Source organism: Ascaphus truei, chromosome 5 (genome assembly GCF_040206685.1).
Source record: "Ascaphus truei isolate aAscTru1 chromosome 5, aAscTru1.hap1, whole genome shotgun sequence".
NCBI classification, from domain to species: domain Eukaryota; kingdom Metazoa; phylum Chordata; class Amphibia; order Anura; family Ascaphidae; genus Ascaphus; species Ascaphus truei.
Window position 1 is genome coordinate 231,565,022 of NC_134487.1, and position 288,358 is coordinate 231,853,379.

Below are 288,358 nucleotides of genomic sequence, written 5' to 3' on the forward strand. Positions count from 1 at the left end.
TAAGTCTGTGGTTCCGAGAGGGGGTAACCAGGCTCACTAATAAAGGTCAAGCCACTTGGCTGCCAGAATGCCCTGCTTCAGCACAGACCAGAAAGGCATTGTGATAAGCGTATCCCCGGTATAGTCAGGGGTTTATGGGAGTCGTCCCCGTCCCCCCAGTATACGGCCAGAACCATGGACCCGGTACTTGTGGTTCGGACTGTCTCCAACCAGCCATAATGTTGTGAGAGTGAAATTATGTCTAAGTCCAGCTTTGGTACATTAGAAGCAACTCTGAAACTTAACCTAAGCGTTTTTCGAAGCTACTTTTTGGCTAACTTCTTATAGGAAGGTCTAGGAGCTCTGAAAATGAACGTGCGCGTCTTTCACTCTTCCCGAGGGACTTAGAAGAATTTTGTGATATTTTTTATTAAAATGGTGTATAAGGGTATATATATAAATATATTTTATGCACTGTATATGAGCTGGCGATTTCTAAGTCTGTGGTTCCGAGAGGGGGTAACCAGGCTCACTAATAAAGGTCAAGCCACTTGGCTGCCAGAATGCCCTGCTTCAGCACAGACCAGAAAGGCATTGTGATAAGCGTATCCCCGGTATAGTCAGGGGTTAATTGGAGTCGTCCCCGTCCCCCCAGTATACGGCCAGAACCATGGACCCGGTACTTGTGGTTCGGACTGTCTCCAACCAGCCATAATGTTGTGAGAGTGATTTTATGTCTAAGTCCAGCTTTGGTACATTAGAAGCAACTCTGAAACTTAACCTAAGCGTTTTTCGAAGCTACTTTTTGGCTAACTTCTTATAGGAAGGTCTAGGAGCTCTGAAAATGAACGTGCGCGTCTTTCACTCTTCCCGAGGGACTTAGAAGAATTTTGTGATATTTTTTATTAAAATGGTGTATAAGGGTATATATATAAATATATTTTATGCACTGTATATGAGCTGGCGATTTCTAAGTCTGTGGTTCCGAGAGGGGGTAACCAGGCTCACTAATAAAGGTCAAGCCACTTGGCTGCCAGAATGCCCTGCTTCAGCACAGACCAGAAAGGCATTGTGATAAGCGTATCCCCGGTATAGTCAGGGGTTAATTGGAGTCGTCCCCGTCCCCCCAGTATACGGCCAGAACCATGGACCCGGTACTTGTGGTTCGGACTCTCTCCAACCAGCCATAATGTTGTGAGAGTGAAATTATGTCTAAGTGCAGCTTTGGTACATTAGAAGCAACTCTGAAACTTAACCTAAGCGTTTTTCGAAGCTACTTTTAAGCTAACTTCTTATAGGAAGGTCTAGGAGCTCTGAAAATGAACGTGCACGTCTTTCACTCTTCCCGAGGGACTTAGAAGAATTTTGTGATATTTTTTATTAAAATGGTGTATAAGGGTATATATATAAATATATTTTATGCACTGTATATGAGCTGGCGATTTCTAAGTCTGTGGTTCCGAGAGGGGGTAACCAGGCTCACTAATAAAGGTCAAGCCACTTGGCTGCCAGAATGCCCTGCTTCAGCACAGACCAGAAAGGCATTGTGATAAGCGTATCCCCGGTATAGTCAGGGGTTAATTGGAGTCGTCCCCGTCCCCCCAGTATACGGCCAGAACCATGGACCCGGTACTTGTGGTTCGGACTCTCTCCAACCAGCCATAATGTTGTGAGAGTGATTTTATGTCTAAGTCCAGCTTTGGTACATTAGAAGCAACTCTGAAACTTAACCTAAGCGTTTTTCGAAGCTACTTTTTGGCTAACTTCTTATAGGAAGGTCTAGGAGCTCTGAAAATGAACGTGCGCGTCTTTCACTCTTCCCGAGGGACTTAGAAGAATTTTGTGATATTTTTTATTAAAATGGTGTATAAGGGTATATATATAAATATATTTTATGCACTGTATATGAGCTGGCGATTTCTAAGTCTGTGGTTCCGAGAGGGGGTAACCAGGCTCACTAATAAAGGTCAAGCCACTTGGCTGCCAGAATGCCCTCCTTCAGCACAGACCAGAAAGGCATTGTGATAAGCGTATCCCCGGTATAGTCAGGGGTTAATGGGAGTCGTCCCCGTCCCCCCAGTATACGGCCAGAACCATGGACCCGGTACTTGTGGTTCGGACTCTCTCCAACCAGCCATAATGTTGTGAGAGTGAAATTATGTCTAAGTGCAGCTTTGGTACATTAGAAGCAACTCTGAAACTTAACCTAAGCGTTTTTCGAAGCTACTTTTAAGCTAACTTCTTATAGGAAGGTCTAGGAGCTCTGAAAATGAACGTGCGCGTCTTTCACTCTTCCCGAGGGACTTAGAAGAATTTTGTGATATTTTTTATTAAAATGGTGTATAAGGGTATATATATAAATATATTTTATGCACTGTATATGAGCTGGCGATTTCTAAGTCTGTGGTTCCGAGAGGGGGTAACCAGGCTCACTAATAAAGGTCAAGCCACTTGGCTGCCAGAATGCCCTGCTTCAGCACAGACCAGAAAGGCATTGTGATAAGCGTATCCCCGGTATAGTCAGGGGTTAATTGGAGTCGTCCCCGTCCCCCCAGTATACGGCCAGAACCATGGACCCGGTACTTGTGGTTCGGACTGTCTCCAACCAGCCATAATGTTGTGAGAGTGAAATTATGTCTAAGTCCAGGTTTGGTACATTAGAAGCAACTCTGAAACTTAACCTAAGCGTTTTTCGAAGCTACTTTTTGGCTAACTTCTTATAGGAAGGTCTAGTAGCTCTGAAAATGAACGTGCGCGTCTTTCACTCTTCCCGAGGGACTTAGAAGAATTTTGTGATATTTTTTATTAAAATGGTGTATAAGGGTATATATATAAATATATTTTATGCACTGTATATGAGCTGGCGATTTCTAAGTCTGTGGTTCCGAGAGGGGGTAACCAGGCTCACTAATAAAGGTCAAGCCACTTGGCTGCCAGAATGCCCTCCTTCAGCACAGACCAGAAAGGCATTATGATAAGCGTATCCCCGGTATAGTCAGGGGTTAATGGGAGTCGTCCCCGTCCCCCCAGTATACGGCCAGAACCATGGACCCGGTACTTGTGGTTCGGACTGTCTCCAACCAGTAATAATGTTGTGAGAGTGAAATTATGTGTAAGTCCAGCTTTAGTACATTAGAAGCAACTCTGAAACTTAACCTAAGCGTTTTTCGAAGCTACTTTTTGGCTAACTTCTTATAGGAAGGTCTAGGAGCTCTGAAAATGAACGTGCGCGTCTTTTACTCTTCCCGAGGGACTTAGAAGAATTTTGTGATATTTTTTATTAAAATGGTGTATAAGGGTATATATATAAATATATTTTATGCACTGTATATGAGCTGGCGATTTCTAAGTCTGTGGTTCCGAGAGGGGGTAACCAGGCTCACTAATAAAGGTCAAGCCACTTGGCTGCCAGAATGCCCTGCTTCAGTACAGACCAGAAAGGCATTGTGATAAGCGTATCCCCGGTATAGTCAGGGGTTAATGGGAGTCGTCCCCGTCCCCCCAGTATACGGCCAGAACCATGGACCCGGTACTTGTGGTTCGGACTGTCTCCAACCAGCCATAATGTTGTGAGAGTGAAATTATGTGTAAGTCCAGCTTTGGTACATTAGAAGCAACTCTGAAACTTAACCTAAGCGTTTTTCGAAGCTACTTTTTGGCTAACTTCTTATAGGAAGGTCTAGGAGCTCTGAAAATGAACGTGCGCGTCTTTCACTCTTCCCGAGGGACTTAGAAGAATTTTGTGATATTTTTTATTAAAATGGTGTATAAGGGTATATATATAAATATATTTTATGCACTGTATATGAGCTGGCGATTTCTAAGTCTGTGGTTCCGAGAGGGGGTAACCAGGCTCACTAATAAAGGTCAAGCCACTTGGCTGCCAGAATGCCCTGCTTCAGCACAGACCAGAAAGGCATTGTGATAAGCGTATCCCCGGTATAGTCAGGGGTTAATGGTAGTCGTCCCCGTCCCCCCAGTATACGGCCAGAACCATGGACCCGGTACTTGTGGTTCGGACTGTCTCCAACCAGCCATAATGTTGTGAGAGTGAAATTATGTCTAAGTCCAGCTTTGGTACATTAGAAGCAACTCTGAAACTTAACCTAAGCGTTTTTCAAAGCTACTTTTTGGCTAACTTCTTATAGGAAGGTCTAGGAGCTCTGAAAATGAACGTGCGCGTCTTTCACTCTTCCCGAGGGACTTAGAAGAATTTTGTGATATTTTTTATTAAAATGGTGTATAAGGGTATATATATAAATATATTTTATGCACTGTATATGAGCTGGCGATTTCTAAGTCTGTGGTTCCGAGAGGGGGTAACCAGGCTCACTAATAAAGGTCAAGCCACTTGGCTGCCAGAATGCCCTGCTTCAGTACAGACCAGAAAGGCATTGTGATAAGCGTATCCCCGGTATAGTCAGGGGTTAATGGGAGTCGTCCCCGTCCCCCCAGTATACGGCCAGAACCATGGACCCGGTACTTGTGGTTCGGACTGTCTCCAACCAGCCATAATGTTGTGAGAGTGAAATTATGTGTAAGTCCAGCTTTGGTACATTAGAAGCAACTCTGAAACTTAACCTAAGCGTTTTTCGAAGCTACTTTTTGGCTAACTTCTTATAGGAAGGTCTAGGAGCTCTGAAAATGAACGTGCGCGTCTTTCACTCTTCCCGAGGGACTTAGAAGAATTTTGTGATATTTTTTATTAAAATGGTGTATAAGGGTATATATATAAATATATTTTATGCACTGTATATGAGCTGGCGATTTCTAAGTCTGTGGTTCCGAGAGGGGGTAACCAGGCTCACTAATAAAGGTCAAGCCACTTGGCTGCCAGAATGCCCTGCTTCAGCACAGACCAGAAAGGCATTGTGATAAGCGTATCCCCGGTATAGTCAGGGGTTAATGGGAGTCGTCCCCGTCCCCCCAGTATACGGCCAGAACCATGGACCCGGTACTTGTGGTTCGGACTGTCTCCAACCAGCCATAATGTTGTGAGAGTGAAATTATGTCTAAGTCCAGCTTTGGTACATTAGAAGCAACTCTGAAACTTAACCTAAGCGTTTTTCGAAGCTACTTTTTGGCTAACTTCTTATAGGAAGGTCTAGGAGCTCTGAAAATGAACGTGCGCGTCTTTCACTCTTCCCGAGGGACTTAGAAGAATTTTGTGATATTTTTTATTAAAATGGTGTATAAGGGTATATATATAAATATATTTTATGCACTGTATATGAGCTGGCGATTTCTAAGTCTGTGGTTCCGAGAGGGGGTAACCAGGCTCACTAATAAAGGTCAAGCCACTTGGCTGCCAGAATGCCCTGCTTCAGCACAGACCAGAAAGGCATTGTGATAAGCGTATCCCCGGTATAGTCAGGGGTTAATTGGAGTCGTCCCCGTCCCCCCAGTATACGGCCAGAACCATGGACCCGGTACTTGTGGTTCGGACTGTCTCCAACCAGCCATAATGTTGTGAGAGTGATTTTATGTCTAAGTCCAGCTTTGGTACATTAGAAGCAACTCTGAAACTTAACCTAAGCGTTTTTCGAAGCTACTTTTTGGCTAACTTCTTATAGGAAGGTCTAGGAGCTCTGAAAATGAACGTGCGCGTCTTTCACTCTTCCCGAGGGACTTAGAAGAATTTTGTGATATTTTTTATTAAAATGGTGTATAAGGGTATATATATAAATATATTTTATGCACTGTATATGAGCTGGCGATTTCTAAGTCTGTGGTTCCGAGAGGGGGTAACCAGGCTCACTAATAAAGGTCAAGCCACTTGGCTGCCAGAATGCCCTGCTTCAGCACAGACCAGAAAGGCATTGTGATAAGCGTATCCCCGGTATAGTCAGGGGTTAATTGGAGTCGTCCCCGTCCCCCCAGTATACGGCCAGAACCATGGACCCGGTACTTGTGGTTCGGACTCTCTCCAACCAGCCATAATGTTGTGAGAGTGAAATTATGTCTAAGTGCAGCTTTGGTACATTAGAAGCAACTCTGAAACTTAACCTAAGCGTTTTTCGAAGCTACTTTTAAGCTAACTTCTTATAGGAAGGTCTAGGAGCTCTGAAAATGAACGTGCGCGTCTTTCACTCTTCCCGAGGGACTTAGAAGAATTTTGTGATATTTTTTATTAAAATGGTGTATAAGGGTATATATATAAATATATTTTATGCACTGTATATGAGCTGGCGATTTCTAAGTCTGTGGTTCCGAGAGGGGGTAACCAGGCTCACTAATAAAGGTCAAGCCACTTGGCTGCCAGAATGCCCTGCTTCAGCACAGACCAGAAAGGCATTGTGATAAGCGTATCCCCGGTATAGTCAGGGGTTAATGGGAGTCGTCCCCGTCCCCCCAGTATACGGCCAGAACCATGGACCCGGTACTGGTGGTTCGGACTGTCTCCAACCATCCATAATGTTGTGAGAGTGAAATTATGTCTAAGTCCAGCTTTGGTACATTAGAAGCAACTCTGAAACTTAACCTAAGCGTTTTTCGAAGCTACTTTTTGGCTAACTTCTTATAGGAAGGTCTAGGAGCTCTGAAAATGAACGTGCGTGTCTTTCACTCTTCCCGAGGTACTTAGAAGAATGTTGTGATATTTTTTATTAAAATGGTGTATAAGGGTATATATATAAATATATTTTATGCACTGTATATGAGCTGGCGATTTCTAAGTCTGTGGTTCCGAGAGGGGGTAACCAGGCTCACTAATAAAGGTCAAGCCACTTGGCTGCCAGAATGCCCTCCTTCAGCACAGACCAGAAAGGCATTGTGATAAGCGTATCCCCGGTATAGTCAGGGGTTAATGGGAGTCGTCCCCGTCCCCCCAGTATACGGCCAGAACCATGGACCCGGTACTTGTGGTTCGGACTCTCTCCAACCAGCCATAATGTTGTGAGAGTGAAATTATGTCTAAGTGCAGCTTTGGTACATTAGAAGCAACTCTGAAACTTAACCTAAGCGTTTTTCGAAGCTACTTTTAAGCTAACTTCTTATAGGAAGGTCTAGGAGCTCTGAAAATGAACGTGCACGTCTTTCACTCTTCCCGAGGGACTTAGAAGAATTTTGTGATATTTTTTATTAAAATGGTGTATAAGGGTATATATATAAATATATTTTATGCACTGTATATGAGCTGGCGATTTCTAAGTCTGTGGTTCCGAGAGGGGGTAACCAGGCTCACTAATAAAGGTCAAGCCACTTGGCTGCCAGAATGCCCTGCTTCAGCACAGACCAGAAAGGCATTGTGATAAGCGTATCCCCGGTATAGTCAGGGGTTAATGGGAGTCGTCCCCGTCCCCCCAGTATACGGCCAGAACCATGGACCCGGTACTTGTGGTTCGGACTCTCTCCAACCAGCCATAATGTTGTGAGAGTGAAATTATGTCTAAGTGCAGCTTTGGTACATTAGAAGCAACTCTGAAACTTAACCTAAGCGTTTTTCGAAGCTACTTTTAAACTAACTTCTTATAGGAAGGACTAGGAGCTCTGAAAATGAACGTGCGCGTCTTTCACTCTTCCCGAGGGACTTAGAAGAATTTTGTGATATTTTTTATTAAAATGGTGTATAAGGGTATATACTGTATATAAATATATTTTATGCACTGTATATGAGCTGGCGATTTCTAAGTCTGTGGTTCCGAGAGGGGGTAACCAGGCTCACTAATAAAAGTCAAGCCACTTGGATGCCAGAATGCCCTCCTTCAGCACAGACCAGAAAGGCATTGTGATAAGCGTATCCCCGGTATAGTCAGGGGTTAATGGGAGTCGTCCCCGTCCCCCCAGTATACGGCCAGAACCATGGACCCGGTACTGGTGGTTCGGACTGTCTCCAACCAGCCATAATGTTGTGAGAGTGAAATTATGTCTAAGTCCAGCTTTGGTACATTAGAAGCAACTCTGAAACTTAACCTAAGCGTTTTTCGAAGCTACTTTTTGGCTAACTTCTTATAGGAAGGTCTAGGAGCTCTGAAAATGAACGTGCGCGTCTTTCACTCTTCCCGAGGGACTTAGAAGAATTTTGTGATATTTTTTATTAAAATGGTGTATAAGGGTATATATATAAATATATTTTATGCACTGTATATGAGCTGGCGATTTCTAAGTCTGTGGTTCCGAGAGGGGGTAACCAGGCTCACTAATAAAGGTCAAGCCACTTGGCTCCCAGAATGCCCTCCTTCAGCACAGACCAGAAAGGCATTGTGATAAGCGTATCCCCGGTATAGTCAGGGGTTAATGGGAGTCGTCCCCGTCCCCCCAGTATACGGCCAGAACCATGGACCCGGTACTTGTGGTTCGGACTCTCTCCAACCAGCCATAATGTTGTGAGAGTGAAATTATGTCTAAGTGCAGCTTTGGTACATTAGAAGCAACTCTGAAACTTAACCTAAGCGTTTTTCGAAGCTACTTTTAAGCTAACTTCTTATAGGAAGGTCTAGGAGCTCTGAAAATGAACGTGCACGTCTTTCACTCTTCCCGAGGGACTTAGAAGAATTTTGTGATATTTTTTATTAAAATGGTGTATAAGGGTATATATATAAATATATTTTATGCACTGTATATGAGCTGGCGATTTCTAAGTCTGTGGTTCCGAGAGGGGGTAACCAGGCTCACTAATAAAGGTCAAGCCACTTGGCTGCCAGAATGCCCTGCTTCAGCACAGACCAGAAAGGCATTGTGAGTAGCGTATCCCCGGTATAGTCAGGGGTTAATGGGAGTCGTCCCCGTCCCCCCAGTATACGGCCAGAACCATGGACCCGGTACTTGTGGTTCGGACTCTCTCCAACCAGCCATAATGTTGTGAGAGTGAAATTATGTCTAAGTGCAGCTTTGGTACATTAGAAGCAACTCTGAAACATAACCTAAGCGTTTTTCGAAGCTACTTTTAAGCTAACTTCTTATAGGAAGGACTAGGAGCTCTGAAAATGAACGTGCGCGTCTTTCACTCTTCCCGAGGGACTTAGAAGAATTTTGTGATATTTTTTATTAAAATGGTGTATAAGGGTATATATATAAATATATTTTATGCACTGTATATGAGCTGGCGATTTCTAAGTCTGTGGTTCCGAGAGGGGGTAACCAGGCTCACTAATAAAAGTCAAGCCACTTGGCTGCCAGAATGCCCTCCTTCAGCACAGACCAGAAAGGCATTGTGATAAGCGTATCCCCGGTATAGTCAGGGGTTAATGGGAGTCGTCCCCGTCCCCCCAGTATACGGCCAGAACCATGGACCCGGTACTGGTGGTTCGGACTGTCTCCAACCAGCCATAATGTTGTGAGAGTGAAATTATGTCTAAGTCCAGCTTTGGTACATTAGAAGCAACTCTGAAACTTAACCTAAGCGTTTTTCGAAGCTACTTTTTGGCTAACTTCTTATAGGAAGGTCTAGGAGCTCTGAAAATGAACGTGCGCGTCTTTCACTCTTCCCGAGGGACTTAGAAGAATTTTGTGATATTTTTTATTAAAATGGTGTATAAGGGTATATATATAAATATATTTTATGCACTGTATATGAGCTGGCGATTTCTAAGTCTGTGGTTCCGAGAGGGGGTAACCAGGCTCACTAATAAAGGTCAAGCCACTTGGCTGCCAGAATGCCCTGCTTCAGCACAGACCAGAAAGGCATTGTGATAAGCGTATCCCCGGTATAGTCAGGGGTTAATGGGAGTCGTCCCCGTCCCCCCAGTATACGGCCAGAACCATGGACCCGGTACTTGTGGTTCGGACTGTCTCCAACCAGCCATAATGTTGTGAGAGTGAAATTATGTCTAAGTCCAGCTTTGGTACATTAGAAGCAACTCTGAAACTTAACCTAAGCGTTTTTCGAAGCTACTTTTTGGCTAACTTCTTATAGGAAGGTCTAGGAGCTCTGAAAATGAACGTGCGCGTCTTTCACTCTTCCCGAGGGACTTAGAAGAATTTTGTGATATTTTTTATTAAAATGGTGTATAAGGGTATATATATAAATATATTTTATGCACTGTATATGAGCTGGCGATTTCTAAGTCTGTGGTTCCGAGAGGGGGTAACCAGGCTCACTAATAAAGGTCAAGCCACTTGGCTGCCAGAATGCCCTGCTTCAGCACAGACCAGAAAGGCATTGTGATAAGCGTATCCCCGGTATAGTCAGGGGTTAATGGGAGTCGTCCCCGTCCCCCCAGTATACGGCCAGAACCATGGACCCGGTACTTGTGGTTCGGACTCTCTCCAACCAGCCATAATGTTGTGAGAGTGAAATTATGTCTAAGTGCAGCTTTGGTACATTAGAAGCAACTCTGAAACTTAACCTAAGCGTTTTTCGAAGCTACTTTTTGGCTAACTTCTTATAGGAAGGTCTAGGAGCTCTGAAAATGAACGTGCGCGTCTTTCACTCTTCCCGAGGGACTTAGAAGAATTTTGTGATATTTTTTATTAAAATGGTGTATAAGGGTATATATATAAATATATTTTATGCACTGTATATGAGCTGGCGATTTCTAAGTCTGTGGTTCCGAGAGGGGGTAACCAGGCTCACTAATAAAGGTCAAGCCACTTGGCTGCCAGAATGCCCTGCTTCAGCACAGACCAGAAAGGCATTGTGATAAGCGTATCCCCGGTATAGTCAGGGGTTAATGGGAGTCGTCCCCGTCCCCCCAGTATACGGCCAGAACCATGGACCCGGTACTTGTGGTTCGGACTGTCTCCAACCAGCCATAATGTTGTGAGAGTGAAATTATGTCTAAGTCCAGCTTTGGTACATTAGAAGCAACTCTGAAACTTAACCTAAGCGTTTTTCGAAGCTACTTTTTGGCTAACTTCTTATAGGAAGGTCTAGGAGCTCTGAAAATGAACGTGCGCGTCTTTCACTCTTCCCGAGGGACTTAGAAGAATTTTGTGATATTTTTTATTAAAATAGTGTATAAGGGTATATATATAAATATATTTTATGCACTGTATATGAGCTGGCGATTTCTAAGTCTGTGGTTCCGAGAGGGGGTAACCAGGCTCACTAATAAAGGTCAAGCCACTTGGCTGCCAGAATGCCCTCCTTCAGCACACACCAGAAAGGCATTGTGATAAGCGTATCCCTGGTATAGTCAGGGGTTAATGGGAGTCGTCCCCGTCCCCCCAGTATACGGCCAGAACCATGGACCCGGTACTTGTGGTTCGGACTCTCTCCAACCAGCCATAATGTTGTGAGAGTGAAATTATGTCTAAGTGCAGCTTTGGTACATTAGAAGCAACTCTGAAACTTAACCTAAGCGTTTTTCGAAGCTACTTTTAAGCTAACTTCTTATAGGAAGGTCTAGGAGCTCTGAAAATGAACGTGCGCGTCTTTCACTCTTCCCGAGGGACTTAGAAGAATTTTGTGATATTTTTTATTAAAATGGTGTATAAGGGTATATATATAAATATATTTTATGCACTGTATATGAGCTGGCGATTTCTAAGTCTGTGGTTCCGAGAGGGGGTAACCAGGCTCACTAATAAAGGTCAAGCCACTTGGCTGCCAGAATGCCCTGCTTCAGCACAGACCAGAAAGGCATTGTGATAAGCGTATCCCCGGTATAGTCAGGGTTTAATTGGAGTCGTCCCCGTCCCCCCAGTATACGGCCAGAACCATGGACCCGGTACTTGTGGTTCGGACTCTCTCCAACCAGCCATAATGTTGTGAGAGTGAAATTATGTCTAAGTGCAGCTTTGGTACATTAGAAGCAACTCTGAAACTTAACCTAAGCGTTTTTCGAAGCTACTTTTAAGCTAACTTCTTATAGGAAGGTCTAGGAGCTCTGAAAATGAACGTGCGCGTCTTTCACTCTTCCCGAGGGACTTAGAAGAATTTTGTGATATTTTTTATTAAAATGGTGTATAAGGGTATATATATAAATATATTTTATGCACTGTATATGAGCTGGCGATTTCTAAGTCTGTGGTTCCGAGAGGGGGTAACCAGGCTCACTAATAAAAGTCAAGCCACTTGGCTGCCAGAATGCCCTCCTTCAGCACAGACCAGAAAGGCATTGTGATAAGCGTATCCCCGGTATAGTCAGGGGTTAATGGGAGTCGTCCCCGTCCCCCCAGTATACGGCCAGAACCATGGACCCGGTACTGGTGGTTCGGACTGTCTCCAACCAGCCATAATGTTGTGAGAGTGAAATTATGTCTAAGTCCAGCTTTGGTACATTAGAAGCAACTCTGAAACTTAACCTAAGCGTTTTTCGAAGCTACTTTTTGGCTAACTTCTTATAGGAAGGTCTAGGAGCTCTGAAAATGAACGTGCGTGTCTTTCACTCTTCCCGAGGTACTTAGAAGAATTTTGTGATATTTTTTATTAAAATGGTGAATAAGGGTATATATATAAATATATTTTATGCACTGTATATGAGCTGGCGATTTCTAAGTCTGTGGTTCCGAGAGGGGGTAACCAGGCTCACTAATAAAGGTCAAGCCACTTGGCTGCCAGAATGACCTCCTTCAGCACAGACCAGAAAGGCACTGTGATAAGCGTATCCCCGGTATAGTCAGGGGTTAATGGGAGTCGTCCCCGTCCCCCCAGTATACGGCCAGAACCATGGACCCGGTACTTGTGGTTCGGACTGTCTCCAACCAGCCATAATGTTGTGAGAGTGAAATTATGTCTAAGTCCAGCTATGGTACATTAGAAGCAACTCTGAAACTTAACCTAAGCGTTTTTCGAAGCTACTTTTTGGCTAACTTCTTATAGGAAGGTCTAGGAGCTCTGAAAATGAACGTGCGCGTCTTTCACTCTTCCCGAGGGACTTAGAAGAATTTTGTGATATTTTTTATTAAAATGGTGTATAAGGGTATATATATAAATATATTTTATGCACTGTATATGAGCTGGCGATTTCTAAGTCTGTGGTTCCGAGAGGGGGTAACCAGGCTCACTAATAAAGGTCAAGCCACTTGGCTGCCAGAATGCCCTCCTTCAGCACAGACCAGAAAGGCATTGTGATAAGCGTATCCCCGGTATAGTCAGGGGTTAATGGGAGTCGTCCCCGTCCCCCCAGTATACGGCCAGAACCATGGACCCGGTACTTGTGGTTCGGACTCTCTCCAACCAGCCATAATGTTGTGAGAGTGAAATTATGTCTAAGTGCAGCTTTGGTACATTAGAAGCAACTCTGAAACTTAACCTAAGCGTTTTTCGAAGCTACTTTTAAGCTAACTTCTTATAGGAAGGTCTAGGAGCTCTGAAAATGAACGTGCACGTCTTTCACTCTTCCCGAGGGACTTAGAAGAATTTTGTGATATTTTTTATTAAAATGGTGTATAAGGGTATATATATAAATATATTTTATGCACTGTATATGAGCTGGCGATTTCTAAGTCTGTGGTTCCGAGAGGGGGTAACCAGGCTCACTAATAAAGGTCAAGCCACTTGGCTGCCAGAATGCCCTGCTTCAGCACAGACCAGAAAGGCATTGTGAGTAGCGTATCCCCGGTATAGTCAGGGGTTAATGGGAGTCGTCCCCGTCCCCCCAGTATACGGCCAGAACCATGGACCCGGTACTTGTGGTTCGGACTCTCTCCAACCAGCCATAATGTTGTGAGAGTGAAATTATGTCTAAGTGCAGCTTTGGTACATTAGAAGCAACTCTGAAACTTAACCTAAGCGTTTTTCGAAGCTACTTTTAAGCTAACTTCTTATAGGAAGGACTAGGAGCTCTGAAAATGAACGTGCGCGTCTTTCACTCTTCCCGAGGGACTTAGAAGAATTTTGTGATATTTTTTATTAAAATGGTGTATAAGGGTATATATATAAATATATTTTATGCACTGTATATGAGCTGGCGATTTCTAAGTCTGTGGTTCCGAGAGGGGGTAACCAGGCTCACTAATAAAAGTCAAGCCACTTGGCTGCCAGAATGCCCTCCTTCAGCACAGACCAGAAAGGCATTGTGATAAGCGTATCCCCGGTATAGTCAGGGGTTAATGGGAGTCGTCCCCGTCCCCCCAGTATACGGCCAGAACCATGGACCCGGTACTGGTGGTTCGGACTGTCTCCAACCAGCCATAATGTTGTGAGAGTGAAATTATGTCTAAGTCCAGCTTTGGTACATTAGAAGCAACTCTGAAACTTAACCTAAGCGTTTTTCGAAGCTACTTTTTGGCTAACGTCTTATAGGAAGGTCTAGGAGCTCTGAAAATGAACGTGCGCGTCTTTCACTCTTCCCGAGGGACTTAGAAGAATTTTGTGATATTTTTTATTAAAATGGTGTATAAGGGTATATATATAAATATATTTTATGCACTGTATATGAGCTGGCGATTTCTAAGTCTGTGGTTCCGAGAGGGGGTAACCAGGCTCACTAATAAAGGTCAAGCCACTTGGCTGCCAGAATGCCCTGCTTCAGCACAGACCAGAAAGGCATTGTGATAAGCGTATCCCCGGTATAGTCAGGGGTTAATGGGAGTCGTCCCCGTCCCCCCAGTATACGGCCAGAACCATGGACCCGGTACTTGTGGTTCGGACTGTCTCCAACCAGCCATAATGTTGTGAGAGTGAAATTATGTCTAAGTCCAGGTTTGGTACATTAGAAGCAACTCTGAAACTTAACCTAAGCGTTTTTCGAAGCTACTTTTAAGCTAACTTCTTATAGGAAGGTCTAGGAGCTCTGAAAATGAACGTGCGCGTCTTTCACTCTTCCCGAGGGACTTAGAAGAATTTTGTGATATTTTTTATTAAAATGGTGTATAAGGGTATATATATAAATATATTTTATGCACTGTATATGAGCTGGCGATTTCTAAGTCTGTGGTTCCGAGAGGGGGTAACCAGGCTCACTAATAAAGGTCAAGCCACTTGGCTGCCAGAATGCCCTGCTTCAGCACAGACCAGAAAGGCATTGTGATAAGCGTATCCCCGGTATAGTCAGGGGTTAATGGGAGTCGTCCCCGTCCCCCCAGTATACGGCCAGAACCATGGACCCGGTACTTGTGGTTCGGACTGTCTCCAACCAGCCATAATGTGGTGAGAGTGAAATTATGTCTAAGTCCAGCTTTGGAACATTAGAAGCAACTCTGAAACTTAACCTAAGCGTTTTTCGAAGCTACTTTTTGGCTAACTTCTTATAGGAAGGTCTAGGAGCTCTGAAAATGAACGTGCGCGTCTTTCACTCTTCCCGAGGGACTTAGAAGAATTTTGTGATATTTTTTATTAAAATGGTGTATAAGGGTATATATATCAATATATTTTATGCACTGTACATGAGCTGGCGATTTCTAAGTCTGTGGTTCCGAGAGGGGGTAACCAGGCTCACTAATAAAGGTCAAGCAACTTGGCTGCCAGAATGCCCTGCTTCAGCACAGACCAGAAAGGCATTGTGATAAGCGTATCCCCGGTATAGTCAGGGGTTAATGGGAGTCGTCCCCGTCCCCCCAGTATACGGCCAGAACCATGGACCCGGTACTTGTGGTTCGGACTGTCTCCAACCAGCCATAATGTTGTGAGTGAAATTATGTCTAAGTCCAGCTTTGGTACATTAGAAGCAACTCTGAAACTTAACCTAAGCGTTTTTCGAAGCTACTTTTTGGCTAACTTCTTATAGGAAGGTCTAGGAGCTCTGAAAATGAACGTGCGCGTCTTTCACTCTTCCCGAGGGACTTAGAAGAATTTTGTGATATTTTTTATTAAAATGGTGTATAAGGGTATATATATAAATATATTTTATGCACTGTATATGAGCTGGCGATTTCTAAGTCTGTGGTTCCGAGAGGGGGTAACCAGGCTCACTAATAAAGGTCAAGCCACTTGGCTGCCAGAATGCCCTGCTTCAGCACAGACCAGAAAGGCATTGTGATAAGCGTATCCCCGGTATAGTCAGGGGTTAATGGGAGTCGTCCCCGTCCCCCCAGTATACGGCCAGAACCATGGACCCGGGACTTGTGGTTCGGACTGTCTCCAACCAGCCATAATGTGGTGAGAGTGAAATTATGTCTAAGTCCAGCTTTGGTACATTAGAAGCAACTCTGAAACTTAACCTAAGCGTTTTTCGAAGCTACTTTTTGGCTAACTTCTTATAGGAAGGTCTAGGAGCTCTGAAAATGAACGTGCGCGTCTTTCACTCTTCCCGAGGGACTTAGAAGAATTTTGTGATATTTTTTATTAAATGGTGTATAAGGGTATATATATAAATATATTTTATGCACTGTATATGAGCTGGCGATTTCTAAGTCTGTGGTTCCGAGAGGGGGTAACCAGGCTCACTAATAAAGGTCAAGCCACTTGGCTGCCAGAATGCCCTGCTTCAGCACAGACCAGAAAGGCATTGTGATAAGCGTATCCCCGGTATAGTCAGGGGTTAATTGGAGTCGTCCCCGTCCCCCCAGTATACGGCCAGAACCATGGACCCGGTACTTGTGGTTCGGACTCTCTCCAACCAGCCATAATGTTGTGAGAGTGAAATTATGTCTAAGTCCAGCTTTGGTACATTAGAAGCAACTCTGAAACTTAACCTAAGCGTTTTTCGAAGCTACTTTTTGGCTAACTTCTTATAGGAAGGTCTAGGAGCTCTGAAAATGAACGTGCGCGTCTTTCACTCTTCCCGAGGGACTTAGAAGAATTTTGTGATATTTTTTATTAAAATGGTGTATAAGGGTATATATATATAAATATATTTTATGCACTGTATATGAGCTGGCGATTTCTAAGTCTGTGGTTCCGAGAGGGGGTAACCAGGCTCACTAATAAAGGTCAAGCCACTTGGCTGCCAGAATGCCCTGCTTCAGCACAGACCAGAAAGGCATTGTGATAAGCGTATCCCCGGTATAGTCAGGGGTTAATGGGAGTCGTCCCCGTCCCCCCAGTATACGGCCAGAACCATGGACCCGGGACTTGTGGTTCGGACTGTCTCCAACCAGCCATAATGTTGTGAGAGTGAAATTATGTCTAAGTCCAGCTTTGGTACATTAGAAGCAACTCTGAAACTTAACCTAAGCGTTTTTCGAAGCTACTTTTTGGCTAACTTCTTATAGGAAGGTCTAGGAGCTCTGAAAATGAACGTGCGCGTCTTTCACTCTTCCCGAGGGACTTAGAAGAATTTTGTGATATTTTTTATTAAAATGGTGTATAAGGGTATATATATAAATATATTTTATGCACTGTATATGAGCTGGCGATTTCTAAGTCTGTGGTTCCGAGAGGGGGTAACCAGGCTCACTAATAAAGGTGAAGCCACTTGGCTGCCAGAATGCCCTGCTTCAGCACAGACCAGAAAGGCATTGTGATAAGCGTATCCCCGGTATAGTCAGGGGTTAATGGGAGTCGTCCCCGTCCCCCCAGTATACGGCCAGAACCATGGACCCGGTACTTGTGGTTCGGACTGTCTCCAACCAGCCATAATGTTGTGAGAGTGAAATTATGTCTAAGTCCAGCTTTGGTACATTAGAAGCAACTCTGAAACTTAACCTAAGCGTTTTTCGAAGCTACTTTTTGGCTAACTTCTTATAGGAAGGTCTAGGAGCTCTGAAAATGAACGTGCGCGTCTTTCACTCTTCCCGAGGGACTTAGAAGAATTTTGTGATATTTTTTATTAAAATGGTGTATAAGGGTATATATATAAATATATTTTATGCACTGTATATGAGCTGGCGATTTCTAAGTCTGTGGTTCCGAGAGGGGGTAACCAGGCTCACTAATAAAGGTCAAGCCACTTGGCTGCCAGAATGCCCTGCTTCAGCACAGACCAGAAAGGCATTGTGATAAGCGTATCCCCGGTATAGTCAGGGGTTAATGGGAGTCGTCCCCGTCCCCCCAGTATACGGCCAGAACCATGGACCCGGTACTTGTGGTTCGGACTGTCTCCAACCAGCCATAATGTTGTGAGAGTGAAATTATGTCTAAGTCCAGCTTTGGTACATTAGAAGCAACTCTGAAACTTAACCTAAGCGTTTTTCGAAGCTACTTTTTGGCTAACTTCTTATAGGAAGGTCTAGGAGCTCTGAAAATGAACGTGCGCGTCTTTCACTCTTCCCGAGGGACTTAGAAGAATTTTGTGATATTTTTTATTAAAATGGTGTATAAGGGTATATATATAAATATATTTTATGCACTGTATATGAGCTGGCGATTTCTAAGTCTGTGGTTCCGAGAGGGGGTAACCAGGCTCACTAATAAAGGTCAAGCCACTTGGCTGCCAGAATGCCCTGCTTCAGCACAGACCAGAAAGGCATTGTGATAAGCGTATCCCCGGTATAGTCAGGGGTTAATGGGAGTCGTCCCCGTCCCCCCAGTATACGGCCAGAACCATGGACCCGGTACTTGTGGTTCGGACTGTCTCCAACCAGCCATAATGTTGTGAGAGTGTAATTATGTCTAAGTCCAGCTTTGGTACATTAGAAGCAACTCTGAAACTTAACCTAAGCGTTTTTCGAAGTTACTTTTTGGCTAACTTCTTATAGGAAGGTCTAGGAGCTCTGAAAATGAACGTGCGCGTCTTTCACTCTTCCCGAGGGACTTAGAAGAATTTTGTGATATTTTTTATTAAAATGGTGTATAAGGGTATATATAAATATATTTTATGCACTGTATATGAGCTGGCGATTTCTAAGTCTGTGGTTCCGAGAGGGGGTAACCAGGCTCACTAATAAAGGTCAAGCCACTTGGCTGCCAGAATGCCCTGCTTCAGCACAGACCAGAAAGTCACAGACTTAGAAATCGCCAGCTCATATACAGTGCATAAAATATATTTATATATACAGTATACCCTTATACACCATTTTAATAAAAAATATCACAAAATTCTTCTAAGTCCCTCGGGAAGAGTGAAAGACGCGCATGTTCATTTTCAGAGCTCCTAGACCTTCCTATAAGAAGTTAGCCAAAAAGCAGCTTCGAAAAACGCTTAGGTTAAGTTTCAGAGTTGCTTCTAATGTACCAAAGCTGGACTTAGACATAATTTCACTCTCACAACATTATGGCTGGTTGGAGACAGTCCGAACCACAAGTACCGGGTCCATGGTTCTGGCCGTATACTGGGGGGACAGGGACGACTCCCATTAACCCCTGACTATACCGGGGATACGCTTATCACAATGCCTTTCTGGTCTGTGCTGAAGCAGGGCATTCTGGCAGCCAAGTGGCTTGACCTTTATTAGTTAGCCTGGTTACCCCCTCTCGGAACCACAGACTTAGAAATCGCCAGCTCATATACAGTGCATAAAATATATTTATATATATACCCTTATACACCATTTTAATAAAAAATATCACAAAATTCTTCTAAGTCCCTCGGGAAGAGTGAAAGACGCGCACGTTCATTTTCAGAGCTCCTAAACCTTCCTATAAGAAGTTAGCCAAAAAGTAGCTTCGAAAAACGCTTAGGTTAAGTTTCAGAGTTGCTTCTAATGTACCAAAGCTGGACTTAGACATAATTTCACTCTCACAACATTATGGCTGGTTGGAGACAGTCCGAACCACAAGTACCGGGTCCATGGTTCTGGCCGTATACTGGGAGGATGGGGACGACTCCCATTAACCCCTGACTATACCGGGGATACGCTTATCACAATGCCTTTCTGGTCTGTGCTGAAGCAGGGCATTCTGGCAGCCAAGTGGCTTGACCTTTATTAGTGAGCCTGGTTACCCCCTCTCGGAACCACAGACTTAGAAATCGCCAGCTCATATACAGTGCATAAAATATATTTATATATATACCCTTATACACCATTTTAATAAAAAATATCACAAAATTCTTCTAAGTCCCTCGGGAAGAGTGAAAGACGCGCATGTTCATTTTCAGAGCTCCTAGACCTTCCTATAAGAAGTTAGCCAAAAAGCAGCTTCGAAAAACGCTTAGGTTAAGTTTCAGAGTTGCTTCTAATGTACCAAAGCTGGACTTAGACATAATTTCACTCTCACAACATTATGGCTGGTTGGAGACAGTCCGAACCACAAGTACCGGGTCCATGGTTCTGGCCGTATACTGGGGGGACAGGGACGACTCCCATTAACCCCTGACTATACCGGGGATACGCTTATCACAATGCCTTTCTGGTCTGTGCTGAAGCAGGGCATTCTGGCAGCCAAGTGGCTTGACCTTTATTAGTGAGCCTGGTTACCCCCTCTCGGAACCACAGACTTAGAAATCGCCAGCTCATATACAGTGCATAAAATATATTTATATATATACCCTTATACACCATTTTAATAAAAAATATCACAAAATTCTTCTAAGTCCCTCGGGAAGAGTGAAAGACGCGCACGTTCATTTTCAGAGCTCCTAGACCTTCCTATAAGAAGTTAGCCAAAAAGTAGCTTCGAAAAACGCTTAGGTTAAGTTTCAGAGTTGCTTCTAATGTACCAAAGCTGGACTTAGACATAATTTCACTCTCACAACATTATGGCTGGTTGGAGACAGTCCGAACCACAAGTACCGGGTCCATGGTTCTGGCCGTATACTGGGGGGACGGGGACGACTCCCATTAACCCCTGACTATACCGGGGATACGCTTATCACAATGCCTTTCTGGTCTGTGCTGAAGCAGGGCATTCTGGCAGCCAAGTGGCTTGAACTTTATTAGTGAGCCTGGTTACCCCCTCTCGGAACCACAGACTTAGAAATCGCCAGCTCATATACAGTGCATAAAATATATTTTAAAATATACCCTTATACACCATTTTAATAAAAAATATCACAAAATTCTTCTAAGTCCCTCTGGAAGAGTGAAAGACGCGCACGTTCATTTTGAAAGCTCCTAGACCTTCCTATAAGAAGTTAGCCAAAAAGTAGCTTCGAAAAACGCTTAGGTTAAGTTTCAGAGTTGCTTCTAATGTACCAAAGCTGGACTTAGACATAATTTCACTCTCACAACATTATGGCTGGTTGGAGACAGTCTGAACCACAAGTACCGGGTCCATGGTTCTGGCCGTATACTGGGGGGACGGGGACGACTCCCATTAACCCCTGACTATACCGGGGATACGCTTATCACAATGCCTTTCTGGTCTGTGCTGAAGCAGGGCATTCTGGCAGCCAAGTGGCTTGACCTTTATTAGTGAGCCTGGTTACCCCCTCTCGGAACCACAGACTTAGAAATCGCCAGCTCATATACAGTGCATAAAATATATTTATATATATACCCTTATACACCATTTTAATAAAAAATATCACAAAATTCTTCTAAGTCCCTCGGGAAGAGTGAAAGACGCGCACGTTCATTTTCAGAGCTCCTAGACCTTCCTATAAGAAGTTAGCCAAAAAGTAGCTTCGAAAAACGCTTAGGTTAAGTTTCAGAGTTGCTTCTAATGTACCAAAGCTGGACTTAGACATAATTTCACTCTCACAACATTATGGCTGGTTGGAGACAGTCCGAACCACAAGTACCGGGTCCATGGTTCTGGCCGTATACTGGGGGGACGGGGACGACTCCCATTAACCCCTGACTATACCGGGGATACGCTTATCACAATGCCTTTCTGGTCTGTGCTGAAGCAGGGCATTCTGGCAGCCAAGTGGCTTGACCTTTATTAGTGAGCCTGGTTACCCCCTCTCGGAACCACAGACTTAGAAATCGCCAGCTCATATACAGTGCATAAAATATATTTATATATATACCCTTATACACCATTTTAATCAAAAATATCACAACATTCTTCTAAGTCCCTCGGGAAGAGTGAAAGACGCGCACGTTCATTTTCAGAGCTCCTAGACCTTCCTATAAGAAGTTAGCCAAAAAGTAGCTTCGAAAAACGCTTAGGTTAAGTTTCAGAGTTGCTTCTAATGTACCAAAGCTGGACTTAGACATAATTTCACTCTCACAACATTATGGCTGGTTGGAGAGAGTCCGAACCACAAGTACCGGGTCCATGGTTCTGGCCGTATACTGGGGGGAAGGGGACGACTCCCATTAACCCCTGACTATACCGGGGATACGCTTATCACAATGCCTTTCTGGTCTGTGTTGAAGCAGGGCATTCTGGCAGCCAAGTGTCTTGACCTTTATTAGTGAGCCTGGTTACCCCCTCTCGGAACCACAGACTTAGAAATCGCCAGCTCATATACAGTGCATAAAATATATTTATATATATACCCTTATACACCATTTTAATAAAAAATATCACAAAATTCTTCTAAGTCCCTCGGGAAGAGTGAAAGACGCGCACGTTCATTTTCAGAGCTCCTAGACCTTCCTATAAGAAGTTAGCCAAAAAGTAGCTTCGAAAAACGCTTAGGTTAAGTTTCAGAGTTGCTTCTAATGTACCAAAGCTGGACTTAGACATAATTACACTCTCACAACATTATGGCTGGTTGGAGACAGTCCGAACCACAAGTACCGGGTCCATGGTTCTGGCCGTATACTAGGGGGAAGGGGACGACTCCAATTAACCCCTGACTATAACGGGAATACGCTTATCACAATGCCTTTCTGGTCTGTGCTGAAGGAGGGCATTCTGGCAGCCAAGTGGCTTGACCTTTATTAGTGAGCCTGGTTACCCCCTCTCGGAACCACAGACTTAGAAATCGTCAGCTCATATACAGTGCATAAAATATATTTATATATATACCCTTATACACCATTTTAATAAAAAATATCACAAAATTCTTCTAAGTCCCTCGGGAAGAGTGAAAGACGCGCACGTTCATTTTCAGAGCTCCTGGACCTTCCTATAAGAAGTTAGCCAAAAAGTAGCTTCGAAAAACGCTTAGGTTAAGTTTCAGAGTTGCTTCTAATGTACCAAAGCTGGACTTAGACATAATTTCACTCTCACAACATTATGGCTGGTTGGAGACAGTCCGAACCACAAGTACCGGGTCCATGGTTCTGGCCGTATACTGGGGGGACGGGGACGACTCCCATTAACCCCTGACTATACCGGGGATACGCTTATCACAATGCCTTTCTGGTCTGTGCTGAAGCAGGGCATTCTGGCAGCCAAGTGGCTTGACCTTTATTAGTGAGCCTGGTTACCCCCTCTCGGAACCACAGACTTAGAAATCGCCAGCTCATATACAGTGCATAAAATATATTTATATATATACCCTTATACACCATTTTAATAAAAAATTTCACAAAATTCTTCTAAGTCCCTCGGGAAGAGTGAAAGACGCGCACGTTCATTTTCAGAGCTCCTAGACCTTCCTTTAAGAAGTTAGCCAAAAAGTAGCTTCGAAAAACGCTTAGGTTAAGTTTCAGAGTTGCTTCTAATGTACCAAAGCTGGACTTAGACATAATTTCACTCTCACAACATTATGGCTGGTTGGAGACAGTCCGACCCACAAGTACAGGGTCCATGGTTCTGGCCGTATACTGGGGGGACGGGGACGACTCCCATTAACCCCTGACTATACCGGGGATACGCTTATCACAATGCCTTTCTGGTCTGTGCTGAAGGAGGGCATTCTGGCAGCCAAGTGGCTTGACCTTTATTAGTGAGCCTGGTTACCCCCTCTCGGAACCACAGACTTAGAAATCGCCAGCTCATATACAGTGCATAAAATATATTTATATATATACCCTTATACACCATTTTAATAAAAAATATCACAAAATTCTTCTAAGTCCCTCGGGAAGAGTGAAAGACGCGCACGTTCATTTTCAGAGCTCCTAGACCTTCCTATAAGAAGTTAGCCAAAAAGTAGCTTCGAAAAACGCTTAGGTTAAGTTTCAGAGTTGCTTCTAATGTACCAAAGCTGGACTTAGACATAATTTCACTCTCACAACATTATGGCTGGTTGGAGACAGTCCGAACCACAAGTACCGGGTCCATGGTTCTGGCCGTATACTGGGGGGACGGGGACGACTCCCATTAACCCCTGACTATACCGGGGATACGCTTATCACAATGCCTTTCTGGTCTGTGCTGAAGGAGGGCATTCTGGCAGCCAAGTGGCTTGACCTTTATTAGTGAGCCTGGTTACCCCCTCTCGGAACCACAGACTTAGAAATCGCCAGCTCATGTACAGTGCATAAAATATATTTATATATATACCCTTATACACCATTTTAATAAAAAATATCACAAAATTCTTCTAAGTCCCTCGGGAAGAGTGAAAGACGCGCACGTTCATTTTCAGAGCTCCTAGACCTTCCTATAAGAAGTTAGCCAAAAAGTAGCTTCGAAAAAATCTTAGGTTAAGTTTCAGAGTTGCTTCTAATGTACCAAAGCTGGACTTAGACATAATTTCACTCTCACAACATTATGGCTGGTTGGAGACAGTCCGAACCACAAGTACCGGGTCCATGGTTCTGGCCGTATACTGGGGGGACGGGGACGACTCCCATTAACCCCTGACTATACCGGGGATACGCTTATCACAATGCCTTTCTGGTCTGTGCTGAAGGAGGGCATTCTGGCAGCCAAGTGGCTTGACCTTTATTAGTGAGCCTGGTTACCCCCTCTCGGAACCACAGACTTAGAAATCGCCAGCTCATATACAGTGCATAAAATATATTTATATATATACCCTTATACACCATTTTAATAAAAAATATCACAAAATTCTTCTAAGTCCCTCGGGAAGAGTGAAAGACGCGCACGTTCATTTTCAGAGCTCCTAGACCTTCCTATAAGAAGTTAGCCAAAAAGTAGCTTCGAAAAACGCTTAGGTTAAGTTTCAGAGTTGCTTCTAATGTACCAAAGCTGGACTTAGACATAATTACACTCTCACAACATTATGGCTGGTTGGAGACAGTCCGAACCACAAGTACCGGGTCCATGGTTCTGGCCGTATACTGGGGGGAAGGGGACGACTCCAATTAACCCCTGACTATAACGGGAATACGCTTATCACAATGCCTTTCTGGTCTGTGCTGAAGGAGGGCATTCTGGCAGCCAAGTGGCTTGACCTTTATTAGTGAGCCTGGTTACCCCCTCTCGGAACCACAGACTTAGAAATCGCCAGCTCATATACAGTGCATAAAATATATTTATATATATACCCTTATACACCATTTTAATAAAAAATATCACAAAATTCTTCTAAGTCCCTCGGGAAGAGTGAAAGACGCGCACGTTCATTTTCAGAGCTCCTAGACCTTCCTATAAGAAGTTAGCCAAAAAGTAGCTTCGAAAAACGCTTAGGTTAAGTTTCAGAGTTGCTTCTAATGTACCAAAGCTGGACTTAGACATAATTTCACACTCACAACATTATGGCTGGTTGGAGACAGTCCGAACCACAAGTACCGGGTCCATGGTTCTGGCCGTATACTGGGGGGACGGGGACGACTCCCATTAACCCCTGACTATACCGGGGATACGCTTATCACAATGCCTTTCTGGTCTGTGCTGAAGGAGGGCATTCTGGCAGCCAAGTGGCTTGACCTTTATTAGTGAGCCTGGTTACCCCCTCTCGGAACCACAGACTTAGAAATCGCAAGCTCATATACAGTGCATAAAATATATTTATATATATACCCTTATACACCATTTTAATAAAAAATATCACAAAATTCTTCTAAGTCCCTCGGGAAGAGAGAAAGACGCGCACGTTCATTTTCAGAGCTCCTAGACCTTCCTATAAGAAGTTAGCCAAAAAGTAGCTTCGAAAAACGCTTAGGTTAAGTTTCAGAGTTGCTTCTAATGTACCAAAGCTGGACTTAGACATAATTTCACTCTCACAACATTATGGCTGGTTGGAGACAGTCCGAACCACAAGTACCGGGTCCATGGTTCTGGCCGTATACTGGGGGGACGGGGACGACTCCCATTAACCCCTGACTATACCGGGGATACGCTTATCACAATGCCTTTCTGGTCTGTGCTGAAGGAGGGCATTCTGGCAGCCAAGTGGCTTGACCTTTATTAGTGAGCCTGGTTACCCCCTCTCGGAACCACAGACTTAGAAATCGCCAGCTCATATACAGTGCATAAAATATATTTATATATATACCCTTATACACCATTTTAATAAAAAATATCACAAAATTCTTCTAAGTCCCTCGGGAAGAGTGAAAGACGCGCACGTTCATTTTCAGAGCTCCTAGACCTTCCTATAAGAAGTTAGCCAAAAAGTAGCTTCGAAAAACGCTTAGGTTAAGTTTCAGAGTTGCTTCTAATGTACCAAAGCTGGACTTAGACATAATTTCACACTCACAACATTATGGCTGGTTGGAGACAGTCCGAACCACAAGTACCGGGTCCATGGTTCTGGCCGTATACTGGGGGGACGGGGACGACTCCCATTAACCCCTGACTATACCGGGGATACGCTTATCACAATGCCTTTCTGGTCTGTGCTGAAGGAGGGCATTCTGGCAGCCAAGTGGCTTGACCTTTATTAGTGAGCCTGGTTACCCCCTCTCGGAACCACAGACTTAGAAATCGCAAGCTCATATACAGTGCATAAAATATATTTATATATATACCCTTATACACCATTTTAATAAAAAATATCACAAAATTCTTCTAAGTCCCTCGGGAAGAGAGAAAGACGCGCACGTTCATTTTCAGAGCTCCTAGACCTTCCTATAAGAAGTTAGCCAAAAAGTAGCTTCGAAAAACGCTTAGGTTAAGTTTCAGAGTTGCTTCTAATGTACCAAAGCTGGACTTAGACATAATTTCACTCTCACAACATTATGGCTGGTTGGAGACAGTCCGAACCACAAGTACCGGGTCCATGGTTCTGGCCGTATACTGGGGGGACGGGGACGACTCCCATTAACCCCTGACTATACCGGGGATACGCTTATCACAATGCCTTTCTGGTCTGTGCTGAAGGAGGGCATTCTGGCAGCCAAGTGGCTTGACCTTTATTAGTGAGCCTGGTTACCCCCTCTCGGAACCACAGACTTAGAAATCGCCAGCTCATATACAGTGCATAAAATATATTTATATATATACCCTTATACACCATTTTAATAAAAAATATCACAAAATTCTTCTAAGTCCCTCGGGAAGAGTGAAAGACGCGCACGTTCATTTTCAGAGCTCCTAGACCTTCCTATAAGAAGTTAGCCAAAAAGTAGCTTCGAAAAACGCTTAGGTTAAGTTTCAGAGTTGCTTCTAATGTACCAAAGCTGGACTTAGACATAATTTCACTCTCACAACATTATGGCTGGTTGGAGACAGTCCGAACCACAAGTACCGGGTCCATGGTTCTGGCCGTATACTGGGGGGACGGGGACGACTCCCATTAACCCCTGACTATACCGGGGATACGCTTATCACAATGCCTTTCTGGTCTGTGCTGAAGGAGGGCATTCTGGCAGCCAAGTGGCTTGACCTTTATTAGTGAGCCTGGTTACCCCCTCTCGGAACCACAGACTTAGAAATCGCCAGCTCATATACAGTGCATAAAATATATTTATATATATACCCTTATACACCATTTTAATAAAAAATATCACAAAATTCTTCTAAGTCCCTCGGGAAGAGAGAAAGACGCGCACGTTCATTTTCAGAGCTCCTAGACCTTCCTATAAGAAGTTAGCCAAAAAGTAGCTTCGAAAAACGCTTAGGTTAAGTTTCAGAGTTGCTTCTAATGTACCAAAGCTGGACTTAGACATAATTTCACTCTCACAACATTATGGCTGGTTGGAGAGAGTCCGAACCACAAGTACCGGGTCCATGGTTCTGGCCGTATACTGGGGGGACGGGGACGACTCCCATTAACCCCTGACTATACCGGGGATACGCTTATCACAATGCCTTTCTGGTCTGTGCTGAAGGAGGGCATTCTGGCAGCCAAGTGGCTTGACCTTTATTAGTGAGCCTGGTTACCCCCTCTCGGAACCACAGACTTAGAAATCGCCAGCTCATATACAGTGCATAAAATATATTTATATATATACCCTTATACACCATTTTAATAAAAAATATCACAAAATTCTTCTAAGTCCCTCGGGAAGAGTGAAAGACGCGCACGTTCATTTTCAGAGCTCCTAGACCTTCCTATAAGAAGTTAGCCAAAAAGTAGCTTCGAAAAACGCTTAGGTTAAGTTTCAGAGTTGCTTCTAATGTACCAAAGCTGGACTTAGACATAATTTCACACTCACAACATTATGGCTGGTTGGAGACAGTCCGAACCACAAGTACCGGGTCCATGGTTCTGGCCGTATACTGGGGGGACGGGGACGACTCCCATTAACCCCTGACTATACCGGGGATACGCTTATCACAATGCCTTTCTGGTCTGTGCTGAAGGAGGGCATTCTGGCAGCCAAGTGGCTTGACCTTTATTAGTGAGCCTGGTTACCCCCTCTCGGAACCACAGACTTAGAAATCGCAAGCTCATATACAGTGCATAAAATATATTTATATATATACCCTTATACACCATTTTAATAAAAAATATCACAAAATTCTTCTAAGTCCCTCGGGAAGAGAGAAAGACGCGCACGTTCATTTTCAGAGCTCCTAGACCTTCCTATAAGAAGTTAGCCAAAAAGTAGCTTCGAAAAACGCTTAGGTTAAGTTTCAGAGTTGCTTCTAATGTACCAAAGCTGGACTTAGACATAATTTCACTCTCACAACATTATGGCTGGTTGGAGACAGTCCGAACCACAAGTACCGGGTCCATGGTTCTGGCCGTATACTGGGGGGACGGGGACGACTCCCATTAACCCCTGACTATACCGGGGATACGCTTATCACAATGCCTTTCTGGTCTGTGCTGAAGGAGGGCATTCTGGCAGCCAAGTGGCTTGACCTTTATTAGTGAGCCTGGTTACCCCCTCTCGGAACCACAGACTTAGAAATCGCCAGCTCATATACAGTGCATAAAATATATTTATATATATACCCTTATACACCATTTTAATAAAAAATATCACAAAATTCTTCTAAGTCCCTCGGGAAGAGTGAAAGACGCGCACGTTCATTTTCAGAGCTCCTAGACCTTCCTATAAGAAGTTAGCCAAAAAGTAGCTTCGAAAAACGCTTAGGTTAAGTTTCAGAGTTGCTTCTAATGTACCAAAGCTGGACTTAGACATAATTTCACTCTCACAACATTATGGCTGGTTGGAGACAGTCCGAACCACAAGTACCGGGTCCATGGTTCTGGCCGTATACTGGGGGGACGGGGACGACTCCCATTAACCCCTGACTATACCGGGGATACGCTTATCACAATGCCTTTCTGGTCTGTGCTGAAGGAGGGCATTCTGGCAGCCAAGTGGCTTGACCTTTATTAGTGAGCCTGGTTACCCCCTCTCGGAACCACAGACTTAGAAATCGCCAGCTCATATACAGTGCATAAAATATATTTATATATATACCCTTATACACCATTTTAATAAAAAATATCACAAAATTCTTCTAAGTCCCTCGGGAAGAGAGAAAGACGCGCACGTTCATTTTCAGAGCTCCTAGACCTTCCTATAAGAAGTTAGCCAAAAAGTAGCTTCGAAAAACGCTTAGGTTAAGTTTCAGAGTTGCTTCTAATGTACCAAAGCTGGACTTAGACATAATTTCACTCTCACAACATTATGGCTGGTTGGAGAGAGTCCGAACCACAAGTACCGGGTCCATGGTTCTGGCCGTATACTGGGGGGACGGGGACGACTCCAATTAACTCCTGACTATACCGGGGATACGCTTATCACAATGCCTTTCTGGTCTGTGCTGAAGCAGGGCATTCTGGCAGCCAAGTGGCTTGACCTTTATTAGTGAGCCTGGTTACCCCCTCTCGGAACCACAGACTTAGAAATCGCCAGCTCATATACAGTGCATAAAATATATTTATATATATACCCTTATACACCATTTTAATAAAAAATATCACAAAATTCTTCTACAGTAAGTCCCTCGGGAAGAGTGAAAGACGCGCACGTTCATTTTCAGAGCTCCTAGACCTTCCTATAAGAAGTTAGCCAAAAAGTAGCTTCGAAAAACGCTTAGGTTAAGTTTCAGAGTTGCTTCTAATGTACCAAAGCTGGACTTAGACATAATTTCACTCTCACAACATTATGGCTGGTTGGAGACAGTCCGAACCACAAGTACCGGGTCCATGGTTCTGGCCGTATACTGGGGGGACGGGGACGACTCCCATTAACCCCTGACTATACCGGGGATACGCTTATCACAATGCCTTTCTGGTCTGTGCTGAAGGAGGGCATTCTGGCAGCCAAGTGGCTTGACCTTTATTAGTGAGCCTGGTTACCCCCTCTCGGAACTACAGACTTAGAAATCGCCAGCTCATATACTGTACAGTGCATAAAATATATTTATATATATACCCTTATACACCATTTTAATAAAAAATATCACAAAATTCTTCTAAGTCCCTCGGGAAGAGTGAAAGACGCGCACGTTCATTTTCAGAGCTCCTAGATCTTCCTATAAGAAGTTAGCCAAAAAGTAGCTTCGAAAAAATCTTAGGTTAAGTTTCAGAGTTGCTTCTAATGTACCAAAGCTGGACTTAGACATAATTTCACTCTCACAACATTATGGCTGGTTGGAGACAGTCCGAACCACAAGTACCGGGTCCATGGTTCTGGCCGTATACTGGGGGGACGGGGACGACTCCCATTAACCCCTGACTATACCGGGGATACGCTTATCACAATGCCTTTCTGGTCTGTGCTGAAGGAGGGCATTCTGGCAGCCAAGTGGCTTGACCTTTATTAGTGAGCCTGGTTACCCCCTCTCGGAACCACAGACTTAGAAATCGCCAGCTCATATACAGTGCATAAAATATATTTATATATATACCCTTATACACCATTTTAATAAAAAATATCACAAAATTCTTCTAAGTCCCTCGGGAAGAGTGAAAGACGCGCACGTTCATTTTCAGAGCTCCTAGACCTTCCTATAAGAAGTTAGCCAAAAAGTAGCTTCGAAAAACGCTTAGGTTAAGTTTCAGAGTTGCTTCTAATGTACCAAAGCTGGACTTAGACATAATTTCACTCTCACAACATTATGGCTGGTTGGAGACAGTCCGAACTACAAGTACCGGGTCCATGGTTCTGGCCGTATACTGGGGGGACAGGGACGACTCCCATTAACCCCTGACTATACCGGGGATACGCTTATCACAATGCCTTTCTGTTCTGTGCTGAAGCAGGGCATTCTGGCAGCCAAGTGGCTTGACCTTTATTAGTGAGCCTGGTTACCCCCTCTCGGAACCACAGACTTAGAAATCGCCAGCTCATATACAGTGCATAAAATATATTTATATATATACCCTTATACACCATTTTAATAAAAAATATCACAAAATTCTTCTAAGTCCCTCGGGAAGAGTGAAAGACGCGCACGTTCATTTTCAGAGCTCCTAGACCTTCCTATAAGAAGTTAGCCAAAAAGTAGCTTCGAAAAACGCTTAGGTTAAGTTTCAGAGTTGCTTCTAATGTACCAAAGCTGGACTTAGACATAATTTCACTCTCACAACATTATGGCTGGTTGGAGACAGTCCGAACCACAAGTACCGTTTCCATGGTTCTGGCCGTATACTGGGGGGACGGGGACGACTCCCATTAACCCCTGACTATACCGGGGATACGCTTATCACAATGCCTTTCTGGTCTGTGCTGAAGGAGGGCATTCTGGCAGCCAAGTGGCTTGACCTTTATTAGTGAGCCTGGTTACCCCCTCTCGGAACCACAGACTTAGAAATCGCCAGCTCATATACAGTGCATAAAATATATTTATATATATACCCTTATACACCATTTTAATAAAAAATATCACAAAATTCTTCTAAGTCCCTCGGGAAGAGAGAAAGACGCGCACGTTCATTTTCAGAGCTCCTAGACCTTCCTATAAGAAGTTAGCCAAAAAGTAGCTTCGAAAAACGCTTAGGTTAAGTTTCAGAGTTGCTTCTAATGTACCAAAGCTGGACTTAGACATAATTTCACTCTCACAACATTATGGCTGGTTGGAGACAGTCCGAACCACAAGTACCGGGTCCATGGTTCTGGCCGTATACTGGGGGGACGGGGACGACTCCCATTAACCCCTGACTATACCGGGGATACGCTTATCACAATGCCTTTCTGGTCTGTGCTGAAGGAGGGCATTCTGGCAGCCAAGTGGCTTGACCTTTATTAGTGAGCCTGGTTACCCCCTCTCGGAACCACAGACTTAGAAATCGCCAGCTCATATACTGTACAGTGCATAAAATATATTTATATATATATACCCTTATACACCATTTTAATAAAAAATATCACAAAATTCTTCTAAGTCCCTCGGGAAGAGTGAAAGACGCGCACGTTCATTTTCAGAGCTCCTAGACCTTCCTATAAGAAGTTAGCCAAAAAGTAGCTTCGAAAAACGCTTAGGTTAAGTTTCAGAGTTGCTTCTAATGTACCAAAGCTGGACTTAGACATAATTACACTCTCACAACATTATGGCTGGTTGGAGACAGTCCGAACCACAAGTACCGGGTCCATGGTTCTGGCCGTATACTGGGGGGAAGGGGACGACTCCAATTAACCCCTGACTATAACGGGAATACGCTTATCACAATGCCTTTCTGGTCTGTGCTGAAGGAGGGCATTCTGGCAGCCAAGTGGCTTGACCTTTATTAGTGAGCCTGGTTACCCCCTCTCGGAACCACAGACTTAGAAATCGCCAGCTCATATACAGTGCATAAAATATATTTATATATATACCCTTATACACCATTTTAATAAAAAATATCACAAAATTCATCTAAATCCCTCGGGAAGAGTGAGAGACGCGCACGTTCATTTTCAGAGCTCCTAGACCTTCCTATAAGAAGTTAGCCAAAAAGTAGCTTCGAAAAACGCTTAGGTTAAGTTTCAGAGTTGCTTCTAATGTACCAAAGCTGGACTTAGACATAATTTCACTCTCACAACATTATGGCTGGTTGGAGACAGTCCGAACCACAAGTACCGGGTCCATGGTTCTGGCCGTATACTGGGGGGACGGGGACGACTCCCATTAACCCCTGACTATACCGGGGATACGCTTATCACAATGCCTTTCTGGTCTGTGCTGAAGGAGGGCATTCTGGCAGCCAAGTGGCTTGACCTTTATTAGTGAGCCTGGTTACCCCCTCTCGGAACCACAGACTTAGAAATCGCCAGCTCATATACAGTGCATAAAATATATTTATATATATACCCTTATACACCATTTTAATAAAAAATATCACAAAATTCTTCTAAGTCCCTCGGGAAGAGAGAAAGACGCGCACGTTCATTTTCAGAGCTCCTAGACCTTCCTATAAGAAGTTAGCCAAAAAGTAGCTTCGAAAAACGCTTAGGTTAAGTTTCAGAGTTGCTTCTAATGTACCAAAGCTGGACTTAGACATAATTTCACTCTCACAACATTATGGCTGGTTGGAGAGAGTCCGAACCACAAGTACCGGGTCCATAGTTCTGGCCGTATACTGGGGGGACGGGGACGACTCCCATTAACCCCTGACTATACCGGGGATACGCTTATCACAATGCCTTTCTGGTCTGTGCTGAAGCAGGGCATTCTGGCAGCCAAGTGGCTTGACCTTTATTAGTGAGCCTGGTTACCCCCTCTCGGAACCACAGACTTAGAAATCGCCAGCTCATATACAGTGCATAAAATATATTTATATATATACCCTTATACACCATTTTAATAAAAAATATCACAAAATTCTTCTAAGTCCCTCGGGAAGAGTGAAAGACGCGCACGTTCATTTTCAGAGCTCCTAGACCTTCCTATAAGAAGTTAGCCAAAAAGTAGCTTCGAAAAACGCTTAGGTTAAGTTTCAGAGTTGCTTCTAATGTACCAAAGCTGGACTTAGACATAATTTCACTCACAACATTATGGCTGGTTGGAGACAGTCCGAACCACAAGTACCGGGTCCATGGTTCTGGCCGTATACTGGGGGGACGGGGACGACTCCCATTAACCCCTGACTATACCGGGGATACGCTTATCACAATGCCTTTCTGGTCTGTGCTGAAGGAGGGCATTCTGGCAGCCAAGTGGCTTGACCTTTATTAGTGAGCCTGGTTACCCCCTCTCGGAACTACAGACTTAGAAATCGCCAGCTCATATACTGTACAGTGCATAAAATATATTTATATATATACCCTTATACACCATTTTAATAAAAAATATCACAAAATTCTTCTAAGTCCCTCGGGAAGAGTGAAAGACGCGCACGTTCATTTTCAGAGCTTCTAGACCTTCCTATAAGAAGTTAGCCAAAAAGTAGCTTCGAAAAAATCTTAGGTTAAGTTTCAGAGTTGCTTCTAATGTACCAAAGCTGGACTTAGACATAATTTCACTCTCACAACATTATGGCTGGTTGGAGACAGTCCGAACCACAAGTACCGGGTCCATGGTTCTGGCCGTATACTGGGGGGACGGGGACGACTCCCATTAACCCCTGACTATACCGGGGATACGCTTATCACAATGCCTTTCTGGTCTGTGCTGAAGGAGGGCATTCTGGCAGCCAAGTGGCTTGACCTTTATTAGTGAGCCTGGTTACCCCCTCTCGGAACCACAGACTTAGAAATCGCCAGCTCATATACAGTGCATAAAATATATTTATATATATACCCTTATACACCATTTTAATAAAAAATATCACAAAATTCTTCTAAGTCCCTCGGGAAGAGTGAAAGACGCGCACGTTCATTTTCAGAGCTCCTAGACCTTCCTATAAGAAGTTAGCCAAAAAGTAGCTTCGAAAAACGCTTAGGTTAAGTTTCAGAGTTGCTTCTAATGTACCAAAGCTGGACTTAGACATAATTTCACTCTCACAACATTATGGCTGGTTGGAGACAGTCCGAACTACAAGTACCGGGTCCATGGTTCTGGCCGTATACTGGGGGGACAGGGACGACTCCCATTAACCCCTGACTATACCGGGGATACGCTTATCACAATGCCTTTCTGGTCTGTGCTGAAGGAGGGCATTCTGGCAGCCAAGTGGCTTGACCTTTATTAGTGAGCCTGGTTACCCCCTCTCGGAACCACAGACTTAGAAATCGCCAGCTCATATACAGTGCATACAATATATTTATATATATACCCTTATACACCATTTTAATAAAAAATATCACAAAATTCTTCTAAGTCCCTCGGGAAGAGTGAAAGACGCGCACGTTCATTTTCAGAGCTCCTAGACCTTCCTATAAGAAGTTAGCCAAAAAGTAGCTTCGAAAAACGCTTAGGTTAAGTTTCAGAGTTGCTTCTAATGTACCAAAGCTGGACTTAGACATAATTACACTCTCACAACATTATGGCTGGTTGGAGACAGTCCGAACCACAAGTACCGGGTCCATGGTTCTGGCCGTATACTGGGGGGAAGGGGACGACTCCAATTAACCCCTGACTATAACGGGAATACGCTTATCACAATGCCTTTCTGGTCTGTGCTGAAGGAGGGCATTCTGGCAGCCAAGTGGCTTGACCTTTATTAGTGAGCCTGGTTACCCCCTCTCGGAACCACAGACTTAGAAATCGCCAGCTCATATACAGTGCATAAAATATATTTATATATATACCCTTATACACCATTTTAATAAAAAATATCACAAAATTCTTCTAAGTCCCTCGGGAAGAGTGAAAGACGCGCACGTTCATTTTCAGAGCTCCTAGACCTTCCTATAAGAAGTTAGCCAAAAAGTAGCTTCGAAAAACGCTTAGGTTAAGTTTCAGAGTTGCTTCTAATGTACCAAAGCTGGACTTAGACATAATTTCACTCTCACAACATTATGGCTGGTTGGAGACAGTCCGAACCACAAGTACCGGGTCCATGGTTCTGGCCGTATACTGGGGGGACGGGGACGACTCCCATTAACCCCTGACTATACCGGGGATACGCTTATCACAATGCCTTTCTGGTCTGTGCTGAAGGAGGGCATTCTGGCAGCCAAGTGGCTTGACCTTTATTAGTGAGCCTGGTTACCCCCTCTCGGAACCACAGACTTAGAAATCGCCAGCTCATATACAGTGCATAAAATATATTTATATATATACCCTTATACACCATTTTAATAAAAAATATCACAAAATTCTTCTAAGTCCCTCGGGAAGAGTGAAAGACGCGCACGTTCATTTTCAGAGCTCCTAAACCTTCCTATAAGAAGTTAGCCAAAAAGTAGCTTCGAAAAACGCTTAGGTTAAGTTTCAGAGTTGCTTCTAATGTACCAAAGCTGGACTTAGACATAATTACACTCTCACAACATTATGGCTGGTTGGAGACAGTCCGAACCACAAGTACCGGGTCCATGGTTCTGGCCGTATACTGGGGGGAAGGGGACGACTCCAATTAACCCCTGACTATAACGGGAATACGCTTATCACAATGCCTTTCTGGTCTGTGCTGAAGGAGGGCATTCTGGCAGCCAAGTGGCTTGACCTTTATTAGTGAGCCTGGTTACCCCCTCTCGGAACCACAGACTTAGAAATCGCCAGCTCATATACAGTGCATAAAATATATTTATATATATACCCTTATACACCATTTTAATAAAAAATATCACAAAATTCTTCTAAGTCCCTCGGGAAGAGTGAAAGACGCGCACGTTCATTTTCAGAGCTCCTAGACCTTCCTATAAGAAGTTAGCCAAAAAGTAGCTTCGAAAAACGCTTAGGTTAAGTTTCAGAGTTGCTTCTAATGTACCAAAGCTGGACTTAGACATAATTTCACTCTCACAACATTATGGCTGGTTGGAGACAGTCCGAACCACAAGTACCGGGTCCATGGTTCTGGCCGTATACTGGGGGGAAGGGGACGACTCCAATTAATCCCTGACTATAACGGGAATACGCTTATCACAATGCCTTTCTGGTCTGTGCTGAAGGAGGGCATTCTGGCAGCCAAGTGGCTTGACCTTTATTAGTGAGCCTGGTTACCCCCTCTCGGAACCACAGACTTAGAAATCGCCAGCTCATATACAGTGCATAAAATATATTTATATATATACCCTTATACACCATTTTAATAAAAAATATCACAAAATTCTTCTAAGTCCCTCGGGAAGAGTGAAAGACGCGCACGTTCATTTTCAGAGCTCCTAGACCTTCCTATAAGAAGTTAGCCAAAAAGTAGCTTCGAAAAACGCTTAGGTTAAGTTTCAGAGTTGCTTCTAATGTACCAAAGCTGGACTTAGACATAATTTCACTCTCACAACATTATGGCTGGTTGGAGACAGTCCGAACCACAAGTACCGGGTCCATGGTTCTGGCCGTATACTGGGGGGACGGGGACGAATCCCATTAACCCCTGACTATACCGGGGATACGCTTATCACATCGCCTTTCTGGTCTGTGCTGAAGGAGGGCATTCTGGCAGCCAAGTGGCTTGACCTTTATTAGTGAGCCTGGTTACCCCCTCTCGGAACCACAGACTTAGAAATCGCCAGCTCATATACTGTACAGTGCATAAAATATATTTATATATATACCCTTATACACCATTTTAATAAAAAATATCACAAAATTCTTCTAAGTCCCTCGGGAAAAGTGAAAGACGCGCACGTTCATTTTCAGAGCTCCTAGACCTTCCTATAAGAAGTTAGCCAAAAAGTAGCTTCGAAAAACGCTTAGGTTAAGTTTCAGAGTTGCTTCTAATGTACCAAAGCTGGACTTAGACATAATTTCACTCTCACAACATTATGGCTGGTTGGAGACAGTCCGAACCACAAGTACCGGGTCCATGGTTCTGGCCGTATACTGGGGGGACGGGGACGACTCCCATTAACCCCTGACTATACCGGGGATACGCTTATCACAATGCCTTTCTGGTCTGTGCTGAAGGAGGGCATTCTGGCAGCCAAGTGGCTTGACCTTTATTAGTGAGCCTGGTTACCCCCTCTCGGAACCACAGACTTAGAAATCGCCAGCTCATATACAGTGCATAAAATATATTTATATATATACCCTTATACACCATTTTAATAAAAAATATCACAAAATTCTTCTAAGTCCCTCGGGAAGAGTGAAAGACGCGCACGTTCATTTTCAGAGCTCCTAGACCTTCCTATAAGAAGTTAGCCAAAAAGTAGCTTCGAAAAACGCTTAGGTTAAGTTTCAGAGTTGCTTCTAATGTACCAAAGCTGGACTTAGACATAATCTCACTCTCACAACATTATGGCTGGTTGGAGACAGTCCGAACCACAAGTACCGGGTCCATGGTTCTGGCCGTATACTGGGGGGACGTCGGGGACTCCCATTAACCCCTGACTATACCGGGGATACGCTTATCACAATGACTTTCTGGTCTGTGCTGAAGGAGGGCATTCTGGCAGCCAAGTGGCTTGACCTTTATTAGTGAGCCTGGTTACCCCCTCTCGGAACCACAGACTTAGAAATCGCCAGCTCATATACTGTACAGTGCATAAAATATATTTATATATATACCCTTATACACCATTTTAATAAAAAATATCACAAAATTCTTCTAAGTCCCTCGGGAAGAGTGAAAGACGCGCACATTCATTTTCAGAGCTCCTAGACCTTCCTATAAGAAGTTAGCCAAAAAGTAGCTTCGAAAAACGCTTAGGTTAAGTTTCAGAGTTGCTTCTAATGTACCAAAGCTGGACTTAGACATAATTTCACTCTCACAACATTATGGCTGGTTGGAGACAGTCCGAACCACAAGTACCGGGTCCATGGTTCTGGCCGTATACTGGGGGGACGGGGACGACTCCCATTAACCCCTGACTATACCGGGGATACGCTTATCACAATGCCTTTCTGGTCTGTGCTGAAGGAGGGCATTCTGGCAGCCAAGTGGCTTGACCTTTATTAGTGAGCCTGGTTACCCCCTCTCGGAACCACAGACTTAGAAATCGCCAGCTCATATACAGTGCATAAAATATATTTATATATATACCCTTATACACCATTTTAATAAAAAATATCACAAAATTCTTCGAAGTCCCTCGGGAAGAGTGAAAGACGCGCACGTTCATTTTCAGAGCTCCTAGACCTTCCTATAAGAAGTTAGCCAAAAAGTAGCTTCGAAAAACGCTTAGGTTAAGTTTCAGAGTTGCTTCTAATGTACCAAAGCTGGACTTAGACATAATTACACTCTCACAACATTATGGCTGGTTGGAGACAGTCCGAACCACAAGTACCGGGTCCATGGTTCTGGCCGTATACTGGGGGGAAGGGGACGACTCCAATTAACCCCTGACTATAACGGGAATACGCTTATCACAATGCCTTTCTGGTCTGTGCTGAAGGAGGGCATTCTGGCAGCCAAGTGGCTTGACCTTTATTAGTGAGCCTGGTTACCCCCTCTCGGAACCACAGACTTAGAAATCGCCAGCTCATATACAGTGCATAAAATATATTTATATATATACCCTTATACACCATTTTAATAAAAAATATCACAAAATTCTTCTAAGTCCCTCGGGAAGAGTGAAAGACGCGCACGTTCATTTTCAGAGCTCCTAGACCTTCCTATAAGAAGTTAGCCAAAAAGTAGCTTCGAAAAACGCTTAGGTTAAGTTTCAGAGTTGCTTCTAATGTACCAAAGCTGGACTTAGACATAATTTCACTCTCACAACATTATGGCTGGTTGGAGACAGTCCGAACCACAAGTACCGGGTCCATGGTTCTGGCCGTATACTGGGGGGACGGGGGGGACTCCCATTAACCCCTGACTATACCGGGGATACGCTTATCACAATGCCTTTCTGGTCTGTGCTGAAGGAGGGCATTCTGGCAGCCAAGTGGCTTGACCTTTATTAGTGAGCCTGGTTACCCCCTCTCGGAACCACAGACTTAGAAATCGCCAGCTCATATACAGTGCATAAAATATATTTATATATATACCCTTATACACCATTTTAATAAAAAATATCACAAAATTCTTCTAAGTCCCTCGGGAAGAGTGAAAGACGCGCTCGTTCATTTTCAGAGCTCCTAGACCTTCCTATAAGAAGTTAGCCAAAAAGTAGCTTCGAAAAACGCTTAGGTTAAGTTTCAGAGTTGCTTCTAATGTACCAAAGCTGGACTTAGACATAATTTCACTCTCACAACATTATGGCTGGTTGGAGACAGTCCGAACCACAAGTACCGGGTCCATGGTTCTGGCCGTATACTGGGGGGAAGGGGACGACTCCAATTAACCCCTGACTATAACGGGAATACGCTTATCACAATGCCTTTCTGGTCTGTGCTGAAGGAGGGCATTCTGGCAGCCAAGTGGCTTGACCTTTATTAGTGAGCCTGGTTACCCCCTCTCGGAACCACAGACTTAGAAATCGCCAGCTCATATACAGTGCATAAAATATATTTATATATATACCCTTATACACCATTTTAATAAAAAATATCACAAAATTCTTCTAAGTCCCTCGGGAAGAGTGAAAGACGCGCACGTTCATTTTCAGAGCTCCTAGACCTTCCTATAAGAAGTTAGCCAAAAAGTAGCTTCGAAAAACGCTTAGGTTAAGTTTCAGAGTTGCTTCTAATGTACCAAAGCTGGACTTAGACATAATTTCACTCTCACAACATTATGGCTGGTTGGAGACAGTCCGAACCACAAGTACCGGGTCCATGGTTCTGGCCGTATACTGGGGGGACGGGGGGGACTCCCATTAACCCCTGACTATACCGGGGATACGCTTATCACAATGCCTTTCTGGTCTGTGCTGAAGGAGGGCATTCTGGCAGCCAAGTGGCTTGACCTTTATTAGTGAGCCTGGTTACCCCCTCTCGGAACCACAGACTTAGAAATCGCCAGCTCATATACAGTGCATAAAATATATTTATATATATACCCTTATACACCATTTTAATAAAAAATATCACAAAATTCTTCTAAGTCCCTCGGGAAGAGTGAAAGACGCGCTCGTTCATTTTCAGAGCTCCTAGACCTTCCTATAAGAAGTTAGCCAAAAAGTAGCTTCGAAAAACGCTTAGGTTAAGTTTCAGAGTTGCTTCTAATGTACCAAAGCTGGACTTAGACATAATTTCACTCTCACAACATTATGGCTGGTTGGAGACAGTCCGAACCACAAGTACCGGGTCCATGGTTCTGGCCGTATACTGGGGGGACGGGGACGACTCCCATTAACCCCTGACTATACCGGGGATACGCTTATCACAATGCCTTTCTGGTCTGTGCTGAAGGAGGGCATTCTGGCAGCCAAGTGGCTTGACCTTTATTAGTGAGCCTGGTTACCCCCTCTCGGAACTACAGACTTAGAAATCGCCAGCTCATATACTGTACAGTGCATAAAATATATTTATATATATACCCTTATACACCATTTTAATAAAAAATATCACAAAATTCTTCTAAGTCCCTCGGGAAGAGTGAAAGACGCGCACGTTCATTTTCAGAGCTCCTAGACCTTCCTATAAGAAGTTAGCCAAAAAGTAGCTTCGAAAAAATCTTAGGTTAAGTTTCAGAGTTGCTTCTAATGTACCAAAGCTGGACTTAGACATAATTTCACTCTCACAACATTATGGCTGGTTGGAGACAGTCCGAACCACAAGTACCGGGTCCATGGTTCTGGCCGTATACTGGGGGGACGGGGACGACTCCCATTAACCCCTGACTATACCGGGGATACGCTTATCACAATGCCTTTCTGGTCTGTGCTGAAGGAGGGCATTCTGGCAGCCAAGTGGCTTGACCTTTATTAGTGAGCCTGGTTACCCCCTCTCGGAACCACAGACTTAGAAATCGCCAGCTCATATACAGTGCATAAAATATATTTATATATATACCCTTATACACCATTTTAATAAAAAATATCACAAAATTCTTCTAAGTCCCTCGGGAAGAGTGAAAGACGCGCACGTTCATTTTCAGAGCTCCTAGACCTTCCTATAAGAAGTTAGCCAAAAAGTAGCTTCGAAAAACGCTTAGGTTAAGTTTCAGAGTTGCTTCTAATGTACCAAAGCTGGACTTAGACATAATTTCACTCTCACAACATTATGGCTGGTTGGAGACAGTCCGAACTACAAGTACCGGGTCCATGGTTCTGGCCGTATACTGGGGGGACAGGGACGACTCCCATTAACCCCTGACTATACCGGGGATACGCTTATCACAATGCCTTTCTGGTCTGTGCTGAAGGAGGGCATTCTGGCAGCCAAGTGGCTTGACCTTTATTAGTGAGCCTGGTTACCCCCTCTCGGAACCACAGACTTAGAAATCGCCAGCTCATATACAGTGCATACAATATATTTATATATATACCCTTATACACCATTTTAATAAAAAATATCACAAAATTCTTCTAAGTCCCTCGGGAAGAGTGAAAGACGCGCACGTTCATTTTCAGAGCTCCTAGACCTTCCTATAAGAAGTTAGCCAAAAAGTAGCTTCGAAAAACGCTTAGGTTAAGTTTCAGAGTTGCTTCTAATGTACCAAAGCTGGACTTAGACATAATTACACTCTCACAACATTATGGCTGGTTGGAGACAGTCCGAACCACAAGTACCGGGTCCATGGTTCTGGCCGTATACTGGGGGGAAGGGGACGACTCCAATTAACCCCTGACTATAACGGGAATACGCTTTTCACAATGCCTTTCTGGTCTGTGCTGAAGGAGGGCATTCTGGCAGCCAAGTGGCTTGACCTTTATTAGTGAGCCTGGTTACCCCCTCTCGGAACCACAGACTTAGAAATCGCCAGCTCATATACAGTGCATAAAATATATTTATATATATACCCTTATACACCATTTTAATAAAAAATATCACAAAATTCTTCTAAGTCCCTCGGGAAGAGTGAAAGACGCGCACGTTCATTTTCAGAGCTCCTAGACCTTCCTATAAGAAGTTAGCCAAAAAGTAGCTTCGAAAAACGCTTAGGTTAAGTTTCAGAGTTGCTTCTAATGTACCAAAGCTGGACTTAGACATAATTTCACTCTCACAACATTATGGCTGGTTGGAGACAGTCCGAACCACAAGTACCGGGTCCATGGTTCTGGCCGTATACTGGGGGGACGGGGACGACTCCCATTAACCCCTGACTATACCGGGGATACGCTTATCACAATGCCTTTCTGGTCTGTGCTGAAGGAGGGCATTCTGGCAGCCAAGTGGCTTGACCTTTATTAGTGAGCCTGGTTACCCCCTCTCGGAACCACAGACTTAGAAATCGCCAGCTCATATACAGTGCATAAAATATATTTATATATATACCCTTATACACCATTTTAATAAAAAATATCACAAAATTCTTCTAAGTCCCTCGGGAAGAGTGAAAGACGCGCACGTTCATTTTCAGAGCTCCTAAACCTTCCTATAAGAAGTTAGCCAAAAAGTAGCTTCGAAAAACGCTTAGGTTAAGTTTCAGAGTTGCTTCTAATGTACCAAAGCTGGACTTAGACATAATTACACTCTCACAACATTATGGCTGGTTGGAGACAGTCCGAACCACAAGTACCGGGTCCATGGTTCTGGCCGTATACTGGGGGGAAGGGGACGACTCCAATTAACCCCTGACTATAACGGGAATACGCTTATCACAATGCCTTTCTGGTCTGTGCTGAAGGAGGGCATTCTGGCAGCCAAGTGGCTTGACCTTTATTAGTGAGCCTGGTTACCCCCTCTCGGAACCACAGACTTAGAAATCGCCAGCTCATATACAGTGCATAAAATATATTTATATATATACCCTTATACACCATTTTAATAAAAAATATCACAAAATTCTTCTAAGTCCCTCGGGAAGAGTGAAAGACGCGCACGTTCATTTTCAGAGCTCCTAGACCTTCCTATAAGAAGTTAGCCAAAAAGTAGCTTCGAAAAACGCTTAGGTTAAGTTTCAGAGTTGCTTCTAATGTACCAAAGCTGGACTTAGACATAATTTCACTCTCACAACATTATGGCTGGTTGGAGACAGTCCGAACCACAAGTACCGGGTCCATGGTTCTGGCCGTATACTGGGGGGAAGGGGACGACTCCAATTAATCCCTGACTATAACGGGAATACGCTTATCACAATGCCTTTCTGGTCTGTGCTGAAGGAGGGCATTCTGGCAGCCAAGTGGCTTGACCTTTATTAGTGAGCCTGGTTACCCCCTCTCGGAACCACAGACTTAGAAATCGCCAGCTCATATACAGTGCATAAAATATATTTATATATATACCCTTATACACCATTTTAATAAAAAATATCACAAAATTCTTCTAAGTCCCTCGGGAAGAGTGAAAGACGCGCACGTTCATTTTCAGAGCTCCTAGACCTTCCTATAAGAAGTTAGCCAAAAAGTAGCTTCGAAAAACGCTTAGGTTAAGTTTCAGAGTTGCTTCTAATGTACCAAAGCTGGACTTAGACATAATTTCACTCTCACAACATTATGGCTGGTTGGAGACAGTCCGAACCACAAGTACCGGGTCCATGGTTCTGGCCGTATACTGGGGGGACGGGGACGAATCCCATTAACCCCTGACTATACCGGGGATACGCTTATCACATCGCCTTTCTGGTCTGTGCTGAAGGAGGGCATTCTGGCAGCCAAGTGGCTTGACCTTTATTAGTGAGCCTGGTTACCCCCTCTCGGAACCACAGACTTAGAAATCGCCAGCTCATATACTGTACAGTGCATAAAATATATTTATATATATACCCTTATACACCATTTTAATAAAAAATATCACAAAATTCTTCTAAGTCCCTCGGGAAAAGTGAAAGACGCGCACGTTCATTTTCAGAGCTCCTAGACCTTCCTATAAGAAGTTAGCCAAAAAGTAGCTTCGAAAAACGCTTAGGTTAAGTTTCAGAGTTGCTTCTAATGTACCAAAGCTGGACTTAGACATAATTTCACTCTCACAACATTATGGCTGGTTGGAGACAGTCCGAACCACAAGTACCGGGTCCATGGTTCTGGCCGTATACTGGGGGGACGGGGACGACTCCCATTAACCCCTGACTATACCGGGGATACGCTTATCACAATGCCTTTCTGGTCTGTGCTGAAGGAGGGCATTCTGGCAGCCAAGTGGCTTGACCTTTATTAGTGAGCCTGGTTACCCCCTCTCGGAACCACAGACTTAGAAATCGCCAGCTCATATACAGTGCATAAAATATATTTATATATATACCCTTATACACCATTTTAATAAAAAATATCACAAAATTCTTCTAAGTCCCTCGGGAAGAGTGAAAGACGCGCACGTTCATTTTCAGAGCTCCTAGACCTTCCTATAAGAAGTTAGCCAAAAAGTAGCTTCGAAAAACGCTTAGGTTAAGTTTCAGAGTTGCTTCTAATGTACCAAAGCTGGACTTAGACATAATCTCACTCTCACAACATTATGGCTGGTTGGAGACAGTCCGAACCACAAGTACCGGGTCCATGGTTCTGGCCGTATACTGGGGGGACGTCGGGGACTCCCATTAACCCCTGACTATACCGGGGATACGCTTATCACAATGACTTTCTGGTCTGTGCTGAAGGAGGGCATTCTGGCAGCCAAGTGGCTTGACCTTTATTAGTGAGCCTGGTTACCCCCTCTCGGAACCACAGACTTAGAAATCGCCAGCTCATATACTGTACAGTGCATAAAATATATTTATATATATACCCTTATACACCATTTTAATAAAAAATATCACAAAATTCTTCTAAGTCCCTCGGGAAGAGTGAAAGACGCGCACGTTCATTTTCAGAGCTCCTAGACCTTCCTATAAGAAGTTAGCCAAAAAGTAGCTTCGAAAAACGCTTAGGTTAAGTTTCAGAGTTGCTTCTAATGTACCAAAGCTGGACTTAGACATAATTTCACTCTCACAACATTATGGCTGGTTGGAGACAGTCCGAACCACAAGTACCGGGTCCATGGTTCTGGCCGTATACTGGGGGGACGGGGGGGACTCCCATTAACCCCTGACTATACCGGGGATACGCTTATCACAATGCCTTTCTGGTCTGTGCTGAAGGAGGGCATTCTGGCAGCCAAGTGGCTTGACCTTTATTAGTGAGCCTGGTTACCCCCTCTCGGAACCACAGACTTAGAAATCGCCAGCTCATATACAGTGCATAAAATATATTTATATATATACCCTTATACACCATTTTAATAAAAAATATCACAAAATTCTTCTAAGTCCCTCGGGAAGAGTGAAAGACGCGCTCGTTCATTTTCAGAGCTCCTAGACCTTCCTATAAGAAGTTAGCCAAAAAGTAGCTTCGAAAAACGCTTAGGTTAAGTTTCAGAGTTGCTTCTAATGTACCAAAGCTGGACTTAGACATAATTTCACTCTCACAACATTATGGCTGGTTGGAGACAGTCCGAACCACAAGTACCGGGTCCATGGTTCTGGCCGTATACTGGGGGGAAGGGGACGACTCCAATTAACCCCTGACTATAACGGGAATACGCTTATCACAATGCCTTTCTGGTCTGTGCTGAAGGAGGGCATTCTGGCAGCCAAGTGGCTTGACCTTTATTAGTGAGCCTGGTTACCCCCTCTCGGAACCACAGACTTAGAAATCGCCAGCTCATATACAGTGCATAAAATATATTTATATATATACCCTTATACACCATTTTAATAAAAAATATCACAAAATTCTTCTAAGTCCCTCGGGAAGAGTGAAAGACGCGCACGTTCATTTTCAGAGCTCCTAGACCTTCCTATAAGAAGTTAGCCAAAAAGTAGCTTCGAAAAACGCTTAGGTTAAGTTTCAGAGTTGCTTCTAATGTACCAAAGCTGGACTTAGACATAATCTCACTCTCACAACATTATGGCTGGTTGGAGACAGTCCGAACCACAAGTACCGGGTCCATGGTTCTGGCCGTATACTGGGGGGACGTCGGGGACTCCCATTAACCCCTGACTATACCGGGGATACGCTTATCACAATGACTTTCTGGTCTGTGCTGAAGGAGGGCATTCTGGCAGCCAAGTGGCTTGACCTTTATTAGTGAGCCTGGTTACCCCCTCTCGGAACCACAGACTTAGAAATCGCCAGCTCATATACTGTACAGTGCATAAAATATATTTATATATATACCCTTATACACCATTTTAATAAAAAATATCACAAAATTCTTCTAAGTCCCTCGGGAAGAGTGAAAGACGCGCACATTCATTTTCAGAGCTCCTAGACCTTCCTATAAGAAGTTAGCCAAAAAGTAGCTTCGAAAAACGCTTAGGTTAAGTTTCAGAGTTGCTTCTAATGTACCAAAGCTGGACTTAGACATAATTTCACTCTCACAACATTATGGCTGGTTGGAGACAGTCCGAACCACAAGTACCGGGTCCATGGTTCTGGCCGTATACTGGGGGGACGGGGACGACTCCCATTAACCCCTGACTATACCGGGGATACGCTTATCACAATGCCTTTCTGGTCTGTGCTGAAGGAGGGCATTCTGGCAGCCAAGTGGCTTGACCTTTATTAGTGAGCCTGGTTACCCCCTCTCGGAACCACAGACTTAGAAATCGCCAGCTCATATACAGTGCATAAAATATATTTATATATATACCCTTATACACCATTTTAATAAAAAATATCACAAAATTCTTCGAAGTCCCTCGGGAAGAGTGAAAGACGCGCACGTTCATTTTCAGAGCTCCTAGACCTTCCTATAAGAAGTTAGCCAAAAAGTAGCTTCGAAAAACGCTTAGGTTAAGTTTCAGAGTTGCTTCTAATGTACCAAAGCTGGACTTAGACATAATTACACTCTCACAACATTATGGCTGGTTGGAGACAGTCCGAACCACAAGTACCGGGTCCATGGTTCTGGCCGTATACTGGGGGGAAGGGGACGACTCCAATTAACCCCTGACTATAACGGGAATACGCTTATCACAATGCCTTTCTGGTCTGTGCTGAAGGAGGGCATTCTGGCAGCCAAGTGGCTTGACCTTTATTAGTGAGCCTGGTTACCCCCTCTCGGAACCACAGACTTAGAAATCGCCAGCTCATATACAGTGCATAAAATATATTTATATATATACCCTTATACACCATTTTAATAAAAAATATCACAAAATTCTTCTAAGTCCCTCGGGAAGAGTGAAAGACGCGCACGTTCATTTTCAGAGCTCCTAGACCTTCCTATAAGAAGTTAGCCAAAAAGTAGCTTCGAAAAACGCTTAGGTTAAGTTTCAGAGTTGCTTCTAATGTACCAAAGCTGGACTTAGACATAATTTCACTCTCACAACATTATGGCTGGTTGGAGACAGTCCGAACCACAAGTACCGGGTCCATGGTTCTGGCCGTATACTGGGGGGACGGGGGGGACTCCCATTAACCCCTGACTATACCGGGGATACGCTTATCACAATGCCTTTCTGGTCTGTGCTGAAGGAGGGCATTCTGGCAGCCAAGTGGCTTGACCTTTATTAGTGAGCCTGGTTACCCCCTCTCGGAACCACAGACTTAGAAATCGCCAGCTCATATACAGTGCATAAAATATATTTATATATATACCCTTATACACCATTTTAATAAAAAATATCACAAAATTCTTCTAAGTCCCTCGGGAAGAGTGAAAGACGCGCTCGTTCATTTTCAGAGCTCCTAGACCTTCCTATAAGAAGTTAGCCAAAAAGTAGCTTCGAAAAACGCTTAGGTTAAGTTTCAGAGTTGCTTCTAATGTACCAAAGCTGGACTTAGACATAATTTCACTCTCACAACATTATGGCTGGTTGGAGACAGTCCGAACCACAAGTACCGGGTCCATGGTTCTGGCCGTATACTGGGGGGAAGGGGACGACTCCAATTAACCCCTGACTATAACGGGAATACGCTTATCACAATGCCTTTCTGGTCTGTGCTGAAGGAGGGCATTCTGGCAGCCAAGTGGCTTGACCTTTATTAGTGAGCCTGGTTACCCCCTCTCGGAACCACAGACTTAGAAATCGCCAGCTCATATACAGTGCATAAAATATATTTATATATATACCCTTATACACCATTTTAATAAAAAATATCACAAAATTCTTCTAAGTCCCTCGGGAAGAGTGAAAGACGCGCACGTTCATTTTCAGAGCTCCTAGACCTTCCTATAAGAAGTTAGCCAAAAAGTAGCTTCGAAAAACGCTTAGGTTAAGTTTCAGAGTTGCTTCTAATGTACCAAAGCTGGACTTAGACATAATTTCACTCTCACAACATTATGGCTGGTTGGAGACAGTCCGAACCACAAGTACCGGGTCCATGGTTCTGGCCGTATACTGGGGGGACGGGGGGGACTCCCATTAACCCCTGACTATACCGGGGATACGCTTATCACAATGCCTTTCTGGTCTGTGCTGAAGGAGGGCATTCTGGCAGCCAAGTGGCTTGACCTTTATTAGTGAGCCTGGTTACCCCCTCTCGGAACCACAGACTTAGAAATCGCCAGCTCATATACAGTGCATAAAATATATTTATATATATACCCTTATACACCATTTTAATAAAAAATATCACAAAATTCTTCTAAGTCCCTCGGGAAGAGTGAAAGACGCGCTCGTTCATTTTCAGAGCTCCTAGACCTTCCTATAAGAAGTTAGCCAAAAAGTAGCTTCGAAAAACGCTTAGGTTAAGTTTCAGAGTTGCTTCTAATGTACCAAAGCTGGACTTAGACATAATTTCACTCTCACAACATTATGGCTGGTTGGAGACAGTCCGAACCACAAGTACCGGGTCCATGGTTCTGGCCGTATACTGGGGGGACGGGGACGACTCCCATTAACCCCTGACTATACCGGGGATACGCTTATCACAATGCCTTTCTGGTCTGTGCTGAAGGAGGGCATTCTGGCAGCCAAGTGGCTTGACCTTTATTAGTGAGCCTGGTTACCCCCTCTCGGAACTACAGACTTAGAAATCGCCAGCTCATATACTGTACAGTGCATAAAATATATTTATATATATACCCTTATACACCATTTTAATAAAAAATATCACAAAATTCTTCTAAGTCCCTCGGGAAGAGTGAAAGACGCGCACGTTCATTTTCAGAGCTCCTAGACCTTCCTATAAGAAGTTAGCCAAAAAGTAGCTTCGAAAAAATCTTAGGTTAAGTTTCAGAGTTGCTTCTAATGTACCAAAGCTGGACTTAGACATAATTTCACTCTCACAACATTATGGCTGGTTGGAGACAGTCCGAACCACAAGTACCGGGTCCATGGTTCTGGCCGTATACTGGGGGGACGGGGACGACTCCCATTAACCCCTGACTATACCGGGGATACGCTTATCACAATGCCTTTCTGGTCTGTGCTGAAGGAGGGCATTCTGGCAGCCAAGTGGCTTGACCTTTATTAGTGAGCCTGGTTACCCCCTCTCGGAACCACAGACTTAGAAATCGCCAGCTCATATACAGTGCATAAAATATATTTATATATATACCCTTATACACCATTTTAATAAAAAATATCACAAAATTCTTCTAAGTCCCTCGGGAAGAGTGAAAGACGCGCACGTTCATTTTCAGAGCTCCTAGACCTTCCTATAAGAAGTTAGCCAAAAAGTAGCTTCGAAAAACGCTTAGGTTAAGTTTCAGAGTTGCTTCTAATGTACCAAAGCTGGACTTAGACATAATTTCACTCTCACAACATTATGGCTGGTTGGAGACAGTCCGAACTACAAGTACCGGGTCCATGGTTCTGGCCGTATACTGGGGGGACAGGGACGACTCCCATTAACCCCTGACTATACCGGGGATACGCTTATCACAATGCCTTTCTGGTCTGTGCTGAAGGAGGGCATTCTGGCAGCCAAGTGGCTTGACCTTTATTAGTGAGCCTGGTTACCCCCTCTCGGAACCACAGACTTAGAAATCGCCAGCTCATATACAGTGCATACAATATATTTATATATATACCCTTATACACCATTTTAATAAAAAATATCACAAAATTCTTCTAAGTCCCTCGGGAAGAGTGAAAGACGCGCACGTTCATTTTCAGAGCTCCTAGACCTTCCTATAAGAAGTTAGCCAAAAAGTAGCTTCGAAAAACGCTTAGGTTAAGTTTCAGAGTTGCTTCTAATGTACCAAAGCTGGACTTAGACATAATTACACTCTCACAACATTATGGCTGGTTGGAGACAGTCCGAACCACAAGTACCGGGTCCATGGTTCTGGCCGTATACTGGGGGGAAGGGGACGACTCCAATTAACCCCTGACTATAACGGGAATACGCTTTTCACAATGCCTTTCTGGTCTGTGCTGAAGGAGGGCATTCTGGCAGCCAAGTGGCTTGACCTTTATTAGTGAGCCTGGTTACCCCCTCTCGGAACCACAGACTTAGAAATCGCCAGCTCATATACAGTGCATAAAATATATTTATATATATACCCTTATACACCATTTTAATAAAAAATATCACAAAATTCTTCTAAGTCCCTCGGGAAGAGTGAAAGACGCGCACGTTCATTTTCAGAGCTCCTAGACCTTCCTATAAGAAGTTAGCCAAAAAGTAGCTTCGAAAAACGCTTAGGTTAAGTTTCAGAGTTGCTTCTAATGTACCAAAGCTGGACTTAGACATAATTTCACTCTCACAACATTATGGCTGGTTGGAGACAGTCCGAACCACAAGTACCGGGTCCATGGTTCTGGCCGTATACTGGGGGGACGGGGACGACTCCCATTAACCCCTGACTATACCGGGGATACGCTTATCACAATGCCTTTCTGGTCTGTGCTGAAGGAGGGCATTCTGGCAGCCAAGTGGCTTGACCTTTATTAGTGAGCCTGGTTACCCCCTCTCGGAACCACAGACTTAGAAATCGCCAGCTCATATACAGTGCATAAAATATATTTATATATATACCCTTATACACCATTTTAATAAAAAATATCACAAAATTCTTCTAAGTCCCTCGGGAAGAGTGAAAGACGCGCACGTTCATTTTCAGAGCTCCTAAACCTTCCTATAAGAAGTTAGCCAAAAAGTAGCTTCGAAAAACGCTTAGGTTAAGTTTCAGAGTTGCTTCTAATGTACCAAAGCTGGACTTAGACATAATTACACTCTCACAACATTATGGCTGGTTGGAGACAGTCCGAACCACAAGTACCGGGTCCATGGTTCTGGCCGTATACTGGGGGGAAGGGGACGACTCCAATTAACCCCTGACTATAACGGGAATACGCTTATCACAATGCCTTTCTGGTCTGTGCTGAAGGAGGGCATTCTGGCAGCCAAGTGGCTTGACCTTTATTAGTGAGCCTGGTTACCCCCTCTCGGAACCACAGACTTAGAAATCGCCAGCTCATATACAGTGCATAAAATATATTTATATATATACCCTTATACACCATTTTAATAAAAAATATCACAAAATTCTTCTAAGTCCCTCGGGAAGAGTGAAAGACGCGCACGTTCATTTTCAGAGCTCCTAGACCTTCCTATAAGAAGTTAGCCAAAAAGTAGCTTCGAAAAACGCTTAGGTTAAGTTTCAGAGTTGCTTCTAATGTACCAAAGCTGGACTTAGACATAATTTCACTCTCACAACATTATGGCTGGTTGGAGACAGTCCGAACCACAAGTACCGGGTCCATGGTTCTGGCCGTATACTGGGGGGAAGGGGACGACTCCAATTAATCCCTGACTATAACGGGAATACGCTTATCACAATGCCTTTCTGGTCTGTGCTGAAGGAGGGCATTCTGGCAGCCAAGTGGCTTGACCTTTATTAGTGAGCCTGGTTACCCCCTCTCGGAACCACAGACTTAGAAATCGCCAGCTCATATACAGTGCATAAAATATATTTATATATATACCCTTATACACCATTTTAATAAAAAATATCACAAAATTCTTCTAAGTCCCTCGGGAAGAGTGAAAGACGCGCACGTTCATTTTCAGAGCTCCTAGACCTTCCTATAAGAAGTTAGCCAAAAAGTAGCTTCGAAAAACGCTTAGGTTAAGTTTCAGAGTTGCTTCTAATGTACCAAAGCTGGACTTAGACATAATTTCACTCTCACAACATTATGGCTGGTTGGAGACAGTCCGAACCACAAGTACCGGGTCCATGGTTCTGGCCGTATACTGGGGGGACGGGGACGAATCCCATTAACCCCTGACTATACCGGGGATACGCTTATCACATCGCCTTTCTGGTCTGTGCTGAAGGAGGGCATTCTGGCAGCCAAGTGGCTTGACCTTTATTAGTGAGCCTGGTTACCCCCTCTCGGAACCACAGACTTAGAAATCGCCAGCTCATATACTGTACAGTGCATAAAATATATTTATATATATACCCTTATACACCATTTTAATAAAAAATATCACAAAATTCTTCTAAGTCCCTCGGGAAAAGTGAAAGACGCGCACGTTCATTTTCAGAGCTCCTAGACCTTCCTATAAGAAGTTAGCCAAAAAGTAGCTTCGAAAAACGCTTAGGTTAAGTTTCAGAGTTGCTTCTAATGTACCAAAGCTGGACTTAGACATAATTTCACTCTCACAACATTATGGCTGGTTGGAGACAGTCCGAACCACAAGTACCGGGTCCATGGTTCTGGCCGTATACTGGGGGGACGGGGACGACTCCCATTAACCCCTGACTATACCGGGGATACGCTTATCACAATGCCTTTCTGGTCTGTGCTGAAGGAGGGCATTCTGGCAGCCAAGTGGCTTGACCTTTATTAGTGAGCCTGGTTACCCCCTCTCGGAACCACAGACTTAGAAATCGCCAGCTCATATACAGTGCATAAAATATATTTATATATATACCCTTATACACCATTTTAATAAAAAATATCACAAAATTCTTCTAAGTCCCTCGGGAAGAGTGAAAGACGCGCACGTTCATTTTCAGAGCTCCTAGACCTTCCTATAAGAAGTTAGCCAAAAAGTAGCTTCGAAAAACGCTTAGGTTAAGTTTCAGAGTTGCTTCTAATGTACCAAAGCTGGACTTAGACATAATCTCACTCTCACAACATTATGGCTGGTTGGAGACAGTCCGAACCACAAGTACCGGGTCCATGGTTCTGGCCGTATACTGGGGGGACGTCGGGGACTCCCATTAACCCCTGACTATACCGGGGATACGCTTATCACAATGACTTTCTGGTCTGTGCTGAAGGAGGGCATTCTGGCAGCCAAGTGGCTTGACCTTTATTAGTGAGCCTGGTTACCCCCTCTCGGAACCACAGACTTAGAAATCGCCAGCTCATATACAGTGCATAAAATATATTTATATATATACCCTTATACACCATTTTAATAAAAAATATCACAAAATTCTTCTAAGTCCCTCGGGAAGAGTGAAAGACGCGCACGTTCATTTTCAGAGCTCCTAGACCTTCCTATAAGAAGTTAGCCAAAAAGTAGCTTCGAAAAACGCTTAGGTTAAGTTTCAGAGTTGCTTCTAATGTACCAAAGCTGGACTTAGACATAATTTCACTCTCACAACATTATGGCTGGTTGGAGACAGTCCGAACTACAAGTACCGGGTCCATGGTTCTGGCCGTATACTGGGGGGACAGGGACGACTCCCATTAACCCCTGACTATACCGGGGATACGCTTATCACAATGCCTTTCTGGTCTGTGCTGAAGGAGGGCATTCTGGCAGCCAAGTGGCTTGACCTTTATTAGTGAGCCTGGTTACCCCCTCTCGGAACCACAGACTTAGAAATCGCCAGCTCATATACAGTGCATACAATATATTTATATATATACCCTTATACACCATTTTAATAAAAAATATCACAAAATTCTTCTAAGTCCCTCGGGAAGAGTGAAAGACGCGCACGTTCATTTTCAGAGCTCCTAGACCTTCCTATAAGAAGTTAGCCAAAAAGTAGCTTCGAAAAACGCTTAGGTTAAGTTTCAGAGTTGCTTCTAATGTACCAAAGCTGGACTTAGACATAATTACACTCTCACAACATTATGGCTGGTTGGAGACAGTCCGAACCACAAGTACCGGGTCCATGGTTCTGGCCGTATACTGGGGGGAAGGGGACGACTCCAATTAACCCCTGACTATAACGGGAATACGCTTTTCACAATGCCTTTCTGGTCTGTGCTGAAGGAGGGCATTCTGGCAGCCAAGTGGCTTGACCTTTATTAGTGAGCCTGGTTACCCCCTCTCGGAACCACAGACTTAGAAATCGCCAGCTCATATACAGTGCATAAAATATATTTATATATATACCCTTATACACCATTTTAATAAAAAATATCACAAAATTCTTCTAAGTCCCTCGGGAAGAGTGAAAGACGCGCACGTTCATTTTCAGAGCTCCTAGACCTTCCTATAAGAAGTTAGCCAAAAAGTAGCTTCGAAAAACGCTTAGGTTAAGTTTCAGAGTTGCTTCTAATGTACCAAAGCTGGACTTAGACATAATTTCACTCTCACAACATTATGGCTGGTTGGAGACAGTCCGAACCACAAGTACCGGGTCCATGGTTCTGGCCGTATACTGGGGGGACGGGGACGACTCCCATTAACCCCTGACTATACCGGGGATACGCTTATCACAATGCCTTTCTGGTCTGTGCTGAAGGAGGGCATTCTGGCAGCCAAGTGGCTTGACCTTTATTAGTGAGCCTGGTTACCCCCTCTCGGAACCACAGACTTAGAAATCGCCAGCTCATATACAGTGCATAAAATATATTTATATATATACCCTTATACACCATTTTAATAAAAAATATCACAAAATTCTTCTAAGTCCCTCGGGAAGAGTGAAAGACGCGCACGTTCATTTTCAGAGCTCCTAAACCTTCCTATAAGAAGTTAGCCAAAAAGTAGCTTCGAAAAACGCTTAGGTTAAGTTTCAGAGTTGCTTCTAATGTACCAAAGCTGGACTTAGACATAATTACACTCTCACAACATTATGGCTGGTTGGAGACAGTCCGAACCACAAGTACCGGGTCCATGGTTCTGGCCGTATACTGGGGGGAAGGGGACGACTCCAATTAACCCCTGACTATAACGGGAATACGCTTATCACAATGCCTTTCTGGTCTGTGCTGAAGGAGGGCATTCTGGCAGCCAAGTGGCTTGACCTTTATTAGTGAGCCTGGTTACCCCCTCTCGGAACCACAGACTTAGAAATCGCCAGCTCATATACAGTGCATAAAATATATTTATATATATACCCTTATACACCATTTTAATAAAAAATATCACAAAATTCTTCTAAGTCCCTCGGGAAGAGTGAAAGACGCGCACGTTCATTTTCAGAGCTCCTAGACCTTCCTATAAGAAGTTAGCCAAAAAGTAGCTTCGAAAAACGCTTAGGTTAAGTTTCAGAGTTGCTTCTAATGTACCAAAGCTGGACTTAGACATAATTTCACTCTCACAACATTATGGCTGGTTGGAGACAGTCCGAACCACAAGTACCGGGTCCATGGTTCTGGCCGTATACTGGGGGGAAGGGGACGACTCCAATTAATCCCTGACTATAACGGGAATACGCTTATCACAATGCCTTTCTGGTCTGTGCTGAAGGAGGGCATTCTGGCAGCCAAGTGGCTTGACCTTTATTAGTGAGCCTGGTTACCCCCTCTCGGAACCACAGACTTAGAAATCGCCAGCTCATATACAGTGCATAAAATATATTTATATATATACCCTTATACACCATTTTAATAAAAAATATCACAAAATTCTTCTAAGTCCCTCGGGAAGAGTGAAAGACGCGCACGTTCATTTTCAGAGCTCCTAGACCTTCCTATAAGAAGTTAGCCAAAAAGTAGCTTCGAAAAACGCTTAGGTTAAGTTTCAGAGTTGCTTCTAATGTACCAAAGCTGGACTTAGACATAATTTCACTCTCACAACATTATGGCTGGTTGGAGACAGTCCGAACCACAAGTACCGGGTCCATGGTTCTGGCCGTATACTGGGGGGACGGGGACGAATCCCATTAACCCCTGACTATACCGGGGATACGCTTATCACATCGCCTTTCTGGTCTGTGCTGAAGGAGGGCATTCTGGCAGCCAAGTGGCTTGACCTTTATTAGTGAGCCTGGTTACCCCCTCTCGGAACCACAGACTTAGAAATCGCCAGCTCATATACTGTACAGTGCATAAAATATATTTATATATATACCCTTATACACCATTTTAATAAAAAATATCACAAAATTCTTCTAAGTCCCTCGGGAAAAGTGAAAGACGCGCACGTTCATTTTCAGAGCTCCTAGACCTTCCTATAAGAAGTTAGCCAAAAAGTAGCTTCGAAAAACGCTTAGGTTAAGTTTCAGAGTTGCTTCTAATGTACCAAAGCTGGACTTAGACATAATTTCACTCTCACAACATTATGGCTGGTTGGAGACAGTCCGAACCACAAGTACCGGGTCCATGGTTCTGGCCGTATACTGGGGGGACGGGGACGACTCCCATTAACCCCTGACTATACCGGGGATACGCTTATCACAATGCCTTTCTGGTCTGTGCTGAAGGAGGGCATTCTGGCAGCCAAGTGGCTTGACCTTTATTAGTGAGCCTGGTTACCCCCTCTCGGAACCACAGACTTAGAAATCGCCAGCTCATATACAGTGCATAAAATATATTTATATATATACCCTTATACACCATTTTAATAAAAAATATCACAAAATTCTTCTAAGTCCCTCGGGAAGAGTGAAAGACGCGCACGTTCATTTTCAGAGCTCCTAGACCTTCCTATAAGAAGTTAGCCAAAAAGTAGCTTCGAAAAACGCTTAGGTTAAGTTTCAGAGTTGCTTCTAATGTACCAAAGCTGGACTTAGACATAATCTCACTCTCACAACATTATGGCTGGTTGGAGACAGTCCGAACCACAAGTACCGGGTCCATGGTTCTGGCCGTATACTGGGGGGACGTCGGGGACTCCCATTAACCCCTGACTATACCGGGGATACGCTTATCACAATGACTTTCTGGTCTGTGCTGAAGGAGGGCATTCTGGCAGCCAAGTGGCTTGACCTTTATTAGTGAGCCTGGTTACCCCCTCTCGGAACCACAGACTTAGAAATCGCCAGCTCATATACTGTACAGTGCATAAAATATATTTATATATATACCCTTATACACCATTTTAATAAAAAATATCACAAAATTCTTCTAAGTCCCTCGGGAAGAGTGAAAGACGCGCACATTCATTTTCAGAGCTCCTAGACCTTCCTATAAGAAGTTAGCCAAAAAGTAGCTTCGAAAAACGCTTAGGTTAAGTTTCAGAGTTGCTTCTAATGTACCAAAGCTGGACTTAGACATAATTTCACTCTCACAACATTATGGCTGGTTGGAGACAGTCCGAACCACAAGTACCGGGTCCATGGTTCTGGCCGTATACTGGGGGGACGGGGACGACTCCCATTAACCCCTGACTATACCGGGGATACGCTTATCACAATGCCTTTCTGGTCTGTGCTGAAGGAGGGCATTCTGGCAGCCAAGTGGCTTGACCTTTATTAGTGAGCCTGGTTACCCCCTCTCGGAACCACAGACTTAGAAATCGCCAGCTCATATACAGTGCATAAAATATATTTATATATATACCCTTATACACCATTTTAATAAAAAATATCACAAAATTCTTCTAAGTCCCTCGGGAAGAGTGAAAGACGCGCACGTTCATTTTCAGAGCTCCTAGACCTTCCTATAAGAAGTTAGCCAAAAAGTAGCTTCGAAAAACGCTTAGGTTAAGTTTCAGAGTTGCTTCTAATGTACCAAAGCTGGACTTAGACATAATTACACTCTCACAACATTATGGCTGGTTGGAGACAGTCCGAACCACAAGTACCGGGTCCATGGTTCTGGCCGTATACTGGGGGGAAGGGGACGACTCCAATTAACCCCTGACTATAACGGGAATACGCTTATCACAATGCCTTTCTGGTCTGTGCTGAAGGAGGGCATTCTGGCAGCCAAGTGGCTTGACCTTTATTAGTGAGCCTGGTTACCCCCTCTCGGAACCACAGACTTAGAAATCGCCAGCTCATATACAGTGCATAAAATATATTTATATATATACCCTTATACACCATTTTAATAAAAAATATCACAAAATTCTTCTAAGTCCCTCGGGAAGAGTGAAAGACGCGCACGTTCATTTTCAGAGCTCCTAGACCTTCCTATAAGAAGTTAGCCAAAAAGTAGCTTCGAAAAACGCTTAGGTTAAGTTTCAGAGTTGCTTCTAATGTACCAAAGCTGGACTTAGACATAATTTCACTCTCACAACATTATGGCTGGTTGGAGACAGTCCGAACCACAAGTACCGGGTCCATGGTTCTGGCCGTATACTGGGGGGACGGGGGGGACTCCCATTAACCCCTGACTATACCGGGGATACGCTTATCACAATGCCTTTCTGGTCTGTGCTGAAGGAGGGCATTCTGGCAGCCAAGTGGCTTGACCTTTATTAGTGAGCCTGGTTACCCCCTCTCGGAACCACAGACTTAGAAATCGCCAGCTCATATACAGTGCATAAAATATATTTATATATATACCCTTATACACCATTTTAATAAAAAATATCACAAAATTCTTCTAAGTCCCTCGGGAAGAGTGAAAGACGCGCTCGTTCATTTTCAGAGCTCCTAGACCTTCCTATAAGAAGTTAGCCAAAAAGTAGCTTCGAAAAACGCTTAGGTTAAGTTTCAGAGTTGCTTCTAATGTACCAAAGCTGGACTTAGACATAATTTCACTCTCACAACATTATGGCTGGTTGGAGACAGTCCGAACCACAAGTACCGGGTCCATGGTTCTGGCCGTATACTGGGGGGAAGGGGACGACTCCAATTAACCCCTGACTATAACGGGAATACGCTTATCACAATGCCTTTCTGGTCTGTGCTGAAGGAGGGCATTCTGGCAGCCAAGTGGCTTGACCTTTATTAGTGAGCCTGGTTACCCCCTCTCGGAACCACAGACTTAGAAATCGCCAGCTCATATACAGTGCATAAAATATATTTATATATATACCCTTATACACCATTTTAATAAAAAATATCACAAAATTCTTCTAAGTCCCTCGGGAAGAGTGAAAGACGCGCACGTTCATTTTCAGAGCTCCTAGACCTTCCTATAAGAAGTTAGCCAAAAAGTAGCTTCGAAAAACGCTTAGGTTAAGTTTCAGAGTTGCTTCTAATGTACCAAAGCTGGACTTAGACATAATTTCACTCTCACAACATTATGGCTGGTTGGAGACAGTCCGAACCACAAGTACCGGGTCCATGGTTCTGGCCGTATACTGGGGGGACGGGGGGGACTCCCATTAACCCCTGACTATACCGGGGATACGCTTATCACAATGCCTTTCTGGTCTGTGCTGAAGGAGGGCATTCTGGCAGCCAAGTGGCTTGACCTTTATTAGTGAGCCTGGTTACCCCCTCTCGGAACCACAGACTTAGAAATCGCCAGCTCATATACAGTGCATAAAATATATTTATATATATACCCTTATACACCATTTTAATAAAAAATATCACAAAATTCTTCTAAGTCCCTCGGGAAGAGTGAAAGACGCGCTCGTTCATTTTCAGAGCTCCTAGACCTTCCTATAAGAAGTTAGCCAAAAAGTAGCTTCGAAAAACGCTTAGGTTAAGTTTCAGAGTTGCTTCTAATGTACCAAAGCTGGACTTAGACATAATTTCACTCTCACAACATTATGGCTGGTTGGAGACAGTCCGAACCACAAGTACCGGGTCCATGGTTCTGGCCGTATACTGGGGGGACGGGGACGACTCCCATTAACCCCTGACTATACCGGGGATACGCTTATCACATCGCCTTTCTGGTCTGTGCTGAAGGAGGGCATTCTGGCAGCCAAGTGGCTTGACCTTTATTAGTGAGCCTGGTTACCCCCTCTCGGAACCACAGACTTAGAAATCGCCAGCTCATATACTGTACAGTGCATAAAATATATTTATATATATACCCTTATACACCATTTTAATAAAAAATATCACAAAATTCTTCTAAGTCCCTCGGGAAGAGTGAAAGACGCGCACGTTCATTTTCAGAGCTCCTAGACCTTCCTATAAGAAGTTAGCCAAAAAGTAGCTTCGAAAAACGCTTAGGTTAAGTTTCAGAGTTGCTTCTAATGTACCAAAGCTGGACTTAGACATAATTTCACTCTCACAACATTATGGCTGGTTGGAGACAGTCCGAACCACAAGTACCGGGTCCATGGTTCTGGCCGTATACTGGGGGGACGGGGACGACTCCCATTAACCCCTGACTATACCGGGGATACGCTTATCACAATGCCTTTCTGGTCTGTGCTGAAGGAGGGCATTCTGGCAGCCAAGTGGCTTGACCTTTATTAGTGAGCCTGGTTACCCCCTCTCGGAACCACAGACTTAGAAATCGCCAGCTCATATACAGTGCATAAAATATATTTATATATATACCCTTATACACCATTTTAATAAAAAATATCACAAAATTCTTCTAAGTCCCTCGGGAAGAGTGAAAGACGCGCACGTTCATTTTCAGAGCTCCTAGACCTTCCTATAAGAAGTTAGCCAAAAAGTAGCTTCGAAAAACGCTTAGGTTAAGTTTCAGAGTTGCTTCTAATGTACCAAAGCTGGACTTAGACATAATCTCACTCTCACAACATTATGGCTGGTTGGAGACAGTCCGAACCACAAGTACCGGGTCCATGGTTCTGGCCGTATACTGGGGGGACGTCGGGGACTCCCATTAACCCCTGACTATACCGGGGATACGCTTATCACAATGACTTTCTGGTCTGTGCTGAAGGAGGGCATTCTGGCAGCCAAGTGGCTTGACCTTTATTAGTGAGCCTGGTTACCCCCTCTCGGAACCACAGACTTAGAAATCGCCAGCTCATATACTGTACAGTGCATAAAATATATTTATATATATACCCTTATACACCATTTTAATAAAAAATATCACAAAATTCTTCTAAGTCCCTCGGGAAGAGTGAAAGACGCGCACATTCATTTTCAGAGCTCCTAGACCTTCCTATAAGAAGTTAGCCAAAAAGTAGCTTCGAAAAACGCTTAGGTTAAGTTTCAGAGTTGCTTCTAATGTACCAAAGCTGGACTTAGACATAATTTCACTCTCACAACATTATGGCTGGTTGGAGACAGTCCGAACCACAAGTACCGGGTCCATGGTTCTGGCCGTATACTGGGGGGACGGGGACGACTCCCATTAACCCCTGACTATACCGGGGATACGCTTATCACAATGCCTTTCTGGTCTGTGCTGAAGGAGGGCATTCTGGCAGCCAAGTGGCTTGACCTTTATTAGTGAGCCTGGTTACCCCCTCTCGGAACCACAGACTTAGAAATCGCCAGCTCATATACAGTGCATAAAATATATTTATATATATACCCTTATACACCATTTTAATAAAAAATATCACAAAATTCTTCTAAGTCCCTCGGGAAGAGTGAAAGACGCGCACGTTCATTTTCAGAGCTCCTAGACCTTCCTATAAGAAGTTAGCCAAAAAGTAGCTTCGAAAAACGCTTAGGTTAAGTTTCAGAGTTGCTTCTAATGTACCAAAGCTGGACTTAGACATAATTACACTCTCACAACATTATGGCTGGTTGGAGACAGTCCGAACCACAAGTACCGGGTCCATGGTTCTGGCCGTATACTGGGGGGAAGGGGACGACTCCAATTAACCCCTGACTATAACGGGAATACGCTTATCACAATGCCTTTCTGGTCTGTGCTGAAGGAGGGCATTCTGGCAGCCAAGTGGCTTGACCTTTATTAGTGAGCCTGGTTACCCCCTCTCGGAACCACAGACTTAGAAATCGCCAGCTCATATACAGTGCATAAAATATATTTATATATATACCCTTATACACCATTTTAATAAAAAATATCACAAAATTCTTCTAAGTCCCTCGGGAAGAGTGAAAGACGCGCACGTTCATTTTCAGAGCTCCTAGACCTTCCTATAAGAAGTTAGCCAAAAAGTAGCTTCGAAAAACGCTTAGGTTAAGTTTCAGAGTTGCTTCTAATGTACCAAAGCTGGACTTAGACATAATTTCACTCTCACAACATTATGGCTGGTTGGAGACAGTCCGAACCACAAGTACCGGGTCCATGGTTCTGGCCGTATACTGGGGGGACGGGGGGGACTCCCATTAACCCCTGACTATACCGGGGATACGCTTATCACAATGCCTTTCTGGTCTGTGCTGAAGGAGGGCATTCTGGCAGCCAAGTGGCTTGACCTTTATTAGTGAGCCTGGTTACCCCCTCTCGGAACCACAGACTTAGAAATCGCCAGCTCATATACAGTGCATAAAATATATTTATATATATACCCTTATACACCATTTTAATAAAAAATATCACAAAATTCTTCTAAGTCCCTCGGGAAGAGTGAAAGACGCGCTCGTTCATTTTCAGAGCTCCTAGACCTTCCTATAAGAAGTTAGCCAAAAAGTAGCTTCGAAAAACGCTTAGGTTAAGTTTCAGAGTTGCTTCTAATGTACCAAAGCTGGACTTAGACATAATCTCACTCTCACAACATTATGGCTGGTTGGAGACAGTCCGAACCACAAGTACCGGGTCCATGGTTCTGGCCGTATACTGGGGGGACGGGGGGGACTCCAATTAACCCCTGACTATACCGGGGATATGCTTATCACAATGACTTTCTGGTCTGTGCTGAAGGAGGGCATTCTGGCAGCCAAGTGGCTTGACCTTTATTAGTGAGCCTGGTTACCCCCTCTCGGAACCACAGACTTAGAAATCGCCAGCTCATATACTGTACAGTGCATAAAATATATTTATATATATACCCTTATACACCATTTTAATAAAAAATATCACAAAATTCTTCTAAGTCCCTCGGGAAGAGTGAAAGACGCGCACATTCATTTTCAGAGCTCCTAGACCTTCCTATAAGAAGTTAGCCAAAAAGTAGCTTCGAAAAACGCTTAGGTTAAGTTTCAGAGTTGCTTCTAATGTACCAAAGCTGGACTTAGACATAATTTCACTCTCACAACATTATGGCTGGTTGGAGACAGTCCGAACCACAAGTACCGGGTCCATGGTTCTGGCCGTATACTGGGGGGACGGGGACGACTCCCATTAACCCCTGACTATACCGGGGATACGCTTATCACAATGCCTTTCTGGTCTGTGCTGAAGGAGGGCATTCTGGCAGCCAAGTGGCTTGACCTTTATTAGTGAGCCTGGTTACCCCCTCTCGGAACCACAGACTTAGAAATCGCCAGCTCATATACAGTGCATAAAATATATTTATATATATACCCTTATACACCATTTTAATAAAAAATATCACAAAATTCTTCTAAGTCCCTCGGGAAGAGTGAAAGACGCGCACGTTCATTTTCAGAGCTCCTAGACCTTCCTATAAGAAGTTAGCCAAAAAGTAGCTTCGAAAAACGCTTAGGTTAAGTTTCAGAGTTGCTTCTAATGTACCAAAGCTGGACTTAGACATAATTACACTCTCACAACATTATGGCTGGTTGGAGACAGTCCGAACCACAAGTACCGGGTCCATGGTTCTGGCCGTATACTGGGGGGACGGGGGGGACTCCCATTAACCCCTGACTATACCGGGGATACGCTTATCACAATGACTTTCTGGTCTGTGCTGAAGGAGGGCATTCTGGCAGCCAAGTGGCTTGACCTTTATTAGTGAGCCTGGTTACCCCCTCTCGGAACCACAGACTTAGAAATCGCCAGCTCATATACTGTACAGTGCATAAAATATATTTATATATATACCCTTATACACCATTTTAATAAAAAATATCACAAAATTCTTCTAAGTCCCTCGGGAAGAGTGAAAGACGCGCACATTCATTTTCAGAGCTCCTAGACCTTCCTATAAGAAGTTAGCCAAAAAGTAGCTTCGAAAAACGCTTAGGTTAAGTTTCAGAGTTGCTTCTAATGTACCAAAGCTGGACTTAGACATAATTTCACTCTCGCAACATTATGGCTGGTTGGAGACAGTCCGAACCACAAGTACCGGGTCCATGGTTCTGGCCGTATACTGGGGGGACGGGGACGACTCCCATTAACCCCTGACTATACCGGGGATACGCTTATCACAATGCCTTTCTGGTCTGTGCTGAAGGAGGGCATTCTGGCAGCCAAGTGGCTTGACCTTTATTAGTGAGCCTGGTTACCCTCTCTCGGAACCACAGACTTAGAAATCGCCAGCTCATATACAGTGCATAAAATATATTTATATATATACCCTTATACACCATTTTAATAAAAAATATCACAAAATTCTTCTAAGTCCCTCGGGAAGAGTGAAAGACGCGCACGTTCATTTTCAGAGCTCCTAGACCTTCCTATAAGAAGTTAGCCAAAAAGTAGCTTCGAAAAACGCTTAGGTTAAGTTTCAGAGTTGCTTCTAATGTACCAAAGCTGGACTTAGACATAATTTCACTCTCACAACATTATGGCTGGTTGGAGACAGTCCGAACCACAAGTACCGGGTCAATGGTTCTGGCCGTATACTGGGGGGAAGGGGACGACTCCAATTAACCCCTGACTATAACGGGAATACGCTTATCACAATGCCTTTCTGGTCTGTGCTGAAGGAGGGCATTCTGGCAGCCAAGTGGCTTGACCTTTATTAGTGAGCCTGGTTACCCCCTCTCGGAACCACAGACTTAGAAATCGCCAGCTCATATACAGTGCATAAAATATATTTATATATATACCCTTATACACCATTTTAATAAAAAATATCACAAAATTCTTCTAAGTCCCTCGGGAAGAGTGAAAGACGCGCACGTTCATTTTCAGAGCTCCTAGACCTTCCTATAAGAAGTTAGCCAAAAAGTAGCTTCGAAAAACGCTTAGGTTAAGTTTCAGAGTTGCTTCTAATGTACCAAAGCTGGACTTAGACATAATTTCACTCTCGCAACATTATGGCTGGTTGGAGACAGTCCGAACCACAAGTACCGGGTCCATGGTTCTGGCCGTATACTGGGGGGACGGGGACGACTCCCATTAACCCCTGACTATACCGGGGATACGCTTATCACAATGCCTTTCTGGTCTGTGCTGAAGGAGGGCATTCTGGCAGCCAAGTGGCTTGACCTTTATTAGTGAGCCTGGTTACCCTCTCTCGGAACCACAGACTTAGAAATCGCCAGCTCATATACAGTGCATAAAATATATTTATATATATACCCTTATACACCATTTTAATAAAAAATATCACAAAATTCTTCTAAGTCCCTCGGGAAGAGTGAAAGACGCGCACGTTCATTTTCAGAGCTCCTAGACCTTCCTATAAGAAGTTAGCCAAAAAGTAGCTTCGAAAAACGCTTAGGTTAAGTTTCAGAGTTGCTTCTAATGTACCAAAGCTGGACTTAGACATAATTTCACTCTCACAACATTATGGCTGGTTGGAGACAGTCCGAACCACAAGTACCGGGTCAATGGTTCTGGCCGTATACTGGGGGGAAGGGGACGACTCCAATTAACCCCTGACTATAACGGGAATACGCTTATCACAATGCCTTTCTGGTCTGTGCTGAAGGAGGGCATTCTGGCAGCCAAGTGGCTTGACCTTTATTAGTGAGCCTGGTTACCCCCTCTCGGAACCACAGACTTAGAAATCGCCAGCTCATATACAGTGCATAAAATATATTTATATATATACCCTTATACACCATTTTAATAAAAAATATCACAAAATTCTTCTAAGTCCCTCGGGAAGAGTGAAAGACGCGCACGTTCATTTTCAGAGCTCCTAGACCTTCCTATAAGAAGTTAGCCAAAAAGTAGCTTCGAAAAACGCTTAGGTTAAGTTTCAGAGTTGCTTCTAATGTACCAAAGCTGGACTTAGACATAATTTCACTCTCACAACATTATGGCTGGTTGGAGACAGTCCGAACCACAAGTACCGGGTCCATGGTTCTGGCCGTATACTGGGGGGACGGGGACGACTCCCATTAACCCCTGACTATACCGGGGATACGCTTATCACAATGCCTTTCTGGTCTGTGCTGAAGGAGGGCATTCTGGCAGCCAAGTGGCTTGACCTTTATTAGTGAGCCTGGTTACCCCCTCTCGGAACCACAGACTTAGAAATCGCCAGCTCATATACTGTACAGTGCATAAAATATATTTATATATATACCCTTATACACCATTTTAATAAAAAATATCACAAAATTCTTCTAAGTCCCTCGGGAAGAGTGAAAGACGCGCACGTTCATTTTCAGAGCTCCTAGACCTTCCTATAAGAAGTTAGCCAAAAAGTAGCTTCGAAAAACGCTTAGGTTAAGTTTCAGAGTTGCTTCTAATGTACCAAAGCTGGACTTAGACATAATTTCACTCTCACAACATTATGGCTGGTTGGAGACAGTCCGAACCACAAGTACCGGGTCCATGGTTCTGGCCGTATACTGGGGGGACGGGGACGACTCCCATTAACCCCTGACTATACCGGGGATACGCTTATCACAATGCCTTTCTGGTCTGTGCTGAAGGAGGGCATTCTGGCAGCCAAGTGGCTTGACCTTTATTAGTGAGCCTGGTTACCCCCTCTCGGAACCACAGACTTAGAAATCGCCAGCTCATATACAGTGCATAAAATATATTTATACACTGGCGACACACTTTATTCGAGCTTGGCTAGTCCCACGAATTCGGGTATACCCGGGTGTATTGAGGTTTGTGACTGTTTTCTGCCCGAGTGCATTGAGGTATTTTCCAAGCAGGGATTGAAGCATTTTATTCCCGCTGGCTGCAATACTGCACAGTATATATATATATACTGCATTACAATTCATGAATTTATGCCATCTGGTAGACACGCGAAGCATTGCAGCCTATTAAATCCTAATCATTATCATTTAACAGATCAGCCGCCCGTCAGCCAGGCATGAACCCAGGCTGGGAAGGCAAACGCAATGGGGCTTGTCAGAGGTGAGGAGCGGCGCATTCCAGGTATCTGACAGGTACATACTGGGTATTTGCTCGAATAAAGTGTGTCGGTGCAGTATATATACCCTTATACACCATTTTAATAAAAAATATCACAAAATTCTTCTAAGTCCCTCGGGAAGAGTGAAAGACGCGCACGTTCATTTTCAGAGCTCCTAGACCTTCCTATAAGAAGTTAGCCAAAAAGTAGCTTCGAAAAACGCTTAGGTTAAGTTTCAAAGTTGCTTCTAATGTACCAAAGCTGGACATAGACATAATCTCACTCTCACAACATTATGGCTGGTTGGAGACAGTCCGAACCACAAGTACCGGGTCCATGGTTCTGGCCGTATACTGGGGGGACGGGGGGGACTCCCATTAACCCCTGACTATACCGGGGATACGCTTATCACAATGACTTTCTGGTCTGTGCTGAAGGAGGGCATTCTGGCAGCCAAGTGGCTTGACCTTTATTAGTGAGCCTGGTTACCCCCTCTCGGAACCACAGACTTAGAAATCGCCAGCTCATATACAGTGCATAAAATATATTTATATATATACCCTTATACACCATTTTAATAAAAAATATCACAAAATTCTTCTAAGTCCCTCGGGAAGAGTGAAAGACGCGCACGTTCATTTTCAGAGCTCCTAGACCTTCCTATAAGAAGTTAGCCAAAAAGTAGCTTCGAAAAACGCTTAGGTTAAGTTTCAGAGTTGCTTCTAATGTACCAAAGCTGGACTTAGACATAATTTCACTCTCACAACATTATGGCTGGTTGGAGACAGTCCGAACCACAAGTACCGGGTCCATGGTTCTGGCCGTATACTGGGGGGACGGGGACGACTCCCATTAACCCCTGACTATACCGGGGATACGCTTATCACAATGCCTTTCTGGTCTGTGCTGAAGGAGGGCATTCTGGCAGCCAAGTGGCTTGACCTTTATTAGTGAGCCTGGTTACCCCCTCTCGGAACCACAGACTTAGAAATCGCCAGCTCATATACAGTGCATAAAATATATTTATATATATACCCTTATACACCATTTTAATAAAAAATATCACAAAATTCTTCTAAGTCCCTCGGGAAGAGTGAAAGACGCGCACGTTCATTTTCAGAGCTCCTAGACCTTCCTATAAGAAGTTAGCCAAAAAGTAGCTTCGAAAAACGCTTAGGTTAAGTTTCAGAGTTGCTTCTAATGTACCAAAGCTGGACTTAGACATAATTTCACTCTCACAACATTATGGCTGGTTGGAGACAGTCCGAACCACAAGTACCGGGTCCATGGTTCTGGCCGTATACTGGGGGGACGACACGACTCCCATTAACCCCTGACTATACCGGGGATACGCTTATCACAATGCCTTTCTGGTCTGTGCTGAAGGAGGGCATTCTGGCAGCCAAGTGGCTTGACCTTTATTAGTGAGCCTGGTTACCCCCTCTCGGAACCACAGACTTAGAAATCGCCAGCTCATATACAGTGCATAAAATATATTTATATATATACCCTTATACACCATTTTAATAAAAAATTTCACAAAATTCTTCTAAGTCCCTCGGGAAGAGTGAAAGACGCGCACGTTCATTTTCAGAGCTCCTAGACCTTCCTATAAGAAGTTAGCCAAAAAGTAGCTTCGAAAAACGCTTAGGTTAAGTTTCAGAGTTGCTTCTAATGTACCAAAGCTGGACTTAGACATAATTTCACTCTCACAACATTATGGCTGGTTGGAGACAGTCCGAACCACAAGTACCGGGTCCATGGTTCTGGCCGTATACTGGGGGGACGGGGACGACTCCCATTAACCCCTGACTATACCGGGGATACGCTTATCACAATGCCTTTCTGGTCTGTGCTGAAGGAGGGCATTCTGGCAGCCAAGTGGCTTGACCTTTATTAGTGAGCCTGGTTACCCCCTCTCGGAACCACAGACTTAGAAATCGCCAGCTCATATACAGTGCATAAAATATATTTATATATATACCCTTATACACCATTTTAATAAAAAATATCACAAAATTCTTCTAAGTCCCTCGGGAAGAGTGAAAGACGCGCACGTTCATTTTCAGAGCTCCTAGACCTTCCTATAAGAAGTTAGCCAAAAAGTAGCTTCGAAAAACGCTTAGGTTAAGTTTCAGAGTTGCTTCTAATGTACCAAAGCTGGACTTAGACATAATTTCACTCTCACAACATTATGGCTGGTTGGAGACAGTCCGAACCACAAGTACCGGGTCCATGGTTCTGGCCGTATACTGGGGGGACGGGGACGACTCCCATTAACCCCTGACTATACCGGGGATACGCTTATCACAATGCCTTTCTGGTCTGTGCTGAAGGAGGGCATTCTGGCAGCCAAGTGGCTTGACCTTTATTAGTGAGCCTGGTTACCCCCTCTCGGAACCACAGACTTAGAAATCGCCAGCTCATATACTGTACAGTGCATAAAATATATTTATATATATACCCTTATACACCATTTTAATAAAAAATATCACAAAATTCTTCTAAGTCCCTCGGGAAGAGTGAAAGACGCGCATGTTCATTTTCAGAGCTCCTAGACCTTCCTATAAGAAGTTACTGTAGCCAAAAAGTAGCTTCGAAAAACGCTTAGGTTAAGTTTCAGAGTTGCTTCTAATGTACCAAAGCTGGACTTAGACATAATTTCACTCTCACAACATTATGGCTGGTTGGAGACAGTCCGAACCACAAGTACCGGGTCCATGGTTCTGGCCGTATACTGGGGGGAAGGGGACGACTCCAATTAACCCCTGACTATAACGGGGATACGCTTATCACAATGCCTTTCTGGTCTGTGCTGAAGGAGGGCATTCTGGCAGCCAAGTGGCTTGACCTTTATTAGTGAGCCTGGTTACCCCCTCTCGGAACCACAGACTTAGAAATCGCCAGCTCATATACAGTGCATAAAATATATTTATATATATACCCTTATACACCATTTTAATAAAAAATATCACAAAATTCTTCTAAGTCCCTCGGGAAGAGTGAAAGACGCGCACGTTCATTTTCAGAGCTCCTAGACCTTCCTATAAGAAGTTAGCCAAAAAGTAGCTTCGAAAAACGCTTAGGTTAAGTTTCAGAGTTGCTTCTAATGTACCAAAGCTGGACTTAGACATAATTTCACTCTCACAACATTATGGCTGGTTGGAGACAGTCCGAACTACAAGTACCGGGTCCATGGTTCTGGCCGTATACTGGGGGGACGGGGACGACTCCCATTAACCCCTGACTATACCGGGGATACGCTTATCACAATGCCTTTCTGGTCTGTGCTGAAGCAGGGCATTCTGGCAGCCAAGTGGCTTGACCTTTATTAGTGAGCCTGGTTACCCCCTCTCGGAACCACAGACTTAGAAATCGCCAGCTCATATACAGTGCATAAAATATATTTATATATATACCCTTATACACCATTTTAATAAAAAATATCACAAAATTCTTCTAAGTCCCTCGGGAAGAGTGAAAGACGCGCACGTTCATTTTCAGAGCTCCTAGACCTTCCTATAAGAAGTTAGCCAAAAAGTAGCTTCGAAAAACGCTTAGGTTAAGTTTCAGAGTTGCTTCTAATGTACCAAAGCTGGACTTAGACATAATTTCACTCTCACAACATTATGGCTGGTTGGAGACAGTCCGAACCACAAGTACCGGGTCCATGGTTCTGGCCGTATACTGGGGGGACGGGGACGACTCCTATTAACCCCTGACTATACCGGGGATACGCTTATCACAATGCCTTTCTGGTCTGTGCTGAAGGAGGGCATTCTGGCAGCCAAGTGGCTTGACCTTTATTAGTGAGCCTGGTTACCCCCTCTCGGAACCACAGACTTAGAAATCGCCAGCTCATATACAGTGCATAAAATATATTTATATATATACCCTTATACACCATTTTAATAAAAAATATCACAAAATTCTTCTAAGTCCCTCGGGAAGAGTGAAAGACGCGCACGTTCATTTTCAGAGCTCCTAGACCTTCCTATAAGAAGTTAGCCAAAAAGTAGCTTCGAAAAACGCTTAGGTTAAGTTTCAGAGTTGCTTCTAATGTACCAAAGCTGGACTTAGACATAATTTCACTCTCACAACATTATGGCTGGTTGGAGACAGTCCGAACCACAAGTACCGGGTCCATGGTTCTGGCCGTATACTGGGGGGACGGGGACGACTCCCATTAACCCCTGACTATACCGGGGATACGCTTATCACAATGCCTTTCTGGTCTGTGCTGAAGGAGGGCATTCTGGCAGCCAAGTGGCTTGACCTTTATTAGTGAGCCTGGTTACCCCCTCTCGGAACCACAGACTTAGAAATCGCCAGCTCATATACTGTACAGTGCATAAAATATATTTATATATATACCCTTATACACCATTTTAATAAAAAATATCACAAAATTCTTCTAAGTCCCTCGGGAAGAGTGAAAGACGCGCATGTTCATTTTCAGAGCTCCTAGACCTTCCTATAAGAAGTTACTGTAGCCAAAAAGTAGCTTCGAAAAACGCTTAGGTTAAGTTTCAGAGTTGCTTCTAATGTACCAAAGCTGGACTTAGACATAATTTCACTCTCACAACATTATGGCTGGTTGGAGACAGTCCGAACCACAAGTACCGGGTCCATGGTTCTGGCCGTATACTGGGGGGAAGGGGACGACTCCAATTAACCCCTGACTATAACGGGGATACGCTTATCACAATGCCTTTCTGGTCTGTGCTGAAGGAGGGCATTCTGGCAGCCAAGTGGCTTGACCTTTATTAGTGAGCCTGGTTACCCCCTCTCGGAACCACAGACTTAGAAATCGCCAGCTCATATACAGTGCATAAAATATATTTATATATATACCCTTATACACCATTTTAATAAAAAATATCACAAAATTCTTCTAAGTTCCTCGGGAAGAGTGAAAGACGCGCACGTTCATTTTCAGAGCTCCTAGACCTTCCTATAAGAAGTTAGCCAAAAAGTAGCTTCGAAAAACGCTTAGGTTAAGTTTCAGAGTTGCTTCTAATGTACCAAAGCTGGACTTAGACATAATTTCACTCTCACAACATTATGGCTGGTTGGAGACAGTCCGAACTACAAGTACCGGGTCCATGGTTCTGGCCGTATACTGGGGGGACGGGGACGACTCCCATTAACCCCTGACTATACCGGGGATACGCTTATCACAATGCCTTTCTGGTCTGTGCTGAAGCAGGGCATTCTGGCAGCCAAGTGGCTTGACCTTTATTAGTGAGCCTGGTTACCCCCTCTCGGAACCACAGACTTAGAAATCGCCAGCTCATATACAGTGCATAAAATATATTTATATATATACCCTTATACACCATTTTAATAAAAAATATCACAAAATTCTTCTAAGTCCCTCGGGAAGAGTGAAAGACGCGCACGTTCATTTTCAGAGCTCCTAGACCTTCCTATAAGAAGTTACTGTAGCCAAAAAGTAGCTTCGAAAAACGCTTAGGTTAAGTTTCAGAGTTGCTTCTAATGTACCAAAGCTGGACTTAGACATAATTTCACTCTCACAACATTATGGCTGGTTGGAGACAGTCCGAACCACAAGTACCGGGTCCATGGTTCTGGCCGTATACTGGGGGGAAGGGGACGACTCCAATTAACCCCTGACTATAACGGGGATACGCTTATCACAATGCCTTTCTGGTCTGTGCTGAAGGAGGGCATTCTGGCAGCCAAGTGGCTTGACCTTTATTAGTGAGCCTGGTTACCCCCTCTCGGAACCACAGACTTAGAAATCGCCAGCTCATATACAGTGCATAAAATATATTTATATATATACCCTTATACACCATTTTAATAAAAAATATCACAAAATTCTTCTAAGTCCCTCGGGAAGAGTGAAAGACGCGCACGTTCATTTTCAGAGCTCCTAGACCTTCCTATAAGAAGTTAGCCAAAAAGTAGCTTCGAAAAACGCTTAGGTTAAGTTTCAGAGTTGCTTCTAATGTACCAAAGCTGGACTTAGACATAATTTCACTCTCACAACATTATGGCTGGTTGGAGACAGTCCGAACTACAAGTACCGGGTCCATGGTTCTGGCCGTATACTGGGGGGACGGGGACGACTCCCATTAACCCCTGACTATACCGGGGATACGCTTATCACAATGCCTTTCTGGTCTGTGCTGAAGCAGGGCATTCTGGCAGCCAAGTGGCTTGACCTTTATTAGTGAGCCTGGTTACCCCCTCTCGGAACCACAGACTTAGAAATCGCCAGCTCATATACAGTGCATAAAATATATTTATATATATACCCTTATACACCATTTTAATAAAAAATATCACAAAATTCTTCTAAGTCCCTCGGGAAGAGTGAAAGACGCGCACGTTCATTTTCAGAGCTCCTAGACCTTCCTATAAGAAGTTAGCCAAAAAGTAGCTTCGAAAAACGCTTAGGTTAAGTTTCAGAGTTGCTTCTAATGTACCAAAGCTGGACTTAGACATAATTTCACTCTCACAACATTATGGCTGGTTGGAGACAGTCCGAACCACAAGTACCGGGTCCATGGTTCTGGCCGTATACTGGGGGGACGGGGACGACTCCTATTAACCCCTGACTATACCGGGGATACGCTTATCACAATGCCTTTCTGGTCTGTGCTGAAGGAGGGCATTCTGGCAGCCAAGTGGCTTGACCTTTATTAGTGAGCCTGGTTACCCCCTCTCGGAACCACAGACTTAGAAATCGCCAGCTCATATACAGTGCATAAAATATATTTATATATATACCCTTATACACCATTTTAATAAAAAATATCACAAAATTCTTCTAAGTCCCTCGGGAAGAGTGAAAGACGCGCACGTTCATTTTCAGAGCTCCTAGACCTTCCTATAAGAAGTTAGCCAAAAAGTAGCTTCGAAAAACGCTTAGGTTAAGTTTCAGAGTTGCTTCTAATGTACCAAAGCTGGACTTAGACATAATTACACTCTCACAACATTATGGCTGGTTGGAGACAGTCCGAACCACAAGTACCGGGTCCATGGTTCTGGCCGTATACTGGGGGGAAGGGGACGACTCCAATTAACCCCTGACTATAACGGGAATACGCTTATCACAATGCCTTTCTGGTCTGTGCTGAAGGAGGGCATTCTGGCAGCCAAGTGGCTTGACCTTTATTAGTGAGCCTGGTTACCCCCTCTCGGAACCACAGACTTAGAAATCGCCAGCTCATATACAGTGCATAAAATATATTTATATATATACCCTTATACACCATTTTAATAAAAAATATCACAAAATTCTTCTAAGTCCCTCGGGAAGAGTGAAAGACGCGCACGTTCATTTTCAGAGCTCCTAGACCTTCCTATAAGAAGTTAGCCAAAAAGTAGCTTCGAAAAACGCTTAGGTTAAGTTTCAGAGTTGCTTCTAATGTACCAAAGCTGGACTTAGACATAATTTCACTCTCACAACATTATGGCTGGTTGGAGACAGTCCGAACCACAAGTACCGGGTCCATGGTTCTGGCCGTATACTGGGGGGACGGGGACGACTCCCATTAACCCCTGACTATACCGGGGATACGCTTATCACAATGCCTTTCTGGTCTGTGCTGAAGGAGGGCATTCTGGCAGCCAAGTGGCTTGACCTTTATTAGTGAGCCTGGTTACCCCCTCTCGGAACCACAGACTTAGAAATCGCCAGCTCATATACTGTACAGTGCATAAAATATATTTATATATATACCCTTATACACCATTTTAATAAAAAATATCACAAAATTCTTCTAAGTCCCTCGGGAAGAGTGAAAGACGCGCACGTTCATTTTCAGAGCTCCTAGACCTTCCTATAAGAAGTTAGCCAAAAAGTAGCTTCGAAAAACGCTTAGGTTAAGTTTCAGAGTTGCTTCTAATGTACCAAAGCTGGACTTAGACATAATTTCACTCTCACAACATTATGGCTGGTTGGAGACAGTCCGAACCACAAGTACCGGGTCCATGGTTCTGGCCGTATACTGGGGGGACGGGGACGACTCCCATTAACCCCTGACTATACCGGGGATACGCTTATCACAATGCCTTTCTGGTCTGTGCTGAAGGAGGGCATTCTGGCAGCCAAGTGGCTTGACCTTTATTAGTGAGCCTGGTTACCCCCTCTCGGAACCACAGACTTAGAAATCGCCAGCTCATATACTGTACAGTGCATAAAATATATTTATATATATACCCTTATACACCATTTTAATAAAAAATTTCACAAAATTCTTCTAAGTCCCTCGGGAAGAGTGAAAGACGCGCACGTTCATTTTCAGAGCTCCTAGACCTTCCTATAAGAAGTTAGCCAAAAAGTAGCTTCGAAAAACGCTTAGGTTAAGTTTCAGAGTTGCTTCTAATGTACCAAAGCTGGACTTAGACATAATTTCACTCTCACAACATTATGGCTGGTTGGAGACAGTCCGAACCACAAGTACCGGGTCCATGGTTCTGGCCGTATACTGGGGGGACGGGGACGACTCCCATTAACCCCTGACTATACCGGGGATACGCTTATCACAATGCCTTTCTGGTCTGTGCTGAAGGAGGGCATTCTGGCAGCCAAGTGGCTTGACCTTTATTAGTGAGCCTGGTTACCCCCTCTCGGAACCACAGACTTAGAAATCGCCAGCTCATATACAGTGCATAAAATATATTTATATATATACCCTTATACACCATTTTAATAAAAAATATCACAAAATTCTTCTAAGTCCCTCGGGAAGAGTGAAAGACGCGCACGTTCATTTTCAGAGCTCCTAGACCTTCCTATAAGAAGTTAGCCAAAAAGTAGCTTCGAAAAACGCTTAGGTTAAGTTTCAGAGTTGCTTCTAATGTACCAAAGCTGGACTTAGACATAATCTCACTCTCACAACATTATGGCTGGTTGGAGACAGTCCGAACCACAAGTACCGGGTCCATGGTTCTGGCCGTATACTGGGGGGACGGGGGGGACTCCCATTAACCCCTGACTATACCGGGGATACGCTTATCACAATGACTTTCTGGTCTGTGCTGAAGGAGGGCATTCTGGCAGCCAAGTGGCTTGACCTTTATTAGTGAGCCTGGTTACCCCCTCTCGGAACTACAGACTTAGAAATCGCCAGCTCATATACAGTGCATAAAATATATTTATATATATACCCTTATACACCATTTTAATAAAAAATATCACAAAATTCTTCTAAGTCCCTCGGGAAGAGTGAAAGACGCGCACGTTCATTTTCAGAGCTCCTAGACCTTCCTATAAGAAGTTAGCCAAAAAGTAGCTTCGAAAAAATCTTAGGTTAAGTTTCAGAGTTGCTTCTAATGTACCAAAGCTGGACTTAGACATAATTTCACTCTCACAACATTATGGCTGGTTGGAGACAGTCCGAACCACAAGTACCGGGTCCATGGTTCTGGCCGTATACTGGGGGGACGGGGACGACTCCCTTTAACCCCTGACTATACCGGGGATACGCTTATCACAATGCCTTTCTGGTCTGTGCTGAAGGAGGGCATTCTGGCAGCCAAGTGGCTTGACCTTTATTAGTGAGCCTGGTTACCCCCTCTCGGAACCACAGACTTAGAAATCGCCAGCTCATATACAGTGCATAAAATATATTTATATATATACCCTTATACACCATTTTAATAAAAAATATCACAAAATTCTTCTAAGTCCCTCGGGAAGAGTGAAAGACGCGCACGTTCATTTTCAGAGCTCCTAGACCTTCCTATAAGAAGTTAGCCAAAAAGTAGCTTCGAAAAACGCTTAGGTTAAGTTTCAGAGTTGCTTCTAATGTACCAAAGCTGGACTTAGACATAATTACACTCTCACAACATTATGGCTGGTTGGAGACAGTCCGAACCACAAGTACCGGGTCCATGGTTCTGGCCGTATACTGGGGGGAAGGGGACGACTCCAATTAACCCCTGACTATAACGGGAATACGCTTATCACAATGCCTTTCTGGTCTGTGCTGAAGGAGGGCATTCTGGCAGCCAAGTGGCTTGACCTTTATTAGTGAGCCTGGTTACCCCCTCTCGGAACCACAGACTTAGAAATCGCCAGCTCATATACAGTGCATAAAATATATTTATATATATACCCTTATACACCATTTTAATAAAAAATATCACAAAATTCTTCTAAGTCCCTCGGGAAGAGTGAAAGACGCGCACGTTCATTTTCAGAGCTCCTAGACCTTCCTATAAGAAGTTAGCCAAAAAGTAGCTTCGAAAAACGCTTAGGTTAAGTTTCAGAGTTGCTTCTAATGTACCAAAGCTGGACTTAGACATAATTTCACTCTCACAACATTATGGCTGGTTGGAGACAGTCCGAACCACAAGTACCGGGTCCATGGTTCTGGACGTATACTGGGGGGACGGGGACGACTCCCATTAACCCCTGACTATACCGGGGATACGCTTATCACAATGCCTTTCTGGTCTGTGCTGAAGGAGGGCATTCTGGCAGCCAAGTGGCTTGACCTTTATTAGTGAGCCTGGTTACCCCCTCTCGGAACCACAGACTTAGAAATCGCCAGCTCATATACTGTACAGTGCATAAAATATATTTATATATATACCCTTATACACCATTTTAATAAAAAATATCACAAAATTCTTCTAAGTCCCTCGGGAAGAGTGAAAGACGCGCACGTTCATTTTTAGAGCTCCTAGACCTTCCTATAAGAAGTTAGCCAAAAAGTAGCTTCGAAAAACGCTTAGGTTAAGTTTCAGAGTTGCTTCTAATGTACCAAAGCTGGACTTAGACATAATTACACTCTCACAACATTATGGCTGGTTGGAGACAGTCCGAACCACAAGTACCGGGTCCATGGTTCTGGCCGTATACTGGGGGGAAGGGGACGACTCCAATTAACCCCTGACTATAACGGGAATACGCTTATCACAATGCCTTTCTGGTCTGTGCTGAAGGAGGGCATTCTGGCAGCCAAGTGGCTTGACCTTTATTAGTGAGCCTGGTTACCCCCTCTCGGAACCACAGACTTAGAAATCGCCAGCTCATATACAGTGCATAAAATATATTTATATATATACCCTTATACACCATTTTAATAAAAAATATCACAAAATTCTTCTAAGTCCCTCGGGAAGAGTGAAAGACGCGCACGTTCATTTTCAGAGCTCCTAGACCTTCCCATAAGAAGTTAGCCAAAAAGTAGCTTCGAAAAACGCTTAGGTTAAGTTTCAGAGTTGCTTCTAATGTACCAAAGCTGGACTTAGACATAATTACACTCTCACAACATTATGGCTGGTTGGAGACAGTCCGAACCACAAGTACCGGGTCCATGGTTCTGGCCGTATACTGGGGGGAAGGGGACGACTCCAATTAACCCCTGACTATAACGGGAATACGCTTATCACAATGCCTTTCTGGTCTGTGCTGAAGGAGGGCATTCTGGCAGCCAAGTGGCTTGACCTTTATTAGTGAGCCTGGTTACCCCCTCTCGGAACCACAGACTTAGAAATCGCCAGCTCATATACAGTGCATAAAATATATTTATATATATACCCTTATACACCATTTTAATAAAAAATATCACAAAATTCTTCTAAGTCCCTCGGGAAGAGTGAAAGACGCGCACGTTCATTTTCAGAGCTCCTAGACCTTCCTATAAGAAGTTAGCCAAAAAGTAGCTTCGAAAAACGCTTAGGTTAAGTTTCAGAGTTGCTTCTAATGTACCAAAGCTGGACTTAGACATAATTTCACTCTCACAACATTATGGCTGGTTGGAGACAGTCCGAACCACAAGTACCGGGTCCATGGTTCTGGACGTATACTGGGGGGACGGGGACGACTCCCATTAACCCCTGACTATACCGGGGATACGCTTATCACAATGCCTTTCTGGTCTGTGCTGAAGGAGGGCATTCTGGCAGCCAAGTGGCTTGACCTTTATTAGTGAGCCTGGTTACCCCCTCTCGGAACCACAGACTTAGAAATCGCCAGCTCATATACTGTACAGTGCATAAAATATATTTATATATATACCCTTATACACCATTTTAATAAAAAATATCACAAAATTCTTCTAAGTCCCTCGGGAAGAGTGAAAGACGCGCACGTTCATTTTCAGAGCTCCTAGACCTTCCTATAAGAAGTTAGCCAAAAAGTAGCTTCGAAAAACGCTTAGGTTAAGTTTCAGAGTTGCTTCTAATGTACCAAAGCTGGACTTAGACATAATTTCACTCTCACAACATTATGGCTGGTTGGAGACAGTCCGAACCACAAGTACCGGGTCCATGGTTCTGGCCGTATACTGGGGGGACGGGGACGACTCCCATTAACCCCTGACTATACCGGGGATACGCTTATCACAATGCCTTTCTGGTCTGTGCTGAAGGAGGGCATTCTGGCAGCCAAGTGGCTTGACCTTTATTAGTGAGCCTGGTTACCCCCTCTCGGAACCACAGACTTAGAAATCGCCAGCTCATATACTGTACAGTGCATAAAATATATTTATATATATACCCTTATACACCATTTTAATAAAAAATTTCACAAAATTCTTCTAAGTCCCTCGGGAAGAGTGAAAGACGCGCACGTTCATTTTCAGAGCTCCTAGACCTTCCTATAAGAAGTTAGCCAAAAAGTAGCTTCGAAAAACGCTTAGGTTAAGTTTCAGAGTTGCTTCTAATGTACCAAAGCTGGACTTAGACATAATTTCACTCTCACAACATTATGGCTGGTTGGAGACAGTCCGAACCACAAGTACCGGGTCCATGGTTCTGGCCGTATACTGGGGGGACGGGGACGACTCCCATTAACCCCTGACTATACCGGGGATACGCTTATCACAATGCCTTTCTGGTCTGTGCTGAAGGAGGGCATTCTGGCAGCCAAGTGGCTTGACCTTTATTAGTGAGCCTGGTTACCCCCTCTCGGAACCACAGACTTAGAAATCGCCAGGTCATATACAGTGCATAAAATATATTTATATATATACCCTTATACACCATTTTAATAAAAAATATCACAAAATTCTTCTAAGTCCCTCGGGAAGAGTGAAAGACGCGCACGTTCATTTTCAGAGCTCCTAGACCTTCCTATAAGAAGTTAGCCAAAAAGTAGCTTCGAAAAAATCTTAGGTTAAGTTTCAGAGTTGCTTCTAATGTACCAAAGCTGGACTTAGACATAATTTCACTCTCACAACATTATGGCTGGTTGGAGACAGTCCGAACCACAAGTACCGGGTCCATGGTTCTGGCCGTATACTGGGGGGACGGGGACGACTCCCATTAACCCCTGACTATACCGGGGATACGCTTATCACAATGCCTTTCTGGTCTGTGCTGAAGGAGGGCATTCTGGCAGCCAAGTGGCTTGACCTTTATTAGTGAGCCTGGTTACCCCCTCTCGGAACCACAGACTTAGAAATCGCCAGGTCATATACAGTGCATAAAATATATTTATATATATACCCTTATACACCATTTTAATAAAAAATATCACAAAATTCTTCTAAGTCCCTCGGGAAGAGTGAAAGACGCGCACGTTCATTTTCAGAGCTCCTAGACCTTCCTATAAGAAGTTAGCCAAAAAGTAGCTTCGAAAAACGCTTAGGTTAAGTTTCAGAGTTGCTTCTAATGTACCAAAGCTGGACTTAGACATAATATCACTCTCACAACATTATGGCTGGTTGGAGACAGTCCGAACTACAAGTACCGGGTCCATGGTTCTGGCCGTATACTGGGGGGACGGGGACGACTCCCATTAACCCCTGACTATACCGGGGATACGCTTATCACAATGCCTTTCTGGTCTGTGCTGAAGCAGGGCATTCTGGCAGCCAAGTGGCTTGACCTTTATTAGTGAGCCTGGTTACCCCCTCTCGGAACCACAAACTTAGAAATCGCCAGCTCATATACAGTGCATAAAATATATTTATATATATACCCTTATACACCATTTTAATAAAAAATATCACAAAATTCTTCTAAGTCCCTCGGGAAGAGTGAAAGACGCGCACGTTCATTTTTAGAGCTCCTAGACCTTCCTATAAGAAGTTAGCCAAAAAGTAGCTTCGAAAAACGCTTAGGTTAAGTTTCAGAGTTGCTTCTAATGTACCAAAGCTGGACTTAGACATAATTACACTCTCACAACATTATGGCTGGTTGGAGACAGTCCGAACCACAAGTACCGGGTCCATGGTTCTGGCCGTATACTGGGGGGAAGGGGACGACTCCAATTAACCCCTGACTATAACGGGAATACGCTTATCACAATGCCTTTCTGGTCTGTGCTGAAGGAGGGCATTCTGGCAGCCAAGTGGCTTGACCTTTATTAGTGAGCCTGGTTACCCCCTCTCGGAACCACAGACTTAGAAATCGCCAGCTCATATACAGTGCATAAAATATATTTATATATATACCCTTATACACCATTTTAATAAAAAATATCACAAAATTCTTCTAAGTCCCTCGGGAAGAGTGAAAGACGCGCACGTTCATTTTCAGAGCTCCTAGACCTTCCTATAAGAAGTTAGCCAAAAAGTAGCTTCGAAAAACGCTTAGGTTAAGTTTCAGAGTTGCTTCTAATGTACCAAAGCTGGACTTAGACATAATTACACTCTCACAACATTATGGCTGGTTGGAGACAGTCCGAACCACAAGTACCGGGTCCATGGTTCTGGCCGTATACTGGGGGGAAGGGGACGACTCCAATTAACCCCTGACTATAACGGGAATACGCTTATCACAATGCCTTTCTGGTCTGTGCTGAAGGAGGGCATTCTGGCAGCCAAGTGGCTTGACCTTTATTAGTGAGCCTGGTTACCCCCTCTCGGAACCACAGACTTAGAAATCGCCAGCTCATATACAGTGCATAAAATATATTTATATATATACCCTTATACACCATTTTAATAAAAAATATCACAAAATTCTTCTAAGTCCCTCGGGAAGAGTGAAAGACGCGCACGTTCATTTTCAGAGCTCCTAGACCTTCCTATAAGAAGTTAGCCAAAAAGTAGCTTCGAAAAACGCTTAGGTTAAGTTTCAGAGTTGCTTCTAATGTACCAAAGCTGAACTTAGACATAATTTCACTCTCACAACATTATGGCTGGTTGGAGACAGTCCGAACCACAAGTACCGGGTCCATGGTTCTGGCCGTATACTGGGGGGACGGGGACGACTCCCATTAACCCCTGACTATACCGGGGATACGCTTATCACAATGCCTTTCTGGTCTGTGCTGAAGGAGGGCATTCTGGCAGCCAAGTGGCTTGACCTTTATTAGTGAGCCTGGTTACCCCCTCTCGGAACCACAGACTTAGAAATCGCCAGCTCATATACTGTACAGTGCATAAAATATATTTATATATATACCCTTATACACCATTTTAATAAAAAATATCACAAAATTCTTCTAAGTCCCTCGGGAAGAGTGAAAGACGCGCACGTTCATTTTCAGAGCTCCTAGACCTTCCTATAAGAAGTTAGCCAAAAAGTAGCTTCGAAAAACGCTTAGGTTAAGTTTCAGAGTTGCTTCTAATGTACCAAAGCTGGACTTAGACATAATTTCACTCTCACAACATTATGGCTGGTTGGAGACAGTCCGAACCACAAGTACCGGGTCCATGGTTCTGGCCGTATACTGGGGGGACGGGGACGACTCCCATTAACCCCTGACTATACCGGGGATACGCTTATCACAATGCCTTTCTGGTCTGTGCTGAAGGAGGGCATTCTGGCAGCCAAGTGGCTTGACCTTTATTAGTGAGCCTGGTTACCCCCTCTCGGAACCACAGACTTAGAAATCGCCAGCTCATATACTGTACAGTGCATAAAATATATTTATATATATACCCTTATACACCATTTTAATAAAAAATTTCACAAAATTCTTCTAAGTCCCTCGGGAAGAGTGAAAGACGCGCACGTTCATTTTCAGAGCTCCTAGACCTTCCTATAAGAAGTTAGCCAAAAAGTAGCTTCGAAAAACGCTTAGGTTAAGTTTCAGAGTTGCTTCTAATGTACCAAAGCTGGACTTAGACATAATTTCACTCTCACAACATTATGGCTGGTTGGAGACAGTCCGAACCACAAGTACCGGGTCCATGGTTCTGGCCGTATACTGGGGGGACGGGGGGGACTCCCATTAACCCCTGACTATACCGGGGATACGCTTATCACAATGACTTTCTGGTCTGTGCTGAAGGAGGGCATTCTGGCAGCCAAGTGGCTTGACCTTTATTAGTGAGCCTGGTTACCCCCTCTCGGAACTACAGACTTAGAAATCGCCAGCTCATATACAGTGCATAAAATATATTTATATATATACCCTTATACACCATTTTAATAAAAAATATCACAAAATTCTTCTAAGTCCCTCGGGAAGAGTGAAAGACGCGCACGTTCATTTTCAGAGCTCCTAGACCTTCCTATAAGAAGTTAGCCAAAAAGTAGCTTCGAAAAAATCTTAGGTTAAGTTTCAGAGTTGCTTCTAATGTACCAAAGCTGGACTTAGACATAATTTCACTCTCACAACATTATGGCTGGTTGGAGACAGTCCGAACCACAAGTACCGGGTCCATGGTTCTGGCCGTATACTGGGGGGACGGGGACGACTCCCATTAACCCCTGACTATACCGGGGATACGCTTATCACAATGCCTTTCTGGTCTGTGCTGAAGGAGGGCATTCTGGCAGCCAAGTGGCTTGACCTTTATTAGTGAGCCTGGTTACCCCCTCTCGGAACCACAGACTTAGAAATCGCCAGGTCATATACAGTGCATAAAATATATTTATATATATACCCTTATACACCATTTTAATAAAAAATATCACAAAATTCTTCTAAGTCCCTCGGGAAGAGTGAAAGACGCGCACGTTCATTTTCAGAGCTCCTAGACCTTCCTATAAGAAGTTAGCCAAAAAGTAGCTTCGAAAAACGCTTAGGTTAAGTTTCAGAGTTGCTTCTAATGTACCAAAGCTGGACTTAGACATAATATCACTCTCACAACATTATGGCTGGTTGGAGACAGTCCGAACTACAAGTACCGGGTCCATGGTTCTGGCCGTATACTGGGGGGACGGGGACGACTCCCATTAACCCCTGACTATACCGGGGATACGCTTATCACAATGCCTTTCTGGTCTGTGCTGAAGCAGGGCATTCTGGCAGCCAAGTGGCTTGACCTTTATTAGTGAGCCTGGTTACCCCCTCTCGGAACCACAAACTTAGAAATCGCCAGCTCATATACAGTGCATAAAATATATTTATATATATACCCTTATACACCATTTTAATAAAAAATATCACAAAATTCTTCTAAGTCCCTCGGGAAGAGTGAAAGACGCGCACGTTCATTTTTAGAGCTCCTAGACCTTCCTATAAGAAGTTAGCCAAAAAGTAGCTTCGAAAAACGCTTAGGTTAAGTTTCAGAGTTGCTTCTAATGTACCAAAGCTGGACTTAGACATAATTACACTCTCACAACATTATGGCTGGTTGGAGACAGTCCGAACCACAAGTACCGGGTCCATGGTTCTGGCCGTATACTGGGGGGAAGGGGACGACTCCAATTAACCCCTGACTATAACGGGAATACGCTTATCACAATGCCTTTCTGGTCTGTGCTGAAGGAGGGCATTCTGGCAGCCAAGTGGCTTGACCTTTATTAGTGAGCCTGGTTACCCCCTCTCGGAACCACAGACTTAGAAATCGCCAGCTCATATACAGTGCATAAAATATATTTATATATATACCCTTATACACCATTTTAATAAAAAATATCACAAAATTCTTCTAAGTCCCTCGGGAAGAGTGAAAGACGCGCACGTTCATTTTCAGAGCTCCTAGACCTTCCTATAAGAAGTTAGCCAAAAAGTAGCTTCGAAAAACGCTTAGGTTAAGTTTCAGAGTTGCTTCTAATGTACCAAAGCTGGACTTAGACATAATTACACTCTCACAACATTATGGCTGGTTGGAGACAGTCCGAACCACAAGTACCGGGTCCATGGTTCTGGCCGTATACTGGGGGGAAGGGGACGACTCCAATTAACCCCTGACTATAACGGGAATACGCTTATCACAATGCCTTTCTGGTCTGTGCTGAAGGAGGGCATTCTGGCAGCCAAGTGGCTTGACCTTTATTAGTGAGCCTGGTTACCCCCTCTCGGAACCACAGACTTAGAAATCGCCAGCTCATATACAGTGCATAAAATATATTTATATATATACCCTTATACACCATTTTAATAAAAAATATCACAAAATTCTTCTAAGTCCCTCGGGAAGAGTGAAAGACGCGCACGTTCATTTTCAGAGCTCCTAGACCTTCCTATAAGAAGTTAGCCAAAAAGTAGCTTCGAAAAACGCTTAGGTTAAGTTTCAGAGTTGCTTCTAATGTACCAAAGCTGAACTTAGACATAATTTCACTCTCACAACATTATGGCTGGTTGGAGACAGTCCGAACCACAAGTACCGGGTCCATGGTTCTGGCCGTATACTGGGGGGACGGGGACGACTCCCATTAACCCCTGACTATACCGGGGATACGCTTATCACAATGCCTTTCTGGTCTGTGCTGAAGGAGGGCATTCTGGCAGCCAAGTGGCTTGACCTTTATTAGTGAGCCTGGTTACCCCCTCTCGGAACCACAGACTTAGAAATCGCCAGCTCATATACAGTGCATAAAATATATTTATATATATACCCTTATACACCATTTTAATAAAAAATATCACAAAATTCTTCTAAGTCCCTCGGGAAGAGTGAAAGACGCGCACGTTCATTTTCAGAGCTCCTAGACCTTCCTATAAGAAGTTAGCCAAAAAGTAGCTTCGAAAAACGCTTAGGTTAAGTTTCAGAGTTGCTTCTAATGTACCAAAGCTGGACTTAGACATAATTTCACTCTCACAACATTATGGCTGGTTGGAGACAGTCCGAACCACAAGTACCGGGTCCATGGTTCTGGCCGTATACTGGGGGGACGGGGACGACTCCCATTAACCCCTGACTATACCGGGGATACGCTTATCACAATGCCTTTCTGGTCTGTGCTGAAGGAGGGCATTCTGGCAGCCAAGTGGCTTGACCTTTATTAGTGAGCCTGGTTACCCCCTCTCGGAACCACAGACTTAGAAATCGCCAGCTCATATACTGTACAGTGCATAAAATATATTTATATATATACCCTTATACACCATTTTAATAAAAAATATCACAAAATTCTTCTAAGTCCCTCGGGAAGAGTGAAAGACGCGCACGTTCATTTTCAGAGCTCCTAGACCTTCCTATAAGAAGTTAGCCAAAAAGTAGCTTCGAAAAACGCTTAGGTTAAGTTTCAGAGTTGCTTCTAATGTACCAAAGCTGGACTTAGACATAATTTCACTCTCACAACATTATGGCTGGTTGGAGACAGTCCGAACCACAAGTACCGGGTCCATGGTTCTGGCCGTATACTGGGGGGACGGGGACGACTCCCATTAACCCCTGACTATACCGGGGATACGCTTATAACAATGCCTTTCTGGTCTGTGCTGAAGGAGGGCATTCTGGCAGCCAAGTGGCTTGACCTTTATTAGTGAGCCTGGTTACCCCCTCTCGGAACCACAGACTTAGAAATCGCCAGCTCATATACTGTACAGTGCATAAAATATATTTATATATATACCCTTATACACCATTTTAATAAAAAATATCACAAAATTCTTCTAAGTCCCTCGGGAAGAGTGAAAGACGCGCACGTTCATTTTCAGAGCTCCTAGACCTTCCTATAAGAAGTTAGCCAAAAAGTAGCTTCGAAAAACGCTTACAGTAGGTTAAGTTTCAGAGTTGCTTCTAATGTACCAAAGCTGGACTTAGACATAATTTCACTCTCACAACATTATGGCTGGTTGGAGACAGTCCGAACCACAAGTACCAGGTCCATGGTTCTGGCCGTATACTGGGGGGACGGGGACGACTCCCATTAACCCCTGACTATACCGGGGATACGCTTATCACAATGCCTTTCTGGTCTGTGCTGAAGGAGGGCATTCTGGCAGCCAAGTGGCTTGACCTTTATTAGTGAGCCTGGTTACCCCCTCTCGGAACCACAGACTTAGAAATCGCCAGCTCATATACAGTGCATAAAATATATTTATATATATACCCTTATACACCATTTTAATAAAAAATTTCACAAAATTCTTCTAAGTCCCTCGGGAAGAGTGAAAGACGCGCACGTTCATTTTCAGAGCTCCTAGACCTTCCTACAGTATAAGAAGTTAGCCAAAAAGTAGCTTCGAAAAACGCTTAGGTTAAGTTTCAGAGTTGCTTCTAATGTACCAAAGCTGGACTTAGACATAATTTCACTCTCACAACATTATGGCTGGTTGGAGACAGTCCGAACCACAAGTACTGGGTCCATGGTTCTGTCCGTATACTGGGGGGACGGGGACGACTCCCATTAACCCCTGACTATACCGGGGATACGCTTATCACAATGCCTTTCTGGTCTGTGCTGAAGGAGGGCATTCTGGCAGCCAAGTGGCTTGACCTTTATTAGTGAGCCTGGTTACCCCCTCTCGGAACCACAGACTTAGAAATCGCCAGCTCATATACTGTACAGTGCATAAAATATATTTATATATACCCTTATACACCATTTTAATAAAAAATATCACAAAATTCTTCTAAGTCCCTCGGGAAGACTGAAAGACGCGCACGTTCATTTTCAGAGCTCCTAGACCTTCCTATAAGAAGTTAGCCAAAAAGTAGCTTCGAAAAACGATTAGGTTAAGTTTCAGAGTTGCTTCTAATGTACCAAAGCTGGACTTAGACATAATTTCACTCTCACAACATTATGGCTGGTTGGAGACAGTCCGAACCACAAGTACCGGGTCCATGGTTCTGGCCGTATACTGGGGGGACGGGGACGACTCCCATTAACCCCTGACTATACCGGGGATACGCTTATCACAATGCCTTTATGGTCTGTGCTGAAGGAGGGCATTCTGGCAGCCAAGTGGCTTGACCTTTATTAGTGAGCCTGGTTACCCCCTCTCGGAACCACAGACTTAGAAATCGCCAGCTCATATACAGTGCATAAAATATATTTATATATATACCCTTATACACCATTTTAATAAAAAATATCACAAAATTCTTCTAAGTCCCTCGGGAAGAGTGAAAGACGCGCACGTTCATTTTCAGAGCTCCTAGACCTTCCTATAAGAAGTTAGCCAAAAAGTAGCTTCGAAAAACGCTTAGGTTAAGTTTCAGAGTTGCTTCTAATGTACCAAAGCTGGACTTAGACATAATTTCACTCTCACAACATTATGGCTGGTTGGAGACAGTCCGAACCACAAGTACCGGGTCCATGGTTCTGGCCGTATACTGGGGGGACGGGGACGACTCCCATTAACCCCTGACTATACCGGGGATACGCTTATCACAATGCCTTTCTGGTCTGTGCTGAAGGAGGGCATTCTGGCAGCCAAGTGGCTTGACCTTTATTAGTGAGCCTGGTTACCCCCTCTCGGAACCACAGACTTAGAAATCGCCAGCTCATATACTGTACAGTGCATAAAATATATTTATATATATACCCTTATACACCATTTTAATAAAAAATATCACAAAATTCTTCTAAGTCCCTCGGGAAGAGTGAAAGACGCGCACGTTCATTTTCAGAGCTCCTAGACCTTCCTATAAGAAGTTAGCCAAAAAGTAGCTTCGAAAAACGCTTAGGTTAAGTTTCAGAGTTGCTTCTAATGTACCAAAGCTGGACTTAGACATAATTTCACTCTCACAACATTATGGCTGGTTGGAGACAGTCCGAACCACAAGTACCGGGTCCATGGTTCTGGCCGTATACTGGGGGGACGGGGACGACTCCCATTAACCCCTGACTATACCGGGGATACGCTTATCACAATGCCTTTCTGGTCTGTGCTGAAGGAGGGCATTCTGGCAGCCAAGAGGCTTGACCTTTATTAGTGAGCCTGGTTACCCCCTCTCGGAACCACAGACTTAGAAATCGCCAGCTCATATACTGTACAGTGCATAAAATATATTTATATATACCCTTATACACCATTTTAATAAAAAATATCACAAAATTCTTCTAAGTCCCTCGGGAAGACTGAAAGACGCGCACGTTCATTTTCAGAGCTCCTAGACCTTCCTATAAGAAGTTAGCCAAAAAGTAGCTTCGAAAAACGATTAGGTTAAGTTTCAGAGTTGCTTCTAATGTACCAAAGCTGGACTTAGACATAATTTCACTCTCACAACATTATGGCTGGTTGGAGACAGTCCGAACCACAAGTACCGGGTCCATGGTTCTGGCCGTATACTGGGGGGACGGGGACGACTCCCATTAACCCCTGACTATACCGGGGATACGCTTATCACAATGCCTTTATGGTCTGTGCTGAAGGAGGGCATTCTGGCAGCCAAGTGGCTTGACCTTTATTAGTGAGCCTGGTTACCCCCTCTCGGAACCACAGACTTAGAAATCGCCAGCTCATATACAGTGCATAAAATATATTTATATATATACCCTTATACACCATTTTAATAAAAAATATCACAAAATTCTTCTAAGTCCCTCGGGAAGAGTGAAAGACGCGCACGTTCATTTTCAGAGCTCCTAGACCTTCCTATAAGAAGTTAGCCAAAAAGTAGCTTCGAAAAACGCTTAGGTTAAGTTTCAGAGTTGCTTCTAATGTACCAAAGCTGGACTTAGACATAATTTCACTCTCACAACATTATGGCTGGTTGGAGACAGTCCGAACCACAAGTACCGGGTCCATGGTTCTGGCCGTATACTGGGGGGACGGGGACGACTCCCATTAACCCCTGACTATACCGGGGATACGCTTATCACAATGCCTTTCTGGTCTGTGCTGAAGGAGGGCATTCTGGCAGCCAAGTGGCTTGACCTTTATTAGTGAGCCTGGTTACCCCCTCTCGGAACCACAGACTTAGAAATCGCCAGCTCATATACTGTACAGTGCATAAAATATATTTATATATATACCCTTATACACCATTTTAATAAAAAATATCACAAAATTCTTCTAAGTCCCTCGGGAAGAGTGAAAGACGCGCACGTTCATTTTCAGAGCTCCTAGACCTTCCTATAAGAAGTTAGCCAAAAAGTAGCTTCGAAAAACGCTTAGGTTAAGTTTCAGAGTTGCTTCTAATGTACCAAAGCTGGACTTAGACATAATTTCACTCTCACAACATTATGGCTGGTTGGAGACAGTCCGAACCACAAGTACCGGGTCCATGGTTCTGGCCGTATACTGGGGGGACGGGGACGACTCCCATTAACCCCTGACTATACCGGGGATACGCTTATCACAATGCCTTTCTGGTCTGTGCTGAAGGAGGGCATTCTGGCAGCCAAGAGGCTTGACCTTTATTAGTGAGCCTGGTTACCCCCTCTCGGAACCACAGACTTAGAAATCGCCAGCTCATATACTGTACAGTGCATAAAATATATTTATATATATACCCTTATACACCATTTTAATAAAAAATATCACAAAATTCTTCTAAGTCCCTCGGGAAGAGTGAAAGACGCGCACGTTCATTTTCAGAGCTCCTAGACCTTCCTATAAGAAGTTAGCCAAAAAGTAGCTTCGAAAAACGCTTAGGTTAAGTTTCAGAGTTGCTTCTAATGTACCAAAGCTGGACTTAGACATAATTTCACTCTCACAACATTATGGCTGGTTGGAGACAGTCCGAACCACAAGTACCAGGTCCATGGTTCTGGCCGTATACTGGGGGGACGGGGACGACTCCCATTAACCCCTGACTATACCGGGGATACGCTTATCACAATGCCTTTCTGGTCTGTGCTGAAGGAGGGCATTCTGGCAGCCAAGTGGCTTGACCTTTATTAGTGAGCCTGGTTACCCCCTCTCGGAACCACAGACTTAGAAATCGCCAGCTCATATACAGTGCATAAAATATATTTATATATATACCCTTATACACCATTTTAATAAAAAATTTCACAAAATTCTTCTAAGTCCCTCGGGAAGAGTGAAAGACGCGCACGTTCATTTTCAGAGCTCCTAGACCTTCCTATAAGAAGTTAGCCAAAAAGTAGCTTCGAAAAACGCTTAGGTTAAGTTTCAGAGTTGCTTCTAATGTACCAAAGCTGGACTTAGACATAATTTCACTCTCACAACATTATGGCTGGTTGGAGACAGTCCGAACCACAAGTACTGGGTCCATGGTTCTGGCCGTATACTGGGGGGACGGGGACGACTCCCATTAACCCCTGACTATACCGGGGATACGCTTATCACAATGCCTTTCTGGTCTGTGCTGAAGGAGGGCATTCTGGCAGCCAAGTGGCTTGACCTTTATTAGTGAGCCTGGTTACCCCCTCTCGGAACCACAGACTTTGAAATCGCCAGCTCATATACAGTGCATAAAATATATTTATATATATACCCTTATACACCATTTTAATAAAAAATATCACAAAATTCTTCTAAGTCCCTCGGGAAGAGTGAAAGACGCGCACGTTCATTTTCAGAGCTCCTAGACCTTCCTATAAGAAGTTAGCCAAAAAGTAGCTTCGAAAAAATCTTAGGTTAAGTTTCAGAGTTGCTTCTAATGTACCAAAGCTGGACTTAGACATAATTTCACTCTCACAACATTATGGCTGGTTGGAGACAGTCCGAACCACAAGTACCGGGTCCATGGTTCTGGCCGTATACTGGGGGGACGGGGACGACTCCCATTAACCCCTGACTATACCGGGGATACGCTTATCACAATGCCTTTCTGGTCTGTGCTGAAGGAGGGCATTCTGGCAGCCAAGTGGCTTGACCTTTATTAGTGAGCCTGGTTACCCCCTCTCATAACCACAGACTTAGAAATCGCCAGCTCATATACTGTACAGTGCATAAAATATATTTATATATATACCCTTATACACCATTTTAATAAAAAATATCACAAAATTCTTCTAAGTCCCTCGGGAAGAGTGAAAGACGCGCACGTTCATTTTCAGAGCTCCTAGACCTTCCTATAAGAAGTTAGCCAAAAAGTATATTCGAAAAACGCTTAGGTTAAGTTTCAGAGTTGCTTCTAATGTACCAAAGCTGGACTTAGACATAATTTCACTCTCACAACATTATGGCTGGTTGGAGACAGTCCGAACCACAAGTACCGGGTCCATGGTTCTGGCCGTATACTGGGGGGACGGGGACGACTCCCATTAACCCCTGACTATACCGGGGATACGCTTATCACAATGCCTTTCTGGTCTGTGCTGAAGGAGGGCATTCTGGCAGCCAAGTGGCTTGACCTTTATTAGTGAGCCTGGTTACCCCCTCTCGGAACCACAGACTTACTTGTAGAAATCGCCAGCTCATATACTGTACAGTGCATAAAATATATTTATATATATACCCTTATACACCATTTTAATAAAAAATATCACAAAATTCTTCTAAGTCCCTCGGGAAGAGTGAAAGACGCGCACGTTCATTTTCAGAGCTCCTAGACCTTCCTATAAGAAGTTAGCCAAAAAGTAGCTTCGAAAAACGCTTAGGTTAAGTTTCAGAGTTGCTTCTAATGTACCAAAGCTGGACTTAGACATAATTTCACTCTCACAACATTATGGCTGGTTGGAGACAGTCCGAACCACAAGTACCAGGTCCATGGTTCTGGCCGTATACTGGGGGGACGGGGACGACTCCCATTAACCCCTGACTATACCGGGGATACGCTTATCACAATGCCTTTCTGGTCTGTGCTGAAGGAGGGCATTCTGGCAGCCAAGTGGCTTGACCTTTATTAGTGAGCCTGGTTACCCCCTCTCGGAACCACAGACTTAGAAATCGCCAGCTCATATACAGTGCATAAAATATATTTATATATATACCCTTATACACCATTTTAATAAAAAATTTCACAAAATTCTTCTAAGTCCCTCGGGAAGAGTGAAAGACGCGCACGTTCATTTTCAGAGCTCCTAGACCTTCCTATAAGAAGTTAGCCAAAAAGTAGCTTCGAAAAACGCTTAGGTTAAGTTTCAGAGTTGCTTCTAATGTACCAAAGCTGGACTTAGACATAATTTCACTCTCACAACATTATGGCTGGTTGGAGACAGTCCGAACCACAAGTACCGGGTCCATGGTTCTGGCCGTATACTGGGGGGACAGGGACCACTCCCATTAACCCCTGACTATACCGGGGATACGCTTATCACAATGCCTTTCTGATCTGTGCTGAAGGAGGGCATTCTGGCAGCCAAGTGGCTTGACCTTTATTAGTGAGCCTGGTTACCCCCTCTCGGAACCACAGACTTAGAAATCGCCAGCTCATATACAGTGCATAAAATATATTTATATATATACCCTTATACACCATTTTAATAAAAAATATCACAAAATTCTTCTAAGTCCCTCGGGAAGAGTGAAAGACGCGCACGTTCATTTTCAGAGCTCCTAGACCTTCCTATAAGAAGTTAGCCAAAAAGTAGCTTCGAAAAAATCTTAGGTTAAGTTTCAGAGTTGCTTCTAATGTACCAAAGCTGGACTTAGACATAATTTCACTCTCACAACATTATGGCTGGTTGGAGAGAGTCCGAACCACAAGTACCGGGTCCATGGTTCTGGCCGTATACTGGGGGGACGGGGACGACTCCCATTAACCCCTGACTATACCGGGGATACGCTTATCACAATGCCTTTCTGGTCTGTGCTGAAGCAGGGCATTCTGGCAGCCAAGTGGCTTGACCTTTATTAGTGAGCCTGGTTACCCCCTCTCGGAACCACAGACTTAGAAATCGCCAGCTCATATACAGTGCATAAAATATATTTATATATATATACCCTTATACACCATTTTAATAAAAAATATCACAAAATTCTTCTAAGTCCCTCGGGAAGAGTGAAAGACGCGCACGTTCATTTTCAGAGCTCCTAGACCTTCCTATAAGAAGTTAGCCAAAAAGTAGCTTCGAAAAACGCTTAGGTTAAGTTTCAGAGTTGCTTCTAATGTACCAAAGCTGGACTTAGACATAATTTCACTCTCACAACATTATGGCTGGTTGGAGACAGTCCGAACCACAAGTACCGGGTCCATGGTTCTGGCCGTATACTGGGGGGAAGGGGACGACTCCAATTAACCCCTGACTATACCGGGAATACGCTTATCACAATGCCTTTCTGGTCTGTGCTGAAGGAGGGCATTCTGGCAGCCAAGTGGCTTGACCTTTACTAGTGAGCCTGGTTACCCCCTCTCGGAACCACAGACTTAGAAATCGCCAGCTCATATACAGTGCATAAAATATATTTATATATATACCCTTATACACCATTTTAATAAAAAATATCACAAAATTCTTCTAAGTCCCTCGGGTAGAGTGAAAGACGCGCACGTTCATTTTCAGAGCTCCTAGACCTTCCTATAAGAAGTTAGCCAAAAAGTAGCTTCGAAAAACGCTTAGGTTAAGTTTCAGAGTTGCTTCTAATGTACCAAAGCTGGACTTAGACATAATTTCACTCTCACAACATTATGGCTGGTTGGAGACAGTCCGAACTACAAGTACCGGGTCCATGGTTCTGGCCGTATACTGGGGGGACGGGGACGACTCCCATTAACCCCTGACTATACCGGGGATACGCTTATCACAATGCCTTTCTGGTCTGTGCTGAAGGAGGGCATTCTGGCAGCCAAGTGGCTTGACCTTTATTAGTGAGCCTGGTTACCCCCTCTCGGAACCACAGACTTTGAAATCGCCAGCTCATATACAGTGCATAAAATATATTTATATATATACCCTTATACACCATTTTAATAAAAAATATCACAAAATTCTTCTAAGTCCCTCGGGAAGAGTGAAAGACGCGCACGTTCATTTTCAGAGCTCCTAGACCTTCCTATAAGAAGTTAGCCAAAAAGTAGCTTCGAAAAAATCTTAGGTTAAGTTTCAGAGTTGCTTCTAATGTACCAAAGCTGGACTTAGACATAATTTCACTCTCACAACATTATGGCTGGTTGGAGACAGTCCGAACCACAAGTACCGGGTCCATGGTTCTGGCCGTATACTGGGGGGACGGGGACGACTCCCATTAACCCCTGACTATACCGGGGATACGCTTATCACAATGCCTTTCTGGTCTGTGCTGAAGGAGGGCATTCTGGCAGCCAAGTGGCTTGACCTTTATTAGTGAGCCTGGTTACCCCCTCTCATAACCACAGACTTAGAAATCGCCAGCTCATATACTGTACAGTGCATAAAATATATATATATATATACCCTTATACCCCATTTTAATAAAAAATATCACAAAATTCTTCTAAGTCCCTCGGGAAGAGTGAAAGACGCGCACGTTCATTTTCAGAGCTCCTAGACCTTCCTATAAGAAGTTAGCCAAAAAGTAGCTTCGAAAAACGCTTAGGTTAAGTTTCAGAGTTGCTTCTAATGTACCAAAGCTGGACTTAGACATAATTTCACTATCACAACATTATGGCTGGTTGGAGACAGTCCGAACCACAAGTACCGGGTCCATGGTTCTGGCCGTATACTGGGGGGACGGGGACGACTCCCATTAACCCCTGACTATACCGGGGATACGCTTATCACAATGCCTTTCTGGTCTGTGCTGAAGGAGGGCATTCTGGCAGCCAAGTGGCTTGACCTTTATTAGTGAGCCTGGTTACCCCCTCTCGGAACCACAGACTTACTTGTAGAAATCGCCAGCTCATATACTGTACAGTGCATAAAATATATTTATATATATACCCTTATACACCATTTTAATAAAAAATATCACAAAATTCTTCTAAGTCCCTCGGGAAGAGTGAAAGACGCGCACGTTCATTTTCAGAGCTCCTAGACCTTCCTATAAGAAGTTAGCCAAAAAGTAGCTTCGAAAAACGCTTAGGTTAAGTTTCAGAGTTGCTTCTAATGTACCAAAGCTGGACTTAGACATAATTTCACTCTCACAACATTATGGCTGGTTGGAGACAGTCCGAACCACAAGTACCAGGTCCATGGTTCTGGCCGTATACTGGGGGGACGGGGACGACTCCCATTAACCCCTGACTATACCGGGGATACGCTTATCACAATGCCTTTCTGGTCTGTGCTGAAGGAGGGCATTCTGGCAGCCAAGTGGCTTGACCTTTATTAGTGAGCCTGGTTACCCCCTCTCGGAACCACAGACTTAGAAATCGCCAGCTCATATACAGTGCATAAAATATATTTATATATATACCCTTATACACCATTTTAATAAAAAATTTCACAAAATTCTTCTAAGTCCCTCGGGAAGAGTGAAAGACGCGCACGTTCATTTTCAGAGCTCCTAGACCTTCCTATAAGAAGTTAGCCAAAAAGTAGCTTCGAAAAACGCTTAGGTTAAGTTTCAGAGTTGCTTCTAATGTACCAAAGCTGGACTTAGACATAATTTCACTCTCACAACATTATGGCTGGTTGGAGACAGTCCGAACCACAAGTACCGGGTCCATGGTTCTGGCCGTATACTGGGGGGGACAGGGACGACTCCCATTAACCCCTGACTATACCGGGGATACGCTTATCACAATGCCTTTCTGGTCTGTGCTGAAGGAGGGCATTCTGGCAGCCAAGTGGCTTGACCTTTATTAGTGAGCCTGGTTACCCCCTCTCGGAACCACAGACTTTGAAATCGCCAGCTCATATACAGTGCATAAAATATATTTATATATATACCCTTATACACCATTTTAATAAAAAATATCACAAAATTCTTCTAAGTCCCTCGGGAAGAGTGAAAGACGCGCACGTTCATTTTCAGAGCTCCTAGACCTTCCTATAAGAAGTTAGCCAAAAAGTAGCTTCGAAAAAATCTTAGGTTAAGTTTCAGAGTTGCTTCTAATGTACCAAAGCTGGACTTAGACATAATTTCACTCTCACAACATTATGGCTGGTTGGAGACAGTCCGAACCACAAGTACCGGGTCCATGGTTCTGGCCGTATACTGGGGGGACGGGGACGACTCCCATTAACCCCTGACTATACCGGGGATACGCTTATCACAATGCCTTTCTGGTCTGTGCTGAAGGAGGGCATTCTGGCAGCCAAGTGGCTTGACCTTTATTAGTGAGCCTGGTTACCCCCTCTCATAACCACAGACTTAGAAATCGCCAGCTCATATACTGTACAGTGCATAAAATATATTTATATATATACCCTTATACACCATTTTAATAAAAAATATCACAAAATTCTTCTAAGTCCCTCGGGAAGAGTGAAAGAGGCGCACGTTCATTTTCAGAGCTCCTAGACCTTCCTATAAGAAGTTAGCCAAAAAGTAGCTTCGAAAAACGCTTAGGTTAAGTTTCAGAGTTGCTTCTAATGTACCAAAGCTGGACTTAGACATAATTTCACTATCACAACATTATGGCTGGTTGGAGACAGTCCGAACCACAAGTACCGGGTCCATGGTTCTGGCCGTATACTGGGGGGACGGGGACGACTCCCATTAACCCCTGACTATACCGGGGATACGCTTATCACAATGCCTTTCTGGTCTGTGCTGAAGGAGGGCATTCTGGCAGCCAAGTGGCTTGACCTTTATTAGTGAGCCTGGTTACCCCCTCTCGGAACCACAGACTTACTTGTAGAAATCGCCAGCTCATATACTGTACAGTGCATAAAATATATTTATATATATACCCTTATACACCATTTTAATAAAAAATATCACAAAATTCTTCTAAGTCCCTCGGGAAGAGTGAAAGACGCGCACGTTCATTTTCAGAGCTCCTAGACCTTCCTATAAGAAGTTAGCCAAAAAGTAGCTTCGAAAAACGCTTAGGTTAAGTTTCAGAGTTGCTTCTAATGTACCAAAGCTGGACTTAGACATAATTTCACTCTCACAACATTATGGCTGGTTGGAGACAGTCCGAACCACAAGTACCAGGTCCATGGTTCTGGCCGTATACTGGGGGGACGGGGACGACTCCCATTAACCCCTGACTATACCGGGGATACGCTTATCACAATGCCTTTCTGGTCTGTGCTGAAGGAGGGCATTCTGGCAGCCAAGTGGCTTGACCTTTATTAGTGAGCCTGGTTACCCCCTCTCGGAACCACAGACTTAGAAATCGCCAGCTCATATACAGTGCATAAAATATATTTATATATATACCCTTATACACCATTTTAATAAAAAATTTCACAAAATTCTTCTAAGTCCCTCGGGAAGAGTGAAAGACGCGCACGTTCATTTTCAGAGCTCCTAGACCTTCCTATAAGAAGTTAGCCAAAAAGTAGCTTCGAAAAACGCTTAGGTTAAGTTTCAGAGTTGCTTCTAATGTACCAAAGCTGGACTTAGACATAATTTCACTCTCACAACATTATGGCTGGTTGGAGACAGTCCGAACCACAAGTACCGGGTCCATGGTTCTGGCCGTATACTGGGGGGACAGGGACGACTCCCATTAACCCCTGACTATACCGGGGATACGCTTATCACAATGCCTTTCTGGTCTGTGCTGAAGGAGGGCATTCTGGCAGCCAAGTGGCTTGACCTTTATTAGTGAGCCTGGTTACCCCCTCTCGGAACCACAGACTTAGAAATCGCCAGCTCATATACAGTGCATAAAATATATTTATATATATACCCTTATACACCATTTTAATAAAAAATATCACAAAATTCTTCTAAGTCCCTCAGGAAGAGTGAAAGACGCGCACGTTCATTTTCAGAGCTCCTAGACCTTCCTATAAGAAGTTAGCCAAAAAGTAGCTTCGAAAAAATCTTAGGTTAAGTTTCAGAGTTGCTTCTAATGTACCAAAGCTGGACTTAGACATAATTTCACTCTCACAACATTATGGCTGGTTGGAGACAGTCCGAACCACAAGTACCGGGTCCATGGTTCTGGCCGTATACTGGGGGGACGGGGACGACTCCCATTAACCCCTGACTATACCGGGGATACGCTTATCACAATGCCTTTCTGGTCTGTGCTGAAGGAGGGCATTCTGGCAGCCAAGTGGCTTGACCTTTATTAGTGAGCCTGGTTACCCCCTCTCGGAACCACAGACTTAGAAATCGCCAGCTCATATACAGTGCATAAAATATATTTATATATATACCCTTATACACCATTTTAATAAAAAATATCACAAAATTCTTCTAAGTCCCTCGGGAAGAGTGAAAGACGCGCACGTTCATTTTCAGAGCTCCTAGACCTTCCTATAAGAAGTTAGCCAAAAAGTAGCTTCGAAAAACGCTTAGGTTAAGTTTCAGAGTTGCTTCTAATGTACCAAAGCTGGACTTAGACATAATTTCACTCTCACAACATTATGGCTGGTTGGAGACAGTCCGAACCACAAGTACCGGGTCCATGGTTCTGGCCGTATACTGGGGGGAAGGGACGACTCCCATTAACCCCTGACTATACCGGGAATACGCTTATCACAATGCCTTTCTGGTCTGTGCTGAAGGAGGGCATTCTGGCAGCCAAGTGGCTTGACCTTTATTAGTGAGCCTGGTTACCCCCTCTCGGAACCACAGACTTAGAAATCGCCAGCTCATATACAGTGCATAAAATATATTTATATATATACCCTTATACACCATTTTAATAAAAAATATCACAAAATTCTTCTAAGTCCCTCGGGAAGAGTGAAAGACGCGCACGTTCATTTTCAGAGCTCCTAGACCTTCCTATAAGAAGTTAGCCAAAAAGAAGCTTCGAAAAAATCTTAGGTTAAGTTTCAGAGTTGCTTCTAATGTACCAAAGCTGGACTTAGACATAATTTCACTCTCACAACATTATGGCTGGTTGGAGACAGTCCGAACCACAAGTACCGGGTCCATGGTTCTGGCCGTATACTGGGGGGACGGGGACGACTCCCATTAACCCCTGACTATACCGGGGATACGCTTATCACAATGCCTTTCTGGTCTGTGCTGAAGGAGGGCATTCTGGCAGCCAAGTGGATTGACCTTTATTAGTGAGCCTGGTTACCCCCTCTCGGAACCACAGACTTAGAAATCGCCAGCTCATATACAGTGCATAAAATATATTTATATATATACCCTTATACACCATTTTAATAAAAAATATCACAAAATTCTTCTAAGTCCCTCGGGAAGAGTGAAAGACGCGCACGTTCATTTTCAGAGCTCCTAGACCTTCCTATAAGAAGTTAGCCAAAAAGTAGCTTCGAAAAACGCTTAGGTTAAGTTTCAGAGTTGCTTCTAATGTACCAAAGCTGGACTTAGACATAATTTCACTCTCACAACATTATGGCTGGTTGGAGACAGTCCGAACAACAAGTACCGGGTCCATGGTTCTGGCCGTATACTGGGGGGACGGGGACGACTCCCATTAACCCCTGACTATACCGGGGATAAGCTTATCACAATGCCTTTCTGGTCTGTGCTGAAGCAGGGCATTCTGGCAGCCAAGTGGCTTGACCTTTATTAGTGAGCCTGGTTACCCCCTCTCGGAACCACAGACTTAGAAATCGCCAGCTCATATACAGTGCATAAAATATATTTATATATATACCCTTATACACCATTTTAATAAAAAATATCACAAAATTCTTCTAAGTCCCTCGGGAAGAGTGAAAGACGCGCACGTTCATTTTCAGAGCTCCTAGACCTTCCTATAAGAAGTTAGCCAAAAAGTAGCTTCGAAAAACGCTTAGGTTAAGTTTCAGAGTTGCTTCTAATGTACCAAAGCTGGACTTAGACATAATTTCACTCTCACAACATTATGGCTGGTTGGAGACAGTCCGAACCACAAGTACCGGGTCCATGGTTCTGGCCGTATACTGGGGGGAAGGGGACGACTCCCATTAACCCCTGACTATACCGGGAATACGCTTATCACAATGCCTTTCTGGTCTGTGCTGAAGGAGGGCATTCTGGCAGCCAAGTGGCTTGACCTTTATTAGTGAGCCTGGTTACCCCCTCTCGGAACCACAGACTTAGAAATCGCCAGCTCATATACAGTGCATAAAATATATTTATATATATACCCTTATACACCATTTTAATAAAAAATATCACAAAATTCTTCTAAGTCCCTCGGGAAGAGTGAAAGACGCGCACGTTCATTTTCAGAGCTCCTAGACCTTCCTATAAGAAGTTAGCCAAAAAGTAGCTTCGAAAAACGCTTAGGTTAAGTTTCAGAGTTGCTTCTAATGTACCAAAGCTGGACTTAGACATAATTTCACTCTCACAACATTATGGCTGGTTGGAGACAGTCCGAACCACAAGTACCGGGTCCATGGTTCTGGCCGTATACTGGGGGGAAGGGGACGACTCCAATTAACCCCTGACTATACCGGGAATACGCTTATCACAATGCCTTTCTGGTCTGTGCTGAAGGAGGGCATTCTGGCAGCCAAGTGGCTTGACCTTTACTAGTGAGCCTGGTTACCCCCTCTCGGAACCACAGACTTAGAAATCGCCAGCTCATATACAGTGCATAAAATATATTTATATATATACCCTTATACACCATTTTAATAAAAAATATCACAAAATTCTTCTAAGTCCCTCGGGTAGAGTGAAAGACGCGCACGTTCATTTTCAGAGCTCCTAGACCTTCCTATAAGAAGTTAGCCAAAAAGTAGCTTCGAAAAACGCTTAGGTTAAGTTTCAGAGTTGCTTCTAATGTACCAAAGCTGGACTTAGACATAATTTCACTCTCACAACATTATGGCTGGTTGGAGACAGTCCGAACTACAAGTACCGGGTCCATGGTTCTGGCCGTATACTGGGGGGACGGGGACGACTCCCATTAACCCCTGACTATACCGGGGATACGCTTATCACAATGCCTTTCTGGTCTGTGCTGAAGCAGGGCATTCTGGCAGCCAAGTGGCTTGACCTTTATTAGTGAGCCTGGTTACCCCCTCTCGGAACCACAGACTTAGAAATCGCCAGCTCATATACAGTGCATAAAATATATTTATATATATACCCTTATACACCATTTTAATAAAAAATATCACAAAATTCTTCTAAGTCCCTCGGGAAGAGTGAAAGACGCGCACGTTCATTTTCAGAGCTCCTAGACCTTCCTATAAGAAGTTAGCCAAAAAGTAGCTTCGAAAAACGCTTAGGTTAAGTTTCAGAGTTGCTTCTAATGTACCAAAGCTGGACTTAGACATAATTTCACTCTCACAACATTATGGCTGGTTGGAGACAGTCCGAACTACAAGTACCGGGTCCATGGTTCTGGCCGTATACTGGGGGGACGGGGACGACTCCCATTAACCCCTGACTATACCGGGGATACGCTTATCACAATGCCTTTCTGGTCTGTGCTGAAGCAGGGCATTCTGGCAGCCAAGTGGCTTGACCTTTATTAGTGAGCCTGGTTACCCCCTCTCGGAACCACAGACTTAGAAATCGCCAGCTCATATACAGTGCATAAAATATATTTATATATATACCCTTATACACCATTTTAATAAAAAATATCACAAAATTCTTCTAAGTCCCTCGGGAAGAGTGAAAGACGCGCACGTTCATTTTCAGAGCTCCTAGACCTTCCTATAAGAAGTTAGCCAAAAAGTAGCTTCGAAAAACGCTTAGGTTAAGTTTCAGAGTTGCTTCTAATGTACCAAAGCTGGACTTAGACATAATTTCACTCTCACAACATTATGGCTGGTTGGAGACAGTCCGAACCACAAGTACCGGGTCCATGGTTCTGGCCGTATACTGGGGGGACGGGGACGACTCCCATTAACCCCTGACTATACCGGGAATACGCTTATCACAATGCCTTTCTGGTCTGTGCTGAAGGAGGGCATTCTGGCAGCCAAGTGGCTTGACCTTTACTAGTGAGCCTGGTTACCCCCTCTCGGAACCACAGACTTAGAAATCGCCAGCTCATATACAGTGCATAAAATATATTTATATATATACCCTTATACACCATTTTAATAAAAAATATCACAAAATTCTTCTAAGTCCCTCGGGAAGAGTGAAAGACGCGCACGTTCATTTTCAGAGCTCCTAGACCTTCCTACAGTATAAGAAGTTAGCCAAAAAGTAGCTTCGAAAAACGCTTAGGTTAAGTTTCAGAGTTGCTTCTAATGTACCAAAGCTGGACTTAGACATAATTTCACTCTCACAACATTATGGCTGGTTGGAGACAGTCCGAACCACAAGTACCGGGTCCATGGTTCTGGCCATATACTGGGGGGACGGGGACGACTCCCATTAACCCCTGACTATACCGGGGATACGCTTATCACAATGCCTTTCTGGTCTGTGCTGAAGGAGGGCATTCTGGCAGCCAAGTGGCTTGACCTTTATTAGTGAGCCTGGTTACCCCCTCTCGGAACCACAGACTTAGAAATCGCCAGCTCATATACAGTGCATAAAATATATTTATATATATACCCTTATACACCATTTTAATAAAAAATATCACAAAATTCTTCTAAGTCCCTCGGGAAGAGTGAAAGACGCGCACGTTCATTTTCAGAGCTCCTAAACCTTCCTATAAGAAGTTAGCCAAAAAGTAGCTTCGAAAAACGCTTAGGTTAAGTTTCAGAGTTGCTTCTAATGTACCAAAGCTGGACTTAGACATAATTTCACTCTCACAACATTATGGCTGGTTGGAGACAGTCCGAACCACAAGTACCGGGTCCATGGTTCTGGCCGTATACTGGGGGGACGGGGACGACTCCCATTAACCCCTGACTATACCGGGGATACGCTTATCACAATGCCTTTCTGGTCTGTGCTGAAGGAGGGCATTCTGGCAGCCAAGTGGCTTGACCTTTATTAGTGAGCCTGGTTACCCCCTCTCGGAACCACAGACTTAGAAATCGCCAGCTCATATACAGTGCATAAAATATATTTATATATATACCCTTATACACCATTTTAATAAAAAATATCACAAAATTCTTCTAAGTCCCTCGGGAAGAGTGAAAGACGCGCACGTTCATTTTCAGAGCTCCTAGACCTTCCTATAAGAAGTTAGCCAAAAAGTAGCTTCGAAAAACGCTTAGGTTAAGTTTCAGAGTTGCTTCTAATGTACCAAAGCTGGACTTAGACATAATTTCACTCTCACAACATTATGGCTGGTTGGAGACAGTCCGAACCACAAGTACCGGGTCCATGGTTCTGGCCGTATACTGGGGGGACGGGGACGACTCCCATTAACCCCTGACTATACCGGGGATACGCTTATCACAATGCCTTTCTGGTCTGTGCTGAAGGAGGGCATTCTGGCAGCCAAGTGGCTTGACCTTTATTAGTGAGCCTGGTTACCCCCTCTCGGAACCACAGACTTAGAAATCGCCAGCTCATATACAGTGCATAAAATATATTTATATATATACCCTTATACACCATTTTAATAAAAAATATCACAAAATTCTTTTAAGTCCCTCGGGAAGAGTGAAAGACGCGCACGTTCATTTTCAGAGCTCCTAGACCTTCCTATAAGAAGTTAGCCATAAAGTATTTTCGAAAAACGCTTAGGTTAAGTTTCAGATGCTTCTAATGTACCAAAGCTGGACTTAGACATAATTTCACTCTCACAACATTATGGCTGGTTGGAGACATTCCGAACCACAAGTACCGGGTCCATGGTTTTGGCCGTATACTGGGGGGACGGGGACGACTCCCATTAACCCCTGACTATACCGGGGATACGCTTATCACAATGCCTTTCTGGTCTGTGCTGAAGCAGGCCATTCTGGCAGCCAGTGGCTTGACCTTTATTAGTGAGCCTGGTTACCCCCTCTCGGAACCACAGACTTAGAAATCGCCAGCTCATATACAGTGCATAAAATATATTTATATATATACCCTTATACACCATTTTAATAAAAAATATCACAAAATTCTTCTAAGTCCCTCGGGAAGAGTGAAAGACGCGCACGTTCATTTTCAGAGCTCCTAGACCTTCCTATAAGAAGTTAGCCAAAAAGTAGCTTCGAAAAACGCTTAGGTTAAGTTTCAGAGTTGCTTCTAATGTACCAAAGCTGGACTTAGACATAATTTCACTCTCACAACATTATGGCTGGTTGGAGACATTCCGAACCACAAGTACCGGGTCCATGGTTTTGGCCGTATACTGGGGGGACGGGGACGACTCCCATTAACCCCTGACTATACCGGGGATACGCTTATCACAATGCCTTTCTGGTCTGTGCTGAAGCAGGCCATTCTGGCAGCCAGTGGCTTGACCTTTATTAGTGAGCCTGGTTACCCCCTCTCGGAACCACAGACTTAGAAATCGCCAGCTCATATACAGTGCATAAAATATATTTATATATATACCCTTATACACCATTTTAATAAAAAATATCACAAAATTCTTCTAAGTCCCTCGGGAAGAGTGAAAGACGCGCACGTTCATTTTCAGAGCTCCTAGACCTTCCTATAAGAAGTTAGCCAAAAAGTAGCTTCGAAAAACGCTTAGGTTAAGTTTCAGATGCTTCTAATGTACCAAAGCTGGACTTAGACATAATTTCACTCTCACAACATTATGGCTGGTTGGAGACAGTCCGAACTACAAGTACCGGGTCCATGGTTCTGGCCGTATACTGGGGGGACGGGGACGACTCCCATTAACCCCTGACTATACCGGGGATACGCTTATCACAATGCCTTTCTGGTCTGTGCTGAAGCAGGGCATTCTGGCAGCCAAGTGGCTTGACCTTTATTAGTGAGCCTGGTTACCCCCTCTCGGAACCACAGACTTAGAAATCGCCAGCTCATATACAGTGCATAAAATATATTTATATATATACCCTTATACACCATTTTAATAAAAAATATCACAAAATTCTTCTAAGTCCCTCGGGAAGAGTGAAAGACGCGCACGTTCATTTTCAGAGCTCCTAGACCTTCCTATAAGAAGTTAGCCAAAAAGTAGCTTCGAAAAACGCTTAGGTTAAGTTTCAGAGTTGCTTCTAATGTACCAAAGCTGGACTTAGACATAATTTCACTCTCACAACATTATGGCTGGTTGGAGACAGTCCGAACCACAAGTACCGGGTCCATGGTTCTGGCCGTATACTGGGGGGAAGGGGACGACTCCAATTAACCCCTGACTATAACGGGAATACGCTTATCACAATGCCTTTCTGGTCTGTACTGAAGGAGGGCATTCTGGCAGCCAAGTGGCTTGACCTTTATTAGTGAGCCTGGTTACCCCCTCTCGGAACCACAGACTTAGAAATCGCCAGCTCATATACAGTGCATAAAATATATTTATATATATACCCTTATACACCATTTTAATAAAAAATATCACAAAATTCTTCTAAGTCCCTCGGGAAGAGTGAAAGACGCGCACGTTCATTTTCAGAGCTCCTAGACCTTCCTATAAGAAGTTAGCCAAAAAGTAGCTTCGAAAAACGCTTAGGTTAAGTTTCAGAGTTGCTTCTAATGTACCAAAGCTGGACTTAGACATAATCTCACTCTCACAACATTATGGCTGGTTGGAGACAGTCCGAACCACAAGTACCGGGTCCATGGTTCTGGCCGTATACTGGGGGGACGGGGGGGACTCCCATTAACCCCTGACTATACCGGGGATACGCTTATCACAATGACTTTCTGGTCTGTGCTGAAGGAGGGCATTCTGGCAGCCAAGTGGCTTGACCTTTATTAGTGAGCCTGGTTACCCCCTCTCGGAACCACAGACTTAGAAATCGCCAGCTCATATACTGTACAGTGCATAAAATATATTTATATATATACCCTTATACACCATTTTAATAAAAAATATCACAAAATTCTTCTAAGTCCCTCGGGAAGAGTGAAAGACGCGCACGTTCATTTTCAGAGCTCCTAGACCTTCCTACAGTATAAGAAGTTAGCCAAAAAGTAGCTTCGAAAAACGCTTAGGTTAAGTTTCAGAGTTGCTTCTAATGTACCAAAGCTGGACTTAGACATAATTTCACTCTCACAACATTATGGCTGGTTGGAGACAGTCCGAACCACAAGTACCGGGTCCATGGTTCTGGCCGTATACTGGGGGGACGGGGACGACTCCCATTAACCCCTGACTATACCGGGGATACGCTTATCACAATGCCTTTCTGGTCTGTGCTGAAGGAGGGCATTCTGGCAGCCAAGTGGCTTGACCTTTATTAGTGAGCCTGGTTACCCCCTCTCGGAACCACAGACTTAGAAATCGCCAGCTCATATACAGTGCATAAAATATATTTATATATATACCCTTATACACCATTTTAATAAAAAATATCACAAAATTCTTCTAAGTCCCTCGGGAAGAGTGAAAGACGCGCACGTTCATTTTCAGAGCTCCTAGACCTTCCTATAAGAAGTTAGCCAAAAAGTATTTTCGAAAAACGCTTAGGTTAAGTTTCAGATGCTTCTAATGTACCAAAGCTGGACTTAGACATAATTTCACTCTCACAACATTATGGCTTTTTGGAGACATTACGAACCACAAGTACCGGGTCCATGGTTCTGGGCGTATACTGGGGGGACGGGGACGACTCCCATTAACCACTGACTATACCGGGGATACGCTTATCACAATGCCTTTCTGGTCTGTGCTGAAGCAGGGCATTCTGGCAGCCAAGTGGCTTGACCTTTATTAGTGAGCCTGGTTACCCCCTCTCGGAACCACAGACTTAGAAATCGCCAGCTCATATACAGTGCATAAAATATATTTATATATATACCCTTATACACAATTTTAATAAAAAATATCACAAAATTCTTCTAAGTCCCTCGGGAAGAGTGAAAGACGCGCACGTTCATTTTCAGAGCTCCTAGACCTTCCTATAAGAAGTTAGCCAAAAAGTAGCTTCGAAAAACGCTTAGGTTAAGTTTCAGAGTTGCTTCTAATGTACCAAAGCTGGACTTAGACATAATTTCACTCTCACAACATTATGGCTGGTTGGAGACAGTCCGAACCACAAGTACCGGGTCCATGGTTCTGGCCGTATACTGGGGGGACGGGGACGACTCCCATTAACCCCTGACTATACCGGGGATACGCTTATCACAATGCCTTTCTGGTCTGTGCTGAAGGAGGGCATTCTGGCAGCCAAGTGGCTTGACCTTTATTAGTGAGCCTGGTTACCCCCTCTCGGAACCACAGACTTAGAAATCGCCAGCTCATATACAGTGCATAAAATATATTTATATATATACCCTTATACACCATTTTAATAAAAAATATCACAAAATTCTTTTAAGTCCCTCGGGAAGAGTGAAAGACGCGCACGTTCATTTTCAGAGCTCCTAGACCTTCCTATAAGAAGTTAGCCAAAAAGTAGCTTCGAAAAACGCTTAGGTTAAGTTTCAGATGCTTCTAATGTACCAAAGCTGGACTTAGACATAATTTCACTCTCACAACATTATGGCTGGTTGGAGACATTCCGAACCACAAGTACCGGGTCCATGGTTTTGGCCGTATACTGGGGGGACGGGGACGACTCCCATTAACCCCTGACTATACCGGGGATACGCTTATCACAATGCCTTTCTGGTCTGTGCTGAAGCAGGCCATTCTGGCAGCCAGTGGCTTGACCTTTATTAGTGAGCCTGGTTACCCCCTCTCGGAACCACAGACTTAGAAATCGCCAGCTCATATACAGTGCATAAAATATATTTATATATATACCCTTATACACCATTTTAATAAAAAATATCACAAAATTCTTCTAAGTCCCTCGGGAAGAGTGAAAGACGCGCACGTTCATTTTCAGAGCTCCTAGACCTTCCTATAAGAAGTTAGCCAAAAAGTATTTTCGAAAAACGCTTAGGTTAAGTTTCAGATGCTTATAATGTACCAAAGCTGGACTTAGACATAATTTCACTCTCACAACATTATGGCTTTTTGGAGACATTCCGAACCACAAGTACCGGGTCCATGGTTCTGGGCGTATACTGGGGGGACGGGGGGGACTCCCATTAACCACTGACTATACCGGGGATACGCTTATCACAATGCCTTTCTGGTCTGTGCTGAAGCAGGGCATTCTGGCAGCCAAGTGGCTTGACCTTTATTAGTGAGCCTGGTTACCCCCTCTCGGAACCACAGACTTAGAAATCGCCAGCTCATATACAGTGCATAAAATATATTTATATATATACCCTTATACACCATTTTAATAAAAAATATCACAAAATTCTTCTAAGTCCCTCGGGAAGAGTGAAAGACGCGCACGTTTATTTTCAGAGCTCCTAGACCTTCCTATAAGAAGTTAGCCAAAAAGTATTTTCGAAAAACGCTTAGGTTAAGTTTCAGAGTTGCTTCTAATGTACCAAAGCTGGACTTAGACATAATTTCACTCTCACAACATTATGGCTGGTTGGAGACAGTCCGACCCACAAGTACAGGGTCCATGGTTCTGGCCATATACTGGGGGGACGGGGACGACTCCCATTAACCCCTGAATATACCGGGGATACGCTTATCACAATGCCTTTCTGGTCTGTGCTGAAGCAGGGCATTCTGGCAGCCAAGTGGCTTGACCTTTATTAGTGAGCCTGGTTACCCCCTCTCGGAACCACAGACTTAGAAATCGCCAGCTCATATACAGTGCATAAAATATATTTATATATATACCCTTATACACCATTTTAATAAAAAATATCACAAAATTCTTCTAAGTCCCTCGGGAAGAGTGAAAGACGCGCACGTTCATTTTCAGAGCTCCTAGACCTTCCTATAAGAAGTTAGCCAAAAAGTATTTTCGAAAAACGCTTAGGTTAAGTTTCAGATGCTTCTAATGTACCAAAGCTGGACTTAGACATAATTTCACTCTCACAACATTATGGCTTTTTGGAGACATTACGAACCACAAGTACCGGGTCCATGGTTCTGGGCGTATACTGGGGGGACGGGGACGACTCCCATTAACCACTGACTATACCGGGGATACGCTTATCACAATGCCTTTCTGGTCTGTGCTGAAGCAGGGCATTCTGGCAGCCAAGTGGCTTGACCTTTATTAGTGAGCCTGGTTACCCCCTCTCGGAACCACAGACTTAGAAATCGCCAGCTCATATACAGTGCATAAAATATTTATATATATATATACCCTTATACACCATTTTAATAAAAAATATCACAAAATTCTTCTAAGTCCCTCGGGAAGAGTGAAAGACGCGCACGTTCATTTTCAGAGCTCCTAGACCTTCCTATAAGAAGTTAGCCAAAAAGTATATTCGAAAAACGCTTAGGTTAAGTTTCAGAGTTGCTTCTAATGTACCAAAGCTGGACTTAGACATAATTTCACTCTCACAACATTATGGCTGGTTGGAGACAGTCCGAACCACAAGTACCGGGTCCATGGTTCTGGCCGTATACTGGGGGGAAGGGGACGACTCCCATTAACCCCTGACTATACCGGGGATACGCTTATCACAATGCCTTTCTGGTCTGTGCTGAAGGAGGGCATTCTGGCAGCCAAGTGGCTTGACCTTTATTAGTGAGCCTGGTTACCCCCTCTCGGAACCACAGACTTAGAAATCGCCAGCTCATATACAGTGCATAAAATATTTTTATATATATACCCTTATACACCATTTTAATAAAAAATATCACAAAATTCTTCTAAGTCCCTCGGGAAGAGTGAAAGACGCGCACGTTCATTTTCAGAGCTCCTAGACCTTCCTATAAGAAGTTAGCCAAAAAGTATTTTCGAAAAACGCTTAGGTTAAGTTTCAGAGTTGCTTCTAATGTACCAAAGCTGGACTTAGACATAATTTCACTCTCACAACATTATGGCTGGTTGGAGACAGTCCGAACCACAAGTACCGGGTCCATGGTTCTGGCCGTATACTGGGGGGAAGGGGACGACTACCATTAACCCCTGACTATACCGGGGATACGCTTATCACAATGCCTTTCTGGTCTGTGCTGAAGGAGGGCATTCTGGCAGCCAAGTGGCTTGACCTTTATTAGTGAGCCTGGTTACCCCCTCTCGGAACCACAGACTTAGAAATCGCCAGCTCATATACAGTGCATAAAATATATTTATATATATACCCTTATACACCATTTTAATAAAAAATATCACAAAATTCTGCTAAGTCCCTCGGGAAGAGTGAAAGACGCGCACGTTCATTTTCAGAGCTCCTAGACATTCCTATAAGAAGTTAGCCAAAAAGTAGCTTCGAAAAACGCTTAGGTTAAGTTTCAGAGTTGCTTCTAATGTACCAAAGCTGGACTTAGACATAATTTCACTCTCACAACATTATGGCTGGTTGGAGACAGTCCGACCCACAAGTACAGGGTCCATGGTTCTGGCCGTATACTGGGGGGACGGGGACGACTCCCATTAACCCCTGACTATACCGGGGATACGCTTATCACAATGCCTTTCTGGTCTGTGCTGAAGGAGGGCATTCTGGCAGCCAAGTGGCTTGACCTTTATTAGTGAGCCTGGTTACCCCCTCTCGGAACCACAGACTTAGAAATCGCCAGCTCATATACAGTGCATAAAATATATTTATATATATACCCTTATACACCATTTTAATAAAAAATATCACAAAATTCTTTTAAGTCCCTCGGGAAGAGTGAAAGACGCGCACGTTCATTTTCAGAGCTCCTAGACCTTCCTATAAGAAGTTAGCCAAAAAGTATTTTCGAAAAACGCTTAGGTTAAGTTTCAGATGCTTCTAATGTACCAAAGCTGGACTTAGACATAATTTCACTCTCACAACATTATGGCTGGTTGGAGACATTCCGAACCACAAGTACCGGGTCCATGGTTTTGGCCGTATACTGGGGGGACGGGGACGACTCCCATTAACCCCTGACTATACCGGGGATACGCTTATCACAATGCCTTTCTGGTCTGTGCTGAAGCAGGCCATTCTGGCAGCCAGTGGCTTGACCTTTATTAGTGAGCCTGGTTACCCCCTCTCGGAACCACAGACTTAGAAATCGCCAGCTCATATACAGTGCATAAAATATATTTATATATATACCCTTATACACCATTTTAATAAAAAATATCACAAAATTCTTCTAAGTCCCTCGGGAATAGTGAAAGACGCGCACGTTCATTTTCAGAGCTCCTAGACCTTCCTATAAGAAGTTAGCCAAAAAGTATTTTCGAAAAACGCTTAGGTTAAGTTTCAGATGCTTATAATGTACCAAAGCTGGACTTAGACATAATTTCACTCTCACAACATTATGGCTTTTTGGAGACATTCCGAACCACAAGTACCGGGTCCATGGTTCTGGGCGTATACTGGGGGGACGGGGGGGACTCCCATTAACCACTGACTATACCGGGGATACGCTTATCACAATGCCTTTCTGGTCTGTGCTGAAGCAGGGCATTCTGGCAGCCAAGTGGCTTGACCTTTATTAGTGAGCCTGGTTACCCCCTCTCGGAACCACAGACTTAGAAATCGCCAGCTCATATACAGTGCATAAAATATTTTTATATATATACCCTTATACACCATTTTAATAAAAAATATCACAAAATTCTTCTAAGTCCCTCGGGAAGAGTGAAAGACGCGCACGTTCATTTTCAGAGCTCCTAGACCTTCCTATAAGAAGTTAGCCAAAAAGTATTTTCGAAAAACGCTTAGGTTAAGTTTCAGAGTTGCTTCTAATGTACCAAAGCTGGACTTAGACATAATTTCACTCTCACAACATTATGGCTGGTTGGAGACAGTCCGACCCACAAGTACAGGGTCCATGGTTCTGGCCATATACTGGGGGGACGGGGACGACTCCCATTAACCCCTGAATATACCGGGGATACGCTTATCACAATGCCTTTCTGGTCTGTGCTGAAGCAGGGCATTCTGGCAGCCAAGTGGCTTGACCTTTATTAGTGAGCCTGGTTACCCCCTCTCGGAACCACAGACTTAGAAATCGCCAGCTCATATACAGTGCATAAAATATATTTATATATATACCCTTATACACCATTTTAATAAAAAATATCACAAAATTCTTCTAAGTCCCTCGGGAAGAGTGAAAGACGCGCACGTTCATTTTCAGAGCTCCTAGACCTTCCTATAAGAAGTTAGCCAAAAAGTATTTTCGAAAAACGCTTAGGTTAAGTTTCAGATGCTTCTAATGTACCAAAGCTGGACTTAGACATAATTTCACTCTCACAACATTATGGCTTTTTGGAGACATTACGAACCACAAGTACCGGGTCCATGGTTCTGGGCGTATACTGGGGGGACGGGGACGACTCCCATTAACCACTGACTATAACGGGGATACGCTTATCACAATGCCTTTCTGGTCTGTGCTGAAGCAGGGCATTCTGGCAGCCAAGTGGCTTGACCTTTATTAGTGAGCCTGGTTACCCCCTCTCGGAACCACAGACTTAGAAATCGCCAGCTCATATACAGTGCATAAAATATTTATATATATATATACCCTTTTACACCATTTTAATAAAAAATATCACAAAATTCTTCTAAGTCCCTCGGGAAGAGTGAAAGACGCGCACGTTCATTTTCAGAGCTCCTAGACCTTCCTATAAGAAGTTAGCCAAAAAGTATATTCGAAAAACGCTTAGGTTAAGTTTCAGAGTTGCTTCTAATGTACCAAAGCTGGACTTAGACATAATTTCACTCTCACAACATTATGGCTGGTTGGAGACAGTCCGAACCACAAGTACCGGGTCCATGGTTCTGGCCGTATACTGGGGGGAAGGGGACGACTCCCATTAACCCCTGACTATACCGGGGATACGCTTATCACAATGCCTTTCTGGTCTGTGCTGAAGGAGGGCATTCTGGCAGCCAAGTGGCTTGACCTTTATTAGTGAGCCTGGTTACCCCCTCTCGGAACCACAGACTTAGAAATCGCCAGCTCATATACAGTGCATAAAATATTTTTATATATATACCCTTATACACCATTTTAATAAAAAATATCACAAAATTCTTCTAAGTCCCTCGGGAAGAGTGAAAGACGCGCACGTTCATTTTCAGAGCTCCTAGACCTTCCTATAAGAAGTTAGCCAAAAAGTATTTTCGAAAAACGCTTAGGTTAAGTTTCAGAGTTGCTTCTAATGTACCAAAGCTGGACTTAGACATAATTTCACTCTCACAACATTATGGCTGGTTGGAGACAGTCCGAACCACAAGTACCGGGTCCATGGTTCTGGCCGTATACTGGGGGGAAGGGGACGACTACCATTAACCCCTGACTATACCGGGGATACGCTTATCACAATGCCTTTCTGGTCTGTGCTGAAGGAGGGCATTCTGGCAGCCAAGTGGCTTGACCTTTATTAGTGAGCCTGGTTACCCCCTCTCGGAACCACAGACTTAGAAATCGCCAGCTCATATACAGTGCATAAAATATATTTATATATATACCCTTATACACCATTTTAATAAAAAATATCACAAAATTCTGCTAAGTCCCTCGGGAAGAGTGAAAGACGCGCACGTTCATTTTCAGAGCTCCTAGACATTCCTATAAGAAGTTAGCCAAAAAGTAGCTTCGAAAAACGCTTAGGTTAAGTTTCAGAGTTGCTTCTAATGTACCAAAGCTGGACTTAGACATAATTTCACTCTCACAACATTATGGCTGGTTGGAGACAGTCCGACCCACAAGTACAGGGTCCATGGTTCTGGCCGTATACTGGGGGGACGGGGACGACTCCCATTAACCCCTGACTATACCGGGGATACGCTTATCACAATGCCTTTCTGGTCTGTGCTGAAGGAGGGCATTCTGGCAGCCAAGTGGCTTGACCTTTATTAGTGAGCCTGGTTACCCCCTCTCGGAACCACAGACTTAGAAATCGCCAGCTCATATACAGTGCATAAAATATATTTATATATATACCCTTATACACCATTTTAATAAAAAATATCACAAAATTCTTTTAAGTCCCTCGGGAAGAGTGAAAGACGCGCACGTTCATTTTCAGAGCTCCTAGACCTTCCTATAAGAAGTTAGCCAAAAAGTATTTTCGAAAAACGCTTAGGTTAAGTTTCAGATGCTTCTAATGTACCAAAGCTGGACTTAGACATAATTTCACTCTCACAACATTATGGCTGGTTGGAGACATTCCGAACCACAAGTACCGGGTCCATGGTTTTGGCCGTATACTGGGGGGACGGGGACGACTCCCATTAACCCCTGACTATACCGGGGATACGCTTATCACAATGCCTTTCTGGTCTGTGCTGAAGCAGGCCATTCTGGCAGCCAGTGGCTTGACCTTTATTAGTGAGCCTGGTTACCCCCTCTCGGAACCACAGACTTAGAAATCGCCAGCTCATATACAGTGCATAAAATATATTTATATATATACCCTTATACACCATTTTAATAAAAAATATCACAAAATTCTTCTAAGTCCCTCGGGAAGAGTGAAAGACGCGCACGTTCATTTTCAGAGCTCCTAGACCTTCCTATAAGAAGTTAGCCAAAAAGTATTTTCGAAAAACGCTTAGGTTAAGTTTCAGATGCTTATAATGTACCAAAGCTGGACTTAGACATAATTTCACTCTCACAACATTATGGCTTTTTGGAGACATTCCGAACCACAAGTACCGGGTCCATGGTTCTGGGCGTATACTGGGGGGACGGGGGGGACTCCCATTAACCACTGACTATACCGGGGATACGCTTATCACAATGCCTTTCTGGTCTGTGCTGAAGCAGGGCATTCTGGCAGCCAAGTGGCTTGACCTTTATTAGTGAGCCTGGTTACCCCCTCTCGGAACCACAGACTTAGAAATCGCCAGCTCATATACAGTGCATAAAATATTTTTATATATATACCCTTATACACCATTTTAATAAAAAATATCACAAAATTCTTCTAAGTCCCTCGGGAAGAGTGAAAGACGCGCACGTTCATTTTCAGAGCTCCTAGACCTTCCTATAAGAAGTTAGCCAAAAAGTATTTTCGAAAAACGCTTAGGTTAAGTTTCAGAGTTGCTTCTAATGTACCAAAGCTGGACTTAGACATAATTTCACTCTCACAACATTATGGCTGGTTGGAGACAGTCCGACCCACAAGTACAGGGTCCATGGTTCTGGCCATATACTGGGGGGACGGGGACGACTCCCATTAACCCCTGAATATACCGGGGATACGCTTATCACAATGCCTTTCTGGTCTGTGCTGAAGCAGGGCATTCTGGCAGCCAAGTGGCTTGACCTTTATTAGTGAGCCTGGTTACCCCCTCTCGGAACCACAGACTTAGAAATCGCCAGCTCATATACAGTGCATAAAATATATTTATATATATACCCTTATACACCATTTTAATAAAAAATATCACAAAATTCTTCTAAGTCCCTCGGGAAGAGTGAAAGACGCGCACGTTCATTTTCAGAGCTCCTAGACCTTCCTATAAGAAGTTAGCCAAAAAGTATTTTCGAAAAACGCTTAGGTTAAGTTTCAGATGCTTCTAATGTACCAAAGCTGGACTTAGACATAATTTCACTCTCACAACATTATGGCTTTTTGGAGACATTACGAACCACAAGTACCGGGTCCATGGTTCTGGGCGTATACTGGGGGGACGGGGACGACTCCCATTAACCACTGACTATACCGGGGATACGCTTATCACAATGCCTTTCTGGTCTGTGCTGAAGCAGGGCATTCTGGCAGCCAAGTGGCTTGACCTTTATTAGTGAGCCTGGTTACCCCCTCTCGGAACCACAGACTTAGAAATCGCCAGCTCATATACAGTGCATAAAATATTTATATATATATATACCCTTTTACACCATTTTAATAAAAAATATCACAAAATTCTTCTAAGTCCCTCGGGAAGAGTGAAAGACGCGCACGTTCATTTTCAGAGCTCCTAGACCTTCCTATAAGAAGTTAGCCAAAAAGTATATTCGAAAAACGCTTAGGTTAAGTTTCAGAGTTGCTTCTAATGTACCAAAGCTGGACTTAGACATAATTTCACTCTCACAACATTATGGCTGGTTGGAGACAGTCCGAACCACAAGTACCGGGTCCATGGTTCTGGCCGTATACTGGGGGGAAGGGGACGACTCCCATTAACCCCTGACTATACCGGGGATACGCTTATCACAATGCCTTTCTGGTCTGTGCTGAAGGAGGGCATTCTGGCAGCCAAGTGGCTTGACCTTTATTAGTGAGCCTGGTTACCCCCTCTCGGAACCACAGACTTAGAAATCGCCAGCTCATATACAGTGCATAAAATATTTTTATATATATACCCTTATACACCATTTTAATAAAAAATATCACAAAATTCTTCTAAGTCCCTCGGGAAGAGTGAAAGACGCGCACGTTCATTTTCAGAGCTCCTAGACCTTCCTATAAGAAGTTAGCCAAAAAGTATTTTCGAAAAACGCTTAGGTTAAGTTTCAGAGTTGCTTCTAATGTACCAAAGCTGGACTTAGACATAATTTCACTCTCACAACATTATTGCTGGTTGGAGACAGTCCGAACCACAAGTACCGGGTCCATGGTTCTGGCCGTATACTGGGGGGAAGGGGACGACTCCCATTAACCCCTGACTATACCGGGGATACGCTTATCACAATGCCTTTCTGGTCTGTGCTGAAGGAGGGCATTCTGGCAGCCAAGTGGCTTGACCTTTATTAGTGAGCCTGGTTACCCCCTCTCGGAACCACAGACTTAGAAATCGCCAGCTCATATACAGTGCATAAAATATATTTATATATATACCCTTATACACCATTTTAATAAAAAATATCACAAAATTCTGCTAAGTCCCTCGGGAAGAGTGAAAGACGCGCACGTTCATTTTCAGAGCTCCTAGACATTCCTATAAGAAGTTAGCCAAAAAGTAGCTTCGAAAAACGCTTAGGTTAAGTTTCAGAGTTGCTTCTAATGTACCAAAGCTGGACTTAGACATAATTTCACTCTCACAACATTATGGCTGGTTGGAGACAGTCCGACCCACAAGTACAGGGTCCATGGTTCTGGCCGTATACTGGGGGGACGGGGACGACTCCCATTAACCCCTGACTATACCGGGGATACGCTTATCACAATGCCTTTCTGGTCTGTGCTGAAGCAGGGCATTCTGGCAGCCAAGTGGCTTGACCTTTATTAGTGAGCCTGGTTACCCCCTCTCGGAACCACAGACTTAGAAATCGCCAGCTCATATACAGTGCATAAAATATATTTATATATATACCCTTATACACCATTTTAATAAAAAATATCACAAAATTCTTCTAAGTCCCTCGGGAAGAGTGAAAGACGCGCACGTTCATTTTCAGAGCTCCTAGACCTTCCTATAAGAAGTTAGCCAAAAAGTATTTTCGAAAAACGCTTAGGTTAAGTTTCAGAGTTGCTTCTAATGTACCAAAGCTGGACTTAGACATAATTTCACTCTCACAACATTATGGCTTTTTGGAGACATTCCGAACCACAAGTACCGGGTCCATGGTTCTGGGCGTATACTGGGGGGACGGGAGGGGACTCCCATTAACCCCTGACTATACCGGGGATACGCTTATCACAATGCCTTTCTGGTCTGTGCTGAAGTAGGGCATTCTGGCAGCCAAGTGGCTTGACCTTTATTAGTGAGCCTGGTTACCCCCTCTCGGAACCACAGACTTAGAAATCGCCAGCTCATATACAGTGCATAAAATATATTTATATATATACCCTTATACACCATTTTAATAAAAAATATCACAAAATTCTGCTAAGTCCCTCGGGAAGAGTGAAAGACGCGCACGTTCATTTTCAGAGCTCCTAGACATTCCTATAAGAAGTTAGCCAAAAAGTAGCTTCGAAAAACGCTTAGGTTAAGTTTCAGAGTTGCTTCTAATGTACCAAAGCTGGACTTAGACATAATTTCACTCTCACAACATTATGGCTGGTTGGAGACAGTCCGACCCACAAGTACAGGGTCCATGGTTCTGGCCGTATACTGGGGGGACGGGGACGACTCCCATTAACCCCTGACTATACCGGGGATACGCTTATCACAATGCCTTTCTGGTCTGTGCTGAAGCAGGGCATTCTGGCAGCCAAGTGGCTTGACCTTTATTAGTGAGCCTGGTTACCCCCTCTCGGAACCACAGACTTAGAAATCGCCAGCTCATATACAGTGCATAAAATATATTTATATATATACCCTTATACACCATTTTAATAAAAAATATCACAAAATTCTTCTAAGTCCCTCGGGAAGAGTGAAAGACGCGCACGTTCATTTTCAGAGCTCCTAGACCTTCCTATAAGAAGTTAGCCAAAAAGTATTTTCGAAAAACGCTTAGGTTAAGTTTCAGAGTTGCTTCTAATGTACCAAAGCTGGACTTAGACATAATTTCACTCTCACAACATTATGGCTTTTTGGAGACATTCCGAACCACAAGTACCGGGTCCATGGTTCTGGGCGTATACTGGGGGGACGGGAGGGGACTCCCATTAACCCCTGACTATACCGGGGATACGCTTATCACAATGCCTTTCTGGTCTGTGCTGAAGTAGGGCATTCTGGCAGCCAAGTGGCTTGACCTTTATTAGTGAGCCTGGTTACCCCCTCTCGGAACCACAGACTTAGAAATCGCCAGCTCATATACAGTGCATAAAATATTTATATATATATATACCCTTATACACCATTTTAATAAAAAATATCACAAAATTCTTCTAAGTCCCTCGGGAAGAGTGAAAGACGCGCACGTTCATTTTCAGAGCTCCTAGACCTTCCTATAAGAAGTTAGCCAAAAAGTAGCTTCGAAAAACGCTTAGGTTAAGTTTCAGAGTTGCTTCTAATGTACCAAAGCTGGACTTAGACATAATTTCACTCTCACAACATTATGGCTGGTTGGAGACAGTCCGAACAACAAGTACCGGGTCCATGGTTCTGGCCGTATACTGGGGGGAAGGGGACGACTCCCATTAACCCCTGACTATACCGGGGATACGCTTATCACAATGCCTTTCTGGTCTGTGCTGAAGGAGGGCATTCTGGCAGCCAAGTGGCTTGACCTTTATTAGTGAGCCTGGTTACCCCCTCTCGGAACCACAGACTTAGAAATCGCCAGCTCATATACAGTGCATAAAATATTTTTATATATATACCCTTATACACCATTTTAATAAAAAATATCACAAAATTCTTCTAAGTCCCTCGGGAAGAGTGAAAGACGCGCACGTTCATTTTCAGAGCTCCTAGACCTTCCTATAAGAAGTTAGCCAAAAAGTATTTTCGAAAAACGCTTAGGTTAAGTTTCAGAGTTGCTTCTAATGTACCAAAGCTGGACTTAGACATAATTTCACTCTCACAACATTATGGCTGGTTGGAGACAGTCCGAACCACAAGTACCGGGTCCATGGTTCTGGCCGTATACTGGGGGGAAGGGGACGACTCCCATTAACCCCTGACTATACCGGGGATACGCTTATCACAATGCCTTTCTGGTCTGTGCTGAAGGAGGGCATTCTGGCAGCCAAGTGGCTTGACCTTTATTAGTGAGCCTGGTTACCCCCTCTCGGAACCACAGACTTAGAAATCGCCAGCTCATATACAGTGCATAAAATATATTTATATATATACCCTTATACACCATTTTAATAAAAAATATCACAAAATTCTGCTAAGTCCCTCGGGAAGAGTGAAAGACGCGCACGTTCATTTTCAGAGCTCCTAGACATTCCTATAAGAAGTTAGCCAAAAAGTAGCTTCGAAAAACGCTTAGGTTAAGTTTCAGAGTTGCTTCTAATGTACCAAAGCTGGACTTAGACATAATTTCACTCTCACAACATTATGGCTGGTTGGAGACAGTCCGACCCACAAGTACAGGGTCCATGGTTCTGGCCGTATACTGGGGGGACGGGGACGACTCCCATTAACCCCTGACTATACCGGGGATACGCTTATCACAATGCCTTTCTGGTCTGTGCTGAAGCAGGGCATTCTGGCAGCCAAGTGGCTTGACCTTTATTAGTGAGCCTGGTTACCCCCTCTCGGAACCACAGACTTAGAAATCGCCAGCTCATATACAGTGCATAAAATATATTTATATATATACCCTTATACACCATTTTAATAAAAAATATCACAAAATTCTTCTAAGTCCCTCGGGAAGAGTGAAAGACGCGCACGTTCATTTTCAGAGCTCCTAGACCTTCCTATAAGAAGTTAGCCAAAAAGTATTTTCGAAAAACGCTTAGGTTAAGTTTCAGAGTTGCTTCTAATGTACCAAAGCTGGACTTAGACATAATTTCACTCTCACAACATTATGGCTTTTTGGAGACATTCCGAACCACAAGTACCGGGTCCATGGTTCTGGGCGTATACTGGGGGGACGGGAGGGGACTCCCATTAACCCCTGACTATACCGGGGATACGCTTATCACAATGCCTTTCTGGTCTGTGCTGAAGTAGGGCATTCTGGCAGCCAAGTGGCTTGACCTTTATTAGTGAGCCTGGTTACCCCCTCTCGGAACCACAGACTTAGAAATCGCCAGCTCATATACAGTGCATAAAATATTTATATATATATATACCCTTATACACCATTTTAATAAAAAATATCACAAAATTCTTCTAAGTCCCTCGGGAAGAGTGAAAGACGCGCACGTTCATTTTCAGAGCTCCTAGACCTTCCTATAAGAAGTTAGCCAAAAAGTAGCTTCGAAAAACGCTTAGGTTAAGTTTCAGAGTTGCTTCTAATGTACCAAAGCTGGACTTAGACATAATTTCACTCTCACAACATTATGGCTGGTTGGAGACAGTCCGAACAACAAGTACCGGGTCCATGGTTCTGGCCGTATACTGGGGGGAAGGGGACGACTCCCATTAACCCCTGACTATACCGGGGATACGCTTATCACAATGCCTTTCTGGTCTGTGCTGAAGGAGGGCATTCTGGCAGCCAAGTGGCTTGACCTTTATTAGTGAGCCTGGTTACCCCCTCTCGGAACCACAGACTTAGAAATCGCCAGCTCATATACAGTGCATAAAATATTTTTATATATATACCCTTATACACCATTTTAATAAAAAATATCACAAAATTCTTCTAAGTCCCTCGGGAAGAGTAAAAGACGCGCACGTTCATTTTCAGAGCTCCTAGACCTTCCTATAAGAAGTTAGCCAAAAAGTATTTTCGAAAAACGCTTAGGTTAAGTTTCAGAGTTGCTTCTAATGTACCAAAGCTGGACTTAGACATAATTTCACTCTCACAACATTATGGCTGGTTGGAGACAGTCCGAACCACAAGTACCGGGTCCATGGTTCTGGCCGTATACTGGGGGGAAGGGGACGACTCCCATTAACCCCTGACTATACCGGGGATACGCTTATCACAATGCCTTTCTGGTCTGTGCTGAAGGAGGGCATTCTGGCAGCCAAGTGGCTTGACCTTTATTAGTGAGCCTGGTTACCCCCTCTCGGAACCACAGACTTAGAAATCGCCAGCTCATATACAGTGCATAAAATATATTTATATATATACCCTTATACACCATTTTAATAAAAAATATCACAAAATTCTGCTAAGTCCCTCGGGAAGAGTGAAAGACGCGCACGTTCATTTTCAGAGCTCCTAGACATTCCTATAAGAAGTTAGCCAAAAAGTAGCTTCGAAAAACGCTTAGGTTAAGTTTCAGAGTTGCTTCTAATGTACCAAAGCTGGACTTAGACATAATTTCACTCTCACAACATTATGGCTGGTTGGAGACAGTCCGACCCACAAGTACAGGGTCCATGGTTCTGGCCGTATACTGGGGGGACGGGGACGACTCCCATTAACCCTTGACTATACCGGGGATACGCTTATCACAATGCCTTTCTGGTCTGTGCTGAAGCAGGGCATTCTGGCAGCCAAGTGGCTTGACCTTTATTAGTGAGCCTGGTTACCCCCTCTCGGAACCACAGACTTAGAAATCGCCAGCTCATATACAGTGCATAAAATATATTTATATATATACCCTTATACACCATTTTAATAAAAAATATCACAAAATTCTTCTAAGTCCCTCGGGAAGAGTGAAAGACGCGCACGTTCATTTTCAGAGCTCCTAGACCTTCCTATAAGAAGTTAGCCAAAAAGTATTTTCGAAAAACGCTTAGGTTAAGTTTCAGATGCTTCTAATGTACCAAAGCTGGACTTAGACATAATTTCACTCTCACAACATTATGGCTTTTTGGAGACATTCCGAACCACAAGTACCGGGTCCATGGTTCTGGGCGTATACTGGGGGGACGGGGGGGACTCCCATTAACCACTGACTATACCGGGGATACGCTTATCACAATGCCTTTCTGGTCTGTGCTGAAGCAGGGCATTCTGGCAGCCAAGTGGCTTGACCTTTATTAGTGAGCCTGGTTACCCCCTCTCGGAACCACAGACTTAGAAATCGCCAGCTCATATACAGTGCATAAAATATTTATATATATATACCCTTATACACCATTTTAATAAAAAATATCACAAAATTCTTCTAAGTCCCTCGGGAAGAGTGAAAGACGCGCACGTTCATTTTCAGAGCTCCTAGACCTTCCTATAAGAAGTTAGCCAAAAAGTATTTTCGAAAAACGCTTAGGTTAAGTTTCAGATGCTTCTAATGTACCAAAGCTGGACTTAGACATAATTTCACTCTCACAACATTATGGCTTTTTGGAGACATTCCGAACCACAAGTACCGGGTCCATGGTTCTGGGCGTATACTGGGGGGACGGGGGGGGACTCCCATTAACCACTGACTATACCGGGGATACGCTTATCACAATGCCTTTCTGGTCTGTGCTGAAGCAGGGCATTCTGGCAGCCAAGTGGCTTGACCTTTATTAGTGAGCCTGGTTACCCCCTCTCGGAACCACAGACTTATAAATCGCCAGCTCATATACAGTGCATAAAATATTTATATATATATACCCTTATACACCATTTTAATAAAAAATATCACAAAATTCTTCTAAGTCCCTCGGGAAGAGTGAAAGACGCGCACGTTCATTTTCAGAGCTCCTAGACCTTCCTATAAGAAGTTAGCCAAAAAGTATATTCGAAAAACGCTTAGGTTAAGTTTCAGAGTTGCTTCTAATGTACCAAAGCTGGACTTAGACATAATTTCACTCTCACAACATTATGGCTGGTTGGAGACAGTCCGAACCACAAGTACCGGGTCCATGGTTCTGGCCGTATACTGGGGGGAAGGGGACGACTCCCATTAACCCCTGACTATACCGGGGATACGCTTATCACAATGCCTTTCTGGTCTTTGCTGAAGGAGGGCATTCTGGCAGCCAAGTGGCTTGACCTTTATTAGTGAGCCTGGTTACCCCCTCTCGGAACCACAGACTTAGAAATCGCCAGCTCATATACAGTGCATAAAATATATTTATATATATACCCTTATACACCATTTTAATAAAAAATATCACAAAATTCTTCTAAGTCCCTCGGGAAGAGTGAGAGACGCGCACGTTCATTTTTAGAGCTCCTAGACCTTCCAATAAGAAGTTAGCCAAAAAGTATTTTCGAAAAACGCTTAGGTTAAGTTTCAGATGCTTCTAATGTACCAAAGCTGGACTTAGACATAATTTCACTCTCACAACATTATGGCTGGTTGGAGACAGTCCGACCCACAAGTACAGGGTCCATGGTTCTGGCCGTATACTGGGGGGACGGGGACGACTCCCATTAACCCCTGACTATACCGGGGATACGCTTATCACAATGCCTTTCTGGTCTGTGCTGAAGCAGGCCATTCTGGCAGCCAAGTGGCTTGACCTTTATTAGTGAGCCTGGTTACCCCCTCTCGGAACCACAAACTTAGAAATCGCCAGCTCATATACAGTGCATAAAATATATTTATATATATACCCTTATACACCATTTTAATAAAAAATATCACAAAATTCTTCTAAGTCCCTCGGGAAGAGTGAAAGACGCGCACGTTCATTTTCAGAGCTCCTAGACCTTCCTATAAGAAGTTAGCCAAAAAGTATTTTCGAAAAACGCTTAGGTTAAGTTTCAGATGCTTCTAATGTACCAAAGCTGGACTTAGACATAATTTCACTCTCACAACATTATGGCTGGTTGGAGACAGTCCGACCCACAAGTACAGGGTCCATGGTTCTGGCCGTATACTGGGGGGACGGGGACGACTCCCATTAACCCCTGACTATACCGGGGATACGCTTATCACAATGCCTTTCTGGTCTGTGCTGAAGCAGGGCATTCTGGCAGCCAAGTGGCTTGACCTTTATTAGTGAGCCTGGTTACCCCCTCTCGGAACCACAGACTTAGAAATCGCCAGCTCATATACAGTGCATAAAATATATTTATATATATACCCTTATACACCATTTTAATAAAAAATATCACAAAATTCTTCTAAGTCCCTCGGGAAGAGTGAGAGACGCGCACGTTCATTTTTAGAGCTCCTAGACCTTCCAATAAGAAGTTAGCCAAAAAGTATTTTCGAAAAACGCTTAGGTTAAGTTTCAGATGCTTCTAATGTACCAAAGCTGGACTTAGACATAATTTCACTCTCACAACATTATGGCTGGTTGGAGACAGTCCGACCCACAAGTACAGGGTCCATGGTTCTGGCCGTATACTGGGGGGACGGGGACGACTCCCATTAACCCCTGACTATACCGGGGATACGCTTATCACAATGCCTTTCTGGTCTGTGCTGAAGCAGGCCATTCTGGCAGCCAAGTGGCTTGACCTTTATTAGTGAGCCTGGTTACCCCCTCTCGGAACCACAATCTTAGAAATCGCCAGCTCATATACAGTGCATAAAATATATTTATATATATACCCTTATACACCATTTTAATAAAAAATATCACAAAATTCTTCTAAGTCCCTCGGGAAGAGTGAAAGACGCGCACGTTCATTTTCAGAGCTCCTAGACCTTCCTATAAGAAGTTAGCCAAAAAGTATTTTCGAAAAACGCTTAGGTTAAGTTTCAGATGCTTCTAATGTACCAAAGCTGGACTTAGACATAATTTCACTCTCACAACATTATGGCTTTTTGGAGACATTACGAACCACAAGTACCGGGTCCATGGTTCTGGGCGTATACTGGGTGGACGGGGACGACTCCCATTAACCACTGACTATACCGGGGATACGCTTATCACAATGCCTTTCTGGTCTGTGCTGAAGCAGGGCATTCTGGCAGCCAAGTGGCTTGACCTTTATTAGTGAGCCTGGTTACCCCCTCTCGGAACCACAGACTTATAAATCGCCAGCTCATATACAGTGCATAAAATATTTATATATATATATACCCTTATACACCATTTTAATAAAAAATATCACAAAATTCTTCTAAGTCCCTCGGGAAGAGTGAAAGACGCGCACGTTCATTTTCAGAGCTTCTAGACCTTCCTATAAGAAGTTAGCCAAAAAGTATATTCGAAAAACGCTTAGGTTAAGTTTCAGAGTTGCTTCTAATGTACCAAAGCTGGACTTAGACATAATTTCACTCTCACAACATTATGGCTGGTTGGAGACAGTCCGAACCACAAGTACCGGGTCCATGGTTCTGGCCGTATACTGGGGGGAAGGGGACGACTCCCATTAACCCCTGACTATACCGGGGATACGCTTATCACAATGCCTTTCTGGTCTGTGCTGAAGGAGGGCATTCTGGCAGCCAAGTGGCTTGACCTTTATTAGTGAGCCTGGTTACCCCCTCTCGGAACCACAGACTTAGAAATCGCCAGCTCATATACAGTGCATAAAATATTTTTATATATATACCCTTATACACCATTTTAATAAAAAATATCACAAAAATTCTTCTAAGTCCCTCGGGAAGAGTGAAAGACGCGCACGTTCATTTTCAGAGCTCCTAGACCTTCCTATAAGAAGTTAGCCAAAAAGTATTTTCGAAAAACGCTTAGGTTAAGTTTCAGAGTTGCTTCTAATGTACCAAAGCTGGACTTAGACATAATTTCACTCTCACAACATTATGGCTGGTTGGAGACAGTCCGAACCACAAGTACCGGGTCCATGGTTCTGGCCGTATTCTGGGGGGAAGGGGACGACTCCCATTAACCCCTGACTATACCGGGGATACGCTTATCACAATGCCTTTCTGGTCTGTGCTGAAGGAGGGCATTCTGGCAGCCAAGTGGCTTGACCTTTATTAGTGAGCCTGGTTACCCCCTCTCGGAACCACAGACTTAGAAATCGCCAGCTCATATACAGTGCATAAAATATATTTATATATATACCCTTATACACCATTTTAATAAAAAATATCACAAAATTCTGCTAAGTCCCTCGGGAAGAGTGAAAGACGCGCACGTTCATTTTCAGAGCTCCTAGACATTCCTATAAGAAGTTAGCCAAAAAGTAGCTTCGAAAAACGCTTAGGTTAAGTTTCAGAGTTGCTTCTAATGTACCAAAGCTGGACTTAGACATAATTTCACTCTCACAACATTATGGCTTTTTGGAGACATTCCGAACCACAAGTACCGGGTCCATGGTTCTGGGCGTATACTGGGGGGACGGGGGGGGACTCCCATTAACCACTGACTATACCGGGGATACGCTTATCACAATGCCTTTCTGGTCTGTGCTGAAGCAGGGCATTCTGGCAGCCAAGTGGCTTGACCTTTATTAGTGAGCCTGGTTACCCCCTCTCGGAACCACAGACTTAGAAATCGCCAGCTCATATACAGTGCATAAAATATTTATATATATATACCCTTATACACCATTTTAATAAAAAATATCACAAAATTCTTCTAAGTCCCTCGGGAAGAGTGAAAGACGCGCACGTTCATTTTCAGAGCTCCTAGACCTTCCTATAAGAAGTTAGCCAAAAAGTATTTTCGAAAAACGCTTAGGTTAAGTTTCAGATGCTTCTAATGTACCAAAGCTGGACTTAGACATAATTTCACTCTCACAACATTATGGCTTTTTGGAGACATTCCGAACCACAAGTACCGGGTCCATGGTTCTGGGCGTATACTGGGGGGACGGGGGGGGACTCCCATTAACCACTGACTATACCGGGGATACGCTTATCACAATGCCTTTCTGGTCTGTGCTGAAGCAGGGCATTCTGGCAGCCAAGTGGCTTGACCTTTATTAGTGAGCCTGGTTACCCCCTCTCGGAACCACAGACTTAGAAATCGCCAGCTCATATACAGTGCATAAAATATTTTTATATATATACCCTTATACACCATTTTAATAAAAAATATCACAAAAATTCTTCTAAGTCCCTCGGGAAGAGTGAAAGACGCGCACGTTCATTTTCAGAGCTCCTAGACCTTCCTATAAGAAGTTAGCCAAAAAGTATTTTCGAAAAACGCTTAGGTTAAGTTTCAGAGTTGCTTCTAATGTACCAAAGCTGGACTTAGACATAATTTCACTCTCACAACATTATGGCTGGTTGGAGACAGTCCGAACCACAAGTACCGGGTCCATGGTTCTGGCCGTATTCTGGGGGGAAGGGGACGACTCCCATTAACCCCTGACTATACCGGGGATACGCTTATCACAATGCCTTTCTGGTCTGTGCTGAAGGAGGGCATTCTGGCAGCCAAGTGGCTTGACCTTTATTAGTGAGCCTGGTTACCCCCTCTCGGAACCACAGACTTAGAAATCGCCAGCTCATATACAGTGCATAAAATATATTTATATATATACCCTTATACACCATTTTAATAAAAAATATCACAAAATTCTGCTAAGTCCCTCGGGAAGAGTGAAAGACGCGCACGTTCATTTTCAGAGCTCCTAGACATTCCTATAAGAAGTTAGCCAAAAAGTAGCTTCGAAAAACGCTTAGGTTAAGTTTCAGAGTTGCTTCTAATGTACCAAAGCTGGACTTAGACATAATTTCACTCTCACAACATTATGGCTTTTTGGAGACATTCCGAACCACAAGTACCGGGTCCATGGTTCTGGGCGTATACTGGGGGGACGGGGGGGGACTCCCATTAACCACTGACTATACCGGGGATACGCTTATCACAATGCCTTTCTGGTCTGTGCTGAAGCAGGGCATTCTGGCAGCCAAGTGGCTTGACCTTTATTAGTGAGCCTGGTTACCCCCTCTCGGAACCACAGACTTAGAAATCGCCAGCTCATATACAGTGCATAAAATATTTATATATATATACCCTTATACACCATTTTAATAAAAAATATCACAAAATTCTTCTAAGTCCCTCGGGAAGAGTGAAAGACGCGCACGTTCATTTTCAGAGCTCCTAGACCTTCCTATAAGAAGTTAGCCAAAAAGTATTTTCGAAAAACGCTTAGGTTAAGTTTCAGATGCTTCTAATGTACCAAAGCTGGACTTAGACATAATTTCACTCTCACAACATTATGGCTTTTTGGAGACATTCCGAACCACAAGTACCGGGTCCATGGTTCTGGGCGTATACTGGGGGGACGGGGGGGGACTCCCATTAACCACTGACTATACCGGGGATACGCTTATCACAATGCCTTTCTGGTCTGTGCTGAAGCAGGGCATTCTGGCAGCCAAGTGGCTTGACCTTTATTAGTGAGCCTGGTTACCCCCTCTCGGAACCACAGACTTATAAATCGCCAGCTCATATACAGTGCATAAAATATTTATATATATATACCCTTATACACCATTTTAATAAAAAATATCACAAAATTCTTCTAAGTCCCTCGGGAAGAGTGAAAGACGCGCACGTTCATTTTCAGAGCTCCTAGACCTTCCTATAAGAAGTTAGCCAAAAAGTATATTCGAAAAACGCTTAGGTTAAGTTTCAGAGTTGCTTCTAATGTACCAAAGCTGGACTTAGACATAATTTCACTCTCACAACATTATGGCTGGTTGGAGACAGTCCGAACCACAAGTACCGGGTCCATGGTTCTGGCCGTATACTGGGGGGAAGGGGACGACTCCCATTAACCCCTGACTATACCGGGGATACGCTTATCACAATGCCTTTCTGGTCTGTGCTGAAGGAGGGCATTCTGGCAGCCAAGTGGCTTGACCTTTATTAGTGAGCCTGGTTACCCCCTCTCGGAACCACAGACTTAGAAATCGCCAGCTCATATACAGTGCATAAAATATATTTATATATATACCCTTATACACCATTTTAATAAAAAATATCACAAAATTCTTCTAAGTCCCTCGGGAAGAGTGAGAGACGCGCACGTTCATTTTTAGAGCTCCTAGACCTTCCAATAAGAAGTTAGCCAAAAAGTATTTTCGAAAAACGCTTAGGTTAAGTTTCAGATGCTTCTAATGTACCAAAGCTGGACTTAGACATAATTTCACTCTCACAACATTATGGCTGGTTGGAGACAGTCCGACCCACAAGTACAGGGTCCATGGTTCTGGCCGTATACTGGGGGGAGGGGGACGACTCCCATTAACCCCTGACTATACCGGGGATACGCTTATCACAATGCCTTTCTGGTCTGTGCTGAAGCAGGCCATTCTGGCAGCCAAGTGGCTTGACCTTTATTAGTGAGCCTGGTTACCCCCTCTCGGAACCACAAACTTAGAAATCGCCAGCTCATATACAGTGCATAAAATATATTTATATATATACCCTTATACACCATTTTAATAAAAAATATCACAAAATTCTTCTAAGTCCCTCGGGAAGAGTGAAAGACGCGCACGTTCATTTTCAGAGCTCCTAGACCTTCCTATAAGAAGTTAGCCAAAAAGTATTTTCGAAAAACGCTTAGGTTAAGTTTCAGATGCTTCTAATGTACCAAAGCTGGACTTAGACATAATTTCACTCTCACAACATTATGGCTGGTTGGAGACAGTCCGACCCACAAGTACAGGGTCCATGGTTCTGGCCGTATACTGGGGGGACGGGGACGACTCCCATTAACCCCTGACTATACCGGGGATACGCTTATCACAATGCCTTTCTGGTCTGTGCTGAAGCAGGGCATTCTGGCAGCCAAGTGGCTTGACCTTTATTAGTGAGCCTGGTTACCCCCTCTCGGAACCACAGACTTAGAAATCGCCAGCTCATATACAGTGCATAAAATATATTTATATATATACCCTTATACACCATTTTAATAAAAAATATCACAAAATTCTTCTAAGTCCCTCGGGAAGAGTGAGAGACGCGCACGTTCATTTTTAGAGCTCCTAGACCTTCCAATAAGAAGTTAGCCAAAAAGTATTTTCGAAAAACGCTTAGGTTAAGTTTCAGATGCTTCTAATGTACCAAAGCTGGACTTAGACATAATTTCACTCTCACAACATTATGGCTGGTTGGAGACAGTCCGACCCACAAGTACAGGGTCCATGGTTCTGGCCGTATACTGGGGGGACGGGGACGACTCCCATTAACCCCTGACTATACCGGGGATACGCTTATCACAATGCCTTTCTGGTCTGTGCTGAAGGAGGGCATTCTGGCAGCCAAGTGGCTTGACCTTTATTAGTGAGCCTGGTTACCCCCTCTCGGAACCACAGACTTAGAAATCGCCAGCTCATATACAGTGCATAAAATATATTTATATATATACCCTTATACACCATTTTAATAAAAAATATCACAAAATTCTGCTAAGTCCCTCGGGAAGAGTGAAAGACGCGCACGTTCATTTTCAGAGCTCCTAGACATTCCTATAAGAAGTTAGCCAAAAAGTAGCTTCGAAAAACGCTTAGGTTAAGTTTCAGAGTTGCTTCTAATGTACCAAAGCTGGACTTAGACATAATTTCACTCTCACAACATTATGGCTTTTTGGAGACATTCCGAACCACAAGTACCGGGTCCATGGTTCTGGGCGTATACTGGGGGGACGGGGGGGGACTCCCATTAACCACTGACTATACCGGGGATACGCTTATCACAATGCCTTTCTGGTCTGTGCTGAAGCAGGGCATTCTGGCAGCCAAGTGGCTTGACCTTTATTAGTGAGCCTGGTTACCCCCTCTCGGAACCACAGACTTAGAAATCGCCAGCTCATATACAGTGCATAAAATATTTATATATATATACCCTTATACACCATTTTAATAAAAAATATCACAAAATTCTTCTAAGTCCCTAGGGAAGAGTGAAAGACGCGCACGTTCATTTTCAGAGCTCCTAGACCTTCCTATAAGAAGTTAGCCAAAAAGTATTTTCGAAAAACGCTTAGGTTAAGTTTCAGATGCTTCTAATGTACCAAAGCTGGACTTAGACATAATTTCACTCTCACAACATTATGGCTTTTTGGAGACATTCCGAACCACAAGTACCGGGTCCATGGTTCTGGGCGTATACTGGGGGGACGGGGGGGGACTCCCATTAACCACTGACTATACCGGGGATACGCTTATCACAATGCCTTTCTGGTCTGTGCTGAAGCAGGGCATTCTGGCAGCCAAGTGGCTTGACCTTTATTAGTGAGCCTGGTTACCCCCTCTCGGAACCACAGACTTATAAATCGCCAGCTCATATACAGTGCATAAAATATTTATATATATATACCCTTATACACCATTTTAATAAAAAATATCACAAAATTCTTCTAAGTCCCTCGGGAAGAGTGAAAGACGCGGACGTTCATTTTCAGAGCTCCTAGACCTTCCTATAAGAAGTTAGCCAAAAAGTATATTCGAAAAACGCTTAGGTTAAGTTTCAGAGTTGCTTCTAATGTACCAAAGCTGGACTTAGACATAATTTCACTCTCACAACATTATGGCTGGTTGGAGACAGTCCGAACCACAAGTACCGGGTCCATGGTTCTGGCCGTATACTGGGGGGAAGGGGACGACTCCCATTAACCCCTGACTATACCGGGGATACGCTTATCACAATGCCTTTCTGGTCTGTGCTGAAGGAGGGCATTCTGGCAGCCAAGTGGCTTGACCTTTATTAGTGAGCCTGGTTACCCCCTCTCGGAACCACAGACTTAGAAATCGCCAGCTCATATACAGTGCATAAAATATATTTATATATATACCCTTATACACCATTTTAATAAAAAATATCACAAAATTCTTCTAAGTCCCTCGGGAAGAGTGAGAGACGCGCACGTTCATTTTTAGAGCTCCTAGACCTTCCAATAAGAAGTTAGCCAAAAAGTATTTTCGAAAAACGCTTAGGTTAAGTTTCAGATGCTTCTAATGTACCAAAGCTGGACTTAGACATAATTTCACTCTCACAACATTATGGCTGGTTGGAGACAGTCCGACCCACAAGTACAGGGTCCATGGTTCTGGCCGTATACTGGGGGGAGGGGGACGACTCCCATTAACCCCTGACTATACCGGGGATACGCTTATCACAATGCCTTTCTGGTCTGTGCTGAAGCAGGCCATTCTGGCAGCCAAGTGGCTTGACCTTTATTAGTGAGCCTGGTTACCCCCTCTCGGAACCACAAACTTAGAAATCGCCAGCTCATATACAGTGCATAAAATATATTTATATATATACCCTTATACACCATTTTAATAAAAAATATCACAAAATTCTTCTAAGTCCCTCGGGAAGAGTGAAAGACGCGCACGTTCATTTTCAGAGCTCCTAGACCTTCCTATAAGAAGTTAGCCAAAAAGTATTTTCGAAAAACGCTTAGGTTAAGTTTCAGATGCTTCTAATGTACCAAAGCTGGACTTAGACATAATTTCACTCTCACAACATTATGGCTGGTTGGAGACAGTCCGACCCACAAGTACAGGGTCCATGGTTCTGGCCGTATACTGGGGGGACGGGGACGACTCCCATTAACCCCTGACTATACCGGGGATACGCTTATCACAATGCCTTTCTGGTCTGTGCTGAAGCAGGGCATTCTGGCAGCCAAGTGGCTTGACCTTTATTAGTGAGCCTGGTTACCCCCTCTCGGAACCACAGACTTAGAAATCGCCAGCTCATATACAGTGCATAAAATATATTTATATATATACCCTTATACACCATTTTAATAAAAAATATCACAAAATTCTTCTAAGTCCCTCGGGAAGAGTGAGAGACGCGCACGTTCATTTTTAGAGCTCCTAGACCTTCCAATAAGAAGTTAGCCAAAAAGTATTTTCGAAAAACGCTTAGGTTAAGTTTCAGATGCTTCTAATGTACCAAAGCTGGACTTAGACATAATTTCACTCTCACAACATTATGGCTGGTTGGAGACAGTCCGACCCACAAGTACAGGGTCCATGGTTCTGGCCGTATACTGGGGGGACGGGGACGACTCCCATTAACCCCTGACTATACCGGGGATACGCTTATCACAATGCCTTTCTGGTCTGTGCTGAAGCAGGCCATTCTGGCAGCCAAGTGGCTTGACCTTTATTAGTGAGCCTGGTTACCCCCTCTCGGAACCACAATCTTAGAAATCGCCAGCTCATATACAGTGCATAAAATATATTTATATATATACCCTTATACACCATTTTAATAAAAAATATCACAAAATTCTTCTAAGTCCCTCGGGAAGAGTGAAAGACGCGCACGTTCATTTTCAGAGCTCCTAGACCTTCCTATAAGAAGTTAGCCAAAAAGTATTTTCGAAAAACGCTTAGGTTAAGTTTCAGATGCTTCTAATGTACCAAAGCTGGACTTAGACATAATTTCACTCTCACAACATTATGGCTTTTTGGAGACATTACGAACCACAAGTACCGGGTCCATGGTTCTGGGCGTATACTGGGTGGACGGGGACGACTCCCATTAACCACTGACTATACCGGGGATACGCTTATCACAATGCCTTTCTGGTCTGTGCTGAAGCAGGGCATTCTGGCAGCCAAGTGGCTTGACCTTTATTAGTGAGCCTGGTTACCCCCTCTCGGAACCACAGACTTATAAATCGCCAGCTCATATACAGTGCATAAAATATTTATATATATATATACCCTTATACACCATTTTAATAAAAAATATCACAAAATTCTTCTAAGTCCCTCGGGAAGAGTGAAAGACGCGCACGTTCATTTTCAGAGCTCCTAGACCTTCCTATAAGAAGTTAGCCAAAAAGTATATTCGAAAAACGCTTAGGTTAAGTTTCAGAGTTGCTTCTAATGTACCAAAGCTGGACTTAGACATAATTTCACTCTCACAACATTATGGCTTTTTGGAGACATTCCGAACCACAAGTACCGGGTCCATGGTTCTGGGCGTATACTGGGGGGACGGGGGGGGACTCCCATTAACCACTGACTATACCGGGGATACGCTTATCACAATGCCTTTCTGGTCTGTGCTGAAGCAGGGCATTCTGGCAGCCAAGTGGCTTGACCTTTATTAGTGAGCCTGGTTACCCCCTCTCGGAACCACAGACTTAGAAATCGCCAGCTCATATACAGTGCATAAAATATTTATATATATATACCCTTATACACCATTTTAATAAAAAATATCACAAAATTCTTCTAAGTCCCTAGGGAAGAGTGAAAGACGCGCACGTTCATTTTCAGAGCTCCTAGACCTTCCTATAAGAAGTTAGCCAAAAAGTATTTTCGAAAAACGCTTAGGTTAAGTTTCAGATGCTTCTAATGTACCAAAGCTGGACTTAGACATAATTTCACTCTCACAACATTATGGCTTTTTGGAGACATTCCGAACCACAAGTACCGGGTCCATGGTTCTGGGCGTATACTGGGGGGACGGGGGGGGACTCCCATTAACCACTGACTATACCGGGGATACGCTTATCACAATGCCTTTCTGGTCTGTGCTGAAGCAGGGCATTCTGGCAGCCAAGTGGCTTGACCTTTATTAGTGAGCCTGGTTACCCCCTCTCGGAACCACAGACTTATAAATCGCCAGCTCATATACAGTGCATAAAATATTTATATATATATACCCTTATACACCATTTTAATAAAAAATATCACAAAATTCTTCTAAGTCCCTCGGGAAGAGTGAAAGACGCGGACGTTCATTTTCAGAGCTCCTAGACCTTCCTATAAGAAGTTAGCCAAAAAGTATATTCGAAAAACGCTTAGGTTAAGTTTCAGAGTTGCTTCTAATGTACCAAAGCTGGACTTAGACATAATTTCACTCTCACAACATTATGGCTGGTTGGAGACAGTCCGAACCACAAGTACCGGGTCCATGGTTCTGGCCGTATACTGGGGGGAAGGGGACGACTCCCATTAACCCCTGACTATACCGGGGATACGCTTATCACAATGCCTTTCTGGTCTGTGCTGAAGGAGGGCATTCTGGCAGCCAAGTGGCTTGACCTTTATTAGTGAGCCTGGTTACCCCCTCTCGGAACCACAGACTTAGAAATCGCCAGCTCATATACAGTGCATAAAATATATTTATATATATACCCTTATACACCATTTTAATAAAAAATATCACAAAATTCTTCTAAGTCCCTCGGGAAGAGTGAGAGACGCGCACGTTCATTTTTAGAGCTCCTAGACCTTCCAATAAGAAGTTAGCCAAAAAGTATTTTCGAAAAACGCTTAGGTTAAGTTTCAGATGCTTCTAATGTACCAAAGCTGGACTTAGACATAATTTCACTCTCACAACATTATGGCTGGTTGGAGACAGTCCGACCCACAAGTACAGGGTCCATGGTTCTGGCCGTATACTGGGGGGAGGGGGACGACTCCCATTAACCCCTGACTATACCGGGGATACGCTTATCACAATGCCTTTCTGGTCTGTGCTGAAGCAGGCCATTCTGGCAGCCAAGTGGCTTGACCTTTATTAGTGAGCCTGGTTACCCCCTCTCGGAACCACAAACTTAGAAATCGCCAGCTCATATACAGTGCATAAAATATATTTATATATATACCCTTATACACCATTTTAATAAAAAATATCACAAAATTCTTCTAAGTCCCTCGGGAAGAGTGAAAGACGCGCACGTTCATTTTCAGAGCTCCTAGACCTTCCTATAAGAAGTTAGCCAAAAAGTATTTTCGAAAAACGCTTAGGTTAAGTTTCAGATGCTTCTAATGTACCAAAGCTGGACTTAGACATAATTTCACTCTCACAACATTATGGCTGGTTGGAGACAGTCCGACCCACAAGTACAGGGTCCATGGTTCTGGCCGTATACTGGGGGGACGGGGACGACTCCCATTAACCCCTGACTATACCGGGGATACGCTTATCACAATGCCTTTCTGGTCTGTGCTGAAGCAGGGCATTCTGGCAGCCAAGTGGCTTGACCTTTATTAGTGAGCCTGGTTACCCCCTCTCGGAACCACAGACTTAGAAATCGCCAGCTCATATACAGTGCATAAAATATATTTATATATATACCCTTATACACCATTTTAATAAAAAATATCACAAAATTCTTCTAAGTCCCTCGGGAAGAGTGAGAGACGCGCACGTTCATTTTTAGAGCTCCTAGACCTTCCAATAAGAAGTTAGCCAAAAAGTATTTTCGAAAAACGCTTAGGTTAAGTTTCAGATGCTTCTAATGTACCAAAGCTGGACTTAGACATAATTTCACTCTCACAACATTATGGCTGGTTGGAGACAGTCCGACCCACAAGTACAGGGTCCATGGTTCTGGCCGTATACTGGGGGGACGGGGACGACTCCCATTAACCCCTGACTATACCGGGGATACGCTTATCACAATGCCTTTCTGGTCTGTGCTGAAGCAGGCCATTCTGGCAGCCAAGTGGCTTGACCTTTATTAGTGAGCCTGGTTACCCCCTCTCGGAACCACAATCTTAGAAATCGCCAGCTCATATACAGTGCATAAAATATATTTATATATATACCCTTATACACCATTTTAATAAAAAATATCACAAAATTCTTCTAAGTCCCTCGGGAAGAGTGAAAGACGCGCACGTTCATTTTCAGAGCTCCTAGACCTTCCTATAAGAAGTTAGCCAAAAAGTATTTTCGAAAAACGCTTAGGTTAAGTTTCAGATGCTTCTAATGTACCAAAGCTGGACTTAGACATAATTTCACTCTCACAACATTATGGCTTTTTGGAGACATTACGAACCACAAGTACCGGGTCCATGGTTCTGGGCGTATACTGGGTGGACGGGGACGACTCCCATTAACCACTGACTATACCGGGGATACGCTTATCACAATGCCTTTCTGGTCTGTGCTGAAGCAGGGCATTCTGGCAGCCAAGTGGCTTGACCTTTATTAGTGAGCCTGGTTACCCCCTCTCGGAACCACAGACTTATAAATCGCCAGCTCATATACAGTGCATAAAATATTTATATATATATATACCCTTATACACCATTTTAATAAAAAATATCACAAAATTCTTCTAAGTCCCTCGGGAAGAGTGAAAGACGCGCACGTTCATTTTCAGAGCTCCTAGACCTTCCTATAAGAAGTTAGCCAAAAAGTATATTCGAAAAACGCTTAGGTTAAGTTTCAGAGTTGCTTCTAATGTACCAAAGCTGGACTTAGACATAATTTCACTCTCACAACATTATGGCTGGTTGGAGACAGTCCGAACCACAAGTACCGGGTCCATGGTTCTGGCCGTATACTGGGGGGAAGGGGACGACTCCCATTAACCCCTGACTATACCGGGGATACGCTTATCACAATGCCTTTCTGGTCTGTGCTGAAGGAGGGCATTCTGGCAGCCAAGTGGCTTGACCTTTATTAGTGAGCCTGGTTACCCCCTCTCGGAACCACAGACTTAGAAATCGCCAGCTCATATACAGTGCATAAAATATTTTTATATATATACCCTTATACACCATTTTAATAAAAAATATCACAAAAATTCTTCTAAGTCCCTCGGGAAGAGTGAAAGACGCGCACGTTCATTTTCAGAGCTCCTAGACCTTCCTATAAGAAGTTAGCCAAAAAGTATTTTCGAAAAACGCTTAGGTTAAGTTTCAGAGTTGCTTCTAATGTACCAAAGCTGGACTTAGACATAATTTCACTCTCACAACATTATGGCTGGTTGGAGACAGTCCGAACCACAAGTACCGGGTCCATGGTTCTGGCCGTATTCTGGGGGGAAGGGGACGACTCCCATTAACCCCTGACTATACCGGGGATACGCTTATCACAATGCCTTTCTGGTCTGTGCTGAAGGAGGGCATTCTGGCAGCCAAGTGGCTTGACCTTTATTAGTGAGCCTGGTTACCCCCTCTCGGAACCACAGACTTAGAAATCGCCAGCTCATATACAGTGCATAAAATATATTTATATATAAACCCTTATACACCATTTTAATAAAAAATATCACAAAATTCTGCTAAGTCCCTCGGGAAGAGTGAAAGACGCGCACGTTCATTTTCAGAGCTCCTAGACATTCCTATAAGAAGTTAGCCAAAAAGTAGCTTCGAAAAACGCTTAGGTTAAGTTTCAGAGTTGCTTCTAATGTACCAAAGCTGGACTTAGACATAATTTCACTCTCACAACATTATGGCTTTTTGGAGACAGTCCGACCCACAAGTACAGGGTCCATGGTTCTGGCCGTATACTGGGGGGACGGGGACGACTCCCTTTAACCCCTGACTATACCGGGGATACGCTTATCACAATGCCTTTCTGGTCTGTGCTGAAGCAGGGCATTCTGGCAGCCAAGTGGCTTGACCTTTATTAGTGAGCCTGGTTACCCCCTCTCGGAACCACAGACTTAGAAATCGCCAGCTCATATACAGTGCATAAAATATATTTATATATATACCCTTATACACCATTTTAATAAAAAATATCACAAAATTCTTCTAAGTCCCTCGGGAAGAGTGAAAGACGCGCACGTTCATTTTCAGAGCTCCTAGACCTTCCTATAAGAAGTTAGCCAAAAAGTATTTTCGAAAAACGCTTAGGTTAAGTTTCAGATGCTTCTAATGTACCAAAGCTGGACTTAGACATAATTTCACTCTCACAACATTATGGCTTTTTGGAGACATTCCGAACCACAAGTACCGGGTCCATGGTTCTGGGCGTATACTGGGGGGACGGGGGGGGACTCCCATTAACCACTGACTATACCGGGGATACGCTTATCACAATGCCTTTCTGGTCTGTGCTGAAGCAGGGCATTCTGGCAGCCAAGTGGCTTGACCTTTATTAGTGAGCCTGGTTACCCCCTCTCGGAACCACAGACTTAGAAATCGCCAGCTCATATACAGTGCATAAAATATTTATATATATATACCCTTATACACCATTTTAATAAAAAATATCACAAAATTCTTCTAAGTCCCTCGGGAAGAGTGAAAGACGCGCACGTTCATTTTCAGAGCTCCTAGACCTTCCTATAAGAAGTTAGCCAAAAAGTATATTCGAAAAACGCTTAGGTTAAGTTTCAGAGTTGCTTCTAATGTACCAAAGCTGGACTTAGACATAATTTCACTCTCACAACATTATGGCTGGTTGGAGACAGTCCGAACCACAAGTACCGGGTCCATGGTTCTGGCCGTATACTGGGGGGAAGGGGACGACTCCCATTAACCCCTGACTATACCGGGGATACGCTTATCACAATGCCTTTCTGGTCTGTGCTGAAGCAGGCCATTCTGGCAGCCAAGTGGCTTGACCTTTATTAGTGAGCCTGGTTACCCCCTCTCGGAACCACAAACTTAGAAATCGCCAGCTCATATACAGTGCATAAAATATATTTATATATATACCCTTATACACCATTTTAATAAAAAATATCACAAAATTCTTCTAAGTCCCTCGGGAAGAGTGAAAGACGCGCACGTTCATTTTCAGAGCTCCTAGACCTTCCTATAAGAAGCTAGCCAAAAAGTATTTTCGAAAAACGCTTAGGTTAAGTTTCAGATGCTTCTAATGTACCAAAGCTGGACTTAGACATAATTTCACTCTCACAACATTATGGCTTTTTGGAGACATTACGAACCACAAGTACCGGGTCCATGGTTCTGGGCGTATACTGGGGGGACGGGGACGACTCCCATTAACCACTGACTATACCGGGGATACGCTTATCACAATGCCTTTCTGGTCTGTGCTGAAGCAGGGCATTCTGGCAGCCAAGTGGCTTGACCTTTATTAGTGAGCCTGGTTACCCCCTCTCGGAACCACAGACTTAGAAATCGCCAGCTCATATACAGTGCATAAAATATTTATATATATATATACCCTTATACACCATTTTAATAAAAAATATCACAAAATTCTTCTAAGTCCCTCGGGAAGAGTGAAAGACGCGCACGTTCATTTTCAGAGCTCCTAGACCTTCCTATAAGAAGTTAGCCAAAAAGTATATTCGAAAAACGCTTAGGTTAAGTTTCAGAGTTGCTTCTAATGTACCAAAGCTGGACTTAGACATAATTTCACTCTCACAACATTATGGCTGGTTGGAGACAGTCCGAACCACAAGTACCGGGTCCATGGTTCTGGCCGTATACTGGGGGGAAGGGGACGACTCCCATTAACCCCTGACTATACCGGGGATACGCTTATCACAATGCCTTTCTGGTCTGTGCTGAAGGAGGGCATTCTGGCAGCCAAGTGGCTTGACCTTTATTAGTGAGCCTGGTTACCCCCTCTCGGAACCACAGACTTAGAAATCGCCAGCTCATATACAGTGCATAAAATATTTTTATATATATACCCTTATACACCATTTTAATAAAAAATATCACAAAATTCTTCTAAGTCCCTCGGGAAGAGTGAAAGACGCGCACGTTCATTTTCAGAGCTCCTAGACCTTCCTATAAGAAGTTAGCCAAAAAGTATTTTCGAAAAACGCTTAGGTTAAGTTTCAGAGTTGCTTCTAATGTACCAAAGCTGGACTTAGACATAATTTCACTCTCACAACATTATGGCTGGTTGGAGACAGTCCGAACCACAAGTACCGGGTCCATGGTTCTGGCCGTATTCTGGGGGGAAGGGGACGACTCCCATTAACCCCTGACTATACCGGGGATACGCTTATCACAATGCCTTTCTGGTCTGTGCTGAAGGAGGGCATTCTGGCAGCCAAGTGGCTTGACCTTTATTAGTGAGCCTGGTTACCCCCTCTCGGAACCACAGACTTAGAAATCGCCAGCTCATATACAGTGCATAAAATATATTTATATATATACCCTTATACACCATTTTAATAAAAAATATCACAAAATTCTTCTAAGTCCCTCGGGAAGAGTGAAAGACGCGCACGTTCATTTTCAGAGCTCCTAGACCTTCCTATAAGAAGTTAGCCAAAAAGTAGCTTCGAAAAACGCTTAGGTTAAGTTTCAGAGTTGCTTCTAATGTACCAAAGCTGGACTTAGACATAATTTCACTCTCACAACATTATGGCTGGTTGGAGACAGTCCGACCCACAAGTACAGGGTCCATGGTTCTGGCCGTATACTGGGGGGACGGGGACGACTCCCATTAACCCCTGACTATACCGGGGATACGCTTATCACAATGACTTTCTGGTCTGTGCTGAAGCAGGGCATTCTGGCAGCCAAGTGGCTTGACCTTTATTAGTGAGCCTGGTTACCCCCTCTCGGAACCACAGACTTAGAAATCGCCAGCTCATATACAGTGCATAAAATATATTTATATATATACCCTTATACACCATTTTAATAAAAAATATCACAAAATTCTTCTAAGTCCCTCGGGAAGAGTGAGAGACGCGCACGTTCATTTTTAGAGCTCCTAGAATTTCCAATAAGAAGTTAGCCAAAAAGTATTTTCGAAAAACGCTTAGGTTAAGTTTCAGATGCTTCTAATGTACCAAAGCTGGACTTAGACATAATTTCACTCTCACAACATTATGGCTGGTTGGAGACAGTCCGACCCACAAGTACAGGGTCCATGGTTCTGGCCGTATACTGGGGGGACGGGGACGACTCCCATTAACCCCTGACTATACCGGGGATACGCTTATCACAATGCCTTTCTGGTCTGTGCTAAGCAGGCCATTCTGGCAGCCAAGTGGCTTGACCTTTATTAGTGAGCCTGGTTACCCCCTCTCGGAACCACAGACTTAGAAATCGCCAGCTCATATACAGTGCATAAAATATATTTATATATATACCCTTATACACCATTTTAATAAAAAATATCACATAATTCTTCTAAGTCCCTCGAGAAGAGTGAAAGACGCGCACGTTCATTTTCAGAGCTCCTAGACCTTCCTATAAGAAGTTAGCCAAAAAGTATTTTCGAAAAACGCTTAGGTTAAGTTTCAGATGCTTCTAATGTACCAAAGCTGGACTTAGACATAATTTCACTCTCACAACATTATGGCTGGTTGGAGACATTCCGAACCACAAGTACCGGGTCCATGGTTCTGGGCGTATACTGGGGGGACGGGGGGGACTCCCATTAACCCCTGACTATACCGGGGATACGCTTATCACAATGCCTTTCTGGTCTGTGCTGAAGCAGGGCATTCTGGCAGCCAAGTGGCTTGACCTTTATTAGTGAGCCTGGTTACCCCCTCTCGGAACCACAGACTTAGAAATCGCCAGCTCATATACAGTGCATAAAATATATTTATATATATACCCTTATACACCATTTTAATAAAAAATATCACAAAATTCTTCTAAGTCCCTCGGGAAGAGAGAAAGACGCGCACGTTCATTTTCAGAGCTCCTAGACCTTCCTATAAGAAGTTAGCCAAAAAGTAGCTTCGAAAAACGCTTAGGTTAAGTTTCAGAGTTGCTTCTAATGTACCAAAGCTGGACTTAGACATAATTTCACTCTCACAACATTATGGCTGGTTGGAGACAGTCCGACCCACAAGTACAGGGTCCATGGTTCTGGCCGTATACTGGGGGGACGGGGACGACTCCCATTAACCCCTGACTATACCGGGGATACGCTTATCACAATGCCTTTCTGGTCTGTGCTGAAGCAGGCCATTCTGGCATCCAAGTGGCTTGACCTTTATTAGTGAGCCTGGTTACCCCCTCTCGGAACCACAGACTTAGAAATCGCCAGCTCATATACAGTGCATAAAATATATTTATATATATACCCTTATACACCATTTTAATAAAAAATATCACAAAATTCTTCTAAGTCCCTCGGGAAGAGTGAAAGACGCGCACGTTCATTTTCAGAGCTCCTAGACCTTCCTATAAGAAGTTAGCCAAAAAGTAGCTTCGAAAAACGCTTAGGTTAAGTTTCAGAGTTGCTTCTAATGTACCAAAGCTGGACTTAGACATAATTTCACTCTCACAACATTATGGCTGGTTGGAGACAGTCCGAACCACAAGTACCGGGTCCATGGTTCTGGGCGTATACTGGGGGGACGGGGACGACTCCCATTAACCCCTGACTATACCGGGGATACGCTTATCACAATGCCTTTCTGGTCTGTGCTGAAGCAGGGCATTCTGGCAGCCAAGTGGCTTGACCTTTATTAGTGAGCCTGGTTACCCCCTCTCGGAACCACAGACTTAGAAATCGCCAGCTCATATACAGTGCATAAAATATATTTATATATATACCCTTATACACCATTTTAATAAAAATTATCACAAAATTATTCTAAGTCCCTCGGGAAGAGTGAAAGACGCGCACATTAATTTTCAGAGCTCCTAGACCTTCCTATAAGAAGTTAGCCAAAAAGTAGCTTCGAAAAACGCTTAGGTTAAGTTTCAGAGTTGCTTCTAATGTACCAAAGCTGGACTTAGACATAATTTCACTCTCACAACATTATGGCTGGTTGGAGACAGTCCGACCCACAAGTACAGGGTCCATGGTTCTGGCCGTATACTGGGGGGACGGGGACGACTCCCATTAACCCCTGACTATACCGGGGATACGCTTATCACAATGCCTTTCTGGTCTGTGCTGAAGCAAGGCATTCTGGCAGCCAAGTGGCTTGACCTTTATTAGTGAGCCTGGTTACCCCCTCTCGGAACCACAGACTTAGAAATCGCCAGCTCATATACAGTGCATAAAATATATTTATATATATACCCTAATACACCATTTTAATAAAAATTATCACAAAATTCTTCTAAGTCCCTCGGGAAGAGTGAAAGACGCGCACGTTCATTTTCAGAGCTCCTAGACCTTCCTATAAGAAGTTAGCCAAAAAGTAGCTTCGAAAAACGCTTAGGTTAAGTTTCAGAGTTGCTTCTAATGTACCAAAGCTGGACTTAGACATAATTTCACTCTCACAACATTATGGCTGGTTGGAGACAGTCCGACCCACAAGTACAGGGTCCATGGTTCTGGCCGTATACTGGGGGGACGGGGACGACTCCCATTAACCCCTGACTATACCGGGGATACGCTTATCACAATGCCTTTCTGGTCTGTGCTGAAGCAGGGCATTCTGGCAGCCAAGTGGCTTGACCTTTATTAGTGAGCCTGGTTACCCCCTCTCGGAACCACAGACTTAGAAATCGCCAGCTCATATACAGTGCATAAAATATATTTATATATATACCCTTATACACCATTTTAATAAAAAATATCACATAATTCTTCTAAGTCCCTCGAGAAGAGTGAAAGACGCGCACGTTCATTTTCAGAGCTCCTAGACCTTCCTATAAGAAGTTAGCCAAAAAGTATTTTCGAAAAACGCTTAGGTTAAGTTTCAGATGCTTCTAATGTACCAAAGCTGGACTTAGACATAATTTCACTCTCACAACATTATGGCTGGTTGGAGACATTCCGAACCACAAGTACCGGGTCCATGGTTCTGGGCGTATACTGGGGGGACGGGGGGGACTCCCATTAACCCCTGACTATACCGGGGATACGCTTGTCACAATGCCTTTCTGGTCTGTGCTGAAGCAGGGCATTCTGGCAGCCAAGTGGCTTGACCTTTATTAGTGAGCCTGGTTACCCCCTCTCGGAACCACAGACTTAGAAATCGCCAGCTCATATACAGTGCATAAAATATATTTATATATATACCCTTATACACCATTTTAATAAAAAATATCACAAAATTCTTCTAAGTCCCTCGGGAAGAGTGAAAGACGCGCACGTTCATTTTCAGAGCTCCTAGACCTTCCTATAAGAAGTTAGCCAAAAAGTAGCTTCGAAAAACGCTTAGGTTAAGTTTCGGAGTTGCTTCTAATGTACCAAAGCTGGACTTAGACATAATTTCACTCTCACAACATTATGGCTGGTTGGAGACAGTCCGAACCACAAGTACCGGGTCCATGGTTCTGGGCGTATACTGGGGGGACGGGGACGACTCCCATTAACCCCTGACTATACCGGGGATACGCTTATCACAATGCCTTTCTGGTCTGTGCTGAAGCAGGGCATTCTGGCAGCCAAGTGGCTTGACCTTTATTAGTGAGCCTGGTTACCCCCTCTCGGAACCACAGACTTAGAAATCGCCAGCTCATATACAGTGCATAAAATATATTTATATATATACCCTTATACACCATTTTAATAAAAATTATCACAAAATTATTCTAAGTCCCTCGGGAAGAGTGAAAGACGCGCACATTAATTTTCAGAGCTCCTAGACCTTCCTATAAGAAGTTAGCCAAAAAGTAGCTTCGAAAAACGCTTAGGTTAAGTTTCAGAGTTGCTTCTAATGTACCAAAGCTGGACTTAGACATAATTTCACTCTCACAACATTATGGCTGGTTGGAGACAGTCCGACCAACAAGTACAGGGTCCATGGTTCTGGCCGTATACTGGGGGGACGGGGACGACTCCCATTAACCCCTGACTATACCGGGGATACGCTTATCACAATGCCTTTCTGGTCTGTGCTGAAGCAAGGCATTCTGGCAGCCAAGTGGCTTGACCTTTATTAGTGAGCCTGGTTACCCCCTCTCGGAACCACAGACTTAGAAATCGCCAGCTCATATACAGTGCATAAAATATATTTATATATATACCCTAATACACCATTTTAATAAAAATTATCACAAAATTCTTCTAAGTCCCTCGGGAAGAGTGAAAGACGCGCACGTTCATTTTCAGAGCTCCTAGACCTTCCTATAAGAAGTTAGCCAAAAAGTAGCTTCGAAAAACGCTTAGGTTAAGTTTCAGAGTTGCTTCTAATGTACCAAAGCTGGACTTAGACATAATTTCACTCTCACAACATTATGGCTGGTTGGAGACAGTCCGACCCACAAGTACAGGGTCCATGGTTCTGGCCGTATACTGGGGGGACGGGGACGACTCCCATTAACCCCTGACTATACCGGGGATACGCTTATCACAATGCCTTTCTGGTCTGTGCTGAAGCAGGCCATTCTGGCATCCAAGTGGCTTGACCTTTATTAGTGAGCCTGGTTACCCCCTCTCGGAACCACAGACTTAGAAATCGCCAGCTCATATACAGTGCATAAAATATATTTATATATATACCCTTATACACCATTTTAATAAAAAATATCACAAAATTCTTCTAAGTCCCTCGGGAAGAGTGAAAGACGCGCACGTTCATTTTCAGAGCTCCTAGACCTTCCTATAAGAAGTTAGCCAAAAAGTAGCTTCGAAAAACGCTTAGGTTAAGTTTCAGAGTTGCTTCTAATGTACCAAAGCTGGACTTAGACATAATTTCACTCTCACAACATTATGGCTGGTTGGAGACAGTCCGAACCACAAGTACCGGGTCCATGGTTCTGGGCGTATACTGGGGGGAAGGGGACGACTCCCATTAACCCCTGACTATACCGGGGATACGCTTATCACAATGCCTTTCTGGTCTGTGCTGAAGCAGGCCATTCTGGCATCCAAGTGGCTTGACCTTTATTAGTGAGCCTGGTTACCCCCTCTCGGAACCACAGACTTAGAAATCGCCAGCTCATATACAGTGCATAAAATATATTTATATATATACCCTTATACACCATTTTAATAAAAAATATCACATAATTCTTCTAAGTCCCTCGAGAAGAGTGAAAGACGCGCACGTTCATTTTCAGAGCTCCTAGACCTTCCTATAAGAAGTTAGCCAAAAAGTATTTTCGAAAAACGCTTAGGTTAAGTTTCAGATGCTTCTAATGTACCAAAGCTGGACTTAGACATAATTTCACTCTCACAACATTATGGCTGGTTGGAGACATTCCGAACCACAAGTACCGGGTCCATGGTTCTGGGCGTATACTGGGGGGACGGGGGGGACTCCCATTAACCCCTGACTATACCGGGGATACGCTTGTCACAATGCCTTTCTGGTCTGTGCTGAAGCAGGGCATTCTGGCAGCCAAGTGGCTTGACCTTTATTAGTGAGCCTGGTTACCCCCTCTCGGAACCACAGACTTAGAAATCGCCAGCTCATATACAGTGCATAAAATATATTTATATATATACCCTTATACACCATTTTAATAAAAAATATCACAAAATTCTTCTAAGTCCCTCGGGAAGAGTGAAAGACGCGCACGTTCATTTTCAGAGCTCCTAGACCTTCCTATAAGAAGTTAGCCAAAAGGTAGCTTCGAAAAACGCTTAGGTTAAGTTTCGGAGTTGCTTCTAATGTACCAAAGCTGGACTTAGACATAATTTCACTCTCACAACATTATGGCTGGTTGGAGACAGTCCGAACCACAAGTACCGGGTCCATGGTTCTGGGCGTATACTGGGGGGACGGGGACGACTCCCATTAACCCCTGACTATACCGGGGATACGCTTATCACAATGCCTTTCTGGTCTGTGCTGAAGCAGGGCATTCTGGCAGCCAAGTGGCTTGACCTTTATTAGTGAGCCTGGTTACCCCCTCTCGGAACCACAGACTTAGAAATCGCCAGCTCATATACAGTGCATAAAATATATTTATATATATACCCTTATACACCATTTTAATAAAAATTATCACAAAATTATTCTAAGTCCCTCGGGAAGAGTGAAAGACGCGCACATTAATTTTCAGAGCTCCTAGACCTTCCTATAAGAAGTTAGCCAAAAAGTAGCTTCGAAAAACGCTTAGGTTAAGTTTCAGAGTTGCTTCTAATGTACCAAAGCTGGACTTAGACATAATTTCACTCTCACAACATTATGGCTGGTTGGAGACAGTCCGACCAACAAGTACAGGGTCCATGGTTCTGGCCGTATACTGGGGGGACGGGGACGACTCCCATTAACCCCTGACTATACCGGGGATACGCTTATCACAATGCCTTTCTGGTCTGTGCTGAAGCAAGGCATTCTGGCAGCCAAGTGGCTTGACCTTTATTAGTGAGCCTGGTTACCCCCTCTCGGAACCACAGACTTAGAAATCGCCAGCTCATATACAGTGCATAAAATATATTTATATATATACCCTAATACACCATTTTAATAAAAATTATCACAAAATTCTTCTAAGTCCCTCGGGAAGAGTGAAAGACGCGCACGTTCATTTTCAGAGCTCCTAGACCTTCCTATAAGAAGTTAGCCAAAAAGTAGCTTCGAAAAACGCTTAGGTTAAGTTTCAGAGTTGCTTCTAATGTACCAAAGCTGGACTTAGACATAATTTCACTCTCACAACATTATGGCTGGTTGGAGACAGTCCGACCCACAAGTACAGGGTCCATGGTTCTGGCCGTATACTGGGGGGACGGGGACGACTCCCATTAACCCCTGACTATACCGGGGATACGCTTATCACAATGCCTTTCTGGTCTGTGCTGAAGCAGGCCATTCTGGCATCCAAGTGGCTTGACCTTTATTAGTGAGCCTGGTTACCCCCTCTCGGAACCACAGACTTAGAAATCGCCAGCTCATATACAGTGCATAAAATATATTTATATATATACCCTTATACACCATTTTAATAAAAAATATCACAAAATTCTTCTAAGTCCCTCGGGAAGAGTGAAAGACGCGCACGTTCATTTTCAGAGCTCCTAGACCTTCCTATAAGAAGTTAGCCAAAAAGTAGCTTCGAAAAACGCTTAGGTTAAGTTTCAGAGTTGCTTCTAATGTACCAAAGCTGGACTTAGACATAATTTCACTCTCACAACATTATGGCTGGTTGGAGACAGTCCGAACCACAAGTACCGGGTCCATGGTTCTGGGCGTATACTGGGGGGACGGGGACGACTCCCATTAACCCCTGACTATACCGGGGATACGCTTATCACAATGCCTTTCTGGTCTGTGCTGAAGCAGGGCATTCTGGCAGCCAAGTGGCTTGACCTTTATTAGTGAGCCTGGTTACCCCCTCTCGGAACCACAGACTTAGAAATCGCCAGCTCATATACAGTGCATAAAATATATTTATATATATACCCTTATACACCATTTTAATAAAAATTATCACAAAATTATTCTAAGTCCCTCGGGAAGAGTGAAAGACGCGCACATTAATTTTCAGAGCTCCTAGACCTTCCTATAAGAAGTTAGCCAAAAAGTAGCTTCGAAAAACGCTTAGGTTAAGTTTCAGAGTTGCTTCTAATGTACCAAAGCTGGACTTAGACATAATTTCACTCTCACAACATTATGGCTGGTTGGAGACAGTCCGACCAACAAGTACAGGGTCCATGGTTCTGGCCGTATACTGGGGGGACGGGGACGACTCCCATTAACCCCTGACTATACCGGGGATACGCTTATCACAATGCCTTTCTGGTCTGTGCTGAAGCAAGGCATTCTGGCAGCCAAGTGGCTTGACCTTTATTAGTGAGCCTGGTTACCCCCTCTCGGAACCACAGACTTAGAAATCGCCAGCTCATATACAGTGCATAAAATATATTTATATATATACCCTAATACACCATTTTAATAAAAATTATCACAAAATTCTTCAAAGTCCCTCGGGAAGAGTGAAAGACGCGCACGTTCATTTTCAGAGCTCCTAGACCTTCCTATAAGAAGTTAGCCAAAAAGTAGCTTCGAAAAACGCTTAGGTTAAGTTTCAGAGTTGCTTCTAATGTACCAAAGCTGGACTTAGACATAATTTCACTCTCACAACATTATGGCTGGTTGGAGACAGTCCGACCCACAAGTACAGGGTCCATGGTTCTGGCCGTATACTGGGGGGACGGGGACGACTCCCATTAACCCCTGACTATACCGGGGATACGCTTATCACAATGCCTTTCTGGTCTGTGCTGAAGCAAGGCATTCTGGCAGCCAAGTGGCTTGACCTTTATTAGTGAGCCTGGTTACCCCCTCTCGGAACCACAGACTTAGAAATCGCCAGCTCATATACAGTGCATAAAATATATTTATATATATACCCTTATACACCATTTTAATAAAAAATATCACAAAATTCTTCTAAGTCCCTCGGGAAGAGTGAAAGACGCGCACGTTCATTTTCAGAGCTCCTAGACCTTCCTATAAGAAGTTAGCCAAAAAGTAGCTTCGAAAAACGCTTAGGTTAAGTTTCAGAGTTGCTTCTAATGTACCAAAGCTGGACTTAGACATAATTTCACTCTCACAACATTATGGCTGGTTGGAGACAGTCCGACCCACAAGTACAGGGTCCATGGTTCTGGCCGTATACTGGGGGGACGGGGACGACTCCCATTAACCCCTGACTATACCGGGGATACGCTTATCACAATGCCTTTCTGGTCTGTGCTGAAGCAGGCCATTCTGGCATCCAAGTGGCTTGACCTTTATTAGTGAGCCTGGTTACCCCCTCTCGGAACCACAGACTTAGAAATCGCCAGCTCATATACAGTGCATAAAATATATTTATATATATACCCTTATACACCATTTTAATAAAAAATATCACAAAATTCTTCTAAGTCCCTCGGGAAGAGTGAAAGACGCGCACGTTCATTTTCAGAGCTCCTAGACCTTCCTATAAGAAGTTAGCCAAAAAGTAGCTTCGAAAAACGCTTAGGTTAAGTTTCAGAGTTGCTTCTAATGTACCAAAGCTGGACTTAGACATAATTTCACTCTCACAACATTATGGCTGGTTGGAGACAGTCCGAACCACAAGTACCGGGTCCATGGTTCTGGGCGTATACTGGGGGGACGGGGACGACTCCCATTAACCCCTGACTATACCGGGGATACGCTTATCACAATGCCTTTCTGGTCTGTGCTGAAGCAGGGCATTCTGGCAGCCAAGTGGCTTGACCTTTATTAGTGAGCCTGGTTACCCCCTCTCGGAACCACAGACTTAGAAATCGCCAGCTCATATACAGTGCATAAAATATATTTATATATATACCCTTATACACCATTTTAATAAAAATTATCACAAAATTATTCTAAGTCCCTCGGGAAGAGTGAAAGACGCGCACATTAATTTTCAGAGCTCCTAGACCTTCCTATAAGAAGTTAGCCAAAAAGTAGCTTCGAAAAACGCTTAGGTTAAGTTTCAGAGTTGCTTCTAATGTACCAAAGCTGGACTTAGACATAATTTCACTCTCACAACATTATGGCTGGTTGGAGACAGTCCGACCAACAAGTACAGGGTCCATGGTTCTGGCCGTATACTGGGGGGACGGGGACGACTCCCATTAACCCCTGACTATACCGGGGATACGCTTATCACAATGCCTTTCTGGTCTGTGCTGAAGCAAGGCATTCTGGCAGCCAAGTGGCTTGACCTTTATTAGTGAGCCTGGTTACCCCCTCTCGGAACCACAGACTTAGAAATCGCCAGCTCATATACAGTGCATAAAATATATTTATATATATACCCTAATACACCATTTTAATAAAAATTATCACAAAATTCTTCAAAGTCCCTCGGGAAGAGTGAAAGACGCGCACGTTCATTTTCAGAGCTCCTAGACCTTCCTATAAGAAGTTAGCCAAAAAGTAGCTTCGAAAAACGCTTAGGTTAAGTTTCAGAGTTGCTTCTAATGTACCAAAGCTGGACTTAGACATAATTTCACTCTCACAACATTATGGCTGGTTGGAGACAGTCCGACCCACAAGTACAGGGTCCATGGTTCTGGCCGTATACTGGGGGGACGGGGACGACTCCCATTAACCCCTGACTATACCGGGGATACGCTTATCACAATGCCTTTCTGGTCTGTGCTGAAGCAAGGCATTCTGGCAGCCAAGTGGCTTGACCTTTATTAGTGAGCCTGGTTACCCCCTCTCGGAACCACAGACTTAGAAATCGCCAGCTCATATACAGTGCATAAAATATATTTATATATATACCCTTATACACCATTTTAATAAAAAATATCACAAAATTCTTCTAAGTCCCTCGGGAAGAGTGAAAGACGCGCACGTTCATTTTCAGAGCTCCTAGACCTTCCTATAAGAAGTTAGCCAAAAAGTAGCTTCGAAAAACGCTTAGATTAAGTTTCAGAGTTGCTTCTAATGTACCAAAGCTGGACTTAGACATAATTTCACTCTCACAACATTATGGCTGGTTGGAGACAGTCCGACCCACAAGTACAGGGTCCATGGTTCTGGCCGTATACTGGGGGGACGGGGACGACTCCCATTAACCCCTGACTATACCGGGGATACGCTTATCACAATGCCTTTCTGGTCTGTGCTGAAGCAGGCCATTCTGGCATCCAAGTGGCTTGACCTTTATTAGTGAGCCTGGTTACCCCCTCTCGGAACCACAGACTTAGAAATCGCCAGCTCATATACAGTGCATAAAATATATTTATACAGTATATATATACCCTTATACACCATTTTAATAAAAAATATCACAAAATTCATCTAAGTCCCTCGGGAAGAGTGAAAGACGCGCACGTTCATTTTCAGAGCTCCTAGACCTTCCTATAAGAAGTTAGCCAAAAAGTAGCCTCGAAAAACGCTTAGGTTAAGTTTCAGAGTTGCTTCTAATGTACCAAAGCTGGACTTAGACATAATTTCACTCTCACAACATTATGGCTGCTTGGAGACAGTCCGAACCACAAGTACCGGGTCCATGGTTCTGGGCGTATACTGGGGGGACGGGGACGACTCCCATTAACCCCTGACTATACCGGGGATACGCTTATCACAATGCCTTTCTGGTCTGTGCTGAAGCAGGGCATTCTGGCAGCCAAGTGGCTTGACCTTTATTAGTGAGCCTGGTTACCCCCTCTCGGAACCACAGACTTAGAAATCGCCAGCTCATATACAGTGCATAAAATATATTTATATATATACCCTTATACACCATTTTAATAAAAATTATCACAAAATTATTCTAAGTCCCTCGGGAAGAGTGAAAGACGCGCACGTTCATTTTCAGAGCTCCTAGACCTTCCTATAAGAAGTTAGCCAAAAAGTAGCTTCGAAAAACGCTTAGGTTAAGTTTCAGAGTTGCTTCTAATGTACCAAAGCTGGACTTAGACATAATTTCACTCTCACAACATTATGGCTGGTTGGAGACAGTCCGAACCACAAGTACCGGGTCCATGGTTCTGGCCGTATACTGGGGGGAAGGGGACGACTCCCATTAACCCCTGACTATACCGGGGATACGCTTATCACAATGCCTTTCTGGTCTGTGCTGAAGGAGGGCATTCTGGCAGCCAAGTGGCTTGACCTTTATTAGTGAGCCTGGTTACCCCCTCTCGGAACCACAGACTTAGAAATCGCCAGCTCATATACAATGCATAAAATATATTTATATATATACCCTTATACACCATTTTAATAAAAAATATCACAAAATTCATCTAAGTCCCTCGGGAAGAGTGAAAGACGCGCACGTTAATTTTCAGAGCTCCTAGACCTTCCTATAAGAAGTTAGCCAAAAAGTAGCTTCGAAAAACGCTTAGGTTAAGTTTCAGAGTTGCTTCTAATGTACCAAAGCTGGACTTAGACATAATTTCACTCTCACAACATTATGGCTGGTTGGAGACAGTCCGACCCACAAGTACAGGGTCCATGGTTCTGGCCGTATACTGGGGGGACGGGGACGACTCCCATTAACCCCTGACTATACCGGGGATACGCTTATCACAATGCCTTTCTGGTCTGTGCTGAAGCAGGCCATTCTGGCATCCAAGTGGCTTGACCTTTATTAGTGAGCCTGGTTACCCCCTCTCGGAACCACAGACTTAGAAATCGCCAGCTCATATACAGTGCATAAAATATATTTATATATATACCCTTATACACCATTTTAATAAAAAATATCACAAAATTCTTCTAAGTCCCTCGGGAAGAGTGAAAGACGCGCACGTTCATTTTCAGAGCTCCTAGACCTTCCTATAAGAAGTTAGCCAAAAAGTAGCTTCGAAAAACGCTTAGGTTAAGTTTCAGAGTTGCTTCTAATGTACCAAAGCTGGACTTAGACATAATTTCACTCTCACAACATTATGGCTGGTTGGAGACAGTCCGAACCACAAGTACCGGGTCCATGGTTCTGGCCGTATACTGGGGGGACGGGGACGACTCCCATTAACCCCTGACTATACCGGGGATATGCTTATCACAATGCCTTTCTGGTCTGTGCTGAAGCAGGGCATTCTGGCAGCCAAGTGGCTTGACCTTTATTAGTGAGCCTGGTTACCCCCTCTCGGAACCACAGACTTAGAAATCGCCAGCTCATATACAGTGCATAAAATATATTTATATATATACCCTTATACACCATTTTAATAAAAAATATCACAAAATTCATCTAAATCCCTCGGGAAGAGTGAAAGACGCGCACGTTCATTTTCAGAGCTCCTAGACCTTCCTATAAGAAGTTAGCCAAAAAGTATTTTCGAAAAACGCTTAGGTTAAGTTTCAGATGCTTCTAATGTACCAAAGCTGGACTTAGACATAATTTCACTCTCACAACATTATGGCTGGTTGGAGACATTCCGAACCACAAGTACCGGGTCCATGGTTCTGGCCGTATACTGGGGGGACGGGGGGAACTCCCATTAACCACTGACTATACCGGGGATACGCTTATCACAATGCCTTTCTGGTCTGTGCTGAAGGAGGGCATTCTGGCAGCCAAGTAGCTTGACCTTTATTAGTGAGCCTGGTTAACCCCTCTCGGAACCACAGACTTAGAAATCGCCAGCTCACATACAGTGCATAAAATATATTTATATATATACCCTTATACACCATTTTAATAAAAAATATCACAAAATTCTTCTAAGTCCCTCGGGAAGAGTGAAAGACGCGCACGTTCATTTTCAGAGCTCCTAGACCTTCCTATAAGAAGTTAGCCAAAAAGTAGCTTCGAAAAACGCTTAGGTTAAGTTTCAGAGTTGCTTCTAATGTACCAAAGCTGGACTTAGACATATTTTCACTCTCACAACATTATGGCTGGTTGGAGACAGTCCGAACCACAAGTACCGGGTCCATGGTTCTGGCCGTATACTGGGGGGAAGGGGACGACTCCCATTAACCCCTGACTATACCGGGGATACGCTTATCACAATGCCTTTCTGGTCTGTGCTGAAGGAGGGCATTCTGGCAGCCAAGTGGCTTGACCTTTATTAGTGAGCCTGGTTACCCCCTCTCGGAACCACAGACTTAGAAATCGCCAGCTCATATACAATGCATAAAATATATTTATATATATACCCTTATACACCATTTTAATAAAAAATATCACAAAATTCATCTAAGTCCCTCGGGAAGAGTGAAAGACGCGCACGTTAATTTTCAGAGCTCCTAGACCTTCCTATAAGAAGTTAGCCAAAAAGTAGCTTCGAAAAACGCTTAGGTTAAGTTTCAGAGTTGCTTCTAATGTACCAAAGCTGGACTTAGACATAATTTCACTCTCACAACATTATGGCTGGTTGGAGACAGTCCGACCCACAAGTACAGGGTCCATGGTTCTGGCCGTATACTGGGGGGACGGGGACGACTCCCATTAACCCCTGACTATACCGGGGATACGCTTATCACAATGCCTTTCTGGTCTGTGCTGAAGCAGGCCATTCTGGCATCCAAGTGGCTTGACCTTTATTAGTGAGCCTGGTTACCCCCTCTCGGAACCACAGACTTAGAAATCGCCAGCTCATATACAGTGCATAAAATATATTTATATATATACCCTTATACACCATTTTAATAAAAAATATCACAAAATTCTTCTAAGTCCCTCGGGAAGAGTGAAAGACGCGCACGTTCATTTTCAGAGCTCCTAGACCTTCCTATAAGAAGTTAGCCAAAAAGTAGCTTCGAAAAACGCTTAGGTTAAGTTTCAGAGTTGCTTCTAATGTACCAAAGCTGGACTTAGACATAATTTCACTCTCACAACATTATGGCTGGTTGGAGACAGTCCGAACCACAAGTACCGGGTCCATGGTTCTGGCCGTATACTGGGGGGACGGGGACGACTCCCATTAACCCCTGACTATACCGGGGATATGCTTATCACAATGCCTTTCTGGTCTGTGCTGAAGCAGGGCATTCTGGCAGCCAAGTGGCTTGACCTTTATTAGTGAGCCTGGTTACCCCCTCTCGGAACCACAGACTTAGAAATCGCCAGCTCATATACAGTGCATAAAATATATTTATATATATACCCTTATACACCATTTTAATAAAAAATATCACAAAATTCATCTAAATCCCTCGGGAAGAGTGAAAGACGCGCACGTTCATTTTCAGAGCTCCTAGACCTTCCTATAAGAAGTTAGCCAAAAAGTATTTTCGAAAAACGCTTAGGTTAAGTTTCAGATGCTTCTAATGTACCAAAGCTGGACTTAGACATAATTTCACTCTCACAACATTATGGCTGGTTGGAGACATTCCGAACCACAAGTACCGGGTCCATGGTTCTGGCCGTATACTGGGGGGACGGGGGGGACTCCCATTAACCACTGACTATACCGGGGATACGCTTATCACAATGCCTTTCTGGTCTGTGCTGAAGGAGGGCATTCTGGCAGCCAAGTAGCTTGACCTTTATTAGTGAGCCTGGTTACCCCCTCTCGGAACCACAGACTTAGAAATCGCCAGCTCACATACAGTGCATAAAATATATTTATATATATACCCTTATACACCATTTTAATAAAAAATATCACAAAATTCTTCTAAGTCCCTCGGGAAGAGTGAAAGACGCGCACGTTCATTTCAGAGCTCCTAGACCTTCCTATAAGAAGTTAGCCAAAAAGTAGCTTCGAAAAACGCTTAGGTTAAGTTTCAGAGTTGCTTCTAATGTACCAAAGCTGGACTTAGACATATTTTCACTCTCACAACATTATGGCTGGTTGGAGACAGTCCGAACCACAAGTACCGGGTCCATGGTTCTGGCCGTATACTGGGGGGAAGGGGACGACTCCCATTAACCCCTGACTATACCGGGGATACGCTTATCACAATGCCTTTCTGGTCTGTGCTGAAGGAGGGCATTCTGGCAGCCAAGTGGGTTGACCTTTATTAGTGAGCCTGGTTACCCCCTCACGGAACCACAGACTTAGAAATCGCCAGCTCATATACAATGCATAAAATATATTTATATATATACCCTTATACACCATTTTAATAAAAAATATCACAAAATTCTTCTAAGTCCCTCAGGAAGAGTGAAAGACGCGCACGTTCATTTTCAGAGCTCCTAGACCTTCCTATAAGAAGTTAGCCAAAAAGTAGTTTCGAAAAACGTTTAGGTTAAGTTTCAGAGTTGCTTCTAATGTACCAAAGCTGGACTTAGACATAATTTCACTCTCACAACATTATGGCTGGTTGGAGACAGTCCGAACCACAAGTACCGGGTCCATGGTTCTGGGCGTATACTGGGGGGACGGGGAGGACTCCCATTAACCCCTGACTATACCGGGGATATGCTTATCACAATGCCTTTCTGGTCTGTGCTGAAGCAGGGCATTCTGGCAGCCAAGTGGCTTGACCTTTATTAGTGAGCCTGGTTACCCCCTCTCGGAACTACAGACTTAGAAATCGCCAGCTCATATACAGTGCATAAAATATATTTATATATATACCCTTATACACCATTTTAATAAAAAATATCACAAAATTCATCTAAATCCCTCGGGAAGAGTGAAAGACGAGCAGGTTCATTTTCAGAGCTCCTAGACCTTCCTATAAGAAGTTAGCCAAAAAGTAGCTTCGAAAAACGCTTAGGTTAAGTTTCAGAGTTGCTTCTAATGTACCAAAGCTGGACTTAGACATAATTTCACTCTCACAACATTATGGCTGGTTGGAGACAGTCCGACCCACAAGTACAGGGTCCATGGTTCTGGCCGTATACTGGGGGGACGGGGACGACTCCCATTAACCCCTGACTATACCGGGGATACGCTTATCACAATGCCTTTCTGGTCTGTGCTGAAGCAGGCCATTCTGGCAGCCAAGTGGCTTGACCTTTATTAGTGAGCCTGGTTACCCCCTCTCGGAACCACAGACTTAGAAATCGCCAGCTCATAAACAGTGCATAAAATATATTTATATATATACCCTTATACACCATTTTAATAAAAAATATCACAAAATTCTTCTAATTCCCTCGGGAAGAGTGAAAGACGCGCACGTTCATTTTCAGAACTCCTAGACCTTCCTATAAGAAGTTAGCCAAAAAGTAGTTTCGAAAAACGTTTAGGTTAAGTTTCAGAGTTGCTTCTAATGTACCAAAGCTGGACTTAGACATAATTTCACTCTCACAACATTATGGCTGGTTGGAGACAGTCCGAACCACAAGTACCGGGTCCATGGTTCTGGCCGTATACTGGGGGACGGGGACGACTCCCATTAACCCCTGACTATACCGGGGATACGCTTATCACAATGCCTTTCTGGTCTGTGCTGAAGCAGGGCATTCTGGCAGCCAAGTGGCTTGACCTTTATTAGTGAGCCTGGTTACCCCCTCTCGGAACCACAGACTTAGAAATCGCCAGCTCATATACAGTGCATAAAATATATTTATATATATACCCTTATACACCATTTTAATAAAAAATATCACAAAATTCTTCTAAGTCCCTCGGGAAGAGTGAAAGACGCGCACGTTCATTTTCAGAGCTCCTAGACCTTCCTGTAGGAAGTTAGCCAAAATGTAGCTTCGAAAAACGCTTAGGTTAAGTTTCAGAGTTGCTTCTAATGTACCAAAGCTGGACTTAGACATAATTTCACTCTCACTACATTATGGCTGGTTGGAGACAGTCCGACCCACAAGTACAGGGTCCATGGTTCTGGCCGTATACTGGGGGGACGGGGACGACTCCCATTAACCCCTGACTATACCGGGGATACGCTTATCACAATGCCTTTCTGGTCTGTGCTGAAGCAGGCCATTCTGGCAGCCAAGTGGCTTGACCTTTATTAGTGAGCCTGGTTACCCCCTCTCGGAACCACAGACTTAGAAATCGCCAGCTCATATACAGTGCATAAAATATATTTATATATATACCCTTATACACCATTTTAATAAAAAATATCACAAAATTCTTCTAAGTCCCTCAGGAAGAGTGAAAGACGCGCACGTTCATTTTCAGAGCTCCTAGACCTTCCTATAAGAAGTTAGCCAAAAAGTAGTTTCGAAAAACGTTTAGGTTAAGTTTCAGAGTTGCTTCTAATGTACCAAAGCTGGACTTAGACATAATTTCACTCTCACAACATTATGGCTGGTTGGAGACAGTCCGAACCACAAGTACCGGGTCCATGGTTCTGGCCGTATACTGGGGGGAAGGGGACGACTCCCATTAACCCCTGACTATACCGGGGATACGCTTATCACAATGCCTTTCTGGTCTGTGCTGAAGGAGGGCATTCTGGCAGCCAAGTGGGTTGACCTTTATTAGTGAGCCTGGTTACCCCCTCACGGAACCACAGACTTAGAAATCGCCAGCTCATATACAATGCATAAAATATATTTATATATATACCCTTATACACCATTTTAATAAAAAATATCACAAAATTCTTCTAAGTCCCTCAGGAAGAGTGAAAGACGCGCACGTTCATTTTCAGAGCTCCTAGACCTTCCTATAAGAAGTTAGCCAAAAAGTAGTTTCGAAAAACGTTTAGGTTAAGTTTCAGAGTTGCTTCTAATGTACCAAAGCTGGACTTAGACATAATTTCACTCTCACAACATTATGGCTGGTTGGAGACAGTCCGAACCACAAGTACCGGGTCCATGGTTCTGGGCGTATACTGGGGGGACGGGGAGGACTCCCATTAACCCCTGACTATACCGGGGATATGCTTATCACAATGCCTTTCTGGTCTGTGCTGAAGCAGGGCATTCTGGCAGCCAAGTGGCTTGACCTTTATTAGTGAGCCTGGTTACCCCCTCTCGGAACTACAGACTTAGAAATCGCCAGCTCATATACAGTGCATAAAATATATTTATATATATACCCTTATACACCATTTTAATAAAAAATATCACAAAATTCATCTAAATCCCTCGGGAAGAGTGAAAGACGAGCAGGTTCATTTTCAGAGCTCCTAGACCTTCCTATAAGAAGTTAGCCAAAAAGTAGCTTCGAAAAACGCTTAGGTTAAGTTTCAGAGTTGCTTCTAATGTACCAAAGCTGGACTTAGACATAATTTCACTCTCAAAACATTATGGCTGGTTGGAGACTGTCCGACCCACAAGTACAGGGTCCATGGTTCTGGCCGTATACTGGGGGGACGGGGACGACTCCCATTAACCCCTGACTATACCGGGGATACACTTATCACAATGCCTTTCTGGTCTGTGCTGAAGCAGGCCATTCTGGCAGCCAAGTGGCTTGACCTTTATTAGTGAGCCTGGTTACCCCCTCTCGGAACCACAGACTTAGAAATCGCCAGCTCATAAACAGTGCATAAAATATATTAATATATATACCCTTATACACCATTTTAATAAAAAATATCACAAAATTCTTCTAAGTCCCTCGGGAAGAGTGAAAGACGCGCACGTTCATTTTCAGAACTCCTAGACCTTCCTATAAGAAGTTAGCCAAAAAGTAGTTTCGAAAAACGTTTAGGTTAAGTTTCAGAGTTGCTTCTAATGTACCAAAGCTGGACTTAGACATAATTTCACTCTCACAACATTATGGCTGGTTGGAGACAGTCCGAACCACAAGTACCGGGTCCATGGTTCTGGCCGTATACTGGGGGACGGGGACGACTCCCATTAACCCCTGACTATACCGGGGATACGCTTATCACAATGCCTTTCTGGTCTGTGCTGAAGCAGGGCATTCTGGCAGCCAAGTGGCTTGACCTTTATTAGTGAGCCTGGTTACCCCCTCTCGGAACCACAGACTTAGAAATCGCCAGCTCATATACAGTGCATAAAATATATTTATATATATACCCTTATACACCATTTTAATAAAAAATATCACAAAATTCTTCTAAGTCCCTCAGGAAGAGTGAAAGACGCGCACGTTCATTTTCAGAGCTCCTAGACCTTCCTATAAGAAGTTAGCCAAAAAGTAGTTTCGAAAAACGTTTAGGTTAAGTTTCAGAGTTGCTTCTAATGTACCAAAGCTGGACTTAGACATAATTTCACTCTCACAACATTATGGCTGGTTGGAGACAGTCCGAACCACAAGTACCGGGTCCATGGTTCTGGGCGTATACTGGGGGGACGGGGAGGACTCCCATTAACCCCTGACTATACCGGGGATATGCTTATCACAATGCCTTTCTGGTCTGTGCTGAAGCAGGGCATTCTGGCAGCCAAGTGGCTTGACCTTTATTAGTGAGCCTGGTTACCCCCTCTCGGAACTACAGACTTAGAAATCGCCAGCTCATATACAGTGCATAAAATATATTTATATATATACCCTTATACACCATTTTAATAAAAAATATCACAAAATTCATCTAAATCCCTCGGGAAGAGTGAAAGACGAGCAGGTTCATTTTCAGAGCTCCTAGACCTTCCTATAAGAAGTTAGCCAAAAAGTAGCTTCGAAAAACGCTTAGGTTAAGTTTCAGAGTTGCTTCTAATGTACCAAAGCTGGACTTAGACATAATTTCACTCTCACAACATTATGGCTGGTTGGAGACAGTCCGACCCACAAGTACAGGGTCCATGGTTCTGGCCGTATACTGGGGGGACGGGGACGACTCCCATTAACCCCTGACTATACCGGGGATACACTTATCACAATGCCTTTCTGGTCTGTGCTGAAGCAGGCCATTCTGGCAGCCAAGTGGCTTGACCTTTATTAGTGAGCCTGGTTACCCCCTCTCGGAACCACAGACTTAGAAATCGCCAGCTCATAAACAGTGCATAAAATATATTAATATATATACCCTTATACACCATTTTAATAAAAAATATCACAAAATTCTTCTAAGTCCCTCGGGAAGAGTGAAAGACGCGCACGTTCATTTTCAGAACTCCTAGACCTTCCTATAAGAAGTTAGCCAAAAAGTAGTTTCGAAAAACGTTTAGGTTAAGTTTCAGAGTTGCTTCTAATGTACCAAAGCTGGACTTAGACATAATTTCACTCTCACAACATTATGGCTGGTTGGAGACAGTCCGAACCACAAGTACCGGGTCCATGGTTCTGGCCGTATACTGGGGGACGGGGACGACTCCCATTAACCCCTGACTATACCGGGGATACGCTTATCACAATGCCTTTCTGGTCTGTGCTGAAGCAGGGCATTCTGGCAGCCAAGTGGCTTGACCTTTATTAGTGAGCCTGGTTACCCCCTCTCGGAACCACAGACTTAGAAATCGCCAGCTCATATACAGTGCATAAAATATATTTATATATATACCCTTATACACCATTTTAATAAAAAATATCACAAAATTCTTCTAAGTCCCTCGGGAAGAGTGAAAGACGCGCACGTTCATTTTCAGAGCTCCTAGACCTTCCTGTAAGAAGTTAGCCAAAAAGTAGCTTCGAAAAACGCTTAGGTTAAGTTTCAGAGTTGCTTCTAATGTACCAAAGCTGGACTTAGACATAATTTCACTCTCACTACATTATGGCTGGTTGGAGACAGTCCGACCCACAAGTACAGGATCCATGGTTCTGGCCGTATACTGGGGGGACGGAGACGACTCCCATTAACCCCTGACTATACCGGGGATACGCTTATCACAATGCCTTTCTGGTCTGTGCTGAAGCAGGCCATTCTGGCAGCCAAGTGGCTTGACCTTTATTAGTGAGCCTGGTTACCCCCTCTCGGAACCACAGACTTAGAAATCGCCAGCTCATATACAGTGCATAAAATATATTTATATATATACCCTTATACACCATTTTAATAAAAAATATCACAAAATTCTTCTAAGTCCCTCAGGAAGAGTGAAAGACGCGCACGTTCATTTTCAGAGCTCCTAGACCTTCCTATAAGAAGTTAGCCAAAAAGTAGTTTCGAAAAACGTTTAGGTTAAGTTTCAGAGTTGCTTCTAATGTACCAAAGCTGGACTTAGACATAATTTCACTCTCACAACATTATGGCTGGTTGGAGACAGTCCGAACCACAAGTACCGGGTCCATGGTTCTGGGCGTATACTGGGGGGACGGGGAGGACTCCCATTAACCCCTGACTATACCGGGGATATGCTTATCACAATGCCTTTCTGGTCTGTGCTGAAGCAGGGCATTCTGGCAGCCAAGTGGCTTGACCTTTATTAGTGAGCCTGGTTACCCCCTCTCGGAACTACAGACTTAGAAATCGCCAGCTCATATACAGTGCATAAAATATATTTATATATATACCCTTATACACCATTTTAATAAAAAATATCACAAAATTCATCTAAATCCCTCGGGAAGAGTGAAAGACGAGCAGGTTCATTTTCAGAGCTCCTAGACCTTCCTATAAGAAGTTAGCCAAAAAGTAGCTTCGAAAAACGCTTAGGTTAAGTTTCAGAGTTGCTTCTAATGTACCAAAGCTGGACTTAGACATAATTTCACTCTCACAACATTATGGCTGGTTGGAGACAGTCCGACCCACAAGTACAGGGTCCATGGTTCTGGCCGTATACTGGGGGGACGGGGACGACTCCCATTAACCCCTGACTATACCGGGGATACGCTTATCACAATGCCTTTCTGGTCTGTGCTGAAGCAGGCCATTCTGGCAGCCAAGTGGCTTGACCTTTATTAGTGAGCCTGGTTACCCCCTCTCGGAACCACAGACTTAGAAATCGCCAGCTCATAAACAGTGCATAAAATATATTTATATATATACCCTTATACACCATTTTAATAAAAAATATCACAAAATTCTTCTAAGTCCCTCGGGAAGAGTGAAAGACGCGCACGTTCATTTTCAGAACTCCTAGACCTTCCTATAAGAAGTTAGCCAAAAAGTAGTTTCGAAAAACGTTTAGGTTAAGTTTCAGAGTTGCTTCTAATGTACCAAAGCTGGACTTAGACATAATTTCACTCTCACAACATTATGGCTGGTTGGAGACAGTCCGAAACACAAGTACCGGGTCCATGGTTCTGGCCGTATACTGGGGGACGGGGACGACTCCCATTAACCCCTGACTATACCGGGGATACGCTTATCACAATGCCTTTCTGGTCTGTGCTGAAGCAGGGCATTCTGGCAGCCAAGTGGCTTGACCTTTATTAGTGAGCCTGGTTACCCCCTCTCGGAACCACAGACTTAGAAATCGCCAGCTCATATACAGTGCATAATATATATTTATATATATACCCTTATACACCATTTTAATAAAAAATATCACAAAATTCTTCTAAGTCCCTCGAGAAGAGTGAAAGACGCGCACGTTCATTTTCAGAGCTCCTAGACCTTCCTATAAGAAGTTAGCCAAAAAGTAGTTTCGAAAAACGCTTAGGTTAAGTTTCAGAGTTGCTTCTAATGTACCAAAGCTGGACTTAGACATCATTTCACTCTCACAACATTATGGCTGGTTGGAGACAGTCCGAACCACAAGTACCGGGTCCATGGTTCTGGGCGTATACTGGGGGGACGGGGGGGACTCCCATTAACCCCTGACTATACCGGGGATACGCTTATCACAATGCCTTTCTGGTCTGTGCTGAAGCAGGGCATTCTGGCAGCCAAGTGGCTTGACCTTTATTAGTGAGCCTGGTTACCCCCTCTCGGAACCACAGACTTAGAAATCGCCAGCTCATATACAGTGCATAATATATATTTATATATATACCCTTATACACCATTTTAATAAAAAATATCACAAAATTCTTCTAAGTCCCTCGAGAAGAGTGAAAGACGCGCACGTTCATTTTCAGAGCTCCTAGACCTTCCTATAAGAAGTTAGCCAAAAGGTAGCTTCGAAAAACGCTTAGGTTAAGTTTCAGAGTTGCTTCTAATGTACCAAAGCTGGACTTAGACATAATTTCACTCTCACAACATTATGGCTGGTTGGAGACAGTCCGACCCACAAGTACAGGGTCCATGGTTCTGGCCGTATACTGGGGGGACGGGGACGACTCCCATTAACCCCTGACTATACCGGGGATACGCTTATCACAATGCCTTTCTGGTCTGTGCTGAAGCAGGCCATTCTGGCATCCAAGTGGCTTGACCTTTATTAGTGAGCCTGGTTACCCCCTCTCGGAAACACAGACTTAGAAATCGCCAGCTCATATACAGTGCATAAAATATATTTATATATACCCTTATACACCATTTTAATAAAAAATATCACAAAATTCTTCTAAGTCCCTCGGGAAGAGTGAAAGACGCGCACGTTCATTTTCAGAGCTCCTAGACCTTCCTATAAGAAGTTAGCCAAAAAGTAGCTTCGAAAAACGCTTACTGGTAGGTTAAGTTTCAGAGTTGCTTCTAATGTACCAAAGCTGGACTTAGACATAATTTCACTCTCACAACATTATGGCTGGTTGGAGACAGTCCGACCCACAAGTACAGGGTCCATGGTTCTGGCCGTATACTGGGGGGACGGGGACGACTCCCATTAACCCCTGACTATACCGGGGATACGCTTATCACAATGCCTTTCTGGTCTGTGCTGAAGCAGGCCATTCTGGCATCCAAGTGGCTTGACCTTTATTAGTGAGCCTGGTTACCCCCTCTCGGAACCACAGACTTAGAAATCGCCAGCTCATATACAGTGCATAAAATATATTTATATATATACCCTTATACACCATTTTAATAAAAAATATCACAAAATTCTTCTAAGTCCCTCGGGAAGAGTGAAAGACGCGCACGTTCATTTTCAGAGCTCCTAGACCTTCCTATAAGAAGTTAGCCAAAAGGTAGCTTCGAAAAACGCTTAGGTTAAGTTTCAGAGTTGCTTCTAATGTACCAAAGCTGGACTTAGACATAATTTCACTCTCACAACATTATGGCTGGTTGGAGACAGTCCGAACCACAAGTACCGGGTCCATGGTTCTGGCCGTATACTGGGGGGACGGGGACGACTCCCATTAACCCCTGACTATACCGGGGATACGCTTATCACAATGCCTTTCTGGTCTGTACTGAAGCAGGGCATTCTGGCAGCCAAGTGGCTTGACCTTTATTAGTGAGCCTGGTTACCCCCTCTCGGAACCACAGACTTAGAAATCGCCAGCTCATATACAGTGCATAAAATATATTTATATATATACCCTTATACACCATTTTAATAAAAAATATCACAAAATTCTTCTAAGTCCCTCGGGAAGAGTGAAAGACGCGCACGTTCGTTTTCAGAGCTCCTAGACCTTCCTATAAGAAGTTAGCCAAAAAGTAGCTTCGAAAAACGCTTAGGTTAAGTTTCAGAGTTGCTTCTAATGTACCAAAGCTGGACTTAGACATAATTTCACTCTCACAACATTATGGCTGGTTGGAGACAGTCCGACCCACAAGTACAGGGTCCATGGTTCTGGCCGTATACTGGGGGGACGGGGACGACTCCCATTAACCCCTGACTATACCGGGGATACGCTTATCACAATGCCTTTCTGGTCTGTGCTGAAGCAGGCCATTCTGGCATCCAAGTGGCTTGACCTTTATTAGTGAGCCTGGTTACCCCCTCTCGGAACCACAGACTTAGAAATCGCCAGCTCATATACAGTGCATAAAATATATTTATATATATACCCTTATACACCATTTTAATAAAAAATATCACAAAATTCTTCTAAGTCCCTCGGGAAGAGAGAAAAACGCGCACGTTCATTTTCAGAGCTCCTAGACCTTCCTATAAGAAGTTAGCCAAAAAGTAGCTTTGAAAAACGCTTAGGTTAAGTTTCAGAGTTGCTTCTAATGTACCAAAGCTGGACTTAGACATAATTTCACTCTCACAACATTATGGCTGGTTGGAGACAGTCCGAACCACAAGTACCGGGTCCATGGTTCTGGGCGTATACTGGGGGGACGGAGACGACTCCCATTAACCCCTGACTATACCGGGGATACGCTTATCACAATGCCTTTCTGGTCTGTGCTGAAGCAGGGCATTCTGGCAGCCAAGTGGCTTGACCTTTATTAGTGAGCCTGGTTACCCCCTCTCGGAACCACAGACTTAGAAATCGCCAGCTCATATACAGTGCATAAAATATATTTATATATATACCCTTATACACCATTTTAATAAAAAAATATCACAAAATTCTTCTAAGTCCCTCGGGAAGAGAGAAAAACGCGCACGTTCATTTTCAGAGCTCCTAGACCTTCCTATAAGAAGTTAGCCAAAAAGTAGCTTTGAAAAACGCTTAGGTTAAGTTTCAGAGTTGCTTCTAATGTACCAAAGCTGGACTTAGACATAATTTCACTCTTACAACATTATGGCTGGTTGGAGACAGTCCGAACCACAAGTACCGGGTCCATGGTTCTGGGCGTATACTGGGGGGACGGGGACGACTCCCATTAACCCCTGACTATACCGGGGATACGCTTATCACAATGCCTTTCTGGTCTGTGCTGAAGCAGGGAATTCTGGCAGCCAAGTGGCTTGACCTTTATTAGTGAGCCTGGTTACCCCCTCTCGGAACCACAGACTTAGAAATCGCCAGCTCATATACAGTGCATAAAATATATTTATATATATACCCTTATACACCATTTTAATAAAAAATATCACAAAATTCTTCTAAGTCCCTCGGGAAGAGAGAAAGACGCGCACGTTCATTTTCAGAGCTCCTAGACCTTCCTATAAGAAGTTAGCCAAAAAGTAGCTTCGAAAAACGCTTAGGTTAAGTTTCAGAGTTGCTTCTAATGTACCAAAGCTGGACTTAGACATAATTTCACTCTCACAACATTATGGCTGGTTGGAGACAGTCCGAACCACAAGTACCGGGTCCATGGTTCTGGGCGTATACTGGGGGGACGGGGACGACTCCCATTAACCCCTGACTATACCGGGGATACGCTTATCACAAAGCCTTTCTGGTCTGTGCTGAAGCAGGGCATTCTGGCAGCCAAGTGGCTTGACCTTTATTAGTGAGCCTGGTCACCCCCTCTCGGAACCACAGACTTAGAAATCGCCAGCTCATATACAGTGCATAAAATATATTTATATATATACCCTTCTACACCATTTTAATAAAAAATATCACAAAATTCTTCTAAGTCCCTCGGGAAGAGTGAAAGACGCGCACGTTCATTTTCAGAGCTCCTAGACCTTCCTATAAGAAGTTAGCCAAAAAGTAGCTTCGAAAAACGCTTAGGTTAAGTTTCAGAGTTGCTTCTAATGTACCAAAGCTGGACTTAGACATAATTTCACTCTTACAACATTATGGCTGGTTGGAGACAGTCCGAACCACAAGTACCGGGTCCATGGTTCTGGGCGTATACTGGGGGGACGGGGACGACTCCCATTAACCCCTGACTATACCGGGGATACGCTTATCACAATGCCTTTCTGGTCTGTGCTGAAGCAGGGAATTCTGGCAGCCAAGTGGCTTGAACATTATTAGTGAGCCTGGTTACCCCCTCTCGGAACCACAGACTTAGAAATCGCCAGCTCATATACAGTGCATAAAATATATTTATATATATACCCTTATACACCATTTTAATAAAAAATATCACAAAATTCTTCTAAGTCCCTCGGGAAGAGTGAAAGACGCGCACGTTCATTTTCAGAGCTCCTAGACCTTCCTATAAGAAGTTAGCCAAAAAGTAGCTTCGAAAAACGCTTAGGTTAAGTTTCAGAGTTGCTTCTAATGTACCAAAGCTGGACTTAGACATAATTTCACTCTCACAACATTATGGCTGGTTGGAGACAGTCCGAACCACAAGTACCGGGTCCATGGTTCTGGGCGTATACTGGGGGGACGGAGACGACTCCCATTAACCCCTGACTATACCGGGGATACGCTTATCACAATGCCTTTCTGGTCTGTGCTGAAGCAGGGCATTCTGGCAGCCAAGTGGCTTGACCTTTATTAGTGAGCCTGGTTACCCCCTCTCGGAACCACAGACTTAGAAATCGCCAGCTCATATACAGTGCATAAAATATATTTATATATATACCCTTATACACCATTTTAATAAAAAATATCACAAAATTCTTCTAAGTCCCTCGGGAAGAGAGAAAGACGCGCACGTTCATTTTCAGAGCTCCTAGACCTTCCTATAAGAAGTTAGCCAAAAAGTAGCTTCGAAAAACGCTTAGGTTAAGTTTCAGAGTTGCTTCTAATGTACCAAAGCTGGACTTAGACATAATTTCACTCTTACAACATTATGGCTGGTTGGAGACAGTCCGAACCACAAGTACCGGGTCCATGGTTCTGGGCGTATACTGGGGGGACGGAGACGACTCCCATTAACCCCTGACTATACCGGGGATACGCTTATCACAATGCCTTTCTGGTCTGTGCTGAAGCAGGGCATTCTGGCATCCAAGTGGCTTGACCTTTATTAGTGAGCCTGGTTACCCCCTCTCGGAACCACAGACTTAGAAATCGCCAGCTCATATACAGTGCATAAAATATATTTATATATATACAGTACCCTTATACACCATTTTAATAAAAAATATCACAAAATTCTTCTAAGTCCCTTGGGAAGAGTGAAAGACGCGCACGTTCATTTTCAGAGCTCCTAGACCTTCCTATAAGAAGTTAGCCAAAAAGTAGCTTCGAAAAACGCTTAGGTTAAGTTTCAGAGTTGCTTCTAATGTACCAAAGCTGGACTTAGACATAATTTCACTCTCACAACATTATGGCTGGTTGGAGACAGTCCGACCCACAAGTACAGGGTCCATGGTTCTGGCCGTATACTGGGGGGACGGGGACGACTCCCATTAACCCCTGACTATACCGGGGATACGCTTATCACAATGCCTTTCTGGTCTGTGCTGAAGCAGGCCATTCTGGCATCCAAGTGGCTTGACCTTTATTAGTGAGCCTGGTTACCCCCTCTCGGAACCACAGACTTAGAAATCGCCAGCTCATATACAGTGCATAAAATATATTTATATATATACCCTTATACACCATTTTAATAAAAAATATCACAAAATTCTTCTAAGTCCCTCGGGAAGAGTGAAAGACGCGCACGTTCATTTTCAGAGCTCCTAGACCTTCCTATAAGAAGTTAGCCAAAAGGTAGCTTCGAAAAACGCTTAGGTTAAGTTTCAGAGTTGCTTCTAATGTACCAAAGCTGGACTTAGACATAATTTCACTCTCACAACATTATGGCTGGTTGGAGACAGTCCGACCCACAAGTACAGGGTCCATGGTTCTGGCCGTATACTGGGGGGACGGGGACGACTCCCATTAACCCCTGACTATACCGGGGATACGCTTATCACAATGCCTTTCTGGTCTGTGCTGAAGCAGGCCATTCTGGCATCCAAGTGGCTTGACCTTTATTAGTGAGCCTGGTTACCCCCTCTCGGAACCACAGACTTAGAAATCGCCAGCTCATATACAGTGCATAAAATATATTTATATATATACCCTTATACACCATTTTAATAAAAAATATCACAAAATTCTTCTAAGTCCCTCGGGAAGAGAGAAAAACGCGCACGTTCATTTTCAGAGCTCCTAGACCTTCCTATAAGAAGTTAGCCAAAAAGTAGCTTCGAAAAACGCTTAGGTTAAGTTTCAGAGTTGCTTCTAATGTACCAAAGCTGGACTTAGACATAATTTCACTCTCACAACATTATGGCTGGTTGGAGACAGTCCGAACCACAAGTACCGGGTCCATGGTTCTGGGCGTATACTGGGGGGACGGGGACGACTCCCATTAACCCCTGACTATACCGGGGATACGCTTATCACAAAGCCTTTCTGGTCTGTGCTGAAGCAGGGCATTCTGGCAGCCAAGTGGCTTGACCTTTATTAGTGAGCCTGGTCACCCCCTCTCGGAACCACAGACTTAGAAATCGCCAGCTCATATACAGTGCATAAAATATATTTATATATATACCCTTCTACACCATTTTAATAAAAAATATCACAAAATTCTTCTAAGTCCCTCGGGAAGAGTGAAAGACGCGCACGTTCATTTTCAGAGCTCCTAGACCTTCCTATAAGAAGTTAGCCAAAAAGTAGCTTCGAAAAACGCTTAGGTTAAGTTTCAGAGTTGCTTCTAATGTACCAAAGCTGGACTTAGACATAATTTCACTCTTACAACATTATGGCTGGTTGGAGACAGTCCGAACCACAAGTACCGGGTCCATGGTTCTGGGCGTATACTGGGGGGACGGGGACGACTCCCATTAACCCCTGACTATACCGGGGATACGCTTATCACAATGCCTTTCTGGTCTGTGCTGAAGCAGGGAATTCTGGCAGCCAAGTGGCTTGAACATTATTAGTGAGCCTGGTTACCCCCTCTCGGAACCACAGACTTAGAAATCGCCAGCTCATATACAGTGCATAAAATATATTTATATATATACCCTTATACACCATTTTAATAAAAAATATCACAAAATTCTTCTAAGTCCCTCGGGAAGAGTGAAAGACGCGCACGTTCATTTTCAGAGCTCCTAGACCTTCCTATAAGAAGTTAGCCAAAAAGTAGCTTCGAAAAACGCTTAGGTTAAGTTTCAGAGTTGCTTCTAATGTACCAAAGCTGGACTTAGACATAATTTCACTCTCACAACATTATGGCTGGTTGGAGACAGTCCGACCCACAAGTACAGGGTCCATGGTTCTGGCCGTATACTGGGGGGACGGGGACGACTCCCATTAACCCCTGACTATACCGGGGATACGCTTATCACAATGCCTTTCTGGTCTGTGCTGAAGCAGGCCATTCTGGCATCCAAGTGGCTTGACCTTTATTAGTGAGCCTGGTTACCCCCTCTCGGAACCACAGACTTAGAAATCGCCAGCTCATATACAGTGCATAAAATATATTTATATATATACCCTTATACACCATTTTAATAAAAAATATCACAAAATTCTTCTAAGTCCCTCGGGAAGAGAGAAAAACGCGCACGTTCATTTTCAGAGCTCCTAGACCTTCCTATAAGAAGTTAGCCAAAAAGTAGCTTCGAAAAACGCTTAGGTTAAGTTTCAGAGTTGCTTCTAATGTACCAAAGCTGGACTTAGACATAATTTCACTCTCACAACATTATGGCTGGTTGGAGACAGTCCGAACCACAAGTACCGGGTCCATGGTTCTGGGCGTATACTGGGGGGACGGGGACGACTCCCATTAACCCCTGACTATACCGGGGATACGCTTATCACAAAGCCTTTCTGGTCTGTGCTGAAGCAGGGCATTCTGGCAGCCAAGTGGCTTGACCTTTATTAGTGAGCCTGGTCACCCCCTCTCGGAACCACAGACTTAGAAATCGCCAGCTCATATACAGTGCATAAAATATATTTATATATATACCCTTCTACACCATTTTAATAAAAAATATCACAAAATTCTTCTAAGTCCCTCGGGAAGAGTGAAAGACGCGCACGTTCATTTTCAGAGCTCCTAGACCTTCCTATAAGAAGTTAGCCAAAAAGTAGCTTCGAAAAACGCTTAGGTTAAGTTTCAGAGTTGCTTCTAATGTACCAAAGCTGGACTTAGACATAATTTCACTCTTACAACATTATGGCTGGTTGGAGACAGTCCGAACCACAAGTACCGGGTCCATGGTTCTGGGCGTATACTGGGGGGACGGGGACGACTCCCATTAACCCCTGACTATACCGGGGATACGCTTATCACAATGCCTTTCTGGTCTGTGCTGAAGCAGGGAATTCTGGCAGCCAAGTGGCTTGAACATTATTAGTGAGCCTGGTTACCCCCTCTCGGAACCACAGACTTAGAAATCGCCAGCTCATATACAGTGCATAAAATATATTTATATATATACCCTTATACACCATTTTAATAAAAAATATCACAAAATTCTTCTAAGTCCCTCGGGAAGAGTGAAAGACGCGCACGTTCATTTTCAGATCTCCTAGACCTTCCTATAAGAAGTTAGCCAAAAAGTAGCTTCGAAAAACGCTTAGGTTAAGTTTCAGAGTTGCTTCTAATGTACCAAAGCTGGACTTAGACATAATTTCACTCTCACAACATTATGGCTGGTTGGAGACAGTCCGAACCACAAGTACCGGGTCCATGGTTCTGGGCGTATACTGGGGGGACGGAGACGACTCCCATTAACCCCTGACTATACCGGGGATACGCTTATCACAATGCCTTTCTGGTCTGTGCTGAAGCAGGGCATTCTGGCAGCCAAGTGGCTTGACCTTTATTAGTGAGCCTGGTTACCCCCTCTCGGAACCACAGACTTAGAAATCGCCAGCTCATATACAGTGCATAAAATATATTTATATATATACCCTTATACACCATTTTAATAAAAAATATCACAAAATTCTTCTAAGTCCCTCGGGAAGAGAGAAAGACGCGCACGTTCATTTTCAGAGCTCCTAGACCTTCCTATAAGAAGTTAGCCAAAAAGTAGCTTCGAAAAACGCTTAGGTTAAGTTTCAGAGTTGCTTCTAATGTACCAAAGCTGGACTTAGACATAATTTCACTCTCACAACATTATGGCTGGTTGGAGACAGTCCGAACCACAAGTACCGGGTCCATGGTTCTGGGCGTATACTGGGGGGACGGGGACGACTCCCATTAACCCCTGACTATACCGGGGATACGCTTATCACAATGCCTTTCTGGTCTGTGCTGAAGCAGGGCATTCTGGCATCCAAGTGGCTTGACCTTTATTAGTGAGCCTGGTTACCCCCTCTCGGAACCACAGACTTAGAAATCGCCAGCTCATATACAGTGCATAAAATATATTTATATATATACAGTACCCTTATACACCATTTTAATAAAAAATATCACAAAATTCTTCTAAGTCCCTTGGGAAGAGTGAAAGACGCGCACGTTCATTTTCAGAGCTCCTAGACCTTCCTATAAGAAGTTAGCCAAAAAGTAGCTTCGAAAAACGCTTAGGTTAAGTTTCAGAGTTGCTTCTAATGTACCAAAGCTGGACTTAGACATAATTTCACTCTCACAACATTATGGCTGGTTGGAGACAGTCCGACCCACAAGTACAGGGTCCATGGTTCTGGCCGTATACTGGGGGGACGGGGACGACTCCCATTAACCCCTGACTATACCGGGGATACGCTTATCACAATGCCTTTCTGGTCTGTGCTGAAGCAGGCCATTCTGGCATCCAAGTGGCTTGACCTTTATTAGTGAGCCTGGTTACCCCCTCTCGGAACCACAGACTTAGAAATCGCCAGCTCATATACAGTGCATAAAATATATTTATATATATACCCTTATACACCATTTTAATAAAAAATATCACAAAATTCTTCTAAGTCCCTCGGGAAGAGTGAAAGACGCGCACGTTCATTTTCAGAGCTCCTAGACCTTCCTATAAGAAGTTAGCCAAAAGGTAGCTTCGAAAAACGCTTAGGTTAAGTTTCAGAGTTGCTTCTAATGTACCAAAGCTGGACTTAGACATAATTTCACTCTCACAACATTATGGCTGGTTGGAGACAGTCCGACCCACAAGTACAGGGTCCATGGTTCTGGCCGTATACTGGGGGGACGGGGACGACTCCCATTAACCCCTGACTATACCGGGGATACGCTTATCACAATGCCTTTCTGGTCTGTGCTGAAGCAGGCCATTCTGGCATCCAAGTGGCTTGACCTTTATTAGTGAGCCTGGTTACCCCCTCTCGGAACCACAGACTTAGAAATCGCCAGCTCATATACAGTGCATAAAATATATTTATATATATACCCTTATACACCATTTTAATAAAAAATATCACAAAATTCTTCTAAGTCCCTCGGGAAGAGAGAAAAACGTGCACGTTCATTTTCAGAGCTCCTAGACCTTCCTATAAGAAGTTAGCCAAAAAGTATCTTTGAAAAACGCTTAGGTTAAGTTTCAGAGTTGCTTCTAATGTACCAAAGCTGGACTTAGACATAATTTCACTCTCACAACATTATGGCTGGTTGGAGACAGTCCGAACCACAAGTACCGGGTCCATGGTTCTGGGCGCATACTGGGGGGACGGAGACGACTCCCATTAACCCCTGACTTTACCGGGGATACGCTTATCACAATGCCTTTCTGGTCTGTGCTGAAGCAGGGCATTCTGGCAGCCAAGTGGCTTGACCTTAATTAGTGAGCCTGGTTACCCCCTCTCGGAACCACAGACTTAGAAATCGCCAGCTCATATACAGTGCATAAAATATATTTATATATATACCCTTATACACCATTTTAATAAAAAATATCACAAAATTCTTCTAAGTCCCTCGGTAAGAGAGAAAAACGCGCACGTTCATTTTCAGAGCTCCTAGACCTTCCTATAAGAAGTTAGCCAAAAAGTAGCTTTGAAAAACGCTTAGGTTAAGTTTCAGAGTTGCTTCTAATGTACCAAAGCTGGACTTAGACATAATTTCACTCTTACAACATTATGGCTGGTTGGAGACAGTCCGAACCACAAGTACCGGGTCCATGGTTCTGGGCGTATACTGGGGGGACGGGGACGACTCCCATTAACCCCTGACTATACCGGGGATACGCTTATCACAATGCCTTTCTGGTCTGTGCTGAAGCAGGGAATTCTGGCAGCCAAGTGGCTTGACCTTTATTAGTGAGCCTGGTTACCCCCTCTCGGAACCACAGACTTAGAAATCGCCAGCTCATATACAGTGCATAAAATATATTTATATATATACCCTTATACACCATTTTAATAAAAAATATCACAAAATTCTTCTAAGTCCCTCGGGAAGAGAGAAAGACGCGCACGTTCATTTTCAGAGCTCCTAGACCTTCCTATAAGAAGTTAGCCAAAAAGTAGCTTCGAAAAACGCTTAGGTTAAGTTTCAGAGTTGCTTCTAATGTACCAAAGCTGGACTTAGACATAATTTCACTCACAACATTATGGCTGGTTGGAGACAGTCCGAACCACAAGTACCGGGTCCATGGTTCTGGGCGTATACTGGGGGGACGGGGACGACTCCCATTAACCCCTGACTATACCGGGGATACGCTTATCACAAAGCCTTTCTGGTCTGTGCTGAAGCAGGGCATTCTGGCAGCCAAGTGGCTTGACCTTTATTAGTGAGCCTGGTCACCCCCTCTCGGAACCACAGACTTAGAAATCGCCAGCTCATATACAGTGCATAAAATATATTTATATATATACCCTTCTACACCATTTTAATAAAAAATATCACAAAATTCTTCTAAGTCCCTCGGGAAGAGTGAAAGACGCGCACGTTCATTTTCAGAGCTCCTAGACCTTCCTATAAGAAGTTAGCCAAAAAGTAGCTTCGAAAAACGCTTAGGTTAAGTTTCAGAGTTGCTTCTAATGTACCAAAGCTGGACTTAGACATAATTTCACTCTTACAACATTATGGCTGGTTGGAGACAGTCCGAACCACAAGTACCGGGTCCATGGTTCTGGGCGTATACTGGGGGGACGGAGACGACTCCCATTAACCCCTGACTATACCGGGGATACGCTTATCACAATGCCTTTCTGGTCTGTGCTGAAGCAGGGCATTCTGGCAGCCAAGTGGCTTGACCTTTATTAGTGAGCCTGGTTACCCCCTCTCGGAACCACAGACTTAGAAATCGCCAGCTCATATACAGTGCATAAAATATATTTATATATATACCCTTATACACCATTTTAATAAAAAATATCACAAAATTCTTCTAAGTCCCTCGGGAAGAGAGAAAGACGCGCACGTTCATTTTCAGAGCTCCTAGACCTTCCTATAAGAAGTTAGCCAAAAAGTAGCTTCGAAAAACGCTTAGGTTAAGTTTCAGAGTTGCTTCTAATGTACCAAAGCTGGACTTAGACATAATTTCACTCTTACAACATTATGGCTGGTTGGAGACAGTCCGAACCACAAGTACCGGGTCCATGGTTCTGGGCGTATACTGGGGGGACGGAGACGACTCCCATTAACCCCTGACTATACCGGGGATACGCTTATCACAATGCCTTTCTGGTCTGTGCTGAAGCAGGGCATTCTGGCATCCAAGTGGCTTGACCTTTATTAGTGAGCCTGGTTACCCCCTCTCGGAACCACAGACTTAGAAATCGCCAGCTCATATACAGTGCATAAAATATATTTATATATATACAGTACCCTTATACACCATTTTAATAAAAAATATCACAAAATTCTTCTAAGTCCCTTGGGAAGAGTGAAAGACGCGCACGTTCATTTTCAGAGCTCCTAGACCTTCCTATAAGAAGTTAGCCAAAAAGTAGCTTCGAAAAACGCTTAGGTTAAGTTTCAGAGTTGCTTCTAATGTACCAAAGCTGGACTTAGACATCATTTCACTCTCACAACATTATGGCTGGTTGGAGACAGTCCGAACCACAAGTACCGGGTCCATGGTTCTGGCCGTATACTGGGGGACGGGGACGACTCCCATTAACCCCTGACTATACCGGGGATACGCTTATCACAATGCCTTTCTGGTCTGTGCTGAAGCAGGGCATTCTGGCAGCCAAGTGGCTTGACCTTTATTAGTGAGCCTGGTTACCCCCTCTCGGAACCACAGACTTAGAAATCGCCAGCTCATATACAGTGCATAAAATATATTTATATATATACCCTTATACACCATTTTAATAAAAAATATCACAAAATTCTTCTAAGTCCCTCGGGAAGAGAGAAAGACGCGCACGTTCATTTTCAGAGCTCCTAGACCTTCCTATAAGAAGTTAGCCAAAAAGTAGTTTCGAAAAACGCTTAGGTTAAGTTTCAGAGTTGCTTCTAATGTACCAAAGCTGGACTTAGACATCATTTCACTCTCACAACATTATGGCTGGTTGGAGACAGTCCGAACCACAAGTACCGGGTCCATGGTTCTGGGCGTATACTGGGGGGACGGGGGGGACTCCCATTAACCCCTGACTATACCGGGGATACGCTTATCACAATGCCTTTCTGGTCTGTGCTGAAGCAGGGCATTCTGGCAGCCAAGTGGCTTGACCTTTATTAGTGAGCCTGGTTACCCCCTCTCGGAACCACAGACTTAGAAATCGCCAGCTCATATACAGTGCATAATATATATTTATATATATACCCTTATACACCATTTTAATAAAAAATATCACAAAATTCTTCTAAGTCCCTCGGGAAGAGTGAAAGACGCGCACGTTCGTTTTCAGAGCTCCTAGACCTTCCTATAAGAAGTTAGCCAAAAAGTAGCTTCGAAAAACGCTTAGGTTAAGTTTCAGAGTTGCTTCTAATGTACCAAAGCTGGACTTAGACATAATTTCACTCTTACAACATTATGGCTGGTTGGAGACAGTCCGAACCACAAGTACCGGGTCCATGGTTCTGGGCGTATACTGGGGGGACGGGAACGACTCCCATTAATCCCTGACTATACCGGGGATACGCTTATCACAATGCCTTTCTGATCTGTGCTGAAGCAGGGCACTCTGGCAGCCAAGTGGCTTGACATTTATTAGTGAGCCTGGTTACCCCCTCTCGGAACCACAGACTTAGAAATCGCCAGCTCATATACAGTGCATAAAATATATTTATATATATACCCTTATACACCATTTTAATAAAAAATATCACAAAATTCTTCTAAGTCCCTCGGGAAGAGAGAAAGACGCGCACGTTCATTTTCAGAGCTCCTAGACCTTCCTATAAGAAGTTAGCCAAAAAGTAGCTTCGAAAAACGCTTAGGTTAAGTTTCAGAGTTGCTTCTAATGTACCAAAGCTGGACTTAGACATAATTTCACTCTCACAACATTATGGCTGGTTGGAGACAGTCCGAACCACAAGTACCGGGTCCATGGTTCTGGGCGTATACTGGGGGGATGGGGACGACTCCCATTAACCCCTGACTATACCGGGGATACGCTTATCACAATGCCTTTCTGGTCTGTGCTGAAGCAGGGAATTCTGGCAGCCAAGTGGCTTGAACATTATTAGTGAGCCTGGTTACCCCCTCTCGGAACCACAGACTTAGAAATCGCCAGCTCATATACAGTGCATAAAATATATTTATATATATACCCTTATACACCATTTTAATAAAAAATATCACAAAATTCTTCTAAGTCCCTCGGGAAGAGTGAAAGACGCGCACGTTCATTTTCAGAGCTCCTAGACCTTCCTATAAGAAGTTAGCCAAAAAGTAGCTTCGAAAAACGCTTAGGTTAAGTTTCAGAGTTGCTTCTAATGTACCAAAGCTGGACTTAGACATAATTTCACTCTCACAACATTATGGCTGGTTGGAGACAGTCCGACCCACAAGTACAGGGTCCATGGTTCTGGCCGTATACTGGGGGGACGGGGACGACTCCCATTAACCCCTGACTATACCGGGGATACGCTTATCACAATGCCTTTCTGGTCTGTGCTGAAGCAGGCCATTCTGGCATCCAAGTGGCTTGACCTTTATTAGTGAGCCTGGTTACCCCCTCTCGGAACCACAGACTTAGAAATCGCCAGCTCATATACAGTGCATAAAATATATTTATATATATACCCTTATACACCATTTTAATAAAAAATATCACAAAATTCTTCTAAGTCCCTCGGGAAGAGAGAAAAACGCGCACGTTCATTTTCAGAGCTCCTAGACCTTCCTATAAGAAGTTAGCCAAAAAGTAGCTTCGAAAAACGCTTAGGTTAAGTTTCAGAGTTGCTTCTAATGTACCAAAGCTGGACTTAGACATAATTTCACTCTCACAACATTATGGCTGGTTGGAGACAGTCCGAACCACAAGTACCGGGTCCATGGTTCTGGGCGTATACTGGGGGGACGGGGACGACTCCCATTAACCCCTGACTATACCGGGGATACGCTTATCACAAAGCCTTTCTGGTCTGTGCTGAAGCAGGGCATTCTGGCAGCCAAGTGGCTTGACCTTTATTAGTGAGCCTGGTCACCCCCTCTCGGAACCACAGACTTAGAAATCGCCAGCTCATATACAGTGCATAAAATATATTTATATATATACCCTTCTACACCATTTTAATAAAAAATATCACAAAATTCTTCTAAGTCCCTCGGGAAGAGTGAAAGACGCGCACGTTCATTTTCAGAGCTCCTAGACCTTCCTATAAGAAGTTAGCCAAAAAGTAGCTTCGAAAAACGCTTAGGTTAAGTTTCAGAGTTGCTTCTAATGTACCAAAGCTGGACTTAGACATAATTTCACTCTTACAACATTATGGCTGGTTGGAGACAGTCCGAACCACAAGTACCGGGTCCATGGTTCTGGGCGTATACTGGGGGGACGGGGACGACTCCCATTAACCCCTGACTATACCGGGGATACGCTTATCACAATGCCTTTCTGGTCTGTGCTGAAGCAGGGAATTCTGGCAGCCAAGTGGCTTGAACATTATTAGTGAGCCTGGTTACCCCCTCTCGGAACCACAGACTTAGAAATCGCCAGCTCATATACAGTGCATAAAATATATTTATATATATACCCTTATACACCATTTTAATAAAAAATATCACAAAATTCTTCTAAGTCCCTCGGGAAGAGTGAAAGACGCGCACGTTCATTTTCAGAGCTCCTAGACCTTCCTATAAGAAGTTAGCCAAAAAGTAGCTTCGAAAAACGCTTAGGTTAAGTTTCAGAGTTGCTTCTAATGTACCAAAGCTGGACTTAGACATAATTTCACTCTCACAACATTATGGCTGGTTGGAGACAGTCCGACCCACAAGTACAGGGTCCATGGTTCTGGCCGTATACTGGGGGGACGGGGACGACTCCCATTAACCCCTGACTATACCGGGGATACGCTTATCACAATGCCTTTCTGGTCTGTGCTGAAGCAGGCCATTCTGGCATCCAAGTGGCTTGACCTTTATTAGTGAGCCTGGTTACCCCCTCTCGGAACCACAGACTTAGAAATCGCCAGCTCATATACAGTGCATAAAATATATTTATATATATACCCTTATACACCATTTTAATAAAAAATATCACAAAATTCTTCTAAGTCCCTCGGGAAGAGAGAAAAACGCGCACGTTCATTTTCAGAGCTCCTAGACCTTCCTATAAGAAGTTAGCCAAAAAGTAGCTTCGAAAAACGCTTAGGTTAAGTTTCAGAGTTGCTTCTAATGTACCAAAGCTGGACTTAGACATAATTTCACTCTCACAACATTATGGCTGGTTGGAGACAGTCCGAACCACAAGTACCGGGTCCATGGTTCTGGGCGTATACTGGGGGGACGGGGACGACTCCCATTAACCCCTGACTATACCGGGGATACGCTTATCACAAAGCCTTTCTGGTCTGTGCTGAAGCAGGGCATTCTGGCAGCCAAGTGGCTTGACCTTTATTAGTGAGCCTGGTCACCCCCTCTCGGAACCACAGACTTAGAAATCGCCAGCTCATATACAGTGCATAAAATATATTTATATATATACCCTTCTACACCATTTTAATAAAAAATATCACAAAATTCTTCTAAGTCCCTCGGGAAGAGTGAAAGACGCGCACGTTCATTTTCAGAGCTCCTAGACCTTCCTATAAGAAGTTAGCCAAAAAGTAGCTTCGAAAAACGCTTAGGTTAAGTTTCAGAGTTGCTTCTAATGTACCAAAGCTGGACTTAGACATAATTTCACTCTTACAACATTATGGCTGGTTGGAGACAGTCCGAACCACAAGTACCGGGTCCATGGTTCTGGGCGTATACTGGGGGGACGGGGACGACTCCCATTAACCCCTGACTATACCGGGGATACGCTTATCACAATGCCTTTCTGGTCTGTGCTGAAGCAGGGAATTCTGGCAGCCAAGTGGCTTGAACATTATTAGTGAGCCTGGTTACCCCCTCTCGGAACCACAGACTTAGAAATCGCCAGCTCATATACAGTGCATAAAATATATTTATATATATACCCTTATACACCATTTTAATAAAAAATATCACAAAATTCTTCTAAGTCCCTCGGGAAGAGTGAAAGACGCGCACGTTCATTTTCAGATCTCCTAGACCTTCCTATAAGAAGTTAGCCAAAAAGTAGCTTCGAAAAACGCTTAGGTTAAGTTTCAGAGTTGCTTCTAATGTACCAAAGCTGGACTTAGACATAATTTCACTCTCACAACATTATGGCTGGTTGGAGACAGTCCGAACCACAAGTACCGGGTCCATGGTTCTGGGCGTATACTGGGGGGACGGAGACGACTCCCATTAACCCCTGACTATACCGGGGATACGCTTATCACAATGCCTTTCTGGTCTGTGCTGAAGCAGGGCATTCTGGCAGCCAAGTGGCTTGACCTTTATTAGTGAGCCTGGTTACCCCCTCTCGGAACCACAGACTTAGAAATCGCCAGCTCATATACAGTGCATAAAATATATTTATATATATACCCTTATACACCATTTTAATAAAAAATATCACAAAATTCTTCTAAGTCCCTCGGGAAGAGAGAAAGACGCGCACGTTCATTTTCAGAGCTCCTAGACCTTCCTATAAGAAGTTAGCCAAAAAGTAGCTTCGAAAAACGCTTAGGTTAAGTTTCAGAGTTGCTTCTAATGTACCAAAGCTGGACTTAGACATAATTTCACTCTCACAACATTATGGCTGGTTGGAGACAGTCCGAACCACAAGTACCGGGTCCATGGTTCTGGGCGTATACTGGGGGGACGGGGACGACTCCCATTAACCCCTGACTATACCGGGGATACGCTTATCACAATGCCTTTCTGGTCTGTGCTGAAGCAGGGCATTCTGGCATCCAAGTGGCTTGACCTTTATTAGTGAGCCTGGTTACCCCCTCTCGGAACCACAGACTTAGAAATCGCCAGCTCATATACAGTGCATAAAATATATTTATATATATACAGTACCCTTATACACCATTTTAATAAAAAATATCACAAAATTCTTCTAAGTCCCTTGGGAAGAGTGAAAGACGCGCACGTTCATTTTCAGAGCTCCTAGACCTTCCTATAAGAAGTTAGCCAAAAAGTAGCTTCGAAAAACGCTTAGGTTAAGTTTCAGAGTTGCTTCTAATGTACCAAAGCTGGACTTAGACATAATTTCACTCTCACAACATTATGGCTGGTTGGAGACAGTCCGACCCACAAGTACAGGGTCCATGGTTCTGGCCGTATACTGGGGGGACGGGGACGACTCCCATTAACCCCTGACTATACCGGGGATACGCTTATCACAATGCCTTTCTGGTCTGTGCTGAAGCAGGCCATTCTGGCATCCAAGTGGCTTGACCTTTATTAGTGAGCCTGGTTACCCCCTCTCGGAACCACAGACTTAGAAATCGCCAGCTCATATACAGTGCATAAAATATATTTATATATATACCCTTATACACCATTTTAATAAAAAATATCACAAAATTCTTCTAAGTCCCTCGGGAAGAGTGAAAGACGCGCACGTTCATTTTCAGAGCTCCTAGACCTTCCTATAAGAAGTTAGCCAAAAGGTAGCTTCGAAAAACGCTTAGGTTAAGTTTCAGAGTTGCTTCTAATGTACCAAAGCTGGACTTAGACATAATTTCACTCTCACAACATTATGGCTGGTTGGAGACAGTCCGACCCACAAGTACAGGGTCCATGGTTCTGGCCGTATACTGGGGGGACGGGGACGACTCCCATTAACCCCTGACTATACCGGGGATACGCTTATCACAATGCCTTTCTGGTCTGTGCTGAAGCAGGCCATTCTGGCATCCAAGTGGCTTGACCTTTATTAGTGAGCCTGGTTACCCCCTCTCGGAACCACAGACTTAGAAATCGCCAGCTCATATACAGTGCATAAAATATATTTATATATATACCCTTATACACCATTTTAATAAAAAATATCACAAAATTCTTCTAAGTCCCTCGGGAAGAGAGAAAAACGTGCACGTTCATTTTCAGAGCTCCTAGACCTTCCTATAAGAAGTTAGCCAAAAAGTAGCTTTGAAAAACGCTTAGGTTAAGTTTCAGAGTTGCTTCTAATGTACCAAAGCTGGACTTAGACATAATTTCACTCTCACAACATTATGGCTGGTTGGAGACAGTCCGAACCACAAGTACCGGGTCCATGGTTCTGGGCGCATACTGGGGGGACGGAGACGACTCCCATTAACCCCTGACTTTACCGGGGATACGCTTATCACAATGCCTTTCTGGTCTGTGCTGAAGCAGGGCATTCTGGCAGCCAAGTGGCTTGACCTTAATTAGTGAGCCTGGTTACCCCCTCTCGGAACCACAGACTTAGAAATCGCCAGCTCATATACAGTGCATAAAATATATTTATATATATACCCTTATACACCATTTTAATAAAAAATATCACAAAATTCTTCTAAGTCCCTCGGTAAGAGAGAAAAACGCGCACGTTCATTTTCAGAGCTCCTAGACCTTCCTATAAGAAGTTAGCCAAAAAGTAGCTTTGAAAAACGCTTAGGTTAAGTTTCAGAGTTGCTTCTAATGTACCAAAGCTGGACTTAGACATAATTTCACTCTTACAACATTATGGCTGGTTGGAGACAGTCCGAACCACAAGTACCGGGTCCATGGTTCTGGGCGTATACTGGGGGGACGGGGACGACTCCCATTAACCCCTGACTATACCGGGGATACGCTTATCACAATGCCTTTCTGGTCTGTGCTGAAGCAGGGAATTCTGGCAGCCAAGTGGCTTGACCTTTATTAGTGAGCCTGGTTACCCCCTCTCGGAACCACAGACTTAGAAATCGCCAGCTCATATACAGTGCATAAAATATATTTATATATATACCCTTATACACCATTTTAATAAAAAATATCACAAAATTCTTCTAAGTCCCTCGGGAAGAGAGAAAGACGCGCACGTTCATTTTCAGAGCTCCTAGACCTTCCTATAAGAAGTTAGCCAAAAAGTAGCTTCGAAAAACGCTTAGGTTAAGTTTCAGAGTTGCTTCTAATGTACCAAAGCTGGACTTAGACATAATTTCACTCACAACATTATGGCTGGTTGGAGACAGTCCGAACCACAAGTACCGGGTCCATGGTTCTGGGCGTATACTGGGGGGACGGGGACGACTCCCATTAACCCCTGACTATACCGGGGATACGCTTATCACAAAGCCTTTCTGGTCTGTGCTGAAGCAGGGCATTCTGGCAGCCAAGTGGCTTGACCTTTATTAGTGAGCCGGGTCACCCCCTCTCGGAACCACAGACTTAGAAATCGCCAGCTCATATACAGTGCATAAAATATATTTATATATATACCCTTCTACACCATTTTAATAAAAAATATCACAAAATTCTTCTAAGTCCCTCGGGAAGAGTGAAAGACGCGCACGTTCATTTTCAGAGCTCCTAGACCTTCCTATAAGAAGTTAGCCAAAAAGTAGCTTCGAAAAACGCTTAGGTTAAGTTTCAGAGTTGCTTCTAATGTACCAAAGCTGGACTTAGACATAATTTCACTCTTACAACATTATGGCTGGTTGGAGACAGTCCGAACCACAAGTACCGGGTCCATGGTTCTGGGCGTATACTGGGGGGACGGAGACGACTCCCATTAACCCCTGACTATACCGGGGATACGCTTATCACAATGCCTTTCTGGTCTGTGCTGAAGCAGGGCATTCTGGCAGCCAAGTGGCTTGACCTTTATTAGTGAGCCTGGTTACCCCCTCTCGGAACCACAGACTTAGAAATCGCCAGCTCATATACAGTGCATAAAATATATTTATATATATACCCTTATACACCATTTTAATAAAAAATATCACAAAATTCTTCTAAGTCCCTCGGGAAGAGAGAAAGACGCGCACGTTCATTTTCAGAGCTCCTAGACCTTCCTATAAGAAGTTAGCCAAAAAGTAGCTTCGAAAAACGCTTAGGTTAAGTTTCAGAGTTGCTTCTAATGTACCAAAGCTGGACTTAGACATAATTTCACTCTTACAACATTATGGCTGGTTGGAGACAGTCCGAACCACAAGTACCGGGTCCATGGTTCTGGGCGTATACTGGGGGGACGGAGACGACTCCCATTAACCCCTGACTATACCGGGGATACGCTTATCACAATGCCTTTCTGGTCTGTGCTGAAGCAGGGCATTCTGGCATCCAAGTGGCTTGACCTTTATTAGTGAGCCTGGTTACCCCCTCTCGGAACCACAGACTTAGAAATCGCCAGCTCATATACAGTGCATAAAATATATTTATATATATACAGTACCCTTATACACCATTTTAATAAAAAATATCACAAAATTCTTCTAAGTCCCTTGGGAAGAGTGAAAGACGCGCACGTTCATTTTCAGAGCTCCTAGACCTTCCTATAAGAAGTTAGCCAAAAAGTAGCTTCGAAAAACGCTTAGGTTAAGTTTCAGAGTTGCTTCTAATGTACCAAAGCTGGACTTAGACATCATTTCACTCTCACAACATTATGGCTGGTTGGAGACAGTCCGAACCACAAGTACCGGGTCCATGGTTCTGGCCGTATACTGGGGGACGGGGACGACTCCCATTAACCCCTGACTATACCGGGGATACGCTTATCACAATGCCTTTCTGGTCTGTGCTGAAGCAGGGCATTCTGGCAGCCAAGTGGCTTGACCTTTATTAGTGAGCCTGGTTACCCCCTCTCGGAACCACAGACTTAGAAATCGCCAGCTCATATACAGTGCATAAAATATATTTATATATATACCCTTATACACCATTTTAATAAAAAATATCACAAAATTCTTCTAAGTCCCTCGGGAAGAGAGAAAGACGCGCACGTTCATTTTCAGAGCTCCTAGACCTTCCTATAAGAAGTTAGCCAAAAAGTAGTTTCGAAAAACGCTTAGGTTAAGTTTCAGAGTTGCTTCTAATGTACCAAAGCTGGACTTAGACATCATTTCACTCTCACAACATTATGGCTGGTTGGAGACAGTCCGAACCACAAGTACCGGGTCCATGGTTCTGGGCGTATACTGGGGGGACGGGGGGGACTCCCATTAACCCCTGACTATACCGGGGATACGCTTATCACAATGCCTTTCTGGTCTGTGCTGAAGCAGGGCATTCTGGCAGCCAAGTGGCTTGACCTTTATTAGTGAGCCTGGTTACCCCCTCTCGGAACCACAGACTTAGAAATCGCCAGCTCATATACAGTGCATAATATATATTTATATATATACCCTTATACACCATTTTAATAAAAAATATCACAAAATTCTTCTAAGTCCCTCGGGAAGAGTGAAAGACGCGCACGTTCGTTTTCAGAGCTCCTAGACCTTCCTATAAGAAGTTAGCCAAAAAGTAGCTTCGAAAAACGCTTAGGTTAAGTTTCAGAGTTGCTTCTAATGTACCAAAGCTGGACTTAGACATAATTTCACTCTTACAACATTATGGCTGGTTGGAGACAGTCCGAACCACAAGTACCGGGTCCATGGTTCTGGGCGTATACTGGGGGGACGGGAACGACTCCCATTAATCCCTGACTATACCGGGGATACGCTTATCACAATGCCTTTCTGATCTGTGCTGAAGCAGGGCACTCTGGCAGCCAAGTGGCTTGACATTTATTAGTGAGCCTGGTTACCCCCTCTCGGAACCACAGACTTAGAAATCGCCAGCTCATATACAGTGCATAAAATATATTTATATATATACCCTTATACACCATTTTAATAAAAAATATCACAAAATTCTTCTAAGTCCCTCGGGAAGAGAGAAAGACGCGCACGTTCATTTTCAGAGCTCCTAGACCTTCCTATAAGAAGTTAGCCAAAAAGTAGCTTCGAAAAACGCTTAGGTTAAGTTTCAGAGTTGCTTCTAATGTACCAAAGCTGGACTTAGACATAATTTCACTCTCACAACATTATGGCTGGTTGGAGACAGTCCGAACCACAAGTACCGGGTCCATGGTTCTGGGCGTATACTGGGGGGATGGGGACGACTCCCATTAACCCCTGACTATACCGGGGATACGCTTATCACAATGCCTTTCTGGTCTGTGCTGAAGCAGGGCATTCTGGCAGCCAAGTGGCTTGACCTTTATTAATGAGCCTGGTAACCCCCTCTCGGAACCACAGACTTAGAAATCGCCAGCTCATATACAGTGCATAAAATATATTTATATATATACCCTTATACACCATTTTAATAAAAAATATCACAAAATTCTTCTATGTCCCTCGGGAAGAGTGAAAGACGCGCACGTTCATTTTCAGAGCTCCTAGACCTTCCTATAAGAAGTTAGCCAAAAAGTAGCTTCGAAAAACGCTTAGGTTAAGTTTCAGAGTTGCTTCTAATGTACCAAAGCTGGACTTAGACATAATTTCACTCTTACAACATTATGGCTGGTTGGAGACAGTCCGAACCACAAGTACCGGGTCCATGGTTCTGGGCGTATACTGGGGGGACGGGGACGACTCCCATTAACCCCTGACTATACCGGGGATACGCTTATCACAATGCCTTTCTGGTCTGTGCTGAAGCAGGGAATTCTGGCAGCCAAGTGGCTTGAACTTTATTAGTGAGCCTGGTTACCCCCTCTCGGAACCACAGACTTAGAAATCGCCAGCTCATATACAGTGCATAAAAAATATTTATATATATACCCTTATACACCATTTTAATAAAAAATATCACAAAATTCTTCTAAGTCCCTCGGGAAGAGTGAAAGACGCGCACGTTCATTTTCAGAGCTCCTAGACCTTCCTATAAGAAGTTAGCCAAAAAGTAGCTTCGAAAAACGCTTAGGTTAAGTTTCAGAGTTGCTTCTAATGTACCAAAGCTGGACTTAGACATAATTTCACTCTCACAACATTATGGCTGGTTGGAGACAGTCCGAACCACAAGTACCGGGTCCATGGTTCTGGGCGTATACTGGGGGGACGGAGACGACTCCCATTAACCCCTGACTATACCGGGGATACGCTTATCACAATGCCTTTCTGGTCTGTGCTGAAGCAGGGCATTCTGGCAGCCAAGTGGCTTGACCTTTATTAGTGAGCCTGGTTACCCCCTCTCGGAACCACAGACTTAGAAATCGCCAGCTCATATACAGTGCATAAAATATATTTATATATATACCCTTATACACCATTTTAATAAAAAATATCACAAAATTCTTCTAAGTCCCTCGGGAAGAGAGAAAGACGCGCACGTTCATTTTCAGAGCTCCTAGACCTTCCTATAAGAAGTTAGCCAAAAAGTAGCTTCGAAAAACGCTTAGGTTAAGTTTCAGAGTTGCTTCTAATGTACCAAAGCTGGACTTAGACATAATTTCACTCTTACAACATTATGGCTGGTTGGAGACAGTCCGAACCACAGGTACCGGGTCCATGGTTCTGGGCGTAAACTGGGGGGATGGGGACGACTCCCATTAACCCCTGACTATACCGGGGATATGCTTATCACAATGCCTTTCTGGTCTGTGCTGAAGCAGGGAATTCTGGCAGCCAAGTGGCTTGACCTTTATTAGTGAGCCTGGTTACCCCCTCTCGGAACCACAGACTTAGAAATCGCCAGCTCATATACAGTGCATAAAATATATTTATATATATACCCTTATACACCATTTTAATAAAAAATATCACAAAATTCTTCTAAGTCCCTCGGAAAGAGTGAAAGACGCGTACGTTCATTTTCAGAGCTCCTAGACCTTCCTATAAGAAGTTAGCCAAAAAGTAGCTTCGAAAAACGCTTAGGTTAAGTTTCAGAGTTGCTTCTAATGTACCAAAGCTGGACTTAGACATAATTTCACTCTTACAACATTATGGCTGGTTGGAGACAGTCCGAACCACAAGTACCGGGTCCATGGTTCTGGGCGTATACTGGGGGGACGGGGACGACTCCCATTAACCCCTGACTATACCGGAGATACGCTTATCACAATGCCTTTCTGGTCTGTGCTGAAGCAGGGCATTCTGGCAGCCAAGTGGCTTGACCTTTATTAGTGAGCCTGGTTACCCCCTCTCGGAACCACAGACTTAGAAATCGCCAGCTCATATACAGTGCATAAAATATATTTATATATATACCCTTATACACCATTTTAATAAAAAATATCACAAAATTCTTCTAAGTCCCTCGGGAAGAGAGAAAGACGCGCACGTTCATTTTCAGAGCTCCTAGACCTTCCTATAAGAAGTTAGCCAAAAAGTAGCTTCGAAAAACGCTTAGGTTAAGTTTCAGAGTTGCTTCTAATGTACCAAAGCTGGACTTAGACATAATTTCACTCTCACAACATTATGGCTGGTTGGAGACAGTCCGAACCACAAGTACCGGGTCCATGGTTCTGGGCGTATACTGGGGGGACGGGGACGACTCCCATTAACCCCTGACTATACCGGGGATACGCTTATCACAATGCCTTTCTGGTCTGTGCTGAAGCAGGGCATTCTGGCATCCAAGTGGCTTGACCTTTATTAGTGAGCCTGGTTACCCCCTCTCGGAACCACAGACTTAGAAATCGCCAGCTCATATACAGTGCATAAAATATATTTATATATATACAGTACCCTTATACACCATTTTAATAAAAAATATCACAAAATTCTTCTAAGTCCCTTGGGAAGAGTGAAAGACGCGCACGTTCATTTTCAGAGCTCCTAGACCTTCCTATAAGAAGTTAGCCAAAAAGTAGCTTCGAAAAACGCTTAGGTTAAGTTTCAGAGTTGCTTCTAATGTACCAAAGCTGGACTTAGACATAATTTCACTCTCACAACATTATGGCTGGTTGGAGACAGTCCGACCCACAAGTACAGGGTCCATGGTTCTGGCCGTATACTGGGGGGACGGGGACGACTCCCATTAACCCCTGACTATACCGGGGATACGCTTATCACAATGCCTTTCTGGTCTGTGCTGAAGCAGGCCATTCTGGCATCCAAGTGGCTTGACCTTTATTAGTGAGCCTGGTTACCCCCTCTCGGAACCACAGACTTAGAAATCGCCAGCTCATATACAGTGCATAAAATATATTTATATATATACCCTTATACACCATTTTAATAAAAAATATCACAAAATTCTTCTAAGTCCCTCGGGAAGAGTGAAAGACGCGCACGTTCATTTTCAGAGCTCCTAGACCTTCCTATAAGAAGTTAGCCAAAAGGTAGCTTCGAAAAACGCTTAGGTTAAGTTTCAGAGTTGCTTCTAATGTACCAAAGCTGGACTTAGACATAATTTCACTCTCACAACATTATGGCTGGTTGGAGACAGTCCGACCCACAAGTACAGGGTCCATGGTTCTGGCCGTATACTGGGGGGACGGGGACGACTCCCATTAACCCCTGACTATACCGGGGATACGCTTATCACAATGCCTTTCTGGTCTGTGCTGAAGCAGGCCATTCTGGCATCCAAGTGGCTTGACCTTTATTAGTGAGCCTGGTTACCCCCTCTCGGAACCACAGACTTAGAAATCGCCAGCTCATATACAGTGCATAAAATATATTTATATATATACCCTTATACACCATTTTAATAAAAAATATCACAAAATTCTTCTAAGTCCCTCGGGAAGAGAGAAAAACGTGCACGTTCATTTTCAGAGCTCCTAGACCTTCCTATAAGAAGTTAGCCAAAAAGTAGCTTTGAAAAACGCTTAGGTTAAGTTTCAGAGTTGCTTCTAATGTACCAAAGCTGGACTTAGACATAATTTCACTCTCACAACATTATGGCTGGTTGGAGACAGTCCGAACCACAAGTACCGGGTCCATGGTTCTGGGCGCATACTGGGGGGACGGAGACGACTCCCATTAACCCCTGACTTTACCGGGGATACGCTTATCACAATGCCTTTCTGGTCTGTGCTGAAGCAGGGCATTCTGGCAGCCAAGTGGCTTGACCTTAATTAGTGAGCCTGGTTACCCCCTCTCGGAACCACAGACTTAGAAATCGCCAGCTCATATACAGTGCATAAAATATATTTATATATATACCCTTATACACCATTTTAATAAAAAATATCACAAAATTCTTCTAAGTCCCTCGGGAAGAGAGAAAGACGCGCACGTTCATTTTCAGAGCTCCTAGACCTTCCTATAAGAAGTTAGCCAAAAAGTAGCTTCGAAAAACGCTTAGGTTAAGTTTCAGAGTTGCTTCTAATGTACCAAAGCTGGACTTAGACATAATTTCACTCTCACAACATTATGGCTGGTTGGAGACAGTCCGAACCACAAGTACCGGGTCCATGGTTCTGGGCGTATACTGGGGGGATGGGGACGACTCCCATTAACCCCTGACTATACCGGGGATACGCTTATCACAAAGCCTTTCTGGTCTGTGCTGAAGCAGGGCATTCTGGCAGCCAAGTGGCTTGACCTTTATTAATGAGCCTGGTAACCCCCTCTCGGAACCACAGACTTAGAAATCGCCAGCTCATATACAGTGCATAAAATATATTTATATATATACCCTTATACACCATTTTAATAAAAAATATCACAAAATTCTTCTATGTCCCTCGGGAAGAGTGAAAGACGCGCACGTTCATTTTCAGAGCTCCTAGACCTTCCTATAAGAAGTTAGCCAAAAAGTAGCTTCGAAAAACGCTTAGGTTAAGTTTCAGAGTTGCTTCTAATGTACCAAAGCTGGACTTAGACATAATTTCACTCTTACAACATTATGGCTGGTTGGAGACAGTCCGAACCACAAGTACCGGGTCCATGGTTCTGGGCGTATACTGGGGGGACGGGGACGACTCCCATTAACCCCTGACTATACCGGGGATACGCTTATCACAATGCCTTTCTGGTCTGTGCTGAAGCAGGGAATTCTGGCAGCCAAGTGGCTTGAACTTTATTAGTGAGCCTGGTTACCCCCTCTCGGAACCACAGACTTAGAAATCGCCAGCTCATATACAGTGCATAAAAAATATTTATATATATACCCTTATACACCATTTTAATAAAAAATATCACAAAATTCTTCTAAGTCCCTCGGGAAGAGTGAAAGACGCGCACGTTCATTTTCAGAGCTCCTAGACCTTCCTATAAGAAGTTAGCCAAAAAGTAGCTTCGAAAAACGCTTAGGTTAAGTTTCAGAGTTGCTTCTAATGTACCAAAGCTGGACTTAGACATAATTTCACTCTCACAACATTATGGCTGGTTGGAGACAGTCCGAACCACAAGTACCGGGTCCATGGTTCTGGGCGTATACTGGGGGGACGGAGACGACTCCCATTAACCCCTGACTATACCGGGGATACGCTTATCACAATGCCTTTCTGGTCTGTGCTGAAGCAGGGCATTCTGGCAGCCAAGTGGCTTGACCTTTATTAGTGAGCCTGGTTACCCCCTCTCGGAACCACAGACTTAGAAATCGCCAGCTCATATACAGTGCATAAAATATATTTATATATATACCCTTATACACCATTTTAATAAAAAATATCACAAAATTCTTCTAAGTCCCTCGGGAAGAGAGAAAGACGCGCACGTTCATTTTCAGAGCTCCTAGACCTTCCTATAAGAAGTTAGCCAAAAAGTAGCTTCGAAAAACGCTTAGGTTAAGTTTCAGAGTTGCTTCTAATGTACCAAAGCTGGACTTAGACATAATTTCACTCTTACAACATTATGGCTGGTTGGAGACAGTCCGAACCACAGGTACCGGGTCCATGGTTCTGGGCGTAAACTGGGGGGATGGGGACGACTCCCATTAACCCCTGACTATACCGGGGATATGCTTATCACAATGCCTTTCTGGTCTGTGCTGAAGCAGGGAATTCTGGCAGCCAAGTGGCTTGACCTTTATTAGTGAGCCTGGTTACCCCCTCTCGGAACCACAGACTTAGAAATCGCCAGCTCATATACAGTGCATAAAATATATTTATATATATACCCTTATACACCATTTTAATAAAAAATATCACAAAATTCTTCTAAGTCCCTCGGAAAGAGTGAAAGACGCGTACGTTCATTTTCAGAGCTCCTAGACCTTCCTATAAGAAGTTAGCCAAAAAGTAGCTTCGAAAAACGCTTAGGTTAAGTTTCAGAGTTGCTTCTAATGTACCAAAGCTGGACTTAGACATAATTTCACTCTTACAACATTATGGCTGGTTGGAGACAGTCCGAACCACAAGTACCGGGTCCATGGTTCTGGGCGTATACTGGGGGGACGGGGACGACTCCCATTAACCCCTGACTATACCGGAGATACGCTTATCACAATGCCTTTCTGGTCTGTGCTGAAGCAGGGCATTCTGGCAGCCAAGTGGCTTGACCTTTATTAGTGAGCCTGGTTACCCCCTCTCGGAACCACAGACTTAGAAATCGCCAGCTCATATACAGTGCATAAAATATATTTATATATATACCCTTATACACCATTTTAATAAAAAATATCACAAAATTCTTCTAAGTCCCTCGGGAAGAGAGAAAGACGCGCACGTTCATTTTCAGAGCTCCTAGACCTTCCTATAAGAAGTTAGCCAAAAAGTAGCTTCGAAAAACGCTTAGGTTAAGTTTCAGAGTTGCTTCTAATGTACCAAAGCTGGACTTAGACATAATTTCACTCTCACAACATTATGGCTGGTTGGAGACAGTCCGAACCACAAGTACCGGGTCCATGGTTCTGGGCGTATACTGGGGGGACGGGGACGACTCCCATTAACCCCTGACTATACCGGGGATACGCTTATCACAATGCCTTTCTGGTCTGTGCTGAAGCAGGGCATTCTGGCATCCAAGTGGCTTGACCTTTATTAGTGAGCCTGGTTACCCCCTCTCGGAACCACAGACTTAGAAATCGCCAGCTCATATACAGTGCATAAAATATATTTATATATATACAGTACCCTTATACACCATTTTAATAAAAAATATCACAAAATTCTTCTAAGTCCCTTGGGAAGAGTGAAAGACGCGCACGTTCATTTTCAGAGCTCCTAGACCTTCCTATAAGAAGTTAGCCAAAAAGTAGCTTCGAAAAACGCTTAGGTTAAGTTTCAGAGTTGCTTCTAATGTACCAAAGCTGGACTTAGACATAATTTCACTCTCACAACATTATGGCTGGTTGGAGACAGTCCGACCCACAAGTACAGGGTCCATGGTTCTGGCCGTATACTGGGGGGACGGGGACGACTCCCATTAACCCCTGACTATACCGGGGATACGCTTATCACAATGCCTTTCTGGTCTGTGCTGAAGCAGGCCATTCTGGCATCCAAGTGGCTTGACCTTTATTAGTGAGCCTGGTTACCCCCTCTCGGAACCACAGACTTAGAAATCGCCAGCTCATATACAGTGCATAAAATATATTTATATATATACCCTTATACACCATTTTAATAAAAAATATCACAAAATTCTTCTAAGTCCCTCGGGAAGAGTGAAAGACGCGCACGTTCATTTTCAGAGCTCCTAGACCTTCCTATAAGAAGTTAGCCAAAAGGTAGCTTCGAAAAACGCTTAGGTTAAGTTTCAGAGTTGCTTCTAATGTACCAAAGCTGGACTTAGACATAATTTCACTCTCACAACATTATGGCTGGTTGGAGACAGTCCGACCCACAAGTACAGGGTCCATGGTTCTGGCCGTATACTGGGGGGACGGGGACGACTCCCATTAACCCCTGACTATACCGGGGATACGCTTATCACAATGCCTTTCTGGTCTGTGCTGAAGCAGGCCATTCTGGCATCCAAGTGGCTTGACCTTTATTAGTGAGCCTGGTTACCCCCTCTCGGAACCACAGACTTAGAAATCGCCAGCTCATATACAGTGCATAAAATATATTTATATATATACCCTTATACACCATTTTAATAAAAAATATCACAAAATTCTTCTAAGTCCCTCGGGAAGAGAGAAAAACGTGCACGTTCATTTTCAGAGCTCCTAGACCTTCCTATAAGAAGTTAGCCAAAAAGTAGCTTTGAAAAACGCTTAGGTTAAGTTTCAGAGTTGCTTCTAATGTACCAAAGCTGGACTTAGACATAATTTCACTCTCACAACATTATGGCTGGTTGGAGACAGTCCGAACCACAAGTACCGGGTCCATGGTTCTGGGCGCATACTGGGGGGACGGAGACGACTCCCATTAACCCCTGACTTTACCGGGGATACGCTTATCACAATGCCTTTCTGGTCTGTGCTGAAGCAGGGCATTCTGGCAGCCAAGTGGCTTGACCTTAATTAGTGAGCCTGGTTACCCCCTCTCGGAACCACAGACTTAGAAATCGCCAGCTCATATACAGTGCATAAAATATATTTATATATATACCCTTATACACCATTTTAATAAAAAATATCACAAAATTCTTCTAAGTCCCTCGGGAAGAGAGAAAAACGCGCACGTTCATTTTCAGAGCTCCTAGACCTTCCTATAAGAAGTTAGCCAAAAAGTAGCTTTGAAAAACGCTTAGGTTAAGTTTCAGAGTTGCTTCTAATGTACCAAAGCTGGACTTAGACATAATTTCACTCTTACAACATTATGGCTGGTTGGAGACAGTCCGAACCACAAGTACCGGGTCCATGGTTCTGGGCGTATACTGGGGGGACGGGGACGACTCCCATTAACCCCTGACTATACCGGGGATACGCTTATCACAATGCCTTTCTGGTCTGTGCTGAAGCAGGGAATTCTGGCAGCCAAGTGGCTTGACCTTTATTAGTGAGCCTGGTTACCCCCTCTCGGAACCACAGACTTAGAAATCGCCAGCTCATATACAGTGCATAAAATATATTTATATATATACCCTTATACACCATTTTAATAAAAAATATCACAAAATTCTTCTAAGTCCCTCGGGAAGAGAGAAAGACGCGCACGTTCATTTTCAGAGCTCCTAGACCTTCCTATAAGAAGTTAGCCAAAAAGTAGCTTCGAAAAACGCTTAGGTTAAGTTTCAGAGTTGCTTCTAATGTACCAAAGCTGGACTTAGACATAATTTCACTCACAACATTATGGCTGGTTGGAGACAGTCCGAACCACAAGTACCGGGTCCATGGTTCTGGGCGTATACTGGGGGGACGGGGACGACTCCCATTAACCCCTGACTATACCGGGGATACGCTTATCACAAAGCCTTTCTGGTCTGTGCTGAAGCAGGGCATTCTGGCAGCCAAGTGGCTTGACCTTTATTAGTGAGCCTGGTCACCCCCTCTCGGAACCACAGACTTAGAAATCGCCAGCTCATATACAGTGCATAAAATATATTTATATATATACCCTTCTACACCATTTTAATAAAAAATATCACAAAATTCTTCTAAGTCCCTCGGGAAGAGTGAAAGACGCGCACGTTCATTTTCAGAGCTCCTAGACCTTCCTATAAGAAGTTAGCCAAAAAGTAGCTTCGAAAAACGCTTAGGTTAAGTTTCAGAGTTGCTTCTAATGTACCAAAGCTGGACTTAGACATAATTTCACTCTTACAACATTATGGCTGGTTGGAGACAGTCCGAACCACAAGTACCGGGTCCATGGTTCTGGGCGTATACTGGGGGGACGGAGACGACTCCCATTAACCCCTGACTATACCGGGGATACGCTTATCACAATGCCTTTCTGGTCTGTGCTGAAGCAGGGCATTCTGGCAGCCAAGTGGCTTGACCTTTATTAGTGAGCCTGGTTACCCCCTCTCGGAACCACAGACTTAGAAATCGCCAGCTCATATACAGTGCATAAAATATATTTATATATATACCCTTATACACCATTTTAATAAAAAATATCACAAAATTCTTCTAAGTCCCTCGGGAAGAGAGAAAGACGCGCACGTTCATTTTCAGAGCTCCTAGACCTTCCTATAAGAAGTTAGCCAAAAAGTAGCTTCGAAAAACGCTTAGGTTAAGTTTCAGAGTTGCTTCTAATGTACCAAAGCTGGACTTAGACATCATTTCACTCTCACAACATTATGGCTGGTTGGAGACAGTCCGAACCACAAGTACCGGGTCCATGGTTCTGGCCGTATACTGGGGGACGGGGACGACTCCCATTAACCCCTGACTATACCGGGGATACGCTTATCACAATGCCTTTCTGGTCTGTGCTGAAGCAGGGCATTCTGGCAGCCAAGTGGCTTGACCTTTATTAGTGAGCCTGGTTACCCCCTCTCGGAACCACAGACTTAGAAATCGCCAGCTCATATACAGTGCATAAAATATATTTATATATATACCCTTATACACCATTTTAATAAAAAATATCACAAAATTCTTCTAAGTCCCTCGGGAAGAGAGAAAGACGCGCACGTTCATTTTCAGAGCTCCTAGACCTTCCTATAAGAAGTTAGCCAAAAAGTAGTTTCGAAAAACGCTTAGGTTAAGTTTCAGAGTTGCTTCTAATGTACCAAAGCTGGACTTAGACATCATTTCACTCTCACAACATTATGGCTGGTTGGAGACAGTCCGAACCACAAGTACCGGGTCCATGGTTCTGGGCGTATACTGGGGGGACGGGGGGGACTCCCATTAACCCCTGACTATACCGGGGATACGCTTATCACAATGCCTTTCTGGTCTGTGCTGAAGCAGGGCATTCTGGCAGCCAAGTGGCTTGACCTTTATTAGTGAGCCTGGTTACCCCCTCTCGGAACCACAGACTTAGAAATCGCCAGCTCATATACAGTGCATAATATATATTTATATATATACCCTTATACACCATTTTAATAAAAAATATCACAAAATTCTTCTAAGTCCCTCGGGAAGAGTGAAAGACGCGCACGTTCATTTTCAGAGCTCCTAGACCTTCCTATAAGAAGTTAGCCAAAAAGTAGCTTCGAAAAACGCTTAGGTTAAGTTTCAGAGTTGCTTCTAATGTACCAAAGCTGGACTTAGACATAATTTCACTCTTACAACATTATGGCTGGTTGGAGACAGTCCGAACCACAAGTACCGGGTCCATGGTTCTGGGCGTATACTGGGGGGACGGGAACGACTCCCATTAATCCCTGACTATACCGGGGATACGCTTATCACAATGCCTTTCTGGTCTGTGCTGAAGCAGGGCACTCTGGCAGCCAAGTGGCTTGACATTTATTAGTGAGCCTGGTTACCCCCTCTCGGAACCACAGACTTAGAAATCGCCAGCTCATATACAGTGCATAAAATATATTTATATATATACCCTTATACACCATTTTAATAAAAAATATCACAAAATTCTTCTAAGTCCCTCGGGAAGAGAGAAAGACGCGCACGTTCATTTTCAGAGCTCCTAGACCTTCCTATAAGAAGTTAGCCAAAAAGTAGCTTCGAAAAACGCTTAGGTTAAGTTTCAGAGTTGCTTCTAATGTACCAAAGCTGGACTTAGACATAATTTCACTCTCACAACATTATGGCTGGTTGGAGACAGTCCGAACCACAAGTACCGGGTCCATGGTTCTGGGCGTATACTGGGGGGATGGGGACGACTCCCATTAACCCCTGACTATACCGGGGATACGCTTATCACAAAGCCTTTCTGGTCTGTGCTGAAGCAGGGCATTCTGGCAGCCAAGTGGCTTGACCTTTATTAATGAGCCTGGTAACCCCCTCTCGGAACCACAGACTTAGAAATCGCCAGCTCATATACAGTGCATAAAATATATTTATATATATACCCTTATACACCATTTTAATAAAAAATATCACAAAATTCTTCTATGTCCCTCGGGAAGAGTGAAAGACGCGCACGTTCATTTTCAGAGCTCCTAGACCTTCCTATAAGAAGTTAGCCAAAAAGTAGCTTCGAAAAACGCTTAGGTTAAGTTTCAGAGTTGCTTCTAATGTACCAAAGCTGGACTTAGACATAATTTCACTCTTACAACATTATGGCTGGTTGGAGACAGTCCGAACCACAAGTACCGGGTCCATGGTTCTGGGCGTATACTGGGGGGACGGGGACGACTCCCATTAACCCCTGACTATACCGGGGATACGCTTATCACAATGCCTTTCTGGTCTGTGCTGAAGCAGGGAATTCTGGCAGCCAAGTGGCTTGAACTTTATTAGTGAGCCTGGTTACCCCCTCTCGGAACCACAGACTTAGAAATCGCCAGCTCATATACAGTGCATAAAAAATATTTATATATATACCCTTATACACCATTTTAATAAAAAATATCACAAAATTCTTCTAAGTCCCTCGGGAAGAGTGAAAGACGCGCACGTTCATTTTCAGAGCTCCTAGACCTTCCTATAAGAAGTTAGCCAAAAAGTAGCTTCGAAAAACGCTTAGGTTAAGTTTCAGAGTTGCTTCTAATGTACCAAAGCTGGACTTAGACATAATTTCACTCTCACAACATTATGGCTGGTTGGAGACAGTCCGAACCACAAGTACCGGGTCCATGGTTCTGGGCGTATACTGGGGGGACGGAGACGACTCCCATTAACCCCTGACTATACCGGGGATACGCTTATCACAATGCCTTTCTGGTCTGTGCTGAAGCAGGGCATTCTGGCAGCCAAGTGGCTTGACCTTTATTAGTGAGCCTGGTTACCCCCTCTCGGAACCACAGACTTAGAAATCGCCAGCTCATATACAGTGCATAAAATATATTTATATATATACCCTTATACACCATTTTAATAAAAAATATCACAAAATTCTTCTAAGTCCCTCGGGAAGAGAGAAAGACGCGCACGTTCATTTTCAGAGCTCCTAGACCTTCCTATAAGAAGTTAGCCAAAAAGTAGCTTCGAAAAACGCTTAGGTTAAGTTTCAGAGTTGCTTCTAATGTACCAAAGCTGGACTTAGACATAATTTCACTCTTACAACATTATGGCTGGTTGGAGACAGTCCGAACCACAGGTACCGGGTCCATGGTTCTGGGCGTAAACTGGGGGGATGGGGACGACTCCCATTAACCCCTGACTATACCGGGGATATGCTTATCACAATGCCTTTCTGGTCTGTGCTGAAGCAGGGAATTCTGGCAGCCAAGTGGCTTGACCTTTATTAGTGAGCCTGGTTACCCCCTCTCGGAACCACAGACTTAGAAATCGCCAGCTCATATACAGTGCATAAAATATATTTATATATATACCCTTATACACCATTTTAATAAAAAATATCACAAAATTCTTCTAAGTCCCTCGGAAAGAGTGAAAGACGCGTACGTTCATTTTCAGAGCTCCTAGACCTTCCTATAAGAAGTTAGCCAAAAAGTAGCTTCGAAAAACGCTTAGGTTAAGTTTCAGAGTTGCTTCTAATGTACCAAAGCTGGACTTAGACATAATTTCACTCTTACAACATTATGGCTGGTTGGAGACAGTCCGAACCACAAGTACCGGGTCCATGGTTCTGGGCGTATACTGGGGGGACGGGGACGACTCCCATTAACCCCTGACTATACCGGAGATACGCTTATCACAATGCCTTTCTGGTCTGTGCTGAAGCAGGGCATTCTGGCAGCCAAGTGGCTTGACCTTTATTAGTGAGCCTGGTTACCCCCTCTCGGAACCACAGACTTAGAAATCGCCAGCTCATATACAGTGCATAAAATATATTTATATATATACCCTTATACACCATTTTAATAAAAAATATCACAAAATTCTTCTAAGTCCCTCGGGAAGAGAGAAAGACGCGCACGTTCATTTTCAGAGCTCCTAGACCTTCCTATAAGAAGTTAGCCAAAAAGTAGCTTCGAAAAACGCTTAGGTTAAGTTTCAGAGTTGCTTCTAATGTACCAAAGCTGGACTTAGACATAATTTCACTCTTACAACATTATGGCTGGTTGGAGACAGTCCGAACCACAAGTACCTGGTCCATGGTTCTGGGCGTAAACTGGGGGGATGGGGACGACTCCCATTAACCCCTGACTATACCGGGGATATGCTTATCACAATGCCTTTCTGGTCTGTGCTGAAGCAGGGAATTCTGGCAGCCAAGTGGCTTGACCTTTATTAGTGAGCCTGGTTACCCCCTCTCGGAACCACAGACTTAGAAATCGCCAGCTCATATACAGTGCATAAAATATATTTATATATATACCCTTATACACCATTTTAATAAAAAATATCACAAAATTCTTCTAAGTCCCTCGGAAAGAGTGAAAGACGCGTACGTTCATTTTCAGAGCTCCTAGACCTTCCTATAAGAAGTTAGCCAAAAAGTAGCTTCGAAAAACGCTTAGGTTAAGTTTCAGAGTTGCTTCTAATGTACCAAAGCTGGACTTAGACATAATTTCACTCTCACAACATTATGGCTGGTTGGAGACAGTCCGAACCACAAGTACCGGGTCCATGGTTCTGGGCGTATACTGGGGGGACGGGGACGACTCCCATTAACCCCTGACTATACCGGGGATACGCTTATCACAATGCCTTTCTGGTCTGTGCTGAAGCAGGGAATTCTGGCAGCCAAGTGGCTTGAACTTTATTAGTGAGCCTGGTTACCCCCTCTCGGAACCACAGACTTAGAAATCGCCAGCTCATATACAGTGCATAAAATATATTTATATATATACCCTTATACACCATTTTAATAAAAAATATCACAAAATTCTTCTAAGTCCCTCGGGAAGAGTGAAAGACGCGCACGTTCATTTTCAGAGCTCCTAGACCTTCCTATAAGAAGTTAGCCAAAAAGTAGCTTCGAAAAACGCTTAGGTTAAGTTTCAGAGTTGCTTCTAATGTACCAAAGCTGGACTTAGACATAATTTCACTCTCACAACATTATGGCTGGTTGGAGACAGTCCGAACCACAAGTACCGGGTCCATGGTTCTGGGCGTATACTGGGGGGACGGAGACGACTCCCATTAACCCCTGACTATACCGGGGATACGCTTATCACAATGCCTTTCTGGTCTGTGCTGAAGCAGGGCATTCTGGCAGCCAAGTGGCTTGACCTTTATTAGTGAGCCTGGTTACCCCCTCTCGGAACCACAGACTTAGAAATCGCCAGCTCATATACAGTGCATAAAATATATTTATATATATACCCTTATACACCATTTTAATAAAAAATATCACAAAATTCTTCTAAGTCCCTCGGGAAGAGAGAAAGACGCGCACGTTCATTTTCAGAGCTCCTAGACCTTCCTATAAGAAGTTAGCCAAAAAGTAGCTTCGAAAAACGCTTAGGTTAAGTTTCAGAGTTGCTTCTAATGTACCAAAGCTGGACTTAGACATAATTTCACTCTTACAACATTATGGCTGGTTGGAGACAGTCCGAACCACAGGTACCGGGTCCATGGTTCTGGGCGTAAACTGGGGGGATGGGGACGACTCCCATTAACCCCTGACTATACCGGGGATATGCTTATCACAATGCCTTTCTGGTCTGTGCTGAAGCAGGGAATTCTGGCAGCCAAGTGGCTTGACCTTTATTAGTGAGCCTGGTTACCCCCTCTCGGAACCACAGACTTAGAAATCGCCAGCTCATATACAGTGCATAAAATATATTTATATATATACCCTTATACACCATTTTAATAAAAAATATCACAAAATTCTTCTAAGTCCCTCGGAAAGAGTGAAAGACGCGTACGTTCATTTTCAGAGCTCCTAGACCTTCCTATAAGAAGTTAGCCAAAAAGTAGCTTCGAAAAACGCTTAGGTTAAGTTTCAGAGTTGCTTCTAATGTACCAAAGCTGGACTTAGACATAATTTCACTCTCACAACATTATGGCTGGTTGGAGACAGTCCGAACCACAAGTACCGGGTCCATGGTTCTGGGCGTATACTGGGGGGACGGGGACGACTCCCATTAACCCCTGACTATACCGGGGATACGCTTATCACAATGCCTTTCTGGTCTGTGCTGAAGCAGGGAATTCTGGCAGCCAAGTGGCTTGAACTTTATTAGTGAGCCTGGTTACCCCCTCTCGGAACCACAGACTTAGAAATCGCCAGCTCATATACAGTGCATAAAATATATTTATATATATACCCTTATACACCATTTTAATAAAAAATATCACAAAATTCTTCTAAGTCCCTCGGGAAGAGAGAAAGACGCGCACGTTCATTTTCAGAGCTCCTAGACCTTCCTATAAGAAGTTAGCCAAAAAGTAGTTTCGAAAAACGCTTAGGTTAAGTTTCAGAGTTGCTTCTAATGTACCAAAGCTGGACTTAGACATCATTTCACTCTCACAACATTATGGCTGGTTGGAGACAGTCCGAACCACAAGTACCGGGTCCATGGTTCTGGGCGTATACTGGGGGGACGGGGGGGACTCCCATTAACCCCTGACTATACCGGGGATACGCTTATCACAATGCCTTTCTGGTCTGTGCTGAAGCAGGGCATTCTGGCAGCCAAGTGGCTTGACCTTTATTAGTGAGCCTGGTTACCCCCTCTCGGAACCACAGACTTAGAAATCGCCAGCTCATATACAGTGCATAATATATATTTATATATATACCCTTATACACCATTTTAATAAAAAATATCACAAAATTCTTCTAAGTCCCTCGGGAAGAGTGAAAGACGCGCACGTTCATTTTCAGAGCTCCTAGACCTTCCTATAAGAAGTTAGCCAAAAAGTAGCTTCGAAAAACGCTTAGGTTAAGTTTCAGAGTTGCTTCTAATGTACCAAAGCTGGACTTAGACATAATTTCACTCTTACAACATTATGGCTGGTTGGAGACAGTCCGAACCACAAGTACCGGGTCCATGGTTCTGGGCGTATACTGGGGGGACGGGAACGACTCCCATTAATCCCTGACTATACCGGGGATACGCTTATCACAATGCCTTTCTGGTCTGTGCTGAAGCAGGGCACTCTGGCAGCCAAGTGTCTTGACATTTATTAGTGAGCCTGGTTACCCCCTCTCGGAACCACAGACTTAGAAATCGCCAGCTCATATACAGTGCATAAAATATATTTATATATATACCCTTATACACCATTTTAATAAAAAATATCACAAAATTCTTCTAAGTCCCTCGGGAAGAGAGAAAGACGCGCACGTTCATTTTCAGAGCTCCTAGACCTTCCTATAAGAAGTTAGCCAAAAAGTAGCTTCGAAAAACGCTTAGGTTAAGTTTCAGAGTTGCTTCTAATGTACCAAAGCTGGACTTAGACATAATTTCACTCTCACAACATTATGGCTGGTTGGAGACAGTCCGAACCACAAGTACCGGGTCCATGGTTCTGGGCGTATACTGGGGGGATGGGGACGACTCCCATTAACCCCTGACTATACCGGGGATACGCTTATCACAAAGCCTTTCTGGTCTGTGCTGAAGCAGGGCATTCTGGCAGCCAAGTGGCTTGACCTTTATTAATGAGCCTGGTAACCCCCTCTCGGAACCACAGACTTAGAAATCGCCAGCTCATATACAGTGCATAAAATATATTTATATATATACCCTTATACACCATTTTAATAAAAAATATCACAAAATTCTTCTATGTCCCTCGGGAAGAGTGAAAGACGCGCACGTTCATTTTCAGAGCTCCTAGACCTTCCTATAAGAAGTTAGCCAAAAAGTAGCTTCGAAAAACGCTTAGGTTAAGTTTCAGAGTTGCTTCTAATGTACCAAAGCTGGACTTAGACATAATTTCACTCTTACAACATTATGGCTGGTTGGAGACAGTCCGAACCACAAGTACCGGGTCCATGGTTCTGGGCGTATACTGGGGGGACGGGGACGACTCCCATTAACCCCTGACTATACCGGGGATACGCTTATCACAATGCCTTTCTGGTCTGTGCTGAAGCAGGGAATTCTGGCAGCCAAGTGGCTTGAACTTTATTAGTGAGCCTGGTTACCCCCTCTCGGAACCACAGACTTAGAAATCGCCAGCTCATATACAGTGCATAAAAAATATTTATATATATACCCTTATACACCATTTTAATAAAAAATATCACAAAATTCTTCTAAGTCCCTCGGGAAGAGTGAAAGACGCGCACGTTCATTTTCAGAGCTCCTAGACCTTCCTATAAGAAGTTAGCCAAAAAGTAGCTTCGAAAAACGCTTAGGTTAAGTTTCAGAGTTGCTTCTAATGTACCAAAGCTGGACTTAGACATAATTTCACTCTCACAACATTATGGCTGGTTGGAGACATTCCGAACCACAAGTACCGGGTCCATGGTTCTGGGCGTATACTGGGGGGACGGAGACGACTCCCATTAACCCCTGACTATACCGGGGATACGCTTATCACAATGCCTTTCTGGTCTGTGCTGAAGCAGGGCATTCTGGCAGCCAAGTGGCTTGACCTTTATTAGTGAGCCTGGTTACCCCCTCTCGGAACCACAGACTTAGAAATCGCCAGCTCATATACAGTGCATAAAATATATTTATATATATACCCTTATACACCATTTTAATAAAAAATATCACAAAATTCTTCTAAGTCCCTCGGGAAGAGAGAAAGGCGCGCACGTTCATTTTCAGAGCTCCTAGACCTTCCTATAAGAAGTTAGCCAAAAAGTAGCTTCGAAAAACGCTTAGGTTAAGTTTCAGAGTTGCTTCTAATGTACCAAAGCTGGACTTAGACATAATTTCACTCTTACAACATTATGGCTGGTTGGAGACAGTCCGAACCACAGGTACCGGGTCCATGGTTCTGGGCGTAAACTGGGGGGATGGGGACGACTCCCATTAACCCCTGACTATACCGGGGATATGCTTATCACAATGCCTTTCTGGTCTGTGCTGAAGCAGGGAATTCTGGCAGCCAAGTGGCTTGACCTTTATTAGTGAGCCTGGTTACCCCCTCTCGGAACCACAGACTTAGAAATCGCCAGCTCATATACAGTGCATAAAATATATTTATATATATACCCTTATACACCATTTTAATAAAAAATATCACAAAATTCTTCTAAGTCCCTCGGAAAGAGTGAAAGACGCGTACGTTCATTTTCAGAGCTCCTAGACCTTCCTATAAGAAGTTAGCCAAAAAGTAGCTTCGAAAAACGCTTAGGTTAAGTTTCAGAGTTGCTTCTAATGTACCAAAGCTGGACTTAGACATAATTTCACTCTTACAACATTATGGCTGGTTGGAGACAGTCCGAACCACAAGTACCGGGTCCATGGTTCTGGGCGTATACTGGGGGGACGGGGACGACTCCCATTAACCCCTGACTATACCGGAGATACGCTTATCACAATGCCTTTCTGGTCTGTGCTGAAGCAGGGCATTCTGGCAGCCAAGTGGCTTGACCTTTATTAGTGAGCCTGGTTACCCCCTCTCGGAACCACAGACTTAGAAATCGCCAGCTCATATACAGTGCATAAAATATATTTATATATATACCCTTATACACCATTTTAATAAAAAATATCACAAAATTCTTCTAAGTCCCTCGGGAAGAGAGAAAGACGCGCACGTTCATTTTCAGAGCTCCTAGACCTTCCTATAAGAAGTTAGCCAAAAAGTAGCTTCGAAAAACGCTTAGGTTAAGTTTCAGAGTTGCTTCTAATGTACCAAAGCTGGACTTAGACATAATTTCACTCTTACAACATTATGGCTGGTTGGAGACAGTCCGAACCACAAGTACCGGGTCCATGGTTCTGGGCGTAAACTGGGGGGATGGGGACGACTCCCATTAACCCCTGACTATACCGGGGATATGCTTATCACAATGCCTTTCTGGTCTGTGCTGAAGCAGGGAATTCTGGCAGCCAAGTGGCTTGACCTTTATTAGTGAGCCTGGTTACCCCCTCTCGGAACCACAGACTTAGAAATCGCCAGCTCATATACAGTGCATAAAATATATTTATATATATACCCTTATACACCATTTTAATAAAAAATATCACAAAATTCTTCTAAGTCCCTCGGAAAGAGTGAAAGACGCGTACGTTCATTTTCAGAGCTCCTAGACCTTCCTATAAGAAGTTAGCCAAAAAGTAGCTTCGAAAAACGCTTAGGTTAAGTTTCAGAGTTGCTTCTAATGTACCAAAGCTGGACTTAGACATAATTTCACTCTCACAACATTATGGCTGGTTGGAGACAGTCCGAACCACAAGTACCGGGTCCATGGTTCTGGGCGTATACTGGGGGGACGGAGACGACTCCCATTAACCCCTGACTATACCGGGGATACGCTTATCACAATGCCTTTCTGGTCTGTGCTGAAGCAGGGAATTCTGGCAGCCAAGTGGCTTGACCTTTATTAGTGAGCCTGGTTACCCCCTCTCGGAACCACAGACTTAGAAATCGCCAGCTCATATACAGTGCATAAAATATATTTATATATATACCCTTATACACCATTTTAATAAAAAATATCACAAAATTCTTCTAAGTCCCTCGGAAAGAGTGAAAGACGCGTACGTTCATTTTCAGAGCTCCTAGACCTTCCTATAAGAAGTTAGCCAAAAAGTAGCTTCGAAAAACGCTTAGGTTAAGTTTCAGAGTTGCTTCTAATGTACCAAAGCTGGACTTAGACATAATTTCACTCTCACAACATTATGGCTGGTTGGAGACAGTCCGAACCACAAGTACCGGGTCCATGGTTCTGGGCGTATACTGGGGGGACGGGGACGACTCCCATTAACCCCTGACTATACCGGGGATACGCTTATCACAATGCCTTTCTGGTCTGTGCTGAAGCAGGGAATTCTGGCAGCCAAGTGGCTTGAACTTTATTAGTGAGCCTGGTTACCCCCTCTCGGAACCACAGACTTAGAAATCGCCAGCTCATATACAGTGCATAAAATATATTTATATATATACCCTTATACACCATTTTAATAAAAAATATCACAAAATTCTTCTAAGTCCCTCGGGAAGAGTGAAAGACGCGCACGTTCATTTTCAGAGCTCCTAGACCTTCCTATAAGAAGTTAGCCAAAAAGTAGCTTCGAAAAACGCTTAGGTTAAGTTTCAGAGTTGCTTCTAATGTACCAAAGCTGGACTTAGACATAATTTCACTCTCACAACATTATGGCTGGTTGGAGACAGTCCGAACCACAAGTACCGGGTCCATGGTTCTGGGCGTATACTGGGGGGACGGAGACGACTCCCATTAACCCCTGACTATACCGGGGATACGCTTATCACAATGCCTTTCTGGTCTGTGCTGAAGCAGGGCATTCTGGCAGCCAAGTGGCTTGACCTTTATTAGTGAGCCTGGTTACCCCCTCTCGGAACCACAGACTTAGAAATCGCCAGCTCATATACAGTGCATAAAATATATTTATATATATACCCTTATACACCATTTTAATAAAAAATATCACAAAATTCTTCTAAGTCCCTCGGGAAGAGAGAAAGACGCGCACGTTCATTTTCAGAGCTCCTAGACCTTCCTATAAGAAGTTAGCCAAAAAGTAGCTTCGAAAAACGCTTAGGTTAAGTTTCAGAGTTGCTTCTAATGTACCAAAGCTGGACTTAGACATAATTTCACTCTCACAACATTATGGCTGGTTGGAGACAGTCCGAACCACAAGTACCGGGTCCATGGTTCTGGGCGTATACTGGGGGGACGGGGACGACTCCCATTAACCCCTGACTATACCGGGGATACGCTTATCACAATGCCTTTCTGGTCTGTGCTGAAGCAGGGAATTCTGGCAGCCAAGTGGCTTGAACTTTATTAGTGAGCCTGGTTACCCCCTCTCGGAACCACAGACTTAGAAATCGCCAGCTCATATACAGTGCATAAAATATATTTATATATATACCCTTATACACCATTTTAATAAAAAAATATCACAAAATTCTTCTAAGTCCCTCGGGAAGAGTGAAAGACGCGCACGTTCATTTTCAGAGCTCCTAGACCTTCCTATAAGAAGTTAGCCAAAAAGTAGCTTCGAAAAACGCTTAGGTTAAGTTTCAGAGTTGCTTCTAATGTACCAAAGCTGGACTTAGACATAATTTCACTCTCACAACATTATGGCTGGTTGGAGACAGTCCGAACCACAAGTACCGGGTCCATGGTTCTGGGCGTATACTGGGGGGACGGAGACGACTCCCATTAACCCCTGACTATACCGGGGATACGCTTATCACAATGCCTTTCTGGTCTGTGCTGAAGCAGGGCATTCTGGCAGCCAAGTGGCTTGACCTTTATTAGTGAGCCTGGTTACCCCCTCTCGGAACCACAGACTTAGAAATCGCCAGCTCATATACAGTGCATAAAATATATTTATATATATACCCTTATACACCATTTTAATAAAAAATATCACAAAATTCTTCTAAGTCCCTCGGGAAGAGAGAAAGACGCGCACGTTCATTTTCAGAGCTCCTAGACCTTCCTATAAGAAGTTAGCCAAAAAGTAGCTTCGAAAAACGCTTAGGTTAAGTTTCAGAGTTGCTTCTAATGTACCAAAGCTGGACTTAGACATAATTTCACTCTCACAACATTATGGCTGGTTGGAGACAGTCCGAACCACAAGTACCGGGTCCATGGTTCTGGGCGTATACTGGGGGGACGGAGACGACTCCCATTAACCCCTGACTATACCGGGGATACGCTTATCACAATGCCTTTCTGGTCTGTGCTGAAGCAGGGCATTCTGGCAGCCAAGTGGCTTGACCTTTATTAGTGAGCCTGGTTACCCCCTCTCGGAACCACAGACTTAGAAATCGCCAGCTCATATACAGTGCATAAAATATATTTATATATATACCCTTATACACCATTTTAATAAAAAATATCACAAAATTCTTCTAAGTCCCTCGGGAAGAGAGAAAGACGCGCACGTTCATTTTCAGAGCTCCTAGACCTTCCTATAAGAAGTTAGCCAAAAAGTAGCTTCGAAAAACGCTTAGGTTAAGTTTCAGAGTTGCTTCTAATGTACCAAAGCTGGACTTAGACATAATTTCACTCTTACAACATTATGGCTGGTTGGAGACAGTCCGAACCACAGGTACCGGGTCCATGGTTCTGGGCGTAAACTGGGGGGATGGGGACGACTCCCATTAACCCCTGACTATACCGGGGATATGCTTATCACAATGCCTTTCTGGTCTGTGCTGAAGCAGGGAATTCTGGCAGCCAAGTGGCTTGACCTTTATTAGTGAGCCTGGTTACCCCCTCTCGGAACCACAGACTTAGAAATCGCCAGCTCATATACAGTGCATAAAATATATTTATATATATACCCTTATACACCATTTTAATAAAAAATATCACAAAATTCTTCTAAGTCCCTCGGAAAGAGTGAAAGACGCGTACGTTCATTTTCAGAGCTCCTAGACCTTCCTATAAGAAGTTAGCCAAAAAGTAGCTTCGAAAAACGCTTAGGTTAAGTTTCAGAGTTGCTTCTAATGTACCAAAGCTGGACTTAGACATAATTTCACTCTTACAACATTATGGCTGGTTGGAGACAGTCCGAACCACAAGTACCGGGTCCATGGTTCTGGGCGTAAACTGGGGGGATGGGGACGACTCCCATTAACCCCTGACTATACCGGGGATATGCTTATCACAATGCCTTTCTGGTCTGTGCTGAAGCAGGGAATTCTGGCAGCCAAGTGGCTTGACCTTTATTAGTGAGCCTGGTTACCCCCTCTCGGAACCACAGACTTAGAAATCGCCAGCTCATATACAGTGCATAAAATATATTTATATATATACCCTTATACACCATTTTAATAAAAAATATCACAAAATTCTTCTAAGTCCCTCGGAAAGAGTGAAAGACGCGTACGTTCATTTTCAGAGCTCCTAGACCTTCCTATAAGAAGTTAGCCAAAAAGTAGCTTCGAAAAACGCTTAGGTTAAGTTTCAGAGTTGCTTCTAATGTACCAAAGCTGGACTTAGACATAATTTCACTCTCACAACATTATGGCTGGTTGGAGACAGTCCGAACCACAAGTACCGGGTCCATGGTTCTGGGCGTATACTGGGGGGACGGGGACGACTCCCATTAACCCCTGACTATACCGGGGATACGCTTATCACAATGCCTTTCTGGTCTGTGCTGAAGCAGGGAATTCTGGCAGCCAAGTGGCTTGAACTTTATTAGTGAGCCTGGTTACCCCCTCTCGGAACCACAGACTTAGAAATCGCCAGCTCATATACAGTGCATAAAATATATTTATATATATACCCTTATACACCATTTTAATAAAAAAATATCACAAAATTCTTCTAAGTCCCTCGGGAAGAGTGAAAGACGCGCACGTTCATTTTCAGAGCTCCTAGACCTTCCTATAAGAAGTTAGCCAAAAAGTAGCTTCGAAAAACGCTTAGGTTAAGTTTCAGAGTTGCTTCTAATGTACCAAAGCTGGACTTAGACATAATTTCACTCTCACAACATTATGGCTGGTTGGAGACAGTCCGAACCACAAGTACCGGGTCCATGGTTCTGGGCGTATACTGGGGGGACGGAGACGACTCCCATTAACCCCTGACTATACCGGGGATACGCTTATCACAATGCCTTTCTGGTCTGTGCTGAAGCAGGGCATTCTGGCAGCCAAGTGGCTTGACCTTTATTAGTGAGCCTGGTTACCCCCTCTCGGAACCACAGACTTAGAAATCGCCAGCTCATATACAGTGCATAAAATATATTTATATATATACCCTTATACACCATTTTAATAAAAAATATCACAAAATTCTTCTAAGTCCCTCGGGAAGAGAGAAAGACGCGCACGTTCATTTTCAGAGCTCCTAGACCTTCCTATAAGAAGTTAGCCAAAAAGTAGCTTCGAAAAACGCTTAGGTTAAGTTTCAGAGTTGCTTCTAATGTACCAAAGCTGGACTTAGACATAATTTCACTCTCACAACATTATGGCTGGTTGGAGACAGTCCGAACCACAAGTACCGGGTCCATGGTTCTGGGCGTATACTGGGGGGACGGAGACGACTCCCATTAACCCCTGACTATACCGGGGATACGCTTATCACAATGCCTTTCTGGTCTGTGCTGAAGCAGGGCATTCTGGCAGCCAAGTGGCTTGACCTTTATTAGTGAGCCTGGTTACCCCCTCTCGGAACCACAGACTTAGAAATCGCCAGCTCATATACAGTGCATAAAATATATTTATATATATACCCTTATACACCATTTTAATAAAAAATATCACAAAATTCTTCTAAGTCCCTCGGGAAGAGAGAAAGACGCGCACGTTCATTTTCAGAGCTCCTAGACCTTCCTATAAGAAGTTAGCCAAAAAGTAGCTTCGAAAAACGCTTAGGTTAAGTTTCAGAGTTGCTTCTAATGTACCAAAGCTGGACTTAGACATAATTTCACTCTTACAACATTATGGCTGGTTGGAGACAGTCCGAACCACAGGTACCGGGTCCATGGTTCTGGGCGTAAACTGGGGGGATGGGGACGACTCCCATTAACCCCTGACTATACCGGGGATATGCTTATCACAATGCCTTTCTGGTCTGTGCTGAAGCAGGGAATTCTGGCAGCCAAGTGGCTTGACCTTTATTAGTGAGCCTGGTTACCCCCTCTCGGAACCACAGACTTAGAAATCGCCAGCTCATATACAGTGCATAAAATATATTTATATATATACCCTTATACACCATTTTAATAAAAAATATCACAAAATTCTTCTAAGTCCCTCGGAAAGAGTGAAAGACGCGTACGTTCATTTTCAGAGCTCCTAGACCTTCCTATAAGAAGTTAGCCAAAAAGTAGCTTCGAAAAACGCTTAGGTTAAGTTTCAGAGTTGCTTCTAATGTACCAAAGCTGGACTTAGACATAATTTCACTCTTACAACATTATGGCTGGTTGGAGACAGTCCGAACCACAAGTACCGGGTCCATGGTTCTGGGCGTAAACTGGGGGGATGGGGACGACTCCCATTAACCCCTGACTATACCGGGGATATGCTTATCACAATGCCTTTCTGGTCTGTGCTGAAGCAGGGAATTCTGGCAGCCAAGTGGCTTGACCTTTATTAGTGAGCCTGGTTACCCCCTCTCGGAACCACAGACTTAGAAATCGCCAGCTCATATACAGTGCATAAAATATATTTATATATATACCCTTATACACCATTTTAATAAAAAATATCACAAAATTCTTCTAAGTCCCTCGGAAAGAGTGAAAGACGCGTACGTTCATTTTCAGAGCTCCTAGACCTTCCTATAAGAAGTTAGCCAAAAAGTAGCTTCGAAAAACGCTTAGGTTAAGTTTCAGAGTTGCTTCTAATGTACCAAAGCTGGACTTAGACATAATTTCACTCTCACAACATTATGGCTGGTTGGAGACAGTCCGAACCACAAGTACCGGGTCCATGGTTCTGGGCGTATACTGGGGGGACGGGGACGACTCCCATTAACCCCTGACTATACCGGGGATACGCTTATCACAATGCCTTTCTGGTCTGTGCTGAAGCAGGGAATTCTGGCAGCCAAGTGGCTTGAACTTTATTAGTGAGCCTGGTTACCCCCTCTCGGAACCACAGACTTAGAAATCGCCAGCTCATATACAGTGCATAAAATATATTTATATATATACCCTTATACACCATTTTAATAAAAAATATCACAAAATTCTTCTAAGTCCCTCGGGAAGAGTGAAAGACGCGCACGTTCATTTTCAGAGCTCCTAGACCTTCCTATAAGAAGTTAGCCAAAAAGTAGCTTCGAAAAACGCTTAGGTTAAGTTTCAGAGTTGCTTCTAATGTACCAAAGCTGGACTTAGACATAATTTCACTCTCACAACATTATGGCTGGTTGGAGACAGTCCGAACCACAAGTACCGGGTCCATGGTTCTGGGCGTATACTGGGGGGACGGAGACGACTCCCATTAACCCCTGACTATACCGGGGATACGCTTATCACAATGCCTTTCTGGTCTGTGCTGAAGCAGGGCATTCTGGCAGCCAAGTGGCTTGACCTTTATTAGTGAGCCTGGTTACCCCCTCTCGGAACCACAGACTTAGAAATCGCCAGCTCATATACAGTGCATAAAATATATTTATATATATACCCTTATACACCATTTTAATAAAAAATATCACAAAATTCTTCTAAGTCCCTCGGGAAGAGAGAAAGACGCGCACGTTCATTTTCAGAGCTCCTAGACCTTCCTATAAGAAGTTAGCCAAAAAGTAGCTTCGAAAAACGCTTAGGTTAAGTTTCAGAGTTGCTTCTAATGTACCAAAGCTGGACTTAGACATAATTTCACTCTTACAACATTATGGCTGGTTGGAGACAGTCCGAACCACAAGTACCGGGTCCATGGTTCTGGGCGTATACTGGGGGGACGGGGACGACTCCCATTAACCCCTGACTATACCGGGGATACGCTTATCACAATGCCTTTCTGGTCTGTGCTGAAGCAGGGAATTCTGGCAGCCAAGTGGCTTGACCTTTATTAGTGAGCCTGGTTACCCCCTCTCGGAACCACAGACTTAGAAATCGCCAGCTCATATACAGTGCATAAAATATATTTATATATATACCCTTATACACCATTTTAATAAAAAATATCACAAAATTCTTCTAAGTCCCTCGGGAAGAGAGAAAGACGCGCACGTTCATTTTCAGAGCTCCTAGACCTTCCTATAAGAAGTTAGCCAAAAAGTAGCTTCGAAAAACGCTTAGGTTAAGTTTCAGAGTTACTTCTAATGTACCAAAGCTGGACTTAGACATAATTTCACTCTTACAACATTATGGCTGGTTGGAGACAGTCCGAACCACAAGTACCGGGTCCATGGTTCTGGGCGTATACTGGGGGGATGGGGACGACTCCCATTAACCCCTGACTATACCGGGGATATGCTTATCACAATGCCTTTCTGGTCTGTGCTGAAGCAGGGAATTCTGGCAGCCAAGTGGCTTGACCTTTATTAGTGAGCCTGGTTACCCCCTCTCGGAACCACAGACTTAGAAATCGCCAGCTCATATACAGTGCATAAAATATATTTATATATATACCCTTATACTGTACACCATTTTAATAAAAAATATCACAAAATTCTTCTAAGTCCCTCGGAAAGAGTGAAAGACGCGTACGTTCATTTTCAGAGCTCCTAGACCTTCCTATAAGAAGTTAGCCAAAAAGTAGCTTCGAAAAACGCTTAGGTTAAGTTTCAGAGTTGCTTCTAATGTACCAAAGCTGGACTTAGACATAATTTCACTCTCACAACATTATGGCTGGTTGGAGACAGTCCGAACCACAAGTACCGGGTCCATGGTTCTGGGCGTATACTGGGGGGACGGGGACGACTCCCATTAACCCCTGACTATACCGGGGATACGCTTATCACAAAGCCTTTCTGGTCTGTGCTGAAGCAGGGCATTCTGGCAGCCAAGTGGCTTGACCTTTATTAGTGAGCCTGGTCACCCCCTCTCGGAACCACAGACTTAGAAATCGCCAGCTCATATACAGTGCATAAAATATATTTATATATATACCCTTATACACCATTTTAATAAAAAATATCACAAAATTCTTCTAAGTCCCTCGGGAAGAGTGAAAGACGCGCACGTTCATTTTCAGAGCTCCTAGACCTTCCTATAAGAAGTTAGCCAAAAAGTAGCTTCGAAAAACGCTTAGGTTAAGTTTCAGAGTTGCTTCTAATGTACCAAAGCTGGACTTAGACATAATTTCACTCTCACAACATTATGGCTGGTTGGAGACAGTCCGAACCACAAGTACCGGGTCCATGGTTCTGGGCGTATACTGGGGGGACGGGGACGACTCCCATTAACCCCTGACTATACCGGGGATACGCTTATCACAATGCCTTTCTGGTCTGTGCTGAAGCAGGGAATTCTGGCAGCCAAGTGGCTTGAACTTTATTAGTGAGCCTGGTTACCCCCTCTCGGAACCACAGACTTAGAAATCGCCAGCTCATATACAGTGCATAAAATATATTTATATATATACCCTTATACACCATTTTAATAAAAAATATCACAAAATTCTTCTAAGTCCCTCGGGAAGAGTGAAAGACGCGCACGTTCATTTTCAGAGCTCCTAGACCTTCCTATAAGAAGTTAGCCAAAAAGTAGCTTCGAAAAACGCTTAGGTTAAGTTTCAGAGTTGCTTCTAATGTACCAAAGCTGGACTTACAGTAGACATAATTTCACTCTCACAACATTATGGCTGGTTGGAGACAGTCCGAACCACAAGTACCGGGTCCATGGTTCTGGGCGTATACTGGGGGGACGGGGACGACTCCCATTAACCCCTGACTATACCGGGGATACGCTTATCACAATGCCTTTCTGGTCTGTGCTGAAGCAGGGAATTCTGGCAGCCAAGTGGCTTGACCTTTATTAGTATGCCTGGTCACCCCCTCTCGGAACCACAGACTTAGAAATCGCCAGCTCATATACAGTGCATAAAATATATTTATATATATACCCTTATACACCATTTTAATAAAAAATATCACAAAATTCTTCTAAGTCCCTCGGGAAGAGAGAAAGACGCGCACGTTCATTTTCAGAGCTCCTAGACCTTCCTATAAGAAGTTAGCCAAAAAGTAGTTTCGAAAAACGTTTAGGTTAAGTTTCAGAGTTGCTTCTAATGTACCAAAGCTGGACTTAGACATAATTTCACTCTTACAACATTATGGCTGGTTGGAGACAGTCCGAACCACAAGTACCGGGTCCATGGTTCTGGGCGTATACTGGGGGGACGGGGACGACTCCCATTAACCCCTGACTATACCGGGGATACGCTTATCACAATGCCTTTCTGGTCTGTGCTGAAGCAGGGAATTCTGGCAGCCAAGTGGCTTGACCTTTATTAGTGAGCCTGGTTACCCCCTCTCGGAACCACAGACTTAGAAATCGCCAGCTCATATACAGTGCATAAAATATATTTATATATATACCCTTATACACCATTTTAATAAAAAATATCACAAAATTCTTCTAAGTCCCTCGGGAAGAGAGAAAGACGCGCACGTTCATTTTCAGAGCTCCTAGACCTTCCTATAAGAAGTTAGCCAAAAAGTAGCTTCGAAAAACGCTTAGGTTAAGTTTCAGAGTTACTTCTAATGTACCAAAGCTGGACTTAGACATAATTTCACTCTTACAACATTATGGCTGGTTGGAGACAGTCCGAACCACAAGTACCGGGTCCATGGTTCTGGGCGTATACTGGGGGGATGGGGACGACTCCCATTAACCCCTGACTATACCGGGGATATGCTTATCACAATGCCTTTCTGGTCTGTGCTGAAGCAGGGAATTCTGGCAGCCAAGTGGCTTGACCTTTATTAGTGAGCCTGGTTACCCCCTCTCGGAACCACAGACTTAGAAATCGCCAGCTCATATACAGTGCATAAAATATATTTATATATATACCCTTATACTGTACACCATTTTAATAAAAAATATCACAAAATTCTTCTAAGTCCCTCGGAAAGAGTGAAAGACGCGTACGTTCATTTTCAGAGCTCCTAGACCTTCCTATAAGAAGTTAGCCAAAAAGTAGCTTCGAAAAACGCTTAGGTTAAGTTTCAGAGTTGCTTCTAATGTACCAAAGCTGGACTTAGACATAATTTCACTCTCACAACATTATGGCTGGTTGGAGACAGTCCGAACCACAAGTACCGGGTCCATGGTTCTGGGCGTATACTGGGGGGACGGGGACGACTCCCATTAACCCCTGACTATACCGGGGATACGCTTATCACAAAGCCTTTCTGGTCTGTGCTGAAGCAGGGCATTCTGGCAGCCAAGTGGCTTGACCTTTATTAGTGAGCCTGGTCACCCCCTCTCGGAACCACAGACTTAGAAATCGCCAGCTCATATACAGTGCATAAAATATATTTATATATATACCCTTATACACCATTTTAATAAAAAATATCACAAAATTCTTCTAAGTCCCTCGGGAAGAGTGAAAGACGCGCACGTTCATTTTCAGAGCTCCTAGACCTTCCTATAAGAAGTTAGCCAAAAAGTAGCTTCGAAAAACGCTTAGGTTAAGTTTCAGAGTTGCTTCTAATGTACCAAAGCTGGACTTAGACATAATTTCACTCTCACAACATTATGGCTGGTTGGAGACAGTCCGAACCACAAGTACCGGGTCCATGGTTCTGGGCGTATACTGGGGGGACGGGGACGACTCCCATTAACCCCTGACTATACCGGGGATACGCTTATCACAATGCCTTTCTGGTCTGTGCTGAAGCAGGGAATTCTGGCAGCCAAGTGGCTTGAACTTTATTAGTGAGCCTGGTTACCCCCTCTCGGAACCACAGACTTAGAAATCGCCAGCTCATATACAGTGCATAAAATATATTTATATATATACCCTTATACACCATTTTAATAAAAAATATCACAAAATTCTTCTAAGTCCCTCGGGAAGAGTGAAAGACGCGCACGTTCATTTTCAGAGCTCCTAGACCTTCCTATAAGAAGTTAGCCAAAAAGTAGCTTCGAAAAACGCTTAGGTTAAGTTTCAGAGTTGCTTCTAATGTACCAAAGCTGGACTTACAGTAGACATAATTTCACTCTCACAACATTATGGCTGGTTGGAGACAGTCCGAACCACAAGTACCGGGTCCATGGTTCTGGGCGTATACTGGGGGGACGGGGACGACTCCCATTAACCCCTGACTATACCGGGGATACGCTTATCACAATGCCTTTCTGGTCTGTGCTGAAGCAGGGAATTCTGGCAGCCAAGTGGCTTGACCTTTATTAGTGTGCCTGGTCACCCCCTCTCGGAACCACAGACTTAGAAATCGCCAGCTCATATACAGTGCATAAAATATATTTATATATATACCCTTATACACCATTTTAATAAAAAATATCACAAAATTCTTCTAAGTCCCTCGGGAAGAGAGAAAGACGCGCACGTTCATTTTCAGAGCTCCTAGACCTTCCTATAAGAAGTTAGCCAAAAAGTAGCTTCGAAAAACGCTTAGGTTAAGTTTCAGAGTTGCTTCTAATGTACCAAAGCTGGACTTAGACATAATTTCACTCTTACAACATTATGGCTGGTTGGAGACAGTCCGAACCACAAGTACCGGGTCCATGGTTCTGGGCGTATACTGGGGGGATGGGGACGACTCCCATTAACCCCTGACTATACCGGGGATATGCTTATCACAATGCCTTTCTGGTCTGTGCTGAAGCAGGGAATTCTGGCAGCCAAGTGGCTTGACCTTTATTAGTGAGCCTGGTTAACCCCTCTCGGAACCACAGACTTAGAAATCGCCAGCTCATATACAGTGCATAAAATATATTTATATATATACCCTTATACACCATTTTAATAAAAAATATCACAAAATTCTTCTAAGTCCCTCGGAAAGAGTGAAAGACGCGTACGTTCATTTTCAGTACTCCTAGACCTTCCTATAAGAAGTTAGCCAAAAAGTAGCTTCGAAAAATGCTTAGGTTAAGTTTCAGAGTTGCTTCTAATGTACCAAAGCTGGACTTAGACATAATTTCACTCTCACAACATTATGGCTGGTTGGAGACAGTCCGAACCACAAGTACCGGGTCCATGGTTCTGGGCGTATACTGGGGGGACGGGGACGACTCCCATTAACCCCTGACTATACCGGGGATACGCTTATCACAAAGCCTTTCTGGTCTGTGCTGAAGCAGGGCATTCTGGCAGCCAAGTGGCTTGACCTTTATTAGTGAGCCTGGTCACCCCCTCTCGGAACCACAGACTTAGAAATCGCCAGCTCATATACAGTGCATAAAATATATTTATATATATACCCTTATACACCATTTTAATAAAAAATATCACAAAATTCTTCTAAGTCCCTCGGGAAGAGTGAAAGACGCGCACGTTTATTTTCAGAGCTCCTAGACCTTCCTATAAGAAGTTAGCCAGAAAGTAGCTTCGAAAAACGCTTAGGTTAAGTTTCAGAGTTGCTTCTAATGTACCAAAGCTGGACTTAGACATAATTTCACTCTTACAACATTATGGCTGGTTGGAGACAGTCCGAACCACAAGTACCGGGTCCATGGTTCTGGGCGTATACTGGGGGGACGGGGACGACTCCCATTAACCCCTGACTATACCGGGGATACGCTTATCACAATGCCTTTCTGGTCTGTGCTGAAGCAGGGAATTCTGGCAGCCAAGTGGCTTGAACTTTATTAGTGAGCCTGATTACCCCCTCTCGGAACCACAGACTTAGAAATCGCCAGCTCATATACAGTGCATAAAATATATTTATATATATACCCTTATACACCATTTTAATAAAAAATATCACAAAATTCTTCTAAGTCCCTCGGGAAGAGAGAAAGACGCGCACGTTCATTTTCAGAGCTCCTAGACCTTCCTATAAGAAGTTAGCCAAAAAGTAGCTTCGAAAAACGCTTAGGTTAAGTTTCAGAGTTGCTTCTAATGTACCAAAGCTGGACTTAGACATAATTTCACTCTCACAACATTATGGCTGGTTGGAGACAGTCCGAACCACAGGTACCGGGTCCATGGTTCTGGGCGTAAACTGGGGGGATGGGGACGACTCCCATTAACCCCTGACTATACCGGGGATATGCTTATCACAATGCCTTTCTGGTCTGTGCTGAAGCAGGGAATTCTGGCAGCCAAGTGGCTTGACCTTTATTAGTGAGCCTGGTTACCCCCTCTCGGAACCACAGACTTAGAAATCGCCAGCTCATATACAGTGCATAAAATATATTTATATATATACCCTTATACACCATTTTAATAAAAAATATCACAAAATTCTTCTAAGTCCCTCGGGAAGAGAGAAAGACGCGCACGTTCATTTTCAGAGCTCCTAGACCTTCCTATAAGAAGTTAGCCAAAAAGTAGCTTCGAAAAACGCTTAGGTTAAGTTTCAGAGTTGCTTCTAATGTACCAAAGCTGGACTTAGACATAATTTCACTCTCACAACATTATGGCTGGTTGGAGACAGTCCGAACCACAAGTACCGGGTCCATGGTTCTGGGCGTATACTGGGGGGACGGGGACGACTCCCATTAACCCCTGACTATACCGGGGATACGCTTATCACAATGCCTTTCTGGTCTGTGCTGAAGCAGGGAATTCTGGCAGCCAAGTGGCTTGAACTTTATTAGTGAGCCTGGTTACCCCCTCTCGGAACCACAGACTTAGAAATCGCCAGCTCATATACAGTGCATAAAATATATTTATATATATACCCTTATACACCATTTTAATAAAAAATATCACAAAATTCTTCTAAGTCCCTCGGGAAGAGTGAAAGACGCGCACGTTCATTTTCAGAGCTCCTAGACCTTCCTATAAGAAGTTAGCCAAAAAGTAGCTTCGAAAAACGCTTAGGTTAAGTTTCAGAGTTGCTTCTAATGTACCAAAGCTGGACTTAGACATAATTTCACTCTCACAACATTATGGCTGGTTGGAGACAGTCCGAACCACAAGTACCGGGTCCATGGTTCTGGGCGTATACTGGGGGGACGGAGACGACTCCCATTAACCCCTGACTATACCGGGGATACGCTTATCACAATGCCTTTCTGGTCTGTGCTGAAGCAGGGAATTCTGGCAGCCAAGTGGCTTGACCTTTATTAGTGTGCCTGGTCACCCCCTCTCGGAACCACAGACTTAGAAATCGCCAGCTCATATACAGTGCATAAAATATATTTATATATATACCCTTATACACCATTTTAATAAAAAATATCACAAAATTCTTCTAAGTCCCTCGGGAAGAGAGAAAGACGCGCACGTTCATTTTCAGAGCTCCTAGACCTTCCTATAAGAAGTTAGCCAAAAAGTAGCTTCGAAAAACGCTTAGGTTAAGTTTCAGAGTTGCTTCTAATGTACCAAAGCTGGACTTAGACATAATTTCACTCTTACAACATTATGGCTGGTTGGAGACAGTCCGAACCACAAGTACCGGGTCCATGGTTCTGGGCGTATACTGGGGGGATGGGGACGACTCCCATTAACCCCTGACTATACCGGGGATATGCTTATCACAATGCCTTTCTGGTCTGTGCTGAAGCAGGGAATTCTGGCAGCCAAGTGGCTTGACCTTTATTAGTGAGCCTGGTTAACCCCTCTCGGAACCACAGACTTAGAAATCGCCAGCTCATATACAGTGCATAAAATATATTTATATATATACCCTTATACACCATTTTAATAAAAAATATCACAAAATTCTTCTAAGTCCCTCGGAAAGAGTGAAAGACGCGTACGTTCATTTTCAGTACTCCTAGACCTTCCTATAAGAAGTTAGCCAAAAAGTAGCTTCGAAAAACGCTTAGGTTAAGTTTCAGAGTTGCTTCTAATGTACCAAAGCTGGACTTAGACATAATTTCACTCTCACAACATTATGGCTGGTTGGAGACAGTCCGAACCACAAGTACCGGGTCCATGGTTCTGGGCGTATACTGGGGGGACGGGGACGACTCCCATTAACCCCTGACTATACCGGGGATACGCTTATCACAAAGCCTTTCTGGTCTGTGCTGAAGCAGGGCATTCTGGCAGCCAAGTGGCTTGACCTTTATTAGTGAGCCTGGTCACCCCCTCTCGGAACCACAGACTTAGAAATCGCCAGCTCATATACAGTGCATAAAATATATTTATATATATACCCTTATACACCATTTTAATAAAAAATATCACAAAATTCTTCTAAGTCCCTCGGGAAGAGTGAAAGACGCGCACGTTTATTTTCAGAGCTCCTAGACCTTCCTATAAGAAGTTAGCCAGAAAGTAGCTTCGAAAAACGCTTAGGTTAAGTTTCAGAGTTGCTTCTAATGTACCAAAGCTGGACTTAGACATAATTTCACTCTTACAACATTATGGCTGGTTGGAGACAGTCCGAACCACAAGTACCGGGTCCATGGTTCTGGGCGTTTACTGGGGGGACGGGGACGACTCCCATTAACCCCTGACTATACCGGGGATACGCTTATCACAATGCCTTTCTGGTCTGTGCTGAAGCAGGGAATTCTGGCAGCCAAGTGGCTTGAACTTTATTAGTGAGCCTGATTACCCCCTCTCGGAACCACAGACTTAGAAATCGCCAGCTCATATACAGTGCATAAAATATATTTATATATATACCCTTATACACCATTTTAATAAAAAATATCACAAAATTCTTCTAAGTCCCTCGGGAAGAGAGAAAGACGCGCACGTTCATTTTCAGAGCTCCTAGACCTTCCTATAAGAAGTTAGCCAAAAAGTAGCTTCGAAAAACGCTTAGGTTAAGTTTCAGAGTTGCTTCTAATGTACCAAAGCTGGACTTAGACATAATTTCACTCTCACAACATTATGGCTGGTTGGAGACAGTCCGAACCACAGGTACCGGGTCCATGGTTCTGGGCGTAAACTGGGGGGATGGGGACGACTCCCATTAACCCCTGACTATACCGGGGATATGCTTATCACAATGCCTTTCTGGTCTGTGCTGAAGCAGGGAATTCTGGCAGCCAAGTGGCTTGACCTTTATTAGTGAGCCTGGTTACCCCCTCTCGGAACCACAGACTTAGAAATCGCCAGCTCATATACAGTGCATAAAATATATTTATATATATACCCTTATACACCATTTTAATAAAAAATATCACAAAATTCTTCTAAGTCCCTCGGAAAGAGTGAAAGACGCGTACGTTCATTTTCAGAGCTCCTAGACCTTCCTATAAGAAGTTAGCCAAAAAGTAGCTTCGAAAAACGCTTAGGTTAAGTTTCAGAGTTGCTTCTAATGTACCAAAGCTGGACTTAGACATAATTTCACTCTTACAACATTATGGCTGGTTGGAGACAGTCCGAACCACAAGTACCGGGTCCATGGTTCTGGGCGTATACTGGGGGGACGGGGACGACTCCCATTAACCCCTGACTATACCGGAGATACGCTTATCACAATGCCTTTCTGGTCTGTGCTGAAGCAGGGCATTCTGGCAGCCAAGTGGCTTGACCTTTATTAGTGAGCCTGGTTACCCCCTCTCGGAACCACAGACTTAGAAATCGCCAGCTCATATACAGTGCATAAAATATATTTATATATATACCCTTATACACCATTTTAATAAAAAATATCACAAAATTCTTCTAAGTCCCTCGGGAAGAGAGAAAGACGCGCACGTTCATTTTCAGAGCTCCTAGACCTTCCTATAAGAAGTTAGCCAAAAAGTAGCTTCGAAAAACGCTTAGGTTAAGTTTCAGAGTTGCTTCTAATGTACCAAAGCTGGACTTAGACATAATTTCACTCTTACAACATTATGGCTGGTTGGAGACAGTCCGAACCACAAGTACCGGGTCCATGGTTCTGGGCGTAAACTGGGGGGATGGGGACGACTCCCATTAACCCCTGACTATACCGGGGATATGCTTATCACAATGCCTTTCTGGTCTGTGCTGAAGCAGGGAATTCTGGCAGCCAAGTGGCTTGACCTTTATTAGTGAGCCTGGTTACCCCCTCTCGGAACCACAGACTTAGAAATCGCCAGCTCATATACAGTGCATAAAATATATTTATATATATACCCTTATACACCATTTTAATAAAAAATATCACAAAATTCTTCTAAGTCCCTCGGAAAGAGTGAAAGACGCGTACGTTCATTTTCAGAGCTCCTAGACCTTCCTATAAGAAGTTAGCCAAAAAGTAGCTTCGAAAAACGCTTAGGTTAAGTTTCAGAGTTGCTTCTAATGTACCAAAGCTGGACTTAGACATAATTTCACTCTCACAACATTATGGCTGGTTGGAGACAGTCCGAACCACAAGTACCGGGTCCATGGTTCTGGGCGTATACTGGGGGGACGGGGACGACTCCCATTAACCCCTGACTATACCGGGGATACGCTTATCACAATGCCTTTCTGGTCTGTGCTGAAGCAGGGAATTCTGGCAGCCAAGTGGCTTGAACTTTATTAGTGAGCCTGGTTACCCCCTCTCGGAACCACAGACTTAGAAATCGCCAGCTCATATACAGTGCATAAAATATATTTATATATATACCCTTATACACCATTTTAATAAAAAATATCACAAAATTCTTCTAAGTCCCTCGGGAAGAGTGAAAGACGCGCACGTTCATTTTCAGAGCTCCTAGACCTTCCTATAAGAAGTTAGCCAAAAAGTAGCTTCGAAAAACGCTTAGGTTAAGTTTCAGAGTTGCTTCTAATGTACCAAAGCTGGACTTAGACATAATTTCACTCTCACAACATTATGGCTGGTTGGAGACAGTCCGAACCACAAGTACCGGGTCCATGGTTCTGGGCGTATACTGGGGGGACGGAGACGACTCCCATTAACCCCTGACTATACCGGGGATACGCTTATCACAATGCCTTTCTGGTCTGTGCTGAAGCAGGGCATTCTGGCAGCCAAGTGGCTTGACCTTTATTAGTGAGCCTGGTTACCCCCTCTCGGAACCACAGACTTAGAAATCGCCAGCTCATATACAGTGCATAAAATATATTTATATATATACCCTTATACACCATTTTAATAAAAAATATCACAAAATTCTTCTAAGTCCCTCGGGAAGAGAGAAAGACGCGCACGTTCATTTTCAGAGCTCCTAGACCTTCCTATAAGAAGTTAGCCAAAAAGTAGCTTCGAAAAACGCTTAGGTTAAGTTTCAGAGTTGCTTCTAATGTACCAAAGCTGGACTTAGACATAATTTCACTCTTACAACATTATGGCTGGTTGGAGACAGTCCGAACCACAAGTACCGGGTCCATGGTTCTGGGCGTATACTGGGGGGACGGGGACGACTCCCATTAACCCCTGACTATACCGGGGATACGCTTATCACAATGCCTTTCTGGTCTGTGCTGAAGCAGGGAATTCTGGCAGCCAAGTGGCTTGACCTTTATTAGTGAGCCTGGTTACCCCCTCTCGGAACCACAGACTTAGAAATCGCAAGCTCATATACAGTGCATAAAATATATTTATATATATACCCTTATACACCATTTTAATAAAAAATATCACAAAATTCTTCTAAGTCCCTCGGGAAGAGAGAGAGACGCGCACGTTCATTTTCAGAGCTCCTAGACCTTCCTATAAGAAGTTAGCCAAAAAGTAGCTTCGAAAAACGCTTAGGTTAAGTTTCAGAGTTACTTCTAATGTACCAAAGCTGGACTTAGACATAATTTCACTCTTACAACATTATGGCTGGTTGGAGACAGTCCGAACCACAAGTACCGGGTCCATGGTTCTGGGCGTATACTGGGGGGATGGGGACGACTCCCATTAACCCCTGACTATACCGGGGATATGCTTATCACAATGCCTTTCTGGTCTGTGCTGAAGCAGGGAATTCTGGCAGCCAAGTGGCTTGACCTTTATTAGTGAGCCTGGTTACCCCCTCTCGGAACCACAGACTTAGAAATCGCCAGCTCATATACAGTGCATAAAATATATTTATATATATACCCTTATACACCATTTTAATAAAAAATATCACAAAATTCTTCTAAGTCCCTCGGAAAGAGTGAAAGACGCGTACGTTCATTTTCAGAGCTCCTAGACCTTCCTATAAGAAGTTAGCCAAAAAGTAGCTTCGAAAAACGCTTAGGTTAAGTTTCAGAGTTGCTTCTAATGTACCAAAGCTGGACTTAGACATAATTTCACTCTCACAACATTATGGCTGGTTGGAGACAGTCCGAACCACAAGTACCGGGTCCATGGTTCTGGGCGTATACTGGGGGGACGGGGACGACTCCCATTAACCCCTGACTATACCGGGGATACGCTTATCACAAAGCCTTTCTGGTCTGTGCTGAAGCAGGGCATTCTGGCAGCCAAGTGGCTTGACCTTTATTAGTGAGCCTGGTTACCCCCTCTCGGAACCACAGACTTAGAAATCGCCAGCTCATATACAGTGCATAAAATATATTTATATATATACCCTTATACACCATTTTAATAAAAAATATCACAAAATTCTTCTAAGTCCCTCGGGAAGAGAGAAAGACGCGCACGTTCATTTTCAGAGCTCCTAGACCTTCCTATAAGAAGTTAGCCAAAAAGTAGCTTCGAAAAACGCTTAGGTTAAGTTTCAGAGTTGCTTCTAATGTACCAAAGCTGGACTTAGACATAATTTCACTCTTACAACATTATGGCTGGTTGGAGACAGTCCGAACCACAAGTACCGGGTCCATGGTTCTGGGCGTAAACTGGGGGGATGGGGACGACTCCCATTAACCCCTGACTATACCGGGGATATGCTTATCACAATGCCTTTCTGGTCTGTGCTGAAGCAGGGAATTCTGGCAGCCAAGTGGCTTGACCTTTATTAGTGAGCCTGGTTACCCCCTCTCGGAACCACAGACTTAGAAATCGCCAGCTCATATACAGTGCATAAAATATATTTATATATATACCCTTATACACCATTTTAATAAAAAATATCACAAAATTCTTCTAAGTCCCTCGGAAAGAGTGAAAGACGCGTACGTTCATTTTCAGAGCTCCTAGACCTTCCTATAAGAAGTTAGCCAAAAAGTAGCTTCGAAAAACGCTTAGGTTAAGTTTCAGAGTTGCTTCTAATGTACCAAAGCTGGACTTAGACATAATTTCACTCTCACAACATTATGGCTGGTTGGAGACAGTCCGAACCACAAGTACCGGGTCCATGGTTCTGGGCGTATACTGGGGGGACGGGGACGACTCCCATTAACCCCTGACTATACCGGGGATACGCTTATCACAATGCCTTTCTGGTCTGTGCTGAAGCAGGGAATTCTGGCAGCCAAGTGGCTTGAACTTTATTAGTGAGCCTGGTTACCCCCTCTCGGAACCACAGACTTAGAAATCGCCAGCTCATATACAGTGCATAAAATATATTTATATATATACCCTTATACACCATTTTAATAAAAAATATCACAAAATTCTTCTAAGTCCCTCGGGAAGAGTGAAAGACGCGCACGTTCATTTTCAGAGCTCCTAGACCTTCCTATAAGAAGTTAGCCAAAAAGTAGCTTCGAAAAACGCTTAGGTTAAGTTTCAGAGTTGCTTCTAATGTACCAAAGCTGGACTTAGACATAATTTCACTCTCACAACATTATGGCTGGTTGGAGACAGTCCGAACCACAAGTACCGGGTCCATGGTTCTGGGCGTATACTGGGGGGACGGAGACGACTCCCATTAACCCCTGACTATACCGGGGATACGCTTATCACAATGCCTTTCTGGTCTGTGCTGAAGCAGGGCATTCTGGCAGCCAAGTGGCTTGACCTTTATTAGTGAGCCTGGTTACCCCCTCTCGGAACCACAGACTTAGAAATCGCCAGCTCATATACAGTGCATAAAATATATTTATATATATACCCTTATACACCATTTTAATAAAAAATATCACAAAATTCTTCTAAGTCCCTCGGGAAGAGAGAAAGACGCGCACGTTCATTTTCAGAGCTCCTAGACCTTCCTATAAGAAGTTAGCCAAAAAGTAGCTTCGAAAAACGCTTAGGTTAAGTTTCAGAGTTGCTTCTAATGTACCAAAGCTGGACTTAGACATAATTTCACTCTTACAACATTATGGCTGGTTGGAGACAGTCCGAACCACAAGTACCGGGTCCATGGTTCTGGGCGTATACTGGGGGGACGGGGACGACTCCCATTAACCCCTGACTATACCGGGGATACGCTTATCACAATGCCTTTCTGGTCTGTGCTGAAGCAGGGAATTCTGGCAGCCAAGTGGCTTGACCTTTATTAGTGAGCCTGGTTACCCCCTCTCGGAACCACAGACTTAGAAATCGCCAGCTCATATACAGTGCATAAAATATATTTATATATATACCCTTATACACCATTTTAATAAAAAATATCACAAAATTCTTCTAAGTCCCTCGGGAAGAGAGAGAGACGCGCACGTTCATTTTCAGAGCTCCTAGACCTTCCTATAAGAAGTTAGCCAAAAAGTAGCTTCGAAAAACGCTTAGGTTAAGTTTCAGAGTTACTTCTAATGTACCAAAGCTGGACTTAGACATAATTTCACTCTTACAACATTATGGCTGGTTGGAGACAGTCCGAACCACAAGTACCGGGTCCATGGTTCTGGGCGTATACTGGGGGGATGGGGACGACTCCCATTAACCCCTGACTATACCGGGGATATGCTTATCACAATGCCTTTCTGGTCTGTGCTGAAGCAGGGAATTCTGGCAGCCAAGTGGCTTGACCTTTATTAGTGAGCCTGGTTACCCCCTCTCGGAACCACAGACTTAGAAATCGCCAGCTCATATACAGTGCATAAAATATATTTATATATATACCCTTATACACCATTTTAATAAAAAATATCACAAAATTCTTCTAAGTCCCTCGGAAAGAGTGAAAGACGCGTACGTTCATTTTCAGAGCTCCTAGACCTTCCTATAAGAAGTTAGCCAAAAAGTAGCTTCGAAAAACGCTTAGGTTAAGTTTCAGAGTTGCTTCTAATGTACCAAAGCTGGACTTAGACATAATTTCACTCTCACAACATTATGGCTGGTTGGAGACAGTCCGAACCACAAGTACCGGGTCCATGGTTCTGGGCGTATACTGGGGGGACGGGGACGACTCCCATTAACCCCTGACTATACCGGGGATACGCTTATCACAAAGCCTTTCTGGTCTGTGCTGAAGCAGGGCATTCTGGCAGCCAAGTGGCTTGACCTTTATTAGTGAGCCTGGTCACCCCCTCTCGGAACCACAGACTTAGAAATCGCCAGCTCATATACAGTGCATAAAATATATTTATATATATACCCTTATACACCATTTTAATAAAAAATATCACAAAATTCTTCTAAGTCCCTCGGGAAGAGTGAAAGACGCGCACGTTCATTTTCAGAGCTCCTAGACCTTCCTATAAGAAGTTAGCCAAAAAGTAGCTTCGAAAAACGCTTAGGTTAAGTTTCAGAGTTGCTTCTAATGTACCAAAGCTGGACTTAGACATAATTTCACTCTCACAACATTATGGCTGGTTGGAGACAGTCCGAACCACAAGTACCGGGTCCATGGTTCTGGGCGTATACTGGGGGGACGGGGACGACTCCCATTAACCCCTGACTATACCGGGGATACGCTTATCACAATGCCTTTCTGGTCTGTGCTGAAGCAGGGAATTCTGGCAGCCAAGTGGCTTGAACTTTATTAGTGAGCCTGGTTACCCCCTCTCGGAACCACAGACTTAGAAATCGCCAGCTCATATACAGTGCATAAAATATATTTATATATATACCCTTATACACCATTTTAATAAAAAATATCACAAAATTCTTCTAAGTCCCTCGGGAAGAGTGAAAGACGCGCACGTTCATTTTCAGAGCTCCTAGACCTTCCTATAAGAAGTTAGCCAAAAAGTAGCTTCGAAAAACGCTTAGGTTAAGTTTCAGAGTTGCTTCTAATGTACCAAAGCTGGACTTACAGTAGACATAATTTCACTCTCACAACATTATGGCTGGTTGGAGACAGTCCGAACCACAAGTACCGGGTCCATGGTTCTGGGCGTATACTGGGGGGACGGGGACGACTCCCATTAACCCCTGACTATACCGGGGATACGCTTATCACAATGCCTTTCTGGTCTGTGCTGAAGCAGGGAATTCTGGCAGCCAAGTGGCTTGACCTTTATTAGTGAGCCTGGTCACCCCCTCTCGGAACCACAGACTTAGAAATCGCCAGCTCATATACAGTGCATAAAATATATTTATATATATACCCTTATACACCATTTTAATAAAAAATATCACAAAATTCTTCTAAGTCCCTCGGGAAGAGAGAAAGACGCGCACGTTCATTTTCAGAGCTCCTAGACCTTCCTATAAGAAGTTAGCCAAAAAGTAGCTTCGAAAAACGCTTAGGTTAAGTTTCAGAGTTGCTTCTAATGTACCAAAGCTGGACTTAGACATAATTTCACTCTTACAACATTATGGCTGGTTGGAGACAGTCCGAACCACAAGTACCGGGTCCATGGTTCTGGGCGTATACTGGGGGGATGGGGACGACTCCCATTAACCCCTGACTATACCGGGGATATGCTTATCACAATGCCTTTCTGGTCTGTGCTGAAGCAGGGAATTCTGGCAGCCAAGTGGCTTGACCTTTATTAGTGAGCCTGGTTAACCCCTCTCGGAACCACAGACTTAGAAATCGCCAGCTCATATACAGTGCATAAAATATATTTATATATATACCCTTATACACCATTTTAATAAAAAATATCACAAAATTCTTCTAAGTCCCTCGGGAAGAGAGAAAGACGCGCACGTTCATTTTCAGAGCTCCTAGACCTTCCTATAAGAAGTTAGCCAAAAAGTAGCTTCGAAAAACGCTTAGGTTAAGTTTCAGAGTTGCTTCTAATGTACCAAAGCTGGACTTAGACATAATTTCACTCTCACAACATTATGGCTGGTTGGAGACAGTCCGAACCACAAGTACCGGGTCCATGGTTCTGGGCGTATACTGGGGGGACGGGGACGACTCCCATTAACCCCTGACTATACCGGGGATACGCTTATCACAAAGCCTTTCTGGTCTGTGCTGAAGCAGGGCATTCTGGCAGCCAAGTGGCTTGACCTTTATTAGTGAGCCTGGTCACCCCCTCTCGGAACCACAGACTTAGAAATCGCCAGCTCATATACAGTGCATAAAATATATTTATATATATACCCTTATACACCATTTTAATAAAAAATATCACAAAATTCTTCTAAGTCCCTCGGGAAGAGAGAAAGACGCGCACGTTCATTTTCAGAGCTCCTAGACCTTCCTATAAGAAGTTAGCCAAAAAGTAGCTTCGAAAAACGCTTAGGTTAAGTTTCAGAGTTGCTTCTAATGTACCAAAGCTGGACTTAGACATAATTTCACTCTTACAACATTATGGCTGGTTGGAGACAGTCCGAACCACAAGTACCGGGTCCATGGTTCTGGGCGTATACTGGGGGGACGGAGACGACTCCCATTAACCCCTGACTATACCGGGGATACGCTTATCACAATGCCTTTCTGGTCTGTGCTGAAGCAGGGCATTCTGGCAGCCAAGTGGCTTGACCTTTATTAGTGAGCCTGGTTACCCCCTCTCGGAACCACAGACTTAGAAATCGCCAGCTCATATACAGTGCATAAAATATATTTATATATATACCCTTATACACCATTTTAATAAAAAATATCACAAAATTCTTCTAAGTCCCTCGGGAAGAGAGAAAGACGCGCACGTTCATTTTCAGAGCTCCTAGACCTTCCTATAAGAAGTTAGCCAAAAAGTAGCTTCGAAAAACGCTTAGGTTAAGTTTCAGAGTTGCTTCTAATGTACCAAAGCTGGACTTAGACATAATTTCACTCTTACAACATTATGGCTGGTTGGAGACAGTCCGAACCACAAGTACCGGGTCCATGGTTCTGGGCGTATACTGGGGGGACGGGGACGACTCCCATTAACCCCTGACTATACCGGGGATACGCTTATCACAATGCCTTTCTGGTCTGTGCTGAAGCAGGGAATTCTGGCAGCCAAGTGGCTTGACCTTTATTAGTGAGCCTGGTTACCCCCTCTCGGAACCACAGACTTAGAAATCGCCAGCTCATATACAGTGCATAAAATATATTTATATATATACCCTTATACACCATTTTAATAAAAAATATCACAAAATTCTTCTAAGTCCCTCGGGAAGAGTGAAAGACGCGCACGTTCATTTTCAGAGCTCCTAGACCTTCCTATAAGAAGTTAGCTAAAAAGTAGCTTCGAAAAACGCTTAGGTTAAGTTTCAGAGTTGCTTCTAATGTACCAAAGCTGGACTTAGACATAATTTCACTCTTACAACATTATGGCTGGTTGCAGACAGTCCGAACCACAAGTACCGGGTCCATGGTTCTGGGCGTATACTGGGGGGATGGGGACGACTCCCATTAACCCCTGACTATACCGGGGATATGCTTATCACAATGCCTTTCTGGTCTGTGCTGAAGCAGGGAATTCTGGCAGCCAAGTGGCTTGACCTTTATTAGTGAGCCTGGTTACCCCATCTCGGAACCACAGACTTAGAAATCGCCAGCTCATATACAATGCATAAAATATATTTATATATATACCCTTATACACCATTTTAATAAAAAATATCACAAAATTCTTCTAAGTCCCTCGGAAAGAGTGAAAGACGCGCACGTTCATTTTCAGAGCTCCTAGACCTTCCTATAAGAAGTTAGCCAAAAAGTAGCTTCGAAAAACGCTTAGGTTAAGTTTCAGAGTTGCTTCTAATGTACCAAAGCTGGACTTAGACATAATTTCACTCTCACAACATTATGGCTGGTTGGAGACAGTCCGAACCACAAGTACCGGGTCCATGGTTCTGGGCGTATACTGGGGGGACGGGGACGACTCCCATTAACCCCTGACTATACCGGGGATACGCTTATCACAATGCCTTTCTGGTCTGTGCTGAAGCAGGGAATTCTGGCAGCCAAGTGGCTTGACCTTTATTAGTGAGCCTGGTTACCCCCTCTCGGAACCACAGACTTAGAAATCGCCAGCTCATATACAGTGCATAAAATATATTTATATATATACCCTTATACACCATTTTAATAAAAAATATCACAAAATTCTTCTAAGTCCCTCGGGAAGAGTGAAAGACGCGCACGTTCATTTTCAGAGCTCCTAAACCTTCCTATAAGAAGTTAGCTAAAAAGTAGCTTCGAAAAACGCTTAGGTTAAGTTTCAGAGTTGCTTCTAATGTACCAAAGCTGGACTTAGACATAATTTCACTCTCACAACATTATGGCTGGTTGGAGACAGTCCGAACCACAAGTACCGGGTCCATGGTTCTGGGCGTATACTGGGGGGACGGGGACGACTCCCATTAACCCCTGACTATACCGGGGATACGCTTATCACAAAGCCTTTCTGGTCTGTGCTGAAGCAGGGCATTCTGGCAGCCAAGTGGCTTGACATTTATTAGTGAGCCTGGTCACCCCCTCTCGGAACCACAGACTTAGAAATCGCCAGCTCATATACAATGCATAAAATATATTTATATATATACCCTTATACACCATTTTAATAAAAAATATCACAAAATTCTTCTAAGTCCCTCGGAAAGAGTGAAAGACGCGCACGTTCATTTTCAGAGCTCCTAGACCTTCCTATAAGAAGTTAGCCAAAAAGTAGCTTCGAAAAACGCTTAGGTTAAGTTTCAGAGTTGCTTCTAATGTACCAAAGCTGGACTTAGACATAATTTCACTCTCACAACATTATGGCTGGTTGGAGACAGTCCGAACCACAAGTACCGGGTCCATGGTTCTGGGCGTATACTGGGGGGACGGGGACGACTCCCATTAACCCCTGACTATACCGGGGATACGCTTATCACAAAGCCTTTCTGGTCTGTGCTGAAGCAGGGAATTCTGGCAGCCAAGTGGCTTGACCTTTATTAGTGAGCCTGGTCACCCCCTCTCGGAACCACAGACTTAGAAATCGCCAGCTCATATACAGTGCATAAAATATATTTATATATATACCCTTATACACCATTTTAATAAAAAATATCACACAATTCTTCTATGTCCCTCGGGAAGAGTGAAAGACGCGCACGTTCATTTTCAGAGCTCCTAGACCTTCCTATAAGAAGTTAGCCAAAAAGTAGCTTCGAAAAACGCTTAGGTTAAGTTTCAGAGTTGCTTCTAATGTACCAAAGCTGGACTTAGACATAATTTCACTCTCACAACATTATGGCTGGTTGGAGACAGTCCGAACCACAAGTACCGGGTCCATGGTTCTGGGCGTATACTGGGGGGACGGGGACGACTCCCATTAACCCCTGACTATACCGGGGATACGCTTATCACAATGCCTTTCTGGTCTGTGCTGAAGCAGGGAATTCTGGCAGCCAAGTGGCTTGACCTTTATTAGTGAGCTTGGTTACCCCCTCTCGGAACCACAGACTTAGAAATCGCCAGCTCATATACAGTGCATAAAATATATTTATATATATACCCTTATACACCATTTTAATAAAAAATATCACAAAATTCTTCTAAGTCCCTCGGGAAGAGTGAAAGACGCGCACGTTCATTTTCAGAGCTCCTAGACCTTCCTATAAGAAGTTAGCTAAAAAGTAGCTTCGAAAAACGCTTAGGTTAAGTTTCAGAGTTGCTTCTAATGTACCAAAGCTGGACTTAGACATAATTTCACTCTCACAACATTATGGCTGGTTGGAGACAGTCCGAACCACAAGTACCGGGTCCATGGTTCTGGGCGTATACTGGGGGGACGGGGACGACTCCCATTAACCCCTGACTATACCGGGGATACGCTTACAATGCCTTTCTGGTCTGTGCTGAAGCAGGGAATTCTGGCAGCCAAGTGGCTTGAACTTTATTAGTGAGCCTGATTACCCCCTCTCGGAACCACAGACTTAGAAATCGCCAGCTCATATACAGTGCATAAAATATATTTATATATATATACCCTTATACACCATTTTAATAAAAAATATCACAAAATTCTTCTAAGTCCCTCGGGAAGAGAGAAAGACGCGCACGTTCATTTTCAGAGCTCCTAGACCTTCCTATAAGAAGTTAGCCAAAAAGTAGCTTCGAAAAACGCTTAGGTTAAGTTTCAGAGTTGCTTCTAATGTACCAAAGCTGGACTTAGACATAATTTCACTCTCACAACATTATGGCTGGTTGGAGACAGTCCGAACCACAGGTACCGGGTCCATGGTTCTGGGCGTAAACTGGGGGGATGGGGACGACTCCCATTAACCCCTGACTATACCGGGGATATGCTTATCACAATGCCTTTCTGGTCTGTGCTGAAGCAGGGAATTCTGGCAGCCAAGTGGCTTGACCTTTATTAGTGAGCCTGGTTACCCCCTCTCGGAACCACAGACTTAGAAATCGCCAGCTCATATACAGTGCATAAAATATATTTATATATATACCCTTATACACCATTTTAATAAAAAATATCACAAAATTCTTCTAAGTCCCTCGGGAAGAGTGAAAGACGCGCACGTTCATTTTCAGAGCTCCTAGACCTTCCTATAAGAAGTTAGCTAAAAAGTAGCTTCGAAAAACGCTTAGGTTAAGTTTCAGAGTTGCTTCTAATGTACCAAAGCTGGACTTAGACATAATTTCACTCTCACAACATTATGGCTGGTTGGAGACAGTCCGAACCACAAGTACCGGGTCCATGGTTCTGGGCGTATACTGGGGGGACGGGGACGACTCCCATTAACCCCTGACTATACCGGGGATACGCTTACAATGCCTTTCTGGTCTGTGCTGAAGCAGGGAATTCTGGCAGCCAAGTGGCTTGAACTTTATTAGTGAGCCTGATTACCCCCTCTCGGAACCACAGACTTAGAAATCGCCAGCTCATATACAGTGCATAAAATATATTTATATATATACCCTTATACACCATTTTAATAAAAAATATCACAAAATTCTTCTAAGTCCCTCGGGAAGAGAGAAAGACGCGCACGTTCATTTTCAGAGCTCCTAGACCTTCCTATAAGAAGTTAGCCAAAAAGTAGCTTCGAAAAACGCTTAGGTTAAGTTTCAGAGTTGCTTCTAATGTACCAAAGCTGGACTTAGACATAATTTCACTCTCACAACATTATGGCTGGTTGGAGACAGTCCGAACCACAGGTACCGGGTCCATGGTTCTGGGCGTAAACTGGGGGGATGGGGACGACTCCCATTAACCCCTGACTATACCGGGGATATGCTTATCACAATGCCTTTCTGGTCTGTGCTGAAGCAGGGAATTCTGGCAGCCAAGTGGCTTGACCTTTATTAGTGAGCCTGGTTACCCCCTCTCGGAACCACAGACTTAGAAATCGCCAGCTCATATACAGTGCATAAAATATATTTATATATATACCCTTATACACCATTTTAATAAAAAATATCACAAAATTCTTCTAAGTCCCTCGGAAAGAGTGAAAGACGCGTACGTTCATTTTCAGAGCTCCTAGACCTTCCTATAAGAAGTTAGCCAAAAAGTAGCTTCGAAAAACGCTTAGGTTAAGTTTCAGAGTTGCTTCTAATGTACCAAAGCTGGACTTAGACATAATTTCACTCTTACAACATTATGGCTGGTTGGAGACAGTCCGAACCACAAGTACCGGGTCCATGGTTCTGGGCGTATACTGGGGGGACGGGGACGACTCCCATTAACCCCTGACTATACCGGAGATACGCTTATCACAATGCCTTTCTGGTCTGTGCTGAAGCAGGGCATTCTGGCAGCCAAGTGGCTTGACCTTTATTAGTGAGCCTGGTTACCCCCTCTCGGAACCACAGACTTAGAAATCGCCAGCTCATATACAGTGCATAAAATATATTTATATATATACCCTTATACACCATTTTAATAAAAAATATCACAAAATTCTTCTAAGTCCCTCGGGAAGAGAGAAAGACGCGCACGTTCATTTTCAGAGCTCCTAGACCTTCCTATAAGAAGTTAGCCAAAAAGTAGCTTCGAAAAACGCTTAGGTTAAGTTTCAGAGTTGCTTCTAATGTACCAAAGCTGGACTTAGACATAATTTCACTCTTACAACATTATGGCTGGTTGGAGACAGTCCGAACCACAAGTACCGGGTCCATGGTTCTGGGCGTAAACTGGGGGGATGGGGACGACTCCCATTAACCCCTGACTATACCGGGGATATGCTTATCACAATGCCTTTCTGGTCTGTGCTGAAGCAGGGAATTCTGGCAGCCAAGTGGCTTGACCTTTATTAGTGAGCCTGGTTACCCCCTCTCGGAACCACAGACTTAGAAATCGCCAGCTCATATACAGTGCATAAAATATATTTATATATATACCCTTATACACCATTTTAATAAAAAATATCACAAAATTCTTCTAAGTCCCTCGGAAAGAGTGAAAGACGCGTACGTTCATTTTCAGAGCTCCTAGACCTTCCTATAAGAAGTTAGCCAAAAAGTAGCTTCGAAAAACGCTTAGGTTAAGTTTCAGAGTTGCTTCTAATGTACCAAAGCTGGACTTAGACATAATTTCACTCTCACAACATTATGGCTGGTTGGAGACAGTCCGAACCACAAGTACCGGGTCCATGGTTCTGGGCGTATACTGGGGGGACGGGGACGACTCCCATTAACCCCTGACTATACCGGGGATACGCTTATCACAATGCCTTTCTGGTCTGTGCTGAAGCAGGGAATTCTGGCAGCCAAGTGGCTTGAACTTTATTAGTGAGCCTGGTTACCCCCTCTCGGAACCACAGACTTAGAAATCGCCAGCTCATATACAGTGCATAAAATATATTTATATATATACCCTTATACACCATTTTAATAAAAAATATCACAAAATTCTTCTAAGTCCCTCGGGAAGAGTGAAAGACGCGCACGTTCATTTTCAGAGCTCCTAGACCTTCCTATAAGAAGTTAGCCAAAAAGTAGCTTCGAAAAACGCTTAGGTTAAGTTTCAGAGTTGCTTCTAATGTACCAAAGCTGGACTTAGACATAATTTCACTCTCACAACATTATGGCTGGTTGGAGACAGTCCGAACCACAAGTACCGGGTCCATGGTTCTGGGCGTATACTGGGGGGACGGAGACGACTCCCATTAACCCCTGACTATACCGGGGATACGCTTATCACAATGCCTTTCTGGTCTGTGCTGAAGCAGGGCATTCTGGCAGCCAAGTGGCTTGACCTTTATTAGTGAGCCTGGTTACCCCCTCTCGGAACCACAGACTTAGAAATCGCCAGCTCATATACAGTGCATAAAATATATTTATATATATACCCTTATACACCATTTTAATAAAAAATATCACAAAATTCTTCTAAGTCCCTCGGGAAGAGAGAAAGACGCGCACGTTCATTTTCAGAGCTCCTAGACCTTCCTATAAGAAGTTAGCCAAAAAGTAGCTTCGAAAAACGCTTAGGTTAAGTTTCAGAGTTGCTTCTAATGTACCAAAGCTGGACTTAGACATAATTTCACTCTTACAACATTATGGCTGGTTGGAGACAGTCCGAACCACAAGTACCGGGTCCATGGTTCTGGGCGTATACTGGGGGGACGGGGACGACTCCCATTAACCCCTGACTATACCGGGGATACGCTTATCACAATGCCTTTCTGGTCTGTGCTGAAGCAGGGAATTCTGGCAGCCAAGTGGCTTGACCTTTATTAGTGAGCCTGGTTACCCCCTCTCGGAACCACAGACTTAGAAATCGCCAGCTCATATACAGTGCATAAAATATATTTATATATATACCCTTATACACCATTTTAATAAAAAATATCACAAAATTCTTCTAAGTCCCTCGGGAAGAGAGAGAGACGCGCACGTTCATTTTCAGAGCTCCTAGACCTTCCTATAAGAAGTTAGCCAAAAAGTAGCTTCGAAAAACGCTTAGGTTAAGTTTCAGAGTTGCTTCTAATGTACCAAAGCTGGACTTAGACATAATTTCACTCTTACAACATTATGGCTGGTTGGAGACAGTCCGAACCACAAGTACCGGGTCCATGGTTCTGGGCGTATACTGGGGGGATGGGGACGACTCCCATTAACCCCTGACTATACCGGGGATATGCTTATCACAATGCCTTTCTGGTCTGTGCTGAAGCAGGGAATTCTGGCAGCCAAGTGGCTTGACCTTTATTAGTGAGCCTGGTTACCCCCTCTCGGAACCACAGACTTAGAAATCGCCAGCTCATATACAGTGCATAAAATATATTTATATATATACCCTTATACACCATTTTAATAAAAAATATCACAAAATTCTTCTAAGTCCCTCGGAAAGAGTGAAAGACGCGTACGTTCATTTTCAGAGCTCCTAGACCTTCCTATAAGAAGTTAGCCAAAAAGTAGCTTCGAAAAACGCTTAGGTTAAGTTTCAGAGTTGCTTCTAATGTACCAAAGCTGGACTTAGACATAATTTCACTCTCACAACATTATGGCTGGTTGGAGACAGTCCGAACCACAAGTACCGGGTCCATGGTTCTGGGCGTATACTGGGGGGACGGGGACGACTCCCATTAACCCCTGACTATACCGGGGATACGCTTATCACAAAGCCTTTCTGGTCTGTGCTGAAGCAGGGCATTCTGGCAGCCAAGTGGCTTGACCTTTATTAGTGAGCCTGGTCACCCCCTCTCGGAACCACAGACTTAGAAATCGCCAGCTCATATACAGTGCATAAAATATATTTATATATATACCCTTATACACCATTTTAATAAAAAATATCACAAAATTCTTCTAAGTCCCTCGGGAAGAGTGAAAGACGCGCACGTTCATTTTCAGAGCTCCTAGACCTTCCTATAAGAAGTTAGCCAAAAAGTAGCTTCGAAAAACGCTTAGGTTAAGTTTCAGAGTTGCTTCTAATGTACCAAAGCTGGACTTAGACATAATTTCACTCTCACAACATTATGGCTGGTTGGAGACAGTCCGAACCACAAGTACCGGGTCCATGGTTCTGGGCGTATACTGGGGGGACGGGGACGACTCCCATTAACCCCTGACTATACCGGGGATACGCTTATCACAATGCCTTTCTGGTCTGTGCTGAAGCAGGGAATTCTGGCAGCCAAGTGGCTTGAACTTTATTAGTGAGCCTGGTTACCCCCTCTCGGAACCACAGACTTAGAAATCGCCAGCTCATATACAGTGCATAAAATATATTTATATATATACCCTTATACACCATTTTAATAAAAAATATCACAAAATTCTTCTAAGTCCCTCGGGAAGAGTGAAAGACGCGCACGTTCATTTTCAGAGCTCCTAGACCTTCCTATAAGAAGTTAGCCAAAAAGTAGCTTCGAAAAACGCTTAGGTTAAGTTTCAGAGTTGCTTCTAATGTACCAAAGCTGGACTTACAGTAGACATAATTTCACTCTCACAACATTATGGCTGGTTGGAGACAGTCCGAACCACAAGTACCGGGTCCATGGTTCTGGGCGTATACTGGGGGGACGGGGACGACTCCCATTAACCCCTGACTATACCGGGGATACGCTTATCACAATGCCTTTCTGGTCTGTGCTGAAGCAGGGAATTCTGGCAGCCAAGTGGCTTGACCTTTATTAGTGAGCCTGGTCACCCCCTCTCGGAACCACAGACTTAGAAATCGCCAGCTCATATACAGTGCATAAAATATATTTATATATATACCCTTATACACCATTTTAATAAAAAATATCACAAAATTCTTCTAAGTCCCTCGGGAAGAGAGAAAGACGCGCACGTTCATTTTCAGAGCTCCTAGACCTTCCTATAAGAAGTTAGCCAAAAAGTAGCTTCGAAAAACGCTTAGGTTAAGTTTCAGAGTTGCTTCTAATGTACCAAAGCTGGACTTAGACATAATTTCACTCTTACAACATTATGGCTGGTTGGAGACAGTCCGAACCACAAGTACCGGGTCCATGGTTCTGGGCGTATACTGGGGGGATGGGGACGACTCCCATTAACCCCTGACTATACCGGGGATATGCTTATCACAATGCCTTTCTGGTCTGTGCTGAAGCAGGGAATTCTGGCAGCCAAGTGGCTTGACCTTTATTAGTGAGCCTGGTTAACCCCTCTCGGAACCACAGACTTAGAAATCGCCAGCTCATATACAGTGCATAAAATATATTTATATATATACCCTTATACACCATTTTAATAAAAAATATCACAAAATTCTTCTAAGTCCCTCGGGAAGAGAGAAAGACGCGCACGTTCATTTTCAGAGCTCCTAGACCTTCCTATAAGAAGTTAGCCAAAAAGTAGCTTCGAAAAACGCTTAGGTTAAGTTTCAGAGTTGCTTCTAATGTACCAAAGCTGGACTTAGACATAATTTCACTCTCACAACATTATGGCTGGTTGGAGACAGTCCGAACCACAAGTACCGGGTCCATGGTTCTGGGCGTATACTGGGGGGACGGGGACGACTCCCATTAACCCCTGACTATACCGGGGATACGCTTATCACAAAGCCTTTCTGGTCTGTGCTGAAGCAGGGCATTCTGGCAGCCAAGTGGCTTGACCTTTATTAGTGAGCCTGGTCACCCCCTCTCGGAACCACAGACTTAGAAATCGCCAGCTCATATACAGTGCATAAAATATATTTATATATATACCCTTATACACCATTTTAATAAAAAATATCACAAAATTCTTCTAAGTCCCTCGGGAAGAGAGAAAGACGCGCACGTTCATTTTCAGAGCTCCTAGACCTTCCTATAAGAAGTTAGCCAAAAAGTAGCTTCGAAAAACGCTTAGGTTAAGTTTCAGAGTTGCTTCTAATGTACCAAAGCTGGACTTAGACATAATTTCACTCTTACAACATTATGGCTGGTTGGAGACAGTCCGAACCACAAGTACCGGGTCCATGGTTCTGGGCGTATACTGGGGGGACGGAGACGACTCCCATTAACCCCTGACTATACCGGGGATACGCTTATCACAATGCCTTTCTGGTCTGTGCTGAAGCAGGGCATTCTGGCAGCCAAGTGGCTTGACCTTTATTAGTGAGCCTGGTTACCCCCTCTCGGAACCACAGACTTAGAAATCGCCAGCTCATATACAGTGCATAAAATATATTTATATATATACCCTTATACACCATTTTAATAAAAAATATCACAAAATTCTTCTAAGTCCCTCGGGAAGAGAGAAAGACGCGCACGTTCATTTTCAGAGCTCCTAGACCTTCCTATAAGAAGTTAGCCAAAAAGTAGCTTCGAAAAACGCTTAGGTTAAGTTTCAGAGTTGCTTCTAATGTACCAAAGCTGGACTTAGACATAATTTCACTCTTACAACATTATGGCTGGTTGGAGACAGTCCGAACCACAAGTACCGGGTCCATGGTTCTGGGCGTATACTGGGGGGACGGGGACGACTCCCATTAACCCCTGACTATACCGGGGATACGCTTATCACAATGCCTTTCTGGTCTGTGCTGAAGCAGGGAATTCTGGCAGCCAAGTGGCTTGACCTTTATTAGTGAGCCTGGTTACCCCCTCTCGGAACCACAGACTTAGAAATCGCCAGCTCATATACAGTGCATAAAATATATTTATATATATACCCTTATACACCATTTTAATAAAAAATATCACAAAATTCTTCTAAGTCCCTCGGGAAGAGTGAAAGACGCGCACGTTCATTTTCAGAGCTCCTAGACCTTCCTATAAGAAGTTAGCTAAAAAGTAGCTTCGAAAAACGCTTAGGTTAAGTTTCAGAGTTGCTTCTAATGTACCAAAGCTGGACTTAGACATAATTTCACTCTTACAACATTATGGCTGGTTGCAGACAGTCCGAACCACAAGTACCGGGTCCATGGTTCTGGGCGTATACTGGGGGGATGGGGACGACTCCCATTAACCCCTGACTATACCGGGGATATGCTTATCACAATGCCTTTCTGGTCTGTGCTGAAGCAGGGAATTCTGGCAGCCAAGTGGCTTGACCTTTATTAGTGAGCCTGGTTACCCCATCTCGGAACCACAGACTTAGAAATCGCCAGCTCATATACAATGCATAAAATATATTTATATATATACCCTTATACACCATTTTAATAAAAAATATCACAAAATTCTTCTAAGTCCCTCGGAAAGAGTGAAAGACGCGCACGTTCATTTTCAGAGCTCCTAGACCTTCCTATAAGAAGTTAGCCAAAAAGTAGCTTCGAAAAACGCTTAGGTTAAGTTTCAGAGTTGCTTCTAATGTACCAAAGCTGGACTTAGACATAATTTCACTCTCACAACATTATGGCTGGTTGGAGACAGTCCGAACCACAAGTACCGGGTCCATGGTTCTGGGCGTATACTGGGGGGACGGGGACGACTCCCATTAACCCCTGACTATACCGGGGATACGCTTATCACAATGCCTTTCTGGTCTGTGCTGAAGCAGGGAATTCTGGCAGCCAAGTGGCTTGACCTTTATTAGTGAGCCTGGTTACCCCCTCTCGGAACCACAGACTTAGAAATCGCCAGCTCATATACAGTGCATAAAATATATTTATATATATACCCTTATACACCATTTTAATAAAAAATATCACAAAATTCTTCTAAGTCCCTCGGGAAGAGTGAAAGACGCGCACGTTCATTTTCAGAGCTCCTAAACCTTCCTATAAGAAGTTAGCTAAAAAGTAGCTTCGAAAAACGCTTAGGTTAAGTTTCAGAGTTGCTTCTAATGTACCAAAGCTGGACTTAGACATAATTTCACTCTTACAACATTATGGCTGGTTGCAGACAGTCCGAACCACAAGTACCGGGTCCATGGTTCTGGGCGTATACTGGGGGGATGGGGACGACTCCCATTAACCCCTGACTATACCGGGGATATGCTTATCACAATGCCTTTCTGGTCTGTGCTGAAGCAGGGAATTCTGGCAGCCAAGTGGCTTGACCTTTATTAGTGAGCCTGGTTACCCCATCTCGGAACCACAGACTTAGAAATCGCCAGCTCATATACAATGCATAAAATATATTTATATATATACCCTTATACACCATTTTAATAAAAAATATCACAAAATTCTTCTAAGTCCCTCGGAAAGAGTGAAAGACGCGCACGTTCATTTTCAGAGCTCCTAGACCTTCCTATAAGAAGTTAGCCAAAAAGTAGCTTCGAAAAACGCTTAGGTTAAGTTTCAGAGTTGCTTCTAATGTACCAAAGCTGGACTTAGACATAATTTCACTCTCACAACATTATGGCTGGTTGGAGACAGTCCGAACCACAAGTACCGGGTCCATGGTTCTGGGCGTATACTGGGGGGACGGGGACGACTCCCATTAACCCCTGACTATACCGGGGATACGCTTATCACAATGCCTTTCTGGTCTGTGCTGAAGCAGGGAATTCTGGCAGCCAAGTGGCTTGACCTTTATTAGTGAGCCTGGTTACCCCCTCTCGGAACCACAGACTTAGAAATCGCCAGCTCATATACAGTGCATAAAATATATTTATATATATACCCTTATACACCATTTTAATAAAAAATATCACAAAATTCTTCTAAGTCCCTCGGGAAGAGTGAAAGACGCGCACGTTCATTTTCAGAGCTCCTAAACCTTCCTATAAGAAGTTAGCTAAAAAGTAGCTTCGAAAAACGCTTAGGTTAAGTTTCAGAGTTGCTTCTAATGTACCAAAGCTGGACTTAGACATAATTTCACTCTCACAACATTATGGCTGGTTGGAGACAGTCCGAACCACAAGTACCGGGTCCATGGTTCTGGGCGTATACTGGGGGGACGGGGACGACTCCCATTAACCCCTGACTATACCGGGGATACGCTTATCACAAAGCCTTTCTGGTCTGTGCTGAAGCAGGGCATTCTGGCAGCCAAGTGGCTTGACATTTATTAGTGAGCCTGGTCACCCCCTCTCGGAACCACAGACTTAGAAATCGCCAGCTCATATACAGTGCATAAAATATATTTATATATATACCCTTATACACCATTTTAATAAAAAATATCACAAAATTCTTCTAAGTCCCTCGGGAAGAGTGAAAGACGCGCACGTTCATTTTCAGTGCTCCTAGACCTTCCTATAAGAAGTTAGCTAAAAAGTAGCTTCGAAAAACGCTTAGGTTAAGTTTCAGAGTTGCTTCTAATGTACCAAAGCTGGACTTAGACATAATTTCACTCTCACAACATTATGGCTGGTTGGAGACAGTCCGAACCACAAGTACCGGGTCCATGGTTCTGGGCGTATACTGGGGGGACGGGGACGACTCCCATTAACCCCTGACTATACCGGGGATACGCTTATCACAATGCCTTTCTGGTCTGTGCTGAAGCAGGGAATTCTGGCAGCCAAGTGGCTTGACCTTTATTAGTGAGCCTGGTTACCCCCTCTCGGAACCACAGACTTAGAAATCGCCAGCTCATATACAGTGCATAAAATATATTTATATATATACCCTTATACACCATTTTAATAAAAAATATCACAAAATTCTTCTAAGTCCCTCGGGAAGAGTGAAAGACGCGCACGTTCATTTTCAGAGCTCCTAGACCTTCCTATAAGAAGTTAGCTAAAAAGTAGCTTCGAAAAACGCTTAGGTTAAGTTTCAGAGTTGCTTCTAATGTACCAAAGCTGGACTTAGACATAATTTCACTCTCACAACATTATGGCTGGTTGGAGACAGTCCGAACCACAAGTACCGGGTCCATGGTTCTGGGCGTATACTGGGGGGACGGGGACGACTCCCATTAACCCCTGACTATACCGGGGATACGCTTACAATGCCTTTCTGGTCTGTGCTGAAGCAGGGAATTCTGGCAGCCAAGTGGCTTGAACTTTATTAGTGAGCCTTGTTACCCCCTCTCGGAACCACAGACTTAGAAATCGCCAGCTCATATACAGTGCATAAAATATATTTATATATATACCCTTCTACACCATTTTAATAAAAAATATCACAAAATTCTTCTAAGTCCCTCGGGAAGAGTGAAAGACGCGCACGTTCATTTTCAGAGCTCCTAGACCTTCCTATAAGAAGTTAGCCAAAAAGTAGCTTCGAAAAACGCTTTGGTTAAGTTTCAGAGTTGCTTCTAATGTACCAAAGCTGGACTTAGACATAATTTCACTCTCACAACATTATGGCTGGTTGGAGACAGTCCGAACCACAAGTACCGGGTCCATGGTTCTGGGCGTATACTGGGGGGACGGAGACGACTCCCATTAAACCCTGACTATACCGGGGATACGCTTATCACAATGCCTTTCTGGTCTGTGCTGAAGCAGGGCATTCTGGCAGCCAAGTGGCTTGACCTTTATTAGTGAGCCTGGTTACCCCCTCTCGGAACCACAGACTTAGAAATCGCCAGCTCATATACAGTGCATAAAATATATTTATATATATACCCTTATACACCATTTTAATACAAAATATCACAAAATTCTTCTAAGTCCCTCGGAAAGAGTGAAAGACGCGCACGTTCATTTTCAGAGCTCCTAGACCTTCCTATAAGAAGTTAGCCAAAAAGTAGCTTCGAAAAACGCTTAGGTTAAGTTTCAGAGTTGCTTCTAATGTACCAAAGCTGGACTTAGACATAATTTCACTCTCACAACATTATGGCTGGTTGGAGACAGTCCGAACCACAAGTACCGGGTCCATGGTTCTGGGCGTATACTGGGGGGACGGAGACGACTCCCATTAACCCCTGACTATACCGGGGATACGCTTATCACAATGCCTTTCTGGTCTGTGCTGAAGCAGGGCATTCTGGCAGCCAAGTGGCTTGACCTTTATTAGTGAGCCTGGTTACCCCCTCTCGGAACCACAGACTTAGAAATCGCCAGCTCATATACAGTGCATAAAATATATTTATATATATACCCTTATACACCATTTTAATAAAAAATATCACAAAATTCTTCTAAGTCCCTCGGAAAGAGTGAAAGACGCGCACGTTCATTTTCAGAGCTCCTAGACCTTCCTATAAGAAGTTAGCCAAAAAGTAGCTTCGAAAAACGCTTAGGTTAAGTTTCAGAGTTGCTTCTAATGTACCAAAGCAGGACTTAGACATAATTTCACTCTCACAACATTATGGCTGGTTGGAGACAGTCCGAACCACAAGTACCGGGTCCATGGTTCTGGCCGTATACTGGGGGGACGGGGACGACTCACATTAACCCCTGACTATACCGGGGATACGCTTATCACAATGCCTTTCTGGTCTGTGCTGAAGCAGGGCATTCTGGCAGCCAAGTGGCTTGACCTTTATTAGTGAGCCTGGTTACCCCCTCTCGGAACCACAGACTTAGAAATCGCCAGCTCATATACAGTGCATAACATATATTTATATATATACCCTTATACACCATTTTAATAAAAAATATCACAAAATTCTTCTAAGTCCCTCGGAAAGAGTGAAAGACGCGCACGTTCATTTTCAGAGCTCCTAGACCTTCCTATAAGAAGTTAGCCAAAAAGTAGCTTCGAAAAACGCTTAGGTTAAGTTTCAGAGTTGCTTCTAATGTACCAAAGCAGGACTTAGACATAATTTCACTCTCACAACATTATGGCTGGTTGGAGACAGTCCGAACCACAAGTACCGGGTCCATGGTTCTGGGCGTATACTGGGGGGACGGGGACGACTCCCATTAACCCTTGACTATACCGGGGATACGCTTATCACAATGCCTTTCTGGTCTGTGCTGAAGCAGGGCATTCTGGCAGCCAAGTGGCTTGACCTTTATTAGTGAGCCTGGTTACCCCCTCTCGGAACCACAGACATAGAAATCGCCAGCTCATATACAGTGCATAAAATATATTTATATATATACCCTTATACACCATTTTAATAAAAAATATCACAAAATTCTTCTAAGTCCCTCGGGAAGAGTGAAAGACGCGCACGTTCATTTTCAGAGCTCCTAGAACTTCCTATAAGAAGTTAGCCAAAAAGTAGCTTCGAAAAACGCTTAGGTTAAGTTTCAGAGTTGCTTCTAATGTACCAAAGCTGGACTTAGACATAATTTCACTCTCACAACATTATGGCTGGTTGGAGACAGTCCGAACCACAAGTACCGGGTCCATGGTTCTGGGCGTATACTGGGGGGACGGGGACGACTCCCATTAACCCCTGACTATACCGGGGATACGCTTATCACAATGCCTTTCTGGTCTGTGCTGAAGCAGGGAATTCTGGCAGCCAAGTGGCTTGACCTTTATTAGTGAGCCTGGTTACCCCCTCTCGGAACCACAGACTTAGAAATCGCCAGCTCATATACAGTGCATAACATATATTTATATATATACCCTTATACACCATTTTAATAAAAAATATCACAAAATTCTTCTAAGTCCCTCGGAAAGAGTGAAAGACGCGCACGTTCATTTTCAGAGCTCCTAGACCTTCCTATAAGAAGTTAGCCAAAAAGTAGCTTCGAAAAACGCTTAGGTTAAGTTTCAGAGTTGCTTCTAATGTACCAAAGCAGGACTTAGACATAATTTCACTCTCACAACATTATGGCTGGTTGGAGACAGTCCGAACCACAAGTACCGGGTCCATGGTTCTGGCCGTATACTGGGGGGACGGGGACGACTCACATTAACCCCTGACTATACCGGGGATACGCTTATCACAATGCCTTTCTGGTCTGTGCTGAAGCAGGGCATTCTGGCAGCCAAGTGGCTTGACCTTTATTAGTGAGCCTGGTTACCCCCTCTCGGAACCACAGACTTAGAAATCGCCAGCTCATATACAGTGCATAAAATATATTTATATATATACCCTTATACACCATTTTAATAAAAAATATCACAAAATTCTTTTAAGTCCCTCGGGAAGAGAGAAAGACGCGCACGTTCATTTTCAGAGCTCCTAGACCTTCCTATAAGAAGTTAGCCAAAAAGTAGCTTCGAAAAACGCTTAGGTTAAGTTTCAGAGTTGCTTCTAATGTACCAAAGCTGGACTTAGACATAATTTCACTCTTACAACATTATGGCTGGTTGGAGACAGTCCGAACCACAAGTACCGGGTCCATGGTTCTGGGCGTATACTGGGGGGACGGGGACGACTCCCATTAACCCCTGACTATACCGGGGATACGCTTATCACAATGCCTTTCTGGTCTGTGCTGAAGCAGGGAATTCTGGCAGCCAAGTGGCTTGACCTTTATTAGTGAGCCTGGTTACCCCCTCTCGGAACCACAGACTTAGAAATCGCCAGCTCATATACAGTGCATAAAATATATTTATATATATACCCTTATACACCATTTTAATAAAAAATATCACAAAATTCTTCTAAGTCCCTCGGGAAGAGTGAAAGACGCGCAAGTTCATTTTCAGAGATCCTAGACCTTCCTACTGTATAAGAAGTTAGCTAAAAAGTAGCTTCGAAAAACGCTTAGGTTAAGTTTCAGAGTTGCTTCTAATGTACCAAAGCTGGACTTAAACATAATTTCACTCTCACAACATTATGGCTGGTTGGAGACAGTCCGAACCACAAGTACCGGGTCCATGGTTCTGGGCGTATACTGGGGGGACGGGGATGACTCCCATTAACCCCTGACTATACCGGGGAAACGCTTATCACAAAGCCTTTCTGGTCTGTGCTGAAGCAGGGCATTCTGGCAGCCAAGTGGCTTGACATTTATTAGTGAGCCTGGTCACCCCCTCTCGGAACCACAGACTTAGAAATCGCCAGCTCATATACAGTGCATAAAATATATTTATATATATACCCTTATACACCATTTTAATAAAAAATATCACAAAATTCTTCTAAGTCCCTCGGGAAGAGTGAAAGACGCGCACGTTCATTTTCAGAGCTCCTAGACCTTCCTATAAGAAGTTAGCTAAAAAGTAGCTTCGAAAAACGCTTAGGTTAAGTTTCAGAGTTGCTTCTAATGTACCAAAGCTGGACTTAGACATAATTTCACTCTCACAACATTATGGCTGGTTGGAGACAGTCCGAACCACAAGTACCGGGTCCATGGTTCTGGGCGTATACTGGGGGGACGGGGACGACTCCCATTAACCCCTGACTATACCGGGGATACGCTTATCACAAAGCCTTTCTGGTCTGTGCTGAAGCAGGGCATTCTGGCAGCCAAGTGGCTTGACATTTATTAGTGAGCCTGGTTACCCCCTCTCGGAACCACAGACTTAGAAATCGCCAGCTCATATACAGTGCATAAAATATATTTATATATATACCCTTATACACCATTTTAATAAAAAATATCACAAAATTCTTCTAAGTCGCTCGGGAAGAGTGAAAGACGCGCACGTTCATTTTCAGAGCTCCTACACCTTCCTATAAGAAGTTAGCCAAAAAGTAGCTTCGATAAAAGCTTAGGTTAAGTTTCAGAGTTGCTTCTAATGTACCAAAGCAGGACTTAGACATAATTTCACTCTCACAACATTATGGCTGGTTGGAGACAGTCCGAACCACAAGTACCGGGTCCATGGTTCTGGCCGTATACTGGGGGGACGGGGACGACTCACATTAACCCCTGACTATACCGGGGATACGCTTATCACAATGCCTTTCTGGTCTGTGCTGAAGCAGGGCATTCTGGCAGCCATGTGGCTTGACCTTTATTAGTGAGCCTGGTTACCCCCTCTCAGAACCACAGACTTAGAAATCGCCAGCTCATATACAGTGCATAAAATATATTTATATATACTGTATACCCTTATACACCATTTTAATAAAAAATATCACAAAATTCTTCTAAGTCGCTCGGGAAGAGTGAAAGACGCGCACGTTCATTTTTGAGAGCTCCTAGACCTTCCTATAAGAAGTTAGCCAAAAAGTAGCTTCGAAAAACGTTTAGGTTAAGTTTCAGAGTTGCTTCTAAAGTACCAAAGCTGGACTTAGACATAATTTCACTCTCACAACATTATGGCTGGTTGGAGACAGTCCGAACCACAAGTACCGGGTCCATGGTTCTGGGCGTATACTGGGGGGACGGGGACGACTCCCATTAACCCCTGACTAAACCGGGGATACGCTTATCACAATGCCTTTCTGGTCTGTGCTGAAGCAGGGCATTCTGGCAGCCAAGTGGCTTGACCTTTATTAGTGAGCCTGGTTACCCCCTCTCGGAACCACAGACATAGAAATCGCCAGCTCATATACAGTGCATAAAATATATTTATATATATACCCTTATACACCATTTTAATAAAAAATATCACAAAATTCTTCTAAGTCCCTCGGGAAGAGTGAAAGACGCGCACGTTCATTTTCAGAGCTCCTAGACCTTCCTATAAGAAGTTAGCCAAAAAGTAGCTTCGAAAAACGCTTAGGTTAAGTTTCAGAGTTGCTTCTAATGTACCAAAGCTGGACTTAGACATAATTTCACTCTCACAACATTATGGCTGGTTGGAGACAGTCCGAACCACAAGTACCGGGTCCATGGTTCTGGGCGTATACTGGGGGGACGGGGACGACTCCCATTAACCCCTGACTATACCGGGGATACGCTTATCACAATGCCTTTCTGGTCTGTGCTGAAGCAGGGAATTCTGGCAGCCAAGTGGCTTGACCTTTATTAGTGAGCCTGGTTACCCCCTCTCGGAACCACAGACTTAGAAATCGCCAGCTCATATACAGTGCATAAAATATATTTATATATATACCCTTATACACCATTTTAATAAAAAATATCACAAAATTCTTCTAAGTCCCTCGGGAAGAGTGAAAGACGCGCAAGTTCATTTTCAGAGATCCTAGACCTTCCTACTGTATAAGAAGTTAGCTAAAAAGTAGCTTCGAAAAACGCTTAGGTTAAGTTTCAGAGTTGCTTCTAATGTACCAAAGCTGGACTTAAACATAATTTCACTCTCACAACATTATGGCTGGTTGGAGACAGTCCGAACCACAAGTACCGGGTCCATGGTTCTGGGCGTATACTGGGGGGACGGGGATGACTCCCATTAACCCCTGACTATACCGGGGAAACGCTTATCACAAAGCCTTTCTGGTCTGTGCTGAAGCAGGGCATTCTGGCAGCCAAGTGGCTTGACATTTATTAGTGAGCCTGGTCACCCCCTCTCGGAACCACAGACTTAGAAATCGCCAGCTCATATACAGTGCATAAAATATATTTATATATATACCCTTATACACCATTTTAATAAAAAATATCACAAAATTCTTCTAAGTCCCTCGGGAAGAGTGAAAGACGCGCACGTTCATTTTCAGAGCTCCTAGACCTTCCTATAAGAAGTTAGCTAAAAAGTAGCTTCGAAAAACGCTTAGGTTAAGTTTCAGAGTTGCTTCTAATGTACCAAAGCTGGACTTAGACATAATTTCACTCTCACAACATTATGGCTGGTTGGAGACAGTCCGAACCACAAGTACCGGGTCCATGGTTCTGGGCGTATACTGGGGGGACGGGGACGACTCCCATTAACCCCTGACTATACCGGGGATACGCTTATCACAAAGCCTTTCTGGTCTGTGCTGAAGCAGGGCATTCTGGCAGCCAAGTGGCTTGACATTTATTAGTGAGCCTGGTTACCCCCTCTCGGAACCACAGACTTAGAAATCGCCAGCTCATATACAGTGCATAAAATATATTTATATATATACCCTTATACACCATTTTAATAAAAAATATCACAAAATTCTTCTAAGTCGCTCGGGAAGAGTGAAAGACGCGCACGTTCATTTTCAGAGCTCCTACACCTTCCTATAAGAAGTTAGCCAAAAAGTAGCTTCGATAAAAGCTTAGGTTAAGTTTCAGAGTTGCTTCTAATGTACCAAAGCAGGACTTAGACATAATTTCACTCTCACAACATTATGGCTGGTTGGAGACAGTCCGAACCACAAGTACCGGGTCCATGGTTCTGGCCGTATACTGGGGGGACGGGGACGACTCACATTAACCCCTGACTATACCGGGGATACGCTTATCACAATGCCTTTCTGGTCTGTGCTGAAGCAGGGCATTCTGGCAGCCAAGTGGCTTGACCTTTATTAGTGAGCCTGGTTACCCCCTCTCGGAACCACAGACTTAGAAATCGCCAGCTCATATACAGTGCATAAAATATATTTATATATACTGTATACCCTTATACACCATTTTAATAAAAAATATCACAAAATTCTTCTAAGTCGCTCGGGAAGAGTGAAAGACGCGCACGTTCATTTTTGAGAGCTCCTAGACCTTCCTATAAGAAGTTAGCCAAAAAGTAGCTTCGAAAAACGTTTAGGTTAAGTTTCAGAGTTGCTTCTAATGTACCAAAGCTGGACTTAGACATAATTTCACTCTCACAACATTATGGCTGGTTGGAGACAGTCCGAACCACAAGTACCGGGTCCATGGTTCTGGGCGTATACTGGGGGGACGGGGACGACTCCCATTAACCCCTGACTATACTGGGGATACGCTTATCACAATGCCTTTCTGGTCTGTGCTGAAGCAGGGCATTCTGGCAGCCAAGTGGCTTGACCTTTATTAGTGAGCCTGGTTACCCCCTCTCGGAACCACAGACATAGAAATCGCCAGCTCATATACAGTGCATAAAATATATTTATATATATACCCTTATACACCATTTTAATAAAAAATATCACAAAATTCTTCTAAGTCCCTCGGGAAGAGTGAAAGACGCGCACGTTCATTTTCAGAGCTCCTAGACCTTCCTATAAGAAGTTAGCCAAAAAGTAGCTTCGAAAAACGCTTAGGTTAAGTTTCAGAGTTTCTTCTAATGTACCAAAGCAGGACTTAGACATAATTTCACTCTCACAACATTATGGCTGGTTGGAGACAGTCCGAACCACAAGTACCGGGTCCATGGTTCTGGCCGTATACTGGGGGGACGGGGACGACTCCCATTAACCCCTGACTATACCGGTGATACGCTTATCACAATGCCTTTCTGGTCTGTGCTGAAGCAGGGCATTCTGGCAGACAAGTGGCTTGACCTTTATTAGTGAGCCTGGTTACCCCCTCTCGGAACCACAGACTTAGAAATCGCCAGCTCATATACAGTGCATAAAATATATTTATATATATACCCTTATACACCATTTTAATAAAAAATATCACAAAATTCTTCTAAGTCCCTCGGGAAGAGTGAAAGACGCGCACGTTCATTTTCAGAGCTCCTAGACCTTCCTATAAGAAGTTAGCCAAAAAGTAGCTTCGAAAAACGCTTAGGTTAAGTTTCAGAGTTGCTTCTAATGTACCAAAGCTGGACTTAGACATAATTTCACTCACAACATTATGGCTGGTTGGAGAGAGTCCGAACCACAAGTACCGGGTCCATGGTTCTGGCCGTATACTGGGGGGACGGGGACGACTCCCATTGACCCCTGACTATACCGGGGATACGCTTATCACAATGCCTTTCTGGTCTGTGCTGAAGCAGGGCATTCTGGCAGCCAAGTGGCTTGACCTTTATTAGTGAGCCTGGTTACCCCCTCTCGGAACCACAGACTTAGAAATCGCCAGCTCATATACAGTGCATAAAATATATTTATATATATACCCTTATACACCATTTTAATAAAAAATATCACAAAATTCTTCTAAGTCCCTCGGGAAGAGTGAAAGACGCGCACGTTCATTTTCAGAGCTCCTAGACCTTCCTATAAGAAGTTAGCCAAAAAGTAGCTTCGAAAAACGCTTAGGTTAAGTTTCAGAGTTGCTTCTAATGTACCAAAGCTGGACTTAGACATAATTTCACTCTCACCACATTATGGCTGGTTGGAGACAGTCCGAACCACAAGTCCCGGGTCCATGGTTCTGGCCGTATACTGGGGGGACGGGGACGACTCCCATTAACCCCTGACTATACCGGGGATACGCTTATCACAATGCCTTTCTGGTCTGTGCTGAAGCAGAGCATTCTGGCAGCCAAGTGGCTTGACCTTTATTAGTGAGCCTGGTTACCCCCTCTCGGAACCACAGACTTAGAAATCGCCAGCTCATATACAGTGCATAAAATATATTTATATATATACCCTTATACACCATTTTAATAAAAAATATCACAAAATTCTTCTAAGTCCCTCGGGAAGAGTGAAAGACGCGCACGTTCATTTTCAGAGCTCCTAGACCTTCCTATAAGAAGTTAGCCAAAAAGTAGCTTCGAAAAACGCTTAGGTTAAGTTTCAGAGTTGCTTCTAATGTACCAAAGCTGGACTTAGACATAATTTCACTCTCACCACATTATGGCTGGTTGGAGACAGTCCGAACCACAAGTCCCGGGTCCATGGTTCTGGCCGTATACTGGGGGGACGGGGACGACTCCCATTAACCCCTGACTATACCGGGGATACGCTTATCACAATGCCTTTCTGGTCTGTGCTGAAGCAGGGCATTCTGGCAGCCAAGTGGCTTGACCTTTATTAGTGAGCCTGGTTACCCCCTCTCAGAACCACAGACTTAGAAATCGCCAGCTCATATACAGTGCATAAAATATATTTATATATATACCCTTATACACCATTTTAATAAAAAATATCACAAAATTCTTCTATGTCCCTCGGGAAGAGTGAAAGACGCGCACGTTCATTTTCAGTGCTCCTAGACCTTCCTATAAGAAGTTAGCCAAAAAGTAGCTTCGAAAAACGCTTAGGTTAAGTTTCAGAGTTGCTTCTAATGTACCAAAGCTGGACTTAGACATAATTTCACTCTCACCACATTATGGCTGGTTGGAGACAGTCCGAACCACAAGTACCGGGTCCATGGTTCTGGCCGTATACTGGGGGGACGGGGACGACTCCCATTGACCCCTGACTATACCGGGGATACGCTTATCACAATGCCTTTCTGGTCTGTGCTGAAGCAGGGCATTCTGGCAGCCAAGTGGCTTGACCTTTATTAGTGAGCCTGGTTACCCCCTCTCGGAACCACAGACTTAGAAATCGCCAGCTCATATACAGTGCATAAAATATATTTATATATATATACCCTTATACACCATTTTAATAAAAAATATCACAAAATTCTTCTAAGTCCCTCGGGAAGAGTGAAAGACGCGCACGTTCATTTTCAGAGCTCCTAGACCTTCCTACTGTACTGTATAAGAAGTTAGCCAAAAAGTAGCTTCGAAAAACGCTTAGGTTAAGTTTCAGAGTTGCTTCTAATGTACCAAAGCTGGACTTAGACATAATTTCACTCTCACCACATTATGGCTGGTTGGAGACAGTCCGATCCACAAGTACCGGGTCCATGGTTCTGGCCGTATACTGGGGGGACGGGGACGACTCCAATGAACCCCTGACTATACCGGGGATACGCTTATCACAATGCCTTTCTGGTCTGTGCTGAAGCAGGGCATTCTGGCAGCCAAGTGGCTTGACCTTTATTAGTGAGCCTGGTTACCCCCTCTCGGAACCACAGACTTAGAAATCGCCAGCTCATATACAGTGCATAAAATATATTTATATATATACCCTTATACACCATTTTAATAAAAAATATCACAAAATTCTTCTAAGTCCCTCGGGAAGAGTGAAAGACGCGCACGTTCATTTTCAGAGCTCCTAGACCTTCCTATAAAAAGTTAGCCAAAAAGTAGCTTCGAAAAACGCTTAGGTTAAGTTTCAGAGTTGCTTCTAAAGTACCAAAGCTGGACTTAGACATAATTTCACTCACAACATTATGGCTGGTTGGAGAGAGTCCGAACCACAAGTACCGGGTCCATGGTTCTGGCCGTATACTGGGGGGACGGGGACGACTCCCATTAACCCCTGACTATACCGGGGATACGCTTATCACAATGCCTTTCTGGTCTGTGCTGAAGCAGGGCATTCTGGCAGCCAAGTGGCTTGACCTTTATTAGTGAGCCTGGTTACCCCCTCTCGGAACCACAGACTTAGAAATCGCCAGCTCATATACAGTGCATAAAATATATTTATATATATATACCCTTATACACCATTTTAATAAAAAATATCACAAAATTCTTCTAAGTCCCTCGGGAAGAGTGAAAGACGCGCACGTTCATTTTCAGAGCTCCTAGACCTTCCTATAAGAAGTTAGCCAAAAAGTAGCTTCGAAAAACGCTTAGGTTAAGTTTCAGAGTTGCTTCTAATGTACCAAAGCTGGACTTAGACATAATTTCACTCTCACCACATTATGGCTGGTTGGAGACAGTCCGAACCACAAGTACCGGGTCCATGGTTCTGGCCGTATACTGGGGGGACGGGGACGACTCCCATTAACCCCTGACTATACCGGGGATACGCTTATCACAATGCCTTTCTGGTCTGTGCTGAAGCAGAGCATTCTGGCAGCCAAGTGGCTTGACCTTTATTAGTGAGCCTGGTTACCCCCTCTCGGAACCTCAGACTTAGAAATCGCCAGCTCATATACAGTGCATAAAATATATTTATATATATACCCTTATACACCATTTTAATAAAAAATATCACAAAATTCTTCTAAGTCCCTCGGGAAGAGTGAAAGACGAGCACGTTCATTTTCAGAGCTCCTAGACCTTCCTATAAGAAGTTAGCCAAAAAGTAGCTTCGAAAAACGCTTAGGTTAAGTTTCAGAGTTGCTTCTAATGTACCAAAGCTGGACTTAGACATAATTTCACTCTCACCACATTATGGCTGGTTGGAGACAGTCCGAACCACAAGTACCGGGTCCATGGTTCTGGCCGTATACTGGGGGGACGGGGACGACTCCCATTAACCCCTGACTATACCGGGGATACGCTTATCACAATGCCTTTCTGGTCTGTGCTGAAGCAGGGCATTCTGGCAGCCAAGTGGCTTGACCTTTATTAGTGAGCCTGGTTACCCCCTCTCGGAACCACAGACTTAGAAATCGCCAGCTCATATACAGTGCATAAAATATATTTATATATATACCCTTATACATCATTTTAATAAAAAAATATCACAAAATTCTTCTAAGTCCCTCGGGAAGAGTGAAAGACGCGCACGTACATTTTCAGAGCTCCTAGACCTTCCTATAAGAAGTTAGCCAAAAAGTAGCTTCGAAAAACGCTTAGGTTAAGTTTCAGAGTTGCTTCTAATGTACCAAAGCTGGACTTAGACATAATTTCACTCTCACAACATTATGGCTGGTTGGAGACAGTCCGAACCACAAGTACCGGGTCCATGGTTCTGGCCGTATACTGGGGGGACGGGGACGACTCCCATTGACCCCTGACTATACCGGGGATACGCTTATCACAATGCCTTTCTGGTCTGTGCTGAAGCAGGGCATTCTGGCAGCCAAGTGGCTTGACCTTTATTAGTGAGCCTGGTTACCCCCTCTCGGAACCACAGACTTAGAAATCGCCAGCTCATATACAGTGCATAAAATATATTTATATATATACCCTTATACACCATTTTAATAAAAAATATCACAAAATTCTTCTAAGTCCCTCGGGAAGAGTGAAAGACGCGCACGTTCATTTTCAGAGCTCCTAGACCTTCCTATAAAAAGTTAGCCAAAAAGTAGCTTCGAAAAACGCTTAGGTTAAGTTTCAGAGTTGCTTCTAATGTACCAAAGCTGGACTTAGACATAATTTCACTCACAACATTATGGCTGGTTGGAGAGAGTCCGAACCACAAGTACCGGGTCCATGGTTCTGGCCGTATACTGGGGGGACGGGGACGACTCCCATTAACCCCTGACTATACCGGGGATACGCTTATCACAATGCCTTTCTGGTCTGTGCTGAAGCAGGGCATTCTGGCAGCCAAGTGGCTTGACCTTTATTAGTGAGCCTGGTTACCCCCTCTCGGAACCACAGACTTAGAAATCGCCAGCTCATATACAGTGCATAAAATATATTTATATATATATACCCTTATACACCATTTTAATAAAAAATATCACAAAATTCTTCTAAGTCCCTCGGGAAGAGTGAAAGACGCGCACGTTCATTTTCAGAGCTCCTAGACCTTCCTATAAGAAGTTAGCCAAAAAGTAGCTTCGAAAAACGCTTAGGTTAAGTTTCAGAGTTGCTTCTAATGTACCAAAGCTGGACTTAGACATAATTTCACTCTCACCACATTATGGCTGGTTGGAGACAGTCCGAACCACAAGTACCGGGTCCATGGTTCTGGCCGTATACTGGGGGGACGGGGACGACTCCCATTAACCCCTGACTATACCGGGGATACGCTTATCACAATGCCTTTCTGGTCTGTGCTGAAGCAGAGCATTCTGGCAGCCAAGTGGCTTGACCTTTATTAGTGAGCCTGGTTACCCCCTCTCGGAACCTCAGACTTAGAAATCGCCAGCTCATATACAGTGCATAAAATATATTTATATATATACCCTTATACACCATTTTAATAAAAAATATCACAAAATTCTTCTAAGTCCCTCGGGAAGAGTGAAAGACGAGCACGTTCATTTTCAGAGCTCCTAGACCTTCCTATAAGAAGTTAGCCAAAAAGTAGCTTCGAAAAACGCTTAGGTTAAGTTTCAGAGTTGCTTCTAATGTACCAAAGCTGGACTTAGACATAATTTCACTCTCACCACATTATGGCTGGTTGGAGACAGTCCGAACCACAAGTACCGGGTCCATGGTTCTGGCCGTATACTGGGGGGACGGGGACGACTCCCATTAACCCCTGACTATACCGGGGATACGCTTATCACAATGCCTTTCTGGTCTGTGCTGAAGCAGGGCATTCTGGCAGCCAAGTGGCTTGACCTTTATTAGTGAGCCTGGTTACCCCCTCTCGGAACCACAGACTTAGAAATCGCCAGCTCATATACAGTGCATAAAATATATTTATATATATACCCTTATACATCATTTTAATAAAAAAATATCACAAAATTCTTCTAAGTCCCTCGGGAAGAGTGAAAGACGCGCACGTACATTTTCAGAGCTCCTAGACCTTCCTATAAGAAGTTATCCAAAAAGTAGCTTCGAAAAACGCTTAGGTTAAGTTTCAGAGTTGCTTCTAATGTACCAAAGCTGGACTTAGACATAATTTCACTCTCACAACATTATGGCTGGTTGGAGACAGTCCGAACCACAAGTACCGGGTCCATGGTTCTGGCCGTATACTGGGGGGACGGGGACGACTCCCATTGACCCCTGACTATACCGGGGATACGCTTATCACAATGCCTTTATGGTCTGTGCTGAAGCAGGGCATTCTGGCAGCCAAGTGGCTTGACCTTTATTAGTGAGCCTGGTTACCCCCTCTCGGAACCACAGACTTAGAAATCGCCAGCTCATATACAGTGCATAAAATATATTTATATATATATACCCTTATACACCATTTTAATAAAAAATATCACAAAATTCTTCTAAGTCCCTCGGGAAGAGTGAAAGACGCGCACGTTCATTTTCAGAGCTCCTAGACCTTCCTATAAGAAGTTAGCCAAAAAGTAGCTTCGAAAAACGCTTAGGTTAAGTTTCAGAGTTGCTTCTAATGTACCAAAGCTGGACTTAGACATAATTTCACTCTCACCACATTATGGCTGGTTGGAGACAGTCCGAACCACAAGTACCGGGTCCATGGTTCTGGCCGTATACTGGGGGGACGGGGACGACTCCCATTAACCCCTGACTATACCGGGGATACGCTTATCACAATGCCTTTCTGGTCTGTGCTGAAGCAGAGCATTCTGGCAGCCAAGTGGCTTGACCTTTATTAGTGAGCCTGGTTACCCCCTCTCGGAACCTCAGACTTAGAAATCGCCAGCTCATATACAGTGCATAAAATATATTTATATATATACCCTTATACACCATTTTAATAAAAAATATCACAAAATTCTTCTAAGTCCCTCGGGAAGAGTGAAAGACGAGCACGTTCATTTTCAGAGCTCCTAGACCTTCCTATAAGAAGTTAGCCAAAAAGTAGCTTCGAAAAACGCTTAGGTTAAGTTTCAGAGTTGCTTCTAATGTACCAAAGCTGGACTTAGACATAATTTCACTCTCACCACATTATGGCTGGTTGGAGACAGTCCGAACCACAAGTACCGGGTCCATGGTTCTGGCCGTATACTGGGGGGACGGGGACGACTCCCATTAACCCCTGACTATACCGGGGATACGCTTATCACAATGCCTTTCTGGTCTGTGCTGAAGCAGGGCATTCTGGCAGCCAAGTGGCTTGACCTTTATTAGTGAGCCTGGTTACCCCCTCTCGGAACCACAGACTTAGAAATCGCCAGCTCATATACAGTGCATAAAATATATTTATATATATACCCTTATACATCATTTTAATAAAAAAATATCACAAAATTCTTCTAAGTCCCTCGGGAAGAGTGAAAGACGCGCACGTACATTTTCAGAGCTCCTAGACCTTCCTATAAGAAGTTAGCCAAAAAGTAGCTTCGAAAAACGCTTAGGTTAAGTTTCAGAGTTGCTTCTAATGTACCAAAGCTGGACTTAGACATAATTTCACTCTCACAACATTATGGCTGGTTGGAGACAGTCCGAACCACAAGTACCGGGTCCATGGTTCTGGCCGTATACTGGGGGGACGGGGACGACTCCCATTGACCCCTGACTATACCGGGGATACGCTTATCACAATGCCTTTATGGTCTGTGCTGAAGCAGGGCATTCTGGCAGCCAAGTGGCTTGACCTTTATTAGTGAGCCTGGTTACCCCCTCTCGGAACCACAGACTTAGAAATCGCCAGCTCATATACAGTGCATAAAATATATTTATATATATATACCCTTATACACCATTTTAATAAAAAATATCACAAAATTCTTCTAAGTCCCTCGGGAAGAGTGAAAGACGCGCACGTTCATTTTCAGAGCTCCTAGACCTTCCTATAAGAAGTTAGCCAAAAAGTAGCTTCGAAAAACGCTTAGGTTAAGTTTCAGAGTTGCTTCTAATGTACCAAAGCTGGACTTAGACATAATTTCACTCTCACCACATTATGGCTGGTTGGAGACAGTCCGAACCACAAGTACCGGGTCCATGGTTCTGGCCGTATACTGGGGGGACGGGGACGACTCCCATTAACCCCTGACTATACCGGGGATACGCTTATCACAATGCCTTTCTGGTCTGTGCTGAAGCAGGGCATTCTGGCAGCCAAGTGGCTTGACCTTTATTAGTGAGCCTGGTTACCCCCTCTCGGAACCACAGACTTAGAAATCGCCAGCTCATATACAGTGCATAAAATATATTTATATATATACCCTTATACACCATTTTAATAAAAAATATCACAAAATTCTTCTAAGTCCCTCGGGAAGAGTGAAAGACGCGCACGTTCATTTCCAGAGCTCCTAGACCTTCCTATAAGAAGTTAGCCAAAAAGTAGCTTCGAAAAACGCTTAGGTTAAGTTTCAGAGTTGCTTCTAATGTACCAAAGCTGGACTTAGACATAATTTCACTCTCACCACATTATGGCTGGTTGGAGACAGTCCGATCCACAAGTACCGGGTCCATGGTTCTGGCCGTATACTGGGGGGACGGGGACGACTCCAATGAACCCCTGACTATACCGGGGATACGCTTATCACAATGCCTTTCTGGTCTGTGCTGAAGCAGGGCATTCTGGCAGCCAAGTGGCTTGACCTTTATTAGTGAGCCTGGTTACCCCCTCTCGGAACCACAGACTTAGAAATCGCCAGCTCATATACAGTGCATAAAATATATTTATATATATACCCTTATACACCATTTTAATAAAAAATATCACAAAATTCTTCTAAGTCCCTCGGGAAGAGTGAAAGACGCGCACGTTCATTTCCAGAGCTCCTAGACCTTCCTATAAGAAGTTAGCCAAAAAGTAGCTTCGAAAAACGCTTAGGTTAAGTTTCAGAGTTGCTTCTAATGTACCAAAGCTGGACTTAGACATAATTTCACTCTCACCACATTATGGCTGGTTGGAGACAGTCCGAACCACAAGTACCGGGTCCATGGTTCTGGCCGTATACTGGGGGGACGGGGGGGACTCCCATTAACCCCTGACTATACCGGGGATACGCTTATCACAATGCCTTTCTGGTCTGTGCTGAAGCAGGGCATTCTGGCAGCCAAGTGGCTTGACCTTTATTAGTGAGCCTGGTTACCCCCTCTCGGAACCACAGACTTAGAAATCGCCAGCTCATATACAGTACATAAAATATATTTATATATATACCCTTATACACCATTTTAATAAAAAATATCACAAAATTCTTCTAAGTCCCTCGGGAAGAGTGAAAGACGCGCACGTTCATTTTCAGAGCTCCTAGACCTTCCTATAAGAAGTTAGCCAAAAAGTAGCTTCGAAAAACGCTTAGGTTAAGTTTCAGAGTTGCTTCTAATGTACCAAAGCTGGACTTAGACATAATTTCACTCTCACCACATTATGGCTGGTTGGAGACAGTCCGAACCACAAGTACCGGGTCCATGGTTCTGGCCGTATACTGGGGGGACGGGGACGACTCCCATTAACCCCTGACTATACCGGGGATACGCTTATCACAATGCCTTTCTGGTCTGTGCTGAAGCAGGGCATTCTGGCAGCCAAGTGGCTTGACCTTTATTAGTGAGCCTGGTTACCCCCTCTCGGAACCACAGACTTAGAAATCGCCAGCTCATATACAGTGCATAAAATATATTTATATATATATACCCTTATACACCATTTTAATAAAAAATATCACAAAATTCTTCTAAGTCCCTCGGGAAGAGTGAAAGACGCGCACGTTCATTTTCAGAGCTCCTAGACCTTCCTATAAGAAGTTAGCCAAAAAGTAGCTTCGAAAAACGCTTAGGTTAAGTTTCAGAGTTGCTTCTAATGTACCAAAGCTGGACTTAGACATAATTTCACTCTCACCACATTATGGCTGGTTGGAGACAGTCCGAACCACAAGTACCGGGTCCATGGTTCTGGCCGTATACTGGGGGGACGGGGACGACTCCCATTAACCCCTGACTATACCGGGGATACGCTTATCACAATGCCTTTCTGGTCTGTGCTGAAGCAGGGCATTCTGGCAGCCAAGTGGCTTGACCTTTATTAGTGAGCCTGGTTACCCCCTCTCGGAACCACAGACTTAGAAATCGCCAGCTCATATACAGTGCATAAAATATATTTATATATATACCCTTATACACCATTTTAATAAAAAATATCACAAAATTCTTCTACTGTAAGTCCCTCGGGAAGAGTGAAAGACGCGCACGTTCATTTTCAGAGCTCCTAGACCTTCCTATAAGAAGTTAGCCAAAAAGTAGCTTCGAAAAACGCTTAGGTTAAGTTTCAGAGTTGCTTCTAATGTACCAAAGCTGGACTTAGACATAATTTCACTCTCACAACATTATGGCTGGTTGGAGACAGTCCGAACCACAAGTACCGGGTCCATGGTTCTGGCCGTATACTGGGGGGACGGGGACGACTCCCATTAACCCCTGACTATACCGGGGATACGCTTATCACAATGCCTTTCTGGTCTGTGCTGAAGCAGGGCATTCTGGCAGCCAAGTGGCTTGACCTTTATTAGTGAGCCTGGTTACCCCCTCTCGGAACCACAGACTTAGAAATCGCCAGCTCATATACAGTGCATAAAATATATTTATATATATACCCTTATACACCATTTTAATAAAAAATATCACAAAATTCTTCTAAGTCCCTCGGGAAGAGTGAAAGACGCGCACGTTCATTTTCAGAGCTCCTAGACCTTCCTATAAGAAGTTAGCCAAAAAGTAGCTTCGAAAAACGCTTAGGTTAAGTTTCAGAGTTGCTTCTAATGTACCAAAGCTGGACTTAGACATAATTTCACTTTCACCACATTATGGCTGGTTGGAGACAGTCCGAACCACAAGTCCCGGGTCCATGGTTCTGGCCGTATACTGGGGGGACGGGGACGACTCCCATTAACCCCTGACTATACCGGGGATACGCTTATCACAATGCCTTTCTGGTCTGTGCTGAAGCAGGGCATTCTGGCAGCCAAGTGGCTTGACCTTTATTAGTGAGCCTGGTTACCCCCTCTCGGAACCACAGACTTAGAAATCGCCAGCTCATATACAGTGCATAAAATATATTTATATATATACCCTTATACACCATTTTAATAAAAAACATCACAAAATTCTTCTAAGTCCCTTTGGAAGAGTGAAAGACGCGCACGTTCATTTTCAGAGCTCCTAGACCTTCCTATAAGAAGTTAGCCAAAAAGTAGCTTCGAAAAACGCTTAGGTTAAGTTTCAGAGTTGCTTCTAATGTACCAAAGCTGGACTTAGACATAATTTCACTCTCACAACATTATGGCTGGTTGGAGACAGTCCGAACCACAAGTACCGGGTCCATGGTTCTGGCCGTATACTGGGGGGACGGGGACGACTCCCATTGACCCCTGACTATACCGGGGATACGCTTATCACAATGCCTTTCTGGTCTGTGCTGAAGCAGGGCATTCTGGCAGCCAAGTGGCTTGACCTTTATTAGTGAGCCTGGTTACCCCCTCTCGGAACCACAGACTTAGAAATCGCCAGCTCATATACAGTGCATAAAATATATTTATATATATACCCTTATACACCATTTTAATAAAAAATATCACAAAATTCTTCTAAGTCCCTCGGGAAGAGTGAAAGACGTGCACGTTCATTTTCAGTGCTCCTAGACCTTCCTATAAGAAGTTAGCCAAAAAGTAGCTTCGAAAAACGCTTAGGTTAAGTTTCAGAGTTGCTTCTAATGTACCAAAGCTGGACTTAGACATAATTTCAGTCTCACCACATTATGGCTGGTTGGAGACAGTCCGAACCACAAGTACCGGGTCCATGGTTCTGGCCGTATACTGGGGGGACGGGGACGACTCCCATTAACCCCTGACTATACCGGGGATACGCTTATCACAATGCCTTTCTGGTCTGTGCTGAAGCAGGGCATTCTGGCAGCCAAGTGGCTTGACCTTTATTAGTGAGCCTGGTTACCCCCTCTCGGAACCACAGACTTAGAAATCGCCAGCTCATATACAGTGCATAAAATATATTTATATATATACCCTTATACACCATTTTAATAAAAAATATCACAAAATTCTTCTACTGTAAGTCCCTCGGGAAGAGTGAAAGACGCGCACGTTCATTTTCAGAGCTCCTAGACCTTCCTATAAGAAGTTAGCCAAAAAGTAGCTTCGAAAAACGCTTAGGTTAAGTTTCAGAGTTGCTTCTAATGTACCAAAGCTGGACTTAGACATAATTTCACTCTCACAACATTATGGCTGGTTGGAGACAGTCCGAACCACAAGTACCGGGTCCATGGTTCTGGCCGTATACTGGGGGGACGGGGACGACTCCCATTAACCCCTGACTATACCGGGGATACGCTTATCACAATGCCTTTCTGGTCTGTGCTGAAGCAGGGCATTCTGGCAGCCAAGTGGCTTGACCTTTATTAGTGAGCCTGGTTACCCCCTCTCGGAACCACAGACTTAGAAATCGCCAGCTCATATACAGTGCATAAAATATATTTATATATATACCCTTATACACCATTTTAATAAAAAATATCACAAAATTCTTCTAAGTCCCTCGGGAAGAGTGAAAGACGCGCACGTTCATTTTCAGAGCTCCTAGACCTTCCTATAAGAAGTTAGCCAAAAAGTAGCTTCGAAAAACGCTTAGGTTAAGTTTCAGAGTTGCTTCTAATGTACCAAAGCTGGACTTAGACATAATTTCACTCTCACCACATTATGGCTGGTTGGAGACAGTCCGAACCACAAGTACCGGGTCCATGGTTCTGGCCGTATACTGGGGGGACGGGGACGACTCCCATTAACCCCTGACTATACCGGGGATACGCTTATCACAATGCCTTTCTGGTCTGTGCTGAAGCAGGGCATTCTGGCAGCCAAGTGGCTTGACCTTTATTAGTGAGCCTGGTTACCCCCTCTCGGAACCACAGACTTAGAAATCGCCAGCTCATATACAGTGCATAAAATATATTTATATATATATACCCTTATACACCATTTTAATAAAAAATATCACAAAATTCTTCTAAGTCCCTCGGGAAGAGTGAAAGACGCGCACGTTCATTTTCAGAGCTCCTAGACCTTCCTATAAGAAGTTAGCCAAAAAGTAGCTTCGAAAAACGCTTAGGTTAAGTTTCAGAGTTGCTTCTAATGTACCAAAGCTGGACTTAGACATAATTTCACTCTCACCACATTATGGCTGGTTGGAGACAGTCCGAACCACAAGTACCGGGTCCATGGTTCTGGCCGTATACTGGGGGGACGGGGACGACTCCCATTAACCCCTGACTATACCGGGGATACGCTTATCACAATGCCTTTCTGGTCTGTGCTGAAGCAGGGCATTCTGGCAGCCAAGTGGCTTGACCTTTATTAGTGAGCCTGGTTACCCCCTCTCGGAACCACAGACTTAGAAATCGCCAGCTCATATACAGTGCATAAAATATATTTATATATATACCCTTATACACCATTTTAATAAAAAATATCACAAAATTCTTCTACTGTAAGTCCCTCGGGAAGAGTGAAAGACGCGCACGTTCATTTTCAGAGCTCCTAGACCTTCCTATAAGAAGTTAGCCAAAAAGTAGCTTCGAAAAACGCTTAGGTTAAGTTTCAGAGTTGCTTCTAATGTACCAAAGCTGGACTTAGACATAATTTCACTCTCACAACATTATGGCTGGTTGGAGACAGTCCGAACCACAAGTACCGGGTCCATGGTTCTGGCCGTATACTGGGGGGACGGGGACGACTCCCATTAACCCCTGACTATACCGGGGATACGCTTATCACAATGCCTTTCTGGTCTGTGCTGAAGCAGGGCATTCTGGCAGCCAAGTGGCTTGACCTTTATTAGTGAGCCTGGTTACCCCCTCTCGGAACCACAGACTTAGAAATCGCCAGCTCATATACAGTGCATAAAATATATTTATATATATACCCTTATACACCATTTTAATAAAAAATATCACAAAATTCTTCTAAGTCCCTCGGGAAGAGTGAAAGACGCGCACGTTCATTTTCAGAGCTCCTAGACCTTCCTATAAGAAGTTAGCCAAAAAGTAGCTTCGAAAAACGCTTAGGTTAAGTTTCAGAGTTGCTTCTAATGTACCAAAGCTGGACTTAGACATAATTTCACTTTCACCACATTATGGCTGGTTGGAGACAGTCCGAACCACAAGTCCCGGGTCCATGGTTCTGGCCGTATACTGGGGGGACGGGGACGACTCCCATTAACCCCTGACTATACCGGGGATACGCTTATCACAATGCCTTTCTGGTCTGTGCTGAAGCAGGGCATTCTGGCAGCCAAGTGGCTTGACCTTTATTAGTGAGCCTGGTTACCCCCTCTCGGAACCACAGACTTAGAAATCGCCAGCTCATATACAGTGCATAAAATATATTTATATATATACCCTTATACACCATTTTAATAAAAAACATCACAAAATTCTTCTAAGTCCCTTTGGAAGAGTGAAAGACGCGCACGTTCATTTTCAGAGCTCCTAGACCTTCCTATAAGAAGTTAGCCAAAAAGTAGCTTCGAAAAACGCTTAGGTTAAGTTTCAGAGTTGCTTCTAATGTACCAAAGCTGGACTTAGACATAATTTCACTCTCACAACATTATGGCTGGTTGGAGACAGTCCGAACCACAAGTACCGGGTCCATGGTTCTGGCCGTATACTGGGGGGACGGGGACGACTCCCATTGACCCCTGACTATACCGGGGATACGCTTATCACAATGCCTTTCTGGTCTGTGCTGAAGCAGGGCATTCTGGCAGCCAAGTGGCTTGACCTTTATTAGTGAGCCTGGTTACCCCCTCTCGGAACCACAGACTTAGAAATCGCCAGCTCATATACAGTGCATAAAATATATTTATATATATACCCTTATACACCATTTTAATAAAAAATATCACAAAATTCTTCTAAGTCCCTCGGGAAGAGTGAAAGACGTGCACGTTCATTTTCAGTGCTCCTAGACCTTCCTATAAGAAGTTAGCCAAAAAGTAGCTTCGAAAAACGCTTAGGTTAAGTTTCAGAGTTGCTTCTAATGTACCAAAGCTGGACTTAGACATAATTTCAGTCTCACCACATTATGGCTGGTTGGAGACAGTCCGAACCACAAGTACCGGGTCCATGGTTCTGGCCGTATACTGGGGGGACGGGGACGACTCCCATTAACCCCTGACTATACCGGGGATACGCTTATCACAATGCCTTTCTGGTCTGTGCTGAAGCAGGGCATTCTGGCAGCCAAGTGGCTTGACCTTTATTAGTGAGCCTGGTTACCCCCTCTCGGAACCACAGACTTAGAAATCGCCAGCTCATATACAGTGCATAAAATATATTTATATATATACCCTTATACACCATTTTAATAAAAAATATCACAAAATTCTTCTACTGTAAGTCCCTCGGGAAGAGTGAAAGACGCGCACGTTCATTTTCAGAGCTCCTAGACCTTCCTATAAGAAGTTAGCCAAAAAGTAGCTTCGAAAAACGCTTAGGTTAAGTTTCAGAGTTGCTTCTAATGTACCAAAGCTGGACTTAGACATAATTTCACTCTCACAACATTATGGCTGGTTGGAGACAGTCCGAACCACAAGTACCGGGTCCATGGTTCTGGCCGTATACTGGGGGGACGGGGACGACTCCCATTAACCCCTGACTATACCGGGGATACGCTTATCACAATGCCTTTCTGGTCTGTGCTGAAGCAGGGCATTCTGGCAGCCAAGTGGCTTGACCTTTATTAGTGAGCCTGGTTACCCCCTCTCGGAACCACAGACTTAGAAATCGCCAGCTCATATACAGTGCATAAAATATATTTATATATATACCCTTATACACCATTTTAATAAAAAATATCACAAAATTCTTCTAAGTCCCTCGGGAAGAGTGAAAGACGCGCACGTTCATTTTCAGAGCTCCTAGACCTTCCTATAAGAAGTTAGCCAAAAAGTAGCTTCGAAAAACGCTTAGGTTAAGTTTCAGAGTTGCTTCTAATGTACCAAAGCTGGACTTAGACATAATTTCACTTTCACCACATTATGGCTGGTTGGAGACAGTCCGAACCACAAGTCCCGGGTCCATGGTTCTGGCCGTATACTGGGGGGACGGGGACGACTCCCATTAACCCCTGACTATACCGGGGATACGCTTATCACAATGCCTTTCTGGTCTGTGCTGAAGCAGGGCATTCTGGCAGCCAAGTGGCTTGACCTTTATTAGTGAGCCTGGTTACCCCCTCTCGGAACCACAGACTTAGAAATCGCCAGCTCATATACAGTGCATAAAATATATTTATATATATACCCTTATACACCATTTTAATAAAAAACATCACAAAATTCTTCTAAGTCCCTTTGGAAGAGTGAAAGACGCGCACGTTCATTTTCAGAGCTCCTAGACCTTCCTATAAGAAGTTAGCCAAAAAGTAGCTTCGAAAAACGCTTAGGTTAAGTTTCAGAGTTGCTTCTAATGTACCAAAGCTGGACTTAGACATAATTTCACTCTCACAACATTATGGCTGGTTGGAGACAGTCCGAACCACAAGTACCGGGTCCATGGTTCTGGCCGTATACTGGGGGGACGGGGACGACTCCCATTGACCCCTGACTATACCGGGGATACGCTTATCACAATGCCTTTCTGGTCTGTGCTGAAGCAGGGCATTCTGGCAGCCAAGTGGCTTGACCTTTATTAGTGAGCCTGGTTACCCCCTCTCGGAACCACAGACTTAGAAATCGCCAGCTCATATACAGTGCATAAAATATATTTATATATATACCCTTATACACCATTTTAATAAAAAATATCACAAAATTCTTCTAAGTCCCTCGGGAAGAGTGAAAGACGTGCACGTTCATTTTCAGTGCTCCTAGACCTTCCTATAAGAAGTTAGCCAAAAAGTAGCTTCGAAAAACGCTTAGGTTAAGTTTCAGAGTTGCTTCTAATGTACCAAAGCTGGACTTAGACATAATTTCAGTCTCACCACATTATGGCTGGTTGGAGACAGTCCGAACCACAAGTACCGGGTCCATGGTTCTGGCCGTATACTGGGGGGACGGGGACGACTCCCATTGACCCCTGACTATACCGGGGATACGCTTATCACAATGCCTTTCTGGTCTGTGCTGAAGCAGGGCATTCTGGCAGCCAAGTGGCTTGACCTTTATTAGTGAGCCTGGTTACCCCCTCTCGGAACCACAGACTTAGAAATCGCCAGCTCATATACAGTGCATAAAATATATTTATATATATATACCCTTATACACCATTTTAATAAAAAATATCACAAAATTCTTCTAAGTCCCTCGGGAAGAGTGAAAGACGCGCACGTTCATTTTCAGAGCTCCTAGACCTTCCTACTGTATAAGAAGTTAGCCAAAAAGTAGCTTCGAAAAACGCTTAGGTTAAGTTTCAGAGTTGCTTCTAATGTACCAAAGCTGGACTTAGACATAATTTCACTCTCACCACATTATGGCTGGTTGGAGACAGTCCGATCCACAAGTACCGGGTCCATGGTTCTGGCCGTATACTGGGGGGACGGGGACGACTCCAATGAACCCCTGACTATACCGGGGATACGCTTATCACAATGCCTTTCTGGTCTGTGCTGAAGCATGGCATTCTGGCAGCCAAGTGGCTTGACCTTTATTAGTGAGCCTGGTTACCCCCTCTCGGAACCACAGACTTAGAAATCGCCAGCTCATACACAGTGCATAAAATATATTTATATATATACCCTTATACACCATTTTAATAAAAAATATCACAAAATTCTTCTAAGTCCCTCGGGAAGAGTGAAAGACGCGCACGTTCATTTTCAGAGCTCCTAGACCTTCCTATAAGAAGTTAGCCAAAAAGTTGCTTCGAAAAACGCTTAGGTTAAGTTTCAGAGTTGCTTCTAATGTACCAAAGCTGGACTTAGACATAATTTCACTCTCACCACATTATGGCTGGTTGGAGACAGTCCGAACCACAAGTACCGGGTCCATGGTTCTGGCCGTATACTGGGGGGACGGGGACGACTCCCATTAACCCCTGACTATACCGGGGATACGCTTATCACAATGCCTTTCTGGTCTGTGCTGAAGCAGGGCATTCTGGCAGCCAAGTGGCTTGACCTTTATTAGTGAGCCTGGTTACCCCCTCTCGGAACCACAGACTTAGAAATCGCCAGCTCATATACAGTGCATAAAATATATTTATATATATACCCTTATACACCATTTTAATAAAAAATATCACAAAATTCTTCTAAGTCCCTCGGGAAGAGTGAAAGACGCGCACGTTCATTTTCAGAGCTCCTAGACCTTCCGATAAGAAGTTAGCCAAAAAGTAGCTTCGAAAAACGCTTAGGTTAAGTTTCAGAGTTGCTTCTAATGTACCAAAGCTGGACTTAGACATAATTTCACTCTCACAACATTATGGCAGGTTGGAGAGAGTCCGAACCACAAGTACCGGGTCCATGGTTCTGGCCGTATACTGGGGGGACGGGGACGACTCCAATTAACCTCTGACTATACCGGGGATACGCTTATCACAATGCCTTTCTGGTCTGTGCTGAAGCAGGGCATTCTGGCAGCCAAGTGGCTTGACCTTTATTAGTGAGCCTGGTTACCCCCTCTCGGAACCACAGACTTAGAAATCGCCAGCTCATATACAGTGCATAAAATATATTTATATATATACCCTTATACACCATTTTAATAAAAAATATCACAAAATTCTTCTAAGTCCCTCGGGAAGAGTGAAAGACGCGCACGTTCATTTTCAGAGCTCCTAGACCTTCCTATAAGAAGTTAGCCAAAAAGTAGCTTCGAAAAACGCTTAGGTTAAGTTTCAGAGTTGCTTCTAATGTACCAAAGCTGGACTTAGACATAATTTCACTCTCACAACATTATGGCTGGTTGGAGACAGTCCGAACCACAAGTACCGGGTCCATGGTTCTGGCCGTATACTGGGGGGACGGGGACGACTCCCATTAACCCCTGACTATACCGGGGATACGCTTATCACAATGCCTTTCTGGTCTGTGCTGAAGCAGGGCATTCTGGCAGCCAAGTGGCTTGACCTTTATTAGTGAGCCTGGTTACCCCCTCTCGGAACCACAGACTTAGAAATCGCCAGCTCATATACAGTGCATAAAATATATTTATATATATACCCTTATACACCATTTTAATAAAAAAATATCACAAAATTCTTCTAAGTCCCTCGGGAAGAGTGAAAGACGTGCACGTTCATTTTCAGAGCTCCTAGACCTTCCTATAAGAAGTTAGCCAAAAAGTAGCTTCGAAAAACGCTTAGGTTAAGTTTCAGAGTTGCTTCTAATGTACCAAAGCTGGACTTAGACATAATTTCACTCTCACCACATTATGGCTGGTTGGAGACAGTCCGAACCACAAGTACCGGGTCCATGGTTCTGGCCGTATACTGGGGGGACGGGGACGACTCCCATTAACCCCTGACTATACCGGGGATACGCTTATCACAATGCCTTTCTGGTCTGTGCTGAAGCAGGGCATTCTGGCAGCCAAGTGGCTTGACCTTTATTAGTGAGCCTGGTTACCCCCTCTCGGAACCACAGACTTAGAAATCGCCAGCTCATATACAGTGCATAAAATATATTTATATATATTCCCTTATACACCATTTTAATAAAAAATATCACAAAATTCTTCTACAGTAAGTCCCTCGGGAAGAGTGAAAGACGCGCACGTTCATTTTCAGATCTCCTAGACCTTCCTATAAGAAGTTAGCCAAAAAGTAGCTTCGAAAAACGCTTAGGTTAAGTTTCAGAGTTGCTTCTAATGTACCAAAGCTGGACTTAAACATAATTTCACTCTCACCACATTATGGCTGGTTGGAGACAGTCCGAACCACAAGTACCGGGTCCATGGTTCTGGCCGTATACTGGGGGGACGGGGACGACTCCCATTGACCCCTGACTATACCGGGGATACGCTTATCACAATGCCTTTCTGGTCTGTGCTGAAGCAGGGCATTCTGGCAGCCAAGTGGCTTGACCTTTATTAGTGAGCCTGGTTACCCCCTCTCGGAACCACAGACTTAGAAATCGCCAGCTCATATACAGTGCATAAAATATATTTATATATATATACCCTTATACACCATTTTAATAAAAAATATCACAAAATTCTTCTAAGTCCCTCGGGAAGAGTGAAAGACGCGCACGTTCATTTCCAGAGCTCCTAGACCTTCCTATAAGAAGTTAGCCAAAAAGTAGCTTCGAAAAACGCTTAGGTTAAGTTTCAGAGTTGCTTCTAATGTACCAAAGCTGGACTTAGACATAATTTCACTCTCACAACATTATGGCTGGTTGGAGACAGTCCGAACCACAAGTACCGGGTCCATGGTTCTGGCCGTATACTGGGGGGACGGGGACGACTCCCATTAACCCCTGACTATACCGGGGATACGCTTATCACAATGCCTTTCTGGTCTGTGCTGAAGCAGGGCATTCTGGCAGCCAAGTGGCTTGACCTTTATTAGTGAGCCTGGTTACCCCCTCTCGGAACCACAGACTTAGAAATCGCCAGCTCATATACAGTGCATAAAATATATTTATATATATACCCTTATACACCATTTTAATAAAAAATATCACAAAATTCTTCTAAGTCCCTCGGGAAGAGTGAAAGACGCGCACGTTCATTTTCAGAGCTCCTAGACCTTCCTATAAGAAGTTAGCCAAAAAGTAGCTTCGAAAAACGCTTAGGTTAAGTTTCAGAGTTGCTTCTAATGTACCAAAGCTGGACTTAGACATAATTTCACTCTCACAACATTATGGCTGGTTGGAGACAGTCCGAACCACAAGTACCGGGTCCATGGTTCTGGCCGTATACTGGGGGGACGGGGACGACTCCCATTAACCCCTGACTATACCGGGGATACGCTTATCACAATGCCTTTCTGGTCTGTGCTGTAGCAGGGCATTCTGGCAGCCAAGTGGCTTGACCTTTATTAGTGAGCCTGGTTACCCCCTCTCGGAACCACAGACTTAGAAATCGCCAGCTCATATACAGTGCATAAAATATATTTATATATATACCCTTATACACCATTTTAATAAAAAATATCACAAAATTCTTCTAAGTCCCTCGGGAAGAGTAAAAGACGCGCACGTTCATTTTCAGAGCTCCTAGACCTTCCTATAAGAAGTTAGCCAAAAAGTAGCTTCGAAAAACGCTTAAGTTAAGTTTCAGAGTTGCTTCTAATGTACCAAAGCTGGACTTAGACATAATTTCACTCTCACAACATTATGGCTGGTTGGAGACAGTCCGAACCACAAGTACCGGGTCCATGGTTCTGGCCGTATACTGGGGGGACGGGGACGACTCCCATTAACCCCTGACTATACCGGGGATACGCTTATCACAATGCCTTTCTGGTCTGTGCTGAAGCAGGGCATTCTGGCAGCCAAGTGGCTTGACCTTTATTAGTGAGCCTGGTTACCCCCTCTCGGAACCACAGACTTAGAAATCGCCAGCTCATATACAGTGCATAAAATATATTTATATATATATACCCTTATACACCATTTTAATAAAAAATATCACAAAATTCTTCTAAGTCCCTCGGGAAGAGTGAAAGACGCGCACGTTCATTTTCAGAGCTCCTAGACCTTCCTATAAGAAGTTAGCCAAAAAGTAGCTTCGAAAAACGCTTAGGTTAAGTTTCAGAGTTGCTTCTAATGTACCAAAGCTGGACTTAGACATAATTTCACTCTCACCACATTATGGCTGGTTGGAGACAGTCCGAACCACAAGTCCCGGGTCCATGGTTCTGGCCGTATACTGGGGGGACGGGGACGACTCCCATTAACCCCTGACTATACCGGGGATACGCTTATCACAATGCCTTTCTGGTCTGTGCTGAAGCAGGGCATTCTGGCAGCCAAGTGGCTTCACCTTTATTAGTGAGCCTGGTTACCCCCTCTCGGAACCACAGACTTAGAAATTGCCAGCTCATATACAGTGCATAAAATATATTTATATATATACCCTTATACACCATTTTAATAAAAAATATCACAAAATTCTTCTAAGTCCCTCGGGAAGAGTGAAAGACGCGCACGTTCATTTTCAGCGCTCCTAGACCTTCCTATAAGAAGTTAGCCAAAAAGTAGCTTCGAAAAACGCTTAGGTTAAGTTTCAGAGTTGCTTCTAATGTACCAAAGCTGGACTTAGACATAATTTCACTCTCACAACATTATGGCTGGTTGGAGACAGTCCGAACCACAAGTACCGGGTCCATGGTTCTGGCCGTATACTGGGGGGACGGGGACGACTCCCATTGACCCCTGACTATACCGGGGATACGCTTATCACAATGCCTTTCTGGTCTGTGCTGAAGCAGGGCATTCTGGCAGCCAAGTGGCTTGACCTTTATTAGTGAGCCTGGTTACCCCCTCTCGGAACCACAGACTTAGAAATCGCCAGCTCATATACAGTGCATAAAATATATTTATATATATACCCTTATACACCATTTTAATAAAAAATATCACAAAATTCTTCTAAGTCCCTCGGGAAGAGTGAAAGACGCGCACGTTCATTTTCAGTGCTCCTAGACCTTCCTATAAGAAGTTAGCCAAAAAGTAGCTTCGAAAAACGCTTAGGTTAAGTTTCAGAGTTGCTTCTAATGTACCAAAGCTGGACTTAGACATAATTTCAGTCTCACCACATTATGGCTGGTTGGAGACAGTCAAAACCACAAGTACCGGGTCCATGGTTCTGGCCGTATACTGGGGGGACGGGGACGACTCCCATTGACCCCTGACTATACCGGGGATACGCTTATCACAATGCCTTTCTGGTCTGTGCTGAAGCAGGGCATTCTGGCAGCCAAGTGGCTTGACCTTTATTAGTGAGCCTGGTTACCCCCTCTCGGAACCACAGACTTAGAAATCGCCAGCTCATATACAGTGCATAAAATATATTTATATATATACCCTTATACACCATTTTAATAAAAAATATCACAAAATTCTTCTAAGTCCCTCGGGAAGAGTGAAAGACGCGCACGTTCATTTTCAGAGCTCCTAGACCTTCCTATAAGAAGTTAGCCAAAAAGTAGCTTCGAAAAACGCTTAGGTTAAGTTTCAGAGTTGCTTCTAATGTACCAAAGCTGGACTTAGACATAATTTCACTCTCACAACATTATGGCAGGTTGGAGAGAGTCCGAACCACAAGTACCGGGTCCATGGTTCTGGCCGTATACTGGGGGGACGGGGACGACTCCAATTAACCCCTGACTATACCGGGGATACGCTTATCACAATGCCTTTCTGGTCTGTGCTGTAGCAGGGCATTCTGGCAGCCAAGTGGCTTGACCTTTATTAGTGAGCCTGGTTACCCCCTCTCGGAACCACAGACTTAGAAATCGCCAGCTCATATACAGTGCATAAAATATATTTACATATATACCCTTATACACCATTTTAATAAAAAATATCACAAAATTCTTCTAAGTCCCTCGGGAAGAGTGAAAGACGCGCACGTTCATTTTCAGAGCTCCTAGACCTTCCTATAAGAAGTTAGCCAAAAAGTAGCTTCGAAAAACGCTTAGGTTAAGTTTCAGAGTTGCTTCTAATGTACCAAAGCTGGACTTAGACATAATTTCACTCTCACAACATTATGGCTGGTTGGAGACAGTCCGAACCACAAGTACCGGGTCCATGGTTCTGGCCGTATACTGGGGGGACGGGGACGACTCCCATTAACCCCTGACTATACCGGGGATACGCTTATCACAATGCCTTTCTGGTCTGTGCTGAAGCAGGGCATTCTGGCAGCCAAGTGGCTTCACCTTTATTAGTGAGCCTGGTTACCCCCTCTCGGAACCACAGACTTAGAAATCGCCAGCTCATATACAGTGCATAAAATATATTTATATATATATACCCTTATACACCATTTTAATAAAAAATATCACAAAATTCTTCTAAGTCCCTCGGGAAGAGTGAAAGACGCGCACGTTCATTTTCAGAGCTCTTAGACCTTCCTATAAGAAGTTAGCCAAAAAGTAGCTTCGAAAAACGCTTAGGTTAAGTTTCAGAGTTGCTTCTAATGTACCAAAGCTGGACTTAGACATAATTTCACTCTCACCACATTATGGCTGGTTGGAGACAGTCCGAACCACAAGTCCCGGGTCCATGGTTCTGGCCGTATACTGGGGGGACGGGGACGACTCCCATTAACCCCTGACTATACCGGGGATACGCTTATCACAATGCCTTTCTGGTCTGTGCTGAAGCAGGGCATTCTGGCAGCCAAGTGGCTTGACCTTTATTAGTGAGCCTGGTTACCCCCTCTCGGAACCACAGACTTAGAAATCGCCAGCTCATATACAGTGCATAAAATATATTTATATATATACCCTTATACACCATTTTAATAAAAAATATCACAAAATTCTTCTAAGTCCCTTGGGAAGAGTGAAAGACGCGCACGTTCATTTTCAGAGCTCCTAGACCTTCCTATAAGAAGTTAGCCAAAAAGTAGCTTCGAAAAACGCTTAGGTTAAGTTTCAGAGTTGCTTCTAATGTACCAAAGCTGGACTTAGACATAATTTCACTCTCACAACATTATGGCTGGTTGGAGACAGTCCGAACCACAAGTACCGGGTCCATGGTTCTGGCCGTATACTGGGGGGACGGGGACGACTCCCATTGACCCCTGACTATACCGGGGATACGCTTATCACAATGCCTTTCTGGTCTGTGCTGAAGCAGGGCATTCTGGCAGCCAAGTGGCTTCACCTTTATTAGTGAGCCTGGTTACCCCCTCTCGGAACCACAGACTTAGAAATTGCCAGCTCATATACAGTGCATAAAATATATTTATATATATACCCTTATACACCATTTTAATAAAAAATATCACAAAATTCTTCTAAGTCCCTTGGGAAGAGTGAAAGACGCGCACGTTCATTTTCAGAGCTCCTAGACCTTCCTATAAGAAGTTAGCCAAAAAGTAGCTTCGAAAAACGCTTAGGTTAAGTTTCAGAGTTGCTTCTAATGTACCAAAGCTGGACTTAGACATAATTTCACTCTCACAACATTATGGCTGGTTGGAGACAGTCCGAACCACAAGTACCGGGTCCATGGTTCTGGCCGTATACTGGGGGGACGGGGACGACTCCCATTGACCCCTGACTATACCGGGGATACGCTTATCACAATGCCTTTCTGGTCTGTGCTGAAGCAGGGCATTCTGGCAGCCAAGTGGCTTGACCTTTATTAGTGAGCCTGGTTACCCCCTCTCGGAACCACAGACTTAGAAATCGCCAGCTCATATACAGTGCATAAAATATATTTATATATATACCCTTATACACCATTTTAATAAAAAATATCACAAAATTCTTCTAAGTCCCTCGGGAAGAGTGAAAGACGCGCACGTTCATTTTCAGTGCTCCTAGACCTTCCTATAAGAAGTTAGCCAAAAAGTAGCTTCGAAAAACGCTTAGGTTAAGTTTCAGAGTTGCTTCTAATGTACCAAAGCTGGACTTAGACATAATTTCAGTCTCACCACATTATGGCTGGTTGGAGACAGTCAAAACCACAAGTACCGGGTCCATGGTTCTGGCCGTATACTGGGGGGACGGGGACGACTCCCATTGACCCCTGACTATACCGGGGATACGCTTATCACAATGCCTTTCTGGTCTGTGCTGAAGCAGGGCATTCTGGCAGCCAAGTTGCTTGACCTTTATTAGTGAGCCTGGTTACCCCCTCTCGGAACCACAGACTTAGAAATCGCCAGCTCATATACAGTGCATAAAATATATTTATATATATATACCCTTATACACCATTTTAATAAAAAATATCACAAAATTCTTCTAAGTCCCTCGGGAAGAGTGAAAGACGCGCACGTTCATTTTCAGAGCTCCTAGACCTTCCTACTGTATAAGAAGTTAGCCAAAAAGTAGCTTTGAAAAACGCTTAGGTTAAGTTTCAGAGTTGCTTCTAATGTACCAAAGCTGGACTTAGACATAATTTCACTCTCACAACATTATGGCTGGTTGGAGAGAGTCCGAACCACAAGTACCGGGTCCATGGTTCTGGCCGTATACTGGGGGGACGGGGACGACTCCCATTGACCCCTGACTATACCGGGGATACGCTTATCACAATGCCTTTCTGGTCTGTGCTGAAGCAGGGCATTCTGGCAGCCAAGTGGCTTGACCTTTATTAGTGAGCCTGGTTACCCCCTCTCGGAACCACAGACTTAGAAATCGCCAGCTCATATACAGTGCATAAAATATATTTATATATATACCCTTATACACCATTTTAATAAAAAATATCACAAAATTCTTCTAAGTCCCTCGGGAAGAGTGAAAGACGCGCACGTTCATTTTCAGAGCTCCTAGACCTTCCTATAAGAAGTTAGCCAAAAAGTAGCTTCGAAAAACGCTTAGGTTAAGTTTCAGAGTTGCTTCTAATGTACCAAAGCTGGACTTAGACATAATTTCACTCTCACAACATTATGGCTGGTTGGAGACAGTCCGAACCACAAGTACCGGGTCCATGGTTCTGGCCGTATACTGGGGGGACGGGGACGACTCCCATTGACCCCTGACTATACCGGGGATACGCTTATCACAATGCCTTTCTGGTCTGTGCTGAAGCAGGGCATTCTGGCAGCCAAGTGGCTTCACCTTTATTAGTGAGCCTGGTTACCCCCTCTCGGAACCACAGACTTAGAAATTGCCAGCTCATATACAGTGCATAAAATATATTTATATATATACCCTTATACACCATTTTAATAAAAAATATCACAAAATTCTTCTAAGTCCCTTGGGAAGAGTGAAAGACGCGCACGTTCATTTTCAGAGCTCCTAGACCTTCCTATAAGAAGTTAGCCAAAAAGTAGCTTCGAAAAACGCTTAGGTTAAGTTTCAGAGTTGCTTCTAATGTACCAAAGCTGGACTTAGACATAATTTCACTCTCACAACATTATGGCTGGTTGGAGACAGTCCGAACCACAAGTACCGGGTCCATGGTTCTGGCCGTATACTGGGGGGACGGGGACGACTCCCATTGACCCCTGACTATACCGGGGATACGCTTATCACAATGCCTTTCTGGTCTGTGCTGAAGCAGGGCATTCTGGCAGCCAAGTGGCTTGACCTTTATTAGTGAGCCTGGTTACCCCCTCTCGGAACCACAGACTTAGAAATCGCCAGCTCATATACAGTGCATAAAATATATTTATATATATACCCTTATACACCATTTTAATAAAAAATATCACAAAATTCTTCTAAGTCCCTCGGGAAGAGTGAAAGACGCGCACGTTCATTTTCAGTGCTCCTAGACCTTCCTATAAGAAGTTAGCCAAAAAGTAGCTTCGAAAAACGCTTAGGTTAAGTTTCAGAGTTGCTTCTAATGTACCAAAGCTGGACTTAGACATAATTTCAGTCTCACCACATTATGGCTGGTTGGAGACAGTCAAAACCACAAGTACCGGGTCCATGGTTCTGGCCGTATACTGGGGGGACGGGGACGACTCCCATTGACCCCTGACTATACCGGGGATACGCTTATCACAATGCCTTTCTGGTCTGTGCTGAAGCAGGGCATTCTGGCAGCCAAGTTGCTTGACCTTTATTAGTGAGCCTGGTTACCCCCTCTCGGAACCACAGACTTAGAAATCGCCAGCTCATATACAGTGCATAAAATATATTTATATATATATACCCTTATACACCATTTTAATAAAAAATATCACAAAATTCTTCTAAGTCCCTCGGGAAGAGTGAAAGACGCGCACGTTCATTTTCAGAGCTCCTAGACCTTCCTACTGTATAAGAAGTTAGCCAAAAAGTAGCTTTGAAAAACGCTTAGGTTAAGTTTCAGAGTTGCTTCTAATGTACCAAAGCTGGACTTAGACATAATTTCACTCTCACAACATTATGGCTGGTTGGAGAGAGTCCGAACCACAAGTACCGGGTCCATGGTTCTGGCCGTATACTGGGGGGACGGGGACGACTCCCATTGACCCCTGACTATACCGGGGATACGCTTATCACAATGCCTTTCTGGTCTGTGCTGAAGCAGGGCATTCTGGCAGCCAAGTGGCTTGACCTTTATTAGTGAGCCTGGTTACCCCCTCTCGGAACCACAGACTTAGAAATCGCCAGCTCATATACAGTGCATAAAATATATTTATATATATACCCTTATACACCATTTTAATAAAAAATATCACAAAATTCTTCTAAGTCCCTCGGGAAGAGTGAAAGACGCGCACGTTCATTTTCAGAGCTCCTAGACCTTCCTATAAGAAGTTAGCCAAAAAGTAGCTTCGAAAAACGCTTAGGTTAAGTTTCAGAGTTGCTTCTAATGTACCAAAGCTGGACTTAGACATAATTTCACTCTCACAACATTATGGCAGGTTGGAGAGAGTCCGAACCACAAGTACCGGGTCCATGGTTCTGGCCGTATACTGGGGGGACGGGGACGACTCCAATTAACCCCTGACTATACCGGGGATACGCTTATCACAATGCCTTTCTGGTCTGTGCTGTAGCAGGGCATTCTGGCAGCCAAGTGGCTTGACCTTTATTAGTGAGCCTGGTTACCCCCTCTCGGAACCACAGACTTAGAAATCGCCAGCTCATATACAGTGCATAAAATATATTTATATATATACCCTTATACACCATTTTAATAAAAAATATCACAAAATTCTTCTAAGTCCCTCGGGAAGAGTGAAAGACGCGCACGTTCATTTTCAGAGCTCCTAGACCTTCCTATAAGAAGTTAGCCAAAAAGTAGCTTCGAAAAACGCTTAGGTTAAGTTTCAGAGTTGCTTCTAATGTACCAAAGCTGGACTTAGACATAATTTCACTCTCACAACATTATGGCTGGTTGGAGACAGTCCGAACCACAAGTACCGGGTCCATGGTTCTGGCCGTATACTGGGGGGACGGGGACGACTCCCATTAACCCCTGACTATACCGGGGATACGCTTATCACAATGCCTTTCTGGTCTGTGCTGAAGCAGGGCATTCTGGCAGCCAAGTGGCTTCACCTTTATTAGTGAGCCTGGTTACCCCCTCTCGGAACCACAGACTTAGAAATCGCCAGCTCATATACAGTGCATAAAATATATTTATATATATATACCCTTATACACCATTTTAATAAAAAATATCACAAAATTCTTCTAAGTCCCTCGGGAAGAGTGAAAGACGCGCACGTTCATTTTCAGAGCTCCTAGACCTTCCTATAAGAAGTTAGCCAAAAAGTAGCTTCGAAAAACGCTTAGGTTAAGTTTCAGAGTTGCTTCTAATGTACCAAAGCTGGACTTAGACATAATTTCACTCTCACCACATTATGGCTGGTTGGAGACAGTCCGAACCACAAGTCCCGGGTCCATGGTTCTGGCCGTATACTGGGGGGACGGGGACGACTCCCATTAACCCCTGACTATACCGGGGATACGCTTATCACAATGCCTTTCTGGTCTGTGCTGAAGCAGGGCATTCTGGCAGCCAAGTGGCTTGACCTTTATTAGTGAGCCTGGTTACCCCCTCTCGGAACCACAGACTTAGAAATCGCCAGCTCATATACAGTGCATAAAATATATTTATATATATACCCTTATACACCATTTTAATAAAAAATATCACAAAATTCTTCTAAGTCCCTTGGGAAGAGTGAAAGACGCGCACGTTCATTTTCAGAGCTCCTAGACCTTCCTATAAGAAGTTAGCCAAAAAGTAGCTTCGAAAAACGCTTAGGTTAAGTTTCAGAGTTGCTTCTAATGTACCAAAGCTGGACTTAGACATAATTTCACTCTCACAACATTATGGCTGGTTGGAGACAGTCCGAACCACAAGTACCGGGTCCATGGTTCTGGCCGTATACTGGGGGGACGGGGACGACTCCCATTGACCCCTGACTATACCGGGGATACGCTTATCACAATGCCTTTCTGGTCTGTGCTGAAGCAGGGCATTCTGGCAGCCAAGTGGCTTCACCTTTATTAGTGAGCCTGGTTACCCCCTCTCGGAACCACAGACTTAGAAATTGCCAGCTCATATACAGTGCATAAAATATATTTATATATATACCCTTATACACCATTTTAATAAAAAATATCACAAAATTCTTCTAAGTCCCTCGGGAAGAGTGAAAGACGCGCACGTTCATTTTCAGAGCTCCTAGACCTTCCTATAAGAAGTTAGCCAAAAAGTAGCTTCGAAAAACGCTTAGGTTAAGTTTCAGAGTTGCTTCTAATGTACCAAAGCTGGACTTAGACATAATTTCACTCTCACAACATTATGGCTGGTTGGAGACAGTCCGAACCACAAGTACCGGGTCCATGGTTCTGGCCGTATACTGGGGGGACGGGGACGACTCCCATTGACCCCTGACTATACCGGGGATACGCTTATCACAATGCCTTTCTGGTCTGTGCTGAAGCAGGGCATTCTGGCAGCCAAGTGGCTTGACCTTTATTAGTGAGCCTGGTTACCCCCTCTCGGAACCACAGACTTAGAAATCGCCAGCTCATATACAGTGCATAAAATATATTTATATATATACCCTTATACACCATTTTAATAAAAAATATCACAAAATTCTTCTAAGTCCCTTGGGAAGAGTGAAAGACGCGCACGTTCATTTTCAGAGCTCCTAGACCTTCCTATAAGAAGTTAGCCAAAAAGTAGCTTCGAAAAACGCTTAGGTTAAGTTTCAGAGTTGCTTCTAATGTACCAAAGCTGGACTTAGACATAATTTCACTCTCACAACATTATGGCTGGTTGGAGACAGTCCGAACCACAAGTACCGGGTCCATGGTTCTGGCCGTATACTGGGGGGACGGGGACGACTCCCATTGACCCCTGACTATACCGGGGATACGCTTATCACAATGCCTTTCTGGTCTGTGCTGAAGCAGGGCATTCTGGCAGCCAAGTGGCTTCACCTTTATTAGTGAGCCTGGTTACCCCCTCTCGGAACCACAGACTTAGAAATTGCCAGCTCATATACAGTGCATAAAATATATTTATATATATACCCTTATACACCATTTTAATAAAAAATATCACAAAATTCTTCTAAGTCCCTCGGGAAGAGTGAAAGACGCGCACGTTCATTTTCAGAGCTCCTAGACCTTCCTATAAGAAGTTAGCCAAAAAGTAGCTTCGAAAAACGCTTAGGTTAAGTTTCAGAGTTGCTTCTAATGTACCAAAGCTGGACTTAGACATAATTTCACTCTCACAACATTATGGCTGGTTGGAGACAGTCCGAACCACAAGTACCGGGTCCATGGTTCTGGCCGTATACTGGGGGGACGGGGACGACTCCCATTGACCCCTGACTATACCGGGGATACGCTTATCACAATGCCTTTCTGGTCTGTGCTGAAGCAGGGCATTCTGGCAGCCAAGTGGCTTCACCTTTATTAGTGAGCCTGGTTACCCCCTCTCGGAACCACAGACTTAGAAATTGCCAGCTCATATACAGTGCATAAAATATATTTATATATATACCCTTATACACCATTTTAATAAAAAATATCACAAAATTCTTCTAAGTCCCTCGGGAAGAGTGAAAGACGCGCACGTTCATTTTCAGAGCTCCTAGACCTTCCTATAAGAAGTTAGCCAAAAAGTAGCTTCGAAAAACGCTTAGGTTAAGTTTCAGAGTTGCTTCTAATGTACCAAAGCTGGACTTAGACATAATTTCACTCTCACCACATTATGGCTGGTTGGAGACAGTCCGAACCACAAGTCCCGGGTCCATGGTTCTGGCCGTATACTGGGGGGACGGGGACGACTCCCATTAACCCCTGACTATACCGGGGATACGCTTATCACAATGCCTTTCTGGTCTGTGCTGAAGCAGGGCATTCTGGCAGCCAAGTGGCTTGACCTTTATTAGTGAGCCTGGTTACCCCCTCTCGGAACCACAGACTTAGAAATCGCCAGCTCATATACAGTGCATAAAATATATTTATATATATACCCTTATACACCATTTTAATAAAAAATATCACAAAATTCTTCTAAGTCCCTTGGGAAGAGTG